The sequence below is a fragment of the Lycorma delicatula genome, chromosome 6 (assembly GCF_047948215.1).
Source record: "Lycorma delicatula isolate Av1 chromosome 6, ASM4794821v1, whole genome shotgun sequence".
In the NCBI taxonomy this organism is placed as follows: Eukaryota; Metazoa; Arthropoda; class Insecta; order Hemiptera; family Fulgoridae; genus Lycorma; species Lycorma delicatula.
This window is the reverse complement of record NC_134460.1, coordinates 148,257,334-148,501,126: the sequence shown is the minus strand read 5'-3', so window position 1 is coordinate 148,501,126 and position 243,793 is coordinate 148,257,334. Positions and strand designations below refer to the sequence as shown.

The following is a 243,793-nucleotide window of genomic DNA, read 5'->3' as shown; positions in this document are numbered from 1 at the left end:
AACTTAAAATGCTAACTACACGTTGAAAAATGAAAAAAAAATCCTTTAAAATTTAAAAATTTTTCAAAAATGGTGGGTGATAAAAAGATTCTAAGATCATATTTGTTTTGAGCATCAAAACCAGATTAAAATCATGTATCGCATGTGAGGAAACAAAAATTATGTTTATAAGAGCAATCATTAGGTTTTATTTGATACAAAATTTGATTTCTATTTGCATGAAGCCTTAGACGTTTTACATATAAGCCTTTGCACTATAAGACTTTGGCACTTGTAACTGGCATGAAACTTGCCTCATTGACTTACCAGGTTATCAAACAAATCGCCTCAACTGATGGTTTACCAGTGGTTTTACTCTTCTCTGGCAAGCCAGTTCACCTGTAATTTAATAAGTTTCACATTCAGAGAATTTATACTCTGTCTGACAAACATAATATTATTTGTAGTTATTATAATTTCTGATAATAATTAGTAAAACTAATAGTATTAGTTCACTGTAATTTAAAGTAAATTTGTAACTTAGATATGTAAAAATAATATGTTATTAAATAAAATTATAATTACATTGATTTACAAATAAAAAAAAAAAAAAAGTACAATGCTATATGTTCATTATGAATATTTTATTAAAACATTTTTGCTCGTTTTGATTTCCAAAAACATTGTCAGTCTGTACATTACGGTATATCATTGAAGAATCTACTTATTATTATTTTTTATTTTTTTTGGCCTGCATGGACCACACTAAGTGTTGGTTTATTACTTTTTCAACCACTTTTTCTTTTTGTAAGTGTTTGATTCTGTTTTCTTTATAGTCTGAATCATTCTTTTCTACTATTGTTTATTTGTTTTATTTAGTACATTGTGTTCCTTCATGACCTCAGTTTCCTCTTTGTACCAGTTTCATGTCTTTATATTTTCTAGGATTCTTTAAGCTAGCCTTCCCATTGGCATTCTCTTATTATTAAAAATGATAAATTATATGGTTTTTTCAAATTATATGGTTCTTTCAAAGGAGCTTTGAAACCAAGTTAGTAGGAATATTCTTTACACAAAATCCCTTGTGTAATGAATCTTTTGATGTTCAATCTATGTTAAAGGATTTTTTATATTTACCACTTATGTAGTCATGAACTGACTGGGTAGCTAAATGATACGTATAATTTCCATATGTAATTGAATCAGTCTGAGGAGGAAGAGACTAAATCAACATTTGCATTTTTTTTATTATGTAATTTGGTTATACAACCAACCCAAGCTTCATCAAACTGTGAAGAAAAAAATCATGTCTGCTTTGTAGTTAGGTTAGAAACGACTTGTAGTATATTTGAAGAGAAAGGTACCAAGTCACTGATTTGGTTCCATTCTCCCCAGTACAATAATTTTGTAATTTAGTTAACTATCCTATCAGCTGTCGATTTATATGTTTGTTTATGAGTATTTCAGAAGTTATAGTGAATTTTTTCCCAATATTTATCATAGTATTTTTATTCAGTTGATTAATTTATTTACTACTCTTTAGTAGTGCACTATTTTCATTTCTTAACTTTACAAATTACAAAAGTGGTAACAGTTAAAATAATCCACACAGAAAACTTCAAAATGTAAGAACAAATGTAAAGAAAGCAATTTTACAAGGTTTACAGTACAAGACTTGTTACACTGGTTTTGAGGTTAGTGCCAAAATTACTGGAAAAGAGTATAATTGTCATAATAAATGTTTCTTCTTGTCTAATTAATGTTGATTCACAAAATTTTATTTTAACTGAATCTTTAAATCTTAGTAGCAAACATTCACAAGATCTATATTTATAGAAGCTGGAAGTTAAGCAAAGATGACCCAGAAAAGGAGAAGGTAAGAAAAAAAACACTTTTTAAAATATTTTGCGATTCATAATAACAGAATAAAGATAAATATTTACCAAAAAAAATTATCAGTTTTTGCATGCTATATCAAAGAAATGTGTTTATAGACTTACTAAACTATTGTTAGCTTGTAAAACTCCCAAAGGTATGAGAGAAAAGAATCCATCTGAAAATTTGTTCAGAAATTTTGAAAATTATGTAGATGATCACATCTGTAGTTTTGCTACAAAAAAGTCACATTACACTGGCAAAGAAGTAGCATATCTAGATGAACATTTAAATATATTACAAATGCATGAATTATTTGTGAAAAAAGTTTGTAACCTAAACATCAAATATAACTTTTATGGGAAATACTTCTAAAAATACTACTAAAAGGTCTTAAGTAAAGAGTTCAACTCTATTGAAAGTGCTAAAAGAACAGCTGAAGATGAACTTGTGATTCACATGAAATGATCAAATAAGTTTCACAACTCTATAACTAAAGCAAAACAGAAATTTGCCACAAATGATGCTGTTGGAATATTGTGTTTTAACTATATATGCAGAATTTGCCCCCTTCCTGCATTACCTGTCCAAGAAATTTTCTATATGTGCCAATTGTAAGTAAATATATTTTGTATTAACGATGCTAAGACTGACCATTGTGTGATATACATGTATTATGAAGGTCAAGAAAATAAGGGTGCTACAGATGTTACTGAGTTTTACCTGCTTGCTGACCCTTGCCCTGGTTAGTATGTTATTTAGATTTTGTGCTGGTCTGGCAGTACCAGAGAGATTTCACAAAATATTACAAATTTTATAATAGGAAGAAGCAGGATATTAGAAAGTTAATAGTGTATATGCAACATAAAAAAAGGATGTTAAACTTTTTGAAGAAAGTTATATTGAACTTTAATAATAGTATGTTGATCAAACATTCGTCTGTAATATTAATAATATTATTGCATTCTTGTATACTAGTGTAACTTTTTAGTAATATTCATTTAATTTAAATCAGCAATAATGTTTATTTGCAAGCATAATATCAAATTGTGTTATTTCTATCACCAAAATGAGGAGAAAGGAAATAAGTCAAAATTAAAAAAAAACGATTTATTGAATTCAAATCAAAAGTTAAAAAAGGTGGAGACCAAAAGGTCTTTGGTCTCCATTAATTGTGTGTACTAAAGCTAGTTTTCAAAAGAAATAAAGAGACCAATCAACAATGTTTATAGTGTATGTTTTATTATTGTTCAATTTTTCAGGACAGTCAGCTTCAGGTAGCTGACTATCCAAAATTTAATGTTATTATATTTATGATGTTATTATGTTAATATAACAGATCTAACGGATCCCTACAGCACTATTATGTAAATAGCTTTCTTAAACATGTTATACCATCTAATATAAACACCTTAGTAAGCCAGCTGCTAGACTTATTGTACGTGCTATTTTATATCTTACAGTAAAACAATACATTCAGACTTGTAGATGAATGTTAGGTAAAATACAGAAGAACACACCTACCTACCTAATTTATAAATATCCAAAAACAGTATGCAAACATGATATAATAAATTAGCAAAACAATTCAAATCCAATACAAATTTCCAATTACATTGTAAATATGTGACTGTTCTGAAAGCCAAATCTACTGACAAACATCTAAGAACACCAGCAACATTCATGGGAGATAGTCACAAAGATGATTGATGAAGTTAGTTTTGAGATTATCACAGCAAAGGTTTAGATTTTTAAATTAACTTCATTCTAAAATAAAAATCAATATTTAATCAATTAATTAAATTTTCACTATTTGAACTTGAAGCTAAATTAAAAATAAATGATTATAAAGAAAAATTTGCTTAAATTAATAGTTGTCCTAATAACTTTCTTAATAATGGGTGGCCCAAATGAAATTATGCACCATTGTAACAAACATTTAATTTATTACATTCAAATAACATGGATAGAAACAGCTATAATACAATGAATTCTTATTTTGAAGAGATGAATGGCAACCATTTGCCTCCAGATAGGCCTGAAAATGTTACAAAACATATTTAAAAAAACATTAAAACATATTTGAAAATAATTGCTGAAGCATCAATAAATAATTGCAAATGTACAAATGTACTTATATGTTTTTTTCAGTTTATGCAAGATATATGGATTGTTCTTTTAAACAGATCCTTTCATTGCTACCCGTAAATAAAAATATGTAAGTAAAAGATGTGGGTATCTCAGTGGACAGAAATGAGTCTAACCCTGAAAACATTGTGCTACAAATTTAGCAAAACATCAGCACTATGCCTTGTTACACCATCTTATTGAAAGAATGCTTTAGAAATTTCTTCCCCATTTAGTAAGCCGATGAATGGATAAATTATTCCATTTCTATAACATCTTGAATTCATTGTGTTCTAGAAAAACTGAATGATTATCTGATTGTAACATTACACACCACACCATGTTTTTTTCATTTGATGTTGACATGGTCTGATAAATTAAACCAAATTTCATCTGAAAAAAGTTATGCCTTTTTCTTTTTTATTTATAAAATCTAAAAACTACTGGAAAATCAACAGATTTAGGAAAATCAGTATTGTATAATTGATGCACTGTAATTTTGTAGAGTGTAGCTTTAAATATTTAGTCAGTAATCTGTGAATACTACTAATTGAAATCCCTCATGATGTGCAAGTTTTGTGATTCTAGGCATTATCTAATTTTTTCTCTAGATGGTTTCCAGGCTTAGTCCCATCTTTGACAAATCCAGTTTCTTGGAACTTACTTTGAGTTTTGCACAGCATTGTAATGTGGAACATCACTTGTCTAGAAACCTTTGATGAAACATTTTCTTTACTTATTCTATGTACTCAGCAGCACAATAAAATATATTTTCAACCAAAAAAAAACCAAGCATTTGTTAAAATCATTTTTTACACAGGAAACAAAAGCTACAATTATTGTAGAAATAAAAAGTATTGTGAACAATGAAATATGTAAATCAACAGTGATAAAAAAATTTCTATTTTATTGATAGTATCGGTTTAGTTAAGATATGCAGAGTTACATTTGATAAATCCTTACATGTGTAGAATTGAATTACAACAGAACTGTTTTTGTGTCACTAATACAATACTTCAGCTTACAAGAAAAGGCCTTATTATACTTCCATTACTATTTTTAATAAATTACGAAACCATTAAAATAATTTCGCCACAAATAAAATTAAAAAGATTTTCTTTTACACAAACAATATTTAAAATTGTTAAGATAATGGTTACTCTTATATTTTCTGCTAAAATCACTATAGTTTCTTTTTTTTCTGTTTGGCCTCGGGAACCACTGTAAGGTATGCAAATGAAATGTAGTCTTGGACAATCTCAGGTTGACCATTCCTGAGATGTCTAGTTTATTGAAACCCAACCACCAAAGGACACCAGTATCTACGATCTAGTATTCAAATTTGTATAAATCTGTTATATCTCTTGACGTTTTGTAAGTATTACACAATACTACCTGTGTTATTTAATTCACCACTACTGCCTGCATGGTCTTACGGATTTGATCCCATCTTTGACAAAAACAAGTTTCTTGGAAGTTATTGTTTGAGTTTTGCACAGGCACAGCATTATGATTGGAACATCAATGTCTGAAAACCTATGATGATTTTCAACTGAAAATAAAAAATGGGAGCTATGAATTTAAAACCATTGACACACAGTGAAGCAAAAACTTCAATAGTTGTGGAAATAAAAAGTATTGTAGAAAATGAAATATGAAAATCAGCTGTTTAAATTGTATTAAACAGTTGATTTAGGAGCAGAGTTACATCTGGTAAAACTGTTCACCTATGTAGGAATGATCACTCACACTAACTGATGTTGGACTCAACTTATCTGATAAGGTGGTGAGCTTTTAATTACATATTTTTGTAAATCAGAGTGTTTTACACGGTTTAATTATTTTTTTGTTGTGAAAAAAGAAAAATATCAGCTATAGGCAACAATCAACAAAAAATTCAAGTATCCTGCAGTCATGACCAATGGATTGGACATCTGAAACAGTATATTCTGTTTTATTCAGAAAGGATTAGCATCATAACACTACTTTTTGGCATAAAAAAAAAAACAAAAAAAATTTCCAGAATACAAAATTAAGATAGTTTGCACCCATACATACGAATCATGTAAATAATAAATTTAGAAAATTAACTTAACCCTTAAGTTAATTTTTGCTTAAAAAGAATTGATCATGGGTATTGTTTTTAAGAATGAATTATAATTCTTTTTTACCCATGTTTACCTTTATCAAACAAGACAACAGAATTGCTTTTATGTAACAACACAATACTCAGGCTAACAAGAAAAGGCTTTATTACGATTCCATTACAATTTATAGTAAATTATTGAACCATTTAAAAAACAAATCTTCCCACCAATTTAATTAAAATACAATTAAAAGATTTTCTTTTACAGAAACAATATTAATTTTTCATTAACTTTTAAATGGTACTTTAAAAGTACCATTTAAAAGTTAAATGGTACTTTTAAATGTACTTTTATATGTGATACTGCACCTAATGTGTATAACACAATGAGGAAAAAAGACTGTCTGGAATGCAGAAATAAACATTATTTTTACTTAAAATGTTGTACAAATTTTCTTAATTGAATTCACTTTGTATATCAAAATTACTAGAGCTATGAGTAATTTTGGAAAGAATAATTACAATAATACCAATTAACAATGATAAACGAATATAAAAATATCTTCAAATTGTATGTATAAGAATTTATTTTGTTTAGAAAATTTTCCATTGACTTTTGAAAGAAATTTGATACAGAATCATCAAAGGTAATTTATGAACAAAATTAAAAACAAAATTCATTTGTGAATAAGCTTGAAAACATGTTAAAAAATTTATGTTCAAATAGGTAGAATTTAGAATCTTCTTCTTTTTTAAATTTATAAAAAAAATTAGATATACAGTTTAACCTATTCATTGTTCACACCTGGTTTTATTTACATCAAATAATCCCACATAAATAAAAAATTATACTGTTTATTTCAAAATTAAGTACCAGCTGAAAACAGTATAAAAAAATCTTCAGTGTAATGAATTTGCCAAAAGTATTTAATCATCAGACACTTTTTATTTTTAATTAAGAAACAGTTAAGACGAAGACAGTTAATTAAGACAGTTAAGATGAAGTATAACATTGACTAGACAGAGCATGAACTCATGTATATTTTCCCCATAAATAACCTTCAACTCGTAACATCTTATTTCATTTAAATTCAGTCATGGTCAGTTTTTTAATGATTTATTTAGTTGATTTATGCAAACAAATTTAAGTGATTACAAAGTTGTTGTTCTTGAATATTAGTCTTGTTAAAAGACTCTTGATCAATAAGGTAGTAAGTAACTGGATCAAGCGGTTCCCCCAAAACGTAAGAAAACTGAGAGACGAATCAATATTAATAGAGACTTTCAGTGATGAGCAGAGTCGATCGCTCTTACGTCTAACCAAGCGGTATAAGTATAAGTGTGGTGGTATCTCATAAAACATTGAATATTAGCCGAGGAGTAATTTTTTGCAGAGATCTTCTTGAGATTGATTAGCGTGATTCTTGAGATTCTTGATTGTTAGCGTAATTGCCGAATAGCTTCGTCCTCAAGGTATTATAGAGGTGAAGAGAATAATGAAACGTCAGTGTGGGATGGAAGAACCTACTCCCTCCCTTCACCTATGCAGCCTTCAACCTTCCCAGTAGGTTTTAACCTTCAACCTTCCCACATCACTGGAGAAAATTAAAGTAGGGTATCTATCAGTTAGAGTACAACCATTCATCCATAACCCACGTCGATGTTTCCTGTCAAAGATATAGCAGGACAAAGATATGGCACAACTTCTTGCCCAAACACCGCTGTATATGCAAGATGTGCAAAAGAAGGTTATAAAGATACTGACTGTCAGAAAGAAGAACAAATTATTAATTGTAAAGGATCGCAATCTGCTCGCTTGAGAGATTGCCCAATTTCTAAAGAAGAAAAAGCAATTCTCAAAATTTGTACAGAGTAAAAGCTATCATTTCAGGTCGCAGAAAAAGAATACAAAAAGACACTAAACTCCCGGAATCTAGTTAAATCACACATCTCTTTTGCAGCAGCTACAAGCCCCTGCAAATGCAGGTAATAATCAATGTGGAACCTGCAGTGAATTAAAACAGCTACTTCAAATTTTGTCTGATCAAGTTGCCTCACTCACGGCAACTATTTCAGAGCTATTTAAGAATATAAGCAAGAAAAAGAGTATTATTAGTGGAAAGACTGACAGTGGTTTATCGAAAATCATTTTAATCTCTACACCACCTGCACAACAAACTACCAAGATCTCTTTAAAGGGATCTATAAAACAAAATCAACACCTGATACGGTATTTCCACCTTCCCAGGCCTCCAAATCCAGGATATGGTAGGGGATGAAATGCCCAAAGAAGCCAAGCACTTTGTAAAAGTTAAAACACAAAAGAAAAACCGAATAATATTCGACAAATAATCTTGACACAGTGTTATTTGCAACAGAAAACCAGAATCACCTATAAATAAATTTTATGGGTGTTAAAATCACCCATAAATACCCATTTAAATTATACCCATTTAAATTACACCCTTTTAACGGGTGTATTCTATATCTATAATTACTTCCATCTATGAACATTATCCAGTGTAACGTTAGAGGTCTTCGTTCCCTGATTGAAGATGTCAGAGTATTGATAAGAAACGACGGCAGGCACTGCGTAAATTTAACCGTAGATCTACAAATGAACATCTAAATTTATATCGCAGAGCTAGAGCTGAATGTCTTCGCATATTCATAGAAGCTAGGATGAATGTCTTCGCATATTCATAGAAGCTAGGAGAAAGTCATGGAGGAATTAATACATACCGTCTCACGCACTAACAGTAGGAATGCATTTTTTTGGTTACATAAAATTTATTAAACGCCTCAAAGTATCTGTCAAAAGATCTAATTGGGACAATTTACAAATTTTCTCACAAACAGATTTCCCTTTTGCTATTCTTTGGACCATTTGTTTTGATACTTTTATTGCTTTTCAACAGTATTCAGCACTTCATTTTTCCTTACTATTCTGGTTCCAACATAGTTTAAAAGAGATTGTAAACATTGAATACAATTTCCCTCACCTAACTATGAACTACTGTACCTTTTCCTCTTAACTTATGAATTTTAAAAGAAAATAACTGTATTGAAATATTAAATGACTTTCATAGTGCAATGATTGCAGTATATTAAAAATAAAATTAATTAATTCTAATTTATAGTGTTGACAAGGTTAAAAATTGTTTTTAGATGTGCTCATAAAAAAAAGAATCAACAAAGACTATGTAAGATTTCCTGTCCTTCCCTGTTCGCAACAGTGAATAAATAGACAGCACCATATTTCTTATATTGCAAAATTCTATAAATAAATATTGTGTATAATTATGTAAATATTTTGTGTCTAACTAAAATCCTGCAAAATGTGTTTGTGTGTATGTTCAATTTATCAAACATCAAACTCTATTTCCTGTTAAACAATGCAGCGAGTGGTTTTACCAGATCATAAGTGGTCCATAGTTGCACAACAATTGACTATTTGGAGGAAATAACTGGAATTTCTTGGACTTTTTCTAATTCATTGGCATGGAAATTCCAGTTAACAGATAAGAAAAAATTATAACATAGAATGATCGAGGTTTAGAATTGCTGGCAGTACTACAGACAGCATTAGTTCAGAATAAAAAAAAATGTCCAAATATTATCTTGTTTGGAATGTTATAATGTTTCCAAACATTATAAGTTTTTTCAAAACAACTGTGAACTGATCTAAGAGATTTTTATCAATCCTTAACTCCGATCTCACTAACTCCGACTCACTTCATTTTCCCTGTCTGTCATTTTTTCCTCTGATAGTTATACAGGGTGTCTGCCAAAAAAAATTCCCTAATTTCCATTCTTCACCTATTTATCAATGATATACAAATTTTATATTAATTAACTTGCGAGATTTAATTAATGCGAAGCTGGCAAGTTATGGTGACCCTTTGCCTGATTTTTTTTTCACTTTATTAAAATAATATTCTTTAGAACTGCTGTAATTAATCGATTATTCAATTAATATACTATATACTATAGTTCAACTGATTTAATAAAAATTAAATGAGTTTTACAAACAAAAAAAGTAAATCGTTTCCAGTTTTTTACTTATTTTTTGTTTATTTTTATTAAATCAGTTGAACTACAGTATTCCAGTAGTACCAAATACTAATTCAATTAATGCTGGAAAAAATTAAAACTCACAAAATAAAAACAACAAAGTAGAATAGTTTTAATTAATAATGTATATAATCAATATTTTGTAAAATTATCATGTATAAACAATATCCATTCTATAATATATTTAATAAAAAAAAAGTAAAGAAAATTTAACTAATAAAAACAGGGTATATTAAGTAACAGCTACAAATAACCTGTATCTAAGCGGTAACAGTAAACATACAATAATATATACTATTCAATAAATACATGACATCGTGAAACTTCAATAACTAAATTTAAAATATAAAACAATAACAACTAAACTTTTAACAAAAAAATTATTTATGTAAAGTCTATAATGTAACTAATTCGTGTAGACACTACATTTTTTACACTACAAAATAAATATAAAATAATTCAAATGTTATGATTTTTCCATTAAAAATGCACAACCTGCATTTACAAAACAATTATTACTAAAGAAGCAACTGAATGAATGTGACAATTTACATGTTCATGTTAAAATTAAATTAATTATTACTTAAAGAATCATATTTTGAAACGATATCATTGTAATTTCTTTTTTTTTTAATAACAATAAAAATACTTTATCAAACCAAAAATTATAAAAAATATTAATTTTAGTGTATTGTAAAAAAAGTAACAACAATTTAAATAAGAAAAACAAATTTGTTTTTTAATAAATTCAGTAATAATTTTCAAGTGCTTTTACCACATCATCGGGAGGATAATACTGCTCAATACATCTATAATTTTTTTATGAATTAAAACACTTAATAGTGTTTTACTTCTTGCTATATCATATAATTTCAATTACTAATAATATTACCTAACATAAAAACCAACTTAAAATAGTAATAAACCCTGTTAAAAAATATGAATTTCTTAAGGAATAAAGATAACAGCAGTTGTCAATGGATAATTTATGCATTATGGAATTAAATTTAACGCTTTTTTAAAATAAGTTAATTTTACAGGTGTCAGGTTATAGGAAAAATCTATCAGACTGTATAATAAAAATTTGTTATTATTTACCTGAAACAAATATCGAAATAATTTTATAAATCAATGAATGATATAAATAAAAAAATATATAATTTTTAAGTAATACAAATTCTTTAATTTTGTTAAATTATTATTTATAAACTTTTTTGTAATATTTATAATTAAATTCTGAGGAGAATTTGAATAAATACAGTTACCTATTAACCAAATATATATATATAAACAACCTGACTACCAAAACATAATAACAGATAAAACTAATACCAATAGTTTACTTTCGCAGTGTCCCCCAACACGTTTGTACCCAAATTCTATAATTACAAAAAAAAAGGAATAAATTATAATTATTCCTTTAAAGAATTTAATTATTAAATTACATTTCTTTCTATAATTACAAAAAAAGCAATTTACATCATTCCATGAATGGGCAGTGGGTGTTAAAACACTATTCACCACAAAAAGTGTATGAAGTCATACACAAGTCAATTATGGTATTAATTTTTTTAGGTTTTATCTATTGCTGTGTTTTGATGATTAAGTTGTTAATGTTAATTGTTGAATATCGAGTAATTAGCATTTATTAGAATTTTGATTTCCCTCCCAATCACATGTATAGCAGCAATGATTGTTTTGCTGTAACTCATAACCTCTTATCAGCTGTTCAAAATGAAAGTAATATTTCATTGTTAGCTATTTGTGATTGTATTTAAGTTTGTTTAAAATGAGAGCTTCTTTGTCTGATTGCACCAAGTAAGTAGTGCGAACAGCAATAAGTTTCTTCAGTTCAGGAGTTAATCAGCAGAGATTATTCTCGTCAAACGCAGCAGCAATATGGGAAGAGTTGTTTGAGTGGAAGAAAGATCTACGAATGGATTGATTGGTACTTTAAAAATGGTAAGTAAGATTTCTCTCTGTGATGAACAGCAGGAGGTTAACCAAATTATTCTCAGTAATCGACAAATTACAGTTGATGACATTGCAAGTGGGTTGAATATAAGCCATGGCTCAACATTCTTTAAACTCTCATCCAAGATTCTTTAAACTTTCGAAAAGTCTGTGCTTGCTGGGTTCCACGTCAATTGACCAGCATCCACAAAGAGAATTGTTTGAAAGTTTTCCAGTAGCTTTTGAAACGTTACAAAGATGAAGGAGACTTCTCAAGCAAATAATAACTGTTGAGACACAGGTCCATCAGTTTAAACCTGAGTAGAGTAAGCGACAAAGTTTTATGTGGAAACATCCTTAATCTTCCACAGCAAAAAATGTGTGATATGGAAGGTTCACTTGGTTTACTTCACACCTAAAGGTCAATCAGTAAATAGTGACAACTACTGTGAGTTACTGTGTTTGCTTAAACAAAAAATCAAATCCAAAAGACGAGATAAACTTTCTAAAGGTATGATTGATTTTGCTTCAGGATAACGCTCAACCTTATATGGCCACAAAAACAGTCCTTTTCCTTCAAGATCTCGGTTTTGAGCTGCATACAGTCCAGACTTGGCTAAAAGCAATTTTCATCTTTTTGACCCATTAAAAGAAGAGTTGCGAGGGAATCATTGATCTGATGAAGAGACTAATAGAAGCGGTGAAAAATTTTCTGCACACCAGACTGAAAACTTTCTTTTAATAGAAGTAGGAGGGGATAATTATGTTGAGAAATAATCCATGTTTCACTTTTATAAGTAAAAATAAATTATACATTGAACTTCACTTTTTGACTTGCCCTTATATATATATATATATATATATATATATATATATATATAATCTTTTTTATGGAAACTATTTTTATTTAACATTTTACTTTTTAATAGATTTTTATCTTTGGGAGCATTTAAAGGCTCTAATGGTGTATAAGGAAACTATAGAAAACATAAATCTATCTCAAGGAACATTTTTTACCATCAATGCTATTTACAAGCACAATTCCAGCTGTGCTTATGTTCAACATGCACTGAAATGTGTTTTCATAAAAAAATATTTGTTTTTCTATGTATGTTTTTCTATATGTATGAGTGTTGTGACCAAACACAGGAAAAGGGACCCTTATCTTCACCAGGCAGAATTCTCAGTACACCTGTTTTTAGAGATTCAGGTCAAAAATTGCAGTATTTACATTATTGCAGAAACTGCTACCTACATTCATTCAAAACAACTATAATCTCGCTTATTTCATGTATTATAATGTTAGACAGCGTAAAATGTTATTTTTGTTAGTCCTTACACCAGATACAAAAGGGACCTTAACTTAAGGTTATAAAGAAAAAGCTAGTTCACAGGCAGAGCTAGCATAAATTATATTAAATTCTACTCCATATGGTTTAAACAAACCTCTAATCACAGGAAGTAAAAGCAGACATATTTTTGTTAAGAGTTTATTTTTACCTTACAAATTTTAGAAATAAACAAAGGAAAATTATAAAAAACATCATACTGTTCAGCCATTTCTGTTTTTCTTATGAAAACAAGTAGTTTCTACAAAGAAGTTAGTAGCCTTCTGCTGTAAAACACAGTGACAACTGAGAGAGCCTCAAGTGGACTTTCCTGGAGCTGTTCCCTCAACAGAATTATCTTATAAAAGAAAAAATATCTTTGATAAAATTCATCCATCGATACTGTGAAGATTGCAGATATTTTATGGCCTGATCCTGGGCCTCCACCTCTAACACAGAACTGTCAATAGCAACTACTGAGATTCAGGTACAAGAAAAGAATACAACTTCTGCACCCCCACCTCAAAAGCACCAACAATGCAAAACAAAATAATTTTTAATAATAATCTGTAAAAATAATAATCTTTTTTTTTTAAATCAATTATTTAATGTATTAACACTCAAGTTGTAAATACTAGTTTAACATAAATTCAATTTCTAGTTAAGTTAAAGACTATTACTTATTACAATCGCAAGCAGTTTTTATTGTAACATGCCTGTAACCTTTTTGCAGCGTCAAATGTATGAACCAAAAGTAAATTTTGATAACATCTGAAATCAGCAAAAAATTTTCATTTAGATGACTGTAGTTGCTTATGTTCCCGAAAGAGAGTTATTTTTATATTCCTATAATATTGCAAAACTTTAACAAGCTTTTTCTCAAAACATACTTTTTTATAACTGCAAATTCAACTGGTAGAATTACTTTAAAAATTTTTAGAATTCCTCAATAAATTGTTTACAATTTTGTCTTCTTTCCAGGGAATAACTCTAATTTGACAAAGGTGAAGATAGGTCCCCTTTTCCCTTGTTCAATCAAACTATACATACACACGAGCTAATAGAAACCTATAAACAATATTTCAATACAATCCCTTCATGGCCATATTTCAGTATAATCAGATTGATCATTTTCAGATTAAAAGTACTACACAAAATTAAAAGCAATAATAAGAAGCATAGTTGAATGGTAAAAGCGGGGGATATATTTTACAGATGCATATAAAGCATACTTTATATTCATAAAATATTTTGATGTGAGTCATCAACTCGCCTAGTACTGGCAACTTTTCTATGCTCTATGCTTAATATTTACAACATAAAATGAATCTAGGCCAGTAATAAACAACCACCATTTTATAAATAAAAAATTTAATCACAAAACAACCCTGTTATAATATATTTCTAATGAAATATCTTTGTGTAATTACAAAGATTGCCACATCTTCCTTGGTATACAAAAAATAAAGCACTTTATTAATCTCACAGAAATTGAGATTCAGTTCTTAAGTATGTAAAAGGTTATTTTTGTACATACTTTTACACCTTTTTTCACATACTGAATGAACGTAATGCTATGACTTCTAACATATAAGAGTACACAGAAGTATGTAATTTAATCTACAACTAAAAATAAAGCTTTTCCAAAATTTTATTAAAATCAGATGGGTTGTAAGTAAAGTATTAAATGTACATTTTTTAAATTCTGACACATAATTAGGCCCTGAATATTTGTGTAACAAGAAATTATAGTATTACATTTTTATTGCTTTCACTCTCTTTTTGTTGCAAAATATTCTGTTTATAAAAAAAGAAACTGAAATGGGGTTGGTTCAAAGGTAGTAGTCACTGGAATTTGCAAACCTGTAGGAATTTGATCAGATGCATGAGGAAGGAAATGTGTATGTGCGAGTTCAAAGAAAGAAGGGATTCAGTAAAGACTACATATAAAATTAATACGACTTTACAGTAATAATCTTTCATTATTATATAGTACAGTATGTACAATATTATAACAGGAATACATTATACCAGTCTGCAATAGAAGATAAGTCTTATGGGATGTTAAAGGTTAATTATAAAATAATAGAACAAAATATATTCCTTACTGAGTGAAGTTTAGATGATGCTCAATTCTACAGTTGAATGTTAATTCTTACACTTAAATGTAACCATAATGATTTCTCCTGCTATATAAATTCAGGGTACTTCCTTTTGAAAATGTACTTTATAGACTATTACGCTACAATGCAATGTTAATCAGAAATACTACTCTACTACAATGAAAATATAAGTGCAAGTGTACTAGTAAAGATTGTTGTTTTACATATATATATATATATATATATATATATATAAAAAACAACAATCCAATTTTATGATAAATTTATAGCTTCTTTAATACATTCTTTCTTTGATAAATTTAGTTTTTAAATTGATTCAGTTGCAAAATGCCCTTAAAAAGTGTTTTTATGTGCTCTTAAACATGTGAATGAAGATTACATATTTAAAAGACATAGTCACCATCAATGATAATTTCTAATTGTTATGTGCTTCTCTAAAATCAAATCACAACAAACAGTACGTTAAAAACTATTTCTGCTCAATTTCTTTTTTTCACTAAAATATTACAGGTCAAAAAAAAGTTAGACTTTTATGTAATATCAATTTTTATTTAAATATTAATATTCATTACTACCTTTTTACAAATCGCCACATGTTATTTATTTCAAAAATAAATAACTTATTGTGGAATTTCAATTTTTGCATTTATATTGATGATATAATATATAGTCATGTAATTCTAGTTAAGTATGTGACACCAAGTTAGAAATCAATCGATATTCAAAAAAATAGTATTTAAAAATGGAATAATGTGGTCTTCTATAACAGTTTTCTTTTTTAAGTGATTTAGCTGTTAAGCATGATTTAAGAGAATTTACCTATCCACGTAGTTATGAAGGCTTGAAAATTGAAGGCAATCCCAAGCGTTCTGCAACCACTGCCTGGGCTTTAGCTGCGTCTCTCAAAGAATAAATATGTGCCAATTCGAGTTCACTCTTTGCATATAATAATGCTTTTTCAAATAATTGAATAGCTCTTGAGAGATTACCGCTGTAAAATATACAATCAATAAAAGTACATGAAATTGTAAAATAAATCATTTTTCATAAATATTTTTAGCCTAAAGAGCCAGTGCAATTTTATTATTACAAAATTCATACTTGACACACAACATTTCGCATACCTTGATGGTTGTAGATCATAGAAAAACTCAAATAGTAAAAATTTTATCTGAGAAAATGCAATTCTTCTATACTGATAAAACACAAAGAGATCTTCAGGAAACATATATTTTCATGAATTTAGAAAGTGTATGGGATAAATTCTTTGGGATAAACTAACAGATCAAAATACTACATATTTTTAGCTAAAAATTATAACTAATCTTTACAAATACACTACAACTTAACAGATTTTTGAATTTAACAGTACTTTTTTGAACTTAACAGAACTCCCATGAATTCACTTTCTCACCATTCAGATAATATTCCTTTACAATTTTTTTGATAAATTCTGAGAACGTGCAAAAGCATGTTGTGGTAACAGTTTTAGATTACATGCACAAAAGTATTCATCAAAATGCATCTAGTTTCGTAAAATGTTAAATTTATTACAATTTTATTTCAACAAGTCAGTAAAAAATTGTCAGATTTAAATTTTATTAAATAAACCATCTAGTAGGGAATATTGAGGTAAGACATATCTTACCTTAATTTTTCATGAAGTACTTCTGCAGGATCCCACATCCTCAGTCATGATTGACATAATTCAGTTATTGTATAATAAAAATATTAAAATAATGATAACTGCATATTAATTTACACAAAAGCTGCTACCTGTTACAGTTTTTATAAGAACGTCTTTCTCAATGATGGTTTATAAAGTTACAATCTTGTTTGTTTTTGTTCAAGGTGTACAAAGTTCTCCTGGGACTTTCATAACTATTCTACTTATGAAAATATTGAAAAAAGTTTATATAAACATAAGTGCTTTGTTAGCGAGTTACGGCTAGTGAAATTTTTTTTTTTTTCAGTGACGCTGGTGAAATGAGGTACTGAGATTTTTAGGCTGTAATAAAGGAGTAAAAATTACTCATTTCTTACAGTTTTTGACCTGAAAAATTAAATATGTCCCAAAACCTGCAGAACTTTTTGAGAAATCTGGGGTAAAAAACCCTGTTTTTTATGTTTGATGTACAATATCTTGTAAAATGAGCCCGCCATTTTTAATACATTTCTTGGCCCTCTTCTGTACTGCTTTTGTTGCTCTTTTTAGTTCTTTAGGGCTGTCCTTAAGTTGGTCAGTCACATACACAATGCAGACAATTAATTCCTTTCAGGAGAATGTATTTTTGTTTTGTGTACAATATACATTGACACTAAATCAGTGTTGAAAACTGCCTTCCACAGTTTCATGAGGATTTACTTCTGCCTATAAATGCTCATTGCACAATCTGTTTATGCTATATTTATCTATCTCTACTGAAATTTGCCCCATCTGTTAACAAAACATATTTGTAGTGTCGATTTGTATTCCACCAATTGTAGAACTCCAAGCAAAGCAGACTGTCTCCTGGGTGCAGATATTGAACTGGTTGTTTATGATAAGGATACAGGTTATTTCATTTAAGTGTCCTCCAAACCATCAAATGTGAAACTCCACTCCAATCCATGACAGTAATTTCATCAATAACAGTATCGTGTTGGACCAATACTAGGTAATGAACCTGTTTCCTGAAGATTGTGAAAAGCCACGCTAACTGTTTTAGGATCTGAAATCCTGCGATTCAGAAAACATATTTCAGATTCTACTGCAGCAGCTGTAGCATTACAATTTCACTCACCCAAAATGAATACCATATCAGCATATTTCCTGGTTGTAAATAAGTATGGCATTACTTCAATGGCAAAAACAATCATAACTAAAATTCAAAGAAAACCTTCGGTAATGACAGCACAGTTCACAGTGCCGATATACTTAATCCACCTTATAGAATGATTAAACACTAATACAGTATTGTATATTGTTGATTGGCTGTTATTTAATTGCCAACTTTTAAATAATTTTCAGATAATTTATTGTAATCTTATTTCTGTCACTACTAAAAAATTATTATCCCAGCAATTTTTATTTTACAATTTTTGTGTAATTTCCAGCTTGTATTAATAGCAATTTTGAACAGTAAATCTAATTTTTACAAATTTTTACATCACCAAAATAGAATTTTGTTTTTGTTTATAAAGAACTTTTCTGACAAATGTTGTGATGTACTATTTCTAAATAAAATAAACATTTCTTTGTTTTATTCAATTTCTCTTACACCATTTTGCTCAGAACAAAATTCTCTATAAGTTTTATTTAAAAGGTTTGTGTTTTTATTACCCATTTAACATAGTTATTGCACATCAAACATAAAAACCAGGGGTTTTTAACCCAATTTATTGTTTTCACCCCAGATTTTAAAAAATACTGTAGATACGGTTCTGGAACCTATTTTATTTGATTTTTAGGTCAAAAACCATAAAAAAATCACTGATTTCTGCCTTAATTAACATCCTAAAAATTTCAGTATGACCTCATTTAACTGGGCTAGCTAAAATCAGAGCAAAATCTTTCACTAGCTGTAACTCTCAAACAAAGAATTTGTTTTAGGGGTCTTGGGAGAATTTCACGATACACCTGTATAATTAATTTTGTCATTTTATTAATTTCTAATATTTCTAAATTTGTGTTAATATCATAAGCAGAAAGTTTATTGTTTATTAAATAACCTACGATATTGCACAAACCTAATTTATTATTTTTGTAATTTCTATAATATTCAAGAAATCTAGTTTTTAAAAATTATTTGTTTTTGCTCTATAAGTAGCAATAATTATTACATTTAATTTAATAAATTCCACAAATATTGTTGTTTCATTATAATTACTTTTTTAAAAGTATTTTATTATATGGTTATTAAGATTTGGATGCTGGTTTAAATATTTCTTTGGTGTAAGTTTAAATAATGTTTTCAGTGAGTGATATTACTCTATGTATAATATACTTTATGTATATTTTTTTACTCTTTTGTGTTTTATTACGTACTTGTAAGATAGTTATTGTGTTTTGATAATTGTTTTTTATAAATATTATTAATTAAAGTAGTATCATATCAATTTTCAACTGCTGTATATTTTATGATGTTTATTTCATAATTTAACTTTTCTTTGTTATAAGGTGTGTATTTGATTGCTCAATCATCTTATTTGTATAAGTGTTTTTTATGAGATCAAGGGCGATGTAAGTTTTCTATATACTGATATTCCAATTTGGTTGTTCTTGTTTTTGACATCTAAGTAATTTAACATTCAATATCGTTATTTCAAATGTGAGTTTAACATTTTCATCATAAGAATTTAATTTGTTTAATATTAGATGTTCATTGTTCATTATAGTGTTTTATATATAATGAGAATATATCAACATACCCAGTCCAAATTAAAACTAAAAACGAGTGATATACCATGTAGTAATTTACTCTCAAAATCCTGTAAAATATGAGGTATATGTTTTTAAAGTAAGTACAGTTTTGAAATTCTGCCGTTGCTACACTGTGATCAGTATTCCACACATGCACACTGTGTGCATGTTGTCAAGCCACAGATGCCATTACAGAAATATTTGACTGAGTTTACGTTTGTTTAGGAGTATTTAAAATGCCTCCGCTGATAAAGAATCCTGCCAACTGTGAAATAAGTGGTGCGATTCGTTTTCTTAGTGTTAAAGATGTGAAACTGGCTGAAATTCATCGTCAGATCAGTGAAGTGTATGGAGAAGACATTATGAGTGATGAATGGTACGAAAATGGGTTAGAGCTTTTAAAGATGGTCGCCAGAATGTTCATGATGAACAGAATGGATGACCCTTCTGTCAAGATGAAGATTTGGTGCAGAAAGTTGATGAAAAAGTGAGAGAATACATGCTTTACAATTTCTTTGCTATCTGATGAGTTTCCTAAGTTTCAAGAAGTGTTGTCTATGAAATTGTGACTGAACGCTTAAATAATTGAAATGTGTGTGTAAATAATTGTGATCGTGTTGCAGTGGTTCTTAAGTCAGGTGGCAGACTTCTATGATGACTGTTCAAAAGCTGGTTGCACGATACAAAAAGTGCCTTAATATTGGTGACAATTATGTAGAAAAGTAGATTAAAGTACAGGCCTTCATGTAAAAATAAGATTGTTAAGAATAGTGTAGTTTTTTTTTTAATTTCAAAACTGTACTTTTACTTTAAAAAGATGTCTCGTTTATTTCTGATACACAAGCAGATTGTGGAAATCCCATCTTTTGTATGTAATATAATTATATACAAAAAAAAATATATTATTAGATTCAAAATAGTTTGTTTCATTATGTTGTTATACTTTTCAACTGAACTGATTTTACTATTATACTGTATTTAATCTGTTTCTTAATTGGTAAATAATTTGTTTTTGGTAAATAATTTATTAGTAAATGTTGTATTTTTAATTTTTGTAGAATTCATTCTGTTGGAATTTATTTCAGAACCTAAAACAATGCTCTTAATAATGTTAATTTTTCATTAAAATTGATATCTGTTAAGTTTAAAAATTTATTATTTATTTATCCAAATTTTCTTGAGAATGCATAAAATTAGGTTTAAATCTATTTGAATTATTATTAACATATTGTTTCTAATTAAAAACAATATGTTTTCTACATCATAATTACTTGTATTTTTATTTGTAATTTTGATTAAATTATAAATTTTTGTTTCAAGAGTTTTTTAATTATGTTTTTCTACGTTAATTTCAACTAAATTTCTCATATAATCAAACATAAGTGGTCATAGGTTTTTTTTTGTAATTTTAAATGTTTTATGTAATTCAATATTTATACAATTTCTCTTATAGTAGAAACATTCACCAAATTCTTTTGTTTTTATAACAGCTTTATTGTACTTTAAAGTGTTCTTTTTTATGAATGCATATTTAGAAATTAAAATTAAACTGAGGCATGATTTGCTAAAGTTATTAAATGTATTATTTTATAAAGCTTAATATGCAATTTATAGAAATAAAAACTTGTTTTTGCTCAGCAAGCATTCATAATTACTTTACTGAAATTTATCTTTTTATGATTCATATTATTCCTTTGTACTGTTAAATTATATATAAATTCTATTAAATAAACCACCTAGGTCAGAATATGGAGACAAGACATATCTAATACAGCAAACTGTGTGCTAAATTACATTTCCATTGTGATGCTGCATAAAGTACACAATCAAGGAGAATGCAATACAGCATTACAAGGAACGATCAATAAAGAGAAACTATAATAGTCACAGTCCTACTATTAATTTGGTGTTAACTCAAACAAATTGAAAAATAAAACTTTCTATGCATCTAGCAGATTACGTAAATTACATTCATAGAAAATAATAAAATTTTATCTTTAGAATAACAAAACAATCACAAAATGATTCAAAGTCATCTTACCGTTGCACTTCAATAGTTCCAAGTGTTTCATAACCATATTCACAACGATCATCAATTTTAATAGCCTCTTCAATTAATTCAATAGCTTTTGGTACATCTGCTTTCCATTGCAAATATAAGGTTGCTAAAATAAAATAATAACCTCTTTAGAAAATCAGTTCTTTTAAATAATCTTTTAAAATATACATTTGTTATATAATCTACACTAATTTAGTTGAAGAAAAATATTGATATGCAGTGCGTACATATAACACTGCAAGGTAGAGTAAATACATCCAACAAAACTCAGGCAGCACTACAGCAAACCTGATGTAAACGTACATTTCAGTAATGGGCACTCTCACTGACTGTTATGTGATAACTATAATACTATAAGAGCCCTAAGCTCTACATCCTTAGTGTTGAATCAAACAAGTTTTGGGTGAAACCCATTAAATAGGGATAGAAACCAAGATAATAAAGAAAATATTTCCTTTGAAAGGAATAAAAGATAAAGTGTTAAATCATGTGATACCACATTTAATTTCTCCAATTTATCACTAGGGGCATATATGCATATCGATTGGAACCAGTCAGGAATGCACACAATTAGAACATATAGAGAACTGAATCATTCAAATATAAAGTCAATTTTTTTACACTTAAGAGAAAGTTTGCCATTTACAAACAGGACAAATATCTGTATACAATATTTTTTTATTATTGTTTAAGGCATTAAGGGCAATATTATTTAGTTTAATTACAAAGAAAGTCTTAAAGTAATGATAAGAGTGTAAATTTTACATACTCATGCATGTGTACATATTCATTTTACATATACATTTACATTATTCTATTACTAAATGTAAGTAAAGTATCAGATCATATTTTCTTGTATTGAAATATATTCAAATGCGAGTGGTAAAACTTGTTACAGCACCACACTAGTATTAATGTGCATGCAAATCTTTTTCTAATCTCAGAGCTCTATATAACTGATTAGCAGTCACTGTGTGTGTGTCTAACAGATGTTTTATGCATCTGTATTTTAAGAAAAATGATGGAACATGTTGAAAAATGTTACTGTATCAAGTTCTGCCGATAAGCTTGCTAAAATAAAAAACAAAACAATTTGTTAAGATGAAAATTATTCCTGGAACAAATTTATGAACTTGCACAATTAATACGAGGAAAAACATTTTTCAAAATTTCTAGGCTTCAGTTTTAAGTGACTACCGTTCCTGTATGCTACAGACAAGCTGAGATCCAAATGTCAACAATATGCACAGTTTGATAAAGAAAAATTGTCAGCTCACTGTTCAAGAAATTGCAAACAGTGGGATTAGCAATGTTTCTAAATGCACAGTTTTTACAGATGATCTGGGCATGCAGAAAGCAACTACAAAATTCCTATCAAACCTGCTTTCACTTGAAAGAGTTTCACAGAACATACTGGAGGGCATCGATGTTGATTCTAACTGTGATAACTAGTGATGAATCTCAGAGGTATGGGTGCAACCCAGAAACCAAAGCTGTCATTAAAATGGAAATCAGATTCATCAAATTCTTCAGAGGATGAAGAAAAGTAATGCAGACTTTCTTTTTTTCAACTACCATGAAATTGTGCATTACAAATATGCATCCAAAGGCCAAACTGTGCACAAATATTACTATCTGGAAATTCTGTATTTTCCACAGTTTGGTGCGAGTGACCTTCTAATCCAAGATCCAATCCTAATCCTTCTAATTTGGATTAGAAGGATTTCAACATATCTAATCCAAGATTTCTTGTACAAACATGGAATTCCTAGCAGAAGCTGATGGTTAATGGATCTGATTTGGTAGTTGATAGGACATAGTGATGAATGCAACAGCAAAGCACAGTAGCCATTCCAAAATGAAACTATTTCCAGCAATGAATCATTGCCAGAGGTCTGCCAGGTTAAGTGTGTGGAATCACAGCAGGGAAGTTTCAAAGGTGAATAGGTAGACTGGAAGGAAATAGGATAAACTGTTTTCATGGCCTACGGTCAGATACTTTTTGAACAGATCTCACACTAATTATTTTATTATGTGCAACACATTTCATACATGGTCAGATAATCTGAATTCATCCAGATAAACAAGTTTTATGGCTTAATCCATTTGAAGTAACCCCAAAGGATTGCTTGACAATTAAAAAAAAATTGAAACTTACCCACTTGTTTTCTACATGTCCTACATTTCCTACATGGACCTAAAAACTATCTTTTAATTTTTTATTTAGGCTGTTTACCTGTGGCAGCCATTTTTGTTACGGTGTGTACACCTATTTCTGTGATTGTAAGGGTTTACAGAAAAAAATCATAACTAAAAACAATATTGGTCCTGGAAGGATGAAAGAAAAAGCAATTTATTCATATTTTCTCAAGACTTATGATTAGTCCCAGTGGTTTATTTACCTATCTCTCTTCTTTCTATGAGAAAATTACCAATAAAGTTGAACATGAAAAATTGTGAAATTTCACTTTTGGTAATTTTTTTCAAGAGGCAGGGATGGCATGCACAGTTTGAATTTGAATTATTTCTTTATATGTTGGTATGTCTTAGTACTATAAATAATATTAAAAGTGATATACTTACTCCTAAATTTTTAGGAATTTTTGAAACAAATATTTTTAAAGATCCAAATTTAGGCTTCAAATAACTGATGGGGCTGGTGATAAAAATCTGAAGTTTGCACAACTTTCAGTGTTTTTGAAGATGTTTATGGCAAATAAAAAAAAGGTTTCTTGTGTATTGCACTAATAAAAAAGTTTCTTGTGTATTGTACTAATAAAATAGTTGAATCATGAAAAACCTGTTAAAAGCGATACAATTTTGACTCACTAAATATGCGCTCCAAGGAGTTTTTTTATCTTCTTGGCTTGACACTTCATTATTTTTATACGTACTACTATTGTTGAGACAAGACTTGTTTGAATCATTCAACTACTGCAGTGTTCATGGTATATAACAGGTGCTAAAAGTCATTTCCAGTCGTCAGGAATATTTCATGTTGCAACATGCTAATTTATGCTTGTTGCATCATTTAGCTTTGCAGTTAAAGACTAGTCAGCCTGATATTAGTCAGTGACTTGTTCATGTTCACATCTTTATAGTGTCTCAAATTTTATCCTGTATTTAGAAGTATTTATTAAATAAATAAGTTTACTTAGTATTATATTTGCAAATTTTAAAATCAGTTACTTTTTTACATTATTTTCAAGTAATTTCAAAGAATGGAAGAACAATGTTCCATAGGAATTTATGTGGATGAAGAGTGTCATAAAAAAGTGTATGGCACAGTGCCAAAAAAACTCAAAATTAGTAAATTTAGTGATGAAAACAAATAATTTTTTACATGTTAATTCAGATGTCACTAGTGTTTGTAAATATGAAAAAAGTTCTTGTCAAAATTCAATCACTTATATGGACAGTTCTGTTGTGACCCTTTGAGAACTCATAAAAAAAACAGTTAAGAAAAACTAAAGACAAATAACATTATAGCAAGCTCTTACAAGAACACATTTTTCCAAATTTAAATTTAATTCCTGGAAAGTCTCTTTTGTGTTAACTGCTTCAAAAATATTTTTTTAAAACTGTAAAAATTCTCAGAAGTGGTAGATAGTAGCCTCAAAAATGATGATGTGAAGGTGTATTTTTTCCACCCAGCTGGACCACGTACATAATTTATAAAGTCTCAACATGACAAAGTGGGGATACAGATGATCTGCAAAGTCCTGAGAAAGTTGACACCAACTAACTGCAGTGACAGGTCATTCTCACACAATTTCAAGAGAATTATCAGAAGAGATATTATAGCTGTTGATTAATCACTAAATAATAAATTTTCATTGCTACAAAAACAGGCTATTTATTGAAGAATAATTAACATTTTGCTACAATTTATTTTTTCATATAAAAATAAAAATGAATTCTTGAAAAAAGATGTAGGGCTATTCATTGAAATCTCAGTTTGACTAAGTTTTACAAGCATTTTTGAATCAAAATTGTACTAGGTTAGTTACTGGTGTTGGTTAAGATATACAACCTAACGTAATAAATTAAAATATTCAAAATGTCAACTTCAACAAGATACAAAAAAACAAGAAACTTATTATTATTATTATTATTAAGATACTTGGAGCACTTATTTACTCAAAATGGTATCGCTTTTAACAGGTTTTTCATGGTTCTTGAGAAGTTCCTTTTTATTAGTACAATACCAGAAACCTTTTTATTTGCCGTAAGCATCTATAAGAACACTGTATAAGTTGTGCAAATTTGAGATTTTTATCACCTTTATTATTTTTTTATCACATCATTATTTGAAACCAAAATTAGAATTAAAAAAAAAAAATTTTCAAAAATTTATAAAAATTTAGGGATAAGTATATCACCCCATTACATGTTATTTAAAGTAAAACTAACATATAAAAAAATAATTCAAACTGAGCATGCCACCCATCCCTGCCTCTTGAAAAATTACCAAAAGTGAAATTTCACCATTTTTCATGTTCAACTTTATTTGTAATTTTCTCATAGAAAGAAGAGAGATAGGTAAATAAACCACTAGACCAATCTTTTACCTTGAGAAAATGATTAAATTGCTTTTTGTTTCATCCTTCCAGGACCAATAATGTTTTTAGTTATGATTTTTTCCTTAAACCCTTACAATCACAAAAATAGGTGTGTGCACGTAATAAAAATGGCCGTCACAGGTAAACTGCTTAAATAAAAAAGTAAAAAAAATAAATAGTTTTAAATTCTTGAAACATTTAAGAAACAAGTGGGTAAGTTCAACTTTTATTTTCTAAAACTTTTCCTTTTCTAAGTTTCCAACTTTAAGTAAAGGAAATATTGTGATTGTGAAAAATGTTGGTTTTCAGATTTCAATGGAAATATCCATTTTGACCATCCCTGAAACCATTTTGATTAGTTTCGGTGTGACATATGTATGTATCACGCATAACTCAAAAACAATTAAGCGTAGGATGTTGAAATTTTGGATTTAGGACTGTTGTAATATCTAATTGTGCACCACCGCTTTTGACTGCAATTGACTGTACCAAAAGCCCATAATCTAAAATATATGGATTTTGGACTTTTTCTTAACTGCAATAATAAGCTCCCATTAAGAGCTTTCCAACGATGTATCATAAGTGGTACTTATTTTCACTGGATCCAGAGTTATAGCCAAATAAAATTTTAATTAATGAAACATTTAAATCTTACAAGAGTAAGGCACATTGGTGAATCAGACTTCATATTCTTTTTTTTAACTTTTTTTAATTTAAATGGATTTATTAATAATTATCTCTGATTGTATAAAAAAATTGCGATAAATAATATTCAATAATAACAAAATAAAATATATGAAAAAATATCAAAAATTATGAATTAAATAAAATTTTATGTACTTTTCATTTTAAGAAAATATGTATATGTAATTTAATAGGCGTACAAGGAAGTCATGTGGTGCCCACATCGCTCTTTTTTTTATTGGTCAAGCAACCAGCTTATGTTTTTGGAACACTTGAAATGGATTGACCCATTTATATAGAAAGCATAATAATTTTAATATTTTAAGTTTAAGTGCAAACATACTCTACTTTTTTAAAAGAAAAACTAACTTTTATTACTAAAGAATTGTTTAATCTTTCACATTAATAATTTAATAGCAAATATTGCTACTTTCTAAACATATTTACGACTGCAATTTTTTTTTTTTTACATACACCAATGTGATATTATTTATGTCTGCCTGCTTTAAGAATTCTTATTCTGGATTTATCATTTTCTCCACAGAACATACTTATAAAATACACATTAAAAAGAAGTGATTTTTTTTCTCTGTAAACTGGTGATTCTATGAAATAAAACTACTGTGATGAATTTTGCAGATTCATTGTTTCAATTGCAAAGGATTTATACATAAATCCTTTTTTATTTACGTGCCATAAAACCTATAAAATTACTTTAAATTTTATTTTAATGTTCTTCATTTGGATTGAAATTTAATTTTCATTTGGATGTACACACAAGGGAACACATTTTAAAAGTATATAACCTTTACATAAACCATATGAAGCGAATACCTTAAGTAAATTATCAAAATGTTTTCCAACAAATCACTATACACTATAAAAAGTTCTGTCAGAATCACTAATTCATTTTTAAATATTACCTCTTGACAAGTTGCAGCAACCAGTATATTCTTAGACCAGGCTTCACATAAGTGGCATCAATTTATTGAGAATAAAATTTGCCACTATTCAGTCCCAAAACTTTATTTTAATATTTATTATACCCATATGTATACACATAAATTACTGGAAGAAAATTTTTATATTAAAAGATACTAATTCCTTTCTGGACAACCAAAATATCAAAATGAAGGTTATTTAAATGTAAGTTATATTTAATTCAGAAAATTCATTGCTTCGAAACAGACTTATTGAAATGACAATTATTTACTCAAATACAGATGAATGTAATGAATACAACAATGAAATACAATAAATTATAAAAGTTACTACATAAACCAAAAATATTTAAATAGAGTAAAAGATTCCTCCGAAGAGGAGGAATTATTCAGATCACACCTGTACAATTATAGGAAATTTATAAATAATGTTACTTGTAACTGCGTTCATGCTGTGTGTGTGTCTGTGTGTGTAGATTAGATTTATTACTTACCTCTCTGAACTCTAATAGTAGCATTATTAGGATCAGCTTTAATCGCCTTCTTAAAATACTCATCTGCTTGATCATAATCACGCTGGTCAGTGCAAATCTGTTAAAATAATACAACCACTCATAAGTCATTATTTAAAACTGGAGAAATTTTTATAAAAGCGTAACTATGATATTAAAGACTATAAAAGTTTCTCTTTTAATATTGCAAAAATTATTAAACATTTATACCGGTTTCAAACAGAACAATAAAATTTGTCAGTAATATCCGGTTAATAAATACAATCTAACATTGAAGCGCTAAGAAAAACATAAATCTGGTTTTACAAAACTGTAAAATTTTAATATTTAAGAAAGCACATGATGGCAGCTGAGGTAGAAAGTGTTTTTTCTTTCACGAGAATGTAGATTAACTGGAATCATAATAATTAATCTCTTTGTTACACATGTTCTGGAACTAGGACTAAGTATTATAATGCTATGGGAGCGTATAACCCAAAAGAACTGTTATATTAGATAAACCTAAATTATTAATTTTGTTATTTCTGAAAATTACACAATGACTGATGAAATCAGTCATGGCTGAGGTGCAGGATCTTGCAAAAAGTACTTTCATGATAACATTAAAGTAAAATATGTCTTATCTCAATATTCTGTTCTAGATGGTTTATGTTAATAGAATTTAAAATATAATTTAACAATACAGAGGAATAATAATAATAATCTTAAAAAGATTAATTTCAATAAAAAAAATAAAATTGATAAAGACAAAGTATATAAAAATAGTTTTCCACCAAGATAACAGAATTCGATAATGCTTCTTACCTTATGCTTATTATTTTTTCTAACCACGCTTTCGAGGTTTTCCCTCAACAACAGAAACTTTTTCTTCCAAATCACCCATTAAAATTATAAAAATATGTAGTAATAAATATTAAAAAATATAAAATTTTCTTTTTTTATTATGTGGCTAGCCCCACACATCAGTACTGTACTGAAGTTATTTGAATTTATTTTAAATTATATAAATGTGCTCCTATCTAAGGTGGTTTTGATAAGAAAGTAATTTTCAAATTCTGTCTGTCCATTAATCAAATTAAACTTTTGTCTATACTTTTAGATAAAAATATATTTCCAAAGTATTTAGTTTTTTTATTATTATTATTATCACACCCTTTTACAATTTCTACTATATTTAAATCTGTATCCAAATCGATGAATGAATGTTCATTGTTATTAAATGGTCTGTAAGACTGGAGAACCCTAATTGGTTGAATTTAATGTGTGATTTGGAAGAAAATGTTTAACTGATAAGGGAAAACCTCAGAAGTGCTATTAGAAAAAAATAATAATAAGCAAAAGGTAAGAAGCATTATCGAATTCTATACTCTTGGTGGTAAATTGGTTTTATACTTTTGTCTTTGAGATATTATTACAGAAGGGAATATGGACAAATACAATAACAAAAGAATTGTTTTTGCTAAGTTTATATATTATATTATTATTTCTTTTTATTTATTAGATTAACCAAAGTAGAGAATAAGTAAAGTAGGATGACTTACCTTTATTCCACTATATATGCAGGAGCACTTTCGCAATTTACTTGCATCATATATACATCAGCTGCATTATATATACATCTCAAATTACATTACAAGCTTTGTAAAATATAATAACATAATATGCATTTAATTATTTTAATTAAAATTTAAAACCTTTAATCTTCTTATTTTTTTATTTTAAACGTTTTTCAGTTGAATTAAAAATTAAAACAAAATTTAAAAATATGAGAAATTAATTAAAATTAACATTAAAGATTAAATTAAAATTAAATTGTAAAAATTTTTACATGTGTAAAAATATGAAATCAAGGCATAAAATTATTTTTATTTAATTTTAATTTTAATTTGAAGTAAAGCAATTATGTATGTTGTTCATTTAACTGAACTTGCTTTACTATACTCAAATGGACACAACATGCATAACTGCTTTACTTTTATGCCTCAACATCATATTTTTACAATTTACTTTTTAATGCTACTTTTAATTAATTTTTTATATTTTTAAATTTTAAATTAAATAAATAAATACATGTTTATGTTATATTTACAAAATTCGTAATGTAATTTGAGATGAATACATAATAAAGTTGATGAAGCGAGTAAATCACAGAAGCATTTATAGTGGAATAAAGTAAGTCATCCTACTTTATTTATTCTGTACTTTGGTTGATCTAATAAAATAAAAATAAAAATATTTTTATGTAGTACAGAGGAGTATGATTCTTAAAAGAATTTATTTAAAAAAATAAATGAGGGCTCTTCAGAAAGTATCTAACATTTTGAAATAAAAAACCAACAAAATAAAAAAATAAAAAATTTTATTATATACATTTGAAAGGGACAATCTTAAAACTATTTTTCTACATAGTCGCCATTTAAATTGAGGCATTTATCATAACGATGCACAAGCTTTTCAATTCCTTCTCTGTAGAAATCTGCCGTCTTAGATTTTTGGCACCCACCTTGTACAAAACTTATGATAACCAAGCTTCCCCAATACAATTTCATGCAGTAATAAACTTTGCAAAATTTGGGGGAAATGAAGCGAGAGTTCCATAATCGTAATGCAGCAATTTTCACAAATTTTATCATTGATTTTCATCAGTCGCAAGGCTAGGCCGACCACTGCAGTCATCATGCGGTCCTTACCAATGCCTCACTCCACTTCATTCATTATTCCATCTCCATTCACCTAACAAGGTTGCCTATGAATTTCAATTGGTTTGAGGTTTTTGCTAGTAAAAAGCTATTACTGAATGCACCTCACAACTCATGGAATTTTCTATTGAAGCAGCACATATCCATAATTTACAAAAAACAAAATAGAAAAATCACAGTCCACATGTTACAACAGTTTGATGCATTACTGAGTATAGAAACACTTTGATGTCAAGATGGTGGCTCTATCCCCACCCATCTCCATGCTAGGCACAAATGTAAGTTACTTTCTGGACCTCCCTTGCAGATAATATATATATTAAGTTTTAAAGTTTCAACAGTACTTTTTTAAATCTAACATTGAGAATGAGATAAATGTTTTCTGTTCATACATATATTGTAATACCTATATTACTAGAAAAATCCTTTAGAGCTTATTTTATCTGTTTATTTTTAATGATATTTTTTGAGAACTCTAGTCAAAATAAAAAGAAGGAAACAAGATTAAAACTTCATAGATAGCTACAAATCAATACTTTTTATTTTGATATCTATCAGTAATCAACTTGGCTAGTAACAGAGCCCAACTCTGTATACAGACTGCTAAACCATTTACATCATTCTCCTAGATAATTAATTGTTATCAACCTATTTTTTCATCTTCAGATCATTGGCTATGATATCACTGTGCTGTTTAAAGAAACGCACAAATAAATATAAACCATTTCTTAATACAATCACCATTTTTTTTGACTGGATTTATATTAAATGTAACAATTCACCTAAAGTTTTATAAAATTTATGAACTGTAGTTATTCCAAAGAACCTTTTTTATTTGTTATCTTAAGTGTTGTTGGTTTATGAAGCTTTTGTGATAATTTAATGAAAAAAAAATCAATTACATACATAAACATTACCTGTATATATAATGTGTAAGCTTCTACACATTCAGGATGTTTCTTCATCAAGTCTTTAAAATCTTCTATAATACGAGCAATTGTTTCCATATCTCTTTTAGCAGATGCTAATCGATAATGAGCGTAGTACATCTGAACTTTTACAACCGGTGCATCTGGTTTTTTATCTAAAGCTTTTTGAAAATCTTCAAGTGCCAAATCAATTTTATCCATTAATAAGTTAACCTTAAAAAAATAAAACAATATTAAATTTAATTACATTAATAATAAATGTAAAAAAAAATTATATATATATCATTCTCATGTTAGTTGAGCATTAATATTGTCTCTTAATTAGTTGTTATAAGTTTGCAAAACTGTGATTTAAATTCAGTAAAAATTATAGTTAATAACAGAATTTGATTTCCTGTGCACTTGAGTTGGTGGGGATTCAACAAAGAAATAATATGGACTTACAAATTATTCCCAGGTAATAAATGCTGCAAAATATGAACAAAATTTACAAATAAACAAAATCAACTTTTTTAATTACAATTGATTATTGTATGCAAAATAAACTGATCAACAGAATAAAACTGAGCACATAGTCTCCAGCACTTTTGTTATCTTATTATGAATGATTTCTATTCAGCGTTGGTAAGAAGTCTTCAATGAAACGTAGAACCCATCACTGACTCTAACTGTTAAGGTTGAAGTTGTGAATAACGTTTTGCAATGTGAGCAGTCATAAGAAGAATATACTGTTCAATTCTTTATCATGTGGTGTCTTTACAGTTGCATAATTCAAGTGTCAAACAATTACTATCTATTTACAAATATGAAGGATGATGAAGTTAATAATAAAATTGGTTGTTTACCCTAGTGGCAAGCTGTTTTTTGAAATTCTAACATCCTTGCAGATGTTATTAAAATGGTACCAGTGCTAGAACATGGGTGGCTGCTAAGTGGAAAAGATTGTATACATAATAAAAATGTTTTCCTTATTTTGTTTTTCCTCTTAATTCAATCCAGTTAATGTTTGAATAGCACTTTTAATAAATATATTAAACAATTTTTCCTTTATGCAAGTTAAAAAAAATTTTAAAACATGCTTTTAAAAAAGTAAAAAATGGATTACCCAGTAAACATAAATAGAAGATAATTTTGTTTCCAACAAAATAATATATATATATATATATATATATATATATATATATAAATTTGTCTATTTTCGCAAGACCACAATGAAAAGCATGGGGTGCGACCTCAGTTCTATTTTACACCTTAAATTTAGTTCATCCAAAGAAATTTACAAGATATTGTACACTAAAGCTATCATTTTCATTCCGCATCTGTCATCAAAGGTTTTTATTTTACACTTTTTATTAATAAGATATTTAAATATTATCACAAATGCTACCTAGATAGACACAAGATGCAGGTATTGTGGTTGTTATAGAACATCTTGAAAACTTGAATATAATACAGGAGTTTTTGATATCTTGTTACCAGCGTGTTCGAAGCATTACATTGGTTGATTGACTACATTGATGTTCGTTCCAAAAACCTAACTGATGTGCATGTGTACTAATCTCCACCTTCTGTACATGAGCTAGCGGTAACCATGAAATGAAAGTGCGCTAATCTTTTATTTGGTTTTTTAAGTGGCATCAACTACCATATTAACATTGGTGTTTACAAGCCAAGTCTGAAATAAAGTGCAGTGCTTCCCAGTTATCTGGGCTTGGCTTAACGCAAACTCAGTTTTTCAAATTTTTCAACATTGAAGAAAAAAGTTTTAAATTATATAATTCATATGCAGAAGATGGAACAGAATATATATTAGATGCATAATTAAACAAACACATTTATTCTGTAAAAAAGAAAAAAAAATGTGGTATATGCTTCAAAGGTAAATCTATTATTATCATAATCATGTAGTGTTTGACAGAATACTGACCACATACGTCATTGATTTATAAGCGACTTCCAGCATTACAGTCAGTAAGAAAAATGTTTTGGTTTAACAACATTAAGAATAAAAAAATATTATAAGTTAATAATATTAAAAGATATTAAATACTGAAAGTTTGGTGTATGTTGAACAGGAGTTTATCGACCAATAAGTAGTGAATGACAATCATGAATAAAATGCAAGTAAAAGAGGAAGAAAAAATAGATCCTACACAACAGGGTGAAGCTGAGAAGGCTTCCTGGGAAGAGATACAAAATTTTTTCTCTATTCTTTAACAACATATTTAGCCATGCTTTAATATTAAGAGTTAAAACTTCTCTCACCAATACTTATTCTCAATTCAAATTCTGTTATAGTTCATTGAAGTAAGTGATAAATCATCATTCCTGGATGATTTATAAACAATGGTGTATTCATTTTAATTTTCATTTAGTATAATTATTTTGTAATCTGAAACCAGTCTACCTCATTATTCTGAATAACTAAGGACCTATTGGTATTGTTAAAATAAATTATTTTATATTTTTTGGATTGTTTGCATTTATCTTGGCTTTTGCCAAGATTTCCCGTTGTATCTAATACTTTAAATGCATAAAAAACTCCACATACCAGTAACTGAATTCAAGGTTTTAAGATCAGTTTATTAGAAAAGCTGCTACAGTACACTGGCATTTTATCCTACCTTCAAAATCATTTTTATTACTTTCTTAATCATTCCAGCTGAGAAACAATCAGGTTATAAAAGATCAGGTTCACAATCAGATTCAGCAGAGATTTTTTCTTATTTCTTAAATGTGGTAAAGAATATCTTTATATATAAAACAAAATGCACTATTTTACTGTTAATACATCAGCAATTGCTCACTGCATCAACTGATAATGTCAGTTGTTTGTTATGTCGACACATAACAAAAATGAACTAAAATATAGCTGGTTACAAAAAAAATATATAAATTAAATTTACCTGTCCCCTGTGATGATAAATGTCTGAATTATTTGGATCAACTTTTTCAGCAGCAAGAAAATCTTTCATACATTTTTCTGCAGTGAACAACTCATTTTTCAATGGTGTGTTGAATTTTTCAGCAGCAGATATCTCTGGTGTCTCTAATTGTAAGTATAATGATGCCCTTTTGATTAAAGCATTTGTTTTAATCTGTAAATGAGAAGTATATCATATAATAAAAATAAATTTAAATGAAAATACAGTTAATTACAAATGGTAAGCTGTTTCCTAAAACTGTAGATAAGGTAATAAATGAATTTAGCTGGGATTAATGTTACCACTTAAAGGTGCAATCATGAATGACATTGTTCTAGAGATATATCAGTTTGTTGAATATACATAAGTATCTTAATAAATAATGTGAAATGACAAAAATAGTGCCTCTTATAACATAATCCCACAACAGATGCTTCAGTATCAGCTTTTAATTAACATCACATACATTATATTCAAGGGTGGGAGAAGGTACTAAACACTAATACTTAATATTAATACAATATTTAATACAAGATTAAATATTTTAACAGAACAGAAGTTTTCTGTTAAATATTTAACAGAAAACTATATTTAACAAATATAAAATATAAAATATTATATAAAATATTTAACAGAGGAAAAAAGTATTTTCCTCTGCTGCACGCTTTTATTTATTAAGAAGTGTATTTCTGAAGTATTCTTTTACATTATCGTTTTCTAAGTTATCGGAGACAAACCAAATAAAATTACAACAAAAAGAAATCAATTTATTTTATCAGCAGAAATATGACGACAAAAATTATGTAAAGTAAATTAAAAATTTAACTGCTGTGAATACATATTTAAAAAAAATACAGATTAGCTTTGTTATATATTAAAAAACTACAGTGTTCTACTTAAAAGGGGCTCAATCACTCAGTAGTTTATCTAAAAGTATATCTTTGTTAAAATGCATATATTGAAGACTGGTAAAATAATGTGGAAGATGTTGGTATGATGAGCCAAGTCAGAAAAACTGTTTATTGCCTGCACATTGGAGGATTGCCAGTCTGTGTCTAGCACTGACTTTTGAACAAGGTTTTGTAATCATATATTGTTTGTTAAAATGCAGTTAACTGTTGAAGAATGTGTATTTGTGATGGAAGTTTATTTCAATACGAAATCTTATGTTGTGTGTCAATGTAAGTTCAGGTAGAAATTTGAAAAGAAAGCACCAGTGAAAAGTATTATTCAGAAGTTAGTTAAAAAATTTCATGAAACAAGTTCAGTGTTAGACCAGAAATGTGCCCAACACAGGTCAGTTTTAATGATGCAAGTTAAAGACTAACTTGTTGTAATGATGAAAGTTACAAGATCTCCTCTTAAATTTTTGTGGGACAAGCCAAGAAAAAACATTTCCCTAGTTCAGCCCACACTGCAGTGAGGAAAATGCTGAAATGTATAATCTGTATTGAATGTTAGTTTTCCATGACCTAATTATGATTATGCTAAAGGGTTCACTGTTGTCAATGGTTCAAGTACTTCATTAGAGACAACATTGGCATTTTAGATGAAGTATTTTTCTCAGATAAGGAGTGGTTTCACCTTAATGGGTATGTTACTACTATCAGAACTACTGGACCAAGGGTAGTGAAAACCAACACATTTCTGTGTATGTTGTGTGGTTTCAAGGCGATGAATAATAGGACACTGTTTTTGAAAAAACTGTGCCATCTATCAAGAAATTATCCAACAGTTCATAGCCTTACTGCAAGATGAACGTGACTGCTGGTTACAACAGGACAGCACCACTTGCTGTACAGCTCACTCTACGGTGAAGATGGTATATGATTTTTTTCAGTGGAAGAATCATTTCTAAAGGATTGTGGCCACAAGATCATTTGACCTGATTTTTTTCTGTGGGGATACTTAAAAAGAATTGTTTATTGGAGCAATTCACATTACCTGCAAGAATTACAAACATTACCATTGTTACAAAAGACAAACATTACAAATGCCATCCACAAATTACATATGATATAGTTAAGGGTAGGCAGGAGCGTGGTCAAACGTGCTGACAAGTGCATAGAAGTGGAGCGACATTTTAACACTTTCAAAAATTATGTGTTTTCCAATTAACTATTATTTATAGACTAAACTAGGCGATGAGGCTTCTTTTAAGTTGAACACCTTGTTTAAGCAACAGTGCTACTTTTGCTTGAACAAGGTGCTTGAACAAGCACCGTTAATTTTAACGGTGCTTAAAATTTAATAAACCAAAATATTAATAAAAATAACAGACAAAATACATTTTTTTAATGTTTCTCTAAATGTGATACCATTTCTTGAATTGCTTTTTTGTGTACATTACAGATCTGTGAATACAATTTTTCTATCATCCTTAGTTTTAAATAAATTACGCTTCAAAAAATTAAGGGAATATATAGTTAAAATCTGTAAAATTCATAATTTTGCACGGCCATACCTGTGTTAGAACTATTTCGCTGATGCTTTTCTTTTATAAATACACATCCCAAATTAATGTCAAACAGTAATCTGTTAGCATGTTAGTATTCAGTTTCCTTTTATAGAGGCTCCATCACCAAAATGTCTTGGTGGAAAAGTTCATTGTTCATCACTTACATCTCCAAGGTTGCCCAGGAAAAATTAAGATGCAAGTGGAGGAAATGTATTTTCAAAGACATATACATCCCATAGCTATGTATGAAGTAATAAGTTGATTAACAATATCGTTGTACTTGTCGGATTTTTGTTTGAAAATTTGCAAATGTCTTTACATGAAACCCAAACTGCAATTTCTACGTTATTTAACATTGAGTTAAATACATCATCTTTGACCAACTCTCTTATTTGAGGCCAAAAAATATTCCTTCTTTAATTTATCCTTCATTTACAATCGGAAATTTCTGCCTGATCTACAAAAATCCGGGACTATTCTTCTTCATTGCTTTTACAAATTTTTTCATTAGTCCTAGCTTGATGTGGAGAGGGGGTAAAAACATTTTTTTGGTTCAACTAAAGGCTCATGAATAATATTTATCCCATTTGGAGTTAAGTTGTCTCATTTCTTCCACTCTTTGGTAACATAATGTTTATCTCTAGCTCAGCTGTCCCATTCGTTAAGAAAATACATGTACTTAGTATAGCCTAAGTGCATGCCTAACAAAATAGCTGTAACTTTCATATCACCAAATATGAACCATCTATGTTTTCTATATATATATATATTATTTTTTCAAGAATGTCTTTCATCACATCGTATATCTCTTTCAAATTAATACCAAAGGTGATTGGTATTGAAGGATATTTATTAGAGTTATGTAGTAGAAATACTTTTAAGCTATACTTGGACCGATCTATAAAAAGGCGCTTGTCCTCAGGTTTATGAACTTGTCCTAAGTGCAACACAAGCTCATCAATATTTGTGCAATAAACAGAATTATCTTCACCAATAAAGTACTGAGAAAGTTCTTTTTGTCGGCTTCAAAAGCCTGAAATTTTTGTACTTTTTTGAAATAAATTCCAACCTTGCAGTCTTGATCCTAACAGTTCAGCTTGATTTTGTGATAAACTTAAATCCCTAACAAAGTCATTTAATTCATCTTGTGATATAAGATCAACAATAAGATTGTCGTCTTCAGTACTGATTCTTCATCGCTGCTTTCAAAACATATATTCATAGGCTCAGGAACTGGAATAATTTCACTGTTAGGTACAGGCCTGATTGCAGATTGCAATGAAGGATATTTTACAGTATGTTTAGATTTTTTAGAAATTCCAGACACACTTGTTAAACAAAAGTAACAATCTGTTACATGATCCTTGGTTTACACCAAACCATAGGTATACCACCAAATGGCAAAGCCTTCTGTGTACTTTTAAGCCATTCTCTTAAATATACAGAACAATTAACGCATACTATATGAGAAGCCCACGTCTTAACCTGATCACCAATTTTACACTGAAAGTACAAATGATATGCTTTTTTAATTAAAGGTGTAATGTTTTCTCTATTTGATTTTACAGTAAACTCACCAAATACATAACAAAAGACATTTATATCATTTACACAATTTAAGTCAGCAGTAAGACTGAACAAAATTAACTCATTCCTCCTAAATCCATTGCTTAATACAAACAACACACCTGCGTTTTCAGCTATATGTTTTGACCTGCACTGACATTAATCCTGTCCATGATGGCTCACTATTCAGTATTAGATATGATTTCATAAAATGTGACAACAATATGACTTAATTCTTTGTCTAGTATTATTTATTTACAGATTACAAATTATTTTAAAGTTAAACAATAAAAACTGAACTAACAAAATACAATATAGGAGCTTAAAATGCTAACTGTATATTGAAAAATGAAAAAAATCCTTTAATTAAAATTTAAAAATTTGTCAAAAATGGTGGGTGATAAAAAGATTCGAGTTCATATTCACTTCAGCATAAACAACAGTTTAAACATATGTATCACATGTTAGGAAACAAAAATTAGATTTATCAGTGTAATTATTTAATTTTCTGATGCGGCTTCACAATTATTTTACAATGAAGTACATATTCTTGGTAATTATAATTACTAAGACCATCGTAAAGAAAACTTTAAAGATAAGAAAATCAAAGTTATTAAAAAATATGCACAATAAATCCATAGCTTATTTTCATTTGAAGTAATAATTTTTATCATTTTTATTTAAGTTCATCAAAAAGCACCACAAATTTGATTTGTAATGTTTCTTTTATGAAATTTGTCAAAAAAAAAAAAAAATATATATATATACTAATTTTGATGTCAATTTTTTTTTTGACGTCACAATCCAAACAATTGTCCTGCCAATTTACTGTTAAGACATGATGTTTTAATTTAGCACAAATCCTCTCTGATAAAACACAACTACATCATTTTTTTTACTGGAGGAATAAAATTAAATTAAGTTCAGTGTTCCTCATATGTAAAAAAGTAGTTAAGAGTAATTCTAAGTACTTTTTAGTTTTATGATTTATTCTGTACAAATTCCTTTAAGGAGTACAAATAATTTTTTTTAAAACTCCAAACACTCAAACTATTAACAATTGCAATCCAATAAGATAACATGGACTGATTAAAATCAAATCAAGTATAGTTGTCCTAGCAAATCTATGGGCTTGTGACTTCATGTGCTGACATCTCATTATATTATTGTTCTCCAAAACATTATTTTTGTATATAATAATTATTTTTATTTCATTTTTCAACTTACAAACAATATGGACACCCAAAGAATACATTTATGTTATTGTGTTCAATATTTCCACTTGAGTTGATTACATGTATAAAAATGCTTAATGACACAATCTTGTAAACAATAATAATTCCTTAACCAATGAATGACTAATACTCTGATTGGTATTATGTACAGGCCTATAAAAATTTATACATGCTGTTAGAAATGATGTCTTTCATCATGATTATATTTAAATCTGTCATTCATAGTATACAATGTGTGTATAAAGAAATAAATAAATTTAGTCCACTTTATATTGTGTTCACTGAAGGTATTCTTCAGATAGTGTTTTTGTGTGGTCATATTATTTTATAATTACTCATTGCTTTTCGCAATTTTTTTTTTTTTTTGTTATTGTGGTTTACTACGGCAGAATTTAAATCCATAGTTAAGAAAAAAACTAAGAAGTTAAGCACGTGAAATCATCAATAAGGTTCATGATTTTATGGAAAAAGAAGCTCTAAAAGTAGGTAAATTAACTGACAAAAAACATATAACTGGCATTCAAAAATGTGAAGAAAGAACTGCTGCTGCTAGTGGGATATCAAGAACACAATTCAAAAACTTAAGAGAAAAAAGACATGATTCTTCAATCAACATCCCAATTGTGTTCTTGAAACCTGTCAGTGGACTGGACAGTTTTGATTTATGTGTAGTTAAAAGAACAGTTAATGAATTTCATTCAAAAAAGACAATTACCTACTTTAAAAAAATTATAAGGCTAGAACTTCAGTCATTTACTGATTTTGAAGGCAGTGAATCAACTTCAGCTGTTATTTTGAAAGAGTAGGTGTCAAATGGCATAAAAATGAAAATAACATAAAAATTTTAATTGAGAAATCAGATATTAGATATTTGCAGGCAACGGCTAAGTACAGACAAAGCAATGTTACAATTGTTTATTTGGATGAAACGTACATTTTAAGTTCGCATTGCTTGACAAAGTTGTGGTATGATGGTAGTATTGTTGAGGGACTTCATGTGCTGATTAACAAAGGTAACCATTTAATAGCAATTCATGCTGGAGGAGAAATCGGTTTTATTCCGAACACATTACTAGGAAATCCAGTTCGAAAAGTGGTGACTACCATGACAACATGAATACAGAAAATTTCATGAAATGGGCATGTGAAAAATTGATTCCAAACCTTAGACCAATGTCAGTAGTAGTTGTTGGTAACACCCCTTATCACAATACAGGTATTGATAAAGCGCCAAATTCTAACTCCAGAAGAAAAGATATGACCAATTGGCTGTAGAAAACCCATATTCCATATAGTTCAAAATTGCTGAAACCACAGTAATATGAATTAGTAAAGTTACATAAAACTAAAGTACAAAAATATCACTTGGATGAACTTTTGAAAAAACCATTGGTATTGTGTTCTTAGACTCTCACCACACCATCCTGATTTAAATCAAATTGAGATGGTATGGTGAAAAGACATGCGAGTCATAACACAATATTTTCTTTCACAAATGTAATTAACTACGGAGAAAATTAATTCCATGAATGAAGATGACTGGAAACCCTACTGAGAAAAAGTAAAAAAATATTGAATGAGTAGGAAAACTGGAACCACTGATAGATGAAATGACAGAACATTATATTATATGTGTAGATTCGGATAGTGAAAGTGAAAATGAAAGTGATTTGTTTATTGAGAATGGTGAACTTGCTAGAAATCTGAATTAGATGCATGAAGAAAATTCAAGTAAGCTTTTGTTGTTTATTATTAAAAATTAATAATTTAGTACAAATAAAGATTATAAAAGAATTACATATTGTTTATAATTAGTAAACATAAATATGATAATTACCACACACAGTATCAAAAGTAATACTTTTGATTTGATATGCGGAGTTGATGTTTCAGGCTGAGTAGTAATATACAGTCTGCTTGTGACATCACAAGCACATATATATTGTGGCTGAGTCTAGTATATAATTATACAATGGCTATTTGAAATTAAATTCTGGTCCTCAGTATTGCACAAAGGAATGGGGGTAGCGTTTCTATCTTTGTAGAACAGCCCAATAGCCCAGCAATTCAGTAGTTATTGGAAACATCGCTTGCTTGTTTGTTTCTGTAAACCAGTCATTCAAAATGGCTGCTGTACATGCAGTCATCACGCAAAACATTTGTCAGCTGCTGAAATTCAACGTGTACTTTTTGGAGTATATGGAGGGAATATCATAAGTGCCAATGCAGTGAGAATGGTGCCATATGTTTCAGAAGGTCAAACATTCACAACAATAAAAGAAGTAGGTTATCTACAACTGTCACAGATGAACTTGTTGCGTTGCAAGTGTCGATGCGAAAATTCAAGAAAATTGTCGATTCATGACAACAGAATTATCCCAATTTTTTCTCACATTATCGTGAACACTGAGTGCTGTATGAAATTGTAACTGATATGTTAGACTTCCTCAAAATTTGTGCTTGCTTTCTAACAAACATACAAAAAACAGGATGGGGTCGGCACTAATCTTTCTTCACAATTACTGTAACAAGAAGGATGAATTCCTTGACTGCATCGTAACAGACATGGGTTAAATTTATTAATGTGCAAATACAGCTCAATCAATGAAGTGGGGGCTCACCAGTTCTCCTTGAAAACTCATAAAGGCCTGTTTTTGAGACATAAAGGTGTGGTCATGGTCGATTTTATGGAAAGATGCATGACAACTAATACTGAAACTTACTGTGAGACATTGAAGAAATTGATAAGAGCCATACAAAACAAACAACGTGGTATATTGGGTTGCATCTTTTTTCTTCATAAAACCGGTCTGCACATACTGAAGTATGAACTCAATGCCAAATCAACAGCTTCAAATATGAGCTGTTTGGTCCTCCATACAGCCCTGATTTGGTTCCCAGTGATTATCACCTTTTCCCCGAAAATGAAGAAATAGTTAACAAAGCAGCATTTTGAAAATGTAAAGTTGAAAAACACAGTTACTATCTGTCTTAATTCACAGGCAACAGTTTTATGATGAGGATATTCAAAAACTTGTTAATAGATATGGCAAGTGCCTAGTTTAGATGGCAATTACATAGAAAATTAGCTAAAAGATGTATAAAATAAATTCTTTGTTTTATCAATTAGTGTTTTTTAATAACAAATCTGAAGGCAATATATATAACCAAACAGCATTGATACATGGATAATTACATGTACAGATGTCAGTGATATAATGATTAAATAACAAACAATTTTATCAAACTAAAAAGGCTGTACACAATACCATTGCAGATGTGGTTATTTTTGAGATTAAAAATGATTTAATTATTAATACAGTACTAATAATATTGTGTGGCCGAATACTATTGCATCATTTAACGGTAATAAATTCTCTAACGTGTGAAAAATTTTATGCCTGATCAGGAATCAAAATACTCTACCGCTAAGTCAACAGAATAATAATGTTTTAAATGTTAAAATTAAACTGCAGATGGTTATTTCATTAAATAAGTATGTCAAATCTTAAGACTTTATTATTTATTTCTTATACATAAAATACAATTTTAAACTTAAAACTATAGATCCAAAGTAACTAAAATTTAACTCATAAAGGTCAAAATAATCAAAAGGAAATAACTCTCCTAAAGAAGATGTGTCTTCTAAGCGTGTGCTTAGAAGAGAATTCGCATTCCTTTCCTGCATATTAACTATATTCCTCTTCTCCATCCTTTGCAGTTTTATTGTAACAAAATATTACATATTATATAATATTTTATATATATATTTATTATTATTACTAGTCACTTTAAACTATTATTACAATATAATTTTCCTCATATCCACAACCACACAATAATATATTTTATTAAACTGAATGTGCTTCACACGCACTTTCAGTTTAAATAAATAGATTTTTATAATGTTATTTAAAAGTAATCTTAATTAATTTAGTACTGAGTTTTCATACTTTGGCTCTTTAACAGACAAATAAAATTTTATATTTTCTGCTTTGTGGACCAATGAGCAATCAAATCACTATGGGATGTCCTGGGTTTGTAAACTGTCAACTGTGTTTCCAATTGCTAGATTGGCATAAATATACAATATTTCAGATAATATTAGATTTCATTACCACAGTGGTTAAAATGTTACTGAATCATTTGAATATTAAACAAAAATTTATAAATATATATATAAAAATGTCTTCAAAAACTCAAAATGTTCTGCACCGATTGAGCTCAAATTTTAGCACGATATATAACCCGCATCAAAGATTGTTTTCATCTATTTTTAATAAATCTATCTATTTTTAATTTGTACATTTTTAATTTGGAAATGTAAACAAAGGAAAACCAATCAGATCAATGCAAGATGGCCGCTGTCAAACACAACAACCAAATTTTTTTGAATTATATTTAACAGCTAAAACATCTGTTATTTTATTTTTAAAAAAAATTAATGAAAAAAATTTTAGCACGATATATAACCCGCATCAAAGATTGTTTTCATCTATTTTTAATAAATCTATCTATCTATTTTTAATTTGTACAGTTTTTTAATAAATAAGAGGCTAATAAATCAGATGGAAATGTAAACAAAGGAAAACCAATCAGATCAATGCAAGATGGCCGCTGTCAAACACAACGACCAATCACAAAGAGCCCGTATGGCCGTTGCCAATGTAAACAAAATCACAACTGATTAAGTAACAAATTTCTTTGAATAATATTTAACAGCTAAAATATCTGTATTTTATTAAAAAAAACAAAAAAACACCAAAACAAAAAGAAAAGCCACCAAGAAGGATGACTTACAGTAAATAAATTAAACACCCAACTTTCTTATAGCCCAGATAGACTTAAGACTATGCAAACAAAAAAAGTCGAAATAACCAAATACACAGAAAATAATATCCCTACATAATGACCAAAAAATCCTTTGTTAGGTTATTTTTTTACATATATATGATCAAACAATCGTTATTACTTGGTCCGTTCCATACGGACTATAATTACTTTTAATACGTGAAACCCTTTGCAATGATTGAACATTAACTTAAACCTCTTCAAAAATTATTCCTTTTGAACTAAGCCACATTTTGATATCATTGTTTTTCTATAACATGGCTGGAATTCTTTTCGTTTAATGATACGAAGCGTTGTCGAAGACAATAACAGAATTCTCTTCCAAAGGACATAATAAACCGCTAAACTATTTCTAAATAATTCAAATTCGTGTAATTTTTTTACGAATCGCGTTTTTATCAAAATCTCACCTTTTTCTCAATTGACCTGCGGGGTTTTGTTTTCTTTGAAGACCGTAATTCATTAGTAGATTCATACTCGAGAATCACATTGTACACTGAAGCAGCACACAACTTCTACTTACGTTAGCAGTTTATTAACATCTGAAATCAACGCCGTTTGATTATTCTGTAATTTGTAAGCATTACTCTGCTTTTGTAAGCATTTAAAATGATGTGTTTTTTCGCAGCCCACAAATCTTTATATATAAAAATGTTAAGTTCGTTTGTGTACGCTTCAAAAACTCAAAATGTTCTGCACCGATTGAGCTCAAATTTTAGCACGATATATAACCCACATCAAAGATTGTTTTTATCTATTTTTCGTATCAGTCACATACCCGCGAGAAACAGTTTTTTTAACGGTCAGCTGTGTACCAGTGACTGCGCCATCTGCCGGAAGCGAGGGGAACACTCGCCATACTAGCTAACGACAACCGCAGTCACATGTGAAACTATACCTGTTCCCAATTACATTGTTTATTAACAAAAAAAAAAAACCGTATCCACTTGTATCTAATTCAGATTATTATACAATCTGAATTAAATACTCACTTTAATCGAGGTACTTCTGTTTGATCATGTCGTGATTGAGCTGCGTCTTTCACCAAGCTCTGAATTTATTAGAAAACGACCAACAGTGGGATATATGTATTAATGACAATGTGCAACACTGCACATCCAAACCAAATTCGCACATTATTCGCAACTATACTGACCGCTTGCTTCCCTTCATCTCCCACAGAGTTATGGGAAAGATATCGATCGCATACGGCTGAGGATATTTTGCATAGAGTACGCCTAGACAATACCAATATGACCATGGAATTTACAGAAGGCATTTACAACAAAGCATTGATAAATATTGAAGACAAGTGCTTAGCTATTGCAAATAAAGTTCTTAGTCAATTGGGAATGCCAGCACCCACCTGAGCTGCGATTGCTTCATTTGATATGGATTTACGCCGTGAACAGAGTTACAACATTGGTAATCTTCAGTCATATGTCCAATCAAACATTCCCAAATAAACGCGTGAACAGAAAGGCATTTATGATCGCAAATGCAAATGATAAATGATGGGGACCTTCTTCTTGGATCCTCCAGGAGGAACTGGGAAAACATTCCTCATTAATTGATTCTAGCAACGATTCAATCAAAAAATGACAATTATCCTGTTGCGGAATATTAATCAGCCAAAACTCTGCAACGGCACGCGACTTGCAGTTAAGAAATTGATGAATAACGTAGTGGAAGCTACAATTTTAATGGGGCCTTTCAAAGGTGAAGATGTCCTCATTCCTCGAATACCCATAATCCTGACCGATACACACCATTTTAATTTAAAAGATTGCAATTCCCAATTTGATTGGCATTTGCAATCACAAACAATAAAGCTCAAGGTCAATCTTTAGAATTGTGTGGTTTAGATTTAGATGCGGATTGCTTCTCACATGGGCAACTGTATGTTGCGTGTTCCCAAGTCGGCAAACCAGATAGCCTTTATATCTACGCAGACAGTGGAAAAACAAAAAAATATTGTATATCCACAAGTATTGCAAAATTAAACTTCTATGAAACATATGCTTTGTTTTGTTTCTCATTTCTCATCCATGCAACCCCACAACAATGTGCCACAGCGAAGCGTGGCGGGTAGAGCTAGTATATATATACATATATATACGTACATATAAAAATACTTACATTTGTATCTGGGCATTTATCTATGACTTTATCAAAGTCTGCAAGAGCAAGTTTTTGTTCACCGACTAAGAAATACATTGTAGCTCTAAGAAGTAATGCTGCCCAAGAGTTTTGATCTTTTTCTAGATCTTCATTACAAGCAGGAATAACATCTTCAAAGTCCCCTCTCAGTAAACATTTCTTGGCTTTTTCTATTCCCCTGTAAGAATAAATGTACAAGTGATAAAAATATTCAAACACATTTATAAACTTGCTCTTACATATACATAAAAAGTAAGAAAAAAAAATTAGTACAACATACTTAATATATGTAAACATCCGTTAATTTAAAATACCACCACCATATTTTTGGGTTGGCAAGAAAATAATTTCACTTTTGTAGTGTGATCTTCAGGTCTTTAACAACAAAAACTGTACCAATAGCAATTTCAGTTTATCATCATTAACATAAGTTTTGCAAATTTCAAAATAAATTGTAATCTGATTGAGGAAGATCACAACTGTATAGGGGATGAGACATCACTATCCAACTGAGCTCCTCTAATTTTCCACAAGTTATCAAATATATACGCCAACTTGCAATGTCTTTGTGGAACACAATTTACCAATTCTAATCACTTTTCTTTGACCGCTTCCCCCAATCTCATTAATTATTGACAATAAACATCTGAATTAATCATTTGATTCCCTGGAAGCAGCTCCACACTTTTGCAATCCCACAAATTGACAGCATTATCTTTTTTTGATGCGATTCAGATTTCGATGTGGTTTATATGCTGAACCATGATCATTTTCGATTGATGTTATTGTAGATGATCCATTTTTCATGGTAATGATTCATTTCAAAAATGGACTGACTTCATTACGTTTGGGCATATTATAAATATTGATTCATTGTGTTAAGTGAATCTTTTTCGATTCATGCCGAACCCAAATATTGTGCTTCTTAATGAGTCCAAGGTTTGATGATCAGATTCAAATAAGGCTTTGATTTGGTCTTCATAGACTGCAGTAGGTTGACGAGAACGTTGGCCATTTTTGAGTGAAAAATCTGAACGGATTTTTTTAAACTGATTCTGACATATGCATTATGTTAGGCAATCCAAAAATTTCACATTGCGAGCCTAAACAGCTTTCTTGCCTTTACAGAAATAAAAAGGTAAAATATGTCAAAAATGTTCGTTTTTGCACACAATGTTACGATTGATATTTTTTTTCGTGGGTGCACAACAAAGTGTGATCATCAGCTCCCAGACACTATATATATTAAAAATTAATTTAAAAACTAAAACCCAGAAGTACAAAAACACAGAATATATGAAAACGCCTAAGACGTATGCTAAAAGTGAAATAAAACCACAATGAAATATTCCATTAATAATCTAAATTACAATAAAATTATCATCTGCCATTATGCCAAGTGGCATAAATAGCTGAAACATACTATAGTAAAAATCAAATAGTTGAACATAAATGGACAGCCTTAAGAAATCTTAAAACATTCAACAACATTGTCTCATTGTTTCCTAAGATATTTCAGAAGTTAGCCCCTAGTTTAAACTTCCAATGCAATGCTGCATAACACAATCCACAAGGATGTAGTGTACAGTTAATTGGCTGTCACAGTGAACACAAACTGATGCAATGGTCTAGTCATGAGATATCCACGAGTGAGCCAATGTCTGCCCTATTCGCTAACAGCAAACCACCGCTTGACACAATTATTCCTGAATGAGGAGCTCCATATAATACAGTGTTCTTAACAATATGAAGTTTATTGTTGATGTTAGCATTCCATTCACTTTGCCTCGGACACTAGCATTCCATCACGGACCACCCTCTTCAGAAAATAGACAAGACCATTAGAAATGACACGATTAATGAAAGGAGGCTGGAAACAAGCCTCTTTTGCTGCTCTTCAGTGCACACTTATTGTCTGAAACTCCAATATTGTTGGGGATCAAGCAGAAGTTCAAATTATGTTATGTTACATTGAGTCATTTGAGAAGTAACACACTGAATCTCACAGATAAGGTATGTGGGAGTACATGTCACTAATCACCTGTAAAGCGCTCATGGAATTTGAATAAACAAGTACGGGTCAAAACAATGGGCTAATTATATTTAAAGTCTTACTAATAGCATACAGCTACACAACAAAATTACTGACAATACTGACTATGTTGCAAAGGCCAAACATATAGGTTCTATTACCAACCACAAATTAATGGTTTTAGAACAGTTTGTATAAATTATCATCAGGATTCACGCTATTTATAATATTAAAAATTTTTCTTGTCTTGACTAAAGCAGTAATTTACAAAAGGTTGCCAAAGGTGTAATAACATGGGACAACAATAAGAACTGGAAGTAATTGTATAAGAAAGGAGAAACTGGAGGTAATTGGAGATAAGAAAAAGCACCGACTGATGCCTACTGAAGCAGTAGATCTCCGCTGTTCCTGATATTGATTCAGATGTGGGTTAGAGAACCACATCAAAGGCTGAATGATTTGGTTGCGTAAGAGCAACCAAATCATCATTTGGTTTTGTCTATTCCCAAGGCACAGCTCACCACTGTCCACCAGTAGACTTACACACAGGGTTTGAATGAAATGCACCTGTACCAAATCAGTTGAATGAATTATGGACTACATTGAGCATTCTAAGAGCGGTGGACTAAGTGGACCAATAAGCCATGCAGCCATAATCTAAGCAGGAATGGACCAGAGATCAGTAAAAGTGCAAGAGGCATATTTTTTCAGACCCACAATGAGTATTAGAAACACTCAGCATGTCCAACATTTTACCTTAAACTCCTTTAAATGTGTTACCCATGACTGAAAATAAACTAACAAGTGCAAACAAAATTATGCGCAATTTGCTTCTAAAGTGTAATAAAAGTAACAGCTACCAAATTCTAGGGCAGAGTGGTAACATCTCGGGTCTTTCATCCAGAGGTCCTGGGTTTGAAACCCGGTCAGGCCTGGAATTTTTCATATGCTAAAAAATTCCATTTAAATTTCCCATTCAGAAGCTTCAAGCTTATGTGATGAAATCATCAAACCAAAAACTCTCTTGCCAATCCCATTATTAATATGCAAGAAGTATTAAGAAAATACCATACCAAACAATTCTTTACTGAAATTTTATCTTAAAAACTTGCAATATCATTTAACATTAGCAATAAAGCAGATATACTATTTAAAATTCACTAATAATAATTTTATAGTTTGCATTGTGAAAGTGGGATCTAATGATTTATAAAAAATGTATCATTTACTATTAAATTTAATATAAAACATTTAACCAACAATAAAACCATGAAATCTAGGACACTTAGCAACTGATACTTATTTAAAAACTGGTTAAATACAAAATAAAGAATGATTTGCCACTTTAGATTAAAAAACCTAATAGTTTTTAATTTTAATGTTTTAGTGGATATTTATTTTAATAAATTTATTACAATATATTTTTTCAATTTAAAATACAGGTAGACCTATAAAATTGTCACACAATTAAGAGAAACCATTTAAAACGAAGAAACACAAAAGGCAAGGAACCTAATCTTGATAAAAACAAACAAAGAAATTATGTTAAATAACTACTACAAAGCATCAGCTGAAGTTTTCTGGAATTCAGGAACACGTATTATTTCTTTTACATCTGTTTTTCCAATTAATTTTCTTTGAATATATTTTCAATATCAGAAAGATCAAAATATATTTTATATCATCATTGCACTACTATAATAATGATACTAAAATAATGGTGACAAATAAATATATCTTCAAATCAGTTACAATTTTTCATCAAAAAAATATTTTACTGATGTTTACATAAGGACTCCTTGGACCATTATAGTAATTTTCTCCACAACTTTTTTTTTAAGAGCCAAAAACATATGAAACTGTTTTCACAACTAGTATCAGATAAAAAGAATAGTGCAGATGTATGGTTATAAAGTCCCAGAATTGTTATAACTATAAATAAAAACCAAACGTAAAAAAGATATCCTTAATATGGAGGAGGTTGTTATAGACAGTAGCTGTCCTTCTGAAAGAAAGCTGAAGTCCAAAACTGAGGTGCATCTCATAAAGGCCAACTGATTTGCAGGCTTCTTTAGCTGTATTATCCGAAAGTACAATGCCGAATATTCCGATCATTAGAAATCCAGCAAACGATAACACATGTATTGCAATATAGCAATGGAGAGATAGCTGAATGTATTTCTGAGATTATGTATTATCTCAAATATAAGTCTCCTTTCAGCTGCTTGCTCAAATCTGAGTAAACAAGAATTTGATATCTCAATCTATAAAGTTAAGGACCTTGTTAACAGTGTACACCTCAGCAACAAATACACTAGTCATACCTGACATCCAAACACATATATCCTACAGTGACAATGAAAGCACATCCAACAGAATTATGACCTTCACCTTCAGTATATATATATATATATATACACAACTGCATCTAGTTTTAGTCAGTAACTGTGCTATACAACTGCTGTTGCATCGTAACAATTAGATTTATATATTTCTTATAATATTTACTTGAAGTAAAATTTAAATCAAGGGGATAAATCTACCGAGGTGGTGACAAACACCACTGACAGAAGGGAAACTGATGGCAAGTGTAAGGGCAGAAACAGATGGCCAGACCTAGTGAAAATAGGTGTTTGACATAGTCTGGATGTTCTGATTGAGCACTAATTTTGGCTACGTAGGATGTTAATAAATTATGCTGCCTCCTGTACCAAAGCAGTGGCACACCACACACAACCAATATGCTTGCTGCAAGGCTTGAGCAAAAGGCACCCAGCAATACGAAGGAAAGTTTGTACACTGACAAGCGTCTTAACATAGTATTTCATGCTGAGGAGTATACTGCACGATCGTAACCTAAGCAGAACCAGAGTGCTTTACAAAAATGTAAGTTTGCAGCTTGCATCTCCTAAATTCCAAGGAGTATGACAAAGTGTGCGAAACAGAGTTAAAAATCACCATCAATGAATCCATATTGGCCAGTAGGATTCAACACTAGTGATACAATTTGAATACATTTGATCACACTAATTTAGTAAATTATTTTTTTTAAATTTATTCTGACAAAGGAAATACAAAAAGCAAAAGCCTTATTTAAAATTGCAGAATATAAATTTTAAAAGTATTAAAAATAATGTATATTTCAAAAATATTATGACAATTGTAAAAATTACGTTTTACATAACCTTATCTAAACAATAAAGAATTTTCAGAAAAACAAATAACTTACTTTAATTCATCCTGCGTTTCATTATGACCATTTATTTCATTCTGAAAGTTTTTAATAACAGGATCATTGTTGAAAGAAATAAAATATGATTTAACAAAATGTTTTGAAAGTAATACAGTTCGACGATTTGCTATTGCTTCCTTTGCCCTTTTTTGTCCTGGAAAAAAACAAAATATGTATATATAAAGCATTAGGATTTTTAAATAATAAAATTTTCCAATATATGCTTAAAAAACTACAATTTTCATAACATGTTTATAAAAACTTTATACAGTTGTATAAAGTAAGCCGCATTCCATATGAATGTTTAAAAAGAACAAATAACTAAATATAAAGTCTATCATTATTTTCTCCAAATGATGAAAGTGTGAACTCTGTGCATAAGAAATTATAAATGGATATTTGAAGGAAAGCAAACCAAGATTATTTATTACTCACCAAGTAGGGTATAAGATAAAAGCGCCTAAGAAATGAATTCTCAATTTGAATATACATACGTTTATAATAATATTAAGGTTCCACAAAAACAATACACAAGAAAATCAAGATTAAGAAATATCATTTATTAGAAGTAATAATGGAAATATTATAATAATTTTATCAAACATGACCCAGGTAGTATGATTATACAATAATGATTTATAAAAACCACTTAAAAACAACTTTTTAAGTGTTCAAGTACTTTCGGATACCAAATCCATCTTCAGGAACTCAAAAAACTTATTCTTAAAATAAAAAATAAATAAAACTCATTCATCATATACAAGTTATGTAAAATGTAAAAATGTACAACAGTGGTCATCGTGTTTTAAAAAATTATGTCAACTTATCCAGTCACAATAAAAGTTACCACAATTATGGTAAAACTGAAAGCAAAACAGCGTGGTCAACCCACTCTATAGTTATAGTTCAGAACTTGCCTATTATATCATTATCAAATCTTGTTTGTTCATTAATTTATTATTATTATCATTATTATTAAGACAAATAGGTATTTTTTTAAGTTATTAGTACACCTTGAATATTATTTAAAAAATCAAGAATTTCAAAAAACTTTTCCGGATAATTATGATTATTATTGATAATAATATTACTGTTCTTGTATTCTAACTGAAAAAGATTGATTGATCTTACCAATGTTTTTTCAATTCATAATCTGTGCATTTGAAGTATATACACACCTTGTCCATCTAAATTAATTTTATTCCCGATCTTTATTATTTTAGATGTAATGTTAAACCATACTGTAATGTTAAATCTAAGAGAATTATCAGACACTGAATGTCTGTACTTTTCCCAAAAATTGCTTTTCCACTAATTTTTCTACAAAAGTTTCACTGTAATTGATCACAGATTTAACCCAAAATTTTAAATAAACTAAAACCAATTAGCAAAACATTTTTGTTATTTCTGATTAGGAAACCATGTATATAATTTTTACAATAAATGAAGTTACATTTTTCAGCTGTCAGATGAATTTACTATTATTTAAAAAATATTCCACTGTGAACAAACCATAGAAATTAAAAAATCCCTTGCAGAAATAAATAATTAATACATTTAGTATCAATATATTTAATTCCAAATCAATTAGGTTAGATTACGATTAAAATTACAAGTCATAAACTTAAGCCTTCATTAAGAAAAAAAAAAATCAATCATTACCTTTTCTTAATCAGAAGATTATAATTGTAGAACAAGACTGAAAAAAATAATGAACAAAACAATTTATGAAATAAAATTTATATTTAAAAAAGATACAAGGATTACATGTAAATTTATCGTACAAACCTATTTGTTGTAAAATTCTATCTGCCATCACAATACTACGTTCATTTTTAAATCCTTCTAGTATACAGACTGCAGAGATATCTTCTAGGCAATGTGTTAACTCTGACTTTTGTTCATATGCCTTAGCTCTTCTTAGCAGAGCTTTTACGTACTTTGGATCCTGTTCCAGTGCCCCTGAGCAATCTTTAATTACAGCTTCAAAATTTTGCTGAAAAAATGCATTTATATTTCAAGATGTAATAATAAAATGAACAATACAGCTTATAAAACTTTATAGCAATAAAAACTAAATATTAAAACTGTAATAAATGACAAAACTGAAAATATGTATTTTAATAAACATTTTTCAACACCATTTTGCTTTCGATTAGCGACCTTCCTCAATGATGCTTGCTTGCCGTTTTACATGATACTTCCAGCCGGTGGCTTTTTGGTTTATATTAATATCTTTTTTCATTTAGTATTGCCTTTTAATACTTTTTAGCACAAGAAAAAAAGTTTTTATGTAGATATAAATATCCTTAAAGAATATTTTATATTAATACGAATTCAATTTTATGCATTACTGTTATTTATTATACTTTAGCTCGGTCCACCAACAGCATATTACCTCATTGAAAATGGGAATTTTTCTATAAATTCAGTAAATTTATTTCTCATATTTTTTCATTTCAATAATCTAATTTTTATTTCAAATATCATAGCTTTATACTTTTCATTAGTCCTCCAGTTTCTGCCTTTATACGATTAGTTACACCCCAGCTATGATGTAAGGAAGTCAGTTATGTCAAATCTCAGCAATTACACAGTTAAGAAGTCAGTTTAAAAGTGTAGCTTTTAGTGTAGTTGTAGTTTATTTTTGTTTAAAGTAAATTATTATTTTACACAAAGAATAACTATAAAATTAACAAAATTTACTATTTTTTTTAACATATTAAATACATAAACAATGTATTTTTTATAAATAGTCCTTTTTGCAGATCTAGAAGTTGTAGAGGATATATATCCCTTGTCCTTAAACTCCTGAGTTTCTTTGTCCTTTTAGAAGGACAAAGAAATCAACACAGTTGAGACCACAAGAGATGTTGAGGTTTGTAGTCGTGAATGCCTGATGTCCTATAAGAACAACCATGTAAACCTCCTAGAGTCCTGAAAATGTTTTTACTACTTTTTAATCTTTTCTGGTTAGAAATTAATTAAAAATTAATAAATAGAGCAGGAAAAGATTTGTAAAATTCTTTGCCCATTTTAAACATATTTTAATTCATGTACTTATAGATGGAGGTTTGGTTTTCACTGGGTGTGAAATAAAATTAATTGTTCTTTACAGTATATTTATTTTATTAACATGTAAAAAAGTAATATTCACATACCATTACTAAAAAGTGAGGTACTGTTTAATTTGTAATAAGAATTGCAGAAAACTGTCAATCAAAATTAAATAAAAGGTCTTTCATATCACACAATGGAACAAAATATATAAATAAATGCATACAATGCCAAAATTAACAAGAACATAAAACATATGGCAAACTTACTATTTCATGTGGAATTTTAAAAAACTCCATTGCCTGTAAGGCATAAGTAAGTTGTACACTTAATACAAAAACTGAGATATTTTTCGAGCAGTTTTTCTGCCAACATCTGTGTTAGATGCCAGTTGTCACTTAAGGCAGATGTATAGCTCACTGGGTTTATGAAGAAGGCACATCAGTTTTTCTTCAATTAATTTTGTATAACTCTTCATTATCATCCAAGTAAATCCCTTCCTCAGTAACATAATTTTTCTCAATCGGTTATTGATCAAACTCTAATTTGAACCTTCTGAACAGAGGAATGTTTTCTTGGGAACTTTTAGTTTCATTTTTACTTTCCTCATCTATAACCTTGCATTTGCTATCCCAAAATCTATAAAATTCATACATCCTTTAATGTCCACTTTCTGGTTCTAGCTCGTGAAGGACAGTAGGCCAGGATCCTATCACCTAAGTCTATCCCTCCCATATATTTGTTATAAGAGTTCATAACTTTGGGCTGTGAAACGTTAATATACTTATTTTGTTTACTCCTTTTTACTATACAGACTGGATCCACAGATTCAAAGCCATTACACAATCTCTTACATTTTTGAAATTCCTTAATAATAAGATCTGTTGTTTTGGGGATTCTATTAAACAATCATAATTGTGCCAGTGCATCTAAAACCCCAATTGTTTAGCTTGTGGGCTAATCTGATAGTAATGAGGAAACAGTCAAAATAAAGAATATGTCCAGGCACTAGCAACTTAGACAAATGTAGCACAGCTGACTCACATAATGAAAATCCTTGACTATTTTCAAGAGAAAAAGTATCTGTGAAGTCACAGATAATTCAATTAGGATTTGCTACAAGGGATTGCATTAGGATTAAGCTACAAGACTTTTCATGTAGATTTGGATAGCAATTCAGATCGTTATTAGTCATCATCCCAATCTTCCAGGAGCTCACAAGAACAAGTTAGCATATGACTGGTTCACCATCATCACCAAAACCTTCAATGTTCTCTCTATATCTGAATCGTCTAATTCATCCAAGATTTTTCATAGTTCTTCATCAGTCACTGGAAATAAAAAATAGATAAAAATTTACAATATTAAAATACATCCATTAATAAAATAATAAATATGAATTTGTTTAATACGAAGATAACTAATAAAAAAGTATTTACTATAATGTGGATTACATAAACTAGTAGAAACCAAATGTGCTAGTAAAAGGTACATTTAAAATTTCAACTTCTTGAGCTGAGACCAAAACATCTGGATTTAAATTAGAGTAAAAGTAATAAAAACTTTAATCAGAAACTATTCAGATGTGCAACAAAGCTCAATCTTTATTTAACATACTTTAACAGCTAACATGGTAGTTCTACAATAAATAATGTACTTACTTTTAGGAATAAAGCAGGATGTCATCTTACTGGGTGGAGTCATCATGAAAACAACTACAACAGTAACAGATTATGCTAGTGGTGAATTCTGAAACTAGGATCAGTTAATAAAATTGTTTCCTCCAGCTGGTGCTGTTACCTGTGAAATTCTGTGGCAACTTCATAACATAAAATTTGATTTTTAATTTTGTGACCTTTTTGAAGTACACTAGGTATTTGCCACTTCTTTAATCAGATGTCAGTTAGGACTTCATGCAGTAAGACTAATAGGTATTTAGCACTACAACAAACATACTCTCTCAGGTCTCAGAAGATAAAAAATTGTTAATGTTTTTTTTTAATTACAATATATTTAAAACTATTCTTATCTTTTCAAAATATTTTTTTTTAATTATAATTAGAACAAACGAGATATTTCAAATGATCCTCTAATTTGGCTATAATGTTATGTACTGAAAAAGATTTTAGAAAATTGCAAATCATTAATACTTTGTTTTGGTAGTTTTAAAGACATTTATAATTCAGGGGATGTCCGCCGTATATTGAGATAAAGAAAAAAATTTATATCAATATATATGTCCAGAAATGATTAGTTTACCAGCTGCCTGACATTTTGTATTTTTAACAAAAATAATTTATTTCTCAGGAATCGTTAATAATAATACAGCTGAAATTCAGTATACTGTTATGGTGCCTACAGTTTTACTTGTATAAAAATAATGAACCTGATCTCTTCAATTCATTTCAAAATGGTGACCATATAAACCTTTTAATTCTTATATCTTTGCAATTGTTGGTTTATTTAGATGTTATGTTATTACAAAAAATGTTCAAGCATTTCTACGACAAAGAAAATGACACATATTTTTTCAAATCCATTCACAAACAAAGTTATGGCAAAAGGTCTTGAAGTGAGTCGCTCTAAGATTAAAAATTATTCTGTTTTTATTCAGTTTCTCCTGAATAAAATTAAATAACTTGACACGATCTCATCTGGAATAATTTTATTTATGTTACGTAATAAATCATAATACTGAAAAAATTACAAAATAAAATAATACTGAAATCATGAAAATATAATAATAACATTGAAAAAGAGTTTGCGTTAAAACAGATGACAGCCCACCAGACAGGTCTAGTGGTTAACTCGTCACAAATCAATTGTTTAAGAACTAATTTTCAAAATTGAAGGTTCTGAGGTTCTAATCCTAGTAAAAGTTAGTTTTTTTAATACGGATTTAAATACTAGACAATGAGTATTGGTATACTTTGGTGGTTGGAGTTCAATTAACCACACATCTCAAGAATAGTTGACCTTAGTCTACAAAACGACACCTTATTTACATGTCTTGCATATTATCCTCATCTCATCGAGCTATGAGGGGTTACTTATTGTTTACTAGCTGAACAGATTGAAAGTACAGATGAGGAAAATAAAATAAATAAAAACAGAAATTGTAATTAACAAGTCATTGTTGTAAATATAAATAAAAACTAATACCTAGTCTGTCTTTTGCTATTGTCAAAGTGAATACACTGATCGTGCTGTAAGATTAATAATTTTTTTTAACAACTTATTCACAAAAGCAAGTAATGTGAGTCATATTTATACTAATTTAGAAATGGCTGATATGCATTTAATGTAAAATCTTGCCCGTTGCAACACCCTTTAGGCAAGACAGCTGTATCAGAAACACTTTCCCATTCAGGTGTTACCTTCTCACACAATCTTTTCATCCATTCATAGATGGCTCAGAGATATAGGAAGCTTAAAATCTGATAAACATCGTAGATCAGAACATCCATAATAAATATGTACATACAAATTCAAGGAGTATGTTTTAAATGAAATAATTAACCATACCTAAAGAAGTACTAGAGAACTGGCTTTGGAATTCAATGTTAGTATTGCAATGGTTTGGAGGGTTTTGTATGAGCAGCAAATCCACGTCTACCACTATCAACAGGTACAAGCTATGTTACATCGAGATTATACTAAAGTGTTCAGCTATGCCAGTGGGTTATCCGAAAATGTTCAGGATCTGAATTTTTTTAAATGATATTTTCTTTACCGATGAAGCCAAATTTACATCCGCCATTCTTAACACCCACAACATGCACATATGGTCAATTGAAAACCCTCATGCCATTGATAAATGTGTAATGAAAATTATTTTTCAATATTAATATTATTTATTATAATATTTTCATGATTTCAATAACACTTTATTTTATAACAATATTTGGTAATTAATAGAGCAATTCATTTCAAGAACTTTTACCATTACTTTGTTATTTATGACTAGATTTGAATAAATAAGTTGTAACTTTCTTTTTCCTGATCCCCAAAGGGAAGACAGCCCGCATTGTGATGATCCTGGTCACTACACCACCCCCTCTATTTCTAGCCCTGATGGGCTTTACTAGAGGTCGTCTTTTAGACCCTCTAAACTTGATAACACAACACAGTCATCAGTTTGGCCTCTGTCAGGATACCACTGATGCAAACATTTCAGCTGACACTTCCATTATTGTATTATTGTGCTCAAGCTACTATCACCTTTGTATGGCCTCTTCCAACCGAGACCACCTACCATAACTTACAACCATCAACTATCAAATTAATTATTAATTATTTTGTCCTACAATTCAATTTACTCTTAATAAAGTCCTCTTAATTTACTTATAATCAAGAAACAGATTCGCAACTTTAATAAGCCATGAATGAAAATATACTTCTATCTGCAGTGGTCGCTTTCGGGAACAAGGTCAATGCCTACTCCCTCCCACACCGCAGTTCCATCACAGAGTTCTTCACATATCCATTCTTAACCTAAACAGTGAATATCTCAGCTAACCAGGGCTCAATGCTAAAACACCTATCTTGGCAAGCACCCAGGCAGGCACCTTATCACCCAGGTTGCTATTCTATCTATAAATCTACAACAGCATCAGACTCCCTCAGCCACGCTCCACAGAACTAAGAATCTAAGGAAGCCAGGAATTATGTTCCATTCCTTTTGGTTTTCCAATTAACTTGAAAATCAAAACCAGAATTGATCCTCACAAGTTCTCTAGCTACTTTGGTACGTTCAGCTTCGTACCTGGGCAGACATGTAAGACATTGTGTACATCATCTCTACACTCTGGACACAAGCCTGAATTAATCTAAACAAACCAAATTTGGCCAATCTACCTCAAAAAGCACAATGTCCAGAAAAACTGTAATATGCCAATTGGAGGAAATCCAACTTACTACCTGTATACTTCTCACATCAGGAAAAATACCATGGATGTAAATGCCTTCAGATGATTCTGTCTACCTTATTTGCCATAAGTGAAATCTTTGTAGACTATTTCTTTTATGCACCCAGAGATAAGTTGGCCTACCTTCTCAGCTTCACAATGTAATTGGCACGGTTACAAGGATATCAATGGGCTTAGTACTAGACATAACAAGGACCACCTCTCAAGAGACAGTCTAATAGGGACCAATCACAGATAAATTCCTATAACATTTATACCTCATTCGATGAATGCGGAAAGGTGTAGCATACAGCATTATACTTTCACATACCGTCTTATATAGAACATGCATGGTTCTGAAATTAAGCCCCTAATTGGGATGAACTGCTCTCCAAACACCAAACAAGCCTTTTTAGCAACATATTGAAAGTGCTCCTTGAATCGAAGATTCTTATCAAGGATGACACCTAGATACTTCTGCAGCAGGACATACTTAATATTGAATTAAGTATGTCCAATCAATTAAGTATATCAATGGCAGGTCATTGAGACCTGCCATTGATATAAAAGATCATTATGTTAACAGCAGTCTGCCCTTGAGCAACATCATTATTATTTTCTCTGGGCTAAACACCATCTTATATTACAAACTCCATAACTGGAGTATCTTGCAAGCTTGGGCTGCCCTGAATTCGATCTCATTCCTCGAATCTCCTTTAACCAGCAAAAGCCGATCATCCGCATAAGCAATGATGTAGCATCCACTGAAGGTAACCTCAACCGCATCAAAGAATTAAATTCAACAACCCAGAGCACGAGTCCTGAGCACTATCCTGCAGATAACCTTTAGATATTTTTCCTGCTTCTGAAATGCTGTCTCAAAGAACTGCTGAAATAACACATTCAGCTCAATCTGCGTACAATCATGCTTCTGTAGCTCTAACAGGGCAGAGAGCTATTACAAATTATTGAAAGCTCCTGATATGTCCAAAAAGATATCTAAGACATACTTGGTCACTAGAAGAAACAATGGTCAAGACCTTAAGAATAGCATATTCCATGCCTCTGCCGGGGTGAAAACCATACTGATCACCCACCAACTTTCTAGAATCAACCTATCAGTAATACGAAGATACAATACCTTCTCAAAAACCTTTCCAATTACTAGCAGAAGCATTAAAGACCTTTTAAGCATTAAAGACCTTTTTTCCAGCAAATAGGGAAATAGCCACGAAACAGCATCCTATTAAAAATTTTAAGTCAAAGTACCAACACAAATTCTGACAAAACATATAAGGAACTCCACCAGATTCCATTGAAACCTGGGGCTTTATTCCTACTACAACTGCAAATTACCTGATGTACCTCTGCCTCTGTAATTTCTACACATAAAACATCAGAATGAAAAGCAGCAACTTCCTCTCACTCGCATATGATATGAGGTTTCATTAGTTACGACATCATCCAGTAACAAATCATTCAATAAAATATTTGAAATCTCAGGTTTTTAGAAACAACACCCTGCTGCGTCAAGGGAGCTAATAAAAGAATATTTTTTCTTGTGCTTATGCCCTAAGATTCTATACATAACATTCCAAGGATCCTTACTTCCTTGCTCTCTAACAAAAGAACACAAAGAAACATCTCTTTTTGATGTCCCGACCAAATGAAAATATTCAGACCTTTGCCTTCGACAGTCACCTACCAAAACTGCTCACCATTCAGGATCACTCTCCTGCTGAGCAGGTCTCCTGAGGGATCATGGACTGTTTCAACAGAGACAACACAAGATAACAGTCTAGTCCACCAAGGGGCAATTCTCTCTTGACTTGAACCACAGGGAATTGAATTCTCAGCGGCATTGATGAAAGTCAGAGAAAATCTTTCTGCCAAGTCTTCCAATTGATCATCCAGACTTCAGTCTAAGACAAGGAGTCTAGCAGAGAGAATTAGAAATTCAGGCCAGTCCACCTTAATGTTTGCCTAATGCAGTCATCTTAATGAAGTGAGAAATCAGGTTCATTATTTTTATACAAGCAAACGTGTAGGTAGTCTAGCAGTAATGAAATTTCGGCTCAATATGATAAACCATTCCTGAGAAATAAATTTTTATGTTAAAAATACAAAATAGATTCCCACTGAATTCTTGAAATTGTTTTTATAAAAACTGGGTTTTAGGGTATATCACTAAGATCTCCAAGGACATTAAGACTTATTCTTAACTTCATTCACGTGAAAATAATGGATAAATTAAATGTAAAAAAAGTCCTAAAATACTTTATTTGCAAGTTACGACTAATGAAAGATTGACTCAGATTTCAGCTTACTTGGTGAAATGAGGTTGTACTGAAATTTTTAGGACGTTAAATTAAGGGGCACAATTTGTGATTTCTTTTGGTTTTTGACCTGAACAATTGATTAAAAATAGATCTCGCAACCATATCTAAACAAGTTTTTGAAAAATCTAGGGTGAAAACCAATAAATTAGGGTTAAAAACCCAATTTTTTATGTTTGATGTATAATAACTTTGTTAAATGAGTAAAAACATAAAACTTTTAATCAAAATTACAGATTTTAATTCTAAACAAAATGGTTTAAGAGAAGTTGAATAAAAATGAAAGTTAGAAAAATTTGAATTTCATTTAAAAAAAAGTATTAGAAAAATTTGAATTTTATTTTTAAAAAAGTACTTATTTAATGAAAACAAAAACCAAATTCTTTTTTGGTGATGTGATAAGTTTGTAAAAAACAGAATTTACTATTAAAAATTTAAAAAAAAAAACAGGATATACACAAAAATTGATAAAATAAAAATTTAAATAAATAAAAAATTTTTACAATGTTTTTGTATCGACAGAAATACAATAAATTATTTGAAAAATTATTTCCGCAATAAATTAACAGCTGATCAACAATACGCAATACTATATCAACGTTTTTCTATGAATTTTACTTTGAACGGAATTAAACATTAGTGATTGGTTTGCCATTGAAGTAATGCCATACCTATTTACAACATAGGAATATGCAGATATGGTATCCATTTTGTGTGTGAAATGGTAATGCTACAGTAGAGTTCAAGATTATTTCAGGATTTGAGATCCCAAAACAATTAAAGTGACTTTTTGCAGTGTTCAGGAAACATATCCACTACCTAGGCATTCACATCAGTTAGGAACTAACTGTTCAACACAGTGATGAACTGTAGTTTAGCACAGTTCAGGCATCAGTACAAGACGTCTTTCTAAGTGAACTGGAGTTTTGCAATCGATTTGGAGGACACTTAAACAAAATAAGTTTATCCTTATCATAAACAGCCAGGTTGAATACAAATCAACAAGTATGTTTTGTTTACAAACTAGGCAAATTTCACTTGAGATGGCATCAAAAACTTACATAATGAGCACACATGGGCAGAAGTAAATCCTCATAAAACAATGGAAGGCAAACTTTCAACACTGATTTAGCATCAATGTATGGTGCAGTTTTCTTCACAATCAGCTGTTTGGACCATTTATATTACATGGCCACTTAACTGCTGAGGTCTACTTTCTTCAAGAATTGCCGCAGCTGCTTGAAGATGTTCCTCTAGCGGAGGCCAAACGTATACTCTTCTAGCATGATGGGGCACCTCCCCACTTCTCTTTGCCATCATTTCCCTGAGAAATGGATCTATTGTGGAAGTCTACATTCCTGGTCACCAAGATCACTGATCTAACACCTCTAGACTTTTGCATCTGGGAATGGATGAAAAATATTGTATACAAAACAAAAATATATTCTCATGAGTACTGAATTGTCAATATTATGTATGGCTGAGCACCTTAAGGATAGCCCTAAAGAACTAAAAAGAGCACAAAAGCAGTACGGAAGCATGCTTAGAGATCTGTTGAAAATGGTGGGCTCATTTTTGAAAATTTATTAAACTGGTATTTCTATTGCTCATTAGTCCAGTACACAGTTACTAAATAAAATTAAAATTTTTCTAATCTTTCTTTGTTTTATTCAACTTAATTTACACCATTTTGTTCAGAATTAAATTCTTACAAGTTTTATTATTTAAAAGTTTTAACAAAGTTAAATGGGTTTTTTACCATAATTTATTGGTTTTCACCCCAGATTTCTCAAAAACTACTTTAGACTGTTCTGAAACCTGTTTTATTAAATTTTTCAGATCAAATCCATAAGAAATAACTAATTCTGCCCATTAATTAGTGGGCTAAAAATTTCAGTACAACCTCATTTTACCAGTGTAGCTGAAATCCAAGAGAAATTTTTCACTAGCCCTAACTCTCAAACAAAGTATCATTTTAGAACATAATGTTAAAATGAGATTTTTCCATTATTTAAAAATGTGGATATTTAAATATACAGTATTATTTAACTATTATAAATATTAGGTTATTGAGTTGGAGGCTGATATTGTATTTACCAATCACCATAACATTTCAATAATTACAAGTAAATTAGACTTATATTTAAATTAAAAATAAATGCCTTGCAGTTCCTTCCTAAAGATAATGTTTTTTTGGCAAATTCTATTGCCAGCAAATTTTTCTTAAAAATGTTTTAACATTCTCCAGCATTCATCTTGCTCCCTATTTTCAAAGAATAAATCTAATTACAATTTGTGTAATTTTCTTTTCACTGACATTATTTTTCAAGAAGACAAATCAATAACTGACAACTGCTATAACCTGAACATTTGTGACTTGACAGAATCACTAGTTAATTGGATGTTGACATCCCAAGGTAATACTCAATACTACAAGTGAAACCTTCACAGTGTACTAACTGTTTATGTTATGTACCAACTGTATAGTGTACATTACTATCCGATAAAATAACTGGTACACTTTATACTTCAGGTACTTTTCAAGTATCAGAGCCATAAAAAACTCAGGGACAAATATTATTGTAAGGCAATAAATTAATATACATGTGTCAGTTAAGAAACACTAAACTGCTTTAACTCGGTAGGGAAAGTACAATTTCTACATCACCATAAAAATAAAAAAATAAAATTATTAACTTATTCACTCCTTTTACACTACTTGTCTTTTGAAAAATCACCTCCATATTCTGGCAAATGATCTTTCCAATGATCTTCCTAATATCTTGAGATAAAACAATTTTTTTAAATTGTCAAAATTTATGATGAAGGATCAATTTTACAGTATACAATGTTACCTGTAAACTATGTAAATTCATACATGTAAAATTGTAATTGCCTAAATAATTTCCATACTTTTTTTAGTGTATATGAGTATTTGTTACTTTTTAAATTTAGATTTCTTAAAACATTAATAATAGATATAATTAATTTTGTGCAGAGGTCCTGGTTTTCAAGGCATGGCATCCTTTCATATGCTACCAATTTCCACCAGGCTACTTAATCACAGCTGTTGCTGCCTGCTCTTACATAAAAAACAAAAAATAATAAGTTTAATGAATAAAACTGAACAATTAATTGCATTTTGACATGTACTCAGGCACTGGGCTATACTTATGTTTTTCTAGCAAGTAATGAAATAAGTACAAGATTTCCTTTTCTACATTACTACTGCAATAAAGCATCTGAATTACAGCCATACTTCTTACTAAAAGAAAACTTTTAGGTAGGTAAAGCACTTACTTAGTGTGAACAGAGGATTTAAATTTCACACTTCAACTACAATCTTTTAAAATCTAATTCCTCAATCCAAGATGCAGAATGCAGTAGAGTCTCTTAATTCCTCTTAATTAAAATGACCTTCCACAAAATCTCAGCTCATTCATTGTTACCTTCTTTCATGATGATACCACTATATGTATACCCGAAGACGATTTAAAAGGATTAGAAAATGTATGTTAAGAATCACAAAATCACTCATTGTTTGGATTCTAACTATCTAACTTTAAATATAAATAAAATCACTGCAGAGTAAGATTTCTTAGCTAAACATATTGCTCATAACTCAAAGATACTATTCCCACTAAATGAGAATAATTTTGAGCAGTTATTTTCCCAAAGGTAAAATATTTAGTAATCTGTTAAATTATTGATATTTGATTTTATGATTTATGATCACTACTGTCTGATATCATCTGACAATCAGATTGCTATTTAAGTGGTATATTGAGTAAACCATCTATCATTTATGACTAATTTAAAAAGTTATAACAATTTTTCAGCACATTAAAAAGGGCAATCACACCATTTTTTGGCACTCAAAATATTTAGTAAATTAAAAATTCATAAGTTTATATTTTTCAATGCACTACGTTTAATAAAAATAAATATATAAGAGTTTTAATCATAAAAGATAATTTCCACTTCCACCAAAACAAAAAACAATGTGTAGAATGTACTTAGATTACAATTTTTAACAAGTTATTCAAGTATTTTGACAAATCCTCCAACCACTATTTGAAGTATTTTATAAATAATAATTATTATGCTGTTTTTAAATAATATAATAAAAATGGATTTTATGCATTTTCATTTATCACGCAAAAATAGAATTAATGAGAACTTCTCAACCAACAGTCCAAAAATATTTTTTCTGTATAGATTTTATTAATTTATTATCTTGTTATACTTGCACCAATATTATTTAATATAATTATTATTTTAAATATGCTTATGAACAATATTTCTCTTAATTTTGTGTTATCCTGATCCTAAGTATATCTAATATGGTATTATTAAAGTATGAAAAAGATTGAAGTTGATCAAGTAATTGCTCAGAATTACCAAAAAATTAATTACATACCATATGCTCATACGCAGCAGCTCTGTTCTGATAGAAAGTAGCAAGATTTGATTTCTCATTTTCAGGACAAATCTCAATGGCTTCAGTATAACATCTTATCGCATCTTCATAGTTTTTCTTTTTAAAAAATGTATTACCAGAATTTTTTAATCCGAGAGCACTTTCTAAAGGAGTCTATAACAAAAATTAAACAAAATCTATGTTAAAAATAAATGTTTTGAACCATACGGTAATGTTTCTTTCAATAAAAGCTCGGTCAACCTGCAACACAACACATGAAAATAAAAGATTAAGCTAACATCCAAAACTTACTTAAATCTTAATTAAGAAAACAAGTAACTAAATATTTTTTAATTCCTTAAAAACTCAGGTTCTGTGAAATTATTTTTGGGTCTTTTCTGTTATGCACCCCGCACTTTTTTTTCTCAGAAATTTATGTTAAATTATAATGTAATAATTGAATAATTATATTAAATGATTAAATATGGCATAGATAAATAATTTTGTAAATCTTTACCTATTTTGGCCTGTACAGCTTAAAAATAAGATAGCAGATTTGATATTCTAATCTGTATTGTAATGTTAATGTCTTGTTACATCCAAAAAAATTAATATTCCACAATAATATTCCATTAGAACCATTTTGGTTAATAATTAGTTGTGTGTAGATAATCTTAAATATGAGATTTAGGTGTGTAACAGTTTCTAAAGAGATTTAGGTGTGTAACAGTTTCTAAAGAGATTTAAGTGTGTAATGTAGTTTCTAAAAATACTTTATAGGTTACTTTTCACCATAAGAGAAGTCTGCTTTTGGATGATCTATTTACAAAATCATTGTATGTTTCTTTGTGAAACTAGGTGATAAGTTTTGCTGTGTTAACAGTAGCTGTAAAACCATTACTGAAATTGTTAGGATAGATTTGACCATATGAGCTAAAATTATCCTGCTTACTGTAAATTCAGTATCCAAATGAAAAGAGCTAGTTTTGTGTTCAGATGGTTGTAGGGTCCATATATTCAGTAAATATGTGAAGAAAAAAAATTCATAAATGCATTAAGTGTTTGGCACGTAACAGTAAATATTCTTATTTTCAATTAAAATGTTGTCTACATTTAAAAATAGAGAATAGATCATTAATGTGGCTGGAAATACTTATGTAACTTTCAAAATTAAAAAATTAAACCAAATTTTGAAGGAAAAACATAATAGATAATCTTATATTAATACTGTGATTAAATATGTAAAAAATTTGCACTACAAAAAGGAAATTACTGTAAGCATCAAACAGAATTTCACTGCAATTAAAACTAAAATTAAACGTTCAAATTTTGAAAAAAATAAACCATAATATTTCTTAGTTTCAGTAAATTAGACAAATTAAAAAAAAAAACACTCAATTATTTTTCATAGTTAAGATTCCATAATACTCTATTACTTCTATATACCGTAAATGTTAAGTTCAGGTTTGCTGCTATTGTAGTAAAACATAAATGTTTACTTATCAAATACAGAAATTCGTAAGTCACATCAAACACGAGACAGTAAAATAACCATGATACAATCTTATCTAACCTAACTCCCAAGAAATATTCTACATTAATAAGTTAATTTAGCTGAAAATTATAATTTTTAGACAAAAATTATGTACCTCTTCTTTCGCGGGAACTTCTACAGATTCTTTTTCATTTTTCTCAGAATTAATTTCAGTAAGAGGCGATGAGCTAGTAGAATTACACGCCAGAGTAGAAGTACTACTATCTTTAAAATTTAAACTTTCTTTACTAGCTTTTACTTCTGGATCGGATTTTTTGCTTTTTCTTGCTAAATACCAGTAACCGACTCCTATGGCTACAGGAGCACCGACAGCAACTGCAATCTGCCATTTCAACCACGAGGATTTATCAATTTCAACATTGTTGAGACCCGCCATTACTACAATAAGAACATGCTGCTCACAGGCGTTGAACACTGGAACTAATAATCAGCTGCAAACTGTCATTTGTTTCACGTCAGCTGTTTGTGTAAAGATGGAAAATGGCCACAGTAGAGGATGATAGTACGTGGTAAGGATATTATTTTCTTTCTTTATTTCGTTATAATTTACTTTTAAGAACTTCACACTATGAACGTGTATAGTTTAAACGATAAAATATTAACAGTTAAAATAATTTAGTGACAAATTTTAAATAAATCTCAAGCAACTACTTGGATAACCACAAATTGTCATATAAATACTTGGATTAACTTATTTTGATAACTCATAAGAGCTTCCGTATATTTTTCATATAAGTTTCTTAGAATGTGATTTAACCTAATAAAGTCGTTCCATAATTATATCAATTTATTGTTTCTTGTGACAGTTGTCGAGTACATTTTAAATTATTGTCTTATTAGCTATCAAACATTTAATTAACTTCACTGGTTATAATGAAGTAAACAGTTTGGTGTCATGTTGTAATAGTTAAAATAGTTCTTTTTTTTTTTTAATTCCTTGTAACGGGTCTTCAATTCTCTCCCATTAATTATGTGAATTTACTATGAAATTTGTAATAAATTATGCCATTATTTTGTAATTAAAATCTTTGCACATTTTTTCTTTGAAGGATTGCAGATTTGCAGTCTGCTTTGGGAGTAACAGGTAGATGTGATTCTGAAACTGTTTACAATATCTGTCAAGGACAAAGCGTACCAGAAGCACTTAGACCAAATGTATGGAGGGCTTGTCTTGATGTGAATGGATCAGCCAATCAGATTATGTTTAATGAAATATTTGATTTACCTGAACAGAACATTTTGCGTGAAGATTGTCAACAATTTGTCGGTAATTTATCAATTTTTAAGTATATCTGATTTTATTTAAAGATTAATAATGATTTTTTGATTTTTTATTCTCTGTATGATTTCTTTCTGAACAAATTAGATTAATTAGAGTTTGTTAATTTTATAATTGTTTTTATTTGTTGCTTTGACTTCATCATATTTCCATGTACGTAAATCTGGTATTTAATTTTTTTTTAATTTTTAAATTAAAATTAGTTATTGGTTAGATACACATTTACATTCAGTGGCTTATTATAATTGATTTTTTAGAGTTTGCAATTTCAGTTCTATATGAAACAATTGTCGCATGATCTCCAATTAAGCAACAACTTGATTGTGTTTTTAATTATCCTTTATATATAACATAGATGGCACTGATGAGGCCTGCTCCTTTTATAATTTCAAGATTCAAAAATACCAGATCAAACAATACTGCTGTCTGACAGTGGTAATGCAGATAACTGCTAATTGACCCAATTATTCTATATCAGCCAATCCCTCAAGTTTCTATAGTTTACTGTTGTCTTTTGGTAAGATTTTTAACACCACATCAATGTTGTTTAAGTGGTGATCTTATAAACAAATTCTGTTATTGTCAGATTACTGTTCCAGGTCTAAGAATCCTGTAACAGCATTAATTCAGTCAATTTTTGTTCAATCCCTAGATTTTTACCCTTGTTGGAGATACTACAAAAATTGGATCCTAAAAATAACATTTCATATTTGTCTACATGTTACTGATAATTTGTAACACCCAGAACTCTTTTCATGTCATGTTTGTTTTACAAATTTAAAAAATGTTACACTATTCTGGCAGATTTCTTTTATTTATCGCATTATTACTGTACACAGCAACCTGTCATCTATAAAGTTTCATTGCTTTGAGCGATGATAAATATATCACAGCTTAAAATAAACTTAGGAAATGATGTGGCATTATATTGTAATTATTGAAATCATTAAACCAGTCAGATCAACCTTATGTTGTGTTGATGTGTTTAACTGTGCAAGAGAATTCACAAAAGGTTAAATTATTGTATCTAAAATAAATATTGCTTATTGATAATTTATGATTTTTTTATTAGAGATTTTTATTTTTAAGTAAGACTTAACAGAGAATTGTTTTACATTATACCCGTTTTATTTCATTTTTCATTTTTTTTTAGCAAAATTAGGCAACGATGATGAAGATAAACTTTCTGTTCTATCCGACTTAGAGTCAATAGTAACTTATCATAGAAAATCACTAGGACCTGAAGTGAAATATGAAAGAGGAAATGGTTGGATTGAATTGTTATTACCACTAATAGCACTAAAGTTACCAAGATCAGATACGTGCAGGTTATTTCAAGCAGTTAGTAATCGTTATATTCCATGCAATGCAAATGCCTTCCATCTGTTCCGTCTTTTGTTACTTTACCATGATCCACAACTTTGTTCATTTCTGGATACCAGAAGAATTACACCTGATCTCTATACTGGACCTTGGGTATGTAATATTGCATTAATTTATTTTAATAATTTTTTATTTTTTTTAAAACTATGTACTAGGTTCGATAAAAAAATACGCAAAATTTTAGTTTTTTTAAAAAATCTTTATTTATTCATCAATATTGATTTTGTCACCTTCAAAGTACTTGTTTTCAGATATGATACATTAGTGCCAATGCTTTTTCCATTTTTTAAAGGACCTCTGGAATGCAGTTCCAGCATGGTTTTAGCTCCTTCAGTGATTCTGTCTTTATTTGTTCAATGTTGGCAAAATGTCGTCTTTCATGGTTCTTTTCAGTTTGGGAAATAGGAAGAAATCCCAAGGGATCATGTCTGGCGAATAGGGATGCTTAGGCATCATAACGATGTTCTATTTAGTAAAAAATTCACAAAAAAGCAGTTAAGTGTGAACAGGTGCATTATCATGGTGCAATTGCCTTGAAGTTTTCTTCGAATTGCTTCATCCAAACGATATAGAACTTCCTGGTAGTAATCCTTATTGACTCTGTGATAGTGATTCAGCGATTTTTCATAATCATTTTCTTCACTTTTTCGATGTCTGTATGCTGTGACATCCAGGTCACTCATCATCCTCATTGTCTTCAGAGCCCTCTGGGAAACATTTGTACACTTGTAAACACTTGTTTTATTCATATAGAAGAATTGCCAAAAGCAACATTCAACATTTCCAATGTGGTGCTGGACTTTATTCCATTCTTAAAGCAAAATTTAATGTAAATATTTTTTCCACGAGTTAAAACTTTTTATTGCTGACTACAATAAAAAAAAGGTTAAAATACATTTAACCTTTTTGACAGCCAACAATAACCTAAGCATCTGATATTGCTACTGATGTAAACAAGCATTAGAGAAAAGTATATAAACACAACAAAATTGTGACAATAGGACTTATACAGCCTGGGAAATTTAAAAACAACACATATTTTTTTATCAAACCATGTACAGTTGAACTTTTTCTCAGATTCCTCTTGATAATAAAACAATGAGCAATAAAACATTTTTAAGAAAATTGGTAAATGCGTGTTTTAAGATTTCTAAATCATACATATTAGGAACATGACATACTTGTCCATAAAATGTTGGATTTATTTTGGGTCAACAAATATGAAGGAAGGAATTGTTGTAAAGTTGCAGATTTTACCATAAATTGAGATAAGTTTCAGTAGGAAATTTACCTAAATGCATTTCTGAAAATGATTTAACTTTTTTTTTGTAATTGTAATTTATTAATTTTTTTATATTTACTTTTTCTAATTATTTCTTTCCTATTTATTTTAATCCATTGCATCTGACTTTCTTAGTGTAGTTCTATTCTATTGTATCCATTTATGAGGTCTGTTCAAGAAATAGCTGAACATTTTTAATTACACGCCAACTGAAGATATTTAGTGACGTGCAGTTGGCAGCATTGTGTTTTACATAACTTTCTCTGTAATCGTATGTTCTTAGATTATTGATATCTCACTTAATTTTCGTGTTGTTGTTATTGCAGCATGTTTAAGTACTATTTTACATTTTTTGATGATTGAACTTTTGCCTCAATGTCATAGCCATAAACCCAGCTTTCATCTCCTGTTATAATCCTTTGCATGAAAGTTTCATAATCATTGGTGTGTTCAAGAAGTTGCTGACAAATGTCCACTCTGTATTTTTTCTGTTGCTTGGTCATCAAATGAAGAACAAACTTTGCTGCAACTCAATTTGCATGTTCAATTTTTCAATCAAAATGTTATGGCATTATGCAATTGAGATGCCAGTCTTTTCTGTGGCTTGCATGCCCCAGATCATTAATTTTCTGAAGCAGGTGACATCAGTTGAAGTCAAAGGCCTTCCTGGTCGAGGGTTATCTTCGATTGACTGACATCCACTTTTAAATCGTGAAAACCATTCATAAAATTGTGTATGATCCAGAGTATCATGTCCATAAGTTTGTTTCAAAAATTGAAACTTTAAAGTTTTCCCCAGTTTCATCCAAAATTTTACATTGCTCCTGAAAATCGCATATTACAAAAATCACTACTAACACTTAAACATGTTACACTCAAATAACAATAACACGAAAACTAAACGAGATATCAACTATTCAAGTACATGTGGATACAGAGGAGGTTATATGGAACACAATGCTGCCAATCGCACATCACTAAATACAAGGAGCACTCAAAACATTATCTATCCAGGGGTGTTGCGAGTTACGCATTGAGATGTGTTTGATACCTTTATGTAGTTCTTAATATGTGTGTGCTATGACCTAATTGTGATTGAATTCCTTTTACAAGTGCTGATGCAGTAGTCCTCAGAAGTTAATAACCCGGCTATGTCAATGGATTTGTAGAAATTGAAACATCGATCAGTCATACAGTTTCTTACCAAAGAAGGAAAATGCCCTAAGGACATCCATAGTAGGATGATGACTGTGGTGAAAATGCACCTTCACAATAGCAAGTAAAATTCTGGTCCAAACAATTTAAGTGGGGCAGGGAATTCGTCATACATGATTCCCGCAGCTGTGGAAGCAACCACACCCAACATTTGCCAGAAAATGGATAGATTGGTTATGGAAGACAGGCGTGTTAGGGTTGCAGTACTTGTTACTGAATGTAGGGTGTCCGAAGGAACCATTATAACAATACTTCATGACCATTTACACATGACAAAAGTAGTTCCCAATGGGTCCCACGAAAACTCACCACATCAAAAGCAATGTTGTGCACAGTTGAGTGCAGAGAACTTGCATCCTTGTGAAAGGAATCCTATGGATTTTTTCAGCAGGTTGGTGACCCCCACATCAGGGTGATGAACCCATGTTTCATCACCAGTCGATGATGAAACATGGGTTCATTACTGGGATTCTGAGATTAAACAAGAGTCCATGCAGTGGAAACACAAAAGATCCCCAACACCCAAAAAATTCAAGACCCAGCCATCAACTAAGAAGATCATGGTCACAATTTTTTGGGATAGTGAGGAAATTTTGTTGATTGAATACATGAAGCACAAGCAGACTATCACAGTAATGTCTATGCAGAGTATCGTAAGAAGCTATGGATAGCAATAAAGTAGAAATGGCGAGGGAAGCTAACCAAAGGTGTCTTGCTTTTGCTTATCATTGCTCCAGTCCATTCATCACACATTGCAAAGCAAACTTTGAGGAAGTGTGGATTTCAAGAACATCCTCACCCTCCGTACAGTCCAAACCTGGCCTCCAGTGAATTTTTCCTGTTCAGAAAGCTCAAGAAAAACCTTCAGGGCAGACGCTTTCACAGCGATGATGAATTGAAAGCAGCTGTTTCAAGGTATTTTGAGAAGCAAGATAAAAACCTTTTTTACTCTGGCATAATCTCTGTACAGGCTAAATAGAGCAAGTGTGTGGAAGTGCAAGGGACCTATATTGAAAAATAAAAGTGACATTACCTCTCCACCACCACTCTTTCTAAGGTAGGTAGATATAACTTTTTGAGTGTCCCTCGTATCTCTGTTGGTGCATAATTAAATATTTTCGGTTATTTTCTGAACAGACCTCATAAATAAGTTAATATAAATATGATCTTAACTTTTACTTATTTTTTTAGCTTTCTTCAAAAAAAAATTCTTGATTTTATGATTTTTTTTTAAACACATTTTCAATTCTTACTCACTTTCAGGATAATGCTTTTTTTTCTTCCGAAGGCCTTTCAAGGCTAATTATTGGCTTCTTTATGTACTTAAAAATTAAAGTTCAAATCCTATGGAATATCAGTAGCGTAGAGCATTGTTAATTCCAATTTTAAAACGGTTAGAAAATCCCTTAAGTTTGCAATCGAATGATAAATATATCTGTTCAATCTGTCTATGGTTTTTCTTTCTTCAGTTCATTGGTTTTCCCAAATTTTGTGTTTTTAAACATTATACTCCTCATAAAGTTACATTAAGATTTTTTTTTAATTTTGGTCGTAAGGAAGTTTAATGTTTGTGCAGCATGTACATGTTACATCCGATGTATGATAGATATATAACACAAAATACCTTTGTCAGCTAACTACAACACTGAAGAATTCAATATAATAAAACTGGCACAGGTTAACGGTTGCCCACTCACACCTATAGACAATAGCTATATGAAATGGAGAATGAAAGCAAACAAGGAATGCTTTTGGGTTTACAAGTTTAGTTGCAGTTTTTGCACCAAATACTGTATTGGACAGACTGGTTTCACGTTCACTTACTATATAGGAAACACATAATGGCGTTGCACAGAAAAACAAATCAGATTCTGCACATTGCACCATAAAAATAAGATGCTTTAGAAAGATATTAATCCAACATGGAAATTCGATGTACCACATATAAAAACAATATCTCAGTGCAATTAGCAATATGAAGTTTACAGGTAAATATGAAATTTTGCTTATTCATCAAATATACAATGTATATTAAACTAATATACACAACATATATTAAATACTGAATTTGCCCAAATATAGATGTAGGTTTTTCCTACATTTTCTCCTGTAAAATGGGGAGGTCAACCTAAATGATTTACATTTGGATTCAATTGGGCTTTTAAGTTATTTTATAGTTTATTTTCGTTTCTATATTGGTGATGGGTTACAGTTTATATTTATATTAATAACTACCTTCAGCTATTATTACTTATTATTATTAATAAAAGTACCTAATTAATGAAAAAAGTTGGATGAATGAATATTTGATTAAAGATTTGCTTAAAATGGTCTGATTCAGAAACGTAGGTCTTAGAAGACAGCAATTCATGTTAATATTAGATGCATTCATGAATCATTTGACAAAAAATGATGCATCAGAAATAAAAAAACTAAACACTGATTTAGTTATAATACTAATTAAATTGTATACTAAATAAACTGTAACTGTGGCTTCACAGTTACAGTTTTTGGTCTTAATTGTGAAAAAGCCTTTTAAAGATAATCTTAAAAAAATCATAATTGTTGGATGCGAAGCAATAGTCATCAGCTAACTCCTACTGGAAGAATAAAAAAACCTTCCATAAACATGCGAGTGGATTATTAAGTCATGGAACTTGATAAGGTAACGCCAGATAGTATTTGACAAGGATTTAAAAAATGTTACATCAGCAATACATTAGGTAGAATAGAAAATGATATTCTGTGTGAGGAAGAATCAAATAATGAAAACATTTTATTTTCAGATGACAGTAGTGTTATCATAAAGACAATGACAGACAATTCAATAATATAGACAGATAGACAAATAATAGATAAACAATAATAATAATAATAGATAGACAATAATATAGATTCAGATGACAGTAGTGTTTTCAGATGGTATCATAAATTCAAGTGTTCACTTGTTGGGAGTGAATTCTTGTGAAGTAGTGAATTTTTTAATGTTATTTTTTTCTTTTTCAGAAAAATAAAGAAAAACGATTTAAATGGAAATTGCAATAATTATTATTTCCTTTAAAATATTTTTTTAATAAAAATCTTATAAACAATTTTGATGAAAATCCAATTTTGTATAACAAACAAAATATATTGTTTAATTGTCACAAAACTATTCAAAAAATCACAGCAGCTGTTTTGGTGGTATACAGTACCTTCCTCAGATGTTATGAAAAGTAACATTTTGTTTTTTTTAATATCAAATAATGCAGGTGTTATTTTTGTTTATTATCGTTTGTTTTTTATTATGATGCTGTTTAAATATAAAATTTAAGCAATAATGTAGAATATAAAACAGTATAATAAAATATTAATATAATAAAAACTGTATATAATATTATGTCATTGTATAATAAATTTTGAGATTTCTTATTGGTGGTAAAATTGCATTTTGTGGAAAAAATATTGCATTTGTGGAAAAAGTCTACCAACTTTTTCCTGAAAATTAAATTCAAAAATGGTGGGGAACGATGTACATTTGAGCAAATATGTTATATTATTTGGATACATACTTAGGAAATTTTAACAATTTTTTTTTTTTTTACAAGACCACTGAAAATAGATGTTTCTACAAAACATGCCTGTGTGTTCTTTTCGCAGTGGAGTATTCGTTAGCTCCAAATGTCTTGTAGAAGAAAACGTTCTATTATTTTGAAATTGAATTACTTGATTACTATCTTAAAATAATTTTATATTATTTAAATGTACTGTTAAATAGATGTTTTTTTTTTTTAATTTTCTAATAAAAGTTTCTTTGACAAAAACTCAGGAAACTTTTTCTAAATTCAATTAAAAATTTTTCTCACATCCATATTTTTGAATTGTCTAATTTGAAGTTATTTTTACTTCCTTGTATGAAGTAAAGGAAGTATTGTAATTGCGAAAAATTTCGGTTTTCAGATTTCAACGGAAATATCCATTTTGACCATCCCTAAATACATTTTGACTAGTTTCGGTGTGATGTCTGTATGTATCTCGCATAACTCAAAAATGATTAGCCATAGAATGTTGAAATTTTGTATTCAGGACTGTTGTACATCTAGTTGCGCACCTCCCCCTTTTGATTGCAATTGACTGGGTCAAAAAAGCCCAAAATTCAAAACATTGGATTTTGGACTTCTTTGTAACTGCAGTAATATGCCCTCATTGAGAGCTTTTCAGTGATATATCATAAATGGTACTTATTTTCATTGGTTACAGAGTTACAGCCAAATAAAATTCTAACTGATGAAATACTTTAATCTTACAAGGGCATATCAGTTCGAATCAGACTTCATTTTTTTTTTTTTTTTAAATAAATTGATTTATTAACAATTATTAACCTCTGATTTTTAAAAAAATTTATCAATAAAATAATAATACAAAATAAAAAATATGAAAAAAAAATCAGAAGTTATTAAGTGAAATAAAATTTTATGTACTTTTCATTTTAATTGGAAAATTTTTAAAATCAGAGGTTAATAATTGTTAATAAATCAATATACTTAAATTAAAAAAAAAAATGAAAAAATATATGTATATGAAATCGGATTTGAACCGATGTGTGCGTGGTTATGAATCCGACATGTTCTCACTTACACAACATATCTACTTGAACAACGTATTAACTACTTAAACGTAATTTAGTGAACTCCTGTATACTGATTAAATAAATTTTAATCAGTATAAGTTAAGTGAAATGTAGCAGAAAATGTGTATATGTAATTTAGGCGTATAGGAAGTCATGTGATGTCCACATCATATATTTTTTATTTTGAGTTGCCATCATTTCTTAATATTGGATTGCTATAGCATAATGATGTATAATGCTATAATCTGATACAATTTGATATTTAAAGTACTATCATGTGAAAATTGAAGAAAACCATTGAAAAGTGTGAGGTAAAACTAACACATACTAGATTTTAGCGCCATCATCTGATTTCTCAGTATTCCTTTTCTTTGTTCATCAAGGTTCAAGTCTCTGGCTGTTGTATTTCTTATTAACAGTATATCCATTTAAAAAAGAAAAGCAATTTAAAAAATTCACTAAAATTTTAAAATAATACTTTTCCATTTCTTTAATAAATTTTGATTTTTGAATTCTGTGCCAGATTAAGGATGATTCTTTACAATTGCAATTTTTGTCCTGTTTATTTTAAAACCTGTTACAATTCATCAATTTTGCAGCGTAATAATTATTTATATAATCTAAATATTATTTAATAATTTATTAAATTATTAACATCGGTGATAAAATGTATATTCCAAGTGCAGATAAGTTTTTAGAATTTATATTTTATTGTATTATAACAACATAATAAAAATGTTTGAATAGCTTGAAAACATAATTAATTACATTGTTGTGGATATACAAAAAGGTAGAGTTTATGTAGAAGAAAAATGAATAAATATTTACATAAAAACAATTGTTTTGTTTGCTGTGTAATTTACTTACATGAATTGTGTTGTAAAATATGGTTTTATTTTTTTCTAATTAGTCCATAGAGAGAAGAAAGTACTTTATTTGTCTATTTTTTTATATAATTGATTCGTAGTTATCTTCCTTAACAATGTGTTGTGATAAAATTATCTGGAATATAATTTGTTTACTTATATGTAGATTAATTTAAGTAAGAAATTACTCCACTTGTTAGTTTCTCCGTTACTTTATTATGTAGTATTCCATAAAAGTTAAAGTGTGTTAATCATGTTGGGATTTTTGCAGTTCTTGATGTTTCATGACCCCTCTAATCCAAAAAACTTATTTTATCATTGAAAAATTTCAAAAGATTTATGTATGTACATATACATATATATATATATATATTAATGTTGGCCTGCTTTTTTTCTTGATATCTCCAGATTGAATGCAATTTGAAAGAAATCTGGCTTGTTGATTTCTGGTTATTGTTGCAATTTAATTTCAGTAACAATTGGTCTAGGAAGCTGAGCAAAAAAACACTTTTTTCTTTTTCTTCATTTCTGGAACATTCAAATTTGCATTATTGTACTAATTAGATGATTCCCTTTATTAGTATGTCTACTAATATATGTTTCCCCTTATATTAGTAGGTCATATATTTGGACAATTTCATTTGGGAAATATGTCTTATAATAACAGGTAATTTGGGAAGTATATCTTCCCTTGTATTAATTAGTAGGTCATGTATTTGAACAATTTCATTCTGAGGAGGAATTAATTTTTTTCGTAAATTATCATTTTCCATGTTATCTTTAAGTTTATTAGATTAACCAATATTTATGAATTTTGATAAAGAATATGGGTTAAAAAATAATAAATTGAAGTTGCTTAATTTTGGTTACAATTTGTCAATGTTTGGTGAGATATGATAACTGTAGATCTTTTCAGTGTCTTTTAACAGGCGTATATACTTTAATTAGCAGTGTAAAAAGTCCAGTATACACTAATTCAGTCAATGTTTGTAACAAATATTTATACTGTTATTTACTGGCTGATGAAGCTATTAATGATTTACTTCCTAAGTAAAGTAAGTCTGCTGAAGGCAAAGTCGTCAATAAAATTTATATTTTAATATGTATTTATACAAGATTTTCATTTTTAGATTAATACTGAAATTACAGTTGAAAAATGTTTATTTATCATTGTTTCCAGATTTCTGTGAAGCAAGCAAATTGTTTATTTCCTATATGTTTGTGTTTATTAATTATTTTGCATATTATTTTTTTCATAGTTAGGGTTGGGTTATTTTTCATTCTAAGTAGATTAGCTATTTAAATTATCAATATTTGTTGTGTATGTACACAGTTATATTAAAAAATGTATATTTACTTCATGGATTTTAAAAATACTTATTTTATTATTTATTTATCTTTTTCTTTTTTTAGTTCCAATCACTGTTTGCTGGAACATGCAAACTAAACGTAACCACTGCAATGTGGGATCTCTATTTTCAACAAGCAGATGCTTTCTTTGTTCTCTTTTTAGCATTAGTAATGGTCGTTAATGCCAGGTTAGTACAAGTGAATAATTTACAACAAAAAAATGTATTTGTTTCTGTTAGTGAACAATCTTATTTAGAGAAATTATTTTAGATTGTCTACCAGTGATAAGAATGTCAGATTTTTATAACTTCTGGTGTGTGTGTACTCAGGCGCTTCTTTATACTATTAGTTATTTCAGTTAATTATTCATCTTTCTACTTACTGTGGCATCACAATATTAACATTGGTTTTTTTAATCTTCAATTGCAATCTTCTATTTAATATCATTACAAATCATCCCTCTGACCTACTGATCCACCATTATGATTTTTTTTTTTTTTTGAAACTTATATATTTCTCTTCTACATCTTCCTTTACCTTTTAAACCTGAATTCTTTCATGATGTTAATTGATTCTTAATCTTTCTTTATAGTTGTATTTAGAGCCATAGTTCTTAAAAGCATAACAGATTTAACCTTTAAACTGATTCTTTTTCAGAAGTTTTGTTTTGATTTAAAAAGAAGTTTTAAAATTTATCTCTGACTTAGTAGCTTATAATTGTCATCATCAGAGCCCATTAGTCATAATTTTCAGGGTTCTTGTAGTACCTTCATAAGACCATTGTGTGCATCGGTTCTTAGTGTGCTTTACCTTTGGAACATTCTTATGCTTTGTGCTGTTACCAACCTTCATCAGTGAGGAAGAAGATGTCAGCCCATTTTGGTGGATGTAACTTATGTTCAGATCAACCTTTATTTACTGAGGTTTGTTTTTTAAAAATTGAGAAAGACATTATATATAGCTATATAATGAAGAAACGTGTTTGCCATTTTGTTAATATTTTTATATGGATAAAATTAATGTATTGTCATGTGTTTGGAGCAAGTTCAAACTCAATTTTACAGATTGATAACCATTTTGTTGAACTTTTTATATATTCTGTTAAAGAGAACAACAAATTAATGATTTTTAGACAAATAAAATTTGCCTTTTTTAGGTTATATATATTTTTATGGATAATACAACACATCTGAAAAATGAGTACCATTTTCTAATTAAGGAATTTACATAACTTTTCAACAGCATAATTTTATTATTACATGTCACATATCCACACCCCCTAACCACAATGTGGTAAGGGGATCCTAAGGGTCTTAAGCCCCTTAACCATATGAATTAAGACATTTATCTTAGCGATACATCAGCTTCAACATACCCTCATCATATTCTTCTGCCGTCAGTCCATTTAGCCACTGATTAACATCATTTTTAAGCTCGTCACCCATAAATTGCTTACCACTCAAAGATTTTTTCAATTTCCCAAAAATGGTAATCAGAAGGAGCTAAGTCTGGACTATGTGGTGGGTGATCATAAATTTCCAATCTAAATGTTTATAGTAAATCAGTTGTTGGACCCACAACATGTGGATGTGCATAATCGTGCAGTAGGATGATGCTGTTGGTAAGCCGCCCATGTTGTTGATTTTGAATGGTATGCCATAACTTACGTAGGGTTTCTCAGTAGGCTTCTGCATTTATAGTCATTCCACATGGCATGAAATCAATCAGCAGTATATCAAACCGATCCCAGAATACTGTGGCCATCAGTTTGCATTCAAACAGCTGTGTCCTGACCTTAATTGTTCTGGTTGGTGATTGAGGAGGACACCATTCATTTGACTGCCATTTTCTCTCTGGCATGTAATACAAAATCCATGTTTCATTGCCAGTAACAATTGAATTAAGGAACTTATCACCTTTTTCTGTGTATCACATCAAAAATTCCAAAGTAGATCCCATTCAGATTTTTTTGTGACATTCCGTTAAGACATGTTGTTCCAACATGTCATGTGCATGTTTGTTCCAACATGCACAAACCTTTCTGAAGTCTAAATGGTCATGAACAATGTGACTAATAACATTAGTGCTCTTGAAACATTAGGAAAAAGAAGGGCCAGGTCGGAAACTTTTGACCGACGATCTTTTTGATTTCATCATCGACGTGTTTCAACAAATTTTCTGTGATTATTGAGGGCCTGTCTGAACGTTCTTCAACATGCACATAAATTCTGTTATTTCTAAACCTTTTACAACATTTTTTTTCATTCATTACATTATCACTGTACAAAGCTACCAACTGCCTATGAATTTCAGATGGCTTAACATTTTGATCGTTTAAAAAACATGACTCCATGTATTTCACAGTCAGTGGCAACATCAATTTTTCTATTCATTTTATAACATAATTACTTGCATGTAATCAAAGATACAGTCGATAGATGGGTGGAATATATTGAAGAGTTATACGGAGGAAATGAATTAGAAAATGGTGTTATAGACGAAGAAGAGGAAGTTGAGGAGGATGAAATGGGAGAAACAATACTGAGATCTGAATTTAAGAGAGCATTAAAAGATTTAAATGGCAGAAAGGCTCCTGGAATAGACGGAATATCTGTAGAATTACTGCGCAGTGCAGGTGAGGAAGCGATTGATAGATTATACAAACTGGTGTGTAATATTTATGAAAATGGGGAATTTCCATCAGACTTCAAAAAAAGTGTTATAGTTATGATACCAAAGAAAGCAGGGGCAGATAAATGTGAAGAATACAGAACAATTAGTTTAACTAGTCATGCATCAAAAATCTTAACTAGAATTTTATACAGAAGAATTGAGAGGAGAATGGAAGAAGTGTTAGGAGAAGACCAATTTGGTTTCAGGAAAAGTATAGGGACAAGGGAAGCAATTTTAGGCCTCAGATTAATAGTAGAAGGAAGATTAAAGAAAAACAAACCAACATACTTGGCGTTTATAGACCTAGAAAAGGCTTTCGATAACGTAGATTGGAATAAAATGTTCAGCATTTTAAAAAAATTAGGGTTCAAATACAGAGATAGAAGAACAATTGCTAACATGTACAGGAACCAAACAGCAACAATAACAATTGAAGAACATAAGAAAGAAGCCGTAATAAGAAAGGGAGTCCGACAAGGATGTTCCCTATCTCCGTTACTTTTTAATCTTTACATGGAACTAGCAGTTAATGATGTTGAAGAACAATTTAGATTCGGAGTAACAGTACAAGGTGAAAAGATAAAGATGCTACGATTTGCTGATGATATAGTAATTCTAGCCGAGAGTAAAAAGGATTTAGAAGAAACAATGAACGGCATAGATGAAGTCCTACGCAAGAACTATTGCATGAAAATAAACAAGAACAAAACAAAAGTAATGAAATGTAGTAGAAATAACAAAGATGGACCACTGAATGTGAAAATAGGAGGAGAAAAGATTATGGAGGTAGAAGAATTTTGTTATTTGGGAAGTAAAATCACTGAAGATGGACGAAGCAGGAGCGATATAAAATGCCGAATAGCACAAGCTAAACGAGCCTTCAGTCAGAAATATAATTTGTTTACATCAAAAATTAATTTAAATCTCAGGAAAAGATTTTTGAAAGTGTATGTTTGGAGTGTCGCTTTATATGGAAGTGAAACTTGGACAATCGGAGTATCTGAGAAGAAAAGATTAGAAGCTTTTGAAATGTGGTGCTATAGGAGAATGTTAAAAATCAGATGGGTGGATAAAGTGACAAATGAAGAGGTATTGCGGCAAATAGATGAAGAAAGAAGCATTTGGAAAAATATAGTTAAAAGAAGAGACAGACTTATACATACTAAGGCATCCTGGAATAGTCGCTTTAATATTGGAAGGACAGGTAGAAGGGAAAAATTGTGTAGGCAGGCCACGTTTGGAGTATGTAAAACAAATTGTTGGGGATGTAGGATGTAGAGGGTATACTGAAATGAAACGACTAGCACTAGATAGGGAATCTTGGAGAGCTGCATCAAACCAGTCAAATGACTGAAGACAAAAAAAAAAAAAATCAAAGATACTATAATGCAACAACTTACAGACAACAATCCAGTGTGTACATTACTAGCTTGGCCATGAATGACACAGGTTCACCAATCGTAGGGAGAGAAATTTCCCAGCAGTCTTCACTTTAGAGATATCCCTTGTAGAAAAGATATATATCATAAATATGCCAAACTTTATTTTAGATGATTAATGAGAGGTCAGTTTGAGTTTAAATTATCATTAATTAAAATATAAAATATGAAGTGCCTTTTTGTATACTTCAGATATGTGGCAATAGTACCGAAAAGTTCTTTCTCTCTATTAAAAGAGTCACACTAGAAATTTACTATGAGGATAGTCATTATGTATGTTTCTGTCAAACTGATAAAACTATTGTTAAATTTTATTTTTATTTAATATCATTTATTGTAATAGTAATTTGTGAGTGAAATAATTTTAACAGTAAACATATGTAACATTTGATTTTTTAAATTAAACAGTTGTAAAATTTGGGAAAATAATAATAAAGTGGAAGCTAACTACATTGTTAGTCTACCACTTATTTGTGATCGGTCAAAAAATGAAAATATTTTATTAAATGCCTTGTTCACAATATGTGCTCTCCTACCAACAAAAAAATGTTGACTTGAACAGTACTACAAAACCAACTGAGCAACTATTTTTTTGAGATCTTTATTCTCAGTTCTTAATAGCCCAAGTATATGGTTACAATTATTATGTTACATTGAGGTTGCGTTAGTTACCTCATATTTCACACATTTTTTGTTAGTTACTATTAAGATGATGATAAACTATTCTTTTCAAATCCTGCCCAAGCCCTAAATAATTCAGTTACAGTTATTGTATTATTCAATTCTTATCAATGTTATAATCAAGAGGTAATCTTCAAAATTCAGAAAATTTAAAGAAAACATATGTGGACAAATTATTTTTTAATTACTAATATAACAGTATTAACAGTTTCTCAAAAATAGATTTCTAGGTTGCTTTTTCTTCTTAGTATTAAAAAAGAAATATTATAGTTTGTTTTAATACAATGAACTAGAAAATTTTTATCTACGAACTGATCCGTGAATTTAATTAACTATTAGGTTTGAAAACCTCAACCCACCAGGTTGGTCTAGTGGTTAACACGTCTTCCCAAATCAGCTGATTTGGAAGTCGAGAGTTACAGCGTTCAAGTGCTAGTAAAGCCAGTTATTTTTACACGGATTTGAATACTAGGTCGTGGATACCGGTGTTCTGTGGTGGTTGGGTTTCAATTAACCACACAACTCAGGACTGGTTGAACTGAGAATGTACAAGACTACATTTCATTTACACTCATACATATCATCCTCTGAAGAATTATCTAAACGGTAGTTACCGGAGGCTAAACAGGAAAAAGAGAGTCAAGAATGAGAGAGGTTTAAAACCTCAACACAGTAGACTGTATGCTATATGTACATAAAACTATAAATCAGTTCTTATTTTGTTGTTAACAATCTTATCATAGGAAGAAATAAATCTTGTTGAACCCCTCTTCAAAAATGTTTGGAAGTAGCAAGATTACAGAAGGGATTTTTTTATGGGATCATGAGCTCAACTGCTATGGTCATTAGTCCAAATGGAAATTTTTTGCATATGAAAAATGTTTTGTCTAACCAGGATTTGAACCCAGGACCTCTGGATGAAATTTCTGTATACTGAGTTCCAGCTTTCTAATTTACTACAGGTTTTTAATTTCATTACAATTTTTTTATTCTGTAAATATTGTTATTTTGATGCTTCAAAAATATGTGTCAAATTATATTTTTATTTATCTTTATTTGTTTAGCTTTGTTATCAAATAATAAATAAAAATCTGCGTGTTTATCAGTTTTCAGAATCAATATTTACCTAATCTGTATGTATAATTAAAAAAAAAATTCAGTGTTATTTTTTAACATTCAGAAGAATTTATTAATCATTTCAGAGAACAAGTGTTAAGTATGCAAGAAGATGCAAAAAACAACATTGCTGAATTTCTTACTATGTTACCAGCTGGCCTTGAGTTAGAAGATGTGCCAGATTTTTGTTCATTGGCACAGTATTATGCTGCTAAAACACCTTCATCATTCCGTGAGGTAATTGTAATATATATTTGTTTTTTACTCTAAATTAAAAAAAAAAAATGAAGTTTTAGTTAGCAGCTTATTTCTGTTTGTAAATGTTATCAGTTTACCTGCAAGGTCTCAAGTATTTTCTTATCTTTTTTGCCTTTTAATTGTATTTTATGACTTGTTTTAAATGATTAATCGTTTTTAATGTTATTTTTGTGCTTTGATGTATAATCTTGAACTTATTTTTGTTTTTAATTAATTGCTTCTATAATTATGGTTATTTTTCTTTAAATTATTATTTATCTTATATTATGTGTTTTTCTATAAAAATTTGATGTTTATGAATTCAAGTAAAAAATAAGTAGTTTTTCATCAAACATATCAAAGAACTTTTGATTTGTAAATTATCATTAATTACGTTTTTTTAACATGGTTCCCATAGGTAGGAAAGTCAGGAAAAATGTCAAAAATTGCAAAAATGTCAGAGAATTGCATTTTTATTACCAAATTAAGATTATGTTTGTTATTAATAAAGTATTTTTTAAGTAATGCCAAAACATATTTGATATACTTTCTCGGCGTCAGGAAGTGGTGACCCCATCACCCAGCACATACAACAACATGCTTCAAGCAGCCATTAACATGTCCTGTTCTTGCTTATATTCCCCATTTATTTTTTTATATTAAAATAGAAATATTGCAAATTACAGTTAATTTTTTCTATTGTGAAATTTTAACAAAAAATTACCATTAAAAAATTTAAAGGTTAACAGTTTTTGTGGAATTTCTCTCAAACCTTATTCTCTTCTCTTATTTTTTTTATTTTTGGTAATTAATTGCTTTTAAATGTCATATAAAAAGACTAATGACCAGTGGTTAGATGTAAACTTTCACCCAGAATTCAGTTGGTTGAGAAGAGGTAGAGATGTATATCATGCTTTTTGTGATGCATTTAAAAAACATTTTAGACTGGGCAATATGGGCTGATAGGCAGTGTCTTCGCACAATAAAGGAAAGCAGCATAATGAAATTATTGAGATAAAGAATTCTCAGTCTTCACTAAAGACATTTTATCTCCCAGTAGTACTTCAACTTAGCAGACTAAAACTTTGATCAACAGTTGTGACAATGGTTTTTGTGATATATCTGTGTGCCCTTTACCTAGATCTTCTGATCAGAGTAGCAAATGATACATTTGAATCCTCAACTTCATTTACGCAAAATGACAGTGCAATTACTTCTTTTTGTTATAAAGGCAATATTTCTAAGGTGGAGATATGTGTTCTCAATGTTGTACAAAATAAGTTTCCTTAAATTCATGTGAAGATACTGATGCAACTTTAAAAATTATGTTTCCTGATAGTTGTTCATCATCAAAATTCCAGCTTGTAGCTACTAAATTCTCTTATGTCGTTAATCATGGCCTTGCACCATACTTTGATGTCATTTTGTAAATACGCTAGAATACAAAATATTTTTCAAGTAAATGTTAATAATGTTTGTTTTCTATATAAAATAAGGTGTTCTGTTCTATTTTTCTTATCTGTATTACTTTTAGTCACAGTGATTTTAGTTTTCCTTTAAGTTATGAGCATACATATATATTCAATGTTAAATTGAAATTGTGTTTCTTAGCATTTTTATGCAAACCAAGTTATTAAATATTGTTTTTTGTTTAATTTGCAAAATAATGTAGGGTAGTTTTTGTGATAAATTGTTAGAAATCTAGGTGCAAGCCAAATTATTTTGTTAGTTTTTATTTTTTATCCATGTTACTTTTAATTACCATGATGTTCATATTTATGTAAGAAACTTATTAAATATTGTTGTTGTTTTTTTTGTTGTTAGTAATGAAATTTACTGAAACAATCTTATCACAAAAAATAATCTAATTTAAATATATATTATAAAAAAAAATCTTAAAAAATACACTTTACAAATGCATGTAACAATAAATAATAAAAATATGTATAAGTTGGGCTACTATGGGGATGGTTGTGCCTGCAAAATAATAAAATATCTATATATTTTGTGGAGTATATGGCAATAGCATAACATTATGAGAGTCATTAAATTTTTACTATATTGATCAGTAAAAGTCAGGAAAAATGAACCTTAAAATTCAGTGGAACCCTGTTTGAAAAAACTTATCAACATTTTTTTTTCTTCTCTTCTAAAATCATATTACTATATTGTAAAGCATAATAAAAATATTATATAAAAATGAAAAAATGCTGTTCAAAAAACAATTTGAACACTTAAACAATCTTCAAAATTTTATTATATGCCATAGAGAGCTTTTTTATATGCCATATAAAAAAGCAGTAGTAAAAGTGATAAAAAAAATATATAATTTTTAATTATTTTATTATTTAAAGATTAATCAGAAAATTTATTCAGAAAACCCAGAAATTTATTAGCTATAATTTTATATATACCCAAGTACAGAATTAATAAAATAAAATTGGATGACACCTACCTATTCCATAATACAAGCAAGAGCGCTTTTGCAAGTACATCATCATTGCTCTATAATTTTTCAAATCTTTTGTTGCAAATTACACATTAAAACTAAAATTGTACGTTGAAAATTTGACATTAAAATTAAAATTGAGATTTAAAATTGTTAAAAGATCCTTTTTCCAATTAAATCAAAACAGAAATAAAACTAATTTTTTTTTTAATATTCAAAATTTTAAATTGTAAATTAAAATTAAAAATTGCATATGTACAAAATATAAAGTCATTAATAAAAAATTTAATTAAAAGTCAAAATTAAAATTAATAATGAAAATAAAATTAAAATCCATATAGACTAGCTAGTTACGTAACTGTACAAAGTTGAAATATTATGAATTATCATTGTCTAAAGAAGTGCTGCTATCTACAGCAGCTTTTATCATTGTGTCATCCTCATATTCTGTATAGCATAACTCACTGCCAGCTGAAATGATAATAAATTTAAAACTTCACGCAACTACATACATAAAAAATGAGGTTTTAAACCGGATGTTTCTATTTTTGCGTAGTATAGGGTTAATGCAAAAAAATTAACATAACATAAAAATTTAATTACTTTAGTCCTATGTATTGTTTTTGTTATCCGAGTAGCGAACCTTTTACACTCCCTATCGGAATTTTTTTTTTTATATATATATATATTCATTTTTTTTTCATGTTTTATAAATTCGTCTGTGATATTAGTTGTAAGATTTTTGTGATATTAGTTGTAAGACTTTAAACATAATAGTTTTAAGTTTTATTTATTTTTAATATGTTAGTTTTAAGTTACATGTTAGTGTTTTTGTTATCCGAGAATGGGCCTTTTACACCCATTCCGGATTTTGTTTCCTGTGATAGTAGTTTTAAGTTTTAATTGTATCTAACAACTTTAATTACTTTTATTTATTTATTTTCCGGGCGATGATAACGTTCAACCGTTTTTCACCCCCAAAAAAAAAAAAAATAAAAAAAAAATAAAAAATGTTACCAACTGCTACAATCAACTATGTCCTCAATCAAATCATCAGCATCAAAAACGATCTGTTGATTAATCATTTCATACTTTTGTTTTTTTTTCTTTTCGAATAGCCCATTTAGAGGGCACGCTTAATCAACTATTTAGCCCATGCTTCTTTCACTTTTCTAGAGTGGTGTTCTTTGTCTTCTTGAGTCCATTTTCTCCCTCTTCTACAAGTGAGTTTTTTCCTCTCCTGAAACTCTAATTCTTGTATTGTTTTTCTGAATGTTGCTCTGTCTTTTAAAATGTCTGAGTCTATTGAATTGTTTACTAAGTCATTGTCTATTTCTTTAAGCCAGGTTATCATGCTTTTGTTTATATTTATAACTATAATATTTTTCAACTATACCCACCCATTCTTTTACTGTTGTTACAAATTTCCAAAATTTCTAAATTATTTTTATAATCAGTAATATACAACAACAAATCAGCCTACACAACAACAAATGGTTCGTCATATTAGATACACCTCTCTTTCCATTTCTGTAAGCATTGTAATGTTCCAAAAATCTCTTTTTAAAGGATTTGTTAGTTTTTCCAATGTAAATTTTATTACATTCATTACATTTAATTATATATATATATATATATATATATTCTACTTAAATTCTCTCTATTACTTTTGCTATTATTATTAATTATGTATTTTATAATGTTTGGTTTGTAAAGTTTTTTACATGTATCATAAACATCAGTAATTTTTTCTCTTATTTTATTTGTATAACTATTTTAAGAAAAAATTATTATTAATGTCTGTTATTTTCTTGTTGAAATTGTGTAAAACTATCATGGTACTTAATTCTCTGCTTTCTGTATTTCTTTTTATAACATCAAAACCATTAAATACTGTTATTTGCTTTATTACATCCATTTCTTTTTTAAGTTTGTTGTGATTGTTCCTTGTTTAATGTAAAGCTCTAAAATTCAGATTTTTGTATGTACCAATTTTTTGTGACCATGGGTGATTAGAATTTACATGTATTGTAATGCCATTCATCATGGGTTTTCTATAAACTGATGTTTCTATACTTAACTTATACGTTACTTTCATTTTTTCAATCTCAGTACCTAAAAAATTTATTTTTCTGTTCTGTATTTCACATATAAATTTTAAAATTATAATTATTAAGTTTATTCAAAATTATCAATTGTTCATTATTTATAACCATATTATATATAACCAAAATATCATTTACTTATCTCATCCATAATAGCACTTAAGCACACTCAATATACCACGAACTGTAATATCTTAGAAATATTGTATAAAAGTTTGTGACATAATGGCAGAAATAGGTGAACCCATAGGTTAACCCTTTGTGAATAACACTTGTTTTCATATTGGAAATAATTTTGGAGACAAATATTCCTCACATTGATGATCAAAGCATTTGTATACTCCTGTGTTTCCTTCAAATTGTCTTTTATTACCTCTATTTTCTTATCAACCAGTATACTGGGGTATATTTTGGTGATATCATAACTTACCATTTTAGTGTTAGAATTAGCGTTAATACAATTTAACTTATTTACTACTTCATAACCAATCTTAACACCATACTTATGCTCAAGATTCATTTTTATTCTAAGAATTTTAGCTATGAAATATGCAGATGTTGTCTTGAAATTTATTAACGGTCTTATAGGAATATTGATATTATTAACTTCAGTAAACCAGTAAGTTTGTAGGGGGGGGGGGGGGAGTGTACATATGGATATAATCTTGAGTGATAACTTAATTTATTATCATAATTAAATATTGTGTTCTCATTTTTGTGAGAATTGAATTAACTACAACATTTTTTGGCTGTGGCATCTAACTTCCATATTTGATATATTTAGGATAATATTAAAATGTTTTCAAAGTTGAATAGAAAGTTTTATAATGAAAGTTGAAAGAAAAAATGAATAACACCATTGAAAACTCAAAAAAATTATGAAAATAACAGTAAAAAATCTTTGAATAATATATATTTTATATTGTAATATTTGTTTACGTACAATATTTGTCACAATAAAAACTGATCTTTGAAATTGTAACTTGGAAAAAATTAAATTTTGTATCATATTAATGCTTTCATATTTTCTGCCAAATGGTTAAGACTTTCAATTTATTTGAAGAAAACCTGTAGAAATAACATCAAATCACACAAATACTTATTTTTTCGCCTGTTTTTATAATTTCAGAATTACATAATGGTAAGGATAATATCAAAAAAATTGACAACACAGTTGTAAGACTTTCCCGTCACGCAGCTTTTTTCTGATGCATGGGTTATGCACACCTACACACACACAACATAATTTAAAATACTTATTTTATATAAATATAATATTTTTTGTTCATTTAATTCAATGATTTTAACTAAAGTGCGCATGCATATCGTATTTAATTTGTGCAGGTGTGGCGGTACTAGCAGCTACTTTAAATACTTTTTTACACCTTAAATATTATTCATTTATTTAATTGTACTGCTCACCTGTGACGTTACAATATAGCAGACTACTACAGCAGCTATAAGTCAGTGCTACACTAGTGCTCCTTGTGGTGAGATTGTACTAATGATGCAGAGTACCCACTTAGCCACTTGTTTATTTAGAGCACTTTTTTATTTAGAACATTTAGAGTGATTTTGCAAAACATTTTTTGGAAATATTATTTTTTAATTGTTAAAAAATGTGCCTAAGAAAAATAAGACCTTATTAGACAAAATCTCCAGGTACTGAGGGTGACCTTGCTCTACAGCCGCACCCTCTTTACCTTTTAAGTTGAAAATTTAATGACGTCAATGCCCAACATATAGAAATAATCTGACCAAGTGTGGTCAAAATCATTTGAGTAGTTCTGAAGGTATAATATAATTTAGAGGGCGACATGAACATACAGTAAGCACATACATATGAACATCGGAAAAATTTCGATCTGGTTTTTTGGGTTCCTTAGGTGTCAAAACATAAAGATCAGGTGAAAATCACCTTAAAACTGTTGGTAATTTCTATTTTATATTTACTTAATGTATATATTTTTTTTTGTAGGAATTAGTTGCTTTTATGAACACTATTTATTTTTTTCAAATTCTTGTGTTTTCTTTCACAGGAAATGAAGGACAGCTTTTTCAGTAGGAATTCAACAGATTTTAAATTAAGTTTATCACAAGCTTTATGTTTACCAGTCTCTGCAAGTGAACTTATAGAAAATATTGCTTTAGAAGATGGACCTAGTGATTCTGTTAGATTCTTTTTAGTTGATTGTAGACCCGCAGATCAATATAACGCTGGACATTTACCGACTGCTTTTCATCTTGACTGTAATTTGGTCTGTATTTATTTTGTTTTTTTACTTTTCATAAAAATTAGAATTTTGTATGTTTGTATTGATATTCTTATACATCTGAGTATCATCTGAAAGAAATCTAATAAGACTACTTTTAATATAGAAAAAGTTTTTTTAAATATTAATAAAGATAATGTTTTTCAATGACAATTTTGTTGTCCAAAAGAGTCACATAGAAGATGAACACAATATGTGACTCTTAATCTTAATTAATATGTGACTGATAATTTTTTTAGCTTGAAATCAAACCTAAGAATTTAATTCATCCATTTTTTTTTTTTAATCTCTGGTTTAATTTTTTTAACTTTAATAGTGACATACTAAAAAAGTTTATATTATATATTTCTCCTGATTCAAAAATGGAATAAAATATGACTAATCTTTATTTTATATTAATCTTCTATATCAATCAGAATGTCTGTGTCTATGTTTATTTGTATGTTTGAAATTATGTTCACTTAAAAGTCATGAACTGTTGAAGTAATCTTTTACCATTGTTTTTATTTATCTTTGGGAATGATTTTTGGAATAAATTATCCATTAAATTAAATTACTCCATTATTGGGTGAGAAATCTAACTTGAATTATATATAGTTATTGTTTATATAATAATATTTTGAGTTTGTAAGTAAATCTAGTTCTGTTAAGAAATTCCTATACTGTTCCTAATAGTGAATCTCTGTGAAAAGCTAGATTTTATTTATTTATATATTTTTTTCATTTATAAAAATCTAGTAAACTCTTCTCGATAGATCAGCAATTTAATGTGAAATTTTATTGTGCCGTGGTTTTTATAAATAGGTAAGGAATGTTATCTTTTTTTCTGAGAGCACTATCTATCCATAAATAATTATTGCTAAGATGTGGCTTTGTTTATTTCAATTTCTGCACATTATCTTGATTTGTGTTTGTATTGTTATGTTTACAGGGTTATGTATGTACAATATAATATGTTTTAACGAAGAATGAAGTTATTTTTGTTAGAAAACAATTTACATAGTTAAAATAGTTATAACTTGTCTGATATTTCTGTTCTTGAAATATTTTCCAGCGGCCTCCCCCCCCCCCACACCCGTCTTTATGATAATTAGATCATTAGCACTTATTTACTTTGGATATTCTTTAAAATAAAAAAAAAAGAAGTTGGACAAAATTTAAACATACTCTTCTATTAGTAAAATATTTTTTTCTAACCTGAAGTTACACTTTTCTAAAAAATTTTAAGAAATGAAAGCTAACTTAAACTTTTATTGTGTATTACTTACACAGAAACCTTTTTGAAGTTCCAAATGGAGGTTCCTCATCTTGCAGAATAGTTTATTTAATAGTTTAATAGTGAGTATTATTTAGTAAAAGATTCAGGAGTTAAGTGGTAAAGTTAACAGAATTTGAAACAATTTTTCTAAGAAGTATTTTTGGATTTTTGCATGAATTTCCTCTCTGGATAATACAAACAATTTGGTACCTAGAGGAAACCACTGAGTTCAGGTTCTTTGTAATAACTTAATTATGTAAAATTGTCTGTGTTAAATTTATATATTTTTAAAAAATGTAGCTGGTTAGTGTACATTCGCTGCCCTTCCCATCTGGTCGGGGGGGCTTCGCCCCTGGATCTCCACTGTGTTTGTTATTCTCATGACTGTGAGAGTAATACTGATAAATAAAATTAAAACATGATGCTCTGAAAAATCCCCTCACACCCCCTTTGATTTATTTTGAAAACTGTCATTTGGTGCAGGGTGCCAATTAGTGTCATCAGGTAATTTTTGGTCTTCTATTAGAATATTACATTTGTTTTGTTTGATTTTTTATTAGTGTCTCACGCACACAAACTGAGTTTTTTTTTAATAACATGAATTGAAATCCACCAAAGTTCAAATAAAAAGGAAGAACACTCACCTAACTGCAGCGATTTCGGAGATTTATACCACCATCACCAGGCAAATTTTAAAAATACATAGAGTGTATCACTAAGTTCTCCTGGAACTTTCATAATGTATTCTACTTGTGAAATTAATGGAAAAAGTTCATATAAATGTTTGTCCTTAAAATGCTTCATTTACAAGTTACGGCTAGTGAAAGATTTTGCTTGGATTAAAGTTACCCCAGATAAATGAGGTCATACTGACATTTTTTAGGATGTTAATTAAGGAGCATATTAGTAATTTCATTGTTTTTATGGTTTTTGACCAGAAAAGTTGATTAAGATAGGTCCCAGAATGCAGTAGTTTTTGAGAAATCTGGGGTGAAAACAAATTAATTGGGGTAAAAACCCTGGTTTTTATGTTTGACTTACAAAAACTTTGTTAAATAGGCAAAAAACTCATAAATCCTTTAAACAAAACTAATAGAGAATTTAATTCTGAACAAAATGGTGTAAGATAAGTTGAATAAAACTAAGAAAAGTTAGAAAAATTTTGGTGATGTGAAAAATCTGTAAAAACAAAATTTACTGTTAACTGCTAACAAATTAAAAAAAAATTGGAAATTACACAATTGTAAAATAAAAGTAAATACTTAAAAATTACTTACAAAATATTTTTTTTTATTTATGACAGAAATATAATAAATTATTTGAAAAATTATTATTTCAAGGTTGGCAATAAAATAACAACACCTGATCAACAATTAGCAAAACTGAAATAGTGTTTAAATCATTCTATAAGGTTCATTAAGTATATTGGGTACTGTGAACTGTGTTGTCATTAGTTAAGTTTTCTGTGAATGTTTGTTTGAATGTGATCAGTTCAAACAAAAAATGGCCGTTGAAGTAATGCCATATTTATTTAATACATAGGAATTTGCTGATATGGTATTTATTTTGGGTGTTTGAAATGGTAATGCAACAGCTTCTGCAGTAGAATATAAAATAAGTTTTCTGAATCGCAGGATTCCAGATACCAAAACAATTAGTGCAACTTTTCGCAATCTTTGGGAATCAGAAATTAACTTCCTCTATCTGGCTAATGACTGCCAAAACTTTCCCGATACAGTCAGGAACTTTAACCGATCATGAAAGAATGGCCTCAAAGATTTAAGAGGAAGCTTCCTCTTAAAGGTTTGATATTCGAAGGGGAAATTTGTTAACAGTTTCTGGAAACTGGTGAGAAACTCTGTGTAAGTTGTTACCCAGAGTAAATGCATAATGAACAGAAGGCTCCAGAATAGTCTATATTCACTAATAAGACTGGAGGAAGGTTAATAGTAATTAATGCCTAATCAGATTTTGAAAGAGAATTGAACCATCATCCCCAAACCTTTTTCTATATATTTACTTTTTATTCAATTGTGTACTAGATTTAGCCAAATTGAGAATTGTAACTAAATGTAGTTGAATTACACTACAAAAATGTCTTTAGTTAATAAGTCATAAATAACAATGAGAATTTCTTAAATTAATCTTTTCAGTTTTTGTTGGCATGAAGTGAAGTGTTTATTTTTACAGCAAGCAACTAGTTTAATTCAACATTTTTTACAAAAAAAAAAAATAATTATATCATTAAAAATAAATTATTTTATTTTGTTTAATTTTTTGTGATAATTATCAACCAGTTCTCATTTGTTGTTTTTATTTTGCATTGTTTGCTTATAGATGCTACAAGAACCAGTTGCATTTTCAACAGCAGTTCAAGGTTTATTATCTGCTCAAAGACAGGCTTTAGCTGCTGGAAGTAATGCCGGTGGAGAACATTTATGTTTTCTTGGTTGTGGTGACTTAGATGATGATCAGTACACGCATATGGTAGTGGCATCATTTTTACAAAAACATACACAGTACGTTAGCCTTCTTACTGGAGGCTATCAAGGTAATTTTAATTAATTTTGGTGCTTCATAATTTACTTTTTTTATATTTATAAAAATATTTCAAGTTAAAACTTAATACATTTCAAAATATGAAATTTTCATAATTGAGTATTTTTTAAGCAGTTGTCTAAAATTTTGTTTAGATTTTGCTCAAATCTTTTGATCCCAGAGTATTTTTTCAGTGTGCATCCTTAATTATCTATTTCTTCATATTTTTGTTTCTTAAATGTTGTAGTCTTCATGTACAGTTTTTTCTTTGATACGTCTTACTAAGTAATGTCTATTTAAAAAAAAAAAAAAAATGGTAAACAATCCTGGTCTGATGTAGTCCTTGAATGAGGTGTTTATTTTATCTCATCTTTCTTGATCCCTGCATAATTACAGGAATTGAATGGGCGGTCACTGTGGCTCCATTTTTCTTTATAATACTTACGGTAGTCTTTGGAGCCACTAAATTCTAAGCAGGGATTGATGATGTGTTAACTTCCTGAGAATTTGTCCTCATAAGTGTTTCCTCTTAGTATAGTTGCATTCATAAAAACTAAACTACTGACTGAGATGTCAAGGCCTCTTGACTCTTAAATCTGTCTAATCTTAATAGAATGATATACGAACCACAGATTATTCATTATAATTCACCAACTTAGTTTTTTTTTGATAATATTATAAAACTTTCTTTTTTCAATTCATTTGTTAATGTTTCAGTACCATTATAATTGCTTCACTCCACAGAAGTATTGATCTTTTAATTAATGAAATCATTTTTTGTAATTAATTTTTTTTTTCCACCATTTTTTTAATTTTTTTTTTTTTAAATTTGTATTCCACCAGTTGCAGAACTCCAAGCGAAACAGACCATCTCCTGGGTGTAGATGTTATGATAAGGTTGCTGATGTTATGTTTTTGTGTTGATGTTTGTGATAGGGTTTCCTGGCTGTTATGCTAATTGTTGTTATGGTAAAAAGTTATGCTAATTGTTTCGGGATCTGGAATCCTGCCATTCATGAAATGTATTTTATATTCTGCTGCAGCAGCTGTAACACTACCATTACAAACACCCAAAATGATTACTATATCAGCATAATCCTCTGTTGTAAATAAGTATGGTTTTGCTTCAATGTCCAACTAATCACATTCAAATTAAAATTCACAGAAATCCTTCGCTAACAACAGCACAGATCACAGTATCCAATATACTTAATATACCTTAAAGAATGGTTTAATCACTAATACAGTATTTTGCATTGTTGATCAGCTGTTATTTTATCGCCAACTTTGAAATAATAATTTTTTTCAAATAATTTATTGTATTTCTGTCATTAATAAAAAAATGATTATCTAGTAATTTTTATTTATTTATTTTTTTTACAATAGTTGTGTAATTTCCAGTTTTTTTAACTTTTTAACAGTAAACTCTGTTTTTATAGATTTTTCACTTCACCAAAAAATGATTTGGTTTTTGTTTACATTAAATAATTACTTTCAGACAAATGTAGTAGTGTACTGTTTCTAAATAGAATTTGAATTTTTCTAACCTTTATTTGTTTTATTCAACTTATCTTACACTATTTTGTAGAAAATTAAATTCTCTACAAGTTTTATTTAAAAGTTTTATTTGTTTATTACCCATTTAACAAAGTTATGGTATGTCAAACATAAAAAACCGGGGTTTTTACTCCAATTTATTGGTTGTCAAATTTACTTATTTCTTAAAGACTATTTCAGATGTGGTTCTGGGACCTATTTTATTCAATTTTCAGATCAAAAACCGTAAGAAATCACTAATTTTACCCCTTAATTAACTTCCTAAAAATTTCAGTTTGACCTCATTTTTACCAGGTTAGCTGAAATCAAAGTGATATCTTTCAGTAGCCATAACTCACAAATGAAGCATTTTTATGTTTTATGTGTTTATATTAACTTTTTCCATTATTTTCACATGTAGAATAGGTTATGAGATCGAAGTTCTGGGAGAACTTCGTGATACCCCTATATATATAGCATGTTTATAAAAACTATTTCAAGAATTTGGAGGATGGTCCCCCACATCAAAATAAAGAAAAAATTTATATCACTATATAAACGCTGGAAACATTTAGTTTACCAGCCCTCTGTCATTTTGTATTCTTAAAATAAAAATTTATTTCTCAAGAATGGTTTATAATATCAAGCCTAACAGTATCTCTTATACTGCTAGGGTACCTAGAGGTTTACTTGCATAAAAATAATGAACCTGATCTCTTTATCCATTTTTAAATCGCAGCCATGTAAATTTTTTAATTAATATCTTTTACAACCGCTGGTTTATTTAAATTCTTTTATCTTACAAGAAATGTTAAGCATTTTATGACAAAGAAAATGACACCTTATTTATTCATGTCTGATTAAAAGAATAAAAAATTATGGCAAAAACTCTTGAAATTAGTCACTCTAGATTATAAATCCAGTTTTCATTTCCTCCTGAATAAAATTAAGTAACGCAACACGATCTCAACTGGAATAATTTTATTACAGTTATCATGTAAAAAATTATAATAATTTAATAATATGGAAAATATTACAATAAAATATTATTGAAATCATTAAAATATTATTACAATAAAAAGTATTAATAATGAAAAATAATTTGCATTACATGTTTTTGTCCAGTGAACAAACATTGGCTGAACTAACTTTTGTTTTTTCAATTAAAATTTATTTAACAATAAATTATTGTATCAAATAATAAAACATTAATAAAAGAAACTACAGTAGCTGTTTAAAGTGCCGGCTCTTATTCAAAATACATGCATCTAGCTGTTTTTTTCATTGACTATCAAACTCTTTCAAAGATGCCAGGTGTCTGACAAATCCTCTCAATCCTATTTAGAATTCTTGTAAGTAATTTTTCTATGGTAACCGCAGGTGTGTTGTATGCAAATGTCTTTAAGTGGCCCCATAAGAAAAAGTCAAAGAGGATTGAGATTAGGAAACCTTGTGGGCCGTGCTACTGGGTCTCTTTGACCAACCCATCTAGATAAATTTAAACTTATAATCTGTAATGGTCCTATCCAGCATTTTTTTTGGTGTGATTAGTGGCAAATCTTAGAGAAAAGTAGAAGATGAACCATCAAGAAATGTAAATATCTTTCACCATTGAGCATTTCAGTTGAAAAACAGACAAATAAGTGGTCATCCTAAATACCAGCTTATATGTGACTTACAGAAACGTGATACTGAAAAAACATGATAACAGGAATAAAATTATTTCACTTGAGATTTTGTTAACTTAATTAATTTTATTCAGGATTAAATGAAAGTGGTTTTTTAATCTGGAATTATTCACTTGAAGAGTTTTTGCCATAACTTTGTTATTTATCAATGAAAATGAATAAATAAGGTGTCATCTTCTTTGCCATAAAACAATATTTTTTGTTAACATAACCATTTAAATAAACCAGTAGTTACAAAGATATTAAAATTAAAACATTTACATGGTCTCCATTTTGAAATTGATCGAGAGATGAGGTTCATTATTTTTGTACAAGTAAGTTTCTAGTTATCCTATCAGTTACAAAATTTCAGTTCAATACAATTACCCAACCATACCTGAGAAATAAATTTTTATATTAAAAATATAAAATTGTGAATAGCTGGTAAACAAAATTTTTGGATATATGTTGATGAAATTTTTTTCCTTATTTTGGTGTGGGGACTATCCCCTAAATTCTTTTGATGATCTTATAAAAATCCTGTATATACTGGGTGGCTGAAAAGTAACTTACACTCCCCTCTAACCTTTTTTTATAATTGAGGTAACTAGATGTGGTTTGCGGCATTCTTCCTTATACCAAGGGGCTACTTCAGTGGATGTATATTTCACTCTAATTTATTTTGAGCGTGGACGGGAGGGGCAACTCAAAACTTTCAAATAGGATCAATGGTCATTTGATGTTTTATTTTAAAGAGCTCAATGAGATGGAAAAACAGATACAAGTAGAACCAAATTCTGAACGTCTAATCCAAAATAGTGGCAAAAAATATGCTAAACCTATTGTTGTATGCCTCACTTTTAATTTTTTTATTATTTTAGGTATCCCAATTCCCTCATTGGGGAGTGGCTTCTTCGATAGGAGAGGCTAACTCAGTAAGTAACATTTAGAGTATTCGGCCATCTGGAAAGACAGGGGACAGGGGCAGCTCAAAGATTTTAAATGGGACATATGGTCATGTGATACTTTGTTTTAAAGGTCTTTACTAGACAAGCGAAATGGTATCAAAAAATTAAATTCTGACTATTCAAACCAAAGTGGCGACTAAAAATGACATTACATTAATTAAAAAGAATTTGCCTTGAAGAATTTTAGTTAATTTAAGTAAATAACAGTTCGCAATTTAATTACTTTTTCATGTGTAATTAATTCTATCTTTTATTTTAAAAAAGGCCCATAATTTCATGAATTAAAAATACTGTCTAATTAAATTATTTCAGTTGCTTGAAAGCTTGAAAGCTTCTTTCACATTCTGAAAAGTTGCAAGTGAAATCTTCATACAGGCTTCTCTATGTGTTCCCTTAATTCTTCAAGAAAAGCTGGCTGCGAGCTATAAACAGTTGGTTTTAAATGCTCCCACTGGGAGCATTTTAAATGTTGGAAGAAATCTCCCACTGGATTCAAATCAGGTGACCTGGCTGACTATTTAATATTACCACTCGGTTTGTCCAATGATATAGAAACTGCCAGTTTACATTGTGAGAGTGCAGAGGAGCACCGTATAATTGGGAAAACATATATTCTCTCATGAATAAAGTCTGTTGGTCTACAAGTTATCTCAATCAAATTTTTGAGAACTAGAATTATCTACTTGTTTCAGCAAAGCAGTAAGGGTTTTTACAGTGAAGGTTTCTTGGGACCACTATATACTATTATGTCTGTAAACAGCTCCGTATAAGGTAAATGAGGCTTCATCAGTGAAAAATATGTTGAAGCAAGAAATAGTTCTTGCTATTAATCTCTGTGTCAAAATTTCATTGAGTTCAACTCTCCTATCAAAATTGTCTTTGGTAAGTTCTTGTACTAACAGATTCTTGTATGGATAGTATTTATGTTTTTTAATATTTTTTGCACTAACCACCAAGATAAATTATTATTTTCTGCAATCATTTGCCGATTGTTGATTATTACAGAGTTTTGCTATTATTCCTTCTTCAATAACTTCATCTGTACTGGATCAGCTGGGCCTTTTTCATCCAACATACTATCAGTGCATTGAAAGTTCTCTGTTAAATTTGTGACTACAATCCTGGAAATTCTATGGTGATCTAGCCACGCATTGAACGCATTAACTTTTCCTTTGTGTGTTTTTATTTTTCCAATTAAAAATACTATTTTTCCTCTTTCTTTAATTGTAAAAACCGATTGTTTTTAACCAAGAACTTTTTCTGTAGATCATGGTTTTTTAATTTAAATAATTTTTTTTAATTTTAATTTCTTTAATTTTTTTATTTTTTATTTCATTGCCAACTTATGAAATAAAAATTACTTTCTTAAAAGTTTCTTATGAAATAAAATTTTAATGTTAAAAATGTGTAAATTAATCATTATTTTTAAATTCATGAGTGTAAATTTAATTAAAAGAAATATTTAAAAAAATTCTATTATTTAATTTTTTCACTTTTTAACATAATGACATTTGTTGCCACCATCTTTGTTTAAATAGTGTGAGTTTAATTTTTTTTTGATATCATTTTGCTTGTCTCTCAAAGACCTTTAAAACAATGTTTCACTTGACCATATGTACCATTTAAAATTTTTGATTTGCTCCCTGCTCACCACCACTCAAAAATCAAAAAGAGTGAAATATATGTATATTGGATTAGACCCTCAGAACAAGGAAAAATACCACAAACCACATACACTAATCTCAATTATAAAAAAATTTAGAGGAGGGTGTTAAATTACTTTTTAGCCACCCAGTATATATACTCATGTAAGTATACATATATATGTGCTAGAAATTCTTAGTGATACATTCTGGTATAATCATGCATAATGTTTTCATTATTTTAATAAAATATTACATTTTTTTAGATAAGTTTTTGTTCGTAATTTTTAGAGAAACATAAAAAATCATCATTTTTCTCATTAAAATATTTAATTTTATTTTTCAATCAATTTGCATATAGTTTATGAAGTCAATGAGTGTAATTAACAATTTGTATTCAATTTCTCAAACATGGTTAGCAATTACATGTTTTACATCTTTTTGTTAAAAAATCATTTGATCATATAACATAATATATAACACCACTTGATAATATTATTGATCATATCACTTCCAATCTAATCATCCAAGTTTTGAATTGCTGTTAGTGTGTCCCCTTGAAAATTTCTATTTGATAATTTGTAAAAATAATAATTTTTAACAATAATTTAGAGATACTGGATACTGGACAGTAATTGCATAAAAAGGGGTTTTTAAAGATGTTTGTAAATAGATCAGTGGAAAATAATTAATTTTTGAAAAATTGAAATTATTTTGAAATAATTATTAATATTTTCCTACAGAGTTCATTAAAACTTTACTGTGCTGTAAATACTTTCATTTTATCTAGATTAGATTCATTAAAGCTGATTTAGTTTGATGCTGTTATCAAGCCAATAAAGTCTTTTGTTTGGTTTCAGCTTAAGTGCTCCAGAATTGATGTCATCTATCTTGTTATCTTCATTGGAATTATTATAATCGCTAACAAAAATTTATTTTGCCAATTTTACAATTTAATCCTTTACAAGCAGGGACCATACTGCATTAGTAATCTCACCATTTTCCAATCATTCTTTTAGATTATCATCATCATCAACATAATCTTCAAACCCAGTAATTTCATGAAAAGATTAATCATATATTAAATTAAATGAGAACCTTCAGTTCTTGTTTGATAATTTGTCGTTTCTCTACAAAAGGATATAAGTTTTTCTATGCGTTGTACAACATGTTTGTACAGTAATGTAATAGTACTTAATGTACTATGTGACTGGTTAAACTGACCGTTCAGATTTGTAACAGTTATAATTATTGATACTCCCTATTTTATTTATGATTGTATGAAGTTTTAACGAGTTCAAACTCTTAAAAATGTCTAATTAGATATTCTTAAAAACAATATAATAAAACTATCAGAAATTAGATGTTAAAGAAGGTGACAAGTTTAACAACAAAAAAATAAGTAAATAAAGAAAGAGAGAGAAAAAAAACGTTTGCTTAGATTAAGTATTAGTAAATATTTATTGTGTTGAAAATATTAGAAAATCTTTATGCATATTATTGTTGATATTGTTTTCAGTTTGGACTGATCATCTGATGGTATGTGCAAAAAGTAAATAATTTGGTATCTGTTTGCTGCAACAGAGAAAATATCTGTAGTCCTTACTCTTAATTTTTTATTACAGCAATACACAGGTATCTTGGTGAAAGTACACATGATTCATTAACCGATCATGATCCTCATGCTTGCCTTGTATGTGTTGCTGAAAAATCAAATAATGTTTCTCCCACTGCACAACTTAATGGCAGTGCATCCAGTTCTTCCACCGATCTCTTTGGGAAAATAGGGTAAGTTATTTTTAATTTAGCTTGAATTTTATTCATTTCTGGTTTTTTTCACATTTCCTTAGAAACCATATTGTATGAATTGGATTTCATTTTTTTGTGAAAGAGATGATTTTTCTGAAGATGATATAGAAGTAGGTGTTTATTGGTGTAGAGAGAAGACTGAGAAATTAACTCTTGAAGAAGTATTTTTTCTTTCAGTAACTGTTAAGTACATCACCTAACTGATTATTGATACGACTAGTTAAATAAAAATTAAGTTTAATTACCATTTTAGTATACAATTATCTAAAATAAATGGAAAACTATAACTACATTTTCTGATGATATTAGCCCTGATGATAATTGAGTTATACAATATGAATGATTGTGATCTTTTAAATAAAACAAAAAATTCCTACAATCAGAACTAAGTAGAATACAAGACACTATATGTGTTATTAAATGCACCTCATTAAGAAAATTGTTTTGGTTAAAGTAGATTCACAGTCCAAACCAACAATAATACTACAGATTTAATATATCAATATCTTTGTTAGAAAAGATGAGAGAGAAAATATAAATCAGATATATACTTATCAATAAATGATTTAATCAAAATTAAAATTTACCATCTGTAGACTTTAGAAAAAATATACAAGAAATGCTAAAAACTTGCAAAATTAATCATTATTAAATATAAATAAATGAAGGTTTACATTGTTTTTTAACGTATGATTAATATGACTTTAAAAAGAAAAGGAATCGATTCTTAAATAAAAAATGTAAAACATTACTTATTGTAACTAAATTAATATACACATAAATGACTTTGGTCCAGATCTACTACAGTGACTAAGTAAATGCTATATTACATTGTAACTCATGCTTACACGCTGTGAATATTGACTAAATTAAACAAATTATTAATCGCATCTTAATAATTACGTTTAACCTTCCCCTTTTTAAAAAAAAAATTTATAGAATATTATGAAAATCTCCAGGTATCTAGTGTCATATTTTTGAATCAATTTTGAGAAGTTCTAAAATTGGGTAGGAAGAGTATTTTTTTGAGTATCCTCTCTCTTCCAGAAAGATATTGATATTTGGTTGTATGGTTTTGTGTCTTGCTAAGTTCATCAAACCAGGCTGGAGAATCGTAAAGTTACATGTTCAAAATACCTTTTAAGCTGCGATGCAAATCTTTTTAAATTTATATTTAAACTGTTGAACTGAGACATATTGGATCAAGTTAATAGCTTGTTTGAGACAATATTATTATTTGCTTTTTTTTTATTATTGTTATTGCTTGTTAATTATGTTTTTATTTTTTATTCCAGTGCTGCTGTAAAATTAAAGTCAGCAGAAGTAAAAGGTAAACTTATGGAATATATTGTTAATCCTGGCGCCAGTAGCGGTGTTGATCGACATGTCAGCAGTTCTGATAAACTTGGCAAGCCATATCGCAATATCACACCTGTTTTCAGCATTGATGATGAACAAGACCCTACAGGTAAAATCAGGATTGCTTTTTTTCTAAGTGCTTTCTACTGTTTTATGTAATATATTTTCAAGTTTTCAGTGAATATAGTCTTTGAATTTCAGTGCTTTTCAAAACAACTGCATTTTACAATAAGGGAATGTTGTGGTTATTTGCACATCTTCATGCTTTTGGCAATATAAGCTGTGAGTTATATTTATATCAGGTTCAGATTTTGGATCTGTCTCAGTCATTTTCATGTTATTTTCAGTGTTTTTTTGCTGTGACAAGACAATTTTTTAACCTCTTTGTAATTATTATATTTTAGGTTAGTCATAAAAATGATCTCTTAAATATGAAATTACATTTTATTTCATATTCAAGTATTTTCCATCAGCTATTTTTTTAAGTGGCACAGACTAGTTTAGCCATTACAAAAGGTTATAAGGTGTTGCAGAACCATGTCATATTGCTAGGGGATGCAACTTATCAATAATTTATTTCAAGTAATTATTTTCATGTATGAACTTTTTACAAACTTTTATACTAGTATAAACCTTTATAAATTCTTATTTATTATTTAGTAATATTTTTTTATTTTGATGGTGTTTCTTGATGTTATGTTTTTCTGTGGCTTTGCTTGACTTATTTTATGGTTTTGCTTAAATGCCAGAACATTTATACATGGAGTAATCTACCAATTCCTTATACGAGGGTGAATCAAATTTAAACGGTAATTTTGCTTATTCTACGCAGCAAGCAGTTCCAAGCTGGATGGCAGAGTAATGGGTTAAAATTCCATGTGTTAGAGAGAGGGAACCAGCTTGGATAGTTTGTCCGCTTTGTTCTATTATCAGTACAGCCATGAGTTAGCAAGAGATTCCATTGTCTGTTGCACAACATACAGTCATAAAGTTTTAACTAATAAAGGCATTATACCTGCAGAAATTTTAACTTGTTTAAAGGTACAGTTTGGAAACACTACACTGTCCCAGAACTGAGTGTATACATGGGCCAGACAATTTAAGGACGTGTGAGAAAGTTTATAAAACGAAAGTCATGATTGATACCTAAGGTCAAATCCACAGCTGACAACATTTGTGTCGCTTGAGAGCTTATCAAAGGTGATCAAAGGTTCACTGTTGAAGAAATTGCATCAGAAGTGGGTATCAGCTGCAGGAATGCTCAATCCATTATCATTGATCATCTTGGCTTTAGAAAAATTAATGCTTGATGGGTTCCGAGGTTGTTGATTGAAAATAAAAACAGTCAGGTTGGAATTGTGTGAGACTCCTGAATCGATTTCGGCAAGAAGGGAATGGTTTTTTTGAGGCACATCGGCACATCTTATGAGACATGGGTTACTGGAGTCAAAAATTATGAGTAAGGAGTGGCGAAGGAAGGATGAGGGTTACTCAGGAAGCCAAAACCCATCTGTCAGCCGGAAAAGTTCTTGCAACAATTTTTTTTGACTCATGTGGAGTTTTATTTAATAATTTTCTCCACAATCAATGAATGATGAATGCAGCTTACTATTACCAGCTGCTATAGTCAACAAAGTCACCTACTGAAACAGAATACAGGTATGCCCATCAGAGATGTCATCTTCCTCCATGACAATGCCAGGCCACAAACTGTGATTTTAACAAGCGATAAATTGGAAAAAATGCACTGGAAAATCCTTGACCAACCTCCTTACAGTATAGATTTTTCCTCCTTTGAGTATTTTTTGTTTGGGCCCTTGAAAGAATTTCTTTGAAGGGAACAATTCAAAAACAATAAAGACATCAAGGGGGACATGCACAATTGGTTGATGACTCATCTTCAACCTTTTTATGATCAAGGAATATTCAAGCTTCCAAATCATTGGCAAAAGTGTGTAGATCATGCAGGAGACTATATAGAGAAATGATGAATATATGAATTATTAATCAATAAATTTATATATAAATTACTGTTTTTATTTGATTCACCCTGATATCATCTGATATATAATTATTTGATAGTCTAAATAAAATAATTATTTTACAAACATCTATGCACAGAACTTCTCTTTTCCTAGCTAGTTCAGTGTTGTAAATCAAAGCTGTAGAAGATTTTTTACTTTATTCTCTACTGAAGGATTAGATATGAATGAAGCTTCCTGATTAATGCATTTTTTTTTAAATATTGCGGTACACAAATTATAAATGAAAAAAAAACCTAATTTTATAATATTAAATGCAAAAGTATAAAATTATGTAGTGAAACATGACTTTATTTTGTAAATTAATATGTTATTTATAGACATATATTTAATAACAAAAATTAAAATAATACATATATTGCATTTTAAACATTACTGATAAATATTATCCATTTTTAATTTTTTTTTGACAAAAAAATATTGAAAATTCATACCACAATATTATAAAATTAATAGTGAAGATTGCAGTGCTTATATAGTTACGTGTTAATATTTTAAAATGACTACAGAAATCAACGAAGTAAAAAAGTACAGGATGATTATTGTGAGTATTATGATTAAAAATTAGTGATTATTATTGTTATTCTGTTTCAACTGCATTACTTATTGAAAACATGATTTTAAAATATAATTCTGTTTTATTTAAATACTGCCAAATTCAAACTGAAAAAGCAGGATATCATTAGTAGAGTATGCAAACTCTCAGATAGTATTATTCAATTATTCTGAGCTAGTTTCTGCAGTTTGCACGTTACGAGTTTTAACTATATTTATTGTTTACTGTAAAAAAAAAATAACTAGTGTTTTAATCTGCAACAATGTGCACCTACAAGTAATAAAAGTCTGCAAATGTTGTTGTACAAAGTAGATTTATTAATTTAGTAACCCCAGATAACTGGTAGACTTTTTTTGCAATATTTCAGAGGGATTTGATGCAAATAAATGTTGTAGTGTTTCTGAAGAAAATTGTGATGCCTAATATTCTTTCCTGTTCTTGAAATCTAATGTATAATAACATTTTTTTATTTTTTGCAGATCTGCGGTCTGAAAGCCATGACCAAGATCAAACAGAAACTGTGTCGATTTCAAGTAGATTAAAACAGCCAGATGTTATTGCTTCTTTCAAATGCCAGGAAGTTACAATTAATAATTGTACTTTTAATAGGTAAAACTATATAAATTATTGTTTTAATTCTCTCTCCCCCTCTCCCTCTCACACAACCCTCTCTCCCAACACCTCCCGACCCCACTCTCATTCACCCCCTCTACATCTGCCTCTCCTTATTCCCCTTTCCATTGTCCCTCTCTCCTTCTTCCTCTCTCTCTCTGTCGCACGTGCGTGCGTGGAATTTATCTGATTTCATATACTTTTTACCATTTTTTTAAGATAAAATGTGTGTGCATACTCTTATGTATATTGTTTATTTCTCTATTTTGTGTGCATAAATGTCTATCTTCTGGAAGAAGAACGTTTTTGTGTGATAATTGATTTTCACAAGCACTTTTGAATCCAACTTTACTTGGTTAAGAGAGTGCCATAGAGATCAAAACAATTGATAGTCTGAGATGCAAGGTCAGATAGTCTGACTTTCAAGGTCATGGGAATGATGATATCATATGTAAATAAATGCTAGACTTTTGCTGGGAATTGAATCTACAAGCAGCTGGAAGTCAGCTTGCTAACCATTACACCAGCTGGCAGAGTCAGATAATTTTCTTTCTTCCATATCTAGTCTTTGTCATTTTAGTACTTACATTGGTGTAGTGTAACCCGTATAATATTAACGTTAGTTTGACTCATATAAATGGTTTTGCCAATAAATTTATTCCTGTACCTACACCTTCATACTTCTTCTCACCAGTAGTTCTTATAAGCCAATCATATCCCTAGTGTCTCCTCTCTTTCTGAATTCATATTCTGTAACTATTTGCAACATATATTTTTACTTATTCTTCAATTTAAAATTAAGAATAGTTTCATTAAAAGTTATTTATAAATATTGTTGCATGTTTCCAGCTCAACCAGGATATTGAGAAAAAATGTTAATATAAATACAATTTATTGGTCTAAGATTATAGAAATTAATATAAATTAATAATAAACAATAATAGTGCAGATTTCCCTCCAAAAGAAATCTAAACATCCTTGGTGGAATCAAGAATGTGAAATAGCCCTAGAAAACAGAAAGAAAGCATTTAAAGACTATAACACAAATAAAACAGAGGAAACTAGAGAAATTCCTAAAAATCCGAAGGCAAAAAAACAAAATATAAGACAAACCAAAAGAAAATACGTCAATGACCAATTAGATATGACAGAACCAAATTTCAGAAATTGCAACACACTCAGCCTTTATAAGACATTTGCTTCACGAATCAAAGGATACACCCCACAGAATCTGCTTCAAGAGACAAAACGATAAACTGGCTCCCATGAACAAAGAAACTTGTCGGAAACTCGCAGAATATTTTGAGAAACTGTTAAACTGCCCCGATCTGAAAGAAAGATTTCTGAGAGTCACACCAAGTGTCACAGAGAAAGATTCCCTTGCCCCAACTCAAGATGAAATTTTATCCCATATTCAAAAACTCAAAAACAATAAGGCCCTAGGAGAGGATGGAATAATAGCCGAACTGCTGAAGAATTTAGGACCCAATTCTCTGAAGGAAATCACAAAAATTATTCAAGACATCTGGCAAACAGAAGAGATCCCAGAATACTGGAAAACCGCTTTAATTCACCCATTATATAAGAAGGGAGATGGACAGACGTACACAACTACAGATGAATTTCCCTTTTACCTGTTGCATACAAAATCCTATCATCCTTCCTCTTAACTAGAACACAAGAACAGCAGGAACCATATCTATCAGAATATAAAGCAGGCTTTAGACCTAACAGGTCATGCCCGGAACAGATCTTCAGCCTGAAAACGATAATCAAAATTAAAAACAACAGAAGCAAACACATGATCTGCACATCTGTAGATTTCAAAAAAGCCTACGATTCTGTAGACAGACAGTTTCTTTTCCAAATTCTAGAAGAAAGAGGACTAGATCAGAAAACTCAAAGATTAATAGAACAAACATTAACTGGAACCAAACCTAAAATAAAATTTATGGGTGAAATCTCAGAATCCTTTGAAATTAATACGGGAGTGAGACAAGAGGATGGACTCTCCCTCTTGCTATTTAACATCACATTGGACAAAGTAATGAAAGAGTGGGAAGATACACTCAAACAACAAAAATACTGGAAACCAATTTCATTGGTATTCGCGAATTAAATTTAAGTATCCCTTACCTGGCATTTGTAGACGATTTGGCAATCCTTGCGGAAGACAAATGGAAACACTCAAGGAATGTGCAGAAAAAGTGGGACTACAAATTTTGTTTGGAAAAACAGTACTCATCTGTTCCAGAATAGAAATCTAAAATTTAAACACCAAATATGGAGTAATAAATAAAGTTCCTCACTTTAAATACCTTGGAGAATTTATTACGCCGAATAGCTCTGAGAAACCAAGTCAATTGGACCATCTGCAGAAGGTCAGGAAAGCTCTAGGTATGATGCAAAATCTCTACAACAAGAAATCCCTCTCACACCAAACAAAAATCCGGCATTACAACACAGTTATTAAACCCACAGCATTGTATGCCAGTGAAACGTAGATGATATTAAATAGAAAAACTAAAATGGAAGAAATAAAGAAACAGGAAAGGAAGATTATAAGGAAAATATTGGGGCCGAGACAAACTGAAGAAGGATACAGATTACAACCAAACGAAATTGTTGAAACATACTCTAATATCGAAACTGACATAATGAAAAAGTGAATGAAATTATTCAGACACCTTTGCAGGCTGCTGGAAAACCAACTGACCAAAAGAATAATCACGTACTTAACATCATTAAAAGTTGCAATCCCCTGACTCTCAGAAACACAAAAAGATTTAGAAGACACTGGAATTATGCTGGAGGGGATCAAAGACAGAAACGCATACAGAAATAAAATAGATTATTGGGAAGTTGAACCAGAAGCGCCGAACCCTAAACAGCATCGTCCGAAATGGTCTGAAGAACAGAAGAAGGCCTTTTCCAAAAGAATTTTGGAGGGGAAAAAGAAATATGAATAACCAAAAAGAAATATGCCAACCAAAAGAAATATGAATCATGAATGCTTAACGTCTTCCATTGGAAAGTTCTTGAATTATAATAATATTAGTAATAACAAGATAACAATAATAATAGTAAATAAATAACATACAAAATAGTAATTCAAATATGAACAAGACTTGTTTAAAGAGTTAAGTCATAAAAACTAGAATATAATCCAGTTGACTAGACATTATAATGATCGGTAATAATAACACCTAATATTGCATTAACAACAAGATAAGATTAGGACAAGTCTAAAGTTCACACAATTCCATTATCTGCATGTATCTTTGCTATTTACAATAGAACTACAATACAGTTCTATTTACAATAGAACTTACACATTATGAGTGAATTTAATATTGTCACTCACTATTATCTACCGATAACTCACCGAACAACTTCCTGCATTCACCCATTGTCCACACTGGAATGCTTGTGATGTACTCTTTACTCATTACCAAATGCTGACTGATAACACCATCACACAATCCTGTCTTACAGATGTTTGGCCTCACAGATCTACTAACAGAACTACTCACTATCATGTCTATGCTGAACACAGCCTCACAGAAACTACTTGCTTAATACTGATTGTTCCTGATGATCCCTGGCAGTATTTATATCCTCTGGCCTGAAGAACCAGTACCCGCCTCATTTCTTAACTGTTGAAGCATGATAATTTCATCGTTCGTGCCCTTATGTTTTCCCATAAATTCCTATTCCAGCCCAGTAGCTCTTGTTGTTGAACAACAGCTGTTGGAGGTGTGCCATTGTCTATTCTGCAAAGAACAGAGTTAAACGGACCTGTTAGCCTGAGAAAAAGATCCCTTTTAGTTCCTTTCTGGATTCCATCCATTATTATTTTCTCATACTTCTTAATTGGAAAGAATCCATTATCCAGGTTTGTTATACTGGTCCTGTTACAATATTAATATTAATTATTGGGGGTTTTGCAGGAGGATATTGAAAATTAAGTGGGTTAATAAATACAAAATAAAGAGATCTTAAGATGAATAGAAGAGAGAAATTTGTGACAATATCTTGTAAAGAGATGATTTAGGTGATTGATATAATTATATTAATATGACCAAGGTCATGTATTGTATGGATAATTTGTAACAAGTTTCTATTGTTTCAGTTATTTAGTAGTGAGTGCAAGCCATATCTACGTTCTCCGTGAAGTACCTAAAGTTAAAGATAAAGCACGATTAGTAGTTAAAAGGTCACTGTCAAGTATTGCAAAAATTACATGCAAGAAAAAACATCCAGAGTTAATTACATTTCAATATGGTGGTGCACAAGGTGATGGCCTTATTATATCTGATTATGACAGGTACAGTACTATATTATGAATTTTATAATTATTTTTTTATAAGTATTCAACAATTTATATTTTTTTGTTGAATACTATATTATATATAATATACATATTATAATATATATAATATATTACAATATTATATATTAATTATTGTAATTGTAATCTATAACATAACTGGTGTCTAAAACTGATGATTTTGAAATGAGTTTGTGGTGATAAGAAAGTGTTTACAGAGTAGATGGAAAGTACACTGTTCTGTAGCCCATTGAGTAAAATTTTAAAAGAGATTGAGTGTTGAAGGAAGAGCATCTTGCATTTGTTATCAAAGACTTTTTGGCTTTCAAAATGGTAATTCTGTTTTGCAACCCTTCATGTCACATTTTGGCATTCACTCCATCGGATTCCCTGCTAAACCAATACATTAAAAGTTTGTGGACCAGAAACTTCTATCAGCATACTTTTTCAGAGAAGGTAAAAATTACTGATCAGAATCATTCACCTAGATATGAAAAAAATTTTAAAATGATAAGCTCAACAGTCTTACAGAGCCAATAACATTCCTGAGAAACTTCTCTTTGGATCTCAAAAACAACCATCAGCAAATCTGTATTTAATCTGTACAAGACAGGAGTTATACAAGGGTTGTCTGTGCTCAGGACAACATTGTGAACTCAGGGGGAATTTTTGTGAACTACTTCTTACAATACAAAGCTAGAGCTATGCTAAATGGTTGCTGAAATAAACTCAAGAAACAAGAAAATGTTCAAAAATTTTATTTTTTAAAATAAATATTACTTAAATCCAAAACTAATTAGCCATTGATTGGAAATCTAATAATTTTCAATATAGTATTGAGGTTAGCTTGTCTATTATCAGCAAAATTCCATGTACAATGTAACTTATATCATCATGTATAGTTTCCTTTCAAAGTCTATAATTTTATAGGGTTTAGAAAGTGCATAACACGTTGTAGCATTATTCAGTTTTAATATGACAGTTTATTAGTTCATATCATGAGTCATCTATGTTTATAATTAGTCCATCCAGTACATGCAGAATTATACATGCCATACCGTAGTCTTGTATGATCTTATCAAAATCTCTAAGACATGCGTTTTGTCTGATTATTAAAATATCTATACACGTTGGTCATATAATAAATGAAGCAAATAATCTATTTTTAAAATTGTTCATTACTCCTAGCATTTGACTGTCAGGCCCACATGGAGAGTTTCCTCTTTAACTCGAGTGAAAGTAGTCAACTAGTTTAAACATTTGTTACTAAATTATACTAAGAATCTAATGTTTTTTACTAGTTTGATTTATACTACAGTCTTTTAGTAGCAGTTAGTTAATTGAACGAGTTTAAATCTATGTTTTTTTCAAAACAACCTTACAAACACTGTCTTTTGTTTTGAGTTGTTACGTTGTGACTTGTTTATACACCTGTATTTAACTGTATTTCTCTCATAAATTAAGTAACGATGAAACACTTAATAGACAAATTTCTGATGTATTTTATAATCCAATATGGTTAGAATACCCAATATTAAAAATATTAGACTTGAAAGTATGTAAATAAGATAAGACACTACAAGCATTGTAGTGACAAATTGTAGCATTGTAGTGACATTGTAGCGACAAAAAAGCAAAGGAAAATTGATAAGTTGAGAGAGAGAGTGTGTGTGTGAGAGAGAGTGAAAACTTAAAAAGTTTTATAATAAAGATGTATGCTGTATGAATGTATAAGAATTTTAAATATGAATTAAGAAATAGAATGTGGTGAAAAAATTTGTGTACTAAAGGTTAAATTAATTCATCAGTTTACCTATTTTTTTTTTATATCTGCTAAGACTAGTATGCATGTCCCATTTCTGTTCTATTTTTTTTTTCTAACAGTAATGAAACATTTTATCTTAAAACAGTCAGTTTTGTATCATATTTAAATTCTTTATTGGTTTAAAAAACTGTGACATCATGTAATGATTTGAATTACTAAACAAAAAAATGTTCAAGAGAGATAATATCTAGATCTAATGATATAATGCAACCTTCCATTTAGGTTTTCTGTGATATCAACACCCTGTACATCTTCCCATCATGCTGTGTTCTATAGTCAGACAGAACTCTTTCACAGTGCAGGTTTAATGACTTGATGTCAAAGGTTTTTTGTTGTTTAAAAGAGAAAAAATCTTTACCCATTTTGGAAGTAGTATTCTACTAAATCTTAGGCTTTCATAAGAAAAGCTCTCGCCTTTCTCTAGTATTATTTGTACAATATTCAGTTTAATCCCTAAGGTATCTTTAAATAGCCTCTGAGCTCAATATATACACTTTACATTAATTATTTTCATTTCAACAATAATTATAGTAAAGCAGAATTATTGTTATCTGGTTAGATGATGTATAAGAGTATTCTGAAGAATTACTACGAGGATATGGACATCAACAGCGATAGAAGTAGTGATACGGGTACTTGGATGACCATTATATGATCAATTTTTATATATTATAATTTTTTTTCAGATTTATAATTCCTGAAGCAGGAAATGCAACAGACGTGATATCAAAACAGATTTTAAAGTGTTTAAAAAATAACGAAGGGGACAGCCCTAGTCCGAGCAGTGCTTCTTAACAGTTAATTATATATTATAGAAGGCTTTTCTAATGGAGGTACTGTTTATTTTATTATCTATTTTATTTTGTGGCGTGTCTGTAAACATTGTTTATTTATTAATTATAAAGTCTCTCTTCATGTGAATATGTAAAAAACTGTAATTGTTTGTAGATAACTTGTATTTGTAAGTACGATAGGACTTTATTTTGTATAAATAATTGTAATTCAAATGTTCATTCATTAAATTATGTTTTTCATCCATTTTTCTTTTACGGTAACCGTATTTTTGTTATTTTAATTTAGTTACAATGAATTGTATGTACATTACATAAGCAATTTATGATATATTGAAAGTATTAAAAAGTATTTTAACTATCATAAAAAAAATAAAACTATTAGCTTCTAAATATGTTATTCATTATTTATTGGCATTTGTATTTTATTAATATTTTAAGATTATATATAATAAATTAGATGAAGTATTTAAATGAGTTATTTAAAAAATTATAAATTAATTACAAGTAAGCACATTTTCAACTTAAATTAACATTTCCTTTGATCATTTTACTCTAACCAGAGCACTGCATTTTTAAGAAATGGTATTAAAGTTCCTTCCAAAATATTTTTCAAATTTACTATATGTGCAATATGTGTGTATTATTTTGAAATAATCAGGAGGACAATAAGACACCAGACGATACATCTTAGAACTATTATGGCTGACTCACTGCTGTACTTCATTTGTCAAATTGGTTCATGATATGGTAATAAATAATATTTTAACAGAATCGAAACATAATTATACATTAAACAGATGTTGTCAAGTATGGTAGTACATGGATAACAAAAAGGAACAATTGCAGCGTTTGCCTGGAAAGACCAATGAAAACTGTAGAAAGCTCTATCAATTAGTATTACAAAAGTACAAAATTATGAATAAGAAAAAATATGTGATTATAGTCCATGTTAATAAACTATTAATTGCTTGATATTGAAGTATGTTTTTAATACATGTTAAACATATATGCAGAAAGTTTGTTTGACCTTTGTGTACTATATAAAAATGCATTAACAGAGTGATATTGTTTTTAAACAGGAATTTCTCTTTTAATTTAAGTGAATCAATCAAGAAATCTTTTAGATCAGTAAATAATTAGTTAAAAATAGAAACTGATGCGTAGTATTGTTCTTACTTATAAACTGAAATATTATGCTGAGAAGTGAATATTGTTATTTTATTTAGGTGTATGACTAGTTTTTTTTTTAAACATAGGTTGCAACTCAAAAATTAAATATAAAATGAAATAAATATTTGCTCATGGAAAATATCAAAATTCTTAATTTACTAAAAACAAAGATCTAATATTTAGTGTCCATTATTTTACATGACATATATGTCATGTCACAATGAAATCATAATAATGACTTCTAACAATGAAGTCATAATAATAATAATAATAATAATACATGGAATAAAAGAGACAAAAGAAAGAAAGAAAATTTTATAGACACAGCCATCTGCAAAGTTAAGATCAAAATAAATAAATAAACCATTGACTCTCTTCTTGATAATAAATAAAACAAAAAAAAGGAAAAAAACCATAGAATAATAATTACAATAATAATGATAAAAGAATAAAATAACCAAAACTATAGACTAAAGTTTATTGTAAGAGATTATAATTATAAAAATAGCCCTTTTACTACAAATAAATGACAAAACAAACTGGCATTGTCCTTCATTTAATGATAAATATTAAAAATAAGTTCAGAAATATTCTTATCGTGATAAAAAGAATCTATATGTAATATATAACTAAAAATCATTTTAATGCTTAAAAATTATACAAAATAAATAAACGAATTAAAACCTCGCTTTGTCTTGCAACAGACCTCAGCTACTCTTAAAACAAAAAACATACACCTAAATACACACAAAAACAATCAGCATGCACATATTTACCTTGTTATTATATTCTCTTATTAATTTTTTTCTGTATGTACATGTTGATGTAAAAAATCTTATCAATGTCCTCCAGTTACCACCATTTAATTATTCAATGACCTGCTGAATTCCTAGTTTGGTGGCGCCTAGTTTAGCCAATCTTATCTCATTAAGTACAGGCCATTTTCTAATAAAATGAACCATATCTTTTCTCCTCTTTTATTTACATAACAATGTTGCTTCCCTTCCATGGCGGGGCTAAAATTTAAAACCACAGCACACATCACGATTTAAAAACAACCAACATATATAATTTTTAATAAAATTAGATTTGCCCTTAAAATAATTTTTACTGCCCAGGTCCCACGTTAAACAGCTATATATCGAATGAAACTATGCTGCTCTCCATGCCCATTCCCAACATTTTCCCAAAAACTCTTTTCTCATACTGTCTAGCAAACTGTCAAGTTACCTCTTGCATAATACTACACCATTCACACCATTACTTATTTCAGTTTAATACTTCTCACCATTGCCACCGTACATCTCACCAACTGCTGTTTACTTCTCACCAAATGCAGCCATTCATTATACCACCCTAATCCACTAGCAATTAATTTAATGGCTAATATACACAGTAGGTGTGTTGCATTGAGTTACCTTTAATATTTAATTATAATGAAGTTGGAAAACATAATAAAACAGCAACTGCCTCCCAGTTTATAAAATAAGTTGCATAATTATGAGTGGTCCTTGGTAATACGAACAATTTTTTAACAGAAAACTTCTGCAGTACCTCAAATTCCTCATATGTAGTATAATCTCCAAAAACCCACCAAAAAATGTAGTTACCCTCCAAAAATCACCACTGCTCTTGTCACAGCATCAAATACCTGAAACTTATCTTCAACGGGAATTTCATTTTTATTAAACGTGTTTCTCCACATATTATTTGAACCAAATTTAGCCACCATCACTAAACTTTCATTTATATGAAGTGGAAAATGATAACAAAGGAGTGAATATCATGCCAAGATAATTATATTTATTTACAATTTTAATCTGTTGCCCTCCTCAATACCATCTCTCATGCGCTGCTAGCCATCCACCTTTACAGAATGTCATAATTTTTCTTTTATCCATATTTACCCTTAATCCCCATCTATCACAATAATTCATCAAATTGTAGATCATTTTTTGTAGGGCTTTTTGAGATGCAGCAAAAATTACCAAATCATCAGCATGCAAAAGTCTGCTGACATTTAAACTTTCAAACTACACACCTTTCTCAAAACAATCTATTAGATCAGTGATAAGTAAAGAAAAAATCAGTATGACAGCAGGCATTCCTGTTTTAATCCATAGTATGTTCTGAAATTTCTCTTCAAACCCTGCGTACACCAGTGCACATTGCTGTGTATATTTTTATAAGTCACGAAAGACATTTATATACTTAAAGGATAATCCCAATTCACACAACTTATAAAACAATGTGTATGTATTGCATCAAAAGTACACTAAAAATCTACTAACAAAGAATAATTTTTTTTACCACCCCCTATGTAGCTTTTATTTTATCACACTTTACAAATTAAAAATGTTATCAGTAGTGGAATAACCCTGCCTGACACTCATCAATTATATTATTTTTATTCACCAATTTATTTATTTAACCTTCTTAACAATATACCTGTGAGTAATTTAGAAATCAAATTAATAAAAGAAATTCTTTGATAATTTTGTACATTAGAAAATCTGCATTTTTTATTTATTGGAAAAATTATAGCGTCTGACATAATTATAATAGTGTAATAAAATGGATGTTACCAGTGCTTTATCAACTTTTGCTTCATGAAAAACCATGTCCAACTCAAATTCAGTAATAGCTGAATCTAAGGTTTCATCTATAACAAAAGGGGCACATAATATATTAAAATGGTATAACAGTCAGCTGATAAACAGGTAACAGAAGTGCTGTAGCCATCTGTCTGCCTTTATATCCACAAAACACTCCCTTCTTAAAAAACTTAACCAGTCTCCAGAAATCTTTTCAGTCCCTGACAATCAGAAATTTTCCCTCAATCCAGTAAAAATATTTGATTTATTTTTCTTACATAATGTGTATGTTCATCTAGATAACTGAATCTAGTCAACAGTGTTAACTTTTCTATATAGATTCGAACATGCAAAACACCTTTTCCTGCCCTTAGACTTTCCCAATTGAACCATATTTATCTTCCAGGCTTGTACATACTTTCTGTATTTATAGCATTATTTCCTGCGCCTCATAAACCACATTTGTAACCGTCCACATACCCTCTTCACCATCCATTGGAAGAATAATACCCTGACTACTCCTCTGTAGTACCCATTATACAGTACGTTATTAATGTTCAACCATATTAATTTTGGTAAAGAGCCAAGCTGTTTTCCTGATCATAGATCCCTTCAAAAACCAAACTAACTTCAATCAGTTGATGATCCCAAAACAACACAGAAGAACACTCAAGCCCCTAATTAAATATAACCAAAAATGCTAGTAGCAGGTACCTAGGTAATTTATACTCAGGAAAAAATTTATCATAAACCTCACACTTTCAACTTGTGTCTCACACATACAAAAAAGTCATACTTTTTAATAAAAGGTAAAAAACCAAAAAAATAATAATGTTCGACATTATATGATAACACACTCACACAAGCATTTTCATTCTTTTGGCAGACTGCCTCACACTATTTAATGTTCTTATTCTCCTTTTGTCCTTAACAGTTTCTGTGAAGTCATGATTAAATATTTTGCACAATTTTACAACTCCATCTCATTACCCACCGTGCTCCATATCAGGCAATAAAACCTTCCTTCCTTCTGCCAGCAGGTAATCGAAGGTGAGTGGCATTTTTCTGTCTTCCATTGGATGATTTGTTTTCGAAGGGCCAGTAGCTTTCCCCTTTTCACTCGTGTATCGGCACTAAAATCTTTTTGCACAGCCAATCTGGTTCCTTTCAGTTTCCATGTATTCATTAATATACAATCAATGTCACTGTCTGCAGGAATGTGGGCAAAAATTGGTGCATTGTCTTCCCTTTTACTTAGTGGGTGAGCCCGATTAACTACTATCTATCTGTCTGTCACATTTCAATACTGTCATACAAAACTCTTTCACCATTTCGCAGCAGTCCCTCTTATTACATTTCAAACCTCTGAAAATAACATTTTTCTTTTAGCACGATGTCTCTTAACCACTGAACTTTTACTTTCAACGCATTGTTCTGTTCAATTACAATGCGAACATAAATCAATAGGTTTGCAGAATCGCCCTTAATAACCAAAGTTCCTAATCTACTTTTAATTTAATTTCCTTTTTACTTCTGTGATCCTACTTGAGGCTTCCTATAATTCTACACTTTGTTTTCTGGGATTTTGTTTTAAAGACTGCAAACCATTCTCTGGCGAACTTTGTGAATGTCCTCGTTATCACCTAGCGAACTTTGTGATATCACAAATTTATCCATTTAAAATTCACAGAAATGAATGAATAAATTAATTAATAAAAAAAACAAAATTTTTGTAAAGGAAAATAAAAAAAATTACTTGATTAAATGTGGTAAATGTTTGTGTAAATTTCCAAATGTGTATGTAAATACAAGCGTGGTTAGTAAGCACTTCTAATTAAATACAATAGATCAGAGAGTCAACAAACAATGCATTTGTTCACTACCGTGGCTGGTAGTCAGCTCCAAGTCGTGATAATAAAATAATTAAAAATAAAAGAATGGAATATTTTCAATACATAATTGGCAATGGCAATACCCGCTCACTGTGAATTGTCAAATTTGGTACAATATTGTAAAAAGCTTAAAAAATTAACAAAAATATTTGTTACAAAAAGTTACAAAATATATTTTTCTAACCAAATTATATATTTTGATTATAAGTATTAGGCCTGGATTAAGGGGAAACAATTAAGAAATATGAGTCAGGGGAGTCACTAGGGGATTAAGTAAGGGATATGAAAAGTAATAAAAATGCAAACTGCCATTTTAAAAATTCTTTGCTCTCTACCCAAAAAAAATTTTACCAACATTAAAACATTGCTATTAAGAGCATAACTGAAAATTTTGTTTGATTCAAAATAATGAAGCTGTAATAGTAAATACATAGTGTCTCAAAAAAATGTATACACAGTTTGAAGAGTTATATTTTATTAAATAAATCAGTTAAATTCATGATGTTTGTGTCAATTTTTAACTTAAACTTATGCGTGTTCAAAGTGACTGCTTTTAACATGAATACACCTACGGCAATAGTTTAATAGACAGCAACATACTAACTCTACTGTGGCTAAAGTTATCATATTAAGTTCAGAGTCCTCTTGGTTTTATAGCCCGAAGGACTAGTATTTTAAAACATCCCATAGGTAAAAGTTCATAGAAGTTAAGTCTGTCCCGTTAAAGCCCATCAGGGCTATAAACAGGGAGGTGTGGCGACTGGAAGCGTCACAAGGCGGGTGTCTTCCCCTATGGGGTTGGGATGGAAGTTAAGTCTGGAGATCAAGCCAAGAACTCTGAAGAATTCCTCTTTGTCCTATCCATCATTCAGGAATTGTACTGTCAAGGAATTCCATCATGTTGCAATGGTAGTGGGGTAGAGCCCCTTCTTGTTGGAAGTAGTACACTTCATCAACAAAAAGGTTATGTAGAGCAAGACTATTATTGTTTTGTAGCTTTTGTAAGTAAGAAATGCCACTTGACAGTCCCCTCAAAGAAGAATGCCCCAACAGTCACAATAGGATAAAACCACACCATATTTTTAGGATCGGTAAATTAACGGGTTTCTGTTCAACTATGTGTGGATTTGCATTATTCCAATAAACACTGTTATGTCTATTAATTGTTCCATTAAGCTTAAAACTAGTATCATCCAACCAAACTATTAAATCTCAAACCTTTCATTTGTTTCACACCTGCCCTGGCACCATTCACAAAATTGCCCGCACCTGTCTGGATCATCTTCATTTAATGCATGTGTAAGTCTTGGAATGTATGGTATCCACTTATTAGCTTTTTAAATTCTATAAACACTGTCTTTTTTAATACCAATTTCATGAAAACATTGCCTTAGAGATTTCCTTTGGAGGTTGTGTAACGATTTACATTATTAAAGTGGCATTTTCGTCACCTGCAAGAGATTTTTCTTTGTCCAGACCACCCTCTGTTTACATTTTCCACTGTTCCATTAGCCAAAATCTTGTCATGAATGTTTCCAACTGTTACTTACAGGGGTGGTGGTGTTCCAAATTCCATCACCCAACATCTTTGAATCTCTTTAATATTCTCAGTTTTCCAAAACTAAGAAAAATTATGTGACAATAATGACAAACAGATGTTTTGAACTATCAGCTAATGTGATTTTGTCATTTCTGTCTTCATTCATTTTCTATTTAAATAATCATTGAAAGAATGTGTACATTTATTTGGGACTGTATGATTATTTAATATATATATTTTTTTTTTTTCTAAACTCAGTTCTTATAAGAATCATATTCCTCTGTACTAGTATATAAATTTAAAGAACTTGATCAACCTAAGTACAAAACAATAAATATAGGATGACACTTACCTTATTTTATCTTGCATACAAAAACGTTTTCATGAATTTCTCGCAACCTCAGTTGTAATACATTTTTCTAAGTTATAGTAATGTAACATTGGCTAGCCAAACCTCACGCATATTTATTTTATTTTAACCTATTTATTTAATTTTTAATTTTAATATTTTTATTTATTGACATCATATTTCTGTATATGTAATTTTTTATTTTAAATGTTAAAAAATATTTAATTTTAATATCAATTTTTAACTTTAAATTAATGATTTTAATGTTAAGTGTAATAAGTAATTTGATGTGAACAATTTAAAAATTGGTTTACAACTGAGGATGCCAGAAATTCCCGAAAACATTTTCGTGTATATGATACAATAAGGTAAGTTTCATACTACTTTATTTATTGTTCTGTACTAGGTTGATAAAGTTCTATATATATATATATATATATATTATTTTTTAATTATTCTAATTCAAATAATTAATCAACATATATCAACCGCAATGCTGAATTGAATGAGATTTAAACCACCAAAACAGTAACAGATAAGTTAAACTTACCAAAATAATACAAAGAATCAATTTTTGCAAGATCTGTATCTTCAGTTGGTATTTAACTGTAATTACTTTAAAATCAATTGTTTTTTTTTTTAAATTTAGAAAATGTCAAAATTGTTACTGTTTTATAACCTTGAATTTTTATATGAATAAACATGCAACTCCACTGCCCAGCACTGGAATCTACTCCAAGTAATGCAATTATAAAATTAAATATCAAATGAAGATGTGGGATCCTGTTAAAATTGATTCTTGGAATTTGGTAAGTTTAACTTATCTGTTACTGTGTTTTGGTAGTTCATTTCATTTAATATATACATTTTTTTTCCGGTTGCTTTATTTACTGTTTTTTTTTTGCAAGTGCCAGAAAGATGAGAAGGTTGTATATAGTAATAAATATGTAAAGGGCAAATACAGTACTTTCTTAACATAATTAATATTGCCAATTTAAAAACATTTATGGATTAAGGTTTTTGATGTTATTCCACATTAATATCTATAACTAGATGTATCTTAGTACCAAAAAAAAGCTTCATAATTTAAAGTTATAACAGAAAAATGATTTGATTTTAAGAATCTTTTTAATAAAAAAATACAAAATGGAATTATAAAAAAATGCCTTGCATGTTTCTTACACTTTAATATCTATCTTTATATTTTAACAGTAAGACTGATTAAAATATGTGTTCTAAATTAAGCTCGCCTACTTAAATGTTCAGTGACAGGACAAAAAAAATTGTTCTTTTAGGATATGTTTATAACGTAATAATTAGGTACCAAATTAAGTAGATTAAATTGCATTTTAATAAATTCTGTTTATTATTTTATAATTATTGTTGTATTTTAAAATTAAGAATAATTATAACAAATGTATGATTATAAAGATGAGATAACAAAAAAAAAAAAATACAAATAATTACATTATTTGTATTTAGTCAGTTTATAGAATATATTTTATTTTTTATCCAATAAATAACCATTAGCATGTATTTTTGATGTATTTAAATTGAACTTAATAATTTCAAAATTCACTACATATGGAACTGCAGTTTTATTTGCGAAATAAATAATGATATATCATATTAATATGGAGAAAGGCTATATTTCAGGTGAAATCAATCAAGATATCCAATTAATTTCAGGGAATAGAATGTTAATATTTGGTTTAAATATTTCTAAGGACTTATGTTTAATATGTAAAGTGATTTTTGTTCTGAATTTTTTCAAGCTTTTATCATGAAATTAATAAATTGTTAACAAACAGAAAAAAATATTATTTCTTCTCATAATAAAAGGAAATTTATTTCTGGCATTTCATTAAATAATTGCATTATTTGTTAATGCTAGTCATTATGGATTACAAATGTAAAAATAAATAATTATTTTAAATAATATATTCCGTGTTTGTTTTTAATTTAAGCATTTAGATCAGACTAATAATTTTTGTTTAACTGTGTTAAAAATTATAATTGTTGATTTGAATTTAGGTACTTATGTATTAACAGGGCCACTCGTTTTTTTTCTTAAAGTATATTACATGATTACTTCCACTAGGTAAATGATTGTTTTTTTTTTGTTTTTTTTAATTTATATATGTGTGTTATTGATTGACTGATGCTGCCCTGAAGTCTTTAATTGCACAAATACTTTGAAAGGGTCATCTGTGATGTGTTGTCATCAATCAAGCTCTGCTAAATATGAATCCAAACGATACTGCATTGAACTTCATGCTCTTTGTTTGGCCATTTTTACCTTCCCCACAACCTTTTGTTATTTTGCAATTATTAACATTCTCTGGACACAAAATGTTATTCTTGTGACCGATTGACATTGAAATATTTTGAAACCCGTTTCATCAATGACAAGTTGAAATAAATGACCTCATAATAGTGGTTTTGATGGCACCTGTTTTGGGCTGAAGGATTTATCTGGAATAATATTCAGGAAAGACTGTTTTATCTGTCTGCTAATTCCACTGATTTATCTACTACTGTTAAATACCATCTAGCATTATTTTGCTGCTTTTTACAGGTTGACTCCCAAGGCAATTTTCACCATTTTGTTGAAAATACTAGTGCATATAATAGATGTTATGGGTTTACTCTACTATATATTTTTTTATATTTGAGTGTTTTATATGTAAGAAATTGTTTTATCAACTTTTTTAGTTGAGAGACTGATCAAGTACTCAAAAGTAAAACTAACAAATTTGCAAATTTTTGTAGTATAAGAAACTGATGTGTCTCACATAAAATAGAAAAATTATTTTTATTTATATTTTATCAATAAAATAAGTAATTTTGATATTAATAAAAATAGTAATAGCAGTAATTATGTGATTATATAAATATATTTTATCAGAATTGTAAATTTTATGAAAATATTAGATTATAAATTACAAAAATTTTAAAACTCATTTCAAAATTAAAGATATAATACATATTTAATAGTTCATAACCTTTCATGTTCCTAAAAAATTAAGAAAACAAGTTATAAAAGTAGATCACTTTTCAATACATGATAGTTTATTTTATTTTCAGTACCTCAAAAAAACAAGACATACATTAAGGAAAGTTGCATGCCTCACATTTTAAAGCAGGCTTCGGACCTTTCCTTTGGGCAGTTTTGCATCCCAGTTGTTCTGAAAATTTTTTGTAACATACAACTGTTACTCTTGAAGGTGATCAAAACATGTGTTTCAGCTGGAGGAAAAGGAATAGGTGGTTTGTACAGCATCACTTTCATAATATTTTCTTTGAAATTGGTTATTTCCATTTTGTTTTCAGTTACTGTTTGGAACAAAGATAATGCATTTGTTACTGATGATGACAATACCAAATCAAATGCAATCTGCCTGTACTACTTTAGACTTCGTCGAAGTACACAAGAGTATGAAGCCGTCTGGTCACTTTTGTCAATAAATGTTTTACCAATGTTGTAATTGATCACAACATTAGGCTTCATTACTGGTCCTCTCTGATGAACTTGTGATTCTGAATCACTGTGTTTTTTAGTAATTATTAAAAGATGTCTTTTGCCCTTCCACTTAAGGACTACATTATTATCACTTTGAAGAGCATAAACTTAACCTTTTTTCAGGTTTTTCTATCAACAATTTTAGGATTTTTCTTACAGTTTAAACGAAGCGTTCCTACTAGATGTGTACCTCTATCTAGCATCTTTTCAGCAAGTGATACGCTTGAGTACCAGTTATCAACATAAAGACACTGGCCTGAATCTAGATACGGTTCTATTAATTCCATCACCGAATCTTGTTGCCAGTTTTTGTTTTGTTTTTCTTTGCCAGTTTACACCTTCTACTGACATGTGTAAAAATCCTTGAAACATAATGTAAAGATTTTTATACCATATCGATGCCTTTTGTTCTTAATAAACTGATGAAAAATAAGTCCTAAAGACTAAATAAGACCTATAAGGTCCTACAAGACCTAAATATGGCACCGCTGATTCATCAACACACATTTTTTTCAGGTACCACCTCTTTTTTTTTTTAATCCTTTTTTAACCACACTAAGGCAACTGGTAACCGCCTGTAAGATGTTGCATCGGTTGACCTAATGTGACGCGGCGATGACTAACCATCCCCCATCAGCAGTATCCGCCCATCAGATAATCACCCTTCTGGATCATCAAGACATTACGACCTCCGCTTCTGGATGCCGCAATGCCCCTCCCCAGAAGAGCTACCCTTCCCATCCCACCTGTAGTCGGGGTCCGAGTATGCCATCACGCATAACCCCCCGACCCTTGCACGCCCACCCCTCTCACCTTAAGGGTCTTTCATGCTTCATCGAAGTACTCCGACCTGGCCACTCTTGCGTGTGTCCAGGCCAGGGCACCCTCTGCAAGAAAGCTGCCTCCCTGGTCCTGCACGGTTCCGCGCTTCGTCCCCCTGGCTTCATTATTTTTTAAGCCAGATCCCTGTTTTTTTTGGTTTTTTTTTTTTTTTTTCTCCGTCCCGGTTGCAAGCACCCCTAATATTAACAAACACAGCATCATTAAACTAAGTCATCCGTTGGTCATGGAGTACCCGGCATTAATCAAAGCCGATGCAAGTTAATCCCTCTTGACGCAGGCCTTGGCACTCCTCAAGCAGGGTTTTCCACGGCCATCATTAATCGTCCTTAACCTAACAAAATCAGTACACAGTTGAAATTTTTATAATAAAAACATCTAGTACGTCATCAATACCTTCACCGTTGTGTAGCTGTATTTTATTACGATTCAAGTTTACAATACAGTTTAACAAGGGAACACACTTTTATGGTTACCATTAATCATGACGATCCACTCTCCTCAAGTGTGATTTCCCATTACCACTGGTAATTCCTTAACCTAACATATGAGCACACATATAAAGCATAAGAACTAAAACGCAATTGAAACTTGTATGATAAAATCACCTGGCACATCAATATCTTGGCCGCCTAGTAACAGCAATTTATCACTATTCTATTTTACAATACATTTTAAACAAGGAAATACAACAATACAATAATACAGGAATACAAAAATAGAAAAATACCAAAATACAAAAATACAGAAAAGAAATACATTGGTATGTCAACCATTAATCTTGAGGATCAACTCCCTCCTCCAGCAGTGATTTCCTACCATGGAAGCTTCTTTTAATTACTTGTATAAATGATCATTTATGGAAACAAGGCATATCATAAAATTACAATAATGTTAGTTATAATAATAAGAGCTCCTGATACGGCAATATAACAACCACAATTTAATTACGTACAGTACAGTACATACATGAATAAATAATATTTCATCAATAAATCTGACTTCTTTCCATCAAATGACGAAACCCATCGGATGATGCTCTCATTCCCACATGGTTAGTCGGCCCCCAATTGATCTGCCTCTGTTCCTTTGTCTGAAGTATTCTTCTGGCCAATGACGCCACCTGAGCCCACTGTCTTCTGCCCCGAAGCATATGGTCCACTATTGTCTCCGGAGTCAGCCAATCCAATTGAAGCAGCCTCTGGACAGACACCCTCCCATCTTCTGCATACGAAGACCGTATGCTCCGGGGTATCTTCCTCATCACAGTACATGCAGACCGGGGTGCTTCGCCTCCCGAACCTGAACAGGTAGTAGCCAAACTGGCCGTGCCCCGACAACAGTTGTGCGAGGTGGTAATCTACATCATCAAAGCCACGGCTCTAACCTTGGGATTAGTCTCCTTGTCCAGGTCCCCGTCGGGGAGGCATCCCAGTGTGCCTGCCACTCCGTCATGAGCATAGCTTTCGCTACTTTCTTTGGTATGCCCTCACTCGACCTCTTCAGCTCCAAAGCCCGTAAGTGGATCGAAGGGACACCTGCCAGTACCCCAGCCGCCGCTGCCGATACAGTCCAGTACGCTGATGTTATCTTTAGGTTGGCCCTGCGCTGTAGCGCCGACACCCGTTGCACGTTCTTCTTGATTGCTAGGGCGTCGTACCAAACTGGGACTGCATACAGCAGGACGGATGAGACAACCGAGAGCATCACCCTTCTTTTTGCCGCCTTCGGCCCCTCTTTTGAGTGCATCACCCTGGTCAGTGCTGCTAGAACCCTCTCAGCCATATCCGACGCCTTCCTGAGGTGGGTAGTGAATCTGCCAGAGCGGTCCAGCCATACTCCTAGGTATTTTGTGCTACCGCTTTCCTCCACTGTATGACCGTCCACTCTGACCGTGATGTTTCTCAGTCTTCTTCTACCCACCATTGCTACCATTGCCATCTTATGTGGCGCCAGCTTTAGACCTTTTGGTTCAGCCAGTTGCTTGCCCGTCCCACCGCCGCGTTAGTATACTCCTCCACCTGGTCTTCGTTATGTCCAGATACCAGCAGGGCTATGTCATCGGCGTACGCGACCAGCTGTGCTCCACCAGGGAGGTCTTACCTCAGCAGCTGTCTCCCTGGCCTAGTCTCGGACATGCCTTATCGCATCCATGGTGGACTTTCCCTTTTGAAACCCATATTGGTTTCTCGAAAGTCCACCTAGTTGTTGTAGTTCTTCTTTGAGTCTCTCAGCGATAAGCCTTTTGTATACCTTGCTGAGTGTGTTGAGTAGACACAGCGGCCGCAGTTTTTCACATTCCCCAATTTGGCCCCCTGTTTAGGTAAGAGAACCAGCCGGGCAGTCTTCCAGCATCTTGGAAAATCTCCGCTACTCAGCACACCATTTAGCATGTCCAAGACCAGCCCAGGGTGCCTCTCCATAAGGCTTTTGACGACCGATGCTGGCACTCCATCTGGGCCCAGACTTTTCTTCATGTTCTGCTATGCAACCGCCCACCTTGCCTCATCCATTGAGAACCTGATGGCCGGTCCACCTTGTGTCTCTTGCCTCTCGTCCTCAGTCAGTATAAAAAGATGTCGAACTGCCCTCATTGTCTGCTCCCTTGTGAGGGTGGGGAGACGCCTACCAAACTTTTCCATGATTATCTGGTAAGCGTTTCCCCACGGATTGGTATCCAGTTCCTTCTCCAACGTCTTCCAGGAATCCTGTTTGGCCTTTCGGATCTCCTCCCTGAGCTGCCGTTTAGCCTCTTTGTAGCGTGCAGTTAGCTCCTCTACACCCCCCTGCACACTACTGTTAGCTCTAATCATCAGCCTTCTTTTGGCCGTTGCATCCTTTTTCAGGGAGGCAATCCTGGCCGACCACCAGTAGACCTGGCGTTGTTGGCGTCCATTCCTTCTGGATTCCTGGCGACAGTTTCATTCTAGGGTAGCCATCAGGTGTTCTGGGCATGGTGGTTGCTCGTCAGCAGTGTCATCCGCAACGCTGTCCGCTATCCGTTGGAGTTGTGTCTCCGTAGGCCTCCACAGAGGCAGGCTGCGTGGCTTCCCTGGTGCTCTTGAGGCGATGCTGAATTCGACAGCGAGGTGGTCGCTGCCGAACTCATCAGGCAGAATTCTCCAGCCTTCTACCCTCGGGGTCAGTACGTCTGATACTACTAGTGACGTCCAGTACCGACCCCGCTCCTCGTCCTACATGGGTGGGTTCCTCCGGTGTGTTGACCACCGTCATGCCAGCCGAGGACAGCATGGCCGCTAGGCCATACCCCCTCGTCGTTGTCCTACGTCCCCCTAGCTCAAGGCACTCAGCATTGAAGTCACCTGTCAGAACAACTGGTTTTGGTGTCCTCCGCAGCTGCTCTTCCAGGTCTCCAAGGAATGCCTCGAACCTTTCCATTCCACTGTTTGGTGAGACGTAGGCGGTGATCAGGACGAATTCCGCCAGCTCCATAGCCACGAAGCCCTTTCCTGTAGCAGTAGACATTACCGCGTGTTTACCCGACACAACTCCAATCGTAGCATCCAAGTCCTCGTTCATAACCCAGGGGCCGCAGGCGATCCTTCTGTGGTTTGGCTCCGCTATCGTTACCAGGTCGACTCCTGTGCTGGTGGCAGCTGCCCACAGCAGGTCATGGGCCACCGCACTCCTGTTTGTATTTAATTGTAATACTTTAACCATTAGTGCGTGCAGGCCTTGCTTCCCGTTCTATGCCCCCCTTTCCGCATATAAGGCATTTGGCGGGCGCACTGCACTCCTTCCTTTTGTGTCCAGTCGCACCACAGTTGAAACAGCACTGGGTGCAATCTGGACCCTTACATTCCGTAGCTTGGTGGCCCAGACCCCAACATCTGTAACAGTGAGCTTCCTGCTGTCTCAGCTCAACGCGGCACGACTGCCACTCGACCAGGATGCGTCTCTTCGCCACTACCCTCTAGGCGTCCTTGAGGGCCATGGTTACTGATGTGTTTTGCGTGCATCCGGACGCATTGATGCCACTTGCACTTCTGCATCCGCCCCTAGCATTTATCCAATGCCCTTTTTACATCCGCTTGGGTGGTGTCCTGGTCCAGGTCCTTAATGTGCACAACTGTCTTCCTGGTGTGGCTGCCTTTTTCCAGCACCCTCACCTCCGGTGTTGCCGCAACCACCTTTTCTTTTAGGTCGCAAGCGACTTTCTTTCCATCTTTGAGCCTCAGCTCAACCTCCTCTCCCCTTCCTTTTCGTACTGAGAGGATATGGCTCGCCATACCCTCTCCTACCGTTTTCTTCACCTTTCGCAGCAAGTCTGAATATGTCTGTCCTTCTTGTTTCAGGACAACTGTTGTGGCGTTTAGGTTTTCTCTCTACTTCGGTGTTGCCTCTTGTACATATACCATCGTTGGTTTCCCTCTACCCCTGCTCCAGAATTCAGCTGCTTTCTTTGTGACCTCCGCCAACTCATTTTTCCCAGCAACTATTACCAGGTCGCCGGTGAATGTTGATGTCACTTTGTTGAGTCCCGTCAGAACCTGGTCCACTACCCATACGTCATCACCTTTAGCGAAAATCGCAAACGTATCTCCTGATGTATTTATATCTACTTCTTCTCCCAGTATGGCAACCCCCGCGATGTCCCTTACTGCGGATCCTGGCGTCATAGGGTTGTTTTCGATCCACCTTGTTGTGCCTGGCGCCGTCCTATGCAGGTGGTCCACCATACTTACTTTTCCTCCATTTTATGTATCCAGTACATAGATTTTCCCCTTACGTCTTCCGCGGCTGGGAATCCTTCCTCAAACTTGACATTTTGATACGCCTTCACCGGCCGTTTTTTATGTAGGATGCTCTTGAAGTCTTCCAGGGATCCCTTATCTAGGATTTCCAGTGCGTCCACCTTCGTAACATCCTCAGTCTGCGTGCCGCAGTCTTTCTCTTCTACTTTTCCTACTGTGTTGGATAGTTGCTTCACCACTTCCGCTATTTTTGCTACTTTATCGGTCATTTCCTTGATCTGCTTCTTCGGGGTTTGCTTCATGCATACCACCGATAGTTCATTAATAGCCTCTAGTAACGCGTCCAACGCAACAGCTTCTTCTCCTGCTGAGTCACTACTTATTTTCCTGACTGTCTTCAAGCTTTTCGGCTCCCGTGTTGGCTCGTCCTAGGCTTGCCTCCTCCTTTTCTCACTCTGTACATCGCTGTCTTCCTCACCTTGGCACTCTAGTTCCCGGTGCATTTCTGCGATAAGGAATGCACTCCTTTCCTTGTCCACCTCCTCCGCTTGTCTCGAGGATTCCAGGTGGTTTTCCATTGACTTTCTTGTCACAGTATATATATATATATATATATATATATATATATATATATATATATATATATATACTGGCTCACTTAATTATACTTAACACTAACACAAAAATTTTTATTCAGCCGTAACTTAGTCCACAAGGTACCACCTCTGAAATCTCTCTACTGTGAGATCAACAAGAGGCTGAATTTTAAACAAACTCTCTCTTATATTTGAATCTTCATTATTACAACAATGAAACATCAATAAAAGACTTCAAAACTAATCACGTGACAATTGATGAAATGTAACTTTTGACAAATTCATCATTCTTCCAGTAATGATTTATTGAAGATATTTGTTCTATCCCCATATATAAAATAATGCCAGTAAAATAGTTTAGTTCTTTTCGGTCAGTATCTTTGCAAGTTTTCATTGAAAAGTGACTTAAATCATGTGCATTCTATTGAGCTGCAAAACGGTCTGTTTCAATTAATAACAACCTAATTATTTCATCATCAAAAAGTAAACTGTAAAAATTAAATGATATACCATTTCCCAAATTATAAATTACATCAGGATTAATTCCTACAGATTCATTGTCAGGGTTAAAAGGAATATTTCTTATATTATCAAGATTTATTGGACCCCATTTATCAGGGGACAAGTGTATGTTTTGTAATTGAGCTATTGCTTGATCTTAATGGTTTGATACTGAGGAAACAATAGATGAATTTTGTAAACTAACAAAGTCAGAAAACTCATCAGGATTGAAAAGAGTATCTCTATCTGAATCATAATAACTTACATCAGAATCATACTGAGCTTGTTTTGATACAGAATGATGATCTTCATTACTGCTACTGTTGCTCCTATTTACATCATTCAACCGATTTAGAATCTGTTCTGCATCTTTGGAATTCATTGGTGACTTTTATTGTTATAAGTGATTACTAAATAAATATATTTACATAAAACCTTTTAAAATATACACACTTAAACTTCTGAAAATTCTCATCTCATAACCTATAAAACTTTATGCTATACCTACAACACTGCAAGGTATGGTTGCCGATTCAGCTTTTACAACGTAAATAATAAATAATATGAAAAGCATTTATAACACAAATTAAAAATAAGAAATCATTTCTCATTGTAATTAAGCAATGAATAATACTAAAAATAATTAATTACACAATAATGATAAAAGTATTGCATTTATATTAAGAACTGGATATTAAATTGATTGGCTCAATACAGACTCATTTGAGATCAAGGAATCCAAAAACCATGATCAGGAAGAAGTTTTCTGAACTCAGCTCTTTCAGCTCAGTATGTAATTCAATGCACCAGAGCATACAATCCATCTTGCAAACAATTTTAAAATATTACTACATGGGAGAGATCAGTCTCTCAAAAGTAAATTATACTACGTGGTGAGAGATTTATAAGTCTCTCATGGGCGTCAACCTGTTTTAAATGTGCATTCATCAATTATACAAGCTACAAGAAAATCTCAGCCCTGGCTCACAACTACCATCCACCACCTGGCGAGCTCTAAATTGTCTGCAATCAAGCAAGATGAGTTGCAAAATAAATTTCTCTAAAGGAGGGTACAATGAAGGAAACACAAGATACTGCTGCAAATTGATCTTGGATTACAATCGCTTCCTACATGCCCAGCCTAGCCTCTGATGACTCACTCCTCTGCACCCAAGAAACTTTACATCAAGCGACAGCAAGACTATCTGCATAGCTGAGTACTGGAAGAATCAAATCTAATGCGCTCTGGACATGTAACTAACTGACATGCTTTCATTGACTTAAAATACAAAATAATTGTCACTAATTTTTTGGGAGAGCCGTTTTGTAATGCTGATATATGTTTCTATCTCTGTATAGTTGTTAAATTCATCACATTTAATTGATGTTATCTTTTTACTCCAGCTAAAAATGAAGTAAGTGCCCTTATAAAAAGTTGAATGTGTGAATTTCTTATTTGCATGTTTATTTTTTATAGCAAGTTTTGTGAGAAAACCATGCAACCCACTGTTAATGCATAAGAGTTGAGTTTAGTGAATCGATAGACAATTAAAATGGCATTTGTAAACCAGTTTTTTTTTAAGTAACTTCCTAGACCAAAATCAACAATTTTTAATTTTATGTCTAAATTATCATAACTATTACTAAAGTAGTAGTGTACAAGATTACAATGTAATATACAAACATTAATATTAATTAAATTTCACTGCCAAACTCCCAATTTTTCATTGATATGTATGTTTGTTTTTTCTTATTTTATTTTACTGCGTGGAAATTATGAAAATATTAAAAATCATTTATTTTGATCTCATAATCGGTGATACATGATTGTTACGGCTATCTTTTATGGTTTTTTTCTATTTTTGAACTTGTTCCTTTTTATTTTTTAAATTACCCTGTGCCCTTACCATCCATAATTTTTTTATTTCTCTCTAATCTAGTTAAGATTTCATTTAATTATGTGCAATTAATTAAAAATTCCACTTCTTATTATACTTTTGAATTTGATTTTATAAATTTTGGGAAAAATAAAAAATATTAATGTAATAGAAGAATATGTATTTATATAACAATAAATATACATCTTTTCATAGTCAGTGATTGATTGTTTAAGTACTTTTTTATTAATCTGTATCAAAACATATATATATTTTTTTAATGAATGATAAACTTTACTACTGTGTGTTAAATTACTAATAAAAATTTATTCTAATCACGAATAATATATGTGTTTTAGTATTTTATATAATTAAAGGTTAGTTATCTTATAATTATTTTATCCTATTCCTAAAAGTGATGATAATGTTTTGGTGTTTTTTTAATCAAAAGCGTAATAAATAAATTTTTATTGTTTAAAAAAAATTTTTGGTGAATAAAAAAATTTCTTTATTGTAATAATTGGGTTAGTAAAGTCACTAGTCTTATAATTAGCAATAGACAAGTTTAATTTTAGATTATCCTAATTTAAACTTTTTTAATGACCCTGATCGAATCAAAAGTATAAAACTGTTTAAGAAAAAACTTAATTTCAAAATGTATCTGTCATCTTTGCAACCATTCTCCGCTTTTTTGCTACAGATTTCACCAAAATACAACCTGATATGATAAATCTAGTAAATTGCATTTTTTCTGTTTATTCAGTGTAATTAATTTATACTTTAAATTGGGATTATTTTTCTATTTACCTTATTTATACCTCTTTATATTGTTCATATGAAGACATACTTAAAATAAATTATCTTGCTTTTGATTTTTTAATTTGTGCATGAACTATTCCTTAATGAAAAAAACTAATAAATAAAATGTTAATGAAATACTACATAGAAATCTAAAATTAATTTCTCTTGCATTATTATTTAATACAAATGACTGTCCAATACTTCTAATAGTACAGAAAAAAATATATAAATATTTGTTATATTTTTTTAAAATACATTTTTTTGTAACATGATTACAGCTATTTAGTTAATACTTTTAGTTTATGTTAATAAGAACACTTTTGTTTATCATGATTAATATTAACGATGCATTCTTCCAAATCCTAATGTTTAGTTGTTATTCCTTGTGCACTTTTATTTTTCTGTCAGTTTGTTTTTATGTTAGTTTTCTCAAAATCTATTGATAGTTGAAATGTTTGTTTCCACTTCATCACAAATTCATTTTTTACTAGTACTTCCTATTTCTAAATGACGAGTAATCTTCATCTTCTGTTCAGTCATAAGTTGTTTTTTTGTTTATTTTCAGAATAGTAAAACTCTATTTTAAATGTAAACAATTAAATCATTGTATTTTCAATTCTTCATATGAATAATAAAATCATGTGGTATTCTGCCTGTTGGCAGGTCCCTGGAACAACTGTTATCTCCATCTGTTTCTGTCCCATGCTTTTCTTTTCATGTTATCATATCCTTCACTGCTCTTTATGTCATTTATAAACTTCAGCCTCTTCCTTTTTCACCTTCAAGAGTTGTATTTATTATTCTTTTTCCCCGTAATTATTTGCCCGATCCGGTTTCCTTTCCTTCTGGTAGTCGCCAATATTGTTATACCTTCATTTATTCTTAATACTTCTATGTTACTCTGTCCACCATTTTATCTTCTCTATCCTCCTCCAGACCCCCATCTCAAAAATCTCGATCTTATCTTTTACCATTTTCCCCAGTGTCCATGTTTCATTACTGTACAGAAGTATACTCCAAACATAGTGTTTTTATTTCTAAACAAAAGCTTACTTTACCATTGCAATTTTTTTACCTGTTCAGTTTTTCCTTTTGCTGTTACAGCACCATTTCTTCCCTCTCATTCACCTTCATAACTTTTGTTTTCCTTGCTTTATTTTCATTCCACATTCCTTCATCCCTATTTCCAGTGCTTTTATCATTCCTTGTAATGTTTGATTGTCTTTACCTACAATCAGCAGATCGTCAACAGATCTGATGCAATTTATATTTCTTCCACCTATGATTACTCGTTTGTGGCCATTCAATGTTTCTTTCAACATTTCCTTGACGTAAAGAGTGAACATTTTTGGTGGTATACAGCACCCTTGACTCACTTTTCTGCCTAATTCTAACCAATTAGTGAGATTGTCATCTATTTTAAAAGCTTCTTTTTGCTTCATATACAATTCTCAGATCAGTCTCCTATCCTTCCAATCAACTCTGTTTTCTTTGAATTTCACATAACTTTCCCCACTGTACTGTGTCAATGCCTTTTCGATATCTATAAAACAAGCTCAATCCTCTTTTAAAGCATCTCTCTCCAATCATTCTGATTAATCCTGCAGCTTCTCTTGCACCTTTTTCTTTTCTGAATCCAAACTGTTATTCTCCAGTATTGTCCTCCATTTTTGTAAGGTACCATCTATTTATAACTTGCAACTTATTTTTGCACCATGTGGTATTAAACTGATGAATGTTCTTCAAATTTCTTGATTCCAATATTTTAAAGTATCTGTATCATTATTGTTATAACAAAATCTTCTGGCCATACTCCAGTATCATAAATTGTATTGCACGTTGGAATTATTTCATCTATTCCTTCATCTTCTAAACATTTAAATAGTTCTGCTGGAAGTTCATTTATTCCTGTTGCTTCCTGATTTTAATTGCGTGTACAATTTCAGATCTCAAAATTGGTGGTCCTTTCTCCTCTTCCATAACTTCTTCCAACTCAGCTTGCCTTGCCGTGTTTCCTTTTTCCTACATACAGGTCCTCTATATACTCTTCCCATTGTTTCTTTATCTTATCTTCTTTATAAATGATTTTATCATCTTTCTTCTCAATTTCTCTCATTTTATAATTAGGATTTCTTCTATCCCAAGTCGTGTTTTTTTTTTTTACTTTGTTATACAAGATGTCACATTCCTTTTCTTTTCTAAATCTTCTATGTCTTTAAATTCTTTTAGCCACCTTTCCCTAGCATTATAAGCTAGGGAAAAGTGGCTTTACGTGTTTCCCTCTTTAATTCGTTATTTAATCATCAGTAGTTTGCTGTGTTGTATTTTCCTTCTTTATTTTTATATTTTCTTATTTTTTCCATTTTTTGTATCATTTCTTGTGTTACCTTCTTTGCTCAGGTGCATTTATAGAAACCAATTTCTTTCTCTGCAGCTTCCCTCATAGATGATTTTATCCTGACCATTTTTCTTTTGCCGGGTATTTTCTCTTTTACCTTGCATAATTGCCTTTGTCAGAATTTCATCCACTTTTACTCTCCCTCTAGCCCCTCTATATTTCATTTCTTCACATTCACTGCAGTTTGAATTCTTTTTATTCTTATTTTCATTTCCATCATTAATAGAATATGATGTCGGTTCCTGGAAGCCCATTTTCCTTCTTAACAGCATTGCTGTATCTATTTTCAACCATAAAATGATCTACCTGAAAGCAAGATCCATCTGTTGGTATTGTCCAGGTACATCTTCTTATTTATGATTGTTATAAAACTTATGAACTAATGAACAAATTCTTTTCTTAGCCAAATTCAGCCAGCCTGTCTTCTCATTTCATGTTCTCAATCTGAACTTACCTACTACTGTCTTTCCATCTTTGCCATCTCCCACCACTGCTTTCCAGTCCCTCATAATTATTTTACAGTAATCCTGTTCATTTTCTAATAACTCCTCAATGTTATTATACATTTTTTTCAATATCTTCATCCTTATACTCTGACGTTAGCATGTACTATTACTAGATCTTTTGGCAGCATTCAAATCCTTAAAGCCATTACTCTGTCATCCAGATAAATTACTTTTTGTGCTTTTCTTGTTACACTACTTTTTACAGTTATTCCTACTCTGTTTTTTCCTCTTTCAACTTCTGAGTAATGTAAGGTAAATACAACACTTTTCAATTCTCTTATCATCAACCCTCTCAACTCCCATCTAACCTCACTTATCCCTGCTAACTTACCTTACAACAATAATGTTCTCATATTGCATGTACCTATTCTCATTCCTTTGCCTTTTCTATGCCACTCCTTCTGCTGCTTCCCCCCCCCCCCCAGGGACACAAGTCATTTTACCTCCAAAATATTTAACAAAAGAAGATATCACCGTGGATGGTACCTGACTAGGAAAAAGAGTAGTATTCCATTCCCTTCTGTATCCTAATGGCATTGACTTCATATAGAAGTTTCCTCCGTGTTTGGGGTGATTTCTCGCCCCCAAATAGTGCTCCAAACCCTACTGATCATCCATCAGTAGCCAATTTCATTCTTCAGAGCCAGTGGCCTCTAAGAGGCCATTGGCTCTTGTAGGGCAGAGCTCCTTATCCCAAACGGAAATAGCAGCTTATATATACCAATCAACTTTAATATACACGATTGTTGCCTTTCTCTTCCACAGGGAGGTGAATTTCAAGATTTTCCCTTAGTGAAATCTAAAACCTAATCGGCATTTCTTAGATTCTCTAGTACTTTCAGAGGAATAATAAAATATGCCTATTTAAATAAAACACGGTGTGGTAAAAGAGAACTCATGATTGAACTATTACTTTGGTAAGAATAAAACTAGCAAAATGATCACCATAAACAACTATTTATCAAATAAAGGGTTGCAATGAGTATTTATACCAGAACTGTGAAGTCTTAAAAAAAAATAACCGATGTAAAAAAAAATTCCAGGTGTGAAATATTTTTATTTTGTTAGTGTATTAATACACATTATGTCATTCAGTCTGTTAATAACATCAAACTATAATTGATTCAGTTTTCTTTGTTATTTTTTTATTTATTTAATAATTTACTTGTAACTGATTGTATACAAGCATAGTGTTCTCATTAAGTTTAAAATTTTTTTCATACACGATTAATTTGTTCCATTAAGCTTGCCCTTTTTGTAACTGATCTCACTATTAATGGAATCTGCATCATTGTTTATACCAAATAACAGTTAAAACACATAGCAAACATTTAAAGTTAGAATTTTTAAGTTGATGCAATCAAGTTATTTATGTTTATAACCGAAACTACAAATTTTCTTCTCAGACTTTGCAGTTTACCTTGGTTAGAGTGCTGATCATTCTGTTTTTCTTTTTAAGTAGTACATAATGATCTTTTTGTTTTTTTTTTTCTAGGTTGAACTAACCGATAGGTTATTATTGCTGGAATAATAAGCTTCAATCAGGCTTGAAGTCATATGACATTTGTTTTTGATAATTTTAGAGATTCCCACATTACTGCTTATTTTAAACAGATTAAATTGCTAAAATGAAAAGACGGTGAGATTACTTTATAGCTCTAATTCTGTATTAGCTACTTATTAAAAAAAATTGCCCTTATCTAAATGATTCTTTTACTTATGTATGAGTAGGTTGTGCATTCAAAGTTGCGTATGTAGATTTTAAATGTGCACCTCTATTCTGATTATTATTTTTATAAGTAATATTTTAACACATCGTAGGCTATGAAATAATAATTTATAGTTGATTTGAGTTTTTGTCTGTCTCAGAAACTATTGTATATTTTATTTTATAGAATTTACATTTTATAAATATTTTTAAATATTGAGGAACCTTAGCCAGCTGGATTTTCAAATTTGTAAATACATCTTGATTTGTTAAATTATTTATAAAATAAATATTATTTATATTTTTAAGTTAATCATGGTTCCCACAGGCAGGAAATGTCAGGGAATATGAAATTAGTAAGGAAAAATTAAAAAATAATTTCAGAAAATTGCATTTTCAGAGGTGCCTTTCCATTAACTTTTCTTCGTGTGGAGAATTTCCACAGGAACAATAATTTATCAATGAAATAATTTTTTGCAATTTTAGATGCTGGTAGCATTGAGGATGTTTTACCTATAAAAAAAATGCTCACAGCAGTGAGAAGAAGATAATATGAAGAATGTCTTGTAGAAAATAGAAAAAACTTCTTTCAAGAAGAATAAAAACGACCCCTGAAAAGAAAAATGCAAGCAGAAATTAAAAAACTGAAGGAAAAAAGGAAAAAGTTGAGAGCTACAATCTTGGCAGAAGAAGAACAGAGAGCCACAAAAATTAAACTTTTAGAAAAGGGCAAACCATTAGGAACCTAAAGACATTGAAGAAAAGTTACCCTGTGTTTTATACGTATATAATACGATCTCATATTATTATTATTTTTATTTTTTGGTATATGTTAGAATAATGACAAAATATTTTTCAAATAAATGTTAATAATGTTTGTTTTCTGTACAAAATAATTTGTTTCGTACTAGTTTTCTTATCTGTATTACTTTTAGTTTCCCTTAAAGTTGTGATCATACATATATTCTTTGTTAAATTGAAATCTGTGTTTCTTAGCATTTTTATGCAAACCAAGTTATTAAATATTATTTTTTATTTACTTTTGCAAAATAATGTAGGCTAGTTCTTGTGAAAAATTTCTAAGCAATCTTAGGTGCAAGCCAATTATTTTTAAAAATTGATTTGGTTAATTTATTTTTGATTAGTCTTTATTCCTTTTTTCTATTATTTTTAGTTACTATGATGTTCTTACTTTGCAAGAAACTTGTTCTTTTTAACTTACACTTTAAAAAAAAATGCTTTTTTTTGTACTTTGTAATGTAATTTACTGAAACAATTTATCACAGAAAAATAGCATAATTTTAAACATATATTGTAACAAAATAATTATAAAATAAACTTTAAAGTGAATGTAATGATAAATAATTAAAAAAAAGGCGTGATTTTAGCAACTGTTGGGATGGTGGAGGCTACAAAAAAATAAAGTATGTGTATATATATATATATATATATATATTGCAGAGTAAATGACAGTAGCATAACATTATGAGGGTCTGGAAAGTACTAAATTGGTCAGTAAAAGTCAGGAAAAATGAATCTTAAAATTTGGTGGGAACCCTCTTAATGTTTTTATTAAATTCAAACACTTTTTAGAATCAGGTTTTTTTTAGTCTGCAAAAGAAAGTATTACATATTTTAAATATACCTGTTGTTTTAATTTTTAATGGTTTTCCATTTTTCAATGTTTTTGAAAAAAGCTTTAATTACTAACAAGTTACAACTGTATTTTTTAGACCATTTTATCATGATATGATTTATTTTGTAATTGGCTTATTACTTTTATTTAGTTCAAATTGGTGATTTTTAGATAAAAATTACATTTTTTTACGATAAAAAGTAATGTTTACAAAATATTTTTGGATCCATTTTGCAACTCTGTTTAATGACTATAAATTTTGAGATATAAACCTCATCCTAAGATTAAAACTTTTGTTGCTTGTGCTGAGTTCTTAAATTACACAAAAACATACATTAAAATATGCATTGATATTGCATACTAACATATATCTTCATTATAAATTAAATTCTATTAATATAGATCATCTAGTATATTGTATTGAGGTAAGAAATATCTTATAATAAGGTAAGCTATTTCTTATCTCAGTATTTTGTACTAGGTGATTTACATTAATAGAATTTAGTAGTACAGAGGAATAATATGAATCCTAAAAAGTTTCATTTCAGTAAAATAATCTTCATTAATCTGTAAAGATTATGCTTTAGTACAATGCATATTTTCAGGTTGTTAAAAGTCCAATATATATGTGCACAATGTAATTTATAAATTCAACATCAACAATAACAATTTTATCTTTAGGATGGGGTAATATAACACATAGTTATATAAATAACAAAACAGATGCAAAAAACTAGGATAATTTTATACTTTTTGGACTTTATTTCTTTTAGATACATTAAATTACTATCTAATTTAACTGTTATGGCTGCTATAGAAAAAGAAGTTTTTAGCACACTTAAAAAAGATGTAACATAAAATATTTTAGCTAGTATTAGGAAATTGTCAGTCTATTTCTAATGGTGAAATAATAAATTTTATTAACAGCTAGGAAAATTCATACATTTAACTACTTGTATTGTTTTATTTATAAGCTTCTCAGTTTTCTCATTGTGTGGTTATTGTTGGTTTAAGTGATATTCAAGCAAAATTAGTAATTTAACTATTTTTATTTAAATTGTAATCTTAAAAGTTTTTTTTTATAAAATTAATCATAAGCATATATATATATATATATATATTATATATATATATGTTATATAATTAAAGTTGTAATTTAGTGTGTCATCAATTATAAATACAGTATTTTTACTTAAAACTATTTAATTTTATGCAGTTTTCCTTTACCCAAAGCTTAATTGAGATAGTTTTTTTTTTAATTTTTCAAGGAATTTAAATTGTTTACACTATGACAAATTTTTAAACAAGATAAGATCATTTTACTTAACATCAAAAGAAATACTTATATATTTTAACCTTACACGGATATGTCTGCCTGTCTAAATGCTTTGTTAATATTTGAATTATGAATTGTTTTGGTATATCGATTATTTTAATATAAGATGTTTTAATTTTGTTATCCTTTACAAGTTAAAACTTTATGATTCTTCTCTATCTTATTCAGAATCTTATTCAACATACAATTTAATTATATTATATCGCATAATAGATCTGGAATTTTGTTTCAACATGTTACATTCTTGTTGTGTTAAAATATCCTTAAAACCTTTAATCATTTCAGTTATTTTAAAGTCGCTGATTATTAAGATCAGAAAATGGAAAGCTACCAGTACCACCACAAAGCACCTAATAAATCCATTGCTCATCAAAGCCTCAAGTTAGAACAGATTATCTGTTTTTACCAGATTACAATCTGTTGTTTATCTGATTATTTTTAAATGATTAATTTTTATAAAAGAAGTGCTTTTCACTTTAATGGATGACATAATTCATAAATATGAGAATCTGAAAACCCACGATTAATTTTTGAGAAGCATGCAACACATCTAAAGTTTAAATTTGGTATGGTTTAATGATATATCTTGTAATCAGACCTTTTTTCTTTGCGAAAAGACTGTTGATGGAGATTAATCTTCATTTATATTGGAGATTAATATTTAATTGACTGTTGCTTTTCTCAACCAGTTGAGCTCAAAAATGTACATTAAATCTATTTTCACGATTATTTTCCAAAATGTTATTTCAAGATGGTGCACCCCTACAATTTAATGCATTCATTACCTAGACTTTAAAAAACTGTGCAGATGGATAGGCCAAGGAGTCTGTATACCCTGGTAACCAAGAAGTCCAGATCTAACACCTTTTGATTCTTCTTTGTGGGGTGGACACATTAAAAACATTGTTTACTGACAAATATTACATGACGTAAATAAAGAAAAGTATTAAGTGGGTCAAATAAAGTGGGACTTTCGAACTGAAACTCCAGTTTTCATCATTTGAAAACTGGAGTTTCAGTTCAAAAGAACTGAAACAGTTTGAAAGAACCTCTGATCATATCACACATTTTTGTCTTCTAATATTAAAACTGTCTAAAAACTATTGTACTGATTTAAAATAACTTCTCTAACTATACTTGACAAAATTTTCTGTACATATTAGTGTGCACACATAAAAGTATTTTGTACGTTAAAAATCATTAAAGATATTTTTAATAGCTAGTTTATTATATGTAATTAAAATGTTTTTTCTCATAAAAATAAGTTATGTATATTTTATTAAGATATTTGATTTGGCGTTAGTAGCAATTAGTGGTTAACATAGTTTATTTTTTTAATAAAAAGATATTTTTAACTTTCACCTACTGTTGGGATATCCAGATAGGTGATATTATATGGTTGTTAAAAATGAATTTTGATGAAAATATTTTTTTTTCAATATTTTTTAAAACCTCCTTATAGAGAGTTTATGAAATATAAATTATTTCAGTTGTTTGACATTACTTTTTCTAAGATATTTCTTTGTTATGAAATATTAAATTATTGTTTTTATTTCATGATAAGTTAATTGTTACATTTTTATATTACATTTAAATTATGCTTTTCAATTTATATTTGCATTCTTTTGACCACTTATTGTCATCAAACTAATGAAATAATTGTTGATATAAATAATGATTTAATCACTGACCGCTGCTTTTTTGCATTTCCATAAATCTTTAAATAAATACTACCTGTGGATTTTTAAATCCCCTTTTTGAATATTTATTTACATTTTAAATTCAATTAATATAGACCACCTAGTACAGAATATTGAGATAAGATGTATCTTAGCCTAAATTTTATAATGACTGTACTTTCGTGTGATTCCACATTCTCAGTCATGATGCAGGATTTGCAAAGTAATTTCATGAAAAATTAAGGTAAGATATGTGTTATTTCAATATTTTGTACTACGTGGTTTATGTTTATAAAATTTAATATAATTTAATTTATAATAACTGTACAGAGGAATAATGTAAATTTAAAAAGATTAATCTTATATGAAATAATTATTTTATATTTGTTTTTATTTAGAAAAGTAAAAGTAATACCGTCTATAACTAAATACCCAAAATCGCTTAAGGTTGGTTCTTTAGACATGATTTCACTTTTCCTCGCATCATTTTCCTAACTTGGATGTTGCTCAAAGGATTCTGAAATCATTGACATTCTAGGAACCAGGATGATATCCATGTGTATGCACTCATTTGATGAGTTGCTTTTGTTTCCAAGTATCTGAGTAAATGGGAAACATCATAAATATGGATCTTAAATAGATTCTTCTGGGTCTCTTATTCAGTCTCGGTTTTGGCTTCACTTAGTAAATAATTTTTACTTTTTATTACCAATTATTTAAGTAAAGTGAGAATAAAGGAACTGTATAAGTACTGTATCTAAGAAACATAAAGAGGAGATATAACAGATTAATGTTAATAAAAATATAGATTATCAAAAATTGAGTCTGGCAATGATTTTGAGATTGTCCTAGTTTAAAGGTAAAACAGTTTCTTATGCATTTTATTGAGATGAATAATAATGAAGAGCAAAATTCTTACTTATGTGTATTAATAAATTCTATTGTCACCCAGTGAAAGCATAATCAGCGATATGTAAACGATTTAAATTTTAGAGGTACAAACTTTCATTGTAAACTATGAGTAAAATTTAACATAGTTGAAATATTTCATGAAACAAGGTGGAAAAAATTGAATTTTTGCAAAAATTGATTAAATATACTTCTACATCTAAATACCAACATAAACACAAAAATAGGCCACATTCACTAACCAAGTGCTATTACTGTTGTAAAAAATCATACTGCATGATTTAAAAACCGAATGAATCATTGCAATGTAATATATATAAACTGAATATTATTTTTTCAACATGATTGTAATTTGCAGCTTTGTTTTTGTATTTTAATGTATTATTATAATTTTATTTTATTAGTAATAACATTATTCAATGTAATTAAAATTATCACATTTAAATTGGTTTTTTCTGTTTATTAACCAACATATTGCTTCATTTATTATAATCTATCCAAGAGAAAAAGTTGTTAAGTTTGCCATTTAGTTGTGTATAAACTTTCTTTGAAGGTAAAAAATATTGTTTAATTTACAATTTTGTTGGGATTGATATTTTTAGGAAACATTATTATTTATTGAATATTAAAGGTTACCATAAAATAAATTTTTCAACATTATATATTCTATTAAAAAAAAAACTGTAAAATTTACAAAATGTGACTAATCCCACTTTTCCCCTATACCCTTCAGTTATGTAACCAAATGTTACTGTTTGTCATTATTAAATGTGCTGCTTTTTTCAATATATTTCAAGTTGATTATTTTATAACAGTCAACCCATTATCAAGTCCCAAGGTAGCCATTACACTAACAAATAATTTTTTTTTATATCCTTTGACATGTTCTTGATCTCAAAATATATTACTTTATTAAACCAGTTTTATTTTTTTTTCTGAATGATGAAGCAACCTAATTATCCAGCCAGGTAAACTGGTTGTAATTATTGGTTTCCACAAAATAAGAAAATAACACTTGAAACTTAGCTGAACCAGCCAGATGTAATAATTTAGGGTGAAATATCTTGCTAAAAACTGCTGCTGGAACGAAAACTTGCTAAAAACTGCTGAAAGAAGAGAAGTATATGGAAATATACTTATCATCTGCCCTGTTTCACTGTTGTAAATGGACTCACTGTTGTAAAAGAATAATGGCATTCCATCAGATTACTACTCATGAACGTAACTATATTAATAAAATCTTCAATAATAAAGTTATTGGAATTAGGATTTCTTAGGAACAGATTAATATTATAGGGCTTCAGAGTTATGGACTTAGGAAGTGTTTGAAAGATAAAATATGTGCCGTGAAACCAATCATAATTTCAGACCAAAAAGAAGGAAAGAAAGAATTACATTTGCATTCAAAGAAATAAATTCAGATCATAGACTATTCAAATTATTTGTTTTAGTATTCCGCTGTACCTGCTGCAATATGTTACTGAAGAGGGAAGTTGATTTGAGCACCAGTCTTAGTAGAGGTAAATTGTATACTAATTATTACATAATTCTGTCAAGTAATTGTAAATATTTTGCAATAATTGGTGGAAATTTAAGAACGCTGTTTTCTTATTTTAATTCATGATGAATTATATAGTATTTTTCAGATTATTAAATTAAAATTAATACAGAAATTATTAACTGTTGTCTATTATAATCAAAAATTAATATAGAAAAAACAGGCATGACCTTGAGTTTGTGAAATGGTCTAATTAGGTGGATGTTATAAACCGTAAAAGTGTCTGATTACAGAGGGGAGTTAAATGATCACAAGTGCTGCATGACAGTTTCTGATTAGATGTGTGATATGATTATCGCTGAGGGTCTGCGGATCTACCGGCGCGCTCGTAGTGAATACGTTCATGCTATCAAGGAAGCCAAACTCAAACTTTGGCAAGACTCTATGCGCGAGTTGCAACGCAGCTCGCTAAGTCATGTTACCGGCCAAACACATGCTGTCCTGTGTTCGATGCGGGTTTGATGATCGGGATCACACGTTAACATGTGTAGCGACTTACCAGGCGTTCTTGGATATTCTGTTTACAGATGTACCGGAAGTTGAAGCAGAAATCGGCGTCAGGGCTGGTGAGACACCATTTCCTGGCGTACGGGCTGTGAATCCCGTAGATATAGACCGATTTCTTGAATGGTCCTGAGAAAGGCACCAGGGATTGACCAGCTTGACCCGGATATATTCTATCATCTGCTGTCTGTCATAAGAGAGCCGCTTGGCAGGCTGTTCTCGGGATGCCTTAGCTGGGGTTGCTTTCCGGCTTGATGGAAGGTGGCTTTGGTGAGGGTGCTCTTAAAATCAGGAAAGGATCCGAGTGAGGTCAGCAGTTATCGACCCATCAGTCTCTTGCCGGTAATCGGCAAGTTGCTTGAAAGACTGGTTGTGGAAAGGCTCTGGAAAAATATCGATATGAACGGTTTTTTAAATCGAGGCCAATACGGCTGGAAGGGGTTGGCACCGAGGATTGCATCTTAAGTGATCTTGCCGAGATGGAAAGGGCCGACTGTAGATATGTTTTGGCAATTTTTATTGACGTAGATGTAGCATTTCCTTCCTTGTTTTATAGTTCTATTCTCTATGAATCGGTACGCCGCAATGTTCTCGTAGCCCTGTAAGCCGTAGTACATAACTATTTGTCTAACCGTATGGCTCTGTTTAAGGATGCGCACCTAATTGTGAAAACATCAGTCACCAGGGGAAGCCCGTAGGGTTCCGTTCTCGGTCCCTTGCTGTAGAACCTGGTATTCGACGGATTTTTGAGATTGACATTCCCAGAAGGGGGTTACGGCCCAGGCCCTTTCGCCGATGACTGTCTCCTTTTAGTTCGTGATAATTCACAACCACAGCTAGAATACGGGCGCAGGCGGCTTTGTCAACCGCAGAGGGGTGGATGAACATACGAATAAACATAAATGAATGTTTTACATACAAATTAAATTTTATGCAAAAAAGAAATACTTGGTAAAAATAGCAACACCCGGTCTAAAAGTTTCTGATCATTGCCCAGGATTTGACGGATGTTTCTGGGCAGTTTAAATTTACAATGCAAGGTCGCATAACATATGCAGTCCACAAGGATGTGGCGTACTGTCAAGCGGCAGTTGCATCGTACGCATGTTGGTGCGTTTACTGCTATAATCAGATACCTGTGAGCGACTCTGGTATGACCTAACCGCATTTGACAAAGGACCACTTCCTCACGATGAAGTTTACTGCATGGAGAGTCCCAAGGCAACACAGTGTCTTCAATGCGGTAAAGTTTATTATCCGCTGTGGCAGTCCAGTCACCTTGCCGCTTTGCTCGAAAAGCCTGCTTTACACAACAATAAAATCGCATGTACTAATACGAGTGGTGAAGGAAGGTTGACTACATGCATCTTTAGCAGCGGAAACTGCATGTTCATTGCCCGCAATTCCCACGTGGCTGGGGATCCAGCAGAAACTCACTTAAGTGTTGCGATAGTTCAACTGAGCGATCATATTATACATTTCGGTGACCATAGGATGTCTAGAGTACAAATCTTCTAAATCTTGGAGTACACTACACGAGTCGTTATAAATAAGGATATGACGGTATTCTGGGTTAACAATATTCAAAGTATTATCGATAGCGTACAATCGAGTAGTAAATACACTTGTAACATTAGGTAGACCAGACATATAGGTTCTGCTATTAACAACAAATACGCATCCAACGGTATTCTGTTTCGATACCTCTGTGTACTATGCGTCGTCTGAGTTTATCATGGAGAGAATATGGTAAAATATTTGCTGAAAGACGAGGTGTTGTCGATTCTTTATTGTATAAGTCAAAAATAAATAAAATATAATTTATAAGGTTGATTCTCCTCGCAGGATATGAACAGGGATACGCTGCAAAAATAGAAGGTGTGTCAACACCTTCTATTAGGTCTAGAAGGTCTTCATACCTTTGTAAATTAGGATTTGCAAAGACTGCGTTAAAAGTCAGGTGATTCGGTTGCCCTTTAAGACTGGCAAAGTAAGATACTAGAAGTTAGTACCCTCTATTCCAAAGCGATGGTTCACCGCACTCAAGTATGCTAGTGACAGGGCTTGATCTAGAAACACCTGTAGCAAGCAAGATGAAGAAAAGTATGATGTACAGCATCTAACATCTTCTGCGCGGTATGACGCGCTGAAGAGTAGGCGACATAAACATAATCTAAACGAGAACGAACCAATGAATAATAAAATGCATGATCTATCGGCTTCCAATCATTGCTACGGATGCGTAGCGTATACAGAAGTTTAGAACATTTCATTTTTAGTTGTTTAATGTGTTTGACCCACGTAAGATGGTTATCAAAAAATAAACCTAAAAACTTAATATCAGAAGAGGTGATAGCAATTAGTTCTCCGTTTAGAAGGATTGTGATATAAAAGGCTCCCGCAGACAAGAAAAGACCACAAAGTTTGTTTTCTCAGATGAAAAGGTGAAGCCGATAACTTTGGACCAAGCTTCAAGGCAAGATATAGTATTCTGTAGAAGTCCCTCTGGTGTGGCTATTGAACGAAACTTAATATATGCAGTAAAATCATCAAATGAAGATTGATTACTGAATCTGTGAAGATGGCTGCACAAATTCAGGAATACTGTTGATGGCTACAGCAAACAAGGTGGCACTTAATACACTTCCTTGAGGCACTCCGTACTCCAAGGTAACGCTATCCGACAAAGAATCTCTAACACGAGCACGGAAAGTTTGGTCATTTAAGAAACCCGTAATAAATGCAAACATATTGGCTTCGACTTCCCATTCTTTAAGGGTGTTTAGAATACCACGTAACCAGGCCATGTCGTACGCCTTGCTGATATCAAAGAAGATAGTGACAAGGCGCTGGCGGAGTAGGAAAGCGTTTTGAATGGCTGCTTCCAGTAACACTAAATAATCAAGATTTTTCTTTGTGGAAACCACACCGTTCTAGAGATAAAAGGCCATGGGTCTCTAAGTACCATGTTAGCCTCCGATTCACCATTCTCTTCATCAGTGTGCAAAAAACGCTTGTCAAGAAGATAGGGCGGTAGCTTGAGGGGCATGCTTTGTCTTAATCAGTTTTAAGTACCAGTTGACACCAAAAGATGTAATAATTGGTCTGTGTCACTGTCTTAAATGTCGTCATTAACAGATCAATTAACAATTAAGACGAGAGAGTAAAACCGGTGAGCATAGGGAGAGGTCGATGTTGGACAATGTACCAGACGATAACGTCATGAATTTGCATTATCCATCATTCACTAGACAGAAGTCTAAGTCCTGTCTCACTCTGTTTATCATATCTCCTTGAGAGGAGCAAAAGATGAGCCCTATGAAATATGGTGGGCATTAAAATCTCGTATTATTAAGGTAGCGATGAAATCTGTGTTAAGAGATTTGATATGTCTAGAGCATTCTACCGAACTCAGTTCGGTGAAAGGGACAGAGATTTTTACTGAAGTAGCAGGAATGCGGGTAGCTAGTGGTATTCTTGTAGCCGACATCTCATTTCGCATGAAAATAGCAACTACACCACTTTCTCTACTGTCTACGAGACAGTCGTATTTCTCATAGAAATAGCCTCTGAGTGTTAGAATATCTTGCTGTAAAAGGTGCGTTTCATGGAAGCACATTATTAATGGTTAATGTGCGCGCCATCAATACTCTTATGTTCAATGCGGGACCGAAGACCTCTAACATTCCACTGAAAGTAGTACGGAAATGGGCATACGGAATGAATTCATGATGGCGGTGGTCGGCCATGTTGGATTGTGATGTCAGTGACTCCGTAGCCTGTCAGTGGTACCAACTTGTTTATTTTGTGTTAGTGTTGTCAACCTGGTTATTTATATGTATTAAATTATTGAAGTAATACTTCAAAGGTTGTTAGCAAGTAGTAGGGAAATAAAGGTACGGGCGTCAAAATACAAGATGGCGGAATGTCCGCCATCTTGGAATCCAATATAGGATTCCAAGAATCCTATATTGGATTATGCCTGTTGAATTCTCTCAAGCGTGCTTTCTTATGTTGCAAGAACTGATTCCACTCGAACATCATGTGTTCTGCAGTGTCCTCTTTTTCGTAATAATCACATATCACAGAGGGTCTCAACACTACTGCACACAAGTATGCTTTAAAACAACTATGACCGGTAAGGAACCGGGTCAATTCCTCCCCTAGTTCCCTGTGTTTGTGGTCTAGTCATTTCTGAAGGTCAGGGATCATTCTGTAGGTCCATCTCTCATAGACTGATCCCAACTTTCCTGCCACCTTCAGACAAGCGTTACCTTCGTATCCATTTTACTTGCTCCCCCTGGAAATCTCCAACCTCTTCCGATCAAGGAGATCCTTGGGTGCAATCTGGCCACACTATGCCGGCAGCATTGCCTGAGGTGGTCCTGTAGTAACAGTATACCCAAAGGTAGATAGCCATGTGCAACCAAGAATTATATGGACCTTTCAAACCCTTTCCATCCAACAGGCCAGACTGGAGCAAAGTACAACACTTTTGAGAACAATGCATGTGACAAAACTGAAAAAACGCTTCAGTGTTCAAGGGCCCTCCTGATGTTGGTTATTAAATGACAGAAAGATGGCAGCTGCCATCTTTTTGGCCTTTCTGACGCTAATTTGACGTCTCTCCGGAACGTGACGATTTTTATCAATGCTATCCCAAGGTACCACTACGCTAGGTATCACTGCAGGGTAGGAGTTCCCGTTAAATCCCAACAGGGCAAGAAACAGAAGGGGGTGGTGTGGCGAACGTCACTAGGCGGGTGTCTTCCCCTATGGGGTTGGGATGCATGGGAGAAGTGGATAACCGTGGTTCTGACCCTGAACACGACTACTTGGGTCTTCTCGGGCGAAACAATTCAGGAGTAACCGCCTTTGCTAGTGGTGCTATCAAGCGAAAAGATTGGGAATTAATCTTCAGCCATGCGCAAAACTGTTCTTTTATTCTAGCTTTTAATTAAGAATTGTACACCTTATTCAAGAGATATTATAACAAACTATAACACCGAGCTTTTTTTGTACACCCATTATTAAACAGAATGACCAGACTGTTGTTATTATTACGAAAGCACAAGTCTATAATAGTGCTTCCAAGTGATGGGAAGGAAAAAGCAAGCACAAAGAAATTTATGAAAAGAAAGGACGGTGTAAGCTCCAAACAAACATCTGTCAAACGCATTCAAGAAGATTACAATAAGATCATCTTGAAAGCTTAGATTGTATCATTCTGCGATAATTTCATGCATAGGAAGGACGGTGATTACACCATCAATGGTTGAAAGAGAAAGGCTCAATATATTCCTTCCAATAAAATAAAGCAACATGATGAACTGATTTTATACAGAGAAATTTTCAGTGAAAGGGAAAACCCTCTGCTGGCAAAATTGCAGTTCAGAGGAAAGTAATGGTTTCATTTCGAAAAAGAACTTCTTTTATTTGTATTTTAAATAAATTGGTTGAAAGATTTTTTTAAATGGCTTGGTAATTTATTAAAAATGGCAATGAAAGCCTAATAAGGCTCTTTCTTCTAAGCCGAATTTTTGGGTTGAGTCGTACTAAAACAGTTTGTTGTCTAGTTTTGTAGGGGTGGCCATACTAGGGGATTTACTTTTTTTAAATAAATCCCCATTCTTTTTAGAAAATATTGCGCATTCATAACAATAGACACATGAATAAGCAAATATATTTAATTATCTGAATATGGCATTCATAGTTACGGTTGTGCCAGATAATGATCTAACAACCATTTTTGTATCTTTTTAAAAACTCGTTCTGTCGTTTTGAGGGTACCAAAGAGATGTCATTATACATTTTTATGACTAGCGTAATCATACATTATATCATTCATTGATTTCATTAATGCTTATTAACAAAACGCTACGATAATATAAGTGGGTATAATAAATATTTCAAATTGATGACAAGATTAGCGTTTTATTAAGGCGCTTCAGAGCAAAACAGTATGGTTTGATTTTGTTACACACGAAATCAATTTCATCATCCCACGAGAACTTGTCATATAATAAATTACCCAGAAATTTCGCTTTGTTGACAACAGAAATACTATCGTTACCATAAGTGGGAATTTTATTCAGGCGTTTAGCAATGTTACATATAAAAGCACAATGCAATACTTTTATCCATATTTAAAGTTACATGGTCATAATTCGTCCAGTAAATAATTTTTTAAGCTTCTATCGTACATATTTCAGTTCTTTTAAACAATTATCTTCAGTTATAGATACAGTTTAGGGTCTTCGGTTACAATGAACGGTTCAAGACTTTGAGGCAGGTCATTAATAAACAATAAAAAAGTAAAAGCCAGAGAAAATACTGCCCTGATGCACTCTGCAATCTACATCTAGAAGTGAGGACCTTAGGTCCTCACTTCTAGATGTAGATTTTACAAGTGTATTCTTATCAAAAGATGAAATTTCAACTACTTGTTTAAGGTTGATAAGGTACGACTAACTAATTATAAGCAGCTTCTCTGATGTCTTAGCTGTTAAGTTTTTCATCAGTAAGAAATGTGGAACTAAATGGAATGTTTTATTGAAATGGCAAAAAATTTAGATTTAAAATTATCTACGGAATTTTAAAATATTTTTCAGAGACTGGGAAACTGCTGCCAGTAGAAAATGTTTTGAATGCTGGAAGTTTTTTAAAGCGATACGTTATGCTTTTCAATAAAAGTTAATAAATCGATTTTGCATTACCTTTTCAAAAACGTTGGAAAATATTTCGCCTATTTTTTTTAAAATTAAGTGCCGGAATTTTCTCAAAGCGGAAAGTAACATTAGGCATATGGTAGGTGGGGTTTTGCTGAAAGATTCATCGATTACATTTGAAAATCTTTAAGGGGGATAGAAATAGCATCAACGATTTCTTTTAAATTACTAGTACGAATACCATCAATACTCGCATTATATTTACTCTTTATATTTAGAAAAAAGTTTTAACTTCCTGGATACCAACTGGAAATGGAAAATGCTGTTTCACTAAGTAAACTATTCAAGGTGAATGGCTTCGTTTGAAACGGGTCAGCATTATTGTTGTTTAAAACACTGGATAAGAAAGAAGTTCAATTAATCAGACAGCCCTTACTACCTCCGGTTGCACCCATACTTACTTTCTTAGCTCAGAGTTAAATCAGTATGAGTTAAGTGCTTCCTGAGTTAATAGAATACATAAAAATCCATTTGCCTCTGTCACCCATTTTACTACAGCAACTTGCACACCATAAAAAGACGTTAACCTCAGCTTACAAGACTGAAGACTGGGTTATTTACAGGGCATTAACAATCAATAAATGCTCGTAAACTCTACGTCACATATTTCAAACTCCGTCTAGTCTTTGATTCCGTAATTACCTATGAAAAACTACTACCGACCAGCCGAAAAATGAATTCCTTCTATCCTCTCGTCATCAAAATATCGAAAGACGTCTTAAATAAATAATTTGAAAACAACGTAGAATTATACTGTAATTATTTTGTTTGCTACTCAATAAAAGAGAATAGTGTAGTACAATTTTCTAATTTTAGCTTTCAAAGAATGTTATAATCAAGGTACACAGTTTCTTTAATAGAAAGCATTAGTGTTTACTAGTGGTGGGACAAACAATTCTTTTTCAGGAATCGATTCGTTCGATTCGATTCTTAGAAAGGATTCGTAAAAAAGAATCGTTCGTCCGATTCTTTTCCTTCCAACCACTACCAGAGCTGTAAACTCTAATAAGCATGCTCTTTCTCTTTCTCTCTCTTTCTCTTCTTCAGCCAAGTTTAGTAGTTCATCTCTTCGAACTGCTGTTCGATTCAACTGATGCGTACATACTAAATGTCTTCGATTCTTCTCTTTTCAACTCATTCGATTCTTGCTTTTCAACTCTTATTCGACTCTTCGATTCTAATTCGACTCCTAGTAAATATCTGATTCTGATTTCATTGCTAAGAATCGTAAAAAGAAACGGTTTCTCCTGCAAACCGATTCTCGATTCTTTCGTTCAGTATAAACAATCGAATCGAAGGAATGACTCGTTCACGATTCTTCCTATTACTAGTGTTTACTTCAGTTGTCCGTAATGATTATTAATCCTTGCAGTGTTGTAGAATTAGTTTTATTTTGCAAAGGGATTTAATAAATAAAAAAAAATTTTAATGGATAGCGTTAGCTTTTCTCCGAGCCATAAGGTACTTAGTTGTGATGATGAATTTGATTTATTTAATTTGTGAAGAAGCGTTATTTTATTTTGCTTCTGAGGTTAAAGTTAACTAACCCTATTTCGACCGTATTGGATTGATTGATATTAATCAGTATAAAAAATAGTTATATCACTGTACTTTAAATTCTAGTTTCTTTATTTGTAATACATATTTTTCGCGTGCAATTGTCATCATTGGTTTCTGAATTGGTCGTATAACTAAAGTCTCATTAACTAAATCGTACGCTACAAAATGTACAATGAGATATTTTTGTGTTACAGTATATAGTTTCGTGTTGAAGAAACTGATATATATTGTATGAAGCAATTTGTTTTGAACATATTTTGTGTAGTGTTTAAGAATAAGAAGTTTTTATATCAAATAATGCTATCATGAATGTATGTTCATTTATACTAATAAATATTTATATATATATACACTAATAAATAAATATATATATATATATTTTTTTTATTTACATACACACAATAAAACATACAAAATTGCTTGATGCAGACCTTGGTTACTCTCCAGACATAAAAAAATTTCATAAGCTAACTGTTCAGTTTAGAGTAAATTGTTTATAACCACTAACTACTTTATAACACTACTTTATAACCCCCAGGTACAACTGCTGCACATCTGTATTTTATATTTTCCAGTAATTCATAATATGCTGAAAAATAACTGCACTTGAACTTGCCTTCAACTTATTTATAATATGAAATGGAATTTGAGTTTTGTGTTTTATTTAATTTTATACCTCTTCCACCATTATTAATGCTAATTATTAAGGCTAATTGTGTCTAAATTAAAAACCATGTGCACAAAGAGATGTTTAAGGATGGATTATTATTTTATTAAACAAAACAGAATGTTGTTAGCAGTACTGTACACTAGTATGCTTATCAATGATCACTAGCAATCAATGTTATTTTATTTTATAAAAATATTAAAAAAAAACAAAAAAACACAAATATACTGTAGTATAGTGACTATATTTTGTATGTTGAATGTTTGTTAATTAATTTTTTGTAAAACATTAAAAATGATACTGACATGAAATACAATGTAATAAACTCATACATTGCATTAAACTGATTTATAAAACTATTAACAGTAAAAAGAAAAAAAATAGTTAATTAAATAGATAATTACACTACAGTTGATCAAATCAATTTATTTTATTCATTTCACCGTGTTTTAAATCATCCAGGAGTTTTCATTTTTAAAACTTTTTATTTCTGTTTCTATTTAATATGAATTAATTATTTTTTATCAGACCAGGCTGTTCTACTGTCAGCTGATTTCTTTCATTATTGTTCCTGATTAATTATTAGCCACCCCATGGTCATTCTTCATTTTCTACCAAATAGATTTCGTATTTCTTGCAAATCTGTTTGTGATATGAGTGAGGTAAACTACCAAATCATTTGATTACTTTTGTATATTATTTTTTTGAGTAGCAGTCATTTATTAATGACCTTGAATATGTAGTAAAATTAAGTTGTGCTTAATATCAGGTTGCCAAACCTCAAAAAAATTTTTAAGTCTGAACTTAAGTTTAACATTTTCTGAATCATCAAATGACTCATTATATAAGTTTCTCCTGGCTATTGCCTCATATAAAGTTCCTTTATTATTAAATAAATTATTTGAGTAACTTATTGATATTATCTGTAGAATAACCTTTCACCTGCATGCTGGAAGTACTTTGTTACTTTACATAAAGTAACAAAGTTTATTATGAACAGGTCAGTCTTTCAGTAAAATGCTTATTTATTTCATTAACAAGGGTCAGGGATCAGCTTATTATAAAGGAGTTTATTGATGGCCTTTTACAGGAGGGAGTTATCTTACTTTAAATCCAAAATGGCAGCATCCAATTTGATTCCATTTTGGAGTAAACAGCATTTAAAGATTTTCAGATGGTGCAAGTAGAGCTTATTTGTATATTTACAATCACAGCAGCCAGTTAAAAAAAAGTCAGTCACATAATTGAGAGGTCTGTGGTTCATGTCTCATTTGTCATCTTTTTTAATTTATACTTTTTTCTTACTTTCACACCATCGCAAATGATCTTTTTTATTATATAGTATTCATAATAATAATAATAATAATTGCAACTTGGAAAATAATATATGAATTTTATGTTTGCTGATTATTGTATTTGAATATAACAATCATTAACATAAACAAATTTATGAATATGAGGGAATAGGGGTCACATGGGGAATGAAGGTTAACAGGTAATACAACAAACATTTTGTTTTATAAAAAATTTATTAATAAAGTAAAATAAATTCATTTTGATTTTCAATATGCCTGTTACAATTTGTAGAATGAATATATTATTATTTGTAAAATAATAATCAGCAAACATGAAGTTCATATGGTTTTTTTTTCACATTCTTATAAATACTATTATTACAAATAAATACTATATAATGCCAAGTAAGACATTATGTCCCTGCTGTGTGTTACATATCAAACCAAATCTATTTATATCTATAACTGACTTAAAATTAAATCCTCAATGCTGGATGGACATATTTTAAGTAATAATTTTCTAATTTGATCAAACAAATTAATAAGCTATTATTCTATTCTTCATTAATCCCATTCAAAAGTGTGTTACTACGTTTTACTTTTAAGATATAGAAACACCAGAATAAGTATTACTCCATTTTCTGTGTTTACATAGCTATGAGAAAAATCTATATATATATATATTTTTTTTTCTTTTATAAAATTATGTGTACACTTTTTGTTTTTAATGTAATGAAATAACCTTAAAGAAAAACTTTTAAAAAAATTGGAAAAGATTGCTTTTAGAAGAATCACAAAAGTCTTATTTAAATATTATTTAGAAACTAGAACACAGGTAGTAGAAGGTGGAAATACAAAATGCTCAGTAATAGAAATAGAAATAGTATGTGAAGTTCTGCAGGGTACAGTACTTGAACCAATTTTATTTAAATTGTATATTAATAATCTCCCCAAAATATTAAAGGTTAAATGGTATCTTATGCTGATGATGGTGCAATACTATGTAGTGAAAAAGATTGGTAAATTCTTGTAAGAAAAGTAAACTAATGGGTTAGATACAATTTTGCATTTTTATGTATTGATACATAATAATTAGGTACAAATTGTTATGATACAAGTAATTATAAATAAAATATATTATATGGGTTTTATGAATCATCTAGATGCTCATTCAAAAATTCTCAAAATCAAAGATGAATGGATTGAAAGCTATCAAATTAACAAAATATAGTAAGTAATATCTAAGGAAAGTAAAGTATTTGGGAGTATATTTGTTCTAACATAAAATGGAAGGCGCACGCACATTATATTATAAATAAATGTAAATACTTACTCATTCATTATACAGGTGTTTCATTTTAATCACCCCAAACAATTTTGTCATAAAATACACACAATACAAAAAAATCACCTAAACAAAAGTTATACTCAGATTGTAAGGAGACATCTCATGGTGACTTTGATAGTTTTTTAAGGTTAACATGATTTTTTTTCCAATGGAAAGACCTATTTTTGACCCCACCAATGAAAAGAGCAGAAAATTTTACGTTGTAATATATAGTCATACATATGACCTTGGGGACCTTTTTTGAAAGTTATGCAGCTAACCATCAAAGATAGTGTTATATGAATTACGCTTTCTTGAAGATCATAAAATATTCCTAGAATATTTATAGGTCATTTATCTCGCAAACTATGGGAAAGAGCATAAAAATGACTTTACACTATTCTATACCCTATCTCTGATGGTTGGCCATTGACCTTCAAAAAAAGGTCCAAGGTTATATGAGTGAGTGATTACATATTGCAATATAAAATTTTCTGCTCTTTTCATTGGTAGGTTCAAAAATAGGTCATTTCATTTGAAAAAAATCGTGTTAAAAGGGCATACCTAAGGTCACCATTAGGTGTCCTTCTCCAATGTGAATAACTTTTGTTAAGGTAATTTTTTTTATTGTGTGTAGTTTACAAGAAAATCACCTGGAGCGATTAAAATAACACTATATTTTCACTAAAGTACAAAGCACTCTACAAACTAGTCAACTTAAAATATTATCGTATGCACTTTTTGAATTGGTTATAAGATATGGAATTATAGCTTGGGGCAGTTCATATACTAATGTAATAGTAAACTTAAAAAATATACAAGAAAATTCAAATAATTTTATCATTAAAAAAAAAATATTTTTTATCAGTCTAAATAACATGTATGGGAGATTAAAAAATGATTTTAGAAAAAGTCATAGTAATACAAGATTTTTTTTTTCCTAATATGTATGTTGCAATCTGTTCACCTAGTGAACAGTAATCAACCCACTTATGGCTCAATGAGATAAGGATGATGTGCATGACATGTAAATTAGGGGCAGTCTTGTACAGGTCCAGACCGATTATTCCTGAGGCATATGGTTATTTGAACTTTAACCACCAAAGTACACCGGTATATATTGTCCAGTATTAAAATCCGTAAAAGCAACTATTTTTACTAGGATTTGAACCTCAGAACCTTCAACTTAGAAAAATCAGCTGTTAAAGAACTTTGTGATAACAAGTTAACTACTAGATCAGAGGGTTACACCAGATATAAAAATACAATATTACCTAAATGTTATAAAAACATTAGGCAAAAGAATTATGAATTTATTATTACAAAAAATGATAACTTACTAACACAAAAATTAAAAGATTTGAATATAAAAACAAAAAGGAATAAGATTGATGTAATAGAAATGAAAAACAAACCGAATGCGAAAATTTAATACAGCAAAACACAAAATCACATTGTTATATAAACAATGATAACAATATTTTTAATATACAAATCTTTGATATAGTTTATAGTACCAACTAGATTTTTTTTGTGTGTTTAGACCTGCATGTAGACCTTTTGGGTCATTGCAGTAATCTGGCTATTTATAGTAATTATGCGTCTTTTGAATACAGCCTAGGTAAATAAATACTATATAATATTATTATTAATAGATGTTAAATTTGACATCGGCCCATATAGCTCTGTCATTTATATTTCATTTGGCAGTATTTTATTTTAATATTTTTTTAAGGTTAAAAAACTTTTCACAAAGTATTTTATTTGTATTTAATCCATGTCTATAAGAATTTAATTTTTCTTTAATTATGTTTAAATCTTAAATGTAATTTATATTTATAAAAACGACAACTCCATTTCAGTTGTGTTTTAAAAAATTCCTTATTCACTCATGTCAGTTATGCTGTTATAGTTTGTGTTTCGATTTTTACAAAAGGAAGTGAAAAAAAAAAAGTAAAAAAAAATAGTAGCTAATAAAAATGAATTATTTATCGAATAAGTTCAGGATTTCTAATGAAAATTAACTTTGTTTGATATTCTAATGCAAGTACATGTTCAACAAAATTTATGAGCTCAATAAACAACAATTTCAGGCTCCACCCCGTAAAGGTAGAAGAGCCAATCTTGCAGCTGCACCAGATGATGATTTTGGCCTTTCAGATGAACTTGAAACAACTGCACCAGGTTCAACCGCCCGCATTGGAATCATTTCAAGTCCCATTAAGGTATAAAATTCGTAAGTATATTGAAAAATAATTGCTTAGAAAAGTAATAAGATTTTATAATTGTTCATCATTTCTTCTCTATTATTATTATTATTATTATTATTATTATTAAGAATATTGTAATTTATGAGATACAAGTTATTTCATTGTTATTATAGATTACTATCTTTTTCTCCAGATAATTATGTGAATTGTGAATGAAAAATACTAGATAGATAAGGTGTAAAAGTGCCTAGCACTATCATGAAATGTAACTCAAGACCTTTTGATATGATGAATTGTTACTTTACCTATTGAGTTCAAGTTGATAACGGGGATTTTTTCAAAAAAAAAATTATCCCCATGTTCATGTGTTGGAGGCTATTACATCTGTTCATTCAGCTGTACAAAATTATTCCTTTTAAGTAATTTGTTACCCTAGAGCAACTTTTGATTCCCCAAATGTACATTTGATCTTTATTGCTAATTGAATTAAGTTTTTTATCAAATTTAATTTTCATAAATTTTTTATTGTACAACTGCACTAAATTTATGGCTTTTCTATTAAATGTACTATTTGTGAAATTTGCAAGTTAAGTTTAATGGTTTAATCATATGATTTGTGAATGCCTTTTTATCACCTTATTTAAGCTATTTAAGTATGTGCACTCCTGGCTTGCTATGTGTATTAATTTGTTCGTCGTTACTATGAAAGTTGTTGGATACTTAAAGAAACAAATGACTATAGAAATATTATTATCTATTCAATGACAAAGAAACTGTTAATTTTCAACACAATGTTTGACTATGTTTAGGCACTTGTCCCTTCTTTTCATCTTTGTATCTGAGTCACTCTCATACCATATTCTTAACTAGCTCATTGTTGCTAAACTTAGTGCTACATAAAAACTCTTCGAGAGGATAAAGCAAAAAATATTGATGTTGCAAGATCAGGACTATAAGGGGGGGGGGGTGCGACAACCCTCCTGCCACAATATTTGAATAGCTTCCCATATCATTTTTCTAGTATGGAGGCAGGTGTTATCATGCAGAAAAATTACTGTTTTTTAGAGAAAACCATTTTGTTTCCTTTTTATTTTATTTTTGTATCGCTTATTGCAACAGTACTCACTGTTAATTGTACATTGTTCTTCAAAATAATAAAAAAAATTGGGTCCTTAAAGTACCAAAACACCAGTAGTATCGTTTTACCAGCTGATATATGGGTTTTAAATTTTTCCTGGCAGGCAAACACTGATGTTTCCATTCCATACTCTTCATATTTGGATTTTGGCTCAGAATGATGAATTAAGTTTCATCAAAAGTTATAATGTAATCTAAAAAAGCATTACCTTCCATTATAAATCGTTATTTAAATTTTATACAAATGTGAATTTAGATGCTCAGTGATATTGAGTCTATGGTCTCAGAACCCGCATCTTTTGTGGTAATTCAGCTTATCATTGATAATGCAATGTACAGTGCTGATACGCTACAAATTTCAGCCATTTCCAAAATTTTTATGCACCTGTCCTTGCAAATAAAATAATTAATGTGATTTTGCAGAAATCAATCAAAACTTCCACCAGTCTTCTGTTGTGATAAAAATCAGTGACATTTGTGCTCAATTTAAACTGCATGATCCTTTTATAAAAATGTGTTATTATGATTAACACACTATGGGTAAGTGTAATAACACATCTTTACAATTAACTTAAAGTGAGATTCCCTTTTGCTACACTGTTTAACATTTGTGAGTGAATTTTGGTTGGTTTTACATCTTTAGAAAGTAATATCTTATCTCACCTTGCTGTTTTTCCATGGTACACGTTTCAAAGCGGAGCCGATATTTTGAAATAAACAAAAGAAGTTTTAACGATAGAAATTCTTTTGCAATAACTGATTACAGTGGACTTGAACCACTTTTTAATTTGACTGATATAAAATCCGTGAACTTTTTTGTAGGATAGTTTAACCCTTTAGAAGTAATTTCCAAAAAAAAATAAAAATTGCCTCTTGGTAACTTAAAAAAAAATTGTTTTAAAGTTTTTTAGTATGAATTATGCATAGATTATTTTTCATTTCAATTATACCCTACAATATAAGACGTTATAATATTTTAATTTAGGGTTTGCTATGTAAACCTTACAAATTAAGAAAAATAAATAAATTAACACCCAGTTTAAAAATCATAATAGAAGAATATACACTTGGAAAAAGCTAGGCAATACTGCAAGGTATCAGATAGATTATATCATGGTTAAGCAAAGATTTAGAAATCAACTCGTTGACTGCAAAACTTACCCTGGAGCAGACATTGATAGCGACCATAATTTGCTGATAATGAAATGTAGATTGGGGTTTAAAAACCTGAAGAAAAGGTGTCAGATGAATCGGTGGAATTTAGAGAAGCTTGAGGAAGAGGAGGTAAAGAAGATGTTTGAGGAGGACATCGCAAGAGGTCTGAGTAAAAAAGATAAGGTAGAAAATGTAGAAGAAGAATGGGAGTATGTTAAAAAGGAAATTCTTAAAAAAGCAGAAGCAGACTTAGGCGGAATAAAGAGAACTGGTAGAAAACCTTGGGTTTCAGACGATATATTGTAGCAGATGGATGAACGTAGAAAATATAAGAATGCTAGTGATGAAGAAAGTAAAAGGAACTATCGACAATTAAGAAATGCTATAAACAGGAAGTGCAAACTAGCGAAAGAAGAGTGGATTAAAGAAAAGTGTTCAGAAGTGGAAAGAGAAATGAACATTGGTAAAATAGACGGAGTATACAGGAAAGTTAAGGAAAATTTTGGGGTACATAAATTAAAATCCAATAATGTGTTAAACAAAGATGGTACACCAATTTATAATACGAAAGATAAAGTCGATAGGTGGGTGGAATAGAAGAGTTATACGGAGGAAATTAATTAGAAAATGGTGTTATAGAGGAAGTTGAAGAGGATGAAATGAAAGAAACAATACTGAGATCTGAATTTAAGAGAGCATTAAAAGATTTGGATGGCAGAAAGGTGCATGTAATAGACGGAATACCTGTAGAATTACTGTGCAGTGCAGGTGAGGAAGCAATTGATAGATTATACAAACTGGTGTGTAATATTTATGAAAAAGGGGAAGTTCCGTCAGACTTCAAAAAAAGTGTTATAGTCATGATACCAAAGAAAGCAGGAGCAGATAAGTGTGAAGAATACAGAACAATTAGTTTAACTAGTCATGAATAAAAAATCTTAACTAGAATTCTACACAGAAGAATTGAGAGTGGAAGAAGTGTTAGGAGAAGACCAATTTGATTTCAGGAAAAGTATAGGGACAAGGGAAGCAATTTTAGGCCTCAGATTAATAATAGAAGGAAGATTAAAGAAAAGCAAACCAACATACTTGGCATTTATAGACCTAGAAAAGGCATTCAATAACGTAGACTTGAATAAAATGTTCAGCATTTAAAAAAAATTAGAGTTCAAATACAGTGATAGAAGAACAATTGCTAACATTTACAGGAACCAAACAGCAACAGTAATAATTGAAGAACATAAGAAAGAAGCCGTAATAAGAAATGGAGTCTGACAAATATGTCCCCTATCCCCATTACTTTTTAATCTTTACATAGAACTAGCAGTTAATGATGTTAAAGAACAAATTAGATTCGGAGTAACGGTACAAGGTGAAAAAGATAAAGATGCTATGATTTGCTGATTATATAGTAATTCTAGCTGAGAGTAAAAAGGATTTAGAGGAAACAATGAATGGCATGGATGAAGTCCTACCGCATGAAAATAAACAAGAACAAAACGAAAGTAATGAAATGTAGTAGAAATAACAAAGATGAACCACTGAATGTGAAAATAGGAGGAGAAAAGATTTTGTGAAGGATTTTTTTGATATTATGAAGGTAGAAGAATTTTGTTATTTAGGAAGTAGGATTACTAAAGATGGACGAAGCAGGAGTGATATAAAATGCCGAATAGCACAGGCAAAACGAGCCTTCAGTCAGAAATATCATTTGTTTACATCAAAAATTAATTTAAACGTCAGGAAAATATTTTTGAAAGTATATGTTTGAGCGTAGCATTATATGGAAGTGAAACTTGGACAATCGGAGTACCTGAGAAGCAAAGATTAGATGCTTTTGAAATACGGTGCTATGGAGAATGTTAAAAATCAGGTGGGTGGATAAAGCAACAAATAAAGAGGTGTTGCGGCCAATTGATGAAGAAAAAAGCATTTGGAAAAAATACTTAAAAAAAGAAAGACTGTATATTAAGGCATCCTGGAATAGTCGCTTTAATATTGGAGGGACAGGTAGAAGGAAAAAATTGTGCAGGCTGGCAACATTTGGAATATGTAAAACAAATTGTTAGGGATGTAGGATGTAGGGGATATACCGAAATGAAACGACTAGCACTAGATAGGGAATCTTAGAGAGCTGCATCAAACCAGTCAAATGACTGAAGAATAAAAAAAAAAATTAATTAAATAAAAATTAAACAAATTAAAAAATAAATTCTTAATTTATTTTTTAATTTGTATTGTTTTTTCAATACAATTAATACAAATACTAATTGTTTAAAACATAACAGAGTTTATTTATTGATATTAATCATTCCACAAATAAATTGCCTGTTGAAAATTTTTTGCTTCACTATAAAGGATGTGTAATAAAGTACTTGGTCAAGTAAAAATAGGTATAGACAGTGGTGGAGGATTTTTAAAGATATGTGTGTCACTTTGTAAAGCAGAAGAGGTAATAGCGCAAGCAAATAGTACAGATGAGGATGTATCAAAATGAAAACCATGAAAGATGCCACTGTTACAAATAAATTTAAGTTTTTAGGAGTTAAAAAGCTACTTTTTTTGGTTTGGTAGAAGGGGTATAAGAAAATGATGAGAACATGTTCGGATAAATTCAAACTTTGTTTGTTATTTTTGAAGATTAATTAATTGCCAAGATTCACAGTTGCTATAGAGTTGAAATTATCTAATTTGTTAGTAGGGATTATGTTTCATTCAAACTGTTTTCCTTGTACACAATGCATTGCTCATAAGAACGAATTACACAATGCTGTTCTACTATGGATGCTTTCAAGCTGTTTGAAATAATACAAGGCATGGAAAGTAGCTGGGAGTTTGCTCCGGAACTAATGTGGGATTGGCCTCTACAGCAAACAACCCAGCGAATCAGTGCATTCAGATTCCATAGCATTCAAGTTGCTATGAGCCTGTATCTGAATAAATACAGTTTGAAAAATCAAGAAAAATTGTAAATATTATTTTCAGTTGACTGAATACTTTGAATTACTGTACAAATGCAAAATAAATGTATTCTCAATCAGTTAATATATTTGTAAAGCAAACTAATTAGGGTTTCATCTTATAACCTAATACTTTCATATACACTGAAATATTTAAAACGGGTAATACCTTGTTGTTCAAACAATGTTCTTTCCTTATTGATAATTTACTTACTCTAATTGAATATACAGTTGAGGATTAATAATTTACACATAAAGAACAATATCAGTGTCTTTACAATTGCAAAACAAATTATCATAAAATTTTCAACAGGCCATTTTATTTGTGGAACAATTAACATCAAAATTGAACTCTATTATGTTTTAAATAATTTTGTATTATTGTATTGAAAAATTAATGTATTTTCCAGTAATAAACAGGTTTATCGAGTAAACCTATTAATAAAATATTATAATAATTTATATTGTAGGATATAATTGAAATGAAAAATATGCATAATTCTCGCTAAAAAACTGTAAAATAATTTTTTTTTAAAGTTACAAAGAGGTGATTTTAATTTTTTCTTGGAAATTACTTCTAAAGGGTTAAACATCATATACTACAAAGTAATCAGGGACTTATGTCAGTCGAATTAAAAAGTGGTCAAGCCCACTGTGTGATATTTTCTACATCAGTGGTGCCTGCTTGAATGTCAGAAAGTTTATTTTTATTTTATTAAATAGTAGTAGCTTCACTGTTGCCATTTGTTTCTGATTATTGAACGACCTTCATAGCACTGACCAAAGTGAACACCCTCTTGTGGCTGTTAAATAACCAAAGATTGTTTAAAAAATCAAAGGTTCTTTAATAATAGCGTTATTAATTATATACATTTATGTAAATACTGAATATTAATGCAGTGTTTTGGTTCAAATTCTGTTCAGGCTTGCCATTTTTTATACATTACAACTTGGGCATAAGTTAATAGTTAAAGTGACTAAATAAATAACATTTTGCAGAATAATTTGACTCTACATAATAGAGACAATGAGTAGATCCTGAAAGATAAATATAATTAATATTAAATGATAAAAATTATTAAAATCATTGAAATTTACTAAATCATATAGATTTGAACTATAAAATCCCTTCTTGGTGTTTCAGTCATATTAGAATTATTCCTTATAGATGTATTATTATACCTAGAAATATGAAAGACCTTTTATTTATAGGTACAATAGCTGAGCACTAATTCCTTCAGTAATTATACTTAATTTAAAAAAAAAATACATACAAGAGTCAGTCAAATATAAACCTGATTTTTATTTTAACATTTATTACTATGAAATAAAAATGCAAAACATATTTATTACTTTTCTGCATAGTCTCCCTGAAGTTCTATACATTTTTCCCAAATTTGGGGAGCTTGTGGATCCCTTCTTCAAAAAAAGTTTAAAGAAGCATCATAAGCCACTTGCACATCAACTCCTGCAGAGTTTGCTCTGGAATCTATGTCCTCTCCATGCCTACTTCAATGTCCCAACAAAAATAGATAGTAGAATAATAAATCTGGACTGTACAGGATCTAATAAGGTTTCCCATTAAATTTTGTCCAGTTTATCCCAATTGCTAACAGCTTGTGTAGACTGCCGTTGTTGTGAAGGAGAATCAAATTTCTGATTAGCCAAGAGCTGGCAGTAGTACACAGCATTCACAGTGCAACATTCATGGAGAAAATTGATGAGCAATATGCCTTTTTAGTCCCAAAAGATGGTTGCGTGGACATTTACAGCTGATGGACATGTTTTCAGGGCAAGGCTCTCCACCTTACATTACTCCATACTCACCAATTTTGATTCAGGATGTAGTGATGAACCTGTGACTCATCACAAGTGACTATTCAATGCAAAAAATTATTTCTCTCTCATTGAAATTGATCAGGAAGCTTTGGGAAATTTCCTGTCCAGTCTGTTTCTGATTTTGAGCAAAAGTCTTGGAATCAGTCTCAAACAGAGTTTGCAGAACCCAAGGTACTTTGTGATAATGGAATGGGCTCTTCCATGACTGATCATCAAATGTGAGATGATGATCTTCTTCAGTGAGATCACGGATCCTTCAAATGTTATCATCTGTCACATTTGTCCTTGATTGCCTATTGTGACTCATTTTCTACAGCTTTATGCCCTCCTTTAAATTTGCTGGTCCAGTGATAAACTTGGGTATGTGACAATTTCATATCCCCAAACTGTGTATGAAGTTCGTTCAAATTTTAGGAAGGTTTAATCCCCTCATATGTGTGAAACTTTACAATAATACATTGTGCAGCCAATGATAGAACCTCTTTCTCTGATATGATGCTACTGATCAGAGAGATGTGAATATCAAGATGGCTAGAGCGTCCATCCCCTCCCTACATCTCCACATTCTACATCCCGCATGCCAGTCACTCATGTTTGTGCAAAAACTGCAAAGACAAAAGACCAGTTTATATTTGACTTACTAGGTAATTCTAAAATGGGTAAATTAACTGTACAGTTTTAACTTATTGCAGATTTTTTTTAAGGATCTAGATTTCAAGTTAATAAAGCCATATTTTATACAAATTTGTTACTTTTATCTGTAACAGTATCTTTTATTTTTTATAAGTGAAATACAATTTCTGTTGCAGTTACCTGCAGATGCTCCTCCAAAGTCTCGAAAAACTGGAGGCTGGGCAGATGAAATGTCTACCTCAAAAAGTGGAAAGTACGTATTATAAACTACCAGTTTTGTTATTTATAAATATATAGATTGCTGTCTTAAGAAAAATTACAAATCTCTCATAGATGATTTAATTGTACTGTAATCAACTTCTACATTCCTGGAATTATAAATCGGTTTAATTAATGTATCTTATAATTACATATGTTTTTATGATTATCAATAGTATTTTCTGGTTATTCACCCATTACCAGTTCAATAAAACAAATTCAATAAATGCAGTTATTCATGCATAGAAATTTTGCACCTATTATTTTTTTATTTTTTGTAGGGAATTAGTTTATGAAATAGATAGATAACCATTTGCATTCTGTCGATTTTAAATTGTCACATTATGATATTATTTCCCAAGTTTCCTATCAGAAAATATTAGAAATTTTGTTCTTGATAAAGGAGATTCTCTCTATCAGTATTCTAGTTTTAAGGATTGTTTCCCTTGATTAGTCAAAACAGTATAAATAATGCATTAAATAAATAAGTTTTTTATTTTGATCGGTAGATAATATCAGGAATGGGTAGGTATACTCCACAGCAAAAAAAAATAGACTACCCCAGCATTTGCTGGATGGATCACAGAAAACCTGTCATCATAGTATTATAAAATACACACTTGATTAGTAAAAATGGAAAATGTTGTTAAAATTCATATTAATTACTTCAAATATGAAAATATGAAACAATATTAAATTAAATGTATGAAGATAGTAATTAAAGTTCTTTAAGATACTAATTTTACATGTGCTTGCCTGTGGGTGTATGTGTGTGTGCACGTGCATGCGCATCTTTCCACAAGCAGTAAGTAAACTGAATGTTGTCTTGTACAGGGTGAGCAACATAAAATCAAACCCATAATGAAACTGCTACCCAACACTATTTATGAAAGACTCTCACACAACTAGCGCAACTACGAGATTTATATGTTACTACTGATTGTTGCTGCCATTTGTCGGGTGGTTATGTGTTAGTACATTATACATTTTATTGCAGTGCAGTATTGTGAGTGCAGTTGTGTAAAATGCCTTATTCAATCCAGGAGAAGATAGCTATAGTTGAGGCCTATATTCGTTCTGGATCGTTTGAAGAATCACGTCAAGTATTTGTAGGAAAATTTCCGAATACCTGTATCCCAGCGAAGATTAGCATACACGATTTAGTTAAAAAATGGCATACTGCAGGTTCAGTTTCAAATGCAAAATGAAATAGGCACCCTTCCATTAGGACTCCACAGGTCATTGCCGATATTGAAAGGAGAATTACTGCCAGTCCCAAAAATCACTACCCAAGTTATCTCTACAATCTGGTGTTAAATACACATCTTGTCTTAAAATTCTTCATGAATTAAAATCGAAACCATACCACGTTACAGCTGTGTAACAGCTGAAGGAGACAGACAAATCGAAACAACTTGATTATTGCAACTGGCTTCTTGAAAATATTGGTGGACAGATAGACCCAGTGCTGTATTTCATGTCAGACATGGCTTGGTTTCATTTATCTGGCCATATTAATTTGCGGAACACCAGATATTGGATGGCAAGGAATCCTCACAAGATATTCGAGCATCCAATTCACAATGAGCAAATTGGTATTTGGTGTGCTGTTTCCAGTAATCACATAGCGGGACCAATATTTTTTAACTGGACTGTCAATACACAAGTTTACTTCACAATCTTCAAAGAATTTTACGTACAATTAACTGATAGTGAAAAAGAATACAGCTTCTTTCAACAAGACGAAGCAATGTGTCACACATCAAACGTTTCATTGAATTATGTTCATGCAGATTTCACAAATGAACAAGCTGTCTGCAGAGGACGGTGGCCTCCATGTTCCTGAGAGTTGTCTACTTCCGATTTTTTCCTTTGGGGCTACTTGAAGAAGAGAATTTTTGATGCATCTAATCCCCACAATATTGATGAACCAAATGTGAACATTCAATGAGAAATCAACACAATTGACAACAATGTTTTGCATCAGAGAACTTTCAATATGATCAGTCGAGCATAAAAGTGCATCGATGCCCAGAGGGGTCATTTTGAACATCTTTTGTAACAATAAGGTTTAAATGCAACATTTAAATTACATTTTATGTTTTCCTTATTTAACTTATATGTATCATTCATAAAATTTCATTCCAACATAACCTCCCGATTCTGCAACAGTTACATTATGGGTTCAGTTTTATGCTGCTCATCCTGTACCAAGTAATGGTTTTTTTGCCTCTCCATTCTCTATACTCCCACAATATTCAGTCACAAACGCCAACAAATACCTAGAAGAAAAAAATAATCCACTGCCCATCAACCAGCTATGTTTGCAACACTTATATTTAGAGGTTTTTTATTTTAATTTTTTTTAAACAGTACTAAGAAAATTCATTAATATTTTCATTTCTGTAGAAGAAAATCACATAATATATTTAAATAAACTGGTTGGAATATTCTTTAAATAATTCAGTATTTAATTAAAAATTGCAATGGAAGCATAATAAGGACTTTTCTTGTAAGCCAATTCTGTTGTTACACAAAAATAGTTTTGTTCTGTTTGGTAAAAGAGGATATAATTTTTTTTTTTTTTTTTGCAAAGCGTAAGTGACTATTCTTTTAGTAAAGACTGTATAATCATAAATATGAACACATTGAAAAATTAATATTTTTTAATTTTCTAAATATCTGTCTATGATTCATCTTGTTAACTTATTTTTGTATCTTGATAACTTATTGTGACTTTTTGAGAGAACTTTTTAAGAGGGCTCTCCTTAGGGTCAGTTCACATGATACGGTTTTGGTAGTTTTAACGTATAAGTTTTTTTGCCGTCTCTAGCAGCGGTACATGTATTTAGCATGTGTATGTTCACACAATCCTGCTTTTAATTGTATCTAGTAAAATCAACCTATGCGATGAAATCAACATTTGGTTTTGCGAACAGAAACCATATTCAGTGATTTGGTGATATAACCGAAACAGTTGATAGTAGTGTTTGTATCATAGCGGCACCATTCAGACAATTCAGCTTTTACACTGGACAGACCAGTGTAGGCAATGACGAATAGTCAGTGCATTAATACAGTATTGATCACTCCTGTTCAACGTGTTGCTCTTGTGCAGTTTTGAATAAAATCCATTATATGTTATGGTAGATATTAATAATACAAAAACAGAACTTTTGATCGATCTGGTACAAGAATGACCTGCAGTATAGGATAAGTCTTTGGAATCCTATAAAAACTGATATATAAAGAATTGGCGTGGAGGGAAATATTGATTGTTTTAAATGAAGGATTCCAGGCTGTAGAGCAACAGATGCCCACAAAAGTACAGACAATAAAAACGAAGAAAGCAATGAGGTGAATGAATATCCTGAAAACAAAGATAACCGCAAAACTGACTGGCAATCAACAATTTAAAATGGTTTTATCTGGTGTAACAAAGAAACTGAGAACGATGCTGAACTATGAACTTGATTTTAAAATGATAAAATTCACGGAACATCAAATGAATCTTTCAACTACAGCTGCAATTAATACACAAAGTGATTGCCATTTATCATTTTCTATAAGCCTTTTTGCATTCCTTGTCATCACTTACTCATGACCTTGGAATTTCAGTTAGGTGTTTTAATTTTGTTACAAAGAATTAAAAGAAGCATAATATCACAATCAAACATTTTTCCACAACAAAATATGAACTATTATGATTGGCAAAATGCAGGTTATTTTACTTGGCCAAGTACCCAGTGTTTTACTCACCCAAATACTGCAGTGGCCGATAGTTGTAAATCACCGTCAGTGCCATCACCAATGTATTATCATCACCAATTATACGATATTGATTTATGTTCATGTAATTTTTTTCGTATAATTGTCAGATTTACATTTACTAATTTATCTGAATGATTACATTTTTCTTGATTTTTATAATTTAAATTAATTTTGTTTTTTCTTATCATAGAGTTGTTACATTTCAGTTATCAAACATATAATGAGAAATAAAATTTGTATTGATGAGATTAATAAAACAATCTTACCATAAGCATATTGACAATCTTTTTTTTGCAGATATGCTCTTTCTCATAGTTTTATCCTGTCACGTTAAATCCTTCCCCACTCTACTTAATAGGTAATCAAATGAAGCGTGAAACGTTTGAAAAGAGTTAAAAAATTCTGACATAGTTTCTAAGTCTATATATTAATGTTTGGAAAGCGCCAAAACTATACCTTCCCTTCAAAATAGAATGTATCTAATATTTTTTATCTTTATTTCTTAACTTTTTTTGACGCCAGTGATAGCAATACAAAAGAAAAAATGTGTTTATATTATTAACATCCATCTTTCACAATCTTACAACCATGAGTGATGAACGCGTGAAGGAAAACCAGTCTGTGTATGAACATAGCATACGATACAGCAAAATGAACAATACTTCAAAAAAACCAACCCGAAACCATATCATATAAACTGACCCTTAGGTGGAAATATAATATGTAAGTACATTAAATATTTAAAATGACAAGTGTAGCATTTTATTAAGATGCTTCAAAGCAGATGGTTAGATTTTGTTGCAAATAAAATTAATTAGATCATTCAAAGAGATTACACAATCTAATAATATAACACCAAAAATTTTGCTTTTAGGTCAAAAGAATTAATAATATTATCTTTAGTGAGAATTCTATCCATCCGATCAGCAATGATACGACTTCCTGAGAAACACAGTGCGACAGTTTTATACGTATTTAAACTTCTAGGTTAAATGGATTAATTGAATAATTTATTTAACTGTACATAGCAATTAAATTTTTACTCCTTTTTGAATAATTATCTTTGGATTTAAATTCAGTCATGCGAAATACAAAGAGGATAAAAATTGTTGCACAATTTTTATTAATTTACTACTATTACTATTTATTATTAATAATTTTTATTACATTTAATGGAGAAAGTAAAAACAGGCAAAAGATTATCAGCTTCCATTAACTGTGTGTAAGTTTACCTGCCAGGTTAATTGTCCGCAATAACATGATTATTTATTAACGGATTTTTACAAATCAGGTCAATTTGTTCAAAATAAAATGCTAAATAAATTTTGTAGTAAGTAAAAATTTTATCAAAGAAATAATTACAAAGATATTGAAGATTAAAAATTATGATGGCCACCGTTTTGAAATTTTTTAAGGTGATGTTTTCAAAATGTTTTATTTTGTAGAATAAGACGCTAGTCTTAGATTTGACAAATTCCTGAGAAGCAATGCCAGACGGAAAACAAAGCAAAATAGGACATATGTCATTATGAACTTTTTGACTAGTTTTGGTGTCCTTAATCAGTACCTGAAGTTTGGGGAATACGTCCCGGAACAATTTGTGTATTTACTCCATGAAGTAATGAGTTCACTCCTCACTTTTCCTATTAAGCCTGGTGCGAGATCCATGTTAACTTTAAAATCGTTAGTTCATTTTCGAGAGCAAAGTGCGACTCATATCAAGTCAATTACAACTAGTTTAGTTATGGTACTTAGCACACATACACTGTAATTAATTAAAATTTAAATAATCATTGACCGTCTTACTTAAGTAAAATCATTAAAAAAAAACTAAATATTTATTTATTATTACTAAATTTTATGAGGAGATTGTAAAAATAATGTTAATATCTACATTTGAGGGAAAAGGTGGCTTTGCCCCAGATGTAGCAGGTCTGCAGCATGTAATAATTGAACCTACTTACAGTGTTTAATGTGTCAGCAAGCATACATATTTAGAATATTTAAGTTCTTGCATAATTTAAAATTTGAATAAAAATAATACGGTGTACAATTAAAATTGTCAAAAGTTCTGATGAATAATAAATAAAGTTTTTGTAAGGCAGTGTTAAGTGGAAACATGCTTTTATGTTTGTCCTTCAGTTACTGAAGGACAAACATAAAAGCTTTAGTTTGTACTTCAGTGCACATGTGCATGTTAGTTTTACCAGTGATCATTTATATTTCATTTTAAAAATATCAGGTTATATATGTGTTGCTCTATATATATATTTTATTATTTTTTTTAGATCTAGAAGAAGTTCAACTAATCTTATCGAACAGTAAGTTGTTTTTTCTTATTTATGTTTAAATTAATTGTAGTATTTATCACATAAAAAATTTATTATGGTATTTTTCACTAGCACCAATACCTGGCTGACTCAAGTTGTTGCATTTACTTTATTATCAGCACCTGTACCATTGGAAGAGTATGTCTTAATTCCGATAAAAAAAGGACAAGATTAAGTAGATGTAAATTACAGTTTTGATTTATTGAGGGTGATCCCTTGTAAAAATTAAAAAAAAAAGAATTTTTTTATCATTTTTAAAAGTATTTGTAAAGGGAAAAGCAAAGAAAAAATGTTCTCAATGAATTTTAATGAAAAATGCTAAATTCAGAGGGACAGAGATTTGGGAAAAAGGAAGGCAGTCTAAGCATTTTATTTTAAAATTGCTAAACATTTTTATCATTATTAAAATTAATTTGATTAAGTTGATGTTCAAAATAGATTCCCATTGTGTTAAAAAGTAACTAAAGTGATGCAAATGGAGTCGTACTTGCTAAGATGAGGTTTGTTTGAAACATCACATGAACTGTACTGTTGTTATATATATCAAGATTGAAATTTATTTGCTTGGACTTTATCTTATCGACCATCAGTTTTGTATTTTAAGGCAGAACATATGTTTTGTAAAAATTGAGGCTGAAATTTGATAACAGTTTAGTTTTTACTTTCATTATTCAAAAAATGACTTCTTCTCGCTCTTATCAAATCTAATGATGATGCCTTGAATTCGCTGGTGAATCAGGTTCCACAATTCAGAAACTTCTTGTAAATGCTTTTCTCACAGTCAGGCTTAACTATTTATTTATTTGTTTTCACAAAATTAATCATCTTATTGTGAAGGGAAATAGGTGGAATGATGTATTAGCTATATTCCATGTAAAATCTAAAGGCAGGTCCCCCCTGTAAGCTGCCTCTACTTGCCTGCTATAACCTGGCATGCAGAACACATGCTACTGGTTGCGACAAAACTAAGACCTCAAATTGATGCAGACTTGTATTTATTATTATTTTTATTTTTTTAATTGTTTTTCTACCATATTCATGTATTTTTGTTTTTATTTATTTAAATTTGTTGTTTAATTATTTATTTCATCTTTGATTTATTTATTTTACTGTAATTATTTATTTATTTGAGCTATTATATAAATTATTTTATGTTTTACGTTTATAAAATATAGTATGAATTGACATTTTAATTAATTAAATTAATTTTACGTTTATTATAATATAAATGCAATATCTGTGTAGTATTCATAAGTTTTCTTTTGGAATAAATTTAATAATGATTAAAATTATATTACATTTACTCACGTTTCTTTAACACTTTGTTTATTTATGTATAATTTGTTTAGTTTAATGTTTATTTTCTAGTTTTGTAGGCCTACAAAGCTCAAAAGAATATTAGTTATTGGTTTATATGCCCTGTTTAGAAATAATTTTTGACCAACCCACCGGGTTGGTCTAGTGGTTAACGCGTCTTCCCAAATCAGCTGATTTGGAAGTCGAGAGTTACAGCGTTCAAGTCCTAGTAAAGCCAGTTATTTTTACATGGATTTGAATACTAGATCGTGGATACTGATGTTCTTTGGTGGTTGGGTTTCAATTAACCACACATCTCAGGAATGGTCGAACTGAGAATGTACAAGACTACACTTCATTTACACTCATACATATCATCCTCATTCATCCTCTGAAGAATTATCTAAATGGTAGTTACCGGAGGCTAAACAGGAAAAAGAAATAACTAAGCCACGTCAAAGAAAATCATAACATTATAACCTATAGTAAATAAACAACTCATTTCATATACTTTTGTATTGCATCATTGTTTTTGTTTATTTTTAGCAAAGCCTTGAAAAAACATATACTTTCATAAAATAAATTACTTTGTATACATCTTGAACAAAATAATTTTATTTGTAACAGCAAATTACCAGAACAATTTTGTTACTATAATAGTGACATCTTAATTAGATACATTACAAGTCATTGCTAATTAATTAATGTGACTTTTGGAATACACTCCTTTGGCTGCTGATGTGAGAAGTTGCTGAGTGATGTTAAGAACAGCGGAAGGAATGCTTTATCATACCACAGACCCACCTTTAAATATTATGTACACTATAGTGTATAGCCTATGAGGTTGAGGAAGCTTATAAACATTAAAACAATTTTCAAATTTATTCAGTAGTTTCTGAAATTGTCTATCTTAGAGTAGTATGGATTATTCAATTATTTTTTCTAATTTTAATTAAATTTGCCAATCTCCATGGTGTAGTGGTAGCATCACTGCATTTTGTTTGGAGGTTCTGGGTCCAAGTCCTAATAAGGCATGGCATTTTTTCACATTCTACATAAAATTCATTTCATTATCATCAGTCAGCAGCTACTAGAGTATGCCAGCCAGAATAAAATGGAATGTAGAGCTAGCTGTTGTTCCTTTCTCTACTTAAAATCAATTAATACAGACATTCAATGCATCTATTCATTGTTCCGAGGAACCAGATTATAGAAAAAAGTTAAACTTAAGGCATAAACACCCAAATACTTTCATGTGGGGTCCAGCCTCATATAACTCTTGCTCACCCTCCTCTTTGCTACTATTTATTATGTCCTTATATCTTTTGTACTTTATATATGTCAATGAATTTTTGTTTTTGTTTGGTTGTTTTTACATTTATTATTTCTATTTTACAGGGAGAGATTTCAGCAGACCCCAGACCCAGCACCAAAACTTGAATCTGATGATGGTATGTAAACTTATAGCTAGTCTCGTTTTTTTTATTTGTTAACACCGATTAATATATTTAATTACTTCACTTTTTTACTTCCTTGTTTGAAGTAAAGAAAGTATTGTGATCACAAAAAATTTTGGTTTTCAGATTTCAGTGGAAATAAACATTTTGGCCATCCCTGAATATGTTCTGACTTGTTTCGGTGTGACGTGTGACATCTGTATGTATATATGTGTCTCGCATAACTCAATTGCAATTAGCCGTAGGATGTTGAAATTTTGGATTTAGGACTGTTGCAACATCTAGTTTTACACCTCCTTTTTGATTGTAGTTGACTGGGGAATCAATATTTAGAATAATTGAATGTTATGTTGGTAATAACCATGTACATCTGATTATTTAATAGTAATTGAAGATTATAATTTAGAATCATATTATTTTTGGATTTTCTTAGCATTTAATTATTTGACAACAATAAAATACAATGTTTTGTTGGTCCTAACTGTACATTTTTGAATTGTATTCAGTTTAAAGTGATTGTTGAAAATTATTTTATTAATTACTGTTGACATTTGAATTCAAATATTTTTTTGTAAAATATTTGTATTTACTACAAAAATTATTTTCATTTGTAATAAAAATGATTTGTAAATTATTAATTTCAAAATAGTTACTCTAACCTTCAAATTTATATTTATATTTATTAAAAATGTAAATATCTTTCAAATGACATTTTTTTTCCTTTTATTATGGGAAGTGATTCTGGTCGTAGAAGAAGTAGACATAACTCAACTTGTAGCATATTAAGCACTCGTGAAAATCTATAACTTTCTTCACTTGTGTATAATATGCTTCTTACAACTCTTTTTACATAATATACTGTTCTAGATCAGTATTATTTGTATCTTCACAAGTAGCTGATTAGCAAAAGTTTCAGATTTCTGATGTGTCATATAAATAAAAGTTAATAATTAAACTATTCCATTTAGTGAATTCCTGTATACTGGTTAACCTTTTCAGATCATTTAGTCTTGGAACTGGTTATGTACGGCGTCAGTTTTAAAACGCTGTTACAAAATCATTTTATATTGCATCTAAGTCAGTTATTTTGTTTTATATTCACAAAGGAATCAGTTTTATTACACAATTTGAACGACGACGTTTATACGATGTAGAATGTTTTATTTAAACTAGAAAGAATATGATCATTTTTTTCTCAGAAATATGCTTGTGTATGTGTGTGTGTGTGTATGTGTGTGTGTGTGTGTGTGTGTGTATGTGTGACTTGTGTATTATAGTTGCTATGATGATTATGGATTTATTTATTATTTACAAAAATAGCTTATCTTAGTAGCAACATATCGATGTATTGAAACACATAATAAATTATGATATACGGCACACACAAAAAAAAAGTAATTTGTGGTCGTAAACGTCACTTTTACTTGAGGTCTATAAATATCTTTTCTGACAAATGATATCGGTAAACATGTAACACATAACGATTCGTAATGAATAACACTATACAGTAAAAATTGTTTTTTGTCAATCTGAAACCTTTTTCAGTGGTGGGGATTTTTATTAAATGTACTTTTCTGAATCCACTTTCACTTATACTAACATATGTTACTAATATGTGATTTATGACACGGGTTTTTCATCATATTTTGCCCAATTTTCAACCGATTTGCTCGAAAGTATTATTTTTAAAATCAGCAAATAATGTTTCATAAACACAAAGCAAAAAAAAAAGAAATTTGCTAATAAAAAACGCAGTAGAAATGCGCAAAAAAAATTCTGCAATTAAATTATCGTAATTTTTGTACTGTTTCAATTTTTTTGTTGTTACAGGCATAAAAAATATCCAATCGTAACGTTTTTTTTTTGTCAGAATCTATTAAATCTCTTTAATATACTGTAATTTTTTGAAATTTTTTTCACAAGAGACATAAGACATAAGGCATAAGACTATAAAGGGAGGCAATCAGATACCAACATATTTTCACGGAGCGCTAATCAAACACAGATCATTGTGATGGGAGAAGGTTAAATAAGGTTTAATCATTATATCATATTGCTTTAATGAGGTCAATTTTTATGGTACAATCATTTTTGAGAGTTGTTTTTGACTATTGTTAAAAGTTTTTCAACTGGGTTTAACTCTGGGGAGTTGCCTGGCCATGGGAACTCTTCAATGTTTCATTCTTCAAAAAGGTTTTCCATTTTTTTGGCAGTAGGCCATGGTGCCAAATTTTTTTTTAAAACACTGTTACATTGTGAGAATTTGTTTTTAAGTTGTGTCACAATTCTTTTCTTCAGTATATTTATATATCCATCACTTTTCAACATATTATCTACTGGAAATAATGAACAAAAGCCTTCAAATGTGAAACAACCCCAAACATTTTTTTCTGGGGATTTTTAACTGATTGTTGGATATGAGCCAGCAATGTATTTTTATGTGATGCTTTTCTATCATATGACCATTCCTTTGCCCAATATAAAAATGTGACTCATCAGAAAACATAACACTTTTCCAGTCTTCTTTGGTCTGGTTAGCATGTGCTTTGTCCCACAAGATCCTTTTTCATATTGCTGGTGTTAAAAGCTGTTTTTTAGCTGGCCAACGAGCTTCCCATCCAGGTGCAAGAAGTCATTGTCTAACAGTTGTCACATGTAAATTTGTTCCACTGGCTGCTAATTCTGATTTAAGTCCACAACAGATAATTTTAGATCAAGTTTGCTCTTTCTCAATAATAACTGATGCTGTGTTGGAATAGTTCTTTTACGACCACATTTACCTTTCCTTTGAGATGAAAAGGAAATAATTTCTTTAAAGTGTTTTAAAATAGCATTCACTCTCCCTAGTACAACACCACTCAGAAGCTATTGAAACAATTTTTGAATGCTTTTTTGGAGTTATGTCCATTATTATTATTATTATTATTATTCAAGACGCACAGAAAAAAGTACGAAAATATGATTTTGTCAGAAAATTTGAGATAAACTTTTACAAAACACTATTTATAACATGAAAATTGCTGAATAACCGAAGAGCAATAACCTCACATTACACAGACACTTAAAGAATGCCACTCTGTGGCATGTCATTCTGGCTGTTTACATAGCCACCTTAGTGGCTATATAAACAGCTAGAATGACAGATATTGGAGTTCAGAAAACCCTCACATTTTCCATGAGGCCCCAATTACTTTCCCAGAAGGTTGGAGTTTGTTGTGTGATTTCACGGAAAAGAATTGTAGGTCCAATCTTTTTCATTGAAATGATAACAGCTGAATATTACCAAGAAGTCATCATGCAATTATTGTTACTGTTAAAGGCTGATGAATAAGACTGTTAGCCGCAGCAAGACTGTGCAAAGCACATACAGCAAATAGCACAATGATAATGTTGTGTGAGTTCTTTATGGAACACATCACTTCTCATGGACTGTGGCCGCCTAAATCACCGGATTTAACTTCCCCTGACTTTTTTCTTTGGGGACATCTGAAGGATAATGTCTACAAGAACAATATTCACACAATCAACCGACTCAAGTACAAGATCGAAGATAAAATGTCCCGCATAAGTGCAGCGACCATCCAAAAAGTTGCAACTGACATGAAGAAACATGTTAAGGCATGTATAGCAGGAGAGGGCGGACATTTCCAGCATCTATTGTGAGAAAAATAAATGAACACAAGTAGTTTTTATTCACCTACAAAATACAGTAGAATATACTATGTTAATAAAGATTTTTTTAAGAATATTAATTATTGAGTTGCATGTCTTTTGGCTCACTCTGTATTTGTGATGTAGTAAATTTTCCAGTTGTGTGTGCATTGGATTTATCTTCGATACAAAACTATTATTGTTATTAACGTGTTCAGCAATAGAGTTGCTTACAGGAATTCATATCGAGTACAATTTCTGCTACAGGTGGAAAACAGAATATATTAATAATATTTATTAAAATGTTCCATTAATTTAATGTTTCAAATTTTCATTTATATACTATTTGACACAAAGAGAGCACTGGAAGTTGTAGAGTATATATTTCTAATGTTATCAAAATATATTCTAATTTTAAATAGTAAATGTAAAAATTATAATTAAGCGTTTAATTATTCAATATGTAATTATTAACATTTGAAGATTTAAATATATAATTTTCAAATATGGGATATCATATGCCACTGATACAAACAGATGAAGTAAAAGTACTTATTATAAAAAAATAATTTTTGAAACTCATTTCATCCTCATCTTAATTTGAAATATATAAGTTACACCTTCGATGCAGCTTTTTGTGAAAACTTTGTCAAAGCTGAAAATAAAGTTTTCATAAATCTGTATTATAAGTTAGGTACAGTAAACTATGCTCATTAGCCAACATATCTATTGGTTTGACTCCAGCTATAACACAGACTGCCTCCTGTGAGACTGTTCTGTAACTGCCTATAACAGACAGCAAGAGGAGTCGCTGGGCCCGCAGAAAAAGCCTGCACAATACCTATAAGCCATGCGGTGATCGCAGAGAGGCGCAGCATACAGCATAATAGCTTCGCTGACATCTTTGTAAAGGATACGCATGGTATGGTAATTCAACTCCCAAACGGGATGAATGTCTACATATCACCATTATTATTACAATATTATTATATTGTATAATATAATAATATTATATATAATAGACCATTATTTATTACTGCTGAAAGTATCACCACTTTTTTAAGACTTACATTGTCTTTATTTTTTTTTTTTTTTTTTTTTTAGATATTCCATTAATACCGGATTTAGATGAACTGCAAGATGAAGAAATGTTAACTCAAGTAGCAAGAGCTCCATCGTAAGGTTTTTTAATTAAGAATTGTTTGTTAGAATCATAATTCCAAAAATGCCATAAATTTCTGCTACACTCGACCACAGTGAAGTTCTCTGTGAGAACTGGTTTATTAAATATGAATTTGATCGCTGGAATATACTTTGCAAAATTTTTTTCAACTGTTACCTTCCAAGAAATCCCAGATATTGCAGAACTGTCAGATTACATGGATTCAGTTTATTGAATTACTTAGGATCTTTCTTCAAAGTTTTCTTTAAAAAATAGTTGATATTTTTAATTTATAAATACGTTTTTCATTGCAATATTGTTGATTAATTTTGCTAGAATGTTAGACACAAGCAGTTTTACCAGAGTTTAGAAATAAAGTAGAGTAACATATTAAAATCTTCCTGGTATTCATTCATTTAATTTCATTTACTGAATTTATCAGGAGTTTTAAGAGTTTCTTATTATTAAATAAGAATTATTATTTATTATTTTATTAAAATGAGTGATCTCACTTAGCAGACGCTACTTGATTTGGATATTTGAGAAGAATGCCTAAGATAGATGTGTTCAAAAGAGCAGAAGAGAGACAACTCTAGTATGGTAAAGTGAAGAGGTGGTCAGTGTTGAAATTTGCAAATGTAAGTTCGCTGGAGAGATTAAAAACAAAAGTGAGGTTGTGAGAAATACCACAGCCTTGATACATACCCACTAAAAAAACCTTATATACACACATAAAGGAATATTACAATTTTTATTAGTTCACTAAACATTTTTCTAGGTTTTTGTAGTTTTCATTTTACTTTCCCATCTAGCGCTATAGCTTTAGAAGTGAGAGTATTGTAATTGGTCCAATTTGGGCATAGGAGGTTTTCACCAGATCTTGATATTTTGACACCTAAGGAACAAAATCCAGATGAAGATTTTCCGGATGTGTATGTGTATGTTTGGTATAGCCCTCTAAATCACCTTATATCTCTAGAACTACTGGACCGATTTTGACTAAATTTGGTCAGACTACTTCTATATATGGGGCATTGATGCCATTAAATTTTCAACTTAAAAGGTCAAGGGGGTGAGTCACCCTCAGTATCTTGAGATTTTGCCTAATTAAGGTCTTATTTTTCTTAGGTACATTTGTTAACATCCCAACCCCACAGGGGGAAGACACCCACCTTTTGATGTTACCGGTCGCCCCACCACTCCCTCTATTCTGAGCCCTAAGGGGCTTTACTGGAGGTCGTCTTTAGATCCACTAGTTTATTATATCTCACAGTCATCAGCCAGGCCTCGGTCAGGATGCCACCGATGTAAATGCCCCAGCAGACATTTGCGTCAGTAAAATACAAATCAAATTTTGCCTTCACATAAGCCTCAAATGTACTTCAAATTCACATCGAACCTAACATGATTCCCTCAAACTAACTGATCGAAACCGCAGAAGCGCGAACCCCACAACAAGTCCAGATTTGACAGCACCACTGATTGACAGATTTGACAGTCACTGTGAATGTCTCAGAAAACAAACAAGTTGAAAGTTAAATCAGCGCTACACTCATACCAATAAAAATTATGTTTTACGCAAAATAGAAATTCAGACCTTCACCCAAATAAGTCGACCAAATTAGCCAAATTAACCTCCCACGATACTGTTCTATAAATGCCTATAATAGCCAGCAAGAGGAGTCGCTGGGCTCCCAGCAAAATGTCTGCGTAATACTTTTTTTTTTTTTTACTTTTTTAAAACACCCCCAACATTCCCGGCCTCCGCCGTTAGGCTATGCGCAGGAATTTCGGAGTGTTGTGGCAGTCGACTGCCCCCCTGTCTTGCCTTTTCTTTGGCGTATCATCGGGGTCCTCTCAGTTTCATCAAGATGCAGTAGCCCTCCCTTCTGGACGACCACTACATCCCTCCACTGAGAGGCTACCCTTCCCGTCCCTACACTAGGTTGCCGGCTCCCTACATCACCGGCGTGAAGCCGGCAAACCGCCGCGTCCCCCGTCTCAAACCTGAGGGTCACAAATGCATCATCGGAGCACCCCAACTGACTTTAATTCTTGCATATGAAGGAGCCAAAGCGTCCTCTGCATCCAGGCTGCCTCCCTGGCCCTGCACGGCGACCACGATTCGCCCCTTGTATTTTTTTTTTCACACCCATTCGCAGGACACAACACAAGTAATAAAACACACACACACTCACTCTCACTCACACTACCACTTAGCCGCCATCAGGAAAACGCAGTTAAGCCTAGTAACACACCCATACAGAATACATAATTAATAAAAGTCTACTCTTCCCATCCGTCTCATTCTTAGTCTTTGTCAGCGCTGGTCGTGGCCTTCCTACACACGGTCGCAGTGATCGTGTATGCCATGCCGCCAGCATTATAATCACAAAAACATAAACAAAAGAAATGAAATACACACTACAATAAAATAAAATTCTGTAAACACAGTAACTTCCCGCTGCTGCAGCAACTCTCGTCGCAGTCAGCCACCACTATCACGTTGGCTGCGATTGCACTCCTCAACCGGCAGCAAAACACAAAACAACTCAATAAAATGAAATAAAATAAGATAAAATAAAACACAATCAGGACGATAGCGAAGAACCCCCCGTGATGGGTGATGGGTTGCAGTCCATCACGTTGGTGTCTGAACTTATTCCTCCTTCTGCAAACGCGGGCACGTTCGCTGTGAGTGCCCTCGTAGCCGTTAGCAGGAACGGAAACACAATCAATAAAATAAAATAATACCACAATCATACAAACAAGGAAAATACATAATAAATTAAACTCGTCTCTTCGGCGATGTCACCTCTAGCCGTGGCCCTCCTGCACACGGTCGAAGTGATCATGCTTGTCATCTTGAGATGGCCATAGAGTACCAACCACAGTGACAATGGAGACAATGAATTCACAATACAATACAACACAAAAATAAAATATATAATAGAAGAGACACACAGTATATTCGCTAGGGACATTGCTGCTTACCCGCGCCTAGAAGTCTTCTACCCACTCTCTTCCATGTTCCTCCTTCGTCTTCAGGATGCTAGCCACCATGCTCTGTACCGCCTCCCATTCTCTCTTCCCTTTCAGCATGTGAGCTACAGTTGTTTCTGGAGTGAGGCCATCTGTGCCATGCCTACGCCGGACCACATCCCACCTTTCGCACTCGTAAAAGGTGTGCTCCGGCATGTCATCCTGGCCGCAGTAGAAGCACCTCGGTGTCTGTCTTCTCTTGAACCGATGGAGGTAGACCCCGAACTCCCTGTGTCCAGACAGGAACTGCGTGAGGAAGTAATCTACCTCCCCGTGCCTCCGCCTGACCCACGGTCCCAAGTCCGGGATCAGTCTCTTGGTCCATGCCCCAGCCGTAGCCGTTCGCCACATCTCCTGCCAGTTGACCATCAGCTGCCTCCGGGCTGCGTAATACCTAAAAGCCAAGCGGTGAACCCAGACAGGTGCAGCACCTTGCATAATAGCCTCATTGACACCTTTGTAAAGGATACGCATGGTACGGTAATTCAACTCCCAATCGGGATGAATGATTACGGATTCCATAAAAAGCATCAGCGGCCTGTTTTGCCACATACTGTAGATGTACTTGAACTGAAAATTCTCACCAAGGATATTTAGGATATTTAGGATTCTCACCCAGGTATTTTTGAGCCGTAACGTACCGAACGGGAAGACCAACCATCCGAACCCGGATTCATCAGGAAGCAGCCAATCGGCCCTTAAGCAACATCATTGTGGTTTTCTCTGGACTGAAAATCATTTTGTGTTGGAGACTACACAGTCGGAGTGTCTCACAAGCATGTGCAGCTTGGAACTCTACCTCGTTACGTGAATCCACTTCAAACAGTAGCAGCGTGTCATCAGCATAAGCGATGATACGACAACCACATGACAACCTCAAACGAACATGGAATTGAATTGTATGCTTCAAAGAAAGGGACTCTGAACACTGCTCTGAGGGCATCCTTTAGTTAAGGTCTTGCAAACCTCCGACCACCATCACGCAGGGAAACAGTCCGATGGCTGAAATAACTTCACTTATCAATTACCACACCCTTGTGGATCAACAAAGCTAAAAAGAGGACATCTTTCCTGCGCTTATGTCCAAGTGCTCTATACACAACGCCCCAAGGGACTCTATTCCCTTGTTCCTGAACGAAGGAATGCCAGGAATTATGCTTAGAGGACCTAATGCTATGAAGGTACCTAGCCTTCCTTCTGCAGTAATCTGCAGTTTGGGTGTTGTAGCGACCAGTAACGTCACATGGTGGGTGTCTTCCCCCTACGGGATTGGTATGTCCACAAACACAAAAGGTAAGATAGAATAATATTTTCTTTTTTAATAATCGTAGTTATGAATTTGAGATTAGTATCAAATATTTCTTCTTTCATATTCCATTGCAACAAAAACATTCATTTCTGTGTGAGAATGAATTAAAATGTAGAACATGTTTTTGTGATAAAAATATACTTTTCATTAAAAACACATAATAAAATATAAAATCTAACAAATATTTTGCTGCTGATTGTGAATCTATTGACTCTTTCTTTGTTAACAGAGTAGTTGGAAGCAAGGTCGCCTCATTTACAGAACTGGATTCTGATTTAATGAAAAAATCAGCATTCTCAACGCTTGATGACATTAATCTTGGTATTATCAGTTGCCATCTGTATCCAGAAGATGATGTAAAAGAGGTATGTTTATATACTTTAACAGTATACATATTGACAGTGCAGTTTGATTTTGCTTTAAATTAATAGCAGTATCTCAGAACTGATTGACTTGAGGCCGACCAGAATAATTAATTGATTTTTGTAAATTAATGTAATCTAAGATAGAAAATAAAATTTAATGAAAAAGTATTTATTCTCCTAGAAAACAATTTATCTTGTATTTCACAATAATCAGTAATTCGCTTGGATATTTTGTTTTTAACATTAAAAATAACATGTTCAGCAATCCATAGGTAGTAGAAAATAGTCTGTGGAGTCCACTAAGTTATTTTTTTTTATTAACAATAAATTTGATGTACAGTATATCTTATACAGAATTATAGCATTATTTATTCATTCAACAGGAAAAAAAACATGATAATACTTCAAAATTATTAAATAAGCTCACTTTAAAATTAAAAGATTTTTCCTTTTCCAACCTAATTATGGCCTTCTTTCTCATAAGGACAGATGGTCAGTTTACAACAGAGTTTATTGATGCCCTTTTACAGGGTGAGGGAAGTCCCTATCTTAAATCCAAAACAGCAGCTTCCAACTTGGCTTCACTTTGGAGTAAACTCAATTAAAAATTTATAATTAATTTAATTAGCTCATTTGTATATTATATTCACTTCCATCAGCAGCAGTACCCAAGCAGCAAGCGAGTTCCAGTCTCCTAATCAAAAGATCCGTGTTTAAGTCTCAAAGCCTTTTTTTAACTTGATTTTTAATTATGTAGTGTTTATAAGAATATTGGGGAAAAATATATGAATTTCATGTTTGTTGATTATCATTTTATTTGAATATAACAATCATTAATGTAAAAATCCCTTTATGAACATGTGGGAATAGGAATCACATGGGGAATGATATATTAACAAATTGACAACAAACAGATTTTGTTTTATAAAACTAAAAAATTTAAGTACATAAATTTATTTTAATTTTCAGTATACCTGTTACAATCCGTAGCACAAACAATTATAAAAAAAAATCTATATAAATATTTTTGGATTGTAACAAGCAAGCTTATATACATCAATTTTTTAAAGTTTTATAAAATAGAATTTATTAGGTTAGGTTAATTAGATTCACACAAAATAATAATCAGCAAACAAAAAGTTCATATAGTTTTTTCCACATTGTTGTCGTCTCTCTGATCATCAATCGACAATTTGCATGCACCAGATCATTGATTTTCTGAATCCAGGTTTCATCAATTGAAGTTGAAGGCCTTCCTGATCAAGGGTCATCTTCAATTGACTGAAGACCACTTTTAAATGGTTAAAACCATTCGCAACATTACAAATGACTCAGAGCATCATCTCTGTAAGCTTGTTTCAAAAGTTTCTGCGAAAGTTTCACACAAAATTTTATGTTGCATCATTGCTCCCAAAAATTGCACATTATAAAAATTGCTACTAACACTTAAAAGTTGTACTCATATAACAGTATGAAAAATAAACAATATATCAACAATCCGAGAACATGTGGAGAACAAAGGTTATGTGGAACACAATGCTGCTAACTTCACGTCGCTAAATATCTTCATTAATAATTAAAATGTTCAGTTATTTTCTGAGCAGACCTCTTAAAAAAATGTAAGTTAAAATAAAAAACTATATGGAGGCTCAATTATGAGACTGGAATCCTTGCCACTCAATGGTTGCCACTGCTGTGACTAAATGAACAAATAAGCTGCTCTAACTGCTCAGAAAACTTAAAATATATTTTTAAATGGAATTTATTCCAAAATGGTGCCAAATTTGAAGCTGTATTTTTGGATATAAAATAGGGATCCCCTCTCACAACCCTCTGGAAAGGGCATCAGTAAACCCTGATATAAGCTGACCACCTGCTCTTGTCATTACTCACTGTTGTTACTGTGGAATTTCCAAAGCAATTTTTTATGGTATCTGTTTTGAAAAGGTTAGAAACTCTATGAAGTAGGCAATCAAATAATATATTCAATCTTTGTTGTATTTGTTCATTATGTTGTTTTGTCATATTTTGTGTATTTGTAAATTTTTGTATTATTCCGTTACATTAGGATTTTTGTTTTTATTTCTTGTATGAAATTTTCAGGGTGTGTGTGTGTGTGTGTACATGTTGATTCTAAAATGTGATTTGTAAAATTTGATTCTGTTGTATGTATTGCGTTTATGTATTATGTTCCTTGTCTCTGTCATTAAATATCCTTTCTGTATGTTTGTGTAGTATTTAGTCCAATCATTGCAGTTTAATCTTTATAATATGTGTTACTGTGCTCTGTATGTTCATGTTATATTAGCTTTTGTTCAATCTGTAATATTTATTGTTTTGAAATCACACAGTAATCTTCTCTAGGGTATTTTTTTATTTTGCTATGTACTGTATGCAATATGTTGTATATGAATGTAGGTGGATATCCATTAAGCTGATTTTAATGTTTTATTATATCGAGTTCTTCAGTATAGCTGTTTGCTGACAAAGTTGTAGTATTATAGGTGACTGGATAATATATAATGAAAAGCATTAATTCTGTATCAAACAGAGATATCCTTTGCACAGCTCAAGCTCATCTATTTTTATCAATTCAAGTACCAGCCATTTAATTAAAGGAACCGGTACTCATTGTTTTTTTTGTGTGTAGTTAAGTCCTTTTTTTGAAAATTATTAATAAATTTTGGAAATTGTTCATTAAATCATTTACAGTATATTTCCCAGCAGTTCATTTATAGGTAAGAAGTGATAAATACACTTTCTGTCTTACTTATTGGTAATATAATGATAAAGCTATATTTTGGAACTTATTTTTTTTTCTTAATCACTAACTCTACATCAATTTCAATTTTCTCATCGATCCATTTTATATGTATTTATCCAACATTGTATCATCATCTACATCTACAGCCTTGTTCATCGTATAGTCACAAAGTAAACAAAAAAATAATGTCCTGTCAGTTGTTGAGTAACATCTTTCTTCCTATTGAGTGTATGCAAATAACATAATCTAGCAGAATTTAGGTATACAACCAATATTTAAACACAATTGAAGGTTTTGGAGGTGTAATTATGACACAATTCATACTCATTACAATCTTAACATAAATATAACATTTGATATTAAAAAAATAATAAATAATAATAATTAAATACTGTAAAAGCAAGCAGTAAGTGAATATTTTCATTTTATTATTATTGATAATAATTATTGTATACTCTGCTATGATGCTTGCTTACAAATACATTATCATTAAAAACTATAGGAAATAGGAGACATTATGTTTTACCCTGGTGTTTTTCATGAAATTACTGATGATGTACATTCATCTTTACCGTACAGAGTGTTAAAGGTTATTTAAAATCACAGTTAATTATAAATGTAGAGTATATTTTCTCCTATATTTTTTATTTGTTATTCATATGTTAATGAGTCAGCTCTACAGTCTGCTGTTTAATAACTAATTTACGGAGTCTTGGTGATAAATCTAAGACAATGTTTTGCTGTAATAAGTTGTTTCTTGTTCACAAGAAACACTAATACAATGGATTTTGCTTCTTTCTCTCGCACTGTTAAATTGCATTACCAAAATTGATTCCCTACTGTTACTGTCTATTTGTTTTTGTTTCACAAAGTCTCCTTGGTTTGAGCCATTATGAAAATAGATTGTTTAAATGCTATATCGCAAAAGTAATCGATTATAATGTTTAATACTTATTTATAAACATTTACTAACTATGAACTATTACTATGGATATATAACATTTGCTAACTAAGAATAATAAAAAGGTAACATAAAAATAATGTAACCTGCACAAAGTGTTAATTAATTTGCTATTGTAATGTAGAAGAATGTTTTTATATTAAATAATTGTAATAAATAAATAAAACCAGTTTAACATAAAATAAATAAACATAGAAACAGTAAACAAACATAAAATAAATTACATTACGTGATGGAGCATAATTTCATACGAAAGAAATTCTTTTAATATGACTAGTAACATGTTGTAATGCCCGATGATGCTATAGCAACAAGTCCGTTCATTAGTGGCATAATACATGACATCACAGTTTTATTGTTTCATCATTAACAGGAATAAAAATTATTGTACAGTAACTGGATGATTATAGTGTGATCATCAATAATATTTAAAAGATTCTTTCATAAGCAGATTAAATATTACTTACAAGGGGAAGCAGTCAGCTTACAACATAGTTTATTGATGCGCTTTTGGTAGGAGGGGGTTCCCTACTGTAAATCCATAATGGCAGCTTCCACTCTGTAATAAACTCCATTTAAAAATTATCGAATGGTTCAAGTAACTTATTTGTATAGTCACAGCAGTGGCAAGCATTTCAGTCTCATGTTCAAGAGTTCTCAAGTTCAAGTCTTTGAGTTGTTTTTTAACTTTATTTTTGTTAACAGTTACACCTACAGAATGATATTTTTTATTTTGAAGCGACATACTGTGGACCATCCCAATATCATTTCTTTTTTGCTTCTTTTCCATACTTCATTGATTTTCATAGATTGCACCTGCTTTTCTTCTGTCCATTTTATTATGTTAGTTTTTATTATATAGTATTTTTTATAATAATAATATTTATAAGAATCTGAAAAAACTATTAACTAATAAAATAGTAATCAGCAAATTTGAAATTCATATAATTTTTTATAGATCTTTTAAACGTACAAGTAATTTTTTGTTTACTTCCAAGACACTTTTATACTTTAATTACATAACTTATGTTATCATTATTAAAATATTATGGCTAAATTTATTTACAAAAAAACAAATATAACTAAATTTTAACCATTTATAAGTGTGATAAATTTTATCACAGTTTATTTATTCAATTAATGATTAATTATTTATTATATCGCTGTGTAAATTGCACAAATATTTATGATTTCAGGATGATTGCAAATGGACATGGGACTTATTATTTACTGAAGTAGCATCAGATCTTCGCACTGAGTGGGAAGATGAAAGTAATCCCGATGTAGATGTTGCCTAGATAATTGATTTTTTTACAATTTAAGTTTATCATTTTAACTCTATAATATAATAAATATATATATTTAATATTATATGAAATGTATACCATCAAAACACTGCAATTAGATAAGTTAAACTTACCACATTACGGTGTGTGTAATGTACATTACACTATGTGCACAGTTTTAATGATAGAGCATATTGTTAGTTTTTAATATTTGTAGTATTTTAATGTACGATTTAATAAAGTGTATTTAATCATGACCGAGGATGCGGGATCCCTCAAAAGTACTATCATGATAAAATTAAGGAAAGAAATGTCTTATCTCAATTGTTTGTACTAGGTGGTTTATGTTAGTAGAATTTGAAATATGCAATACTTGTTTTTTTACTAGAGTATTACTTAGATTTTTTAAAAGAATAAAGTTTTAAAATTGTTAAAAAGATAGTACAGTTTATACTGTTTTAGCAATGTATAAGTATGTTTATTATTATTTTGGCATTAGTTTACTAAGAGATATTGCAATTTCTTCATTTGAGATAAATTTCATTGCACTACCATTGTATTTATATGTTGTTTTGTGTAATTATTTTTTTTCTGGAAATCAGGTACAATCAACCAGGGCAATATTATTGTATAGGTTACAATTTTTCTCAGAGATATGTTCAAAAAACTTATTCTGACATTTATTTTATTTGACAAATTTTTTTTTTAAATTAAAAACCGCCCTCTGTATGAATTCACAATTTATTGCTTTTAGTAAGTTGTTTATCTCACTTCTTCGTACAGCGTTAAGTTTTTCAATATTGTTATTGGTTACACATACATGAATTTTCATTTATACAATGTAATCCTAGTTCTTCATTCTTTTCATTTCACATTTTGTCATTCTTATAAATCTTTTTAATCTATAAAAAACAATTTCTACTCTGCAGATTGATTACTTGCATTTTAAAAACCAGATTGCACACTTCATAAATATCTGGTAATTGTTGAAGTTGTAGGCAATTCAAGCCAAAATTCTGTTTTAGACACTTGGAAAGTATTATTCTTTTTCCTTAATAAGTTGGAGTATAGGTAATGCGCAGTTTCTGAAAAAAAAGTGTTACATTAATCTGTTGCTTTACACTATCTATCCCAGTCTATCTTATGATTGAGAGCATGTAAAGCTCATGAAATATAAGAGGCACAAGTCCAAGTAGCTTTCCCTGAGGATAATCATTATACATCAATCACTATATTGAAAGAATTAAAATGTCATTTATAAGACCAAATGATACGTTTATTTCAGCAGGCTTGGCATTCGGCTATGCAACCATACATTTAGCTTGCTGAAAAAAACAGAAAATTGCTTAATTCCTTATTTTTTTTATTAAGCTTGAATTCTGCATGCTAACATTTTTACTTATAATAATTTTTTGCAAAGTAAAGAAACAATATAAATCATAAATAAATTTTTTATTGTGATCAATATCTAATAATTGATTGTATACAGAGTGTGCGGGAATTAATTCCCTATTGAAAATTGTTTATAACTTTTTTAATACTTTACTAATTTTCATGAAACATAAACATTTTGTTCCTTACAATGGTAGAATTGTTTTGCATTGCTAAAATTCCACATAAGCACCACCATTATCCAACAGTTTCTGTAAATGGATGGGATATTTGCGACAGACTTCTGCAGATAATCCAACAGTATGTTTCCAAGAACTTGGCGAATTCGCTTCTTCAGTTCATCAAGAATTTTTGGTTTTGTGCAATAAAACTTCCTCTTTCACCCACTTCCAGAGGAAGAAGTCGCAGGGTGTTAGGTCAGAACTCCTTGCTGGCCATTCAAGGAGCCATGACATCCCAACCAGCATCCTGGAAAATGGTTATCTAGCCATGCACGGACAGGATTTGTGAAGTATGCTGGGCCCCATCTTACATAAAGATTGTTGTTGTAATTTTCCCATGTAGATACAATACCATGAACATAATCTTCAAGCATATCAAGATAGTGTTCTGTATTCATTGTATCCCTAATGAGATATGAACCTGCAACTTTCATGGATGTCATGCTGCACTGCAATATGACCTTTGGGTGATGTTGACTTTTTTCAACAACCACCCTCTGTTGCCCAATAATAGCAATTGTGCCAGTTAACAAACCCCCTACATGAAACTTGGCTTCATCTGACCACAGGATAATACTGAAAATGTCAGACCAGCAAGAATCATATTTCCATATTCCAACCAATGAACATAGTCTTCTGGCGATAATTCCTGGCAGTAATGTGGTTTCCATGGGTGGAAATTCAACTCTTTCTTCAGAACAGTTCGGATTATGTGTTGGTTTAAACCAATTTCACCAGATGCCTATCTGTGATTTATGAGGACCTTGAGTGAACATTTCCTGAACCACTTGTACATTTTCCTCCATGCTGGATGTTGAAGGGCGACCACGTCTCCTAACATCTGATATGGAATCTGTGTCCATTAGCTTCGAGTGGCAATTCCTTATGGTTTTTATATCTACGAAGGCACAAGGTCCTTTAACACTTTGTCACCATCTCTGTACTTGTACCACAGACTGCCATACTTCATACCGGGATCCCAGCAGAGCCCACTCACACAAGGTTAGATGTTGCGCCATGGTCCACCACTGATACCTGCAGTGACATAAATGAGATATCATGTAATAAATTCTATCATTGTAAGGAACAAAATGCTTTTTGTTTCATGAAAATTGGTTAAGTATTTAAAAAGCTTGTTTATAACTTTTTTGAACCTGAAATAATATTAAGTTAAATACATGAGGATTCTAAATGTAAAAAATAACTATGAAATAAATTACATTTCATAAGCAGTTATTAAAAATTGGGTGCATATTAATGTACATGCGTTGATACATAAAATTCAGGATTTTTTAAAATTGGTTTTATTTAAAAATACATTTAGAGTAATATTGTTTCTGTAAAAGAAAATCTTTTAGTCATATTTTGAATGAATTGGTTGGAAGTCTTTTTTTAATAGTTTGATAATTTGTTAAAAACAGTAATGAAAACATAAGCTCTTTCTCATAAGGCTTTTTTATTTTGCTTGTTTAACAAAATATTATACAGTCTATTTTATGACTCATTAAGCTGCTTAAGAGGTCTGTTCAGAAAATAACCGAATTTTATTTTTTAATCTCTGTTATTAATTTTATATAGTTTTTTATCGCTTTTATATTGTGAAAAACCATTCGTAACATTGCATACAACCCAGAGCATCATCTCATCTTCATAAGTTTGTTTCAATAGTGGAAAGGTTTCTGTGAAAGTTTTCCCAGGTTTCATGCAAATTTTACGTTGTATCATTGCTCACGAAAATTACACATTTTAAAAATCACTACTAACACTTAAACATGTCACACTTCAACAATCCAAGAACATGTGACTACAGAGGAGATTATGCAGAACACAATGCTGCCAATGGCATATCACTAAATATCTCCATTACTGCATAATTGAACATTTTCGGTTATTTTCTGAACAGACCTCATATTTTTCTTTCTTAAGTCACTACTGAAAAATAGTTAAAACTTAAAAATTGCATTGTATATTGCAAAATTGTATTTAGGATTTTATCTTGATATAGTATATATATATATTGGAGAAGGATAGTTTTATTGAAAGTGTAACTGCAGTTAGTTGTTGGCACATGGGATTTTTTATGTTTTGGTTTTATTTTGTTGCCTCAGAAAGAGCATGAATGTGGTGTATGCTTCATCAATTTATTGTCAGTTTCAGACTATTTGTGGTATACATCTTTCATTTTCAACAATAACAGTAAAATATTAAGAACTATTGCTTAATTTGCAAATCGATGACTGGAACATATTAATTCAGTTTTTCCCAGAAAATGACCCTGTTAGTATTAAATTAAATTTTTGGTTTCTTGTTTTTCCCGTTGGATTTGTGGTTTTTTCTCAAGCTAGATTTTTTTTAAATTTAATTCTTAACTGAGCCAGTGCAATTTTGAATAACAATGTGATACTGTACAGGCTATGAAACAATGTAACTTACAATTTTTGGCTTCACGATCTATCAACTTATAATGGAACCCATTATAAGTTCTTAACTTTTTTTTTTATTTTAGCAGTTCAAGACAGACTTAAACTGTGTGGGAAGTATCTTCTAATGTGTACCAAAGAATTTTCTTAAGTACTTGAAGATGCTACTCATAACAAAAAAGGAGTGTGTACTCAACTGAACACTGAAGTTTTGATAATGATTTTTCTACCCTTCTATTAACAAGTTCACAATTTTCCTACAATAAGACAAGAATAAGGTTTTTCCAACATACAACTTACTGTAATAATTGAAAAAATGTTTCATTTGTCCAGTATTTTTTTACAAACATACATTACTCATATTGAAATTAAAAAAAAACTTTTTTTTCATTGATGAAAAAAATGTATTGTTAATATAGTTTCATGATAAGTTGTGAGTCTACAAGTTGTTGGTTAATTTCTGAAAAGTAAATACATTTTTTACAATACTAGAAAAAATTAGATTTGATTAAAACTAAAACTTTTAGTTTAATTTTTTTTAATTATTTTAAATTTAAATGTGATTTGTACTTTAATATATCTGTACCTCGGAGGCAAACAACACTGTTGCAATAATGAAATTGTTCAGGAAAGCCAATCAAAGTTATTTTTTGATTGCTTATCCAATTCCTTGATTATTGATGGATGTAATGAATTGAAATTTTCTGTAGTAACAACTTTTAGATTTAAATTTTTGGTTTTCATCAGAATCACATGTTTTGTTACTTGTATGCCATATTTTCTGGAAAAATTTGGACTTAGTGTTTACGCCTTTAGAAAACTTATGAATTTTAATGGACAAATAATTTATGGTAGCACGTGTAAGTATGAATATTAAATAGCACTCTTCTTAATAATTTTTAACTGTGAACAGTATTTTATTAATGAAGTATGGTAATACAATTGAACTTGAAGAATACAATATAAAAAATACAGAAATTATAATTAAAAATTAAAAATTATCAGCCTATTTTATTCAGGGTGTTGAGAAAAAAATTTTGGAATCATGAATGAAAATAATGTTGTGATGGAAAAAGCTTACAACTTAAAATGTTGTACAACATTTTTATTATACTGTTTTATAATCGATAATATTATTAACATTTACTGCGTCATAAAAAAATATATATTTATAATAAAATCAGACTAATTTACAAAAATAATAATTTTTTTTTTATTCCATGCACAGTTAAATAAAGCTCAGCTCGGGGAGTGTCCTTTTACTCTAAGGGGTTACAGCACGCCAAGGTATTTAACAGTATCTTTGCTTTGAAGAGTCTGACCCCCCCACCTTGAGGTTGATTCTGCCCACTGTCTGCCGTCATGCACTTCTGCGAGGATAACTCTAAACCATATTCCAGCATCCATCTTTCAATAGCAGATAGAGATACATTGTCTTTTTCTTCCAAATCGACCTCAATCCTGCCACTAATCAGGATGGTGAGGTTGTCTGCATACGCCACCAATTTAGTTTCAGCCGTCAATGGAAGTCCTAATACATAGTCATAGACTAATCAAAATAAACTTCCCAGAACTGATCCTTATGGGACATCACTGAAAATCTAGAATTTTAATGTACCATCTTGCCTTTTTGCCATAATCCATCTTTCCAACAGATATTCACCTATCTGCCACCTAAGATAGGTGGCAGACCTTTGATGTCAGCATAGACATGATTGCGTCCCATATGACCGTCCCAAAAGCGTTGCACACATCCAGTAAAATCAACATGGGCATTTTCCTTGTCCACCATGCCCCTTGCCTTATAGTGGTGGTCCGGTTCACAACCTTCTGAAATGCCTGTAATGTCGACTGGCCCCACCAAAAACTGTATTGGCTATATTGAATTCCAGCACCTGCCCCAAGCTTCTCTATAATGCGAGATGCGATCATTCTCTCAACCACTTTGCCCATATTATTTATGATACAAAGCAGTTGATGGTCCATGTTAACTTCATCTCTAGTTTGTTTAGGTAAAAAGGCGAGCCTGGAATCTTTCCAACACCTTGGGAAATTCTTGTATTGTAACCCATAATTGGTGATATTGGTCATCTCCCAAGGGACCTTTCTGATAAGACTCTTCAACACAGATAAGGGTATCCTGTCAGGTCCAGGACTCTTCTTATCTCGGAGTTTTGAAATAGCTGCAGTTACCTCATCATGTGAGAAGCAGTTCTGCTTGCACTCTACCATTTCAGAAAAACTGCTGTCCTCCCTTGGGAAGAGTTTTGATATCTGTCTTAGGGCATTCTCTGCTATGAGGGCGGGCAGGCTTCTGCCAAGTCTTTTCATGACTATTTGATATCCCTGCCCCCACAGGTCAGCGTCCAGTTCACCACACAACCTGTCATTTAGTTATCTTCACCTGTTTTTATCTCGTGATTGAGCAAGCGTCAAGCTGCCACATACCTATGTGTGCAGCTTCATCATATTCAACACTGCTGGCTTTCTATACCTTAGGCTCTGTAGGTCCTACCTCATTCTTGCTATTGTATCAGACCACCAGTAAATGGAGTGATCTCTACCTCTTATCAATGGCTGTGCCATTTCCTGAATTATTAGGTCCTGCAAGACTTCCAGTGAAATCTGCCTTCCATCAGTAAGCTTCCTGGCCACATTTGAGACAACTACTGACACCAGCCTCTTTGCCACTCGCAGCAGTTTCATACTGCCAGCAGTCCTGAGCAAGGAATCATCCACCTCAAGTAAAGTTGCCAGGGGCTCACTGGCGGTCTCCTCCTGGAGGACCCTTCAGTTACACCTGAAGTGATCCCACCTGCTGTCGATTATTGTTAAATCGAGCACAGAACTGTGTCCTCTGGCCTTATAAGTTGGGGTGTTGTCATTTAGACAAAACAGTCCTGAAGTAATCATTTACTCCACAAGAACCTCACCACCAAGGAGGTTCTCAAGAACCTCCACCTCCTAACCTCACCTGTTAGTGTAAGAGCTGCCAGCAGCTATGGCTTTACAGTTAAGATTGCCCAACAGGATCACCTTCTTGGACGACCCGGCCACAATATCGTGGAATCTCCCTCAAACTCCAGAAAGCCACAGTTGGGACTGACATATGCTCAAATTAACAGAATACCCGACAGCTCAACCATCAGCACCCCGTCTCTTCTAAAGAACGGCTGTCATCCCCCTGTCGCTAATGTTTCAAATGGCAAAGTCACCTGCCGTGTCCATGCACCAGTCACTCCTGGCCACAGTGTATTGGTTGGGCTTTGTGGTGACAAAGATGTTGATGTCAAGGCCCCTTGTAATCTCACCCACTAAGTCATGGGAGAAAATTCTACGATTAATGTGTGACATTATTCTAATCATCCTTGTCTTGACCGCACATCACGCCTCCAGTGTGGTATTCATTACTGTTGCAATTTAAAAATCTTGTCACCTCACAGCACTCCCTAATATGTGGGCCCTTGCCCCCACAGTTATAACAGGTCGATTCTATTTGGGCTCTGATACTCAGCGCCCCTGTGTCCAGAGCCTCAGCATCTGAAGCAATGTTATCTTCTCTTATATAGGCCTGACAATAAACCCAGCCTATTTTAATTCTGTCTTCCACCAATTTATTGGCCACCCGGTATGAGGTTATCACCGATAAATTGCACGTGTTTCCGTAGGCCCTCCTCACCGATGTTATACAAAAAGGTTCATTTCTACCAGCAGCATCAACAATGGCACTGTTGACCTGTTCAGTTGTGTCCACATCAATATATTTGATGTGGAACAGTTCGTCTGTCACCACAAGTTTGCATATCCACCTGGAGCCCGGCAGCCCTGTCTCTCAGAGTAGCGGTGAACTTCTCCACCTTCTGTGTACTTTTAATTCTCACCTGAAGCTCCTTTCGCCGGCCTCCCCTTTCAAGCCAGATGCATTCATAGCTTTCATCAGGTCAGCATACGACTTTCCCTGCGCATGAACAACCTCTACTTTACTATCCTTCACAGGGGGAGTTGCCCAACATGCCGAACCCAATCATGATCTTGGCTAATCGATCTCAGCGGTCTTCAGAATCACTACCGCCACTGGTTCTGTTTTACTTCCTTAACAGGTATACCAGTATCTTCTGCACCGCAGTACCTATGGGTCCTCCTGACAGCACGATCACGAATCGCTAATTTCACCAGAACGTGCCTGATTGACTTCAAAATGACTCATGTCTCTCTATTTCCATCAGTGGTGTTGTAAAATATGTTAAATTTACTCCTTTGAGTAGACACCATGTCATCTGCCATCAGAGATGAAACATCCCTGGTGACATCACCCGCGTTGAAACATAATACTCCAGAATTCTCTCTCTTGGATCTCTGTGTGCACTTCCAAAAGCTGCTTGTAGCCACTGCTGCTACTGCTACTGGATGCCACTAAAGCTGCTACTAGATGCCACTGATGCATTGTAAACTGCAGTTAGTTCCTTCTAGTTTTCATATACATATTTTGCCATTCCTGAACTGTAGTGTTGTTTCAGGGTCAAAATTGGCAGTTCTAGTCAGTTTGTGAGCTCTTTTAGTCCCACAACTGGTTCCTCTTCTTCTGACAACACCTGTCTTACGCGTTTTTTGCCTTTAACTTTGGTCACCCTCCTTTGCAGTATTTTAAAGGCTCCAGAAGAACTCTGTTCCATTCCCTCCTCCATGGGAATCAACCAATATCAGATCTAATATTTTTCCTGAATTCTCCACCCAATTCTGAGTAGTTTGATACCCCATACCATAGCCTTGGTATGGGGTGGTCCGTAAGGGGTGGTCGGGGTTTTTTTGGGGGGGAGGCTAATATGTATGGATCCAAATATGCAATACAAATTTTTGGGGGATAGGAGGCAAGGAAAATGTATCTTACCAAAATTTCAATCCAAAATTTTTGGGGGGTTTGGGGATCAACTGAAGGTAAAGGTCTCAGATTGGATAGATCCTGGGGGATTTTGGATTTGGGGTAATGGGTCGGGTATGCCTCGTAGGAGGTTACTTGTAGGTAACCTCCTACAAGAGTACCACTTACATTGGGAAAGGCTCTCCCAATCAATTTAGTGATGAAAGTTCAGGCAGCCATGTGGAAATTGCAAAGAGGCAGGGAGGCCAAGGTATTTGGGATGCGGTTTCGAGCCGAACCTGTATCAGAGCAGAATGGTGATCTCAATGCACAGGTTCTAAATTTTGAACAGTTGCCAATCTCCCACCTGTCGAGGAGGCTTTACAACCTTGCGATGGAAGCATGGAAAATCCTTGTATAAGTTTATAGAGAATTTTGGGGATGGTATGCCTCTCCATTTTTAAGTGCTAGCTAGCTTAAGGCTCCAAGCACTTTAATGATAGACAGGTACTTGCTGGCATCCAGCTGCCTAGGCGTGGCAGCGAATTGCTGTCTCTGATAAGATAAATTTAATTGGTGATAGTAATATATTTTTTTAGTATTTGACTGGGTGCAGCTACCCATTTTAGTGATATATAACAAGTTGGTGGTGGAACACGCAAGCAAGTGGTGTATGATACCACGCTTTTAGGTTAGCTCAAGGAGCTAGTTAGGACACTGATTGCCAAACTGTTTCAAGGCTCAGTAGCCGTTTGTGGCGCAGACATTTGATCTTATGCTTTAGGGCGACCAAAGGGGGTGGTGACAGGAGAAATGCCAAGCCTCATCTGAAATCCAAACATTGTTTAGCAATACGTCTCAGTTCAAGGTAGTTCAGCGAATTCCATTCTTTGATGTTGTTATTGATTAATTTAGGGGACCATTAATTTAGGGGACACTGTTATTTTGTATGGATACAAATGCAAATCGGTTTTTAAAATTCACTGCACAGATTGCCAAGAAATCCCTAGAAATTGTGCTGCTACTTTTCTTGTCGATATGCTCGAGCTCCTTGGCAACACTGCTGTGACAGCTTCGACATTTTGTGAACAACGAACATCAGCATTGCTGTTTCTGCTAACTCTCAAACACTGAACCGTCACTATTAAATTTTTCGTAAAATCTGCGTATTGTTTTAAATAAGGATGACCACTGAGTTTGAAGATGTGCACAAAACTAACTTTGTGTAACCATCACAGTTTTCACCCCTTTAAAAAAAAAAAAAATTTTAATTTAACATCATCCATTAAAAAACAACACAGTCTTTGCACGCTGTTCAACAGTTGTCTTCCTATGTCAGCCATCTTCGAACAATACATAAACAGCGCAATCAGAAAGAGAAGAAATTAATATTCAAGAACTGACCCCCGTAGGGGAAGGCACCCACCATGTGACAGTTGCGGTCACCGTACCACCTCCTCTATACCTAGCTTGTATGGACTTTTACCAGCGGCCATCTTCAAAACCTCAGCAAAAGGCATCTTTCAGCCTTTTTCTTACCGCAGGTGTCATTCCCATCAGTGTACTACTATCCCTAAAAAACAACAAAACTAAAAAAATACATCTTATGTCAGTCTCAAACAAAACTGAGTAAACAAAATAAGAAAAGGAACTGAAATTCATTCCCTATCTGAAGGTAAAAGAAGTGAGTTCAACACACAATTAAAATAAAACAAACCAACAACAAAAACCTAGCAATTATAAATCAAACTAAAAAAGTCCTTTGACCAGCAGGAGTCCATCATCAACATAAGCCACAATGCGACACCCGCTGGGCAACCTCAGCCGCAGAAGAGAATTGAACTCCACAACAAAGGACCCAACACGGGGTCCTTTCTTTGTGCCTTGGGGATACCCCGTGGAAAGCATCTTGTCTACCTCATAGCTGCCCTCACGGAGCAGCACATCCCGATCACTGAAGTAACTTTGCATTACCAGCAATTCACTGACAGTGCATTCTCTTTTTTTTTGCAGTTGATAAATGTTCAAGGACCACCGCAAATTGTTAAACGCCCCTGAAATATCTAGGAAAATTCCCAGGACATATTCCATCTCACTGGTCGTCACTATACTCATCACACGGAGTATGACCTTGGATTATAATCCAAGATACAGAGACTTACAAGGAACTAACAGTTGAAAAGCAGCTACTTCATATATATTAAAAACAAATGTCAAAAAAGAATGTAAAAAAAAATGTTTTAGGGTTTTTATAACTGGAAATTATTTACCTGTTTATGAAATGCTCATATACATACTTCTAAGAAACTGGGTAATGTGATAAAACATGATGCATGTTTTACGTAACTGATTAATAAAATTAGAAAAACACTGTAAAAAAAACCATCAATAAAAAATCAAAGGCTGCTCATATGTTGAAAAAATTTGTATCCTATATCAGTGCAGTCAAGAGACCGAATTTTGTAAAAGTTCAAAATGGGTTTTATTGTTTAAAGGATATTATTTTATGATAGATTTATATGCTGTCTTTAAAATTATCCCTCCATGAAGATTCTTTTTCTTTCACACATGACACAACTCTGTTGTTTCTTACATTATTAAAATATTGTGTCTCAGTTTTATGGAAAAAAATCTTTTCAATAATTTTTGTTTCCTTTAAAAGTCAAAGTTGAGTTAACAAAATGTTCCCAAAAACAGTCCTTGATTTGCAAACAAAATATGCATTTGTAATTTATTATGAATATTTTTAGAAATATAAATAATTTTAATGAAACATTAATATTTTCATAAACATGATAGTCATTACCAAGAAAGAGGAATATTATATTTAATTTTAATATTTACTACTACTTCATTCCTTACTTACTTATATTTATTAGTTATATTATTTCACTCTACAGTGTATCAAAGTTCTCACAGGACTTTCTTAACCTATTCCACTTGTGAAAATAATGGAAAAAGTTCATATAAACATGTCCTAAAATGATTTGTTTGAAAGTTACGAATAGTCAAAGATTTTGCTTGGATTTCAGCTACCCTGTTAATATGTGGTCGTACTAAAATTTTTAGGAATTTATAAAGGGGCAGAATTAGTGATTTATTATGGTTTTTGACCTGAAAAACAAACAAAATAGATCCCAGAACTGTATTTGCAGTAGTTTTTGAGAAATCTGGGTAGAAAATTAATAAATTATGATTAAAACCCTGTTTTTTATGTTTGAAGTACAATAACTTTTTAAATGGCTAATAAACCCATAAATTTTTAAACAGAAATAGTAGAAAATTTAATTCTAAACAAAATGGTCTAAGATAAATTGAATAAAATGAAAAACAGTTAAAAAAATTTGAATTTTATTTAGAAATAGTATGTTACTACATTGTCAGAAAAGTATTTATTTAATATAAACAAATACCAAATTCTTTTTTTCGATGTAAAAATTTGTAAAAACAGATTTTACTGTTAAAAAATTAAAAAAAAAAACAAAGGGAAATTACACAATTCTAAAATAAATAAAAATTATTTAATTAATACGTTTTTTATTATTAATGATAGAAACACAATAAATTATTTGAAAAATTATTATTTCAAAGTTGGCAACAGTGCACAATACTGTAGTATTTAATTCATTCTGTAAGGTACATTAAGGTGTATCAGGTATTATGAACTGTGCTGTTGTTAGTAAGTTTTTCTATGAATTTTAGTTTGAACATGATCAATTTGCAATTAATGTCATACTTATTTACAATAAAGAAATACGCTGATACGGTATTCATTTTGGGCATGATTTGTTGATGCTGTCTTGAGAGAAATTTGCTTCATCAGTAAACAAAACATACTTGTAGAGTTGTCAATTTGTATTCTACCAGTTGCAGAACTCCAAGGGAAGCGGACTGTTTCCTGGGTGTAGATGTCGAACTGGTTTTTTATGGTAAGGATAAACTTGTTTTGATTTTCCTCCAAACCATTGAATGCAAAACTCCGATCCGCTTAGAAAAATGTTGTGTACTGTCACCTGGACTGCACTAAACTGCATTGGTAATAATTTTATCAATAACAGTTGGATAGATTGCTCATAGCTGTTACAAGTACTAGGTGGTGAACCTGTTTCCTAAAGGTTGGGAAAAGTCACGCTAATTGTTTTGGGAACTGGAATCCTGCAATTTAGAAAACTTATTTCACATACTACTCCAGCAGCTGTAGCATTACACAGTAAGCATAATTGGGCATAATTAAATGCTCATGAAATGTTGAAAAGGATATTTCAACCATTATTTTTATTAATTTCATTTCATTTATTAGTTTCATTTCAGTATACCCTCTACATCCTACATCCCTAACAATTTGTTTTACATATTCCAAACGTGGCCTGCCTACACAATTTTTTCCTTCTACCTGTCCTTCCAATATTAAAGCGACTATTCCAGGATGCCTTAGTATGTGGCCTATCAGTCTGTCTCTTCTTTTAACTATATTTTTCCAAACGCCATATCTTTCTTCATCTATTTGCTGCAATACCTCTTCATTTGTCACTTTATCCACCCATCTGATTTTTAACATTCTCCTATAGCACCACATTTCAAAAGCTTCTAATCTTTTCTTCTCAGATACTCCGATTGTCCAAGTTTCACTAACTGTTTAGGCCATTCATATTATTTGTTTATCTGTTCCACTTAAATGCCGAGATCTAGTTGCACTTTCTTCAAAGAAGATTGCTGCAACTGCTTGAAGATGTACCTCTAGCACTGAGATGCAAATATATTTCCAGCATAATGGTGCGCCTCCCCACTTCTCTTGTGATGTTTCCACTCACTTAAATCATCATTTCCCTGAGAAATGATTGGTCCATGGAGGTCGACGTTCCTGGCCACCAAGATCTGATTGTAACACCTTTATATTTTTGCATCAGAATGGATGAAAAATTGTATACAAAACAAAAATACATTGTCATGACAAATTAATCATCCGCATTATGGATGCACTCAAGCAACTTAATGACAGCCCTGAAGAACTAAAAAGAGTAACAAAAGCAGTACAGAAGTGTGCCAAGAAATATGTTGAATATGGCAGGCTCATATTTGAAAATTTATTATAAACTGGTACATATAATGTATTTTGGCTTAGTGTACTGTTTCTAAATAAAATTTTATTATTTCTAAACTTTTTTTATTTTATTCAACTTATCTTACACCGTTTTGTTCAAAATTAAATTCTCTACAAGTTTATTTAAAAATTTTATATGTTTATTTCCCATTTAAAAAGTTATTGTACATCAAACATAAAGACACAGGGTTTTTTTACCACATTTTATTGATTTTCACCCCAGATTGATAAATCTGGAGAAGTTCTTGTTTGATCTTCATTTCACTTTATTTCCTGTACAAGTAATTTGTATCGTTTTTCACATATATTAAGAATCTTTTGTCCTTTGTTTTTAAGAACTGAAAGTTGAAATAATACTGCAGATATAGTTCTGGGACCTATTTTGTTTGATTTTCAGGTCAAAAAGCATAATAAATCACTAATTCTGCCCCTTTATTAAGATCCCAAAAATTTCAGTATGACCTCATTTCACTGGGGTAGCTAAAATCTGAGAAAAATCGTTCACAAGTCGTAACTTGCAAGTGATTCATTAGGACATATGCTTATATAAACGTTTTCCATTATTTTCACGAGTGGAATAAGTTGTAAAAGTCCCTGGAGAACTTCATGATATATTCTGTATGAACGAAATTATTTCCTAGATAAAAAAATTGTAAAATATATGCAGAATTTTTCTTAAAAAATAATTATTAAAATTATTTATGATTTGAATTATCAGATCACATTTGGTATACATCACATAAACAGAATGTAAAGTAAGTTACATTTATTTAAGTGCAATATACTTTATTATTACATTTATGTAAATTAACATTACGTTAATTTAGACTATGTAAATTTTGTAACGTTTAAATATTGCTTGTAACTACATCATTTATGTAATATTTATTATTAGTTTGTACCTGTATTTCTAAATAAATCCGTCCGTGAAATGTACATTTATTAGATAAACTACCATTATTAATCTAGAGCTATAGTATTAGTACATAGTGAGCTGTGATAGTTAGTATAAAAAAATGTATTATTTAATGCTAACATTAGGTCAGATTGTCTTGAATTGCTGTTTTGTATTGTAGGGTTTTTAGTATGGTAATTGTTTTATTTTATTTGTGGTTGTTAATAAGTATTATATTAAAAGAATATCTCAGAATTGCAAAAAAATTGCAATGAAAGGACACTAAATTTGTTTGATCTTCATTTCACTTTATTTCCTGTAAGTAATTTGTATCGTTTTTCACATATATTAAGAATCTTTTGTCCTTTGTTTTTAAGAACTGAAAGTTGAAATAATACCTGTTAAGAGTTTTAATATTTCATGTTGTAACAAAAATTTTATAGTGAAAATATTTTTTTACTTTTATAATTTTTAAGAAAAATATTTATTGGTCCTGGAGATAGTAAATTGCATCCTCTTATAATCTGATGCTCCTACACCAAATAAAACATTTCTGGAAGTAGCATACAAGAAATAAATAAGTTTTATAAAAAAAAATTTTTTTTAGCTGCTAATGGTGCTGAGAGGACCAATGGTGGGCGGCTGCTTGCAGTACGTGAACAATTCATTCGTTCAAATAAATTATACTTCTTGATACAAACAATTTATCTAAAATTATATTTATGTTTTGGAAAAAAAGGAAAACATTGGAGTTAGAGCTGTGTTAAAAAATCACAACTCAAGAAACAGCTAAAAATGTTCAGGATTTTGAAGCTTTTTGTTAGTATACTAAATTAGTTAGTATACTAAATTCGTTAGTATACTAAATTCATGAACATTATTTACTTACAATTGGCAAAAGCATTTAACAAAATCATGTGTGATCATGTACCACAAAAACATAAACCATGTAACATTTTTTTGGCAGGCCGTAGGCCCACTTTTTTCCTAGTAAAAAAGAGTAAGGTTTAAACATGCATGAAAGAAAAATCATAGCAATATATATGAGTCGAATGAATTGATAACTTGCTCCTTTTATTGAAGTCTTTTAAAAAAGAGTCCGAAGCACGGATAAAATACAAATAGATAAAGCTATACTGACAAGGGCAGGCAGCCAGCTTATAATAGTTTTTTTTATGCCTTTTTACAGAGAGATAGGAAGGGGGCCTGATTTTAAATCCAAAATGGCAGAGTCCAACCTGGCTCTTTTGGAATAAACTCCACTTAAAGATTGTATATTTACAATCACAGCAGCCAAGTGGCAAATGTTCCAGAATCTCATAATCAAGAGGTATCATGTTCAAGTCTGCGTATCCTTATTTTTAATTTTTTTTTCTTGTATAAACAATGGCGCAGGTGATTTTTATTTTTATTTTGAAGTAGTCTATCAAGGACCATGCCATTATCATTTCCTTACTTCTTTTCCACATTTCCTTAATATTCTCAGAGTGCACCCACTTTTCTTCTTTTGTCCATTTTATTTTGTAGATGAGTTTTTATTGTATAATATGTATAAGAATATGGAAAAAATGTTATAAATTTCATTATGTTGATTATTATTTTATATAAAAATAATATTTTTTTTATTCAACTTGAAAAAAGTTTTTGAAAAATTTTTAGCCTGCCTGTTACATTCTGGAATTTTTTTTTCAAATTTATTATAATTTTATACAGATTTGAATGCTAGATAATGGATACCAGTGTACTTTGGTGATTGGGGTTCAATTAGCCACACACCTCAGGAATGGTCACCCTGAGTCTGTACAAGGACTGTAAGGGGGGGTTGTTTATTGTTTACTAGTTGAACAGATTGCAACCTACACTAGAAAGATATAAGATACAGGATTTTTTCCAGATTCTTATGAATATATTTATAAATTCTATGTTATAAAAACTCATCTGCAATACTGTTTATGTAAGAAAAAAGTGAAAGTAAAAATAGATAATATGGAGACTCGAACCCAAGACCTTCCATTTATGAAACTGGAATGCTTGTTAGTTAGCTGTTATTATTGTAAATACACAAATAAACTACTTGACCCTCTAATAAATCTTTAATTGAGTTAATTGGAGTTAACTCAAAATCAGATGATATTTTGGATTTAATTTAGGATCCCTCTTACTACCATCCTACAAAAGAACATAATAAACTTCATTATGCTGACCATCTTCTCCGTAGGAATAAACAGATTCTTGTAGATAACTGAAGTTAAACAAGTATCAGTAGAGATTTTGTCGAACAGATAAAATCATGCTGTTGAAATTTAATATCAGGTAACGAACGACCATAGCATGAATTCTAATTAAAACAAGAGGGCAAAAGTGTTGTTAAACTCTCCTACTATTTACACTTTGCTCAAAATTGAATCCTTCCAAAAATAAAATAAAAATTGGTTTATACTTATTAAAACATCTCAGATGACAACATTTTGAACATTTAAAAAAAAAATATACATTAAAAAAAAATTGTAATTTTACTCCTTAACTATAGTGATGAGGCTAAAATCTTTTCTATATTAATAATACATCTAATTTAGAAAAAAAAAGTTTCAATCCAATAGGTTAAAATTTTCAAAAGTTACTATAGTTAATAAAATTTAAAAAAATATATAATTAATATTTTTACTGGATGTACTTGACTGGTTTTATAAAACCATAACTTGATTTTTGATCCACATAAGATGTCATCTTGCATAGAAATTAAACCATCATTGTTACTTGATAAATTATGATTCTGTAGAAAATCTTAATAACACAAAAGGTTATATGTACAAATTAATAATAAACTTCACAGTTTTGATTTACCTTCACATGCAAAGTCTAGTCTGTGAGAGAATCCAACTATTTTTTTCTTGGATGTAAACTGAAACAAATTCACCATTATGTGACCTGTATTTTTTAATCTTCTGGTGAATCAGCTGATGGGTGACAGCAGGTATGTGTGATTTTTTAATATGTGCTTATTACAGTTTTCTGTATCACAATGACATATTGAATGTTGCCGCTCGATACATTACTTGTAATTATCAGAAAGCGGATAATTACTTTTATAACCTGTATTACTTGTATAACTGATAAATACTTATGTTAGCATAGAATTATAATACCAGTGTATTATTATAATTAATTATCAACTATCTAAAATTCTGATGCGGGTAAACATCAATTTCTCAACCGATAATGAAAGATTGGCTATTCAAAATCTTAATAAACTTAAGAAATTTCAGTTCAGTTCATTCAGAAATTCTACACATATTTTATTTTAATATATGGAGCTCTAACCCATCGGGTTGGTCTAGCGGTGAAAGCGTCTTCCCAAATCAGCTGATTTGGGAAGAGTTCCAGTGTTCAAGTCCTAGTAAAGGCAGTTACTTTTACAGGGATTTGAATACTAGATCGTGGATACCGGTGTTCTTTGGTGGCTGGGTTTCAATTAAACACAAATCTCAGGAATGATCGAACTGAGACTGTACAAGACTACACTCATACATATATCATCCTTATTCATCCTCTGAAGTAATACCTTATGGTGGTTCCAGAGGCTAAACGGAAAAAGAAAAAAAATATATATATGGAGCTCTAAATAGCTGGAATTTTCTGATCAATAATAATTCTGACTTCCTGAAGACTTCTGAGTCAATGAGTATATATAGCATGTATATTATTGCAGTGAATTGCAGCAGTGTTTCTTTTCTGTGGAATTCTAGTATTATTTTAGTGAACTTGCTATTGCAGGTAAGTGAATACTCTAATTTAATGGTTCTATAGATGTTGGCTACACAAAAAAGTAATGCAGAACTCTGAGTGTGCCCATATCAATCTCATCCAGTCAAGAGGCAGGTATGCCTCTTCTAAGGAAGAGGCATACCTGCCATCATACCGCTATCTGTTGACCAGGCTCTTTAATGTTAAAACTGTGTAATGGTGGTTTTGTTTGCTTATATTTGTGTGTATAGCCCATCGGCCTGGTCAAGTGGTTACTCATTGCAAATCAGTTGTTTAACAGTTGATTTTCAAAGTCAAAAGGTTCTAAGTTTCAAATCCGGTAAATGTTAATCACTTTTATATGAATTTGAATTCTAGATAGTGGATACTGGTATACTTTGGTGGTAGGTGTTCAGTTAACTGCAAGTTTGAGGTATGATTGGCATGAATCTGTATAAGACTACCACTCATTTACATATCTCATCTAATGTACACATTAGGAAGCAGAAAAAATGTATATTTGTATGTATGAAGGCCCATATCTTAAAATTAAACTTGAAATTTTGTGTCAAATATAGTGTAAGATGCATGAAGACGGTCAAAAGAATGAAAAATCCAAATTATGAATTTGAGGACAGCTCTCACAGCATTATGTAAACTCAAATTGAAGTTGTGGCTTATCATCCAGATCAATGAACTAATGTCTTACAATTTTTTGTTGGTTCTACAACTTTTGTAATATACTTAAACATAACATCTTAGAATATAAGAGATGTAAAACTAAAAAGTTTTAAAAAAACTTGTAAATAAAAATAAGCTTTATTTTTTTAATTTAAAGTAAATTGTTATTTAAAATTATGCATAATTTATATTTATTAAAATTAAAAATATGATACGAGTCATTTAGTAATATTTTAAAAGCTTATCAGAAAAGTATCATGATTTCATTATGTGCACACCATTTTATTAGTTCCTATCTTTTTGTTGTGTAGCAAAAATTAACATATTTCAGCATTTTTACTGTTCTGATCAAATGATTTTTTTGTATCTTTATAAGAAAAATGGCTGTTAGAAGAATGTATTTTCATAATTTCTAATTGATATACAATCCAAGTTTAAATAATTTGATTAAAAAATTCAGTAATAATAATTCATTCATGATCTGCTTGATGTTTTTGTTAAATACAGGGCATCTTCAAACCATAAAATTTATTGTAAAGGACTTATTAAAATGCAATGCAGTTGCAATACTCTTAAAAATGAATCCATAAAAGCCTCATTTCTTTGTAAAATAAATATTAAACTATTAAACAATTTTTTGTATAAATTTGGGTCTGTTAATGTATGCCAAAAAATTTCAGAAAGTAACAGCTATTTCATTATATCCAGTTCTTATATTTATAGAATAGCAAGTTTTACTATAACATTTAGTTTTACATTTGAATAAGAGTAAATAAAAATAGAAAATTGTTAACCCTTTTTTTCAGTTACTTCTCTGATAAAAATATATTAACTCTCGCTTATATTTATGTATCTCAAAAAGAATAAGAACTTACAAAAAAATCCATGCTTATTTGGTGTTTTGTGATTAGGTATGCAAGAAGTTTTACAGTTTTTAAGTTATAAGGTGCAGGAAATATTTCATGTTCTTAAACAATTTTATAAATCACTGATACTAAACAAGACTGATACATAGGCTACTATCATAATATTTAAATTACTATCAGTTTAAAATGTAACAGGTTAATTGCCATGAGGGGTAACTGAATACTACTGTGTATAATATTAAATTTCTGAGAAATATTGGCTAGAAGGCCAATTTTTCTAGAATTTTTTTTTTGTTATTAATACGACATTACTTTACTGGAAAGCATCCAGTAATACAAAATTTTTCATACTGAGCAGTAATGACTAAAAACATATGAAGGTCAGACCCCTTACAGCAGTGGAGTTGACAAAACACTTGATATTTAAAAAATAAGAAATATTCACTACACCATTTACAAGCCTATGAGCATCATAAAATATTTTATATTTACTGTACTGGCAGCATTATCATTACAAATTTGCATCTGTTGATTACCAATCTATAACTGAATCTACTTTTATTATATTTAAAACACTTTTCTTAAATGCCAGTCTATAATTTCATTAACAAAATAAGCTGTAAAACGCTAATATAAAATACATTGTAACATATCACTCGTTTAGATTTTGCAACACGTTTTGATAAAGCATATTGGTAATTACCATAAACATTAGTTTATAACCCTACTTGTAACTGCATCAAATAAACAACAGTAACTCACAAACCACAACAGAAAACATATATTTTGTCCTATTACAATTTTTATCAACTAAAATTATATTCCCAACAAAATAAAAAATTATGAAGACATTATTATATAATAAGTTGTTACTAAGTAACATTTTATTACTCTGATTTAATGGGTTGTAAAATGTACTAAAATCTTGCTTTCCTAGTGCTAAGGCCATTTTCAGATTTTGTACAGTTTTGACATATATGTGCTAATGCAATATGGATATCTGAACATACCCAATCTGTTTCTCTCATTAGCTGATATGAGGGATTGTATAACCCCTCAAAGCAGTAGTGGCACCTTTATGTGAGGGGTGTGATAACCCCTCACAGCAGAAATGGCCCACATAACTTTAAGTTAGTGATAGTAGGTGGGCAATATTAATAGTCACTGACTTGCAGTTGATGGGAAACTCACATGTGTTTATATATTTTTACACATTCTTTGTTAAATTCATGGTTTTATTAATATCTCTTGTTGGGGAAAGTTACAAAAATAAAATTACACAGCTCGTTTTTGCCAAAAGAAAATTGGACTTTATTTTTAACAGAATGAAAGTCAGAATTATATAACCATATTCATAAAAACAAAAAAAAAATGCATAAATACTTATTACATATTGTTTTGTTAAGACAAATGCTTTGCAAAAAATCTCCTTGTGCGATATTTATATACAACAATCCTTAAGTAAAGTATAGGTAAACTTATTACCTTAAATATTTCTTTTACATACATCCAGTATATAATAACATTACAGAGTATAATAATAATATCTTATTATTTAACAGAGGATTACCTTATTATTTAGTAGACTATTACTGTTTTTTGTTAATGAAAAACAATAGCTTGATACTCACTGGCACAGAATGTAATCTGGACTATCATAATAGAAAGTTTAACAGACGATTACTGTAGACTGAAAAACATTGACATCTTGATATTCACTTGCACAAAATATAATCTTACAATCGTGGATTTTATATATGTCTATATAAATTCCTTTGAGTTTAATATTTTATCATACAATTAATTATAGAGAAGAAGAATCACAAACATAATGTTTAAAGGATTTTTGACATACAACATAGATTCATAAGTATTAAACATAAAGAATGTTCGCCGAGTTCACACAGCAAAGATTCATAGGTATTATAGCATAACAAAATAGTTAATTGAAACATACACTTTTTAACAAGAAAACTTATAAAATCTTTAAACGTACGAAACAAAAAATGAAATGTACCTTACAAACGAAATGTTCACAAAGACAGCTTAACAAATTGTTGAAAAATATATATAATTTCATGTATATACTTGTATACTGTATGATGTGTAAATCTTGACTGAACAATATAAGTTTTCAAATGATAGATTGAGAATAGACTAGACGAGATGAGAGTGACTGTGATCTCAGAGAGAGGCTGAGAGAGATTGATGGTCAGAGAGAGACAGACTGACTGAATCTAGTGGGGAGCCGGCTTATATAGTGTAGATGGAGCCGAGTGAACCACCAGGAGCCGAGTGAACCACCAGGAGCCGAGTGAACCACCAGGAGCCGAGTGAACCACCAGGAGCTGTATGAATCATCAGGAGCTGAGTTCACGCAACATGCTTACGTATTTTTATTTATTATTTTATTTATTTTAAAAAAAAATTATAAACATGAAATAATACAGAGTTAAATCTTAATAAATAATCAATACAAAAGGCATAAATAAAAATCAGCTGAGCATATATTTATATGTATGTTGAATGGAACACATAAATTTCAGTGTATGAAAAATGTCTTATTTATAATTGAAATATTAATTATATCGAAATACTGTTAAATTTTAGATGAAAATAAGTCAAATACAAAACAAGTTGAATTAACTTATAACTGCTTTACGCATTGGCGTAAACATCTCTAAAAGAAAAATACCATATTTTAGATTCAAAAAAATATTATGGAATTATATTTGCTGCTTAATTGTTCAGGTTACAAGAGTGTTGTAATTTTTTTTATTATTAACACTAGATGCTGTTGGTATTTATTATGGTAATAAATACCAACAGAATCTAGTAGCCTGCTACTAGAAATTAAAAAAAAAAACTTTTAAAAAGACTTTTATCTGCAACTGAATTAACTGAACCATAGCAAATAAATAATCAATATTAGCATTTCATTAATGCAGTATAGTAAGTTATTTTTAATTTAAAATAAATTAATTTTCATATCTCTACTACTGCTACATAATATTTATAGATATGATGAAATAATAGGCCCTATAAAGTATTTTATTTCATAAGTTAATAGCTGAAAGTTTTAAAAATAAATTAAGTTTTAAACTTTAAAAACTAATCTGATGTCATTAAATATAACATTGTTACTTAGGTTTGCAGTCTTCAATCAGCTCAACAGTCAGTCTCAAGACTAATTAATAAACTAATAATTTTAACAGTCTCAAAGTATATCAGCTGACCTAAAAGCTAATTTTCCTCATCATTTAACTTTTATACCCAAAAAAATTGTTGTAAGAGTGAATCGTGCCAAACGTTAAATAACCTTCCCTTTTTTATTAAGTATAAAATAATCTTTGAATATTGTGTTATCTTTCAAAATATTCTCAAATAAACATGTACACCTGAATATTCCAAATCGCTTATGCTTGTCCAAGAGATGTACTTACTATTAAGTTGAAACCTTAATTGTTTATAGTAGAGGGTGTTTAGATAACCATTATCCTGATTGTTGATCTATCATATTCTTAAGATTTCTTAATCTAGGAAATAATAAAAGATGAAATTATTTCGTAATCAAAACATAACTTTTTATTATTTTAATTACCATTATTAATACTGAGATATTTATAAAGAATAATAATATGAAAAGTGTAGTTTCTAAATCTGCTAATTAGTTCCTAGTTTTATATTAAGTCAGGGTAGATCAGAATCCAATACTAGAGTTAATTGTTTTGTAAACACCACTGTAATTTGTTATTAATAACAGAATCAACCAAGTTGAAAAAATAAATTTACATTACTAATCTATTGTTAAAATTTGGGTTAGAAAATAAACAGTAAATATATGTCGAGTTATGTAAATGTATTTTATTCATAATTCATGAAGATGCAGCATATAAAATTTTTTTTTTTTAACAATGATTTTTAAATCATTAAAAATAATGATTTTTACTCTGCTTATTTACATTTGAAATAAAAACATATTAGTGTGGTAAAAAAGGGTTTTCAAGTTAAAATGAAGATTCACTTCTACACAAAATATGAAACGAAAGAGTGGTTGCAGTTGTTTACTATATGGAACTGATTTTATAAATTTATATGTTAAGTGTCATATTATTATAAACCGGCAATTGCTAAGAGAAACAATAAAATTTATAAAATCAAAGGATATAATTTCCAACTAGAACCGTTGGCGGCGTTGGAGTATGTAATGTGAAGTAGTGGGGGATGGCGATGACCCTTTTTCGTGTAGTTGGGTTTGTTTCGTGTAAACTAAGTGACTGTTGTTAGTATTTGTGCTTTTCGTTGTTAATACAATGCTTTTTAAACATTATTATGAGTGTAAAGTTGTGCGTAAAATATTGTAACAAGCATATTTTTGTGAAATCTATCTAGGATGTATGTAAAAGTGTTGCTTCTGTTGGCGGAAATCATTTTAGGTAAGTAAATTTTTCGTCTTGTGTTGGCCTAACCTTAGAATGCTAGTGTGGGTAGTTTTAACTTAAAACTTGATTGCATTTTGTTGTTTGTAATGTTATTTGTAATTAATAATCTTAAGTAATATTTTGTTATGTATTTGACTTATAACATAGTTGTAAACACTTTAATGACAATGTAAGTTTAAGTTACAACTGTTTCGACAGCAATTACATCAATTTTCGGCTACGGTTTGATTTATTTACAGTTCAATTGAAGTTGCATGTTGATCATTAACCTAAGTTGGATTATTGTCTTGCAGGGAAGGCTAAAGCATTGCATTATTTGATTAAAAAAAAAAAAATGCTTAAAATATATTTTATTTATCAGAATTTTCGTAAAATGTGGTTCATATTCTTATATAATAACAGTAACTTTGTAAGTTAATTTTTTTATTTCTGATTAAATAAAATTATTTAAAATAAAATAATCAATTGTGGTAAACTTCTATTTTGTGGTATCAATTTTTTGTTTTGTTGAATTTTAATTTTAGACTTAACTAAAAAAGTCTCTCAGAATTCTATTTTCTTATATATATGTATTTGTTATTTATCGATACATTAATTACAGGTTAAAATAAGCTAAGTGATTGTATTTAGTATTATTTCACTTAAGATTTCCTTTACAGTTATCAAATGTATCAGTATATGACAGTAATTACTCTCTTGTTTAATTCCTAAGTAAATGTTTGAATAAATTAATTTGAGAATTAGTTATTTATTTCTTCACGATTCTAGAATTTGTAATATATTATTAATATACTATCAAATTACATCAGTTATCAAGATGCATATTTTTCAGGTAATTGTTAAATCAGCTGTTCACTTTACATGTACTTCAACTCTTAACTTCATCCTTATAACTAATGAAAAGAATTTTTCTATTTTAATAACTATGTAGTTATTTTATAAAATATAATATATATATATAATCATACTTTTTTGTGACAGTATGCTGTTTGTAACATTTTTATTAACAATGTTTAGTCCTCTGGTATTATGAAAAAATAGCAATGAGTTCAACATTTTAAATGATAATGTTTAACAGAACATAAACAGAATTTAAAAAAAATAATAAGTATTTAAAAAATGAAAATAACAATACATATTTGTTCCAACAAAGTAGTTAATTTTATTAAAACAAAATGGATAGATCTAAATTTGTGTATATTATCTTTCTACTTTTTTCTTATTTGCATCCTTTTGTAATTTGTAATAAAGTAAATTGCAATCTGTAAAAATACTGTATGTCTGTATTTAATAATTTGAATAAGTTAAAATTATGTAAAATAGTATCGATAGTATTCTATAGAGCGACAAATGACAGAAGAGTGAGGTTATCATGTTAAGTAGTATTAATTTATATTTTCATATACATTTTACTGTAAAGTAATCGCATCTAGTTGTTTTAATTTGGTTAGTAGCCTAATAGTATTTTGAATGATGTAAAATCGGGGTTAAAAAATTAAAAAAAACTTTTTGTATAAAAAACATTGTTTATTTTTATATTTATTTATTCATGTAATTTTGATTTGCATGTAAGCCCCAAAATATGATTATCATTTTTTTGTATTTAGTGTTTTGTTGTAATGCGAGTTAATAGTTTTTTTATTTACATTTGAAAGCATTTTAAGAATTACATGAACTTATTAAATAGAATTTTTGAAATATTTGTATGGCGGTGGTTGAGCGCAAAATAGCAGTAGAAAATCCTGCATTCAAAAAAAAGATTTTTAATCGATGAAATTATAATTAAAATTTCTCTTCGTTCAGTAGTGCCAAGCACAAATTAAAGTAGGCAGCTAACACCTCTCCCTCAGTTGCTGTGTGTGGACATTGAAATCATACAGTTATGGTTGTTGAATGTCGAGTAATAAGTATAATATTATACAATTTGAATTTCATTCTTCTTATATACATCTTTTTGTTTTTATATACTTTATTGACAGTATTTTCATACAGATATTTGCTTCTTAAAAATGGATTGAAATTAGTACAAATTTTAAAATTATAGATGTTGCTATCTTGATCATTGAAATAGAATGAATTACTCTGCGGTTGTACAATTTGTCAGTAAGTAATGAAATTATTATACGGGATATACCTCTTATAAATCAATATATAATGTTGCACTAGATCTATGATGGATTTTTTTTTATGAAAATACTTTCCCTTCTAAACTAAATAGTTATTATATTTGTTAATTATTTGTGGAAAATATCAGTCACCTTGAATTTCTATAGTAGTTATATGTTTTTAGAATAAAAACATGCATGAAAATCAGTTTCAATATTTAAAAATAATTGTCCCTACTTTTTCGGATTATTTAACCGTTTAATTTCTGCTGTTACATGATATTATCCTCTCCCCTTTTTTACATTTCATATTATTTATTTTTGTTAACACCTGCTAATATGGTTTTGATAACACATATTTAGGAGTATACATCTATAGTAGAACGGTTGAAATGTAGGAATATTGTATTGAATGGAATGGAATGGAATAAATATTGTATTGAATTATTGTATCGTGGAATACCTTGTTGATTATTTGTAGGTATGTTTACGCTAATAGGTGCAAATTACCAACAATAAAACTAAACTTCAAGCAAAATAATTTCTTGAATATTTCAATAGAAAAGTTTTGTTGAGGTAGTCGCTAGGTCCTTGTACGAGTTACAAGCTATATGTAAAAAACATTTTTTTTGTAACAATCTTAAGTAATTGCAAATCTTAGACTCTTGTGAAACCTTTTCCAAAGCACATTATTTAGTGTAAATCTAATTATTTAAAGTTTAAATAACACTTGAAATAAAATAAAGATTGTAGTCCTGATAACTAATTCTTTTTTTTAAGATTATAGATTACGTGTTTTGTGCGCGCGCGCTTGTGTGTGTATGCTTGCAAAAGATTTATCTTGTGCAAACAATTTATGTTTATTACCATATTTTTTACAATTTTAATTGCATAGCTTTATTTAAATTTTTGTCATTTGATGTATAAAGGAGTGTTTTGCCTGCATATTAATTTTTTTGTTAATTCACATTTCTTATTTTTTAATGCTGTATTACAATCGAAAAATAATAAAAGCTAAGCTGAAATTTATGTATGTATATATTTATTTTATTTTTTTCTACTAGTTTAGTTGTATGTAGTAATTAATTTAGTTTAAAATATTATGATTGTGCTGGGTTGGATCTGTTTAGTACAAATACTATTGGATCAGTTTTTATTGATCAAGTAAGCGTTTACACGCTGAATTAGTTAATAAGTTATAATTTTAGTACCTGTGCCAAGCGATTAGGTGTATACCCGCCTTCTTACTCCCTGTTTCTATGATAATGTCCTTTCTCTCCCATCCCTCTCAACTTTTTTGAACATCACTGTTTTTTTTTTAATGTAAATGAGATAAGATGGATATGTTTTTATTTTATGTTATTAATTTTTATAATCGGGTCAGTATGTCGTTGTTGATATTTTGTTCTTTAACTTAAATGTTTAATTTTCCCTCCAAAAAAAAATCTATAAAAATTTCGATACAAATTTTTTACATATTTAATGTTTTAAATATTTTACAAAATTAATAATTTAAAACGGAATCGTTATAAATTTTTTGACTATAAGTAACAAATATGTATCGAATGAAACAACTTAGTAGACCGTTTGTGTTCTCTAATTATAATTAATGTAGTCATTTTAGAAGTAAATTTTCATCGGTGTGACTTAATTAGTAAGTCCCCGCTGGAACTATGCATTGTAAAATGCTATGACAAACAGCCTAAATTAGCTCATTTACAACATTACAAGTACGTACGCTACATATACGCTTGAATGCTGATAATTGTTAACCGTGTAAATATCTAGTTAGATTGTTAGAAAAAAACAAACCGACCGATTAGTTACAACGCATACAAAATCTCTTTAACGTGATCACTGTGAATTCTAGTTAGTTATAAATCGAGTTGTCAGTCTTTTTCCCCGTTCCATAGATTACTTGTCAGCGATTCTTTCCTTCGCTTCCTAAGTCTCTTCTCTCCGTCGATCTCTTCATATCCACGTACGAAAGTGTTACTCCTTCGATCTCTTTAATTTGTGGCAGGTATCTTAGATGTATCTCCTTTTCCTCTTTGCTTTCCACTGCGTTCACAGTAGCATCATCTTATTATTCTAATATCTAGAGCGTTCGTCTAATACCTCATCGTTATTAATTTGCATGGCATTTCTCCCGCCACCACCCCATTCGGTCGCCCTAAAGCATAAGACCGAATGTTTGTGCCACAAACGGCTACTGAGTCTCGAATCAGTTTAGCGACCGGTGTCCTAACTAGCTCTTAGAGCTAACCTAATTGCGCGAGCGAACTAAGCATGACACTTGCTTAGTGTCATGCTTGTGTCAAACAAGTGTCAAGGTTGGACACTTGCTTCGTGTCCCACCGCTCACTTGTCATATATTCTAAAATGGATAGGTGCACCCCGTCAACTACTAAAATATATATGACATTCAATAAATTAAATTTATCATGTCAGGATAGCAATTCGCTGCCACGCCTAAGTAGCTGAATGACAGCAAGCTCCTGTCCACCAATATTAGAGCGCTTGCAGCTTTAATTGGCTGGTGACCAGCCATAGCTCTCGGGTAGCTTCCCACAGCAGTGAAGTAGGAGTCTTTCCCTTAAATAAACTACTGATGCCGGTTGAACAGAGCAGCGGTATCTAGGAACTCCCAAACGGTCCGACAATGCGGCCCACGCCACATTGACTCGCCGCTTATAAGTGGCCAATTTTCCCCTTGACCTCTAAGTTCCGGATGGCCTGAGTTCTGAAGAGCTGGGCAGTCGAACATCATATGTTCATTCGACTAAACCTCCCCGCAGACGCACAGCTCATCAGCTGCCAGGCGGAACCGAAACAGATATTGGTTCAAGTTCGCGTGGTTGGAGAGTACCTGGGCACCCGTTGCCCTTAAAAACGAAGGAGAGGCATACCATCCCCCCAAGTCCTGTATAAATCTATACAAGCACCTTCCCTTAGTCGTGGTGTGCCATTCTTGCTGCCATGCATCCATCGCGGGGCTGTAAGACCTCCTCCTCAGGTGGGAGATGGGCAACTGAACGAAATTTAATACCGGTGCATTGTGATCATCGTTCTGCTCCGGTACAAGCCCGGCTCCAAACTACATCCCAAATACCTCGACCTCCTTGCCTCTTCGCAACTTCCATGTGGCCGCCCGAACTTTCACCACCAAATCGATTGGTAGAGCCTTTCCCAAATCGATTGGGAGAGGTTACGGTGGTAGCCTCTTAAGAGGTTGTTTTAAAAACACCAGTGCATACTATTATTGTTCTCGCTGGTCACTCCTTAAATTCTGAATAAGTGCTCTATTTCTGCCCAACCTATGTGCCCAAACGGACGCAACATAAGAGGCTATACTTTCGAAAACACCTCGGTACACCATGTAAAAATGAAGGCCCGACAGCCCGTAATCCTTCCGAGCAATCCTCCTAAGCTTGTGCATCACAGAGACGGCGCCCACCGTTACTTGCCTAATGTGGTTGCTAAACAGCCACTTCTCATCAAACAAAACACCTAGGTACTTATGAACTCTAACTCGGCTGATCACACAGCCTTTATACCTATGGGTTTATAATGTATGGGTTGCGACTGTACGATAATTTGTCTGCACCCTTGAGAAGCATAAACTTCGTCTTGTGCACAGAAATCTTTAAATTTTACATGTCCATCCAGCCCCCCGCGGTTGACAAAGCCGCCTGCGCCCGGTCTTTTAGCTGCGGTTGTGAACTACCACGAAATAACAGGAGACAGTCATCGGCGAAGGCCTGGGCCGTGGCCCCTTCTGGGAATTTCAGTTTCCACAGCAGGGACCGAGAACGGAATCTGTAAGCTTCCCCTGGAGACGGACTTTTCCACAGCCAGGTGCGCACTTCTATACAGAGTCGTACGGTTAGATAAATAGTCACGCACTACGGCCTGCAGGGCTACGGGGACATTGCAGCGTTCCAACTCGTAGAGGACAGAACTCCAACATAAGGAAGGAAATGCTACCTCTCTGTCAATAAAAATTGCCAAAACATATTTACAGTCGGCGCCTTCCACCTCGGCAAAAGCATTTAAGATGCAATCTTCGGTTCCAACTCCTTTCATGAAGCCATACCGGCCTCGATTTAGAAGTGAGTTCGTATTGATGCTTACCCAGAGCCGTTCCACAACCAGCCTTTCAAGTAACTTGTCGATTACCGGCAAGAGGCTGATGGGTCGATAACTGCTGACCTCACTTGGATCCTTTCCTGATTGTAAGAGCATTCTCACCAAAGCCACTTTCCAACAAGTCGGAAAGCAACCCCAGCTTAGGCACCCCGAGAACAGCCTGCCAAGCGGCTCTCTTATGACAGGCAGCAGATGATAGAAAATATACGGGTCAAGTTGGTCAATCCCCGGTGCCTTTCTTAGTGTCATTCGAGAGACCACTCGGTCTATATCTACGGGTTCCACAGCTCGTACGCTAGGGAATGGTGTCTCACCCGCCCTAACGCCGACTTCTGCTTCACCCTCCGAAGCATCTGGAAACAGAGTATCCAGGAACGCCACAGATGTTAAAGTGTGTTCACGACCACCAACCCCGCATCTAACACTGGACAGCACATGCAATGGCTTTGGCCTGTTACCTAATCGTTATTAATAATTTTTTTTAAGAGGTGGAGGAACCGCATTTACGGGCGTCTAGGCAGTGTTGGGCTTGTTAACAGGTTTCGCTAGGTGTTATTAGGTGCGTATGTATACCTGCGCACTACCGACTAAACTACCACCCCTGCCTACTAGGGGTAATACGCCCTCACACACAGTCATACATCAATCATGCGCGCAGAGCTACAGAATCACAAGGAATCACACATACCTCATCACATACAACACCACTCACATCAGATTGACGTTACACATACATAAAGCACACATGTCATTCACACTGTTTACTTGAGCCGCCATCGAGTACACGGCGAAGTTAACCCGGCCTCATCGCAACCAGGCGAACTCTACATGCATGGGGAATCTGTTAGGCACTCAGTCGAGGGCCCCCGCACCATCCGACGGCTCGTTCTCGAGCGAAACTTTTCTCAGGCCTTAGTTCTTCCATGACCTTGTTTGTAAATCCAGACACTGCCTTCCAGCTATTCTCCGATTCCAGATGGACTGCCTGGACCTCTTCAGGTGTAAACATGATCTCTCTGTTGCATGACCTTGTTTGTAAATCCAGACACTGCCTTCCAGCTATTCTCCGATTCCAGATGGACTGCCTGGACCTCTTCAGGCGTAAACATGATCTCTCTGTTGTTACTCAGCAGTTCCCCTCTCGCATCCTCAAAATGGGACAGGAGAAAAACACATGCAAAGGAGTCTCTTCCTCGTCACAAACTGGGCATGATTCAGAGTTATCCAACCCAAATCTAAATAGGTAGCCGGCCTCCGTGGCGCGAGTGGTAGCGTCTCGGCCTTTCATCCGGAGGTCCCGGGTTCGAATCCCGGTCAGGCATGGCGTTTTCACGGTACATATCATTTCTTCTCATCCTCTGATGCAATACATAACGGTGGTCTTGGAGGTTAAACGAAATAAAAAATAGGTAGAACCTGAATCCCCCATGGCCCGCCAGGAACTAAGTCAAACAGTAATCAAGCGAGCCATGGGGTCGATCAAACCAACCCCTGATTTCCCTCACCGAACGGTGCGTCCATCGTTCCTTATCGTCGCCATCCCATCGCCGCTGCCAGGTATCCATTAATTCGTCCATCAGCATCTCAGATTGTCTCTTCCTTTCAGTTAGTGATAGTGGCTCTAACTCCTGCAACTTCCTCCGGTGTTCTATAGCAAGATCTATTTGAAGGATCTCCGCATACACCCTGGAGACCATTCGATACGCAGACACCACTCGGAGGCAACATATCCTAAGCAGCGTTTCCAGCGCACCCTTGTATCTAACGCACCTAATAACTCCACCCCACACCTCTGCTCCATGAGTGTGGTGTGAGCCACTCCTACTAGGAGTCTCTCTTCTACAATCTGGGGCCGTTGCGATTAAGTAGCAGTCCGGCCACCAGCTTCAGTACCCGGTCCGCCTTGTTGCTAGCCTCAAGTGCGTGAGCTCCGGGCGTCTATGCAGACGCCCAGATACTTGATTGCAGGTCGAGAGGCAATTCTTTGACCATCCAGAGGGGATCTCTTTTTGCTGCCGAAAGTACAACTGCCTCAGTTTTATCTGGAGCCATCCGCAACCCTGCACCATGCATCCAATCGATTATGGCACAATAGGCATTGGGGATGCTATCCGCAGCTTGTTTCTTGGAGCCAGCCTCCACAACCAAAGCAAGATCGTCAGCATAGCCGATGAGACTGACCACTGGGGGAAGCGGTAAACGACAAACCCCGTCATAGGCCATGTTCCAAAGGAATAGGGGAGTCCCTCACTCCCCTATCGACAAAACGCACTATTTCATTCTCAAAAAAATATATGCATGTGAAGTCGGATTCGAACCGATGTTGTGTATGGTTACGGATCCGACACGTTCTCACTTACACCACATAACTACTTGAGCGACGTGAAACTAAATTAATATAAAATGCTGATACGGACACCACAAAAAATACGATGCAATGTGGTGTCCACCACCATGCAGTTGTGTAACTGTCCACTTTAAAGAGTTGTATCTCACTTTCAAATGAAATAAGTTTAAATGAAGTGCAGAAAAAAATGTGTATATGTAATCTAATAGGTGTACAAGGATGTCATGTAGTGCCCACATCAGATTTTTTATAAATCGTAAGATTATGATCATCGAGTCAAGATCACTCTTATCGTTTGATAGTAATCAGTAACTTTGTACATTTACTGACGTATATCTCATTTGCAAGTAAAAACATTATATTTGATTAATACGCAGAGTTTATATATAAAAAAAGAAAATTAAACTTATATGTAAAATCTCAGTTACATTTTTATAAACAAAACATCGTTTGCTCAAATTCAAGCCGTCTTGATTATATGAAATATATGGGTTACTTATAAAAATATGATTATGATTCATATCGCTAAATTATAATCGTTATAATGAAACAAAATTTAATAGTTAGATAAAAATTATTAAAAATATTGCAAAATTAAGTTCGATGATAATTTTGGTGAAAAGTTATGCAAAAACTGATAAAAAAAACTCGAAAAAATTGTTTACTATTAATAATAACAGTAAAGATAACCCTAATAAAGAAAGCGTGTTACTAATAGAATATAATTAGTGTAATTTGTAAAATTATTACTAAATTTGATAAGATTAGTGCATAATTGTATTTAAACTCGTACAAAAATACATTTGATTTATACACGCGTTTAATACATTAAACTCTTTGTGCGTGTGTTGTATGTCAGATGCTATAATCTGACACTAGATAACCGTCACTTTTCAAAAACTGTATAGCCAATCTCAAGAGTACGTATTAGTTTTTCCAAAGAAACTGAGGATATGTAATCGTGTTGACCCTACTGAAAAATTCAGCCCTAAAATTTAAAAATGACCCTTCGACTTTGTTCGCTTCATAAATGTGAACATCTTTACTCGCGGAGATAATTTTTATCTCGTGTACTTCATAAGAATCGCGATCGTAATAAATTACAATCTTCTGTGGGAAATAATGCATTAAAAAAATTATTTTTATTCATCGTGAGAAATACGCGATAAACTGATAAATAATACGTAAATATTGGGATTTGTTTAATTCCATTGTTTCTTAGGTTTTATTTATATTGCGTACATAAATAAAATATAAATAGTTTTATTTATCTATGTAAAGTTTGAAAAGTATTTGGAAGTACATTTCTATTTTATTAATAAAATAAAATATATATACGTCTGCACAAGGTTTTTATAGTTTTGAAGGTTTTTTTTTTAATGATAACACTGATAAACATAATTTTTGTTTCCTTACGTACGATACATGATTTTAGTCTGTTTTTTGATGCTGAAAACGAATATGAACTCAGAATATTTCTATCATTCACCATTTTTAAAAAATATTTTTAATTTTAATTAAAGAATTTTTTTAGTTTTTCAACATATGGCGAGCATTTTAAGCTCCTATATTGTATTTTGTTAGCTCATTTTTTTCTTGTTTAACTTTGTTAACATAACTTGCAAGCTATAAATAACCAATACTAGACTAAGAATTAAATCATGTCATAGTCATATATTATGATATCATATATAATAATGAAGAGTGAGCATTTATGGACAAGATTAATCATGTCTGGACAGGTCAAAACATGTAGCTGAAAACACAGCTGTGTTTGTATTAAGCACTGGATTTAGAAATAAATTCATTTTGCACAGTCTTAAGTTTGTTAACAGTGCAGTATCAAATGCCTCAAAATTGTGTAAATGATGTGGATGCCTTTTGTTATGAATGTGGTGAATTTACCGTAAAATCAAATAGAAAAAACAACACCTTTAATTAAAAAAGCATATCATTTGTACTTTCAGTGTGAAATTGGTGATCAGGATAAGACGTGGGCTTCTCATATAGTATGCACTAATTGTTCTGTATGTTTAAGAGGATGGTTGAAAGGTACACGGATGACTTTCCCATTTGGTGTACCGATGGTTTTTTTTAAGAGGTGGTTTCTTTTGGTTTGCTTGGCATTTCTCCTGCCACCACACGATTCGGTCGCCCTAAAACATAAGACCGAATGTCTGTGCCACAAACGGCTACTAAGCTTCGATACAGTTTAGCGACCAGTGTCCTAACAAAGCTCCTGAAGCTTACCTAACAGCGTGAGCGGACTAAGAGTGGTGCCAAACACCATCCACTTACGTGTCACAACCGCTCACTTGTCATATATTTGCTAAAATGGGTAGGCGCACCCCGTCAACTACTAAAAATATATATGACATACATAATAAAATTTATTTCGTCTAGGCAGCAATTCGCTGCCACGCCTAGGTCACTTAATGCTAGTACCTTCCTGTCCACCATTTTATAGCACTTGGAGCCATAATAATTGGGTGGTGGTCAGCCACACTCAGGGTTAGCTTTCCACTGCAATGCGGTAATAGTCTTTCTCTTAAGCAAACTACGGATGCCGGTTGAACAAAGCAACCGCATCTAGGAACTCCCACATGGTCCGACAATGCGGCTGTCGGACCGACAGCAGTGACTCACCGCTTGCTAGCGGCAAATTTTCCCATTGACCTTTAAGTTCCAGGGTGACCCGGTCTTCCCCTCCCCCCAAGAGCAGAGCAGTCAAACAGGTATTAAAAATCAATAAAAAATAATGCCAAATACTTCGGGAGGCCGAGGTAAGAGGTGGAGGAACCCCATTTATGGGCGTCAAAGCAGTGATGGACTCGCTAACAGGTTGATAGTAAAATAGACGTATGTATTCTTGCGTCCTACTGACTAAACCTCCACCCTTGGCGACCCACCCCTTCTGGGAATAGCTGGTAAATCATTACTTCAGAAGGAGGATAAGCGCACACACACACACACATTCAGACAACAAACCAAATAGCAAGGCACATACACATACCAAAACAGATTCACACATAACTAACAAATCAGTACAAAACAACACCAAACACACTTGAATCAAACATACCAACACGTATACACCACCAGATCATCTCCCAACATCGTGTATCAACCTGTAGATCCATCGGTCCTTCGCACAGCAGTCCCATCTCTCTTGCCAGTTCCTTAACATTTCCTCAGTAATTGCCGCACTCACTTCTTTCTTTTCAATTGAGGTCATAGCCCCGTATTCGCGCATCCTGTTCCTCCTCCTCTGTTGCCCTGGGCCTCTTAAATGCCCGCAATATAGAGCATAACTCTTCACCTTTTTAGAAGCTTCAAGAGCAGTCCTACCAAATTTCAGTTTAGCATCGATCCAAATGCCCAAATATTTTATCGCGGCCGTAGATTTAATTCTTCTATCCTCCAACTCAATCGTCACTGTTGGTCTGCGTTTAGCAGAGGAAATTACAACCATTTTGGTTTTCTCCGGCGCCGTCTGGAGTCCAGCTTCCACCATCCAAGCTGCAACAGAGTAATAGGAGTTGCTGATCTTCGAGGCAGCCTCCTTCCGTGTATCCGCCTCGGTAACAAGTAATAGATCATCTGCATAGCCTAATGATCGTCATCTTTGGAAGCAGGGGTACAGTAAACACTCCATCGTAAGTTATATTCCAGAGGGTCAGTCCAAGGACACCGACCCCTGGGGTACTGCTCTATCCACTACACGTTCGAGGACGCCACCGTCAACATCATATGTGATACATCTGCCTGTGAGGTACGAGCAGATGGTCCGAACTAAGTATAGTGGAACTCGAAACCTTTCTAGCTCGCGTCTGATCACGACGTGGGAAACACTGTTAAATGCAATCCTCACATCCAGTGCGACCCGAACGAACATTCTTCCTTTGCATCTACGGCGGCTAGCAGTGATTTGCTCCGCCAAACCGTACATCTGCAACAGCATCCAGTGCAGATAGGCCTTTAATGAAACCGTACTGATTTCAGTGGAGTCCACCCGCCAACCATAACAGAGGCTCCAGAACGGAGCGTAATGGAACACCTCCATGAATTTGAAATTTTATTGTTTCAGCCATATACCATATTTCTGAAAGATAACTCCTATCTGTGTACATAAATAGGTACTATCCGTTAGCTCTTAGTGCATCGGTAATTACTCTCCACGGGAGCGACCCAAACGCATTAAGTGACACAATAAGTGGTATACTTCGAATCCTCCAAGTTCCACTCTAACCTTTTTCTTTTTTTTTATGGACCATTTTAACCTTTCAGGGGCAACCGGTAATTGCCTAGAAGACGCTGCCTCAGTCGGCCCTGAGTGACGTAGCTGTAGAATAACCCACCCTAGTGTATACAGTTAAAACCGCTGCCCTGCCCATCGGGGTCCCTTCTGGTTCATTGAGACATTATGAGAACTGCATCCTGTTGCCCCGATCCTCTCTTCAGAAGGGCTGCCCTTCCCGTCCCTACACCCGATTCCAGGTATGTACTCCTCGCATATCCCCTCCGAATCGCGCGCCCACCTCACATACCTATATGGTCCTTAATGCGTCATCGGAGCGTTCCAATCCAACCACCCTTGTATGTGAATGGATTAGAAACGCCCTCAGCAATGAGGCTACCTCGCTTGTCCCGCACTCTAACCTAAGCTAACCTTTTTTTTTTTTTTTTTTTTTTATCTTATTAAACACCCCAAGGCAACCAGCCTCCGCCCGTTAGGACATAGCATGGTCGCCTTGCAGTGTCGTGGCAGCAGTCTCTGCCCCCCCTATCTGCCTCCTGCCGGAGGATCTCCCGTCGGGGTCCCCAAAGCCTCTTCGGGGTGAGCCAACCACCTCATTTGGGCAGCTAACTCCCCCCTCCTCAATGGGGCTACCCTCCCCGTCCCTATCCTACCTGTAGCCGGCACGCCTTCCGCGTACCGCTACCCCCACGCGTTCCTCTCATACCTGAGGGTCCTTAGTGCCATCATCGGGGAGCTCCGACTCCATTATATGGGGCCAGAACACCCTAGGCAATAAGGCTACCACCCTGGTCCCTAATCGTCGCCACGATTCATCCCCAGCCTCCAGAATTTTTTGAGGCTATTTTTTTTTTTTTTTTTTTTTTTTTTTTTTTTTTTTTTTTTTTTTTTTATACCTAGTGCTCCCCTAGCACCATATTACATACAGTATACCAACAAACCAGCAAAATCAAAATATACAAAAATACAAAATTAAAAATTATACACAATATGTCACCACACATGGCCCAAGTGCTCCCCAAGCACTGTCCTGTTCACAGTATATACAAAATTTCACAACAAAACACAATAATAACACACCATACCCCAATATAACATACATCCGCAGCATACTCCTCACGCCGCCCTGTGGTCCACAAGGGCGCGCGTGGGGAGTAAAACCCATATACCCCAATCACACCAAAGAAACAAGCAGCAAAAATAACAATCAAACAAATAAACTAATTAGAAATTGACGCCGACCAATATCAGAGACGCGCTCGCAGCCGAGGGGGTTCCTCGTTGGCCTTCGAGTCCAAGATGGCGTGAGCCAGGCCTACCATCTCCTGCCAATGTTCCCTGGATCTGACCATCCGCCCGATGACATCGTCGGGTGAGAACGCCGTCACACGCCTCCTCTCGACGTCCCACCGGACACAGTCGAACCAAGTGTGTTCGACCGTGTCCACTCCGTCACAGTACCTGCACATCGCCGATCTTCTGCGTTTGAACCTGTGCAGGTAACTGCCGAAATCGCCGTGGCCCGTGAGCAGCTGGGTGAGGAAGTAGTTCACTTCACCATGTCGCCGCCCCACCCATGCTCTCACGTCCGGTATCAGGCGTCTGGTCCATTGGCCCACCTGGCTCGCCGACCATCTCTCCTGCCATCGATCCAGGATCTGCGCCCTCGCCTCTTCTTTGGAGACCCCACCGAATCGCAGACATCTCTCCTCCACCAATAAGTCAATCGGTGGGGACCCCGCGACGACACAGATCGCGTCGTAGGAGACTGTTCGATACGCACAAGATGTGCGCAGGAGCAGCCTCCTATGGATCGACTCCAGCTTCCGACGATATTTCTCCACGCCGACTGCCCTGCTCCATGCAGGGGCCGCGTAGAGCAATACGGAGGTCACCGTCGTCGCGATGACCTTCCTCCTCTTCTCTGTTGGCCCTGCTGTGTTAGCCATGAGGCGAGAGATCGCCGCTAAGAGGCGTTCACCCTTCAGCACTGCCTCCTCGACGTGGGGCCCGAATGAACGGTTCTTGTCCATCCAGACCCCAAGGTACTTCGCTGTCCGCACCTGTCGTATCTCCTCGCCGTCGATAGCCAGATGTATCTCTCTCAGAGGCCGCCTTCCTGAGAACACGACCGCCTCTGATTTCTCTGGGGCTATCGACAGCCCGTGCGCAGCCATCCAAAGGTGAACTCTTCTCAGCGCCTCGTTCCCCTTTGTCTCGATCTCCCGCTCCGTCGCTCCTTTTATCAGCAGGGCCAGGTCATCCGCGAATCCTATGACCTCCACCCCCTCGGGATACTGTTGCCGCAGCACTCCGTCGTACGTTATGTTCCACAGCAGCGGCCCCAGAACTGATCCTTGTGGGACTCCCGCCTGCATGTGGAACACCCGCTGTCCGGCCTCAGTATCAGCGTGAACTCTCCGGTCGCTCAGGTACTCCTTTATTATGTGTTGGAGCTGACCGGAGATCCCTCGCTCCGCTAAAGCCTGCCCTATGATCTCCCAGGGCAGGCTATTGAACGCGTTGCGCACATCGAGTAGTACAAGGGCCGGAATTCTCCTGGTTCTCCAGGTCCCGCCGGCGGCATCATCCACGAAGCGCATCACCTCCCGTACTGCGTGGACCGTAGATCTTCCTCTCCGGAATCCGTATTGGCGAGGGGATAGACCCCCCCCCGCCTCTACTTCCGCCGTCAACCTACCCTCGACGATCCTTTCGTAAATCTTACCCAGTGTGCTAAGCAGGCACACCGGTCTGAATGCTCCAGGATCGCCCAGGGCTCGGCCCGGCTTCGGCAACAGAACCAGACGCGCGACCCTCCAGCACGCCGGGAAAACGCCCCGCACGAAGGCACTGTTCAAACAGTCCAGCACCAACCACGGGAACGCCTCCACAACCATCCGAGCCACTGCCCCCGGCACCCCGTCTGGGCCCGGGCTCTTCTTGATGTTTACCCTCGCAGCGGCTCCCTGGAGTTCTGGAAGGGAGATCCTTCTTACGTCGTCCATCGGCGCCACTCTCCACTCCACCTCCGGTAAACTGGGGAAGAGCGAGTCGACTATACCGTCGATCATGTCCCCGGCGATGATCGGCAGTCGTCTCCCCAACCGCTTGGTGACAAGTTTGTAGGCTTGCCCCCAAGGGTCCTCCTGCAGCTGATCAACGAGCCTCTTCCACGACTCGCTCTTCTCCTTCCGGATCTCCCTTTTCAGCCGGTTCCTTTCTGCCTTCAGGTCGCGCGCCAGCTCCTCGACGTCGTCCCTCTCCCTCGCTCTGCTCCTGTTAAGGCGACGCCGAAGACGCTGTACGTTCGCCCGTATCTCCCCTATCGTCGCGGTCCACCAGTACACCCTTCTCCGCGGGCTCCTTCTGGCTGCCAGTTCGTCATTGCAGGCCTGCCGGACCGCTTCCGCAAGCCCTTCTGGCTCCGTCGGATAGTCTTCTAGGAAGCGATCCGCAAGTCGCCTCCGGAGCCCCGGTATGTGACGCTCGTCGAAAAACCATGCCGCCGGCCTCTCCGTCGGTCGCGGGCCACCAAGCTGGATTCGTATCCCCCTGTGGTCACTGCCAAGTTCGTCTGCCAGAACCTCACACCTCTCGACCCTTCTGGCCACAGCGTCCGTAGCGTACACGTGATCAAGGACCGATCCTCTGACACCCCTCCAGAAGGTGGGGGTGTCATCGTTAAGGCTGACTAGCCCGAGCGAGGCGGTTAGCTCCGCTAACTCCTCTCCTCGCCCGTCGGTGACTCCTCCTCCTACTTCAGCGATCTTCGCATTGAAGTCCCCCACGACGAGGGCGGGAACCCCAGCCCTCCTCAGATCGTCTCCTAGGTTGCTAAGGAACTCCACGTAGCTCGCCCACGTGGAGTTGGGGGAGATATAACAGCAGTACACGTAGATCTCCCCCACCCTAGCCCTAACAAACCCGTCTCCCCGATGTTGATGGGAGACCGCATACTTCCCCGTGAGGTCCTTCAATGCCGCATCTTCCCGACGGTCGATCAGCCAGCCTTTGTCCCTGATCACGCGGCCGTTCGGCTCCGCCACAAGGGCGAAGTCCGCTCCGTCCTTGGAGGCAGCTTCCCACAGGAGGTCGTGGACGAGACCGCTCCTATTAGCGTTGATGTAGAGGAGCTTCATCGCGTGGTGTTTGCCCCTCTACACCTCCGATCACCAAAACCGTGTCCCGACTGCCCGCACTTGACGCAGTTCGGCTTCTCCCTGCAGTCCCGTCTCAGATGGCCCGCTCCTCCGCAATTAAAACAGGTCTTCGACCTGTCCGGCCCCTTGCATTCAGCCGCCCTGTGTCCGTGCTCCCAGCAGCGATAGCATCTGGGATCAGTCTCCCACCGGAACACACGGCACGACTGCCACCCGATGCGCACCTTCTCCTTGGCCACTAGAGCCTCAGCCGCCCGCCTGGCGAGGACCACCACCGCATTCTGAGACTGCCCGTACGCTGGTCTCAACGACGTCACCTTTGTTGCCCAGTGGTCTTCTCCGGGCAACGCGTCCTTGACTGCCTGCAACAACTCCTCCTTTGTCACCAACCTAAGCTAACCTAGCCTTACCTAATCTAACGTTTTTCCATTATCTTGGAGTTTCTCTTTTCCTTGTGGGAAATTCCTTTTTTCTATTCCTGTTGGACTGGGAGTTTTGAAATTCCGCAGGGTTTCGAACTTAATTTTTGTGTTCGTGGTTACATCGAAGTTAAAAGTAAAACATATTACATAGAGTTGCCAATACAATTATTTTTGAACGATTTTATATTAATTATTCAATAACTATGTAAAAAAAAATAAAGCAGGAACGTACCTCGAGGACGATCTGGGTCGTTGTGGCCGTTGCACCAGGAGGCGACACTGGCGTGTCGCCTCCTGGGTGCAACGGAAACTGAGTTTCCGTTGCGGCTTACGCATTCGGAGCCGGTGTATGCGTGTACGTGCATCAGCAGAGCATCTTGATGTTTAGGGTGTGAGGTTTGATGCGCGAAAGAAGAACACTGCCGAACACATTTAACGGCTTCTTGATTGCATTATCTTATGAAGCATATGCATACGTGAGACCTCAAACATCAGTTAACTATGATTGTGACCTTCACACATAAAACGTCTTATTTATCGCAATATGTACGTTTAATAAAATAATTATTGTCTAAAGCCTGTGTGTAAATAATTACAAAAATTAAGCACGCGCAGCGGCCATCGGTTATAGCGGTGCGTGCGTATGTTTTTTCCTTTTCATTTAAACAAAGACGGAGAATATTTTCTTCATCTTATACTGTAGACACAACAATTTGTTCTGTTAATTACAAACCCAGTTTGTAACAAATGAAAAACACACAAATGATTTATTTTATATACTGTAAAAATATAATTTAATATTAAAATAAAATACCTTATATTACTCAAAAGTTATTTCCTGTATAAATTAATAAGTTATCTCGCAATTAAGATTAATTAACATTACTGACAAAACATTTGTTATTCCTTTACAGTTATAAATACTTTTTTTAATTACTTAAACACAAAATTTGTTTTATATACTGTTGAAATATAATTCTCGCACCATGATAAATCATTTCAGCAATCATATTGTAGACAAAACAAATTCGTTTGTTAATTAAAAATATATTATTTTAACACAAACGATTTATTTTTTATACTGTTAAAATATACTTTAATGTTAAAATATTTACTTTAAAATATGATATTTTATTCAGAAAGTTATTTTGCTATTAAAATAAAGTAATAATTGCCAAATCAATTATTTCATAATTTTATAAGTAAATAATAAATTAGAAACGTACCTCGAGCACCGAGTAGCGAAGCAGTTGCAGACGTACGCTTGCGTGGATGTTGACTGTACGAGGTTTGGCGTGCGACTGGAGAACAGCAGATTAAACCGGGCTAAGGTTGAACCGCTGACAAAGCTGTACGCGCGAAAAGTGCCACACACTAAATTAATTATCTTAGTTTGTGCGTAAAAATAATTACAAAACCTACACACACTCAGCAGCAGCCATCTGTTATAGCTATACATACCCCAATACCAGACTAAATAAGGGCTGGGTTCGGTTAACGGACCCTAAAATAATTATCTGAAGTATGTTGTAAATAATTTCAAAAACCTTCACAGGCGCAGCAGCAGCAGCCATCTATTACAGCTATTCAATCCTAAATACCAGACTAAATTACGGTGGGATTCGGTTAACGGTATAAGAAAAACGTCTTAAGATATATGAAAAACGTAAAGTAGGAACGTACCTTGACGCTGTGGTTATTGCACTAGGTGATGACACTGCATCGTGGTTTTCATTCACGTCAAGACTCATAAACCAGGGGGTTGTGTTTTCGCGTGCGTGCATCAGTGAGCAATATAGTTATTCACTGGGTCACAACTGAAAAAATGTTCTTTGCCCGACATTGAAAAAATGTTCTTACTGGTCTTTGCCCGACCCCGAAAGTCCCGCCAATTTTTTCACGTCAATTTGTTTGCTACTTTTTTTTACCATTATACACTAGTGCATGCCAAATCTGCCACCCTCTAAAATACTAGTGTGACCGGTTTACTAGTATAGCTTTAGTATACTAGTAGGACCGGACATCTCGATTCCCCCCCCCCCCCCCCGAGGGGAGAAGATCCCACCTCGTAGCGTGTCCGGTCGCTACACCACCCCTCCGTTCCTAGCCAGTAGTGGCTTTAACGGAGGACATCTTCTCGCCCTCAAACTGATTGCGCACCACAGCTTTCAGTCCAGGCCCCGCAGAGATGCCACCGATGCAGATGCCCCGAGGGACATCTGCATCGGTAAAGTTCACCCCGAGATAGTTTTTCGTGTTTATGCCTTCAGAATGAAGACAACTGACACCTGCAGCTACCACGTCGCCCTCAGGAACTAAGCTAACCGCGGAACGAAGACCCCGCGCCTAGACTAAATATTAAAGAGCCACTTTCTGAATGTCTCAGATCCGTACTAATAACCTCAACAACAAACTTTCCCACTAAAGTTTTATACATCGAAATTTAGACCTAGTTCCCTTAAGAACCCCGCTTAATACTCAATACGGCCGCAACTCCGCCGACAGCGTGATTAAATACATTCCACCAATACATCTAACCGAGGCACGCTGCCTTAAGCGCCTACCTTCGGCCAGTCAACTGCCCAGGCGGTCCCTAGCCACCCAGGTTCCTATCACCTACTAAATCCCTTCGGCAGCCCTGCTCAGGGCGAGGAAGCGAAGGAAGCCAGCAACTATTGTCCACTCTCTACGAGTCCTCCAGTTGACTCGTAGATCCAAAATAGAGTTTACTCTCTCGAGTTCCCTAGCAACTCTGGTACGTTCAGCTTCATACCGGGGACATATGTGAAGGACATTGTCTACGGTGTCATCGACCCTACAGTCCGGACAGAAGCCGGAATCAACCAACCTAAACTTTGCCAATTTATCCCTAAAGGCACCATGTCCTGAGAGGAACTGAGTGGTATGCCGATTGGGGGATACCCAGCTAACCGCTCGCAACTCTCTAACATTGGGAAATATACCATGCGTATAACGACCTGTTATTCCACCTATCTTGCCAAGAGTCGAAACCTTGGTCTTCGATCTCACGCGTACGCCCAGCAGTAAGAAGGCCTCCCTTCTTTGCAACATATCGCTGGCTACGTTCCGTAGCCGAAATATCTACAGGTTTGATGCCCGCGATCGCAGTTACTGCCTCTCGCGAGACAGTCCTGTAACCACCGACAACCGCTAACAAAAGAAGACGCTGGGCTCGTAATAGAATGTCCCTATAACATTGGTACCGCAAACGATGAGCCCAGACGGGCGCAGCGAACAACATAATGGCCTCACAAACGCCTTTATAAAGAATCCGCATGGTACGGAAATTCAACCCCCAATCGGGAGTAGGACCGGACAGTCGTGACTAGTTAAATTTTAATTATGATTTTTTAAACTTTTGACTTTAAGACATTAATTTTAACTCCTGATGGCTTCAAGTAAGCCGAAAGATCTAAAGAACAAAGCAACGTGCTGGTAATGCGGATTATATTAAGTGTTAATTTATCTAAAATAACTATTATCCTAAGTCTGTGTGTAGATAATTCCAAACACACACACACACACACACACACACACACACGTAACAGCAACTATCTTACAATTACACACCCAAATATCAGACTCAATATAGGTGGGAATTGGTTAACGGACTCAAGCTATCATTTTATATTAAATTGAGAGCTATAAAATTTTACAAACTTAGAAAAGTAGTTCACTTCCCACGGTTCGTAAAAATTTTATTCTATATATCTAGGGAACGGTACGTCCGATTTAGAAACTTCAAACGGGTCCTTAAACTGTACAAGCTAAGAAATAATCCTGTAAAACTACCCAACTTCGCAAGGGTTGTAAAATATTCAATTTCATTTATCTCAGGGACGGTAGTGGACTAGTTTTCGGTCGAACCAGGAGGCGGTGTATGCGCAGACGTGTGTGCGTGTGCGTACATTGATGGAGCGGCGTGTGGATGTTTGCTGTCCAAAGTTTGGCGCGTGACTGACGAACAGTCGAAGCGTGCGCGCGAACCTGCCACGCTTTGTCGACCAATCAGCGCTTGAATTTGAATCGGCGTATTTGCAATAATCAGTCCTTACCCCTATAACCGTCCCCACCATCGTATTCATTTTTTTACAATTATATATTTGATTATATTTCAACAGTTAAAATTATAACTCATGGGTCATTTATTTAATTAATATTCCGTCTTTGTTTACATTACATCAATTAAAATTATATTATTATAGCATTAGTCATCTATTGTTAAATTATTTTTTGCGTATGTGTAAATAATTACAAAACCTACGCATTCGCAACAGCCAGTTGGTTACGTCTGTACACGCGCTTGAAATTCCACAGTTGCCAACGTAATTACGTATTGTACGCATTAAATATTAATTATTTATAGCCATATTTCAACAGTTGGTAGTACATCAGCTGGTTGTAGTCATCTGCTATGACGTCACAAGCAAGCGGATGAATAAAATAATATCTTTATTCTGTAATTTATCCGTTAGTTTAGTCTACATACAAGCAGTTTGTATATAGCACAGTGTTGTACCATGTAAATATTGTTTGTTAGTTCTTAGTACACTTAAACAATCTTTGAGAGGGTCAAATGCACTGCTCATGTAATTTTATATTATCGCTTCCGGTCTTGTAATTCCATTTTCTTTAGCCAAAGAAGACGTTAACGTATCTCTTAGACGCGAATCTGGACATTTGATAAAGTCTATAATTTTATTTTTAATATCTTTGTTTACCCCCGGACGTTAGATTGCTTAACGTTCATTCACGTTAAGCAATCTATCCCATCAGTTTTATCATTGTATAGAACAACATAAAATAATATAAAACGAATCTGTAACCAACATATAACAACATGACCATAAAACAAACAAAATGGTTTAAAACGAACCTGTAACATACATAAAATAAACCTGTAACGAATATAAAACAACATAAAATAATATTAAAACCTGTAATAAACATAAAATAATATAAAACGAACATAAAATAGTATAAAAACGACCCGTAACCAAAAAGAAGCAGGATTACGTTAAATTCAACTACTATCCCTAAGATAGACGGAGACGATCGAACATATCAGATTGTTTTTATAAATTATGATGGGTAATGATTAAGAAAACATACATTTTCGTAAAAATATTTATTTATCTTAACATACGTTTTTATGCACGGAATACAAGTCTTTTTGTTCGGATTAATTTTTCTTTATTTATCGGATCGAAGATCATCTGTATAATTACATATCTCCGTTTTTATCAAATACATGACCATTAAGATCAACAACGTATACATAACTGTAATTTAATCTTAAACACATTGATGATAAATGTCGTTTACCAATTGTAACATCTACTCGGTTAATTAGCTCCATAATACACACGACGATGTTAACACTTAGCAATTAAGTAACTTAGTAAGGCCAGAGCGATTGAAGCCCGGCGAGCTGGAATTGGAGCGGCAAGGTAGCGTCCGCGTCCAGCGCCTCCCTCGGTGGACCGGCCATACCTGTTGCTCCGGCGGGGATGTTGGCATCCATCGGGAGGTTCCACGTTGAGCCGGCCGGGAAACTTCTGTCGTCTTCCATCTTCTTCTTGGTTTTCTCCAGATGATGGTCGACAATGAATTGAAAATTCACTCTCGTGCATGCTCTTTTATTGGAGCCTGAGAGTGGTGGAACTGCAGCGCTGCTTTGGTGGGAGAACTGCGCGGTGGAAGTTATACTGTGTCAGCGCGTCCGTATACTATGCGCCAGCTCACATCATTGCTATCGTGTTCGCCCGCCGTTATTAAATTAGACATATATATGGTAACAGTATATATATATATATGAAAATGACATTGATTCAGATATTAATAGAAAAAAATTGTTACATGATTTTACCGCTGAGGTAATGGTGTGGTCACCCTTGCACCAAAAATAAGTAATTATTATAACAAAGTAATTAAACGTAAAGTTTTCACACATTGTGTAATGTTTAAGCCTAATGCTAAAAGAGAAAAAAAAATAGAAAAAGAGAAAGAAGGGTTTTAAGAAAAAATTTAGGATCCACAAAAGAAAACGAAACCCGGAAAGTAAAAAAATAATTTCAAAATGTAAATGTAATGTAATATAACCAAAAAACTTTTGATTCAATAAGAAAGTAAAGATTAATAATACTTTACGGGAATTTTTCAAGTATTGAAGAAGAATATAATTATATATTAATATAATTCAAATTCTTTAGGAACAGAATAGACTGAGTTAACTTGAGTATCAGAAGTTAGCAAAGAGTTTCTAGAAAAAGAGATTTGAAGAGGTAATCTTTAGGAAAAAATTGAATATACTTTTAGCCGCGCTAAAACATTTGAATCTACTATTCTATTTAAAGTTTGCTTTAATTGATCTGACTTAAATAAAACCATTAAGTGTTAATTCATCGATAATTCTTTCTTTAATGATTTAATCAGTTGTTTGTTGGTCTTCGGTGTTTATTATTGTTATAAAATTAATTCCTTATTTTATATAATTACTTTTAATTTTCTGATGCATCAATACACTTTACTATTAACTCGATGATTAATTTTTTATTATTTTACAAAAATACTGATAACATTTTATCATATTGCATAATAAATAATTGATCTTTGCTAATTATTTTTAATTTCTATTTATAATTGTCTATAAGTTAGTTTGACTTTTTTACTACATTTACATTGATTAGGAAATCAGTGTTTTAATACTTATTTCTACTAATTGTTATGTAAAAAAATAAATACTTGTTATTTTGAGTAATATATTTATATTTAAAAAGGATTGTCGTGTAATTACTTTGAAAAAAAAAATGAACAGAATCTGCTACTATATCTATTTAAAACAGGTAAAATAATATATAGTTTTAACATCTCAGACGAATGACTTGAAGAAAAATACAGGTTTTTTTAGTTTAAACATTTAACCAAAAAAAGCACATGGAATAAAAAACATG

The 243,793-nt window shown here is 31.8% G+C and overlaps 4 protein-coding genes across 9 annotated transcripts in view; 3 read left to right on the top strand and 1 right to left on the bottom strand.

Moving 5' to 3' along the window:
- Window positions 1-215: 215 nt before the first annotated feature.
- Tom70 (translocase of outer membrane 70) lies at window positions 216-69,469 on the bottom strand. 5 transcript variants are annotated; one of them, XM_075368783.1, is made up of 11 exons: window positions 69,161-69,469; window positions 67,512-67,685; window positions 54,580-54,787; window positions 52,789-52,945; window positions 47,507-47,705; window positions 35,240-35,431; window positions 32,322-32,546; window positions 28,688-28,784; window positions 21,989-22,112; window positions 16,365-16,536; window positions 216-378 (listed from the first exon to the last, which is right to left on the bottom strand). In XM_075368783.1, exons 1-10 carry the CDS (start codon window positions 69,440-69,442, stop codon window positions 16,377-16,379), a joined length of 1,818 nt encoding a protein of 605 aa, XP_075224898.1. In that variant the 5' UTR covers window positions 69,443-69,469; the 3' UTR covers window positions 216-378; window positions 16,365-16,376. The 5 variants fall into 5 exon arrangements, with proteins under 5 accessions (XP_075224898.1, XP_075224901.1, XP_075224897.1 ...); XM_075368786.1 differs by lacking the exon at window positions 216-378 and adding an exon at window positions 5,511-5,533; XM_075368782.1 differs by lacking the exon at window positions 216-378 and adding an exon at window positions 10,230-11,239.
- Window positions 69,470-69,480: 11 nt separating this feature from the next.
- Window positions 69,481-126,041, top strand: TBC1D23 (TBC1 domain family member 23). Its single transcript, XM_075368781.1, has 12 exons — window positions 69,481-69,575; window positions 70,116-70,333; window positions 71,499-71,821; window positions 81,114-81,238; window positions 87,046-87,196; window positions 93,790-94,008; window positions 97,619-97,832; window positions 105,259-105,421; window positions 106,738-106,910; window positions 109,879-110,008; window positions 114,144-114,338; window positions 116,853-126,041. The coding sequence occupies exons 1-12, from the start codon at window positions 69,547-69,549 to the stop codon at window positions 116,959-116,961; spliced, it is 2,049 nt and encodes a 682-aa protein (XP_075224896.1). The 5' UTR covers window positions 69,481-69,546; the 3' UTR covers window positions 116,962-126,041.
- Window positions 126,042-157,641: 31,600 nt separating this feature from the next.
- IFT43 (intraflagellar transport 43) lies at window positions 157,642-196,195 on the top strand. Its single transcript, XM_075368780.1, has 8 exons — window positions 157,642-157,781; window positions 163,263-163,394; window positions 171,280-171,356; window positions 177,421-177,453; window positions 180,157-180,209; window positions 184,971-185,043; window positions 189,609-189,744; window positions 194,666-196,195. The coding sequence occupies exons 1-8, from the start codon at window positions 157,749-157,751 to the stop codon at window positions 194,765-194,767; spliced, it is 639 nt and encodes a 212-aa protein (XP_075224895.1). The 5' UTR covers window positions 157,642-157,748; the 3' UTR covers window positions 194,768-196,195.
- Window positions 196,196-219,187: 22,992 nt separating this feature from the next.
- CdGAPr (GTPase-activating protein CdGAPr) overlaps window positions 219,188-243,793 on the top strand; it is a 446,242-nt gene continuing 421,636 nt past the window's right edge. For both annotated transcript variants that reach the window (XM_075368778.1, XM_075368777.1), the window contains exon 1: window positions 219,188-219,369. The gene's annotated coding sequence lies outside the window, so the exon portion shown is untranslated. The remainder of the gene's footprint in view (window positions 219,370-243,793) is intronic.

What these genes read in the sequence shown, in the direction of transcription:
- IFT43 (XM_075368780.1), top strand. Translation starts at nt 157,749, where the DNA reads ATGGATAGCGTTAGCTTTTCTCCGAGCCATAAG. An exon ending in AAAACTTGAATCTGATGATG is followed by an intron (nt 180,210 to 184,970) that starts GTATGTAAACTT and finishes TTTTTTTTTTAG; the next exon opens with ATATTCCATTAATACCGGAT. An exon ending in CAGAAGATGATGTAAAAGAG is followed by an intron (nt 189,745 to 194,665) that starts GTATGTTTATAT and finishes TTATGATTTCAG; the next exon opens with GATGATTGCAAATGGACATG.
- Tom70 (XM_075368783.1), bottom strand. Translation starts at nt 69,442, where the DNA reads ATGGCGGGTCTCAACAATGTTGAAATTGATAAATCCTCGTGGTTGAAA. An exon ending in CTGCTGCGTATGAGCATATG is followed by an intron (nt 54,788 to 67,511) that starts GTATGTAATTAA and finishes GCATTTTTTCAG; the next exon opens with CAAAATTTTGAAGCTGTAAT. An exon ending in TAGAATTTTACAACAAATAG is followed by an intron (nt 52,946 to 54,579) that starts GTTTGTACGATA and finishes GTTTTTTTCCAG; the next exon opens with GACAAAAAAGGGCAAAGGAA.
- TBC1D23 (XM_075368781.1), top strand. Translation starts at nt 69,547, where the DNA reads ATGGCCACAGTAGAGGATGATAGTACGTG. An exon ending in CACCTTCATCATTCCGTGAG is followed by an intron (nt 87,197 to 93,789) that starts GTAATTGTAATA and finishes TTTCTTTCACAG; the next exon opens with GAAATGAAGGACAGCTTTTT. An exon ending in TCTTACTGGAGGCTATCAAG is followed by an intron (nt 97,833 to 105,258) that starts GTAATTTTAATT and finishes TTTTTATTACAG; the next exon opens with CAATACACAGGTATCTTGGT.